Here is a 253878-nt window from a genome sequence, read left to right on the forward strand (position 1 = left end):
TCATCACTTTTTTGGGAGTGATTATCACATCCACAAGAAAACCTAAATCGGGCAAGGTAGAAGAATCTTTTTACCCATTCGCCAGATGTGCAAGTTAGGTGGGTCGACAACATATTCCTGTCATGTGACGCACATGCCGTCACCAGTGTCGTATAGAATATATCAGACGTGTTTTCCTGTGGAGGAATCGGTTGACCTACGACATTGCGATCAAATGTTTTCAGTTCCTATTGGAGAGGATCGTCCTTTCGTCTACTAATCGCACGGTTTTGCGGTGCGGTCGCAAAACACCGACACTAAACTTATTACAGTGAACAGAGACGTCAATGAATGAACGAACAGATCGTAACTTTCCGAAAATAAAGAAAGTAAAACTTTCACTCGAGGGAAGACTCGATCCAAGGACCTCTCGTTCCCCAGATGCTCACTCTAACCACGGGACCACGGCGCTCCTCAGCTCAAATTGTCCTTGATGTTGCTTACCTTGCGCATGGACTACTCAGTTTGTATATTTTGCTTATTTTTTCATAGTTCCATACAACTTCTTCCTGTTTTCTCGATTGATCTGTGTTCAGTTTTTCAAGGCCTATCCACTGTGTCAATTTATAACTAAATCTGAGGGGGGTGCGATGTGGAGGTTCCCTTGTCAGAGTCATTGGAACCATTTTGAGTTACCACCTATCTCTTAGAATAACCAAAACAGCGACTTCCTTCAGTGAAGAAGAATTTGTTGAAGAGTGTTTCATTTCTGCTACAACTATCTTGTGTCCAGCGACTCGTCCGTTTTTCGAAAAAAAGGCTCTGAGCACTATGGTACTTAACATCTGAGGTCATCAGTCCCCCAGAACTTAGAACTACTTAAACCTAACTAACCTAAGGACATCACACACATCCATGCCCGAGGCAGGATTCGAACCTGCGACCGTAGCGGTCGGCCACTCCGGCCGGCGTTTTTCGAAACAGTTCCTCTTTTGCGGAGAACAATTTGCAGAGATGCATCGAGGAAATGGTGAACGAAGTGGAAACGCCACTGAAAGATAAAAATAAAGATTTGGTTTTCTATGTTTGCTTTTGGATAAAAGCACAGATATAATGGATGTTGCTCAGCTTGCGGTATTTCTTAAAGACGTCGGAAAATTCATCTTGGAGGACTCCTTGATTTAGTGCCAATGCAAGATGCAACTGTGGGCAAGGACGTACATGCCCCTTGTTGTGAAAATTTGATTGTAATAGGTGGAGTTCCTGCAATCATTGTCAAAAGTCTGGCGCAGTTGCTTTGATAACAAATAAGTGAAAGAAGCTGGTAAGCAGCAAGAAATAGAAGCGATAAACTGCGTCCTACACCGCGTTAATCTGCTGGCAAAATGTGCCAAAATAAGTGGCGTCGTGGGCGTTGTTGTAAACAGAGCTAAAAAACTGAGATAGTATGGGCTGCGACATCAACAGTTTAAATCCTTCTTGGCAGACCTGTGGTATGATTATGACGATGTGTCATCTTTTTGTGAAGTACACTGGTTGTTTTTGCCATTTTTCTCAGTTTGCAGAAAGAATTGCAAAATCTTATGATACGGTATGGAGCACAAGAGAGTGCGTAAAAGCGTAAATTCATTTACTTTTCTTCACGACAGAATCGTTATAAGGTAACTATTATTACATTTTCATTCAATGGCACTTTTGTGTAACAGAAGATTGGTGTTTAACGCAGCACTTCAGCACTATGCACATGTTATATTGTGTCGTGAGTATTCATTGCATTATCGTACTGTAATAATTACTATATTGCAAAGAATACTAATGTGACCACAGACTCGAGCATCAGCTTTCGATAGTGTATTATCGAGAATGTTCAGTTGTTGTTGTTGTTGTTGTTGTTGTTGTGGCCTTCAGTCCGGAGACTGGTTTCTACATCTACATCTACATTTATACTCCGCAAGCCACCCAACGGTGTGTGGCGGAGGGCACTTTACGTGCCACTGTCATTACCTCCCTTTTCTGTTCCAGTCGCGTATGGTTCGCGGGAAGAACGACTGTCGGAAAGCCTCCGTGCGTGCTCGAATCTCTCTAATTTTACATTCGTGATCTCCTCGGGAGGTATAAGTACGGGGAAGCAATATATTCGATACCTCATCCAGAAACGCACCCTCTCGAAACCTGGCGAGCAAACTACACTGCGATGCAGAGCGCCTCTCTTGCAGAGTCTGCCACTTGAGTTTGCTAAACATCCCCGTAACGCTATCACGGTTACCAAATAACCCTGTGACGAAACGCGCCGCTCTTCTTTGGATCTTCTCTATCTCCTCTGTCAACCCGACCTGTTACGGATCCCACACTGATGAGCAATATTCAAGTATAGGTCGAACGAATGTTTTGTAAGCCACCTGCTTTGTTGATGGACTACGTTTTCTAAGGACTCTCCCAATGAATCTCAACCTGGTACCCGCCTTACCAACAATTAATTTTATTTGATCATTCCGCTTCAAATCGTTCTGCACGCATACTCCCAGATATTTTACAGAAGTAACTGCTACCAGTGTTTGTAGCGCTATCATATAATCATACAATAAAGGATCCTTCTGTCTATGTATTCGCAATACATAACATTTGTCTATGTTAAGGGTCAGTTGCCACTCCCTGCACCAAGTGCCTATCCGCTGCAGATCTTCCTGCATTTCGCTACAATTTTCTAATGCTGCAACTTCTCTGTATACTACAGCATCATCCGCGAAAAGCCGCATGGAACTTCCGACACTATCTACTAGGTCATTTATATATATTGTGAAAAGCAATGCTCTCCATGCTACTCTATCCTGTGCAAGCTTCTTCAATTCCCGGTACGTACTGCAACCTACATTCTTCTGAATCTGCTTGGTGTATTCATCTCTTGGTCTCCCTCTACGATTTTTACCCTCCACGCTGCCCTCCAATACTAAATTGGTGATCCCTTGATGCCTCAGAACATGTCCTACCAACCGATCCCTTCTTCTAGTCAAGTTGTGCCACAAACTTCTCTTCTCCCCAATCCTTTTTAGTACCTCCTCATTAGTTATGTGATCTACCCATCTAATCTTCAGCATTCTTCTGTAGCACCACCCGAATAAGAGAAAGCGATCTATGTGCTCATCGTGCCCGCACGAAGAAACAAATTCCAGCAGTGCCAGCGGGCAGCTCACGCGCCTAGCCCTGATCTAAACCCTCAGTCGCTAGACGCTGAGTAGTGACGCTGCGATGTTAAACCCTCCTTCTGTTCGATGTATGTGAAAATCGTAGATGTTTGATTGAGAGTCCTAGAACAAAGACACAAAGGAATTAGAGACATAGGCTGCTAGTAACCATTGATTGAAAATTTGTGCCAGACCAGGTTCGAACCCGGGTCTCTTCCTTAGTAGGCGCCTACTCACTCAGACCATACGTTTCTTTTTTTTTCTTTTTCTTTCTCTTTTTTTTACGTTGTACGCTCCTGGAAATTGAAATAAGAACACCGTGAATTCATTGTCCCAGGAAGGGGAAACTTTATTGACACATTCCTGGGGTCAGATACATCACATGATCACACTGACAGAACCACAGGCACATAGACACAGGCAACAGAGCATGCACAATGTCGGCACTAGTACAGTGTATATCCACCTTTCGCAGCAATGCAGGCTGCTATTCTCCCATGGAGACGATCGTAGAGATGCTGGATGTAGTCCTGTGGAACGGCTTGCCATGCCATTTCCACCTGGCGCCTCAGTTGGACCAGCGTTCGTGCTGGACGTGCAGACCGCGTGAGACGACGCTTCATCCAGTCCCAAACATGCTCAATGGGGGACAGATCCGGAGATCTTGCTGGCCAGGGTAGTTGACTTACACCTTCTAGAGCACGTTGGGTGGCACGGGATACATGCGGACGTGCATTGTCCTGTTGGAACAGCAAGTTCCCTTGCCGGTCTAGGAATGGTAGAACGATGGGTTCGATGACGGTTTGGATGTACCGTGCACTATTCAGTGTCCCCTCGACGATCACCAGTGGTGTACGGCCAGTGTAGGAGATCGCTCCCCACACCATGATGCCGGGTGTTGGCCCTGTGTGCCTCGGTCGTATGCAGTCCTGATTGTGGCGCTCACCTGCACGGCGCCAAACACGCATACGACCATCATTGGCACCAAGGCAGAAGCAACTCTCATCGCTGAAGACGACACGTCTCCATTCGTCCCTCCATTCACGCCTGTCGCGACACCACTGGAGGCGGGCTGCACGATGTTGGGGCGTGAGCGGAAGACGGCCTAACGGTGTGCGGGACCGTAGCCCAGCTTCATGGAGACGGTTGCGAATGGTCCTCGCCGATACCCCAGGAGCAACAGTGTCCCTAATTTGCTGGGAAGTGGCGGTGCGGTCCCTTACGGCACTGCGTAGGATCCTACGGTCTTGGCGCGCATCCGTGCGTCGCTGCGGTCCGGTCCCAGGTCGACGGGCACGTGTACCTTCCGCCGACCACTGGCGACAACATCGATGTACTGTGGAGACCTCACGCCCCACGTGTTGAGCAATTCGGCGGTACGTCCACCCGGCCTCCCGCATGCCCACTATACGCCCTCGCTCAAAGTCCGTCAACTGCACATACGGTTCACGTCCACGCTGTCGCGGCATGCTACCAGTGTTAAAGACTGCGATGGAGCTCCGTATGCCACGGCAAACTGGCTGACACTGACGGCGGCGGTGCACAAATGCTGCGCATCTAGCCTCATTCGACGGCCAACACCGCGGTTCCTGGTGTGTCCGCTGTGCCGTGCGTGTGATCATTGCTTGTACAGCCCTCTCGCAGTGTCCGGAGCAAGTATGGTGGGTCTGACACACCGGTGTCAATGTGTTCTTTTTTCCATTTCCAGGAGTGTATTTGGTCGTAGCGGACGCCACATGACATCTGTTTAAGTTCGTTGGCCGGCCGGAGTGGCAGAGCGCTTCTAGGCGCTACAGTCTGTAACTGCGGGACCGCTACGGTCGCAGGTTCGAATCCTGCCTCGGGCATGGATGTGTGTGATGTCCTTAGGTTAGTTAGGTTTAAGTAGTTCTAAGTTCTAGAGGACTGATGACCTCAGCAGTTAAGTCCCATAGTGCTCAGAGCCATTTGAACCATAAATTCGTTGTTGGTTCCTTCACTCAGTTTTTTTTATTACAGAGATCAGCCTGCCCTCCGACCGAACACGTTGAGCTACCGTGCAGGCTACCACTCAGCCATTCCCACACAGTGGTCAGTGCAACTGCACAGACTACCCTAACACGTCTCCCGTCAAACTCAAATTCTCAACTTACCAATACACTACTAATGTAGTGCCACTTATCCACATATGTATAGTCCTAGAATACTTAATCCACACAGGTCGCTTATCAGAGTTATAAAAAGCGGGTCGTTTTTATAATTTATTTAGGAATTCATTAAAATAAAAGAAATGGAGTGCTAGTCTGGAGATTAACGCCCTTTATACTCAAAGTGTAGCTGTGGCACCAAGCGAGTTTCTTATAATTTGTGTATAAAATACTGTCAACATCGAGATTAGTAGAGATATACCATTACCTCACGTGGGTGTGGGTGTAAATCTACTGTGAGCTCATTAAAGGAGCTAGACTGGCGTTCGTTAGAAATTATCTAGGAATCACATGAACTCAACTGACGCCTGACTACATCATACAGCTCATGCAGTGCTTATTTATGTGCCTGCCAAAGAGCTGTATAGTAGTATTGTTTGATTTTTTTTTACTTTAGAATATGAATACATGGACTGCTGGATAGCTTTAAATCATCGCCATGCTATGTTGTGTATTCAGATACATGTTTAGTATCTGAGCTCGAGATTCATTTGTGTGGCTGGAAGCCACTAAAGCCTGCCTGATTTGTGAAGGTAGTGCTCCATATCAGCATTATTGGCATGTGAGTGACATAGAACTTGTTCAGACCTGTCATGTCGGGTCTGTTGGTCTGCCCAACAGCTATCACAGAACTCTACAGACTGCATGCATTCAGCAGTCAGCACAGTTCACTCATAAGCCCCCCTCAATTTTTTTAAGCATCTGCAATTGCTCATAATAAAAACATAGTACATCGAATGTTTGAAACTTATGAAGCGAGGGGATAAGGGGTGCATTTAAACATTAAATACAAATCATTCAGTTGTTTAAATATTAAATAAACTATTTTTCACCATATCAAAAATGGCTTACTTCCATGCCTCTTATAGCACGCACTTGGCAGAGACCTTCTCTGGTGCAGTATGAGTAATCAGCAGAGGCTTCGATGAGCTGTGTGGAGAAACCTGCCTCATATGAGTTATGCTTGCATTGCTGATGGCTTGGATACCACTGGATATGTGAGGACCTGGATGAGGCTTTGTCACCCTGTAGCTGCTGGTCAGGTCATTGGTCACGTGATGGCCTCACGTTAGTTTGTGGTTGTTTAAACAAATAAAATTTGAGCACCGTTGTTTGTCCTACTACACACACAGTCGCGCTGGTGGACTGCAAAGGCGAGACACTGCCCGTGGACAATTTCGGCGTGCTGTCTATGAGTCTGTGGTAGCACGGATGGGGAGCAGCAGCAGCACAGCTGTGATGTGGCATAAAGGATGTCCCCGACACAGCATGAGCAGCAATTGTTTAAATAAATAAACTTTCCTATCCTACTTTACACAGCAGAAAAGGCAACTGTGTGAACATGAGTGTGGCACAAGCAGGCTGTGACACCATTGAGTTTGAAAATTATGGCAACCGTACAGGTTGGGACAGTGGACTATCTCATCATTTTTAACTGGGTTGTTGGAAATTCCCACCATTTTAAACTTAGCACAAATTTCCATCTTGGATTTTTTGAATTCGCTACCATTTTAAACTTAGGACAAGTGGCCTATGCCCACCATTTTGGACTTAGCACAAGTGATCTCCTGCTTATGATGTCATAGGGACGGAGTGTGGTGTAAAATATGGCAATGATAAATGACATCATCAGGTGATACTATTTGATATCTGGCAATAGTGCAGTCTGTATCATCAGTTCCCCTGCTGTCACGGGGTATCATCATAATTCAAGTCTCTATCGCAAACTTCATTTCTGCTCCAGCTGTGGAGTGTATGTGCTGCGTTACCTTCTGTTAAGTAACTCACGACAAAGATATTAAATTTTTGGTAATGTTATTAGTAAAGGATACATCATGACTTAGCAACAAAATGGCATTTATAGGTCGAAGCGTTAATATGGTGTGGCCGTGCGGTTCTAGGCGCTACAGTCTGGAACCGCGAGACCGCTACGGTCGCAGGTTCGAATCCTGCCTCGGGCATGGATGCGTGTGATGTCCTTAGGTTAGTTAGGTTTAAGTAGTTCTAAGTTCTAGGCGACTGATGACCCCTGAAGTTGAGTCCCATAGTGCTTCGAGCCATTTGAACCATTTATATCTGAGCAGCGAATGCTAGTGACAGAATGCATGGGAAAAATGACATTCTCACACAAACAGTCAATAACAACCATTCAGGTAGGAGACATTCAATGAATGTTAGGTGATCCAGTATTCCTGTTTTAGTTTACAGTGTTTTCCTGAATTATGCATTATGTAGACAAGTGCTGAGAGGTGAGAATTCTACTAAAATATCAATTTAATAAGTCATACTTGTAAAATACTGACACGAGTTATTTAAAAAAGAATGGAAAAAGCTTTTACGAGTAGAAGCCGACCTTAAGGATACCATTTCAGGTTCTGAAGAAACATAGGGACATATAAAACAATACTGACCCTACAACTCATCCTAGAAGAAAGGGACACCTACGTTTATAGCATTTGCATATTTAGAGAAAGCCATTGACACTGTTAACTGGAATTCATTCTTTGAAATACCCAAGGTAGCAAGGACAGGTTATTTACAACTTTTGTAGGAGTTAGATTGCCATTATAAGAGCCAGTGGACATGAAATTGAAGTAGTTGTTGAGAAGGAAGTGGAACAAGGTTGTAGTCTGACCCTATGTTATTCAGTCTGTACACTGAGCAAGCAATAAAGAAAACTAAGGAGAAATTTTGAATTAGATTTACAGTTAAAACGGAAGAAATTAAAACTCTGAAATTTGTCGACGACATTTAATACTGTCAGAGGCGGCAAAAAACTTCAAAGAGCAGTAGAATGGCATGGATAGTGTCTTGAAAAGATGTTATAAAATGAACATCAACAAAAGTAAAACGGGGGTAATGGACTGTAGTCAAAATAAATCAGGTGATCCTGAAATAATTACGTCAGGCAATGGTACACTAAAAGGAGTAAAAAAGGTTTTCTATTTGGACAGCAAAAATAACCGAAGTAGAGAAGATAGAAAATGCAGACTGGCTATAGCAAGAAAAGAATTTTAAAAAAGGAGTTGTTTAACATGTAATATAAATTTTAAGTGTTAGAAAGCCTTTTTGGAAGATATTTGTTTGGAATTTAGCCTCGTAATAAAGTGAAACTTGGAGAACAAACAGCTCAGACAAGGAGAGAATAGAAGCTTTTGTGATGTGATGTTACAGAAGAATTGATGTGACACATCCTGGAGGCATGTAGGAATGGTCAGTATAGTAATGGAGGGAAATGTGTGTGAAAGGGGGGAGGGGTGGTAAAAATTATACAGGGACACTAAAAGATAAATACGGTAAGCAAGGTCAAATGAATTCGGGTTGCAGTAGTTATTCAGAGATGAAGAGGCTTGCACAGGACAGAGTAGCATGGAGATCTGCATCAAATGTGTCTTCGGGCTGAAGGCCACAATAAAAACATATTGTATGTGGATGTGTTATACAGGGTATCCAAAAAAAAAAAAAACATTGACAACGCTTAGGCTTTGTATGTTGTGTGGGAAGGCACACTGATTGGGTTTCAAGAAGGAACCCATATACAGAAATGCATGGCTTGGGCGCTGGAGATGGGTATGCATTCCATATTACATCAAAAACCCAACATGTCTACATTACAGACTTCGAGCTGCTTAGCGCCTGCATCAATGCAGAGCCTACATTGGTGGTGAACCAACTAAGCACGTCAGTTTGGAACCACGTGACCGCTACGGTCGCAGGTTCGAATCCTGCCTCGGGCATGGATGTGTGTGATGTCCTTAGGTTAGTTAGGTTTAAGTAGTTCTAAGTTCTAGGGGACTGATGACCTCAGTAGTTAAGTCCCATAGTGCTCAGTGCCATTTGAACCATTTTGAACATGAACCAATACATGTGATTGTCCTTGAAATACTTCAATCACTCTGTAGACTCGAGCAATAAGGTCCTCCACTGACATTATAAGTGTGCCATAAACCATACTCTTTCAACTACCCCCCACAAAATAGTTGAGAGGTGCCAGATCTGGCGACCATGCTGCCGTGGAACTGTTCCACCTCCACAAATTCATCGACTGGAATATTTAATGTTGAGGTGATCCTGCACATCGACCTGAAAGTGTTCTGAAGCCCAGTTGTGTCAGCCTCATGTCCATCCCAACTGTCGTGCGGCCCCTTATTAGTTAGAGGGCCCGCACAACAGACAAACAAGGTGGGCTGCCAACTTCCGTTCAAGAGATCATATCAAAACATCGCCAGTGAATGTAAACATCAACAGACATTCTACATAAACATGGCACTACTTCGTGAAAAGCCATGTGACAGAGATCCACCAGTCGGAACTAATGTGACTATGTGTAGCACTGTGCAGAATCGGTGTTACAAGCGCACCAGCAGAGTCGACCGTCAGTGTGTACCTACAGCTAGGAAGCTCCGACCAATACCTACACCAGCTCTAGCCCAGCAGACACTAGCTGTAGTCTTCTGTAGAAATGTGTATCTTGTAACGCCACTTTAGAACTGTGTAGCGTAGTATTTTGGTTGTTATTATTTCTTTTCATTGTCTTGTAACTTTTATCTGGCTTTTACCACCACAAGAACTATTGTGTTTCTTGTTGTTCTAGTGTTTGGAAATCAGTGCACGTCAAGAAGGCATTTAAGTTAAACAAAGTGTGTTGAAACTTGATCGTTAGTTCTTTCCTGCCGACCGCAGGACACTACAGTTATTGGCGACAAGGATAAAACTTTTTTTTCGGTCGAAATGGCAACCTTAGGGGAATTTCTTCATTCCTTGACGGAAACTCTACAGCAGATTCAGGCAGTGCTCACAAAGTCAGAACATAAAACATCACCCTCATTCCCCAGCGTTGCAAGATGTAGCTCATAGAGTTGATTCATCGTGGGTAAATTGAACACTTTGCACGTGGCTCCACCGACGTTTCCGGATTTCGATAGGTCTGTCGAATCATGGTCAAATTATGTCAAAAGGTTGGAACAACATTTACTAGCACATGGGATCCCTGACGAAAATCGACATCGGGCTCTTTTTTAGGAACAGTCCGTCCACAGGTGTATCGTTTAATTCAACAATTGAACCCTGAGCAGTCACCTCGAGATCTCTCGTTTACCCATACTAAGGGCTGCCTTTAGGAGTACCAAATATAGTCAAATTGAAAAGGAAGATTTGGGTGCTGGTTTTCGCCCTAACATAATTCTGCGATTTCGTTTATGGTCGTCATTTCACTCTGCAGACCGGCCACAAACATTTGGTTTCTTTGTTTCAACCTGGTGCCGCAGTGCCCACCCAGAGAGCTCACCGCCTCCAGCATTTTGCGCTCTTCCTGGCGACGTTCGACTTTGATATTGTCTATCGCACCTCTGAAAGGCACGCAAACGCCGATTTCCTTTCCCGGCTACCTTCAGTGAGTTTGACACTTCCCCCTTGGTTTGTTTCCATGTGGAACCGAACGTGGATGCAACTCTGGACGCCCTTCCATTGGATGCCGATGCGGTCCGGCAGACCACCGCTGAGGAACAGACACTGCAAGCTCTCCGCCGCCACGTCACTGCTTGTTGGCCGAATAGCCGTCATAGCGTCCGCGATGCGGAAGTCCAGCATTTTTGGTATCATCGGCACAGTCTCTTTTTCCGCAGTGACGCCATCCTTTTGAATAGTTATTCGGACGTTCCCCAGATGGTCATACTGCATGCATTGCACTGCTGTGTCCTCGACCGCCTCCACACTAGCCATTGGGGAATCGTCCTCACCAAATTGGCCCGCCAACACCTTTATTGGCACACATTGGATAAAGACATTCCCTCCCTCGTGTCAGCCTGCACCACATGCCAAACACGTCAGGCAGCACCCCCGCGCCAATATTTTTCGTGGCCAGATGCAGCTGCCCCGTGGGAACGACTCCACTTGGATTTTGCAGTGCCGTTTCATGGATCCCTGAAGCTCATCCTGATCGATTCTGGGTCGGGATACCCTTACGTATCCCGCATGATGAACACCTCTTCTGCTGAAACAATCAAAATTCTCTGTCGCCTCTTTGCTGTCGAGAGACTCCCCAAAACGACCAGTACATATAACGGTTCACAGTTTACTTCAACCGAGTTTAAGCAATTCTGTGGTGCCAATAGGATTTTGCTCGTCCACACCGCTCCGTTTCACCCTGTGTCAAACTGCCAGACAGAACAGAACCCTATACGAGGTGCATTCAAGTTCTAAGGCCTCCGATTTTTTTTTCTTCGGACGGGAAAGAGATAGAAACATGCACATTGTTTTAAAATGAGGCCGCGTTCATTGTCAATACGTCCCAGAGAAGGCAGCACTGTACGGCAGATGGAATTTTACCGCCAGCGGCGAGAATGAGAACTGTTTTAAATACTTAAAATGGCGACGTTTTCCTTACTTGAACAGCGTGCAATCATTCGTTTTCTGAATTTTCGTGGTGTGAAACCAATTGAAATTCATCGACAGTTGAAGGAGACATGTGGTGATGGAGTTATGGATGTGTCGAAAGTGCGTTCATGGGTGCGACAGTTTAATGAAGGCAGAACATCGTGTGACAACAAACCGAAACAACCTCGGGCTCACACAAGTCAGTCTGACGACATGATCGAGAAAGTGGAGAGAATTGTTTTGGGGAATCGCCGAATGACTGTTGAACAAATCGCCTCCAGAGTTGGCATTTCTGTGGGTTCTGTGCACACAATCCTACATCACGACCTGAAAATGCGAAAAGTGTCATCCAGGTGGGTGCCACGAATGCTGACGGATGACCACATGGCTGCCCGTGTGGCATGTTGCCAAGCAATGTTGACGCGCAACGACAGCATGAATGGGACTTTCTTTTCGTCGGTTGTGACAATGGATGAGACGTGGATGCCATTTTTCAATCCAAAAACAAAGCGCCAGTCACCTCAATGGAAGCACACAGATTCACCGCCACCAAAAAAATTTCGGGTAACTGCCAGTGCTGAAAAAATGATGGTGTCCATGTTCTGGGACAGCGAGGGCGTAATTCTTACCCATTGCGTTCCAAAGGGCACTACGGTAACAGGTGCATCCTACGAAAATGTTTTGAAGAACAAATTCCTTCCTGCACTGCAACAAAAACGTCCGGGAAGGGCTGCACGTGTGCTGTTTCACCAAGACAACGCATCCGCACATCGAGCTAACGTTACGCAACAGTTTATCGTGATAACTTTGAAGTGATTCCTCATCCTCCCTACTCACCTGACCTGGCTCCTAGTGGCTTTTGGCTTTTGGCTTTTTCCAACAATGAAAGACACTCCGTGGCCGCACATTCACCAGCTGTGCTGCTATTGCCTCAGCGATTTTCCATTGGTCAAAACAGACTCCTAAAGAAGCCTTCGCCGCTGCAATGGAATCATGGCGTCAGCGTTGAGAAAAATGTGTACGTCTGCAGGGCGATTACCTCGAGAAGTAACGCCAGTTTCATCGATTTAGGGTGAGTAGTTAATTAGAAAAAAAATCGGAGGCCTTAGAACTTGAATGCACCTCGTATAATCAGTTGCAGAAGAAGTGCAGTGATACTACGAAAAATAAAATACATATCGACATTTTCACGAAACTATTCGAACAGAAAGAGGAAATATGGAAGTAGTAATACAAGATATCGAGCAACTGGTGTATAACAGACTTAGGAAAGAAGAAACATCGGAAAAGTTGCTGTAAATACAACTGTCATAGCAAAAGAAGTATGAAAGGTAATGCAGCATTAAATAAAGGACATATTGTAAGTACCATCTCTGCAGTATCTTTTCTTTTTTTTAAGCTGGCAGCTCCACGACGTATGAAAAACAATTGCCTGTTCAAAAGATCGCGGCCTGCCGGTGTGGCCGAGCGGTTCTAGGCGCTTCAGTCTGGAACAGCGCGACCGCTACGGTCGCAGGTTCGAATCCTGCCTCGGGCATGGATATGTGCGATGTCATTAGGTTAGTTAGGTTTAAGTAGGTCTAAGTTCTAGGGGATTGACGACCTCAGATGTTGAGTCCCATAGTGCTCAGAGCCATTTGAACCAAAAGATCGCACAGACTACAGAAAATTATACAGTTTCTTGAGAAAGATCGTCTAAAAACTGAGCTAGCTGTCTAAAGACGACAAAATTTCCGAATCATGCCTAATACTACCAACCTTATTTAATTCGTAATTCAAAACCAAGTAGACAACGTTTTCAGAAAAATATAAACTTTCGATAGTTGTCTGCACGATACCTATGACTACCAAAGAGGCTGAGAGTTGCTTCTCAGCTCTGAATAGGATCCAGACATTTTTAAGAAGTACGGTGATCGAGACTAAGTTGAATACATCAGCAGTGCTCTCCAAAGAAAAGGAGATGATGCAATTTAAATTCGTTGTGGGAATTTACAAAATTGTTACTGGTTACAGTAAACTTCTAGTTTCAATAGAAATTCGTGTCATCGTGAAGCCTAATTTAAAATGTTCGCATTTATATAGAAAAATACCTAATTTTCATGAAAAAGTTGGCCGCTTGTTTGCTTCCATGAAAATTAGAAGAATGGCTGATTTTGATGTTACACGAGGTAACATTCGTAATGATTATCATATGCATAGACGATCTTGTATTCGCATGTCAGTTACCGTTGTACTGGAAACTAGCCTGACACCACGTTAAATCCTGTTTCGTGATATCAGTTCCTTATTAACTTAGTTTATCATTTGTACGTACGTCTCTATCATGGAAGTGCTGACTGGGGCTTTCTCAAAGATTAACTCAAAAAAAAAGATGGAAACAAATGTGCTGTCTGAGTGTAATACCGTACTACAGTAAGCATCTCTCAAGATTAAACGCCATTCTGCTGTAACCATGCTGGAACGATGTTCGTTATATGTAAGACAGTGGGAGTCGTTTGGGTATACAGGGTGTTACAAAAATGTACGGCCAAACTTTCAGGAAACATTCCTCACACACAAATAAAGAAAAGATGTTATGTGGACATGTGTCCGGAAACGCTCAATTTCCATGTTAGAGCTCATTTTAGTTTCGTCAGTATGTACTGTTCTTCCTCGATTCACCGCCATGATTTCATACGGGATACTCTACCTGTGCTGCTAGAACATGTGCCTTTACAAGTACGACACAACATGTGGTTCATGCACGATGGAGCTCCTGCACATTTCAGTCGAAGCGTTCGTACGCTTCTCAACAACAGATTCGGTGACCGGTGGATTGGTAGAGTGGTAGAGGCGGACCAATTCCATGGCCTCCACACTCTCCTGACCTCAACCCTCTTGACTTTCATTTATGGGGGCATTTGAAAGCTCTTGTCTACGCAACCCCGGTACCAAATGTAGAGACTCTTCGTGCTCGTATTGTGGACGGTTGTGATACAATACGCCATTCTCCAGGGCTGCATGAGGGCATCAGGGATTCCATGCGACGGAGGGTGGATACATGTATCCTCGCTAACGGAGGACATTTTGAACATTTCCTGTAACAAAGTGTTTGAAGTCACGCTGGTACGTTCTGTTGCTGTGCGTTTCCATTCCATGATAAATGCGATTTGAAGAGAAGTAATAAAATGAGCTCTAACATGGAAAGTAAGCGCTTCCGGACACATGTCCACATAACATATTTTCTTTCTTTGTGTGTGAGGAATGTTTCCTGAAAGTTTGGCCGTACCTTTCTGTAACACACTGTATAAGTAGCATTCAGGGTCGGTTTATGGCCCAAGCGAAACAAGCGGCCACTAGGGGCGCCAAGCAGACAAAAATATGTATATAGGGTGTGTCATAAATAGAAGATAAAGCTGCCACGTTTGAAAGTATACGACAATAGAAGCAAAAACATGGGCGCGCAAATGAGAAGTGTGAGAGATAACTGCGATTTGTGGTTGCGAGTTGCCACTGGCTTCAGTGCCAAATATTACCTTGGCTAGTACTAATATAGTTCAGATGTAGGCTTCTCGATTAAGTCCCCATGTAATTGAGCTTGAGTTTCACCTAAGGTCTACCTTAACAAGAAATGCAATACTACTTCGGTGCGTCACATGTGGTTGAAGGAGTTTTTCAAAATTCAAGATGATAAAGACGTACCTTAAGTCAACATTTACCAAGAACGATTGTATGGACGGCCAAATTCAGCCTCTGAAAACGATACATTGAAGACAATAGATTTAAATTACATTTTAAAGAGTTTTGTAAGCTATGGCTAGAATAATTTCAATATAATGTGTTCCTTTCCACATTCATACAAAGGGTTTTTGACCGTGTTTATCAATTTTCAGTTACTTTCATGGCAAATTTTCTAAAATTCTACTACAGCCTGGTGACTTTCCTCCGCTTGTAACCTATAACTTACAAAGCTAAGCAGTGCTTGCACTTAACACGTCAGTATAAAATTCGATGATATTTTTTGTACTTCTGTCCCACTTTTTCTTACAGAAGTAAAATAATTTGTAAATCGTATAATCATAAATTCCCATTATTAACCTACAATAACACAAATATATATTCCATCTTTCCACACAGACTAATAGATAGCACACTTTTATTCGAGCTGCGACGACACAATAGGTCTAGTTCTCTTCCTTTCACGAAAACATTCTGAAGATCACAGGAATTACATTTATATGGAAATAAATTGTTTCTTTGTCTAACACTAGTGGAGAAACCCAACATTGCGAAGGTATTTATTCATAGCTGTGCGTCAACGCTCGTAACACGCAGCGTCTGGTCTTATGTTTATGACGTCCTATCTTCTGAACTATGTGTCGTACAATGATATAATATCTTAAGTACATTCAGCGGAATATGTGCATACTGCCCGCGAAATTTATTGTGAATAGAGTTACTAACAAAGAAGTAATAAACTTAAACGTCATGTATTATGCGGCAGTGCTTCACGCATCTCCTGAACTGTATGTCGTACAATTTTGTACTTACATGCAGTGGTTCACGCGCACACTGTCTGTAAAATGTGTCGCGAATACGGTTGGAAGTAACGAAATAATAAATTATAACGTCATGGTTCATGCGGTACTTTTACTCCATGAACAGAGGAAAAGCAGTAAGCGATAAACATTTTTCCTTTCATCATTTTGTCGGGTTTGTCAGCGATAAAAAATTTCGTAAAGGTTCGAAATTATGTGTAAAGTTTAATGCAAGTCGCTAAGTGTTCTCATTCTCAAATAATGGATAAATAAAAGTCTGGGAATTCACGCGTCGCAGTCTACGCTTCTTTTTCACCCTCATCCCTACCCCTTTGATAAGTAGGTAGTTCCTACATTCACTGCGATTTTCGCCTGGCAGTAAGGTGTATGTGTACCAAGTTCGGCTGAAATCGGTCCAGTGGTCTAAGAGATGTGAAACACACACACACACACACACACACACACACACACACACACGTACATACATACATACATACACTCATATACATATTTTTATAATATATATGGAATAACTGTAATAAAATTCAGAAATCCATTTCTTTTACAGAAGAATGTTTATGTAGAGCCTGCGGATGAGCAGCTATTATCTGAGGGGGGACGGGAAGGCCGCCAAATGATATGTCGCTTGTGTAGAAAAATAGAAAAAATGTATAGGAACCGGCTCTGAAGGTTGTCGTATTTGCAATGTCACACCTCGTCAGGATGCAATAATTAATCATTGTTAGGTGTTTAAGGTCTATATAAACTTTCTTTTATGAACATTTTCAATTGTCTATAATTATTTTTTTATTACTTGAATTTTCACACCCAATGTAGTAATTGATGCATTGGATTTCACACAGAATCCTTGGAGCTATTATAGAAGTTGTAATTTCATAGGGCAAAACAGTAGAGCGGCTTTCTTTGAGATCTGAACATCAAATCCCAGTTTCCAATTTTACACAAAAATTTCGCCTGTGTGAGCCCAGTGGACTTATACGTTTTGCACATTATGGATTCGTGAAATCGATGCGTGTTTAGAGACGCAACTTCGCTTTATATAAGATGGTCTTTATTGGGGGGCCTAGATGTTGCTTGTAACTGAAGACTGCAGCAGTTTCAACAGTACATACCCATGGAAAGAACCGATAAGGACTGTATTTGATTTTTGGAAGAGAGGTCTGTTGTTTTGAACATCTTAAACAATTAGTAAACGGTAGATATACCAAGACGGTAGCGAGAAGGGCAACCGGACCACTTACTGAATTTCAGCAAGTTCGCACTGGAGAAAACTGGTTAGTCTTTCTGATAATTTCCCTAATACGTTGGCGACGAGGCGTTGGCGCAGAAGGCCCAATGAAGACGCACACGTTTGTCGTCTTGATTCCATATGACAGTATGAAACAGATTCACAGTTGGACTTTTGCATCAGACGAGCAGTCATTGTTGACTGCACGGTGACTCCAGCACAAATTAGGACGAATGTTGCACATAGAGTTTTAGTAAGGAACGTCAGAACCCGTATGCTAAAAACTGGACTGCGAGTAAGGATGTCTTTCGTCAGGATTTCCTTGACACTTCATCACCATGCAGCCTGCCTCCAATGGTATACCGAAACATGGAATTGGAATGATGGCTGTGACGTATCTCGGTTTCGTGATGAAATCACATTCTGCTGTTATCGGTAGGGCGACTGACTTGATACCAAAAATGGCCATACTCTTCTGATGTTTTCTAGGGAACAGTTAACAGTTGTTATTCCTACAAGTTCAGGGAAAATTTGCGTGCTCACGTTTCTCTGGTTACACAAAGTGTTCTTTACAAGCTGTCCAGGCTTGCGCAGTAGCCAGACCTCTCCCTCATTAAGCATGTGTAGGACATCATTCACTACTGGCCATTAAAATTGCTACACCGCGGTGATGACGTGCTACAGACGCGAAATTTAACCGAGACGAAGAAGATGCTGTGATATGCAAATGATTAGCTTTTCAGAGCATTCACACAATGTTGGCGCCGGTGGTGACACCTACAACGTGCTGACATGAGGAAAGTTTCCAATCGATTTCTCATACACAAACAGCAGTTGACCGGCGTTGCCGGGTGAAACGTTGTTGTGATGCCTCGTGTAAGGAGGAGAAATCCGTACCATCACGTTTCCGACTTTGATAAAGGTCGGATTGTAGCCTATCGCGATTGCGGTTTATCGTATCGCGACATTGCTCCTCGCGTTGGTCGAGATCCGATGACTGTTAGCAGAATATGGACTCGGTGGGTTCAGGAGGGTAATACGGAACGCCGTGCTGGATCTCAACGGCCTCGTATCACTAGCAGTCGAGATGACAGGTATCTTATCCGCATGGCTGTAACAGATCGTGCAGCCACGTCTCGATCCCTGAATCAACAAATGTGGACGTTTGCAAGACAACAACCATCTGCACGAACAGTTCGACGACGTTTGCAGCAGCATAGACTATCAGCTCGGAGACCATGACTGCGGTTAACCTTCACGCTGCATCACAGACAGGAGCGCCTGCGATGGTGTACTCAACAACGAACCTGGGTGCACGAAAGGTAAAACGTCATTTTTTCGGATGTTTCCAGGTTCTGTTTACAGCAACAAGATGGTCGCATCCGTGTTTGACGACATCGTGGTGAACGCACATTGGAAGCGTGTATTCGACATCGCCATACTGGCGTATCACCCGGCGTGATGGTATGGGGTGCCATTGGTTACACGTCTCGGTCACCTCTTGTTCGCATTGACGGCACTTTGATTAGTGGACGTTACATTTCAGATGTGTTACGACTCGTGGCTCTACCCTTCATTCGATCCCTGCGAAACCCTACATTTCAGCAGGATAATGCACGACCGCATGTTGCAGGTCCTGTACGGGCCTTTCTGGATACAGAAAATGTTCAACTGCTGCCCTGGCCAGCACATTCTCCAGATCTCTCACCAATTGAAAACGTCTGGTCAATGGTGGCCAAGCAACTGGCTCGTCACAATACGCCAGTCACTACTCTTGATGAGCTGTGGTGTCGTGTTGAAGCTGCATGGGCAGCTGTATCTGTACACGCCATCCAAGCTCTGTTTGACTCAATGCCCGGGCGTATCAAGGCCGTTATTACTGCCAGAGATGGTTGTTCGGGGTACTGATTTCTCAGGATCTATGCACCCAAATTGCGTGAAAATGTAATCACATGTCAGTTCTAGTATAATATATTTGTCCAATGAATACCCGTTTATCATCTGCATTTCTTCTTGGTGTAGCAATTTTAATGGCCAGTAGTGTAGAACCAAGACAGAACCACTCAGCAATATTGACAATATCTTTTAATCAGCTACGAACACAAGTGTAAATGGCATCGGAGACATTTCGCAAGGTGATATCTGATACCTCTGTTACTGTCTTTATGCACGACACTGTATCATAGGATCATCTATGAGGTGCGAGAATATGCAGTTACTGGGACCATCGCAGCCACTTCAGACGGCAGTTCGGTACTTTACTCTGAATACACAGCATACAGACAGCGTGCAAGCCGACAAAGACGGTGAGTGCCTCAGACAGGCCAAAGATTAGTGGGACTCGCTCACAGCATCAAGAGTTCACCGAATACCACGTACTTGCGGCCAAGTGAATACCAGAATGACGGGACGATACGATAACATCAGCATCACAAAACGTGAACGAAATTGCAGACGACTCAATCTGCCGCGACTGAACACGCGTTAGTTGACGTAGAACATCGTATAAAATTTGCGGAACATCAAGTTGTATCTGGAGAAAGGAATTATCATACTCGTTTGTTCCGAGAAGCCTTCAAGAGCTAAAAATACAAAAACAATTTTAACATTAAAGAAGAAAGTCTCGTGCTAATCTGATGTATGATTCCTAACTTACAGAGAACGACGACTGCATGTAGAAAGCGAGAGGGGCTCGGAAAGTGCCGCCGCCGGTGTTATAACCTCTGCCGCGAGCTCAATTTCAGCCTAACACGAACCATGAAAGATAATTCCTTGAAAATGACAGCCATTCGTGCTAACGAAACGTCAGATTATCGAACAAAATAACCGTTGGCCGAAGAACCCGAAGTAATCAATGCTAGAATTGATATGAAACGCCATCTGTGTTTGGCGGTATGAAGCTGTGATAACGACCAAATAAACCGGTCATAATAACAATATAATACGAGACAAAAACTCATTCGTTGCTTCAAGGTGTTTATTTTCATTTTTCGCTAGCATATTTGAATAATCTCTCGGGCATTGGCGTTGTGTAGCAGAGGAACAGCAGCCGGGTATGCGATTAACGTTTTCAATTACTACGCGGTGGCCACTTGTTGTGGCCTGAGCATGTGTTGCTGATTGGAGCTGTTGTCAGCTACAATTCCCACAGGAACATTTGTAAAGCGTGTTGTGAACGGTAATTGCTTGGCGGTAAACGAAAGATCTTGGGGCGCCCAAATGTGATAAAGCAAACACACAGACACACGCACATACACACACACAAATACACACACACACACACAGAGAGAGAGAGAGAGAGAGAGAGAGAGAGTGCCCCGCGCTTATTTTCCCTCTACATCTACATACATACTCCGCAATCCACCAAACGGTGCGTGGCGGAGGGCACCTCGTACCAAAACTAGCATCTTCTCTCCCTGTTCCACTCCCAAACAGAACGAGGGAAAAATGACTGCCTATATGCCTCCGTACGAGTCCCAATCTCTCTTATCTTATCTTTGTGGTCTTTCCTCGAAATGTAAGTTGGCGGCAGTAGAATTGTACCGCAATCAGCCTCAAATGCTGGTTCTCTAAATTTCCTCAGTAGCGATTCACGAAATAAACGTCTCCTTTCCTCTAGAGACCCCCACCCGAGTTCCTGAAGCATTTCCGTAACACTCGCGTAATGATTAAACCTACCAGTAACAAATCTAGCAGCCCGCCTCTGAATTGCTTCTATGTCCTCCCTCAACCCGACCTGATAGGAATCCCAAACGCTCGAGCAGTACTCAAGAATAGGTCGTATTAGTGTTTTATAAGCGGTCTCCTTTACAGATGAACACATCTTCCCAAAATTCTACCAATGAACCGAAGACGACTATCCGCCTTCCCCACAACTGCCATTACATGCTTGTCCCACTTCGTATCGCTCTGCAATAATGTTACGCCCAAATATTTAATCGACGTGACTGTGTCAAGCGCTACACTACTAATGGAGTATTCAAACATTACAGGATTCTTTTTCCTATTAATCTACATTAATTTACATTTATCTATATTTAGAGTTAGCTGCCATTCTTTACACCAATCACAAATCCTGTCCAGGTCATCTTGTATCCTCCTACAGTCACTCAACGACGACACCTTCCCGCACACCACAGCATCATCAGCAAACAGCCGCACATTGCTATCCACCCTATCCAAAAGATCATTTATGTAGATAGAAAACAACAGCGGACCTACCACACTTCCCTGGGGCACTCCAGATGATACCCTCACCTCCGATGAACACTCACCATCGAGGACAAAGCACTTGTTTCTATTACTTAAGAAGTCTTCGAGCCACTCACATACTTGGGAACCAATCCCATATGCTCGTACCTTAGTTAGGAGTCTGCAGTGGGGCACCGAGTCAAACGCTTTCCGGAAGTCAAGGAATATGGTATCCGTCTGATACCCTTCATCCATGGTTCGCAAGATATCATGTGAAAAAAGGGCGAGTTGCGTTTCGCAGGAGCGATGCTTTCTAAAGCAGTGCTGATGCATGGACAGCAACTTCTATAAAATGGTTCAAATGGCTCTGAGCACTATGGGACTTAACATCTCAGGTCATCAGTCCCCTAGAACTTAGAACTACTTAAACCTAACTAACCTAAGGACATCACACACATCCATGCCCGAGGCAGGATTCGAACCTGCGACCGTAGCGGTGGCGCGGTTCCGGACTGAAGCAACTTGTCTCAAGGATACTCATTATATTCGAACTGAGAATATGTTCGATAATCCTGCAAAAACCGATGTTAAGGATATTGGTCTGTAATTTTGAGGCTCCGTCCTTCTACCCTTCTTATACACAGGCGTCACCTGCGCTTTTTTCCAGTCGCTTGGGACTTTACGTTGGGCAAGAGATTCGCGATAAATGCAAGCTAAGTAAGGAGCCAATGCAGTAGAGTACTCTCTGTAAAACCGAATTGGAATCCCATCAGGACCTGGTGATTTATTTATTTTCAAATAACAATTCTCTCTCTCTCTCTCTCTCTCTCTCTCTCTCTCTCTCTCTCTCTCTCTCGCTCACACACACACACACACACACACACACACACACACACACACATACACATACACATATTCGATGCGAAAACTTTCCCCTAGATGAAGATCTTTACATAGCTACTACGATCAGCTAGAATCTGAACCGAATGTAGCAGCACTGCTTGTTAGTCCAGGGACAAAGGCTTAAGATATGGTTCGTGTAACATGTACACACAGAGCAATCAGATAATCAGTTTTATTGATGTCTAACTATGTATTTGATATAGCTCAAAAGAGATACTGATTAGTTATCCGTAGACTGTATTAAGGAAATTTCCTTAGTTCACTTTGTTAGTGCGTGCATGTGTTTTCGTTGAAATGTGTTGGTTTGGGAGACATGTGATCAGTGAGGTAAACATAAATGTTGTCATGAATATAAATTTTTTGGCTGAAATATTAAACATTACGTGTAAGACTCATTTAGTTTGCCGAAAGTCGGTGTCATCTCTCCAAACATGGTACTGCCGCTTTAGAGCAATAATATAAAGTTCAATGTCAGTGCAACAAAAATATTGCTCAAACAGTTTCCGTTTCGCCCTTATTTAACTAGTTGTGTTCCAAGAGTGACTCACTCATCACTGACCGATACGGTCGAGAAAACAGACGAACGAGATTATGAATTTACCTGGTGGTACTATTAAAACGCTCTCCCTGCTCTTGCTGGGTGGCATCTAAGTGCCTTCTTCCCTTGGCAGTGTTCTCTTAAAATGAGAAAAGGTTTGAAAACTTGCAGTCAGCAGCGTGGTACCAAAGCATCAGATTTATTTTCCTCCTGACAGCGCTACACAATAAAGCTATATTCTGTCTTTCTGTGAAAATTGTGTTTCACATGTTTAGAGACACACGTAAAACTGTAGGACAAGACTGGAGCTTTGCAAAAACTGGTCAAAGAAGAGTGATACCTAGAAACAAAAAAAGGAATAGAAACACAAACAACTAAAGCACACTGACTGAATAAGCATAGCTCCGAAAATGTGGCAAAGACGGCTTAAATCATCAAACCTGAACACAACAACAAATGCGGCAGATATTTCTGGGACATCTGAATAACAGGAATCCACAAGAAAGCATAAAAATTAAATAACGAGGTGAGCGTGAGAGACTGAGTGATTGGTGAGTAATGTTTCAGCGGCAGACAGCGCCGTGATCTCGATGCTAGTCGGCGATCTTCTGTTTGTGCCGCCATCGTAAAAATTAGCACATGCTGTATCGCGACTTGCCAAACTACTCAGCAAATTGTCTGCCTTCCATATTCTTCTGATGTTTTGGCACTCAGGAGGTACTTCCATCAACATACCGCCTAAACTGTAGTTTGATGTAATCTGGCTACAGACTATACCGATCGTGAAAGCACGTCTTGTCCCTTCGAAGCCGAGGTGAAAAAAAATATATATATGAGGACGCTACTCTCCCTGCGTCCTGTTTATACTCCCATCTAGAGGAAAACTGACGAAAGTGGAATTATTTTCTGCGACGAACCTAAGTGGACCTTTGTGTAGCGAATTCCAAAAAAACCGCTCTGTGGTTTACGTTTTCTACACTCTGGCGACTTTTTAGCGCCAGTTCCACTTTTCATATGAATCTCTGCTGTTAAAAATGGATTTCTTCGCAAAATGATTTGGTTTAATGGAAATCTCCGTCTTGGCTATCGCTGGTAACTTACTAATGCCAATATTAAGAATCTCGCTCGCCTCGGGAACATACATAAAAGTAACATTCAGTTATCGTTCCTTACGTTTACTGCTGTTCCTTAGTAGCTTCTACATTATTATTAGTATTATCTACTTGGAGATGTAGTCCATAAACTCAACTAAATGAAAGCTTTTTTGTTTTTGTGCCATACGCGTTTCGCTTCTTTGCATTTACGAAGCATCCTCAGCGACGCATTTTTGAGATCTTCTTGTCACATGTGTGTCGCGCTGAAATTGTACCAGGATGTCCGATTTTCGGCGTTTCGAACAAATTTCATTTTACCACTTCACTTTCACTGTGTGTCTTTTTAAAAACATGCGTTAGTTGTGTCTCACACAAATGAAACTTTTATACGCAGTTACAATTCTAGCGTGACACGTATATAAGATCTTAAAAAATCGCCACTGAGGATGCTTCGTAAATAAAAAGAAGCAAAAGAATGCAATAAAAAGGCCTTTCTTTTAGTTGCTTGACAATCAGACGTTATAACCTAGTTTAATTCTACGAAATGAAAGTGATAATTCTAGCCTTTTTCCCGTTCTCGTGTACGTTACTTGAAGACATAAAATATTTATTATTACCGGAACATGTTGACTCACCTGCTTTACTCTTGCACCAACAGAAACTGATTTATGCAAAACTAACAAATTTCTCTCGCCACAGAGACAACTGTTCGGTGAAAAAGCTGCTGCTCTCACATCTTTATAAAAGCTTTTCTCCACCTATCACCTTGAAGTTGCGAAAGAAACTCTCTCTGCCTTCATCCACGTGCTAAGGGCGAGATGAAGATGCCGGGAGCTCGATACGCGACGTAATTATTTCACTGTCGGGGAAGAAAGCAATAATTGATGAACTCCTATTTCTTCTGAGATAGTTTTAATGAGGATCGCCAGTCTTACTTAGAGCCGCTTACACCGTTTCAGCTGAAACTGATCTTTATTAGCACTTCAACAAACCTTACCAGGTCCGTTTACAGCTCCTCCAATTAGCTATTGCTCCACAATGTTGCAGCTCCACAATCTTGCACTGGTCTGACGCTGAATAATAATACCCGTATGGGCTAAATCACAACATTCGTTTTTGAAAATCTGAAATGACTATAAAAGTTGTGCCACCATGAACTGAAGCATAACTGAGTTTGCCGATAACTTGTAGAAAATATCATCTATCTTTTGTCGATCGCTATGAATCGTAAGTTTCGTCTCTCAAAATAAATAATTCTACCGGTGCCGTCATCTGCGTTGTCAGCCCGAGAGGGCCCATGGTCATTTCGTTGATATCGCGAACTCAAGGTTATCCTTTCAGGCAATCGCCATAGTAGCTACATATTGATAGGCTCTGGCCTGTGTCACTCACATTCACATTAGTTCTGCACCTCTTCCACACACTGCAACCGTATGTGGAACACTGTTATCTCGTAGAATCTCCGTACTATTGTGTACCATCATAATATTCAGAAAAGTGCCCCTCGCATTATGAGAAACCCTCTGCGAAAGAGGTTTAGAGCCCCATAACTAGAGAGAACACTCTTGCTACACTCAGAATGTAGCTAAAGCAAACCATGTTGAGCTTAGGGAATCCCAGCTCATTAGCTAAGTACTGTCGGCAAATGGATTTTCCCAGGCATTCGTATATTACGGAAATCCAGTGGATGACCGCGCTGTCTGAATGAAACACAACCCTGAGCTGTGTTTCGCCTAGCCCTAAGTGCATGTTGAACCGCTGCACGATTCAAAAGCTATACCGAATAGTTTAAGCCTAGGGAAGCCTGCTCCTGTAGCCTCAGGAATTATACATTACTCATCTCCCTCTTTTCGATAAGAACCTGAATTATTTCTGAACAGAAAAATGAAAAACTGGGGGCCGAAAACCTTTAACAGAAAAGTGGGATAAGAAACAGGTTGTTGGTGTTCCACAAAGGCTACTGTTACACCACTCAGCTATAAATAACGGAATGAACATTTGAAACACATTTATTAATTCCAAAATAGTGTAGATTCAAATGTTTCAAATACGAGTAAAACAAAAACAATCACACTCATCAAGAAATGAGGCATAAAAGATTCTAAATTGAACGTTTCTCTTGTTTCTCCTAGCCTCTACACGGTATCTCCATGTTGTCGGCATGTTACTCTGTATTCGGCAATGCTAGTGGTAGGAGGATGGCTAGATGCCCTTCCTATCGCCGCCGCTCCACTTCTCGCCACGAAGTCACAATCGAAGCTTGGCTGCAGCCTTACATACCTTCGAGGCGAACTGCAGATTACGTGACTTAGCTACACGACGTAGTTAGCCACAGTCCGTGAAGCAATCTTCCTGCACTCCTGCTCCTGTCACTTGTGAGCTATTTATGACAAACGTCTCCAGCATCACCTCGTAATACCCTCTGCTTGTATTCTGATAGAAACCTGATCTCACCAACGAGCGCGAAACAACACAGGGCAGACTTATTCCACTTAACCTTAAAACCAGTTCCCTGCAGCGTATTCGAAATTTCAGAAAACGAAGTCTCAGGCTACGAAGACAACTGTACAATAGCAAAATAATCAGTCAGAACTAAATAGATCAGTTTCTACAGAAAATTTACGGTTTATTTCTACTTCAACATACCTTCTCAGTTCTACTATTTTGACTAGTAACTCCTCCACAATCTGACATAAGACTTCCGCCGGACACTTTCGCTTTCGAAAACCGATAAAATTTCCACACCCACGAAAGATTACGTAACTGCAGTCCCCCGCTTAATCTGTGTTTCATAACGTCTCACCTTTACCCCCCGGTAATAATAAAATTTTCGGAAACGATGTTAAGCTTCTGGCATCACTGATGCGCCATAACCCGACTTCTGCACCTCACGAAGATGCCTGATTTCACAAGAGTAGTGAGGTAAAGGGCGAAAGAGCACAGTCTGCAATGTTGCCAAATTGATTCAAGATGGGGTTGGTAGATGTGCTTAAGTCACACTGATAACATCACAAGATAAAATCATTCCCCCTCCCCTACTTCTTCCTCCCCCCCTCCCCTCATCACACCATCCCCTTCTCCTCCCAACCCCTCCCCCCTTTCCTCCCCAACTCTCCTCTTCCCTCCCAGAAGTTGTTGGGAAATGCTCAGTATGTACTGAGCTGTTTGTGGAGAAGGACATTCTTTATTACATCATTTTTGGATGTGGAGGTGCTATCCTGTTCGAAAATGCTTCCTAAAATTTTCTTGTATGTGTGAGTGTTCACCTTGTTGTCTAGTCTAGTTCATATAGATACAAAACTTGGGTTGCCTTGCCCTCAGCTATTTAATTTCAAGTACTTTTCAAGGTCATCCAACTACCCACTTCCATACACGCAAATAGGAGTTTTTTTCGGATTTTGGTACGGTAGAGAGAATCTGAATATACATATTCTTGTACAAAATATTTATTATTCTCTACATATACATTTACACACAGAAAAAAACTCTTTCTTTATTTTTGGTTGCTGTGGATTTAATAACATCCATCTTAATTTTTATCTTTTTGTATTATCTTGTTATATTATAGATTCAGTATTGTATTACATATCCAATCTTTTTAGAACCACAGCATTTTTCTGTATGTATCTGACGGTTGACATTTGCAAATAATGCGATGTATGTACTATTTTGCATCTTTAAATTTTTTAGACTTTTCATGCTTAGTTTTAATGTTCTTATCTGACTCCTACTTATTTTTGGCGCACTTCCTGTACAGTCTTTCGAAGAAGGGCGCAAAGTGCACAAAGCCGGTTAAGAAATTAAATTTCTTTAATCCACCTGGTTGCTGATTATTTCAATATATTCATAATTTAAATCAGCATTTGGCTCTTCTAATTCTTTCTCCAGCAAGTAATTTTAACAGGTACAAAGAAGGTATATTCTCAAATTCCAGTACATATCTAAATTTCATCCTGTAAAGTTTCTCTTTTATGGCTTTAACAATTAGTTCTGTTCCATCCAACAGTTCTTCTAGACAAGAGCATTCAGTGACCCTAATCTTACTTCTTATTTCTTGCCGGCCAGAGTGGCCGTGCAGTTCTATGCGCTACAGTCTGGAACCGGGCGACCGCTACGGTCGCAGGTTCGAATCCTGCCTCGGGCATGGATGTGTGTGATGTCCTTAGGTTAGTTAGGTTTAATTAGTTCTAAGTTCTAGGCGACTGATGACCTCAGAAGTTAAGTCGCATAGTGCTCAGAGCCATTTGAACCATCTTATTTCTTGTGTAACACTATTGTTATAACACTCCACATATTCCTGAGTTATGCTACCAGTTCTTCTGCTGCACATCCTTGTGGAATTTCCATATAGAACTTTATGTTTATAACTTTTGCAAAGAAGTGGTCAGTAAATCTTTTATGCCATCGGTTTTAAGTTCTGCAAGTGGTTATTCTGTTGCTAGATGCACAACATCCAGTCCAACGCACTTAGGTACAATGTAACCATCCTTTTTAAGCAGATCCAGGTGAAAATGGAGCTATATAAATAAGTTTTTCGTGTGTCCTTTAATGTACTAAACGTGCTCCAATCCATCCTTTTCAAGGACTCCAACATATCTCCACTTACCGGTACTGTCAACAGTAAATGCAGATATTTTACACAGCTCAAGAAAAGTTCAGAATATTATCGTAAAATGTGGTCTATGATACTAAAGGTCTCATTGACTTATGCACTTCATGCATTATCCAGTTAGAGCCTATATACTGGACAGTGTTTACTACTGACATGCTTTCTGGCCATTTCCTAGTCGTGTGAACATACCACAGACGCAATGGCACACCGCGAGCACTCAATCAGGAACATGCCATGTAGACATACAACACTTAGACAGAGTCAGAATAGTGGCTTTACTTTCAGCAGGTCATACTCAGCAAGACGCTACCAGCTGGTTACATGTCTTACAAAGTGGTGTGTCTAATGTGTGGAGAAAGTACAGAGAGACGGGGAATGTGAACAGTAGACCTCGCAGCAGTCGTCCTCATATGACAACACAAATGCAGGGTCGTTTCCTCCTATTGTCAGCGCGCAGGCGCCTAGCATCAGCTGCCAGAAATACTGTAAACGACTTATCCTGGGCAACACGGATTTGTACCTCAGACCAAACAGTACGTAGAAGACTGCATCAGGGCAGTCTTCATTCCACAAGACAAGTTAAAATTTTTGCATTGAACAAATGGAACCAACACAATCGAAGGATCTGGGCTCTTGCACATCAACATTGGACCACTACAGAGTGGTGTAATGTCATGTTTGCTGACGACGCCAGGATTAGTTTGCAACACTAGACGTATTCGGGTTTCATTAAGCGCTAGACAACACCAGGGACGTTCAGGAAGTCCATTTATTTTCAGGTGGAAGTGTAATGTTCTGGACAGCAATAGCGATGGGATGGCAGACCCCTCTAATTCCCATCCACGGCAATTTGACAGGTTCCGATACCTCCAAGAGGTCCTAGAAATGATTGTTATGTCCCACCAGTTTCTGGCATCATTGTGAGCCCATGAAAGTTTTTCTAACAGGGTAACACCTTCACAACCCAAAATTATAAAATAAATAGGGTACCCTATATCCTTCCACACCAACAGCTCAGCACACATTGAGCTTTTTCCACCAATTTCCAGGTGGAGGTTGGGTGAGAAGAGGGATGATGCAGCAGTGGGAATAGGAGAGGGAGGTGTGGGGAGGGCTGCGTATTTCCCAGGAGAAGGGAAGGATTACAGAGAGGGGTGGGTGAGGAGCAGGGGGGAGTAATGGGTCAATTTAATTAATTAGACAATTAATTTGATATTAATTTGATATAAAAATTGCACCATAATACCATTTGCCTCACTACTCACAGGCTCGAAGCAAATATCAAAATTATTTAACGCTTCGACAGCACAGTGATTCAGCGCTATAAATAAAGCACAAATGGCATTAGCCTCAAACACGCATTCCTAAAGATTCTGTCCCGTCTTCCATCAGCTGCAAACCTACACAGGGATGGCCTCTAGGAAGACATATTTTCATTTACTACTCTGTTGTTCAGAAATGTTCCTCTGACATAAAGTAAAACTCTCTGAAAGCAGGTAATATAAAATGTCAACGTTCGCAGTATAAACTCTATGATCCATTATCTTTCAAATTTCTTTTTTCAGTTTTGTTCTTTCTCGTAACCTAAAACTGATGCTATACCATCTCCCAGCAAACAATCCACGGCATTTACATGTTACAACAAATTTCGCAAAGACAGGGACCTTTTCTTGTCAATGGTTTTTCATGTTAATTTATCTCTTTTAGTGGCAAAGAAGACAGTTGTGGAAAATTTCATTTCTGGTGTAAAACCTTGTGGCCTCTGAGGAATTCCATTTTAAATTTTGGTTTGCTTGCGTAAGGAGTCGTAACTCAAAGGTGAACTATTGCGCGTAACACTTAGCACCAGCCGTAATTGTTATGTTTTCAACCAGTTTTTATGAGATTTCGACTTTGCTATAAATCTGGTTAAGACGATAAACTTTGGATTAATTTTTAAATTTGTCAAATGGAAGTAAAAAGTGAGAACTTTCTGAGGACAACAAGGGAATTGGTAATGAAGACAGGAAACACAAATATAGAAAATGTGTCCATAGCTATGTAAATTTTGCTTTCACGTGCGCTGTTGTGAACTATGAAGAGCTCCCACAGTGTGTTTTATGTCTGAAAGTACTTTCTGCTGAATGTATGCTACCTAAAAAAAATTAAAGCGTCATTAGAAAGTCTTCACAAGAATGATGTGGTCGAATCAAGAAAATATTTTTCTAGAAAACCGTATCAAATGGAAGAACAAAAATCATCATTTTCTAAGCAGGCGTCAATTTTGAATAAAGCACATCTAGCGTGCTACACTATGCTTGCCAAGTAGCAAAAAGTAAGAAAGCGCATAAGACTGCAGAATAACTAATTCTGCCGTGTGTTGTTGACATAGTGTCCATTATGCCTGGAGAGTTCATGAAAAAACAGGTGCTGCCCATTCTTTTGTCTGACACTACAATTAGTGGTCGAATCCAAGATTCAGGAGAGGATCTTCTTGAACAAATAACAGAAAAAAATTAGAGGGAGGGAGTTTGTTTTGCAGCTTCATGAGGCCATTGATAGCAATAGAGATGCCCATTTAATTTGCTATATGCGATTTATTGAGGAAAAAAACAGCGAAATGATGGAAGAACAATTTTGTAAGGAAATAAATGCAGGTAGAGCAGGCAAAGATATCTTCGAAATAGTGGGTGACTTCACGTCAGAAAGTTCAAATAATTGGGCTCACTGTGCTGGTGTGCATATTGATAATTGCGATCCATGTCGTACGTTATGGTGGTCTACAAGCACTTAACCACGACCACGACAGAGCTCCTGATGTTATATGGAACCATTGCATTACCAATAGAGAAGCACTTGCTTCGTAACATTGGGTGTTGATGTGAATCAAGTATCGCAGTCTGTCATAAATGTGATGAAATTTATCAAAACTCGTTTTCAGAAAATCAGATTTTTTCGACGTATGTGTCACGACTCATACATGTCTCTTCTTGCAGTTCCACTCGTGGGCTTTCCAGGGGAAATATACTATCGTGTAATTTTTACTTAGGCGAGAAGTCTGTTCTTACCAGCAAAAAGAAAGCCATATCACTGCAAAGTGCTTTCTGGACACTGACATTTTAGTAAAGGTCGCATATTCACATAATATATTTGAGAAGTTAAATTCACTGAATAAGTCTCTTCAGGGAAGTGAATCTCATTTCACTCAACTTACTGACAAAAATTTGGCCTTCAAAAGGAAGATTCTTCTTTGGAAGAGAAAAATTAATAACAGTGGTGAGATGGAATACTTTAGCAGCATTTTATAAACGAGAATGAGATAGGCCTTATTGTCCATATTTAATTTACAATTGAAGCACATTTATCTGTACTTCATGTTCACTTTGAAAAATGCTTTCCTGAAAACTGAGCTAGGTTTCAGTGGGTTCAAAATCCCTTTAGTAATGATTCTCCTTCTGAGTTCATTACTGCAGAACAGGAAGATTCGTCACTAAAAGTGAAGTTTTCATCAATGCCATTGCCAGAATTTTGGTAGTCAGTAGAAAAAGAGTTTCCAAGCTTGAACAAGAAAGTACTGAAAGTATTAATTTCTTTCATCTTTGCGAGAGTGGGTTTTCGGTGTTGGCTGTCATTAAAATCAATAACAGATAAAGACTTTGTGTGGATAAGTAAATGAGGATAGCTGTATCTCATTTGGTGCCAAGAATTGACAAATGGTGTAAGAAGAAGAAAGTTCAAGTGTTGCATTGAGCCGAGTAGTATTTTATTTGCTCCTTCTTCTTCTTCTTTCGATTTCGGCCATCTTTGGACCACGTTCAACAATTCACTTGCCCGGCTTTTTGATCTTTTTTTCTCTCTTCCCAATATTTCCTCATCATTTTCGAGTGGTTCCTCCTCCGCTCTTCCGACCATTTCCTGTTATTATTCTTTAGTTTCGTTTCTTCTGGAAAACACTTAATTTCGTTCACTATTTGTCTAAACTTTTCCCTGTCCCTGATTGACTCACGGGTGACATTAAAATAGGCCAAATCCTTTTTCACCATCTGTATCCATTTATTGTTGGTTTTTTCGTTCCTGTTACTATGTTCAAACACTTTTCTTGTTAGTCTGTTTCCATCCATCCTCGACAGGTGACCATAAAACGTTAGTCTGCGTTTACGCATTGCCTCACTCACTTTCTCAATAGTTTTGTATATTTCCTTATTACTCTTTAGCTTGTACTCTTCTCCAATCTTTCTCGGTCCTAATATTTTTCTCAAAATTTTCCTTTCTTTCTTTTCCATGTTTTCTATTTCCCCCTTTTTGTTAAGAGTTAGGCACTCCGATGCATACAGGCATTCTGGTCTAATGACAGTTTTATAGTGTCTTAATTTAGCTTGAATCGAAATGTTTTTTTTGTTATATATGTCTTTGGTTTTTTGAAAAGCAAATTCCATTTTCCTTGCTCTCGCCTGGTTTGCACTCTTGTCTAAACCATTCACTTGAATTATTTCACCTAAATACTTAAATTTTTCTACTCTCTTAATATTGCCGTATTTAGTAATAAGATTTTTCCTGTTATTTCTATGATTAGACATATACACGGTTTTTTCAAATGAAATCTGCAGTCCAGCTCTGGCCGAAACTTCTTGTAGTTTCTCCAAGTAGTTCTGAGCTATTTCTTCGTTTTCTGTAATTATTGCCAGATCGTCTGCAAAAGCTAAACAGTCCACTTCTATTTTTTCTTTTTTTGTTCCAATTCTGATGTCATTCTTGGTGCCTTTGAGTTCTTCTTTCCATATTCTCAATATCTTTTCCAGTACGCAGTTGAAGAGGATTGGGGATAAACCATCACCTTGTCTAACACCTGTTTTAATTTCGAACTTCCTTGAAATTTCACCCATAAATTTAACTTTGGCCTTACTGTTTGTTAGCGTCTGTTTGATAATTTGAATTGTTTTCTTATCGACCCCAAATTCTTCCAATACTTTCAGTAATGTTTCTCTATCTACCGAGTCGTATGCTTTTTTGAAATCTACAAATACTATTGCAAATCTCTGGCCTCTTGAGATTCTGTAACGAATTAGTGTTTTCAGGTTAAATATTTGTTCAACACAGGATCTACCTTGTCTAAAACCTGCTTGATATTCACCTATTTTTTTATCCAGAACTGGCTCCACGATTTGAAGTAATTTCCTTGACAAAATTTTGTATCCTACTGGTAGTAGCGAGATCCCTCTATAATTATTAACATTCATCTTATCCCCCTTTTTGTGTAGTGGGTGTATCAGGGCACACTGCCAGTCTTCAGGAATTCTTTCTTCGTCCCAGATCTTCTTAAACATATGTTCCAAAACTTGTGGGAGGTTGGTATCCATTATTTTTAGGATTTCTGGTACTATGGAGTCTTCACCTGGGGCTTTATTGTTTTTTAGACTGTGTATTATGTGTTTTATTTCTTCAGCGTCTGGAGGTTTTGACTCGGTATTAGTATTTCGGTGGTTTTCAAAACTCATTTTATCTTTGGGTGGTTCACAATTTAGTAGATTCTCGAAATATTTTGCTAATATTTCACAATTAGTCTTGTTTGACAAACCTAGCTTGTTCTCTTCATCTTTAAAACATAAATTTGGGGATTGGTATTTGGTTAGCTGTTTTCTAAAAGTTTTGTAGAAATCTCTAGAATTATTTCTTTTAAAGTCTTCCTCAATCTGTTCTAGGTTATCCTGAAATTGTCTTCTTTTTTTATTACGGAAAAGCTTAGCTGTTTCTCTTCTCTGGATTTTAAAATTGTCAAGATCTTGAGGATCTTTTGTGGAGTTCCATTTCTGCCACAATTTCTGTCTCTTCTCCAGGTTCTCATCACATTCATTGTCCCACCATGGATGTCTTCTTACTCTTTTCACGAGACAATTTTCTTTTGCTATTTCAACTATTTCGTTTTTGATCTCCTCCCATCCCGCTTCCTTATTTATTGTGGATATGCCATCGCTATCTTTGTGCAATGCTCTTTGAAACCGTTGTTTAATTTCTTCATTTTTTAAAGTTTCTGTGTTATATTTTGGAATTTTGTAAAAGGTTTTCTTCTCTTTTCGAAATGGGAGTGGTCTGAATTTAATCGTAGTCAAATAGTGGTCTGAATCAATATCAAGGCTTTTCAGCACTTTAGTGTTTTGAATTTCTTCTTGACAATGAAGTGAGATAGCCACATGGTCAATTTGGAATTCTCCGAGAAGTGGATTTGGTGATCTCCATGTTTTAGTTTTTCGGCTCAGCTTTTTGAAATGTGTTGTCATTATTTTCAAGTTGAAATGCCTACATACCTCTATAAGCCTTTCTCCATTTTTTGAAGTTCTTTTGTGACCTGGGAAGAGGCCTACTGTTCCATGGTATTTTTTCTCCCTTCCTATTTGTGCGTTAAAATCGCCTACTAACATTTTTATGTTCTTCTTTGAGCATCTATCCAGTTCCATTTCAAGTATCTCCCAAAATTCTTCAACTTTCTCCGGGTTATTTTTGTTGTCCTGGTTTATGGGTGCATGGCAGTTGACTATAGAGTATCCTTTGTTTTTACATTTAATCTCAAGAGTGGATAGTCTCTCAGAACTCGAGTAGAAGTTAGTAACTGAATCTAAAATTGAGTGATGTACCAGAAATGCTGTTCCCAGGTATGGCATTTGTTTCATTAAGATTTTACCTGGTTTTCCTTTAAATAAACGATAGTTTTCAAAATCTAAAGCAGTTTCATCTAAAAACCTTGTTTCTTGCAATGCACATATTAAAATTTCTTTCTGGTTCAGCTTTTAAATCAATGATTTCAATTTTCCTACTTTAATTAGAGAGTTTACATTTAGGGTTGCAAACATAGTTGCTTTCTTAAATTTCAGTGTTGAGGGCTGCATACATGTTGGTTGGGGTCCTCCAAAATCCTTTGACCCCTTTGCATTGTTTCTACGAACAACGGAGGATTTGCCATTCGGTCTACCTCTTGGAGTAGTGTCTATCTTTGACGACGTTCCCATCATGCTTTGCAGTAATTGTTGGATAATAAATTGGGGGATCGGGTTGCCCCGAATCCGAAATTAAAACCAAGGTAGTAAGCCCTGGAGTTAGCTCTTCCGCTCTCTCTGCCGTTGGGAAATTGTTCCTCTTCCGCCATTGCTCCTTATTTTATTAATTATTTAAGTTTTTACAAAGTGTCCTACAGGGGAGCCACGGAAAAAAGCATAGTTCGTCAGGGGAGCCACGAACTCGAAAAGGTTCAGAACCATGGCTATATACAGTCCCGACGTGGCCCTATATGAATTTCATTTGTTTCCAAAACTTAAAGTACACCTGCCAGGACTTCACGATAGTGATGAAGCGGTGCAACCAGAGGTGAAGTTGTGGCCCAATCAACAAAGTCAAACATTCTACAGTGATGGTGTCAACAAATTTATCTCTTGTTGGGAGAAATAGGTTCGTCACCAGCATGACTACATTAACAAATAAATATGTACGTATGAACAATAGAGATGCAGAATGTCAATAATGTTTGCTTTAAAACTCTCTTCGGGTTTGCTGCTGGATAGTAAAATCAACTCTTTTTTTTTTTTTTATTTCGGTGATCCGGCTGTTCACCATCTTCAGAACAACGCTGTTTCTGCTGCTGAGTCCTACTGAGAACTGATGCTAAGGCTTTTTTTTTTCCTTTACTGTATTTCAATGCCCAGTGTGGGCTGGCAGTAGCATAGGTGCTGCTCTTCAGCTGAAAGACAATGATTAGACAACAGAAGACATTTACAATAACAGAAAGGAGAAAATATGGTGTACATAGACAAAAAAAGGGGGAACAGTACAGAAGAGAACAGACAAAAAGAGGGGCGACTGTAAAATGGAGATAAAAACTGTAAAAAAGGAGGAAAGTCCACTCTGGGAGAAGGAGGGGAGAGGAAAAGGGTGGCCCTGGGGAGGGGAGGAGATAACAAGGCCAGGTTACAGTTGGAAGGAAGGGTAGATGTCACAGCTAAGTTCAGAAGTTCAACATACAGGAGGGGGAGATGCCAAGGCTGCAAGTCGACATCCTATATAGACCTCCGTACTGTACACGGCGCATGCGCCGCCCATCGCAGTTACTGCCCTCCAAGACTGTGCAGGTGGCGCCGCCCTTAGTAGAACACCGGCAGCAACCATATATCGCACTCAGAGGCGATTTTCGAACGCTCGGAATGATCACATCGAAGAACGTTCTGTTTTGATGCGGGGCAATATAGGGTTCCACGTTCTGCTAAGAGGAAACCCATTGTCTCTATTAATCAAATTGTCCGCCAACCAAATTTCAATTGTCTCTTTATACTAACTGTTCCAAAAAACGGAAATGTTGGCAAATACCACAGTTTCGTCAAATTTCATACCGTGCCCCTCGTTTAAGCAATGTTCTGCTACCGCCGATTTTTCCGGCTGTTTTAGCGTCGCATAACGGCGATGTTCCACGCACCTGTCATGAACTGTGCGAATCGAAAGGCCGATGTAAGCCTTCCCACATTAACAAGGAGTTTTGTATATACTAGACTTCCGAAGCCCCAAATCATTTTTAATAGACCCGAGTAGAGCCCTAATCATGGAAGGTGGATGGAACGCACTCTTAACCTTAAAACTCCTTAAAATTCTTCCAGTCTTACACGATATTCCCTCGGCATAAGGAATAAAGGCCACCGATCTATGCTCCTTCACGCACCTCCGGTGATGGTCTAAAATCTATAGCCCAACGAAGCTGCTTCTCAGAGTATCAGTTTTCCTTAAAAACAGCCGTCAAATGCGCAAGTTCTTGGGTTAACCTGTCGGCGTCGAAAATGGCATATGCTCTGCATACCAGAGTCTTAAGGGCGCCACTGCATTGGTTTGGTGGATGACAACTCTTAGCACGCAGATACCGATCGATGTGCGTCGGCTTTCGGTGAATACTGTGTCCCAAAGTACCATCTGGTTTTTTGTAAGCCATAACGTTCAAGAATGGAAGTTTCCTATCACTTTAAACACCCACTGTAAATTTAATTCTGGCGTGAAGACAGCTGAAGTGGTCAAAAAATCTATCATCGAGTTGATTTTAGTATCTGGCAGCAAACCCGAAGAGACTCTCAAGACTTATTACGCCAGGAAAGCCTATGGAGTCACTTAAGAATTTTCACATAAAAAATTCGGGGTGTTACTTTTCAGCATGCCCTCGTAAATTAGTTAACACATTTCCCACATTCTACATTTTCGTCCCTTTTTCTCTTACGCATCCCCGTTTTAACGTTATCTTTCATAACGCCAGTCTGCATTACATCGGCTGACTTTTCACTGAGGTTGAAGTCTTTTGCTTTCGCTTATCACCATCGTTTTGTAAACTTTGTCGCTGGTATGCATGTAGCATCGAAGCTAATGCAGACAGTTCATTTATTTAAGGCGTGTTTAAGACGATCGAATTATTTTACTTCACATTCCTCTTGTTGCTCTTCTCCTTCATTGCTAGGTTTCTAATTTTTCCATCTGAAGCATATTAGCTGCTGCAAACGCGAAAATGTTAGTGTGATCAAAGATGTGATTGAAGAAGCAAGCACTTTAACATCAAATCATTGATACTACCAAACACGAAGATGGTTTGCATGTTCCACATGATCATAGTGTAACGTTTCAAAGAAATAGAAGAATGGCAACGGTGTGTTATTATTATAATGTTCACCTGCTTACCCGTTACACAATGGGTTTCGTAAAATGCCGTACTCAACTTACAGAAATGCCAGGTTCTATCAATATTACGGTTTATGAGGTTATGTCTTCACTTTGCTAGCATCATTGACTTTAGTTCGTTTATCTAGTGGCTTCTAAAGGTATCTCGTAGATCTCGTCCCTATTGGCTTCTTCTCCATACAGGCGCAGGAACTTACGTGCAAACAACAAACTCTATTAACTGAAGTGGCAGTGTGAGAGAAAATCCGACGCTAGAAAATAAAATTATCAAAACGTAGGATGTCACTTGATTTTTTATTCATTACCGTTTAGCGGTAATCAAGCAACCTCAGTAGGAATCTGATTATGTTTATTCATTAAATCACATTCCGCGGAAGCTAACGTTAAAGGGCACTGGTTGTTTTATATTTTGTAATAAGGAACGTGTAAACATTGCATGTGATAAAACAGATCACATGTATCAAGAAATACTTTTCTATTGGTCGTCATTATGGTGTAGTACGGTTTTATTTGTGCTAAATATTGTGCTGTATAGTTTATAAACAACCGTCGAAGTAGCCAATATAATAAGATTTTTTGGTTGTGAACAAAGATGATGAATAAAATAATGTTCATTATAATGTTAATTCTGATAAATATATATGTATTTAACATATAGCTCTGCAGTTCAAGCAGAAGGAGATGTAGGAGCAGACAAAAGGGGAGAGCAGAAAGTGCAAAAAATATTGTTGCCACAAAATAATCACAAGTCATCATCCACTTTATGTGACGTTTAAATTGCAAGTTTTACAAATAGAGGTGATTGTATAGACTCTATTCCGAAAGGTATAAATTCCGAAAGGTATATAATGACACTAGTGGTGCTACATTTCATATCCGACGCCAAAGTAAAGTATGAATATGCGAAAGAGAAAGAAAAAGATGATAATGATGAAAATAAAGACATGACGGTGAAACAAAAGAAGGCGTTGGAGAAGAGGAACAAGTAATAATCAAGGCGAAAGTTGTACAGAATATTACAGAATATTATACAGAATATTATATTATATTATATTATACAGAATATTATACAGAATATTACTATGCATTTCAATAAAATGGTAGAAAAAAGTGTGACACAGTGTCGAGCAATAGACTCGACTAACTGATGGTAAGATTAAGAAATTGGTGGAAATGGTTTAATATAATGGACAATCGAATGAAAACGAAAAAGGTGGAAAAAATTAAGTTAATCGTTTATTATTTTAAAAGTAATCACCATAACTGTTAATACATTCTCCCCGCTGTGAGACAAGACTGTCAATGCCTTCATGGAAAAATGTTTGCGGTTGCCTACGGAACCACGATTGTATCCAGGCGTGCACCTCTTCGACTGAAGTAAGTCGACGGTGTATGGAATATGTGTAAGGGCTTCTCAGCGAAACTTCAGGAGCGTACTCGAAACAATCTTGGCATCTTATCATTGTCAAATGGCTCTAAGCACTATGGGACGTAACATCTGAGGTCATCAATCCCCTAGACTTGTTGTTGTTGTTGTTGTTGTTGTAGTTGTGGTCTTCAGTCCAGAGACTGGTTTGATGCAGCTCTCCATGCTACTCTATCCTGTGCAAGCTTCTTCATCTCTCAGTACCTACTGCAACCTACATCCTTCTGAATCTGTTTAGTGTATTCATCTCTTGGTCTCCCTCTACGACTTTTACCCTCCGCGCTGCCCTCCAATACTAAATTGGTGATCCCTTGATGCCTCAGAATATGTCCTACCAACCGATCTCTTCTTCTAGTCAAGTTGTGCCACAAATTTCTCTTCTCCCCAATTCTATTCAATATCTCCTCGTTAGTTATGTGATCTACCCGTTCTAACCTTCAGCATTCTTCTGTAGCACCACATTTCGAAAGCTTCTATTCTCTTCTTGTCTAAACTATTTATCGTCCACGTTTCACTTCCATACATGGCTACACTCCATACAAATACTTTCAGAAACGACTTCCTGACACTTAAATCTATACGCGATGTTCACAAATTTCTCTACTTCAGAAACGCTTTCCTTGCCACTGCCAGTGTACATTTTATATCCTCTCTACTTCGACCATCATCAGTCATTTTGCTCCCCAAAAAGCAAAACTCCTTTACTACTTTAAGTGCCTCATTTACTAATCTAATTCCCTCAGCATCACCCGACTTAATTCGACTACATTCCATTATCCTCGTTTTGCTTTTGTTGATGTTCACCTTATATCCTCCTTTCAAGACACTGTCCATTCCGTTCAGCTGCTCTTCCAGGTCCTTTGCTGTCTCTGACAGAATTACAATGTCATCAGCGAACCTCAAAGTTTTTATTTCTTCTCCATGGCTTTTAATTCCTACTCCGAATTTTTCTTTTGTTTCCTTTACTGCTTGCTCAATATACAGATTGAATAACATCGGGGAGAGGCTATAACCCTGTCTCACTCCCTTCACAACCACTGCTTCCCTTTCATGTCCTTCAACTCCCTAGACTTTGAACTACTTAAATCTAACTAACCTAAGGACATCACTCACATCCATACCCGAGGTTCTTTCTCCTGGAAACTGTACAGAATCTTCTTGAAGACTGGGACTACCTGTGCTCTTTTCCAATCATTTGGAACCTTCCGTTCCTCTAGAGACTTGCGGTACACGGCTGTTAGAAGGAGGGCAAGTTCTTTCGCGTACTCTGTGTAGAATCGAATTGGTATCCCGTCAGGTCCAGTGGACTTTCCTCTGTTGAGTGATTCCAGTTGCTTTTCTATTTCTTGGACACTTATTTCGATGTCAGCCATTTTTTCGTTTGTGCGAGGATTTAGAGAAGGAACTGCAGTGCGGTCTTCCTCTGTGAAACAGCTTTGGAAAAAGGTGTTTAGTATTTCAGCTTTACGCGTGTCATCCTCTGTTTCAATGCCATCATCATCCCGGAGTGTCTGTATATGCTGTTTCGAGCCACTTACTGATTTAACGTAAGACCAGAACTTCCTAGGATTTTCTGTCAAGTCGGTACATAGTATTTTACTTTCGAATTCACTGAACGCTTCACGCATAGCCCTCCTTACGCTAACTTTGACATCGTTTAGCTTCTGTTTGTCTGAGAGGTTTTGGCTGCGTTTAAACTTTGAGTGAAGCTCTCTTTGCTTTCGCAGTAGTTTCCTAACATTGTGTTGAACCACGGTGGGGTTTTCCCGTCCCTCACAGTTTTACTCGGCACGTACCTGTCTAAAACGCATTTTACGATTGCCTTGAACTTTTTCCATAAACACCCAACATTGTCAGTGTCGGAAAAGAAATTTTCGTTTTGATCTGTTACGTAGTCTGAAATCTGCCTTCTATTACTCTTGCTAAACAGATAAACCTTCCTCCCTTTTTTTATATTCCTATTAACTTCCATATTCAGGGATGCTGCAACGGCCTTATGATCACTGATTCCCTGTTCTGCACATACAGAGTCGAAAAGTTCGGGTCTGTTTGTTATCAGTAGGTCCAAGATGTTTTCTCCACGCGTCGGTTCTCTGTTTAATTGCTCGAGGTAATTTTCGGATAGTGCACTCAGTATAATGTCACTCGATGCTCTGTCCCTACCACCCGTCCTAAACATCTGAGTGTCCCAGTCTATATCTGGTAAATTGAAATCTCCGCCTAAGACTATAACATGCTGAGAAAATTTATGTGAAATGTATTCCAAATTTTCTCTCAGTTGTTCTGCCACTAATGCTGCTGAGTCGGGAGGTCGGTAAAAGGAGCCAATTATTAACCCGGCTCGGTTGTTGAGTGTAACCTCCACCCATAATAATTCACAGGAACTATCCACTTCTACTTCACTACAGGATAAACTACTACTAACAGCGACAAACACGCCACCACCGGTTGCATGCAATCTATCCTTTCTAAACACCGTCTGTGCCTTTGTAAAAATTTCGGCAGAATTTATCTCTGGCTTCAGCCAGCTTTCTGTACCTATAACGATTTCAGCTTCGGTGCTTTCTATCAGCGCTTGAAGTTCCGGTACTTTACCAATGCAGCTTCGATAGTTTACAATTACAATACCGATTGCTGCTTGGTCCCCGCATGTTCTGACTTTGCCCCGCACCCTTTGAGGCTGTTGCCCTTTCTGTACTTGCCCGAGGCCATCTAACCTAAAAAAAAAAACGCCCAGTCCACGCCACACAACCCCTGCTGCCCGTGTAGCCGCTTGCTGCGTGTAGTGGACTCCTGACCTATCCAGCGGAACCCGAAACCACACCACCCTATGGCGCAAGTCGAGGAATCTGCAGCCCACACGGTCGCAGAACCGTCTCAGCCTCTGATTCAGACCCTCCACTCGGCTCTGTACCAAAGTTCCGCAGTCAGTCCTGTCGACTATGCTGCAGATGATGAGCTCTGCTTTCATCCCACTAACAAGACTGGCAGTCTTCACCAAATCAGATAGCCGCCGGAAGCCAGAGAGGATTTCCTCCGATCCATAGCGACACACATCATTGGTGCCGACATGAGCGACCACCTGCAGATGGGTGCACCCTGTACCCTTCATGGCATCCGGAAGGACCCTTTCCACATCTGGAATGACTCCCCCCCCCCCGGTATGCACACGGAGTGCACATTGGTTTTCTTCCCCTCTCTTGCTGCCATATCCCTAAAGGGCCCCATTACGCGCCTGACGTTGGAGCTCCCAACTACCAGTAAGCCCACCCTCTGCGACTGGCTGGATCTTGCAGACTGAGGGGCAACCACTGGAAAAGGACAAGCAGCCATATCCGGCCGAAGATCAGTATCAGCCTGAGACAGAGCCTGAAACCATTTCGTCAGATAAACTGGAGAGGCCTTCCGTTCAGCTCTCCAGAATGTCTTTCGCTCCCTGCCACACCTCGGGACGACCTCCCACTCTACCACAGGTGAGGGATCAGCCTCAATGCGGGCAGTATCCCGGGCAACCACAGTCGTAGTCCGATCGGGGGATGCGTGGGACGAGCTGGCCGTCCCCGACAAACCCCCATCCGGACCCCCACAGTGATGCCCATTGGCAACAGCCTCAAGCTGTGTGACCGAAGCCAACACTGCCTGAAGCTGGGAGCGAAGGGATGCCAACTCAGCCTGCATCCGAACACAGCAGTTGCAGTCCCTATCCATGCTAAAATCTGTTGTGCAAAGAACGTCTGAACTAATCTACAGAGAGCACAAACAATTCGACACAAAATTTAAACGGTTATTAAAATACAAGATTGCCTAGTAAATGCAGTAATGCTGCTACTTGCGCACTGCTGACACACTGCTCGGCGGCGGAAGGAGACTACGCGATTTTACACTATTCAGGTACTAAAACGCGATGCTACAACTCTCAAATACTATAATACGCCCGAAATTTATTAATTAAACAATGTAAATACCAAGAACACGCAAAGATATTAAGAATTAAACTATGTAACAACTAAGTGAGCTAAGAGTATACGACTTGCTGCTGGCAGCTGCTTATCCAACTGCGGCAGGGAGCACACTGGCTGTGACCAACCGACAGTGGCCGTATTATACCCAGCCGTTCAAAACAAAAACAGAAGACAGACGACTACGCGAATTTACACTATTCAGATACTAAAACGCGATGCTACAACTTAATTATCTGCTTCCGCGCTTCAAAGCTCAAACGCACGTCCGCCATGTTGCAGTTACTTCCTTGCCACTGCTGCCATCTGTTGAAGAAGTGGTACTGGAAGTTTGAGAATGTATGATGCTGAAGGCCACCAGTTTGAACATTAATCACATTTGCAAGGTACATTTATTTTTCCAATTGGACTTTAAGCTTTCCATTTCCAGAAATTGAACATTGTAGAATGGGAAATAAATTTTCTATGACGCTTCAAAGTGTGTATACATTTTTTCGACGCACCCTGTATTATACCTATAGATTTATTTATTCCTATTCGAGAATTTATCTATGGTATAGAAGGAGTTGTCAAGGAGATATGATTTCAATTTATTTTTGAAACTATTACTGCTGTCTGTTAGACATTTTATTTCGTCCGGTAATTTATCGAAAAGGCTTACAGCAGCATATTTTACTCTTTGCTGTGCAAAAGGTAGGTCAAAGTTCTTTCGTATTATAATCATGAATGTCACTTGTTTTTAAAGTGATCCATGTTGTTGAGAACAAATTCTTTCATATTATAATAATGAATGTCACTGTTGTTTTTAAACTGATCCATGTTGTTGTGAACAAATTTCATTACTGAAAAAATGTACTGTAAAGCTGTTGTAAGAATTCCTAACCTTTTAAACAGATGCCTACCAGATGTGCGACTATGGACCCCACACATTATTCTAACCACTTTCTTTTTAGCGGAGAATACTTTTTGCCTAAGTGTTGAGTTACCCCAAAATATTATTCCGTATGACATCAGAGAGCGAAAGTATGCAAAGTATGTTATTTTACTAATTCATAGAAATTAGTAAGATAACCTATCCTCAAAATTGGCAACTATTCTGATTGCAAAAGTTGCAAAACTTAGTCTCTTTAGGAGATCCAAAATATGAAGTTTCCGATTAAGATTCTCATCTACATTGTAAGGTGGCGTTATTTTACAACTTACAAACCGCGTTTTCATCCAATATGACATACGTAAACCCCTTCAGTGATAGAAAAGACCGGTTTGTGCTCGTTCAGTAAAAACATGTTTGTGGCTGACATCGTCTAGTAGACTTAATTTATTGTATAATGTCTGCATGTTTGGTAACTGTGGAACAATCAGAGCTGTGAAACTCATGGTAGAACGGAAGAACACAGGGGCTCTCACATTCCTTCGGACAATAGGACGGCCGTGAGCTGGACCACGGGTGTCCGGTGGGCAGGCTTGATAAGACGGCCCGGTCGGCCAATAGCACATCGCAGCAGCTATTCACGTACTTTCCTACGGTCATATAAAGAACTTCCAGAAACTTCGATCTAGATTCTAAACTACGATTGGTCGGTGTTCAGAAACGAGCGCCTTCCGGAAAGATGATTCGCCACCCAAGTAGAGAGAAGTAAAGAACGGGGTGTCGTTGCGGGGTCGTGGAGCAGGAGAGTCGTCTTGGAGGTCCACGGTAGTCGACGGACGTCTTCGGCTGTAATGTGGGTGAAGTACAATTTTGTTATTATCTCGCTGAGGCGAGAAGTTCTGCGGTTATAGCTTCTGATCATTACTGTGATCTTGCTTATGCACCGGCGTGTGGGAAAGTGAATTTACATTGGTGAATCACGTGTTCTACTGCGTTCTGCTCTGAGGTTTCACACTGCTCATTTAGATAGTAGTTCCTTCTTGCTATTTAGTACACGGGGGATGCCAGTTACTCCGCGCCTAATCACAAAAATGGCTCTGAGCACTATGGGACTCAACTGCTGAGGTCATTAGTCCCCTAGAACTTAGAACTAGTTAAACCTAACTAACCTAAGGACATCACAAACATCCATGCCCGAGGCTGGATTCGAACCTGCGACCGTAGCGGTCTTGCGGCTCCAGGCTGCAGCGCCTTTAACCGCACGGCCACTTCGCCCGGCGCGCCTAATCACAGATCGCGAGTACATTATAGGGCAGAGCCAGACAGTTTAAGGGCCAGTATTAATACAGGGAGAACCAGAGATTTGTAATCCTTACTTGTTGTTGTTGTGGTCTTCAGTCCTGAGACTGGTTTGATGCAGCTCTCCATGCTACTCTATCCTGTGCAAGCTTCTTCATCTCCCAGTACCTACTGCAACCTACATCCTTCTGAATCTGCTTAGTGTATTCATCTCTTGGTCTCCCTCTACGATTTTTACCCTCCACGCTGCCCTCCAATGCTAAATTTGTGATCCCTCGATGCCTCAGAACATGTCCTACCAACCGATCCCTTCTTCTAGTCAAGTTGTGCCACAAACTTCTCTTCTCCCCAATCCTATTCAATACCTCCTCATTAGTTACGTGATCTACCCACCTTATCTTCAGCATTCTTCTGTAGCACCACATTTCGAAAGCTTCTATTCTCTTCTTGTCCAAACTAGTTATCGTCCATGTCTCACTTCCATACATGGCTACACTCCATACAAATACTTTCAGAAACGACTTCCTGACACCTAAATTTATATTCGATGTTAACAAATTTCTCTTCTTGAGAAACGCTTTCCTTGCCATTGCCAGTCTACATTTTATATCCTCTCTACTTCGACCATCATCGGTTATTTTACTCCCTAAATAGCAAAACTCCTTTACTACTTTAAGTGCCTCATTTCCTAATCTAATTCCCTCAGCATCACCCGACTTAATTTGACTACATTCCATTATCCTCGTTTTGCTTTTGTTGACGTTGATGTTATATCCTCCCTTCAAGACACTGTCCATTCCGTTCAACTGCTCTTCCAAGTCCTTTGCTGTCTCTGACAGAATTACAATGTCATCGGCGAACCTCAAAGTTTTTACTTCTTCTCCATGAATTTTAATACCTACTCCGAATTTTTCTTTTGTTCCCTTTACTGCTTGCTCAATATGCAGATTGAATAACATCGGGGAGAGGCTACAACCCTGTCTCACTCCTTTCCCAACCACTGCTTCCCTTTCATGCCCCTCGACTCTTATAACTGCCATCTGGTTTCTGTACAAATTGTAAATAGCCTTTCGCTCCCTGTATTTTACCCCTGCCACCTTCAGAATTTGAAAGAGAGTATTCCAGTCAACATTGTCAAAAGCTTTCTCTAAGTCTACAAATGCTAGAAATGTAGGTTTGCCTTTTCTTAATCTTTCTTCCAAGATAAGTCGCAAGGTCAGTATTGCCTCACGTGTTCCAACATTTCTACGGAATCCAAACTGATCTTCCCCGAGGTCGGCTTCTACCAGTTTTTCCATTCGTCTGTAAAGAATTCGCGTTAGTATTTTGCAGCTGTGACTTATTAAACTGATAGTTCGGTAACTTTCACATCTGTCAGCACCTGCTTTCTTTGGGATTGGAATTATTATATTCTTCTTAAAGTCTGAGGGTATTTCGCCTGTCTCATACATCGTGCTCACCAGATGGTAGAGTTTTGTCATGACTGGCTCTCCCGAGGCCATCAGTAGTTCTAATGGAATGTTGTCTACTCCCGGGGCCTTGTTTTGACTCAGGTCTTTCAGTGCTCTGTCAAACTCTTCACGCAGTATCTTATCTCCCATTTCATCTTCATCTACATCCTCTTCCATTTCCATAATATTGTCCTCAAGTACATCGCCCTTGTATAAACCCTCTATATACTCCTTCCACCTTTCTGCTTTCCCTTCTTTGCTTAGAACTGGGTTGCCATCTGAGCTCTTGATATTCATACAAGTGGTTCTCTTCTCTCCAAAGGTCTCTTTAATTTTCCTGTAGGCAGTATCTATCTTACCCCTAGTGAGACAAGCCTCTACATCCTTACATTTGTCCTCTAGCCATCCCTGCTTAGCCATTTTGCACTTCCTGTCGATTTCATTTTTGAGACGTTTGTATTCCTTTTTGCCTGCTTCATTTACTGCATTTTTATATTTTCTCCTTTCATCAATTAAATTCAATATTTCTTCTGTTACCCAAGGATTTCTATTAGCCTGCGTCTTTTTACCTACTTGATCCTCTGCTGCCTTCACCACTTCATCCCTCAGAGCTACCCATTCTTCTTCTACTGTATTTCTTTCCCCCATTCCAGTCAATTGTTCCCTAATGCTCTCCCTGAAACTCTCTACAACCTCTGGTTCTTTCAGTTTATCCAGGTCCCATCTCCTTAAATTCCCACCTTTTTGCAGTTTCTTCAGTTTCAATCTGCAGTTCATAACCAATAGATTGTGGTCAGAATCTACATCTGCCCCAGGAAATGTCTTACAATTTAAAACCTGGTTCCTAAATCTCTGTCTTACCATTATATAATCTATCTGAAACCTGTCAGTATCTCCAGGCTTCTTCCATGTATACAGCCTCCTTTCATGATTCTTGAACCAAGTGTTAGCTATGATTAAGTTACTTAGTTTCTTTAAATTGTTTTTATGATGAGTAAATGTTTTAAAATCACGGCATTTATCCTTTAGTACATAGTATTTTCCTGTATCACTTAATCTTGTCTCTGGTGTTCATTTTTTACTTAGTCGTTAAAAGAGGGACTGAATTTTGTCGGCTTATCCTGACATTCTATCGTATCCAGAGGCTAAGGTTAGGAAACGGGTAGGTTATCACAAGACAATTTACATAATTAATGAGAATAACGTACTCCTATTGAGGGACGTATAAGTGGCAGGGCGACTTCAGTAGCGTTAAAATATCCATTGCGCAAATAATCACTTGTACGCACTCGCGGCAAGTCTCCGCCATCAACAGCCAGTAGAAGAAGTGGAGGTACGTTGGAACGTGTACACCCAAAAACTTAGTATGCTCTACCCTGGCTACTGATTTTTGTTGCTGTATTATATTTATTGAAGGACTGTACTCCTTGCAGCAGAAAATTGGCTGTACTGTCTTTTTTCGAATCTCAGAGCAAGCCCATTTGCAGAAAACGAATTAATAACTTTTCGAAAGGGATTATTTGTATCATTTTCTATTGGAGATCCTTTAACTGAATAAAAAATGATGCTTGTATCATCAGCAGACAGTTTCAGTTTAGCTTCTTGTTTCAGATAAGATGGGAGGTAATTCACACATATTAAGAACAGAATGGGACTCATGATCGAATCCTGTGGAACACCTGATGGAATTTCATCCCACTTCGATGAAGCGGCAAACTTCCTTAAATCACTTAAACCATATAACTTTTTGCTTCCTCTTCTGCAGGTATGACTTAAACCACTCATATGCTGTTCCATTTATACCGTAGAATTGTAATTTTTGTAACATAATGTATTAGTTCACACAATGAAATGCTCTGGATAAGTCACAGAAAATTGCTGTTGATGACATTTTACTGTTTAAAGACTCTATTACGTGGGCAGTGAAACTGTATATTGCTGTCTCAGTAGAACAGCATTTTTGAAATCCAAACTGTGATTTAATAAGTATCCCATTACTATTGAGATGGCTAACCACTCTTGAGTACATTACTTTATCGACGAGTTTTGAAAATGCTGTAAAAAAGGATACTGGCCGGTAGTTGTTGACATCTGTGGTGTCCCCTTTTCTGTAAAGAGGCTTGACAACGGCATATTTTAACCTGTCTGGGAAAATACCTTGAGTTAGTGTTGCATTAAATATGTGACTTAGAATATCAGCTGTAACTGCACCACATTGTTTTAATATCTTGTTAGAGTTGTCATCTACTCCAACAGAACATTTATTTTTCAAAAAATTAATGATTTTCCTTATTTCACAAGTAGTTGTTAAGGGAAAATTAACCTGACTAGGATTTCTCAAAACTGACTCTTCCATGTACTGCTTCGCTTTTTCTTTTGAACCGTTCTCGCCAATTTTTTCACTTACACTTAAAAAATGGTTGTCAAATACATTCGCTAAGAGTGTACTGTTGGTTAAGATGGTCTCATTCTCCTTAATGGTAATACTACCTACGCCAGTGGTTACTTTTCCTGTCTCCCTTCTACAACATTCCATATTGGTTTGATTTTATTGCCCAAGTTGTTTATTTCATCTCTAATACACATATTTCTTGATTTTCTGACAACTTTTTTTAGTATGTTACAAAAATTTTTATAGTGTAAAATTACTTCTGGGTCTTTACTAATTCTTTTTGTCTCATACAGTTTTCTTTTTCTTTCTGAAGACACTTTAATATCTGTAGTAATCCAAGGAAATGACACCACTGCACTACTTTTAAAGCAATGGAAGATTCACGGCTCTGTGAATGTAGAGCTGAGCAACACGGTTAAGGAATCGGAGCTATTCTGTAAAACTAAGGGTGACCTCACTTACTGCAAATTCAAGGATGGTCCGACGGACGTAATTAATACGATGCATATTCCTAATGGATGGCGGCTGTTCGTTGATCCTTCGAAGAGAAGACTTAGAACAGCCCACGTATACAACGGCAACAACTTTCCTTCTATTCCTTTGGCGTGTAATACTGAAGTGAAACGTATTATTTAATAAAAGTGGTAAGTTACTACGTGTATCGTTTACCGACAAATGATGTTGGTCATCTGTATATAGAAATTTCGTTAAGTGGTTAATAAACGCGAATACGCATATTGTGCGAAATTCGTTTATATGTGCATGCAGTCTGGAGGCTGGAAGCTAGATTTCAACAAGACGGGCGGTTGTGACAGCCGGTTGCCGCAGTTCGTCACTTGCTGCTTTGGCCGTTGCCCAATGAAAGCGCACTGCTTTTCGGAGACACTCAGCACTCCAGAGGCTGCTGAAGTTCATGCCAATAAACGGATGACGTTTCGAGGACAGCAAAAAATGCATTCCGTCTCTATCTAACGATGTGGAAGGACTATTCAGTTAATGTATTAAATTTTAATGTTCAACAACAGAAATGTATTAAAAAAAGTTCTTGTTGCGGTAATTTCAAAGATCTCGTAGTCAATATGATGCACTTGTGTAAAAAGCTGTAGTGTAACATGCTGCTAAAAATTGACATTTTGGCAATCACTCCTGGATTTCTTCGCGTCAAATTATGATGTGAGCAATGAGTGTGGGGAATCCTTTCACCAGTATATTTCACTAATGGAGGAAGAATGAAAAGGGAAATGTGGTGCATCTGTATTAAGTGAATGCCCACGGCATTGCCGCAGTGATAACCCAGGTTCCTGTCAGATCACCGAAGTTAAGTACTGTCCGACTTGGCTAACACTTGGATGGGTGACTGTCCGGGTCTGCTGTTGGCAGGTGGGGTGCACTCACCCCTTCTGACGCCAATGTTGGGGTGCTACTTGTTTGGGAAGTACCGGCTGACAATGGTCGAGAGAGCTGTGTGCTGACCACATGCCCCTCCATATCCGTATCCAGTGACGTCTGTCGGCTGACGACGACACGGCGCTCGGTCAGTACCGTTGGGCCTTCCGAGGTCTGTTCAGATGGGGTTCAGAGTTATATTATGCGAATACATTGCCCAATAAATAAAATGTTTTGGGCTCAAAAGTAGTTATTACTATTTATTTTCACCTGCAGAATTAAAAAAAAATCAATGACCAGTTACCTCTTGCCTTGGAGATACAATGACATGCTATTTTTCCGATCTACGTTTATAGTTTGGAGGTAATTTTATTTTTGGAGTTGTTACGCCTGTTAAATGACAAGGAGAAGGAGGATGAGGAGATTAGTGTCTAACGTCCCATAGACAACGAAATCATTAGAGGTGGAGGACAAGCTCAGATTAGAGAAGGATGGAGAAGGAAAGCGGCTGTGCCCTTTCGAAGGAACCATCTCGGCATTTGTCTTATATGTTAAATAACAAAACACTACGTCCTCCAGCTGTTCCTATGTTGTAAACATTATTACTGTTGCTATGACAGTGATTTAATTTTCTTTGGGTTGTAATTAGCTCAGAAATTTTGGTTTTCGAGCGCTTTTGAAGTGTAAAATTTGTTAAATCAGAATGTCATGACAGTGCGTAAATTAAGTGAATAATTTTTGTTACATTTGTGGTGAAATAACATTTTCGTCATAGAAACATAATCTGTTGTGAAGACTGCCTGTCGGCATTACAACAGTGGGGCCGAGAGGAGACTCCTCTGCATGAAGTCAGGAGAGCAGTTGGGTATCTATGAAGCGTCTCTGACACTAGTAAAACATTGTCAGAGTTCAGGTCTCTATTAACCATGTGCCCAGTCGTCTTGTTCCACACCGGCCCTGTAGCCCATGCCTCATTGAGCTGATTGAGCTGTGTGTTGGATCCCCACTGACGGTTCCCGAGTCAGCTCCTCGTATGCAAGCCCAAGCGGACACTTGGCTGACAATGACTTACAAGTTCGTGGCACCCTACATCGGTAATGCTCGATTTCAATATCGTGTTGGCCCACCCTTAGTCTTTATGACAGCTTCCACTCTCGCAGGCATACGTCCAATCAGATACTGGAAGGTTTCTTGGGGAATGGCAGCCCATTCTTCATGGAGAGGAGAGGTATCAATGTCGGTCGGTGAGGGCTGGTACGAAGTCGGCGTCCCAAAAGATCCAAAAGGTGTTGTATAGGATTCAGGTCAAGACTCTGTGCAGGCTAGTCCATTACAGGGATGTTATTGTCGTGTAACCACTCCGCCACAGGCCGTGCATTATGAACAGGTGCTCGATCGTTTTGAAAGATGCAATCGCCATCCCTGTATTGCTCTTCAACAGTGGAAATCAAGAAGGAGCTTAAAACATCAATGTAGGCCTGTGCTGTCATAGTGCCACGCAAAGCAACGAGGGGTGTAAGCTCCCTTCATGAAAAACACGACCACACCATAACACCACCGCCTCTGAATTTTACTGTTGGCACATAACACCCTGGCAGATTACGTTCACTGGGCATTCGCCATACCCACACCCTGCCATCGGATCGCCACACTGTGTACCGCGATTCGTCACTCCACACAACGTTTTTCCACTGTTCAATCAACCAATGTTTACGCTCCTTACACCAAGCGAGGCGTCGTTTGGCATTTACCGGCGTGATGTGTGGCTTATGAGCAGACGCTCGACCGTGAAATCCAAGTTTTCTCACCTACCTCCTAACTGTCATAGTGCTTGCAGTGGATTCTGATGCACTTTTGGAATTCCTGCGTGATGGTCTGGATAGATGTCTGCCTATTACACATTAAGACCCTCTTCAAATGTCGGCGGTCTCTGTCAGTCAACAGACGAGGTCGGCTTGTATGCTTTTGTGCTGTACGTGTCCCTTCACGTTTCCACTTCATTATCACTTGGGAAACAATGGACCTATGGATGTTTAGGAGTGTGGAGATCTCGCGTATGGAAGTATGACACAAGTAACACCCAATCACTTGACCACGTTCGAAGTCCGTGAGTTCCGCGGAGCGCCCCATTGTGCTCTCTCACGATGTCTAATGACTTCTGAGGTCGCTGATATGAAGTACCTGACAGTAAGCGGCAGCACAAAGCATTTAATATGAAAAACGAATGTTTCTGGGGGTGTACGGATACTTTTCATCACTGTCCACTGAAGACTAATACCTTTTCCTAGCAACTTAGTTAATGGTCGTGTAGTTTCAGCGAACCCTTCACGTACTTGTGATAATAATTGCATAACCCAATAAATGGCTGTAATTATTTAGAGTTCATGGTGTCGGAAAATAACGTATGGCGGAAATAAGGCGAGGATTCGTCCTCACTCCGTCTTGACTGATAATATGTCCAAAAGAAGTTACTTGTGTCTGAGCAAAATGGCATTTCTCAATACTTAGTGTAAGGTGTGCTGCCCTCAATCTACTAAACATTTCATCCAGACGTTTAACATGATCTATAGTTTTTGAATAGACGACTATATTGTCAAGATTTACCATACAGATTTTCGGTTTTAATCCACGAAGCATAACATGTAATAGTCGTTGGAAGGTAGCTGGAGCGTTTTTCAATCCAAAATTGGTAATGATCTGAATTTGCTGTGAAAGCAGTTTTAGGTCTGTCTTCAGGAAACATTTCTAGTTGGTGATAACCACTCCTAAGATCAATTGGAAACAAGTTCCCACTAAGTTCAACTGTGCGCTGTGAAAGACTAATTTTTGCATGATGCCTATCCAGGAAATCAAGTCCAAGAATCGCAGAATATCCTTGTCCCACAGTTGACATCACTTCCACATGCTCACAAAACTGTATAGTTCCAATCCTACAAACGAGCCGTGTTCTCCACAGCGATACCAAGCCATTATTTCCCACTCCATATAATTTATACCACGAAGTCCCTAGTCTTCTCCTACTCACGAGGTCTAGATTAATAACAGGTACATGTGCACCAGTATCGACAGTATCGACAACAAATTTACATTCTTTACGATTTACAAAGCCCATCAAACAACAATCCGTCTCTCCCTTAGTGTCTGCAGTACTCTGACATACCGGATGTTTTCCGACGGTCGAAACAATGCCGTTTATGTTTGACGTTTTCTGTTGATTATTTCATGCACTTTGTTTTTTATTCCCACACTCGTTTGCCTTGTGACCAAAACGTCCACATCTGAACATTGTGGTTGATTACATTCCGCCTTCAAATGCCCTTTCTTCCCACAACGATAGCAATTTTTTCAGCAGCAAAATGTCACTTATCAGTATGTACCCGTGTAGCAATATCTATCTCCAGCAGATGCATGGCAATACGCAGTGCTGCAGCCAAATCCTCTGGATTTTGTATTCCGGCTCTTCGTGAAAACTCCGCAGGAATTCCTTGCAAAAACACATCGAGTGATCTGTTCTCTGAATCCGGAGTATGACGCCATCCGCGTCAGGATTTTCCGCGAACTTATACGTTTGCGCATTTATTTCACGGACTGTGTCCGAAAAAGTCTCTACAGTCTCATTTTCCTTGTGTGTCAACCCACTCAACTTCTCCATAAAAACCATGGTACTCTATTGCTTACAGTATCTCTGACGGAAACCTTCTGTTAACTGCTCAAATGTACTTGCCTTTTTCATTGTCTCATGGTACATCACGTATGTCTTCGCTTCAGCCGTAGGGCGTGAATTGACCATCCGCAGAGTAATTTCATCTGACCAATTACACATTCTAGCTGTAGCCAATACAGCATTAATGAATACGGCGTCGGAGTGCACACTTCTGACAACAATTTAGAGACGGGGCGAGAGGAGACACCTCTGCAAAATGTTCAAATGTGTGTGAAATCTTATGGGACTTAACTGCTGAGGTCATCAGCCCCTAAGCTTACACACTACTTAACCTAAATTATCCTAAGGACAAACACACACATCCATGCCCGAGGGAGGACTCGAACCTCCGCCGGGACCAGCCGCACATTGCACGTCTGCAGGGCCTAGACCGCTCGGCTAATCCAGCGCGGCAGACACCTCTGCAACTGGGTACCTGTGAAGCATTTCTGACACTAGTAAAACATTGTCAGAGTTCAATTATTTATTAACCATATTCACAGTCGTCTTGTTCCAGACCGGCATTTTATACGATGCTTCATTCCGCTGACGGCTGCCGAGTCAGTTCCTCGTCTGCAGGCGCAGGCGAAGAATGAATGCCTGCGCGGCTATCGTCCAGCACAAATGGTCTCGTACTAGATGCTGGAGTGTGTTCGATCCCATTCCGAATTCTGTGGTGACCCTTGATGACCCATCCGCGATGTGGTGATGTCGGAAGCCGTGTGGTCGGCCGATCTCCTTCCTGCCGACCAGGTAGATTTCAGCACCCGGAGGCGCCTAAGTTTTGAATAGGAATGTGGACCCCACGAGGCCCTGCTGCCGGTTTCCGCACTCAAGTTCGGTGCTGTCAGCACTCTCCAATGCGTTGTCGGAAGGCAGTCAGCTTCTCGATGAACAATGGTAGGCAGCTAACAGTGTAAAGTTGATCAGGTGAAGAGCGTCATTTCAGGTACGGCTGGATCATAGACAGTATGGTAATCATGGAATCGAGTGCTATTACTGTGAACGCCATCGATCCCAATTATCAAATGCTTGAGAGCTGGAGAGGACGAGAATTCATAGGGAGCTAAAGTGAGGCTATGACGCGATGCTCGGTTCGTACTGACCGCATGTGTCCTTCTTATTCTGCTATATTCGCTTAACAGGCTCTTAACTGCTGTTTGATTCTCTGATACTGGTTCTTATGAAACCGGTAGAGTTTCTTTCGACATCTCTTACGAACAAACGAATATGCATGTCACGTTTCCGTTGGTTTTCTGTCCCGTGGTATTTTCTGCTGAGCCTCGTCCTCTTTCTCTCGGCACGGTGTTGTAACGTGCTGCGGCCTGACCCACTTGCGATATACCGCTTATTTCCTGGTTCTGTCTTTGCCTCTGGTGTGACCATACTTTTCTTGTAGCAGGATGAATGAGTTTTAATAATCTATACTATTCTGTTTCGTAACATTACTTTGGTGTGAAGGTAGGGTACAAGGATAAGTCAACGGCTCCGCAAGTATGTTGCAACTCTTGTTCACCTATACTATGAGAACGACTGAAAAATAAAAAAATAAAATAAAAACGATCTTTGGCTTTTGCTGTGCCTATTGTTTGGTGGGAGCCAACAAACCATACAGATAACTGCTATTTCTATTTGACTCCACCTATAAAGACAGGAATGTCAACAACGAAAAGAGGAACAGTTCAATGTCTTAATCTTTCGTCTGTTATTCGATCTATTCCACGTTCAGATAATTCATCAGTTCCCACTCCATCCCAAAATCATGGTCTTGAAGTAGAAAATGAAGACAGTGTGGAAGAAGAAGAATCGATAAAGCCTTCCACATCCTATGAATCTGGTATAGACGAAAAATATGATAAACCACACAAATTGAGTTAAGCGTAATTGAGTGTCCCTATTCGAGACCTTTATTTATCGAAGAAGAAGGCAGAACTTCTAGGGTCAAGACTGCATCACTGGAATCTTTCTCCAGTGCCATGTCAGTGTCTCACAGAACAGAAGTTGTCATGGGGATCTGATACCTGAAGAAAAACAATCTTATTGTTTGCTGCGTGCGACGTTAATGGCTTGATGAAATAACTGAATTTCAATCATGATCCAACTGATTGGAGGATATTCATATATTCCTCCAAGCTCAGTTTGAAAGCTGTATTACTTCACAACGACAACCGCCTCCCTTCTATTCCTGTCGGTGATGCAGTTCAGTTAAAGGAGACTTATGCCAACATAGTAGTCGACTTAATGAAATATGCTGAACACTATTGGAAAATCTGTCACAATCTAAAAATCTGTAATCTTAGGAAAGCTACTGGTGTACACTAAATACTGCTGATTTTTATGTATGTAGGACAGTAGGGATAATAAATCATATTACGGTATATTCAGTCATTCTGACCTGTAACAAATCTTAACTGTAGCGAGAAAAATGTTGTTGAGCATCTCGTGGGCCAAAAATATGTTTTTTTTTTTTTACCACCCTTTCATATAAAGCTGGGCTGATGAAAAATTTTATCATAAATATGAACCGGGAGGGATAGGTCTTTAAATGCTTAAGAGACAAATTTCCTACATTATATAACGCAAAAGGTAAGAAAGGTAAAGCCTTGAATTCGACAACTTATAAAAGATCCTGCGTTTGAAAGAATTGTGGAGCGGAAAGAAAATGAAGCGTGGAATCCTTAAAGGAAGTCATTCATGTGTTTTTAGGCAACAAAAGAGATGAAAATTACAGTCAGTTGGTGACAGTACTTATGAAAAAATACACCAAATTGGGTGCAACATGGCCCTTAAAATTCATTTTCCTCACTCATGCCTAGACTTTTCCCCTCGTAGTGCAATAGTTATCGGTGAAGAACACGAAGAAATATTCCATCAGAATATTTCTATAATGGAACAAAGATATAAGGGCCATTGGAATGAAGCTATGATTACGAATTATTGCTGGTCTGTGTGCAGAGATGCTCCGGAACTCGCAAGAGGCAAACCAAAAGACAACTACCTTTTAAAGCCATCACATGGTTCTCTGCAGACCCAATTAACTGGCAGGTATACTACTGGAATGTAAATATTATTAAAAAAGTATTGTTTTCTCTTAATCCGTTAAAATAAAATATTCCACCTGATATATATAAAAGAAGCGAGAGCTAATAAATATTTTTCTTTGTCAGAAAAGCAAAATATGGTGGAGACCTCACAGACAAAGAATGGAACTCTTTTAAAAATGCTACTTGATAACAGCACATGAAATGCTGAGGGATACAAGGAGACTTAGAAATACAGAGTGGTATGATCACGAATGTAGACAGGCATGGAACAGAACCGGAAAGCAAGACTGAAATGCTTTCGACGAAATACGAGATCAAATTAGGCATTATGTAATGAAAAGAGACTAGGCTCAACAACGGTAAGTAGGAGGGACAAAGGGGAAGCCGTAAGGAGAAAGACAGAGGAAATGGAAGAGCGCTACGAAAGGAATGAAGGTAGAAAATTTTATGAGAAAATTTAAGAAGGAACTCAAGAATATAGACCGAAAAAAAAACTGCGAAACACAATTAAGGGATCACTTTCTCGAGGCCCCGTAATGGTCTCCCAATGTGACGACTAAGTTTAAAATTTGGCCTCAAACATTCCTCTATAATGGTGCAAAAGCGTGGCGCCCTGCGACGTCACCCTCGGTCTCGGCGACGCTTAGCAAGGCCTCGACACATGCGAGCCGCGCCGGATTAGCCGAGCGGTCTGAGGCGCTGCAGTCATGGGCTGTGCGGCTGGTCCCGGTGGAGGTTCGAGTCCTCCCTCGGGCATGGGTGTGTGTGTGTTTGTATAATTTAGGTTAAGTAGTGTGTAAGCTTAGGGACTGATGACCTTAGCAGTTAAGTCTCATAAGATTTCACACACATTTGAACTTTTTTTTTTTTGACACATGCGAAAAACAAAGGCTCCACGCATGCGGAAAACAAAGGTCAGAGCTCAGACGTTCATGTGAGATGTAAAGTCAGTTAATGATGTCACATTGGCGCCAAATCTCACCGCAGTTCTGCCGAATGGCAATGTGGAAGTGTCACACCATGGGAAGGTCGACATACCCTCCCTTACCGACATTTCACCCCATCTTTTGACGTCTCTGCGTTATAGGTGAGAACCACGACGCCCAGATTTGAAATCAAGCGTCTTTCTTATGAGTGGTCGAAGAAAACATTTCAGACAAACCGCCGCTCAGAATCGACACGAAAAGGCCTCAGGCGGTGGCCTATGGGACGTCAATGAGGCTACCCCTTGGAGCGTTGAACCAACACATTTTGCATTCGAAAATGACAGTTCGCAGTGTGATGAGCAATAGAGCGACGTTCTTGAGAACGTTCGACACTGTTGAGACCCACTGCACGATTCGAGCCTTCTCCACGGACATTGTAGGACTGCAAACCCATCGAATGTGATATGACTCCTTTGGTGTGTAACGCTCTCAATTTTTGCTGTGGTATACAGGGTGGAACCACTAGAGACCGTTTAAAATCATTCGACGAAATTTGAACGTGATCCGAAGCAGCAAAGGGTGTTTATACTTGTTCAGCACTCCTGTTTCCCACCCTTCTGTGGGTTGATCACAAGGGGACGCGACATTTGCATATGCGTGAATAAAATGGATGCCGTTCCCTCAACGACCCCGCAGTTCGGCAACACCCCTCAGTGCCACCTATGCACCTTTTGAACCACATCAATAATGTACATTTACAGAGACTTCGATATCAGTGCTGCTCTAGCGCTTGAGGGCAAGCAACTCTTTCGCACAACTTGTATTCTGTATACCTAACAAGCACGCGCTAGAGCAGCAGCGGAGCGTCATGAAGCTGTGTGGGTATCGTAGACTGTACAGGTTCATTTTAATGTGGTCAACAATGGTGCACGGGTTGCAATGGGGGTGTTGCTGAAATGGGGTCTTGTAGAGCGGCCGTTTACCATTGGTTTCACCCATCTACCAATGTCGCACAGCACAGGAGGGTGCAATCAGGAGGGCTGAGAAGTCATTAACACCCTTCGCTTCTTCCGATCGCCTTCAAATTACGTCGAATAGTTTAGAACGGTCTCTGGTGGTCCTATCCTATATTGAAATGGAAATGAACTCCCATGCTTCTTGACAGAGCGTAGGGGGACGATGCGGGAGATCCGCACGGCCGTACTAGGCAATGGCCGTTGTCTTCCTCCGACCGTAATGGGGATGAATGATAATGATGAAGACGACACAACAACACCCAGTCATCTCGGGGCAGGTGAAAATCCCTGGCCCCGCCGGAAATCGCGCCCGGGATCCCCTGCTCGGGAAGCGAGAACGCTACCCGCAAGACTACGAACGACGGACCCATCCTATATACTAAAGCAAAAATTGAGATCGCGCTACACTCCAAAGAGGTCAGATCACGTTCATGGGGTTGCATCCCCACGATGTCCTTAGATAGGGGTTGAATCCACCGGCGGGTGTTAGCAGTGTCGAACATTGTCAAGAACGTCGTACTGTTGCTTATAGCACTGCGAACTGTCATTTTCGACTGTAAAATTTGTGGCTTCATCGCCAAGGGAAGGAATGGTTTTATTCACGCCATTTACATGTAATGGTGTGTAGCGAAGGGTATTTTATTTACCACTAACTGAGCCCTCCAACCCTCGTCCATCAGCGAATAGCGCCTGAGAAGAATGATTGTCGGCAAGTCTGCGTATTGCCTCTAATTTCTCGAATTTCCTCCTCATGGTCATTACGCAAGACGTATGTGGGAGGAAGTAATATGTTGGCCGACTCTTCCCGGTGAGTGCTCTCTGGAAATTTCAGTAGTAACTCTCTCCGTGATGCACAACGCCTCCCTTGGAACGTCTGCCAGTGGAGATTGTTGAGCATCTCCGTAACGGTCTCATGCCGGCTAAATGATCCCGTGACGAAACGCGCCACTCTTCGCTGGATCTTCTCTGTGGTATCGATAGCTACGATGCCATGGCGCAGGTGCAAGTTCATAGGTTGGCACTACATCGACACCGACGACAGCGCCCTCTAGCCGGCGCTGTCCAGCTCTACGAGCGCCGCTGCAGATTCTACCCATTTTATCAAGAGCAGACGGCATGGAAACATCTCTTCAACCTCAGAGGGTGTCGGCTTGCTTTTGAGACTATGTACTACTTACGACGGGTCTAAGGCTTCGCACCTCAGTGCAAAGTTATGTATTCAATTAATATTGTGATATAGTAAAACCATTTCTAAGAGCAGTACCGAGAGATTTTCACCTTATCCTGCTGCTACTCACTTCCTACGTTCGGCCTACCCTCCAGTTTACAGGAGCAGACCCACGCGACATCTTCCAGGCGGGATACAAAATTCTCTATCTCTTCTATCAGTCCTACCTGGTAGGGATCCCGGATAGATGAACAACACTCAAGAATCGGTCGATCAAGCGCCTTATAAGCCACTTTCTTCGTGGATGAGTTACATTTCTTTAAGATACTTCCTATGAGTCCGGCATCTGCTTTTCCACTATTTTTTTATGTGGTCGTTCCACTTAAAGTCACTCTGGATAATTGCTCCTAGCTCTTTTACGGCAGATACTATTTCCCGTGGTTTGTCATCAATAGGGTAGCTATACAGTCGCGGATTTGTTTTCCTATATATGCGCAATATGTTACATTTATTTACGTTCAGGGTCAACTGTAGAGCCTGCACCATTCATCAGTACTCTGGGGGTCATGCTGCAAATCACTACTATCTTCTGGCGTTGCTACTTCGTTATAGATAAGCGCATCATCTGCGAACAGCCTTAGGGAACGTCCGACATTTTCTACTAGCCCATTTATATATATTATAAACGATAACGGTCCTATCACACTTCCTTGGGGTACTCCGGAAATTACCTTCACATCTGTCGATTTTGTTCCGTTGAGAGCGACGTGTTCAATTCTGTCTGCAAGGAAGTCTTGAATCCACTCGCAAATCTGTTCAGACACTCGATAACCTCGTATTGTTTTTTCACTAAACGGCAATACAGGACGGCGTGAAATATCTACCGGGACGGTGTGAAATGTCTACCTGGAGTCAAGGAACACGGCATCAACCTGAGCGCCACTGTCTACTGTGCTGTGGATGTCATGGAGGAACAGAGCGAGCTGAGTTTCGCAGGATCTCTGTTTGCGGAATCCATGTTGATTTTTATAGAAGAGGTTTTCCTTCTCCAAGAACGTAATAATTCTTCAGCATAGAACGTGTTCCATAATTCTACTACAGATTGACGTAAACAATATAGGTCTATAATTGCGTGCATCTGTCCTATGGGCCTTCTTAAAAACGGGAATGACCTGCGCTTTCTTCCAGTCGCTAAGTACCCTTCGTTGTCCAAGTGAACTACGATAAATTACTGGTAGAAGGGGAGCAAGGTCTTTTCCATGATCTTTGTAGAATCTTATAGGCATCTCATATGGTCCTGAAGCCTTTCCACTACTAATAGACTGTAGTTGTTTTTCTATTCCGCGATAGATTATCTCAATGTCTGCCATTTCGACGTTCGTACGACGATTGAAGGGAGGAATCGCGTTACGAACTTCCGCGCTCAAACAATTTTGGCAGATCGAATTCAGGATTTCGGCCTTCTGTCTGTTATCTTCCGTTTCGGTGCCAGTATGGTCACTGAGTGAATGAATATATGATATTGGCCCACTTATTGATCTGACATACGACCAAAACCTCTTAAGGTTTTTTCTCAGATCGGTTGCCAAAGTTTTACTTTCAAGGTCATTGAAGCCTATTTTCATTGCTTGCATTACGCTCATTTTCGCTTCGTTCAACTTTTGTTTGTAAGCTAGGTTTTTACTTCTCTTGAATCTGAGACTTAGTTCTCTTTGTTTACGTAGCAGTTTTGTAGTACAGATATTAAACCACGGTGGGTCTTTCCCACCCCTTAAGACCTTACTCGGAATATACTTCTCTAGGGCATATTGCACGACTCATTTGAATTTTTTCCATTTGTTTTCCACGTCTTCGTCCTCATCAACGAATATTTTATGCTGGCTGTTCAGATACTCTGAAATTTGTATCCTGTCACTCTTGCTAAGCAAAAATGTCGTCCTATCTTTCTTAACAATATTTGTAACACCCATTGTCATGGAGTTATCCTCACGAGTTGGTTCTCTAACTATCCTCCCACAGTAATTTTCGGACAAGACATCCAGAAAAATGTCACACGAATGCCTGCCTTTGCTACCAGTTTTTATAGGATGACACTCCCCATCTACACCTAGTAATTTGAAGTCACCCCCTATTACAACGGCATTATCAGGAAAATTACTAACCATATTCTGCATGTTCTGTCTGAAGCGCTCTAACACTAGAGCTCCTGACCCATGCGATCTATAAAAGCATCCGATTACAATTTTTGACCGATCTTTGATACTTAATTTGGCCAAGATTAATTTACACTTGCAATCCATGATAACCTCGCTAGATTTTATCGAATTCTTTACTGCAATAAACATACCACCACCACTGGCGACTAACCTATTCCTATGATAAATATTCCAGTCCGAACTTAAGATTTAGTTGTCATTAACGTCTAGATTCAGCCAACTTTCTGTTCCTAATACTGTCTGTGCAGTATAACCTTCAGTAAGCGATACTAATTGTGGGATCTTTCCTTGGATGCTCCTGCAGTTTACTAAAATCATTTTTGCCTTTTCCACCTCTGATCTGCGACGATAAACGTTCTCTGAGGACACTGTGGCTAATTTATCAGGTGAATCGTCATTGATCCCAAGGAAAGGTTTCTCTAACCTAAAAATGCCACATGTACACGCCACACGTACTCCGCTACTCTAGTAGCCGATTTCTGCTTGTAGTCCACGCCTGACCCTTTAACAGGAATCGTTAAATTCTGTATCCGATAGTTGAGGTCGAGAAATTCGTATCCGATACCGTCACAGAGTCGTCTGAGCCTCTGATTTAGACCTTCCAGTCTGCTCCAAACCAGAGGACCGCTATCGACCCTGGATACGATGCTACAAATAGGTGGGGTGCTAGTTGCTTTCACCAAATCAGTCATCCGCCGAAAGGAGCCGAGGATGCCCTCAGAAACCAAGCGGCAGTAGTCATTCGTGCCGAGATGTGCACTACATGCAGACGGTTGCACCCAGTACTCTCGATAGCCTCTTCCACATCACGGACGACAGATGTTCAGATGTGTGTGAAATCTTATGGGACATAACTGCTAAGGTCATCAGTCCCTAAGCTTACACACTACTTAACCTAAATTATCCTAAGGGCAAACACACACACCCATGCCCGAGGGAGGACTCCAACCTCCGCCGGGACCAGCCGCACAGTCCATGACTGCAGCGCCATAGACCGCTCGGCTAATCCCGCGCGGCTCACGGACGACACTCCCCAGCAAACATACCGAGTGCACACTGTATTCTTTCCCGCCTTGCCTGCTATTTCCCTGAGAGGCTCCATCATCCGCCTAACATTGGAGCTCCCAGTGACAAACACATCCACCCAGCCACCCTCTGCACTTGTTCGGACTGGGCAGGAAAATCGGCCGCTGGCCCAACAGAAGAGGCATCCCGTGCTGTCTCAGAGCTATTATCAACACTGGGTAGCACCTCGTACCTGTTGCTAAGGCGTATGGAGCCAACCGCGCGATCTGCTTCCTCTTTCGCCTTTAGCCCAGTGACACGCGAACCCACCATTGTCTGCCACACACAGTAGAGTGACGAATTATCAACTCTCGAGTGACGACGTACCAGTCAAATAATTGCTATTAGAAGATGCAGGACACGTGGGTCACCAGGGGATTTCAACGGCACTAAAGGAGTAACACGTCGCGTCCCTAGCGCCCTGATGTCGCCACAACTTCGAGTATTATCAGAAGTATGTCGACGGTACCCAGCGCCGCTACCAGCTGTTTACGGACAGGAGCCAATTCTCTTCGTGTTCAGTCACAACGAGCACAGCTATTACCATGTCGTGAAGCCTTTTCGTATCAGTTCTGAGCGGCGGTGTGTCTGAAATGTTTTCCTCGTGATTACAACGTTTGGCGTCGTGGTTCTGACCTCCATCGCAGACGTGTCAAAATAAGGGGTGAAATGTAGGTAAGAGGGGGTGTGACGACCTTCCCATCGTGTAACACGTCTACGATGGCGTCGGACAGTACTGTGGTGAATTTTGATACCAATGTGCATCATCCTTGCACCTCACATGGATTTTTGTGCAGTTTGAAGCATCGGCGAGAGCGAGGGTGACGTCGCAGTGTGCCACGCTTCTGCACCGTTGCAGAGGAATGATGCAGACACATTTGAGCCAAATTTCAAACTTATGTATCGTTGTGGGAGACAATTATGTGGTTTCGAAAAAATAATCCTTTAAACTTGTTGCTCAGTGTAGCAGTATTTAAGGACATAGACTGCTTTTAAATAATTTTATTAAATGGATATGGAATCAGGAAAGAATCCCGGAAGAGAGGATCTCAGTTGAAATTCAACCAATACATAAGAAAGGTGACAAAACATGTTGGTCGAAGTACCGAGGAATTACGCTGATGAATGTAAGCTATAAAATTGTCTCCAGTATTATCTACAACAGGCTGGCTCCATATGCAGAAGAGATTCTTGGGGAATATCAGTGTGGATTTCGGCTTAGCAACTCAGCAAGTGACCAGATATGTTGGTGAGGCCTTTCAATCTGACCCTTGAATCATCCATTCGAAAGCTTCAAATATCTGGTTACATAGACTCAGAGTCAACTCAGATGTGTTGATGATACAGCAATTATTAGTAGAAGAAGAGTTTCACTAGAGACACCAATGCGTGAGCTGAATGAAGCCACACAACCTATAAGTCTTGCTATCACTGAAATGAATTAAATACAAATTTCATGAGGAAAGAAAGTAATTACTTGGATAAACTAGCAGCAGCAGGTTTAAATTTTGTGTATTGTGGTCTAATATTAATAGAATAAATTCATTGTCAACTAAAATAGTCAGTAATAAATATTTTCACACTGTTCACAAAATATGAGCCTCTAGATTATTAAACAGACAGCTGAAATTGCAAATATATAGGGTTACGATCAGACCAGTTGTAACCTAAGGATGTGACGCATGGACACTAACGAGTACTGATAAGCAGCAGCTCTGGATATTTAAACATAGGGTTCTGAAAACCTCTGGGACAGCTCATGATAGCAATGGTTTCTGAATATTTAGAAAAAACGATAAGTTGGACCGCCTAATACAAGTAGCTGACATTGTAAGATTAATGAAAACTAGAAAAAATCCTGTCTTGGACATATTCTTAAAACAGATACTGGTGGAGTGACTAAAATGATTTTTGAATTGGGGGCCAACTCCAAGAAGACAGGAAGGATGGTCAAGAGAGCTGTGGATAGAAGATATGGAAAAAGATATAAAATCTCTCGAAGTCAGAAGATGGTGGAGAACCGCGCTTGAGAGGCTAGAGTGAAGGAAACTTGTTGAAGAGGCTAAGGCCCACTCAGGGTTGTTATGCCATGAGAAGCAGAGGACTACCACAGATGACCCTCGTTGGCGATTATGATGGCGACCTGGAAATTTGAAAATTTGTGGTAAGTTCCTATGGGACCAAACTGCTGAGGTCATCGGTTCCTAGGCTTACACACTACTTAGTCTAACTTAAACTAACTTACGCTAAAGACAACACACACACACACACACACACACACACACACACACACACACACACACACACACACACACACACGCCCGAAGGCGTACTCGAACCTCCGACGGGGGGGAAGCCGCGCGAACCGTGGCAAAGCACCAAAGACCGCGCGGATACCCCGCACAGCGATGGCGACCTGGATAGAGGTTCTCTTCTTCCAATGTTTTAGAGAGGAACAGAGGTGTTATTCCTGGCACCATGGTGTGGGAAGCCATTGGCTATGTCGTCAGGTCACGTCTGGTAATGACTGAGGGAGCTCTGGTGGCACAACTGTACGGCATGTACGTCCTACGTCCTCATGAGTTACCTCCCATGTGCCTGTATCGTGCTGTCATTCATCAATAGGACAATACTCGTCCACACATGTGTGTCTATGAAATGGCTGCGTCGTATTGAGGTAGTCACATGGCAAGCTGTAGCCTGTAGAACGTGTGTGTGGGACCTGTTCAGACTTCAACTCCGTACCAGTGCCACTACCCAGTCGAATCAGTCCATACATCTAAGCCAAAGGGCGTTCAAAGCCATACCGATAAGTGAGCTCATACTGCCAAATTTTTGTAAATTCGACTCGATGTAATCACTAAAATAACATCACATACTCTCTCAACCCGGAAGCTTCATTCCGTTTAATTTCCTCTCCTTCCGGGTGCTTCACAGATTTTATCAGGCAGTGTAACTGCAAGGATGCAGAGCTAAGACGCAGTAGTTGCCCACTGAGTATCAATTACATGAATGCGTGGTGTCTGTTAATTTTGGATGTCTCCGAAAGAATAGACACCACGCATTCATAAAACTGATATGCCTCGATGGGTTATGAATCCACGACCATCAATGCAGATGAATATTTACGTTCGACCTCCAGCAGGGATCTGACATTAACGAGCACGGAGGACATGGATAGGGACTGCAAATAAGTGGTGGCGCTAGCTGGGAGACAGTCCAAGCATTGGCGATTTACACTTCGTACGGATGGCGCAGAGGTTAACGCAGGTGCTCAGTGGGCAGGAGCTCACAGGTACGATTCCTAGTCGGGCACTCATTTTCACTCGTCGCCGCTGATTGCGCATAAAGTCCCGATGCAGCTGATATCATCAGTTCCCTCGCTTTCTTTTCCTTTCGCCCCTTCACCAGCAATTTACATAAAATGAATAACAACGACTTCGTGCAAACGTTTGTCCCGACGTGAGTACAATGGTATTTTCTTCTACTCTAGAAGCATTTATCAATTTTCTGAGAACGATACCATCCAGTGACGCCTATGGGCCGATGATGATACGGCGGCCGGTCGGTACCGTTGGGCCTTCACGGCCTGTTCGGGAGGAGTTTTTAGTTTTCTGAGAACGATACATCAGTGAAATTACCTTTCTAGTAAAAGATTTCAATGCACAAAGCTGGTAGCGTTATTTAAATACCTTTACATTAAGTGTGGCACATTCATGATGGATAATTCCGATGGCATTCATCGTAATGAAAAATGAAACATGATATTCAAAAGAGATGTGGAGCAAGAATTTTGTGTAACAGACGTACCACTTTGCCTGAAAGCAGTAGTAAAGAAAATGTGGTGTCACCGCCAGACACCACACTTGCTAGGTGGTAGCCTTTAAATCGGCCGCGGTCCGCTAGTATACGACGGACCCGCGTGTCGCCACTGTCAGTGATTGCAGACTGAGCGCCGCCACACGGCAGGTCTAGAGACACGCCCCAGTTGTACAGACGACTTTGCTAGCGATGCTACACTGACAACTACGCTCTCATTTGCCGAGACGATAGTTAGCATAGCCTTCAGCTACGTCATTTGCTACGACCTAGCAAGGCGCTATTACCAGTTAATATTGAGATTGTAAAACCTGTACCGTAAAGAGCGATGTACACCAATTATGGATTAAAGTTAAGTATTCGAGAAGCTATGTACTATTTTTGGCTACTATAATTCCTTGTCATTTTCCAGACCTCACGCCAGCCTGCGTGAGCTTTAACGCGTGCATTTCGGCCTCCTCTAGCTATACGGTGTTGGCTCTTCTGCCAACACATCAGAAAATCTCATAGTTTTTTTGTAGGAAGGTCATTTATGTTTTTTGGCTTATGGTCTCTCAGTTAGAACTGCTTACAGTACTGATATTATCCTTAACAAAATCAAAAATAGTTTTCTTATTTACTCGGTACTTCAGGTCCCTAAGGACAATACAGAAGGCATATTCTAATCCACGACGAGCTGATTGTTTTTACATGGGCAGAATAAGCTTCTCTCAGCTGTGAATTAGCTGAATCATTCAGTACGACTTTCTACAGCGACTGGTTAAATATGAGACAACCTGATCATTTACAACTCCATTAAAAAAAGAAATCTCCATATTTCCGGTATGAATATCATGGTTTGCACATTTAAGTGTTTACTGAGATTTGTTGATCAAGTCTCGCATTATTTCAGAGTGAAGTTAAAAATTGCACTTTCCATCACCGCTGAAATTCAAACGGTACATCGCCTTGCGATATTCAAAATCCAGGTCGTGAGCCACGTCGAATAAAACTGTTTAATCGATAAACAAGCTTAAGCACTCTTCCTGAAACGTGAATACTGAAAATTTGGATGGGCTGCCTCGTAGGCAAGAATCAGTGTTTCACTCTAGAATTTGTGGGAAAAATAAATTTTCAACAACGAACTCTGAGTCCTAAGCGAACAATTTAAATTTAGAAGAAGACATACTCTTCCAGAATTAAATGCCCAATAACTTCGACGATTAATTTACGTAAAGCAATGAGAAGATTTTGTTTCCTCGTTGAACGCATGTGGTGCACCTGCTACAATGAACTGAAAGATATTTGAAAAATCAAATAGTTGGTGGTGATTTTTCATAAACCATAACAGAAAAGGTGAATTAACTTCAAGGTCGCAATAATGGGCGATGGGCGTTATACTATGACATTCTTTTAGTGTAATTTACTATTTTGGAACAGAATTAGAAGACTCCCAAAGAATAACTCTTGATGAATTTCTCACTAATATATAAAGTGCCGGACTTAGGCGCAAGTTTTATTTGAATATTGATTTAGGTAAAGAACAGAACGAAGAGACCCCTTTTTTGTGTACTTTAATCTCTCAAATTTTCGGAACCTCCACAAAAATAACGAATTGTAAAATCAGATTTTATGAAACGTTTGTTAGACATTTTCAAAACTTACCTTCAAGCGTGTTATGATTTATTTATTACGAAAAAGGGAGAAATTGTTACCAACTGGGAAACTGGCATAAAAAAATGCCATCGATAACTTCTAATAAGTATTTGCAGTGTAATATCCTTTTTGGAGCGTACCTCTGTTGGGGAGACAGTAAGTAGATTTGTAATGTTGAGCGTTAATGAAATGAAAGTATACGCCAGATATATACCTATTCAAAAAAGCAAATAAAAATTCACTTGACGCCTTCCTGAGACACAATCTCCACTCATTCCAAATTAATAATGTAAGTGTAGACCAGATGTGACTTGAATTCAAAGAAATGGTATCGGCAGCAATTGAGAGATTTATACCAAATAAATTAACAAACGACGGAGCTGATCCTCCTTGGTACACAAAACGGGTTAGAGCACTGTTGCAGAAACAACGAAACAAACAAGCCAAATTTAAATAAATGCAATATTCCCAAGATTGGCAATCTTTTACATAAGCTCGAAATTTAGCGCGGACTTCAATGCGAGATGCTTATGACAGTTTCCACAACAAAAGTTTGTCTCAAAAACTGGCAGAAAATCCAAAGAGATTCTGGTCGTATGTGAAGTATGTTAGCGGCAAGAAACAATCACTGCCTTCTCTGCGCGATTGCAATGGAGACACTATCGAAGACAGTGCTGCCAAAGCAGAGTTACTAAACACAGCCTTCCGAAATGCCTTCACAAAAGAAGACGATGTAAATGTGCCAGAATTCGAATCGATAATAGCTGCCAACATGAGTAACGTAGAAGTAAATATCCTCGGAGTAGTGAAGCAACTTAAATCACTTAATAAAAGCAAGTCTTCTGGTCCAGACTGCATACCAATTAGGTTCCTTTCGGAGTATGCTGATGCACTAACTCCATACTTAACAATCATATACAACCGTTCGCTCGACGAAAGATCCGTACTCAAAGAATGGAAAGTTTCACAGTTCACACCAATATTCAAGAAAGGTAGTAGAAGTAATCCACTTAATTACAGGCCCATATCGTTTACGTCGATATGCAGTAGGGTTTTGTAAAATACATTGTGTTCAAACATTATGAATTACCTCGAAGAAAACTGTCTATTGGCATACAGTCAACATGGGTTTAGAAAACAGCTCTTTATTCACATGGAGTGTTGAGTGCTATTGACAAGGTATTTCAGATCGATTCCGTATTTCTGGATTTCCGGAAGGCTTTTAACACTGTACCACACAAGCGGCTTGTAGTGGAATTGCGTGCTTATGGAATATCGTCTCAGTTATGTGACTCGATTTGTGATTTCCTGTGAGAAAGGTCACAGTTCGTAGTAATTGATGGAAAGTCATCGAGTAAAACAGAAGTGATTTCTGGCGTTCCCCAAGGTAGTATTATAAGCCCTTTGCTGTTCCTTATCTATATAAACGATTTGAGAGACAATCTGAGCAGCTGTCTTAGGTTGTTTGCAAATGACGCTGTCTTTTATCGACTAATTAAGTCATCAGATGATCAAAACAAATTGCAAAACGATTTAGAAAAGATATCTGAATGGTGCGAAAATTGGCAGTTGACCCTAGATAACGAAAAGTGTGAGGGCACCCACATGAGTGCTAAAAGGAATTCGTTAAACATCAGTTACACGATGAATCACTCTAATATAAAAGCCGTAAATTCAACTAAATACCTAGGTGTTACAATTACGAACCACTTACATTGGAAGGAACACATAGAAAATGTCATGGGGAAGGTTAACCGACTGCTACGGTCGCAGGTTCGAATCCATGACCTAAGATGTTGAGTCCCATAGTGCTCAGAGCCATTTTTTTGAAGGTTAACCAAAGACTGCGTTTTATTGGCAGGACACTTAGAAAATGTAACAGTTCTACTAAGGAGACGCCTACACTACACTTGTCCGACCTCTTTTAGAATACTGCTGGGCGGTGTGGGATCCTTACTAGAAAGAACTGACGGAGTACATCGAAAAAGTTTAAAGAAGGGCATCACGTTTTGTTTTATCGCGAAATATGGGAGAGAGTCTCACAGAAATGATACAGGATTTGAGCTGGACATCATTAAAAGAAAGGCGTTTTTCACTGCTACGGAATCTTCTCACGAAATTCGAATCACCATCTTTCTCCTCCGAATGCGAAAATATTTTGTTGACACCGACCTACGTAGGGAGAAACGATCACCACGATAAAATAAGGGAAATCAGAGCTCGTACGGAAAGATATAGGTGTTCGTTCTTTCCTCGTGCTATACGAGATTGTAATAACAGAGAATTGTGAAGATGGTTCGATGAACCCTCTGCCAGGCACTTAAATGTGATTTGAAGAGTATCCATGTAGATGTAGATGTATTAACCAGAAAGTCTCTTAAAGTGCCATCAATTTCAGTGTACAGCAGACTTTTATGTCTGTATCGATTAATTCTTTGGCAATTTTCTGACATACTCAACAGGAAATGTCGATTTCTCGTAAAATGCTCTGAGAGTGATACTTTTATATCTTTGACGTAATTTCCACAGTATTACTTGCTAAATGAGGAAATGTTTAATGTTGATAATGAAATTGCTTCGTACTATTTTGTAGGTTATTAGTTTCTTGTAGCCTTCAACGCAATACAGAGAAATTATTAACAATATTCTCAAGACTAGCTAATATGTCTCAAAATTCTTCTCGTTAGTTAGAGAAGAACATTGCTTGAGAACACGTTCACATCTGATACTCAGCATATTTCGGCAATGTATCTACTATTAGTCTGTATGTTGACACACGTTTGATAGTTATCTTTGATGACGTCGATATTCTGTTTTTTGTAAGCGGAAATAAAGACTGATAACGATACGTGATGAACATTAATTATTTAGATCAATGTCCTCGGAAAGAAGTATAAGGTATGAATTTCGTTTATTATGTTTCCCAAAACGCTTTATGCTTTGAAGCAACTATGTACCCTGCGAAATATATTGTGATTTTGTCTGTGGAGAGTCGACATTCGTCAGCTATCTAAGCGCAGTAGCTGAAGATGAAAGAATAAAAGCGAAGAAAAGATATTGATAATAAATATTAGCATTCATTTGCCAGTAATTTCTTGCACTGTAATGCAAAATACGCTTTGAAAATTTGTGTTGTTGTAAAAGTGTGACACGAAATTTTTGTCATTTGTTCTTTACGTTATCTGAGAGGTATCCTTTTGGTAATACACTTTATCACTGTGGGTCTTCTGTCGAGTCTTCATTACATACAAAACTTTAGTTGAAAGTACAATACGTGAAAATTTGGATACTTTCTTAGAGGTGACATAGTGTTAATATTTACTGCCCACGCTGTCTACAAAATATATGTAATGTTCATCTCTTAACGAGAGTACATGAATAATTACTATTATTTAATGAATGGAGGCAGGCTCGGACTGCATCATCTGAGACATATTTGATTTAGCGGTTTGAAAAAAAATTACTATAGCGCTGTCCCACAGTTTTTTAATAGAAGTCACAGTTGGACGACTAGGCAACTCGATCAGTGTTAAGCAGGCAAATGCTGCAATATTTTTACTAAATAAACGCAGACAACGCTGACGGTGAAGCTGTTGTGATGAAATGGCTATCTAGTAACTACTGTTTAAAATTGTTTAAAGGCACTCACTGGAATTCAGAAAAAGAAAAATAGTGTTGAAGTACACAGAGCGCATCGCGAATAATTTTTGAATAACAGTCTTCACTGTTGATTTTATTATCATGTGAGTGTAGAACAAACCGATGTGCTTTAGGCCTGACATATAACTGTGATATTGATGATTTATGTTTGGATATCTGAAATATGACGATTCCTCTATCCGTATATACGAAAAAATTCCTTGTGAAACGTGATATAGAGAGATGTAACGAAGGGCGAGTGAACATGTTTTATTCTGAAAGTAATGGAAGTAATAGATTCTTAACAGCCTTGTTCGTATAAAAATATCGCAGCTTTGCGATACTGATGATCAGTGTTCATCAGACCAACGTTTTAGGCTGCCATGTTTGCAATTACTTACCTGGACACATCCACTGGATTCCTAAAAGTATATCTACAATTTCGCTAAGTACTCTGATCGATGGTAATAACATCAGATAATATGTTTTGTCTACGTAAAGCAGATAGATAATCGTTAAATGCTATTACGTCAGCAGTCCCAATGAGTAAGCAGTAACAAACCTTTTTATTACATCAGATTTCCTATACCAACCGACAATTTTCCATTTTGTCGGACGCTTTCACTTCAGTGTCAGAGAACGACCGTCAATACACTCACTGGCACAACAGAACGCTTCTGCTGCACTGTTCACATGTATACAAGTTCGCAACAAATTAATGACACGCTAGGCTTACACACAACTCTAGATTCCATTTGGAATAACTGAGTTAGCCATCCAAAATCCGACCCAAATGTTAAGACCACTTGATTTGCTTTCCGCCAGACATCTCGTAACCGCTGAACAAAACAGACTGTGACGTGGCAGCTGACCTGCTTGATCCTGTAACTTGTTCTTTTTTCCTGGGCTATCTCTAAGGAAAGATGTAGCGCCAGCGAGTCAAAGGTTACGCGTCCGAAAGGGCTACACAAATATTTACACCGACCGTGTTTCGTCGAAACACACACAGCGTGTGGAAAAATTCTGAAGCATAGAATTCTTCCTGTTTCTGCTCCTATAGCACTGCGTTGGTTTGATATTTATTGTTTCAGTGAATTATTTTAGAAGCGAGTTTTCATAGAGGACGCGTGGATAGTTGCCATGACAAAGTGTTACGTTTACATCACTGAAGCATCACAACAACACTGAATAAGAGAGCATTGGTACCAGGGTATTCATAAACAAGCAAGTGATCTCCGTCTTCTAGCCTAATGCTGCGATAACATCGAGGTTTCTCACGCACGCGTGAATTGCTGCAACGTCCTCAAGTTTTTCAGATGTCAGCATCAATTATCAGATCATCCTTTGTGATCACGCGCCCTGTCTAATGGTTTCAACAGGACATTAAACATATCTAAGTGAGAAATGTAACAAAAAGGGTTAGTTTAACGCAGAAATCGACAATATCTCATGAATTTTTCGTGTTTGTGCAACGACAACGGAGGGGTATCTGTGGAGAGGCCAGACAAACGTGTGGTTCCTGCAGAGGCGCAGCAGCCTTTTCAGTAGTTGCAGGGGCAACAGTCTGGATGATTGACTATCTGGCCTTGTAACACTAACCAAAACGGCCTTGCTGTGCTGGTACTGCGAACGGCTGAAAGCAAGGGGAAACTACAGCCATAATTTTTCCAGAGGGCATGCAGCTTTACTGTATGGTTAAAGTATTTGTTTGGAGTGTAGCCATGTATGGAAGTGAAACATGGACAGTAAATAGTTTGGACAAGAAGAGAATAGAAACTTTCGAAATGTGATGCTACAGAAGAATGCTGAAGATTAGATGGGTAGATCACATAACTAACGATGAGGTATTGAATAGGATTTGGGAGAAGAGGAGTTTGTGGCACAACGTGACTAGAAGAAGGGATCGGTTGGTAGGATACATTCTGAGGCATCAAGGGATCACCAATTTAGTATTGGAGGGCAGCGTGGAGGGTAAAAATCCTAGAGGGAGACCAAGAGATAGCTACACCAATCAGATTCAGAAGGATGTATGTTGCAGTAGGTACTGGGAGATGAAGAAGCTTGCACAGGATAGAGTAGCATGGAGAGCTGCATCAAACCAGTCTCAGGACTGAAGACCACAACAACAACAACAAATATATATTTGAAAAATAGTGCAATGAGACCGTTTATTACTTTCACTCGATTATAGGAGGTACACCTTGTTGACAGGGAAGTTAACTAGCAATGTAATACGAGAAAAATACTTGCTAATCTCGAATGGCGCCTTAAGAAATAAATAAAAAAGGACAACTCGTCCGTCATCGAAATGATTGAGGAGGTGGTGTAGCTCAGCTAGGTGGCGAGGAGGAGGAGGGAGGGGGGAGGGGGGAAAGGAATCAGTTGTGGACTTTTCAGATGAAATCTCGCGACAGTCACTTTAATCGATGTAGGATAATGAGGGCAAACTTCAGTCTGGATGACCAGTGCACCACGTTAGATGTAACATAAAAAAAAATTTTTTTAAAATACAGGATCCGCCACCGTATCACAATTAATTGGACTGATATTCAGAGAACATTTTTCTTTTCATTTTACCTACGGGAATATACAGTTACCTGTATTTGTTTGATTTATACAGGTTATCTCTCCTAAGAGCCGTCAGGCGTACTTCCTCCACTGTTTCAGAAGATGTTTGCATTTTCGTTTTTGCATTGTATAGTTGGAGACAGCCTAAATAGTAAGTCTCTGGACTGACTCCAGATACACAACACAAAAATGAAATTACAAATATCTGTCGAGACACAAGAGAAAATGATCCTGACGACTTTTAAGAGAGATATCCGGTATGTGTATGGAGAGAGAGAGCACGGTGGCTGGAATCGGCACTAGCGGTTCAAACACCGCCATGCAGAGCTCTCGTGCTACGCTGTGTGAAGATGTCAACACGTTTGCCTGTTTACTTGTCTGCGCTGCAGGTCGCTCATTTCTGCTTCAACATGCGTTGCGTGTAGAAATGTACACCAGTGAAAAGACGTCGGATATACAACTTTTGTGTGGTGAATGTAAAAGAAATTAAGTAAAAACAGAACAGTGGAGTAGGGCTATTTATACGGATCGCCAGTGTCCGACGTACCAGTCAGTTGCAAGAATTATTAAGACGCTAGTGCGGACAGGCTGTTTGAACGTCAAAAAGAGGACAAGAAAGAAGACTGCAACTGACAGGGAACAAGAAGAAGCTATTCTGACTACGACGCTAATGAATCCGCACAGTGGTATGAGACATATTGCCAGGGAATGTGGAATCATCCAGAAGAGTGTCATTCGCATCCTGCATCGACATAATGTCCATCCCTATCATCTGTCACTACGTCGGGCACTCAACGACCGTGATTTCGAACAACGTAGAGAATTTTGTCGGTTTGACCTTCAGCAACTAGAGACGACCCTACGTTTTTCCATCGTGTGCTCTTTACGGATGAAGTAACGTTTACTAACCACGCTAATGAAACTTTGCATCACATCCATTACTGGGCAGCCGAAAATCCACACTGGCTTCGTAATATGCAGCTCCAATGGCCGTGAGCGTAAAAGTATGGTGCGGCATCATAGGAAACTACACTGTGAGATCTTAGTATCTCAGGCGTTCTAAATGGACATTCGTACGCACACTTTCTGGCGAACATTCTGCCGTTTGTTTTAGAAGAGGTGGCACTGGATAGTCAACAGTGTATGTTGCTCCAACACGACAGTTGTCCAGCTCACTCGTCCCATGTTACAACGCAAATACTAAATGAGAACTTTCCTGGACGTTAGATAGGACGAAATTCTGTTTTTAAATGGCCTGCGGGGTCCCTCAGTTTTACTCCCCTTGATTTCTTTCTTTGGGGAGCACTCAAGGATACAGTCTATGACGAAGCCCCAACTACGCCAGACGATATATGTCGTCTAATCGCCAGTGCGTTTTCTACCATATCATTCACTGTAATTACATCACATAATTTATGTTATGTGATTTGAGTGGTTACCAAATCATTGTTAGTAAACAGTTTATTTCATTAACGTGTGTACGAAATTTCCATGCAACGTCAAATAAGTCGACTGCGTATATTGCACGTAGCTGGTAACACTGTCATTACGCGCTTACGTTGAGGATGAAACGATGTTTTGTTAAGAAGAATATTTATTTTGAGGTGTACAGGTGGTCACCAAAGTATTTTTAATAAAATGTTCAGTTCAACGAATGTATAGCACATGACACAGTTTAGAGCAGTGTAGGAAGAAACAGTTGGCCGACAGCATGAATTTTACCTCTAACAAGGGAACATCCCCATCGCACCCCCCTCAGATTTAGTTATAAGTTGGCACAATGGATAGGCCTTGAAAAACTGAACACAGATCAATCGAGAAAGCAGGAAGAAGTTGTGTGGAACTATGAAAAAATAAGCAAAATATACAAACTGGGTCGTCCATGCGTAAGATAACCAATATTAAGGGCTCTGTGAGGTGAGGAGCGCCGTGGTCCAGTGGTTAGTGTGAACAGCTGCGGAACGAGAGGTTCTTGGTTCAAATCTGCCCTCCACTGAAAATTTTGCTTTCTTTATTTTCGCAAAGTTATGATCTGTCCGTTCGTTCATTGACGTCTCTGTTCACTGTAATAAGTTTAGTGTCTGTGTTTTGCGACCGCACCGCAAAACCGTGTGATTAGTTGACGAAAGGACGTGCCTCTCCAATGGGAACCGAAAACGTTTGATCGCAAGGCCGTAGGTCAACCGATTCCTCCACAGGAAAACACGTCTGATATTTTGTATACGACACTGGTGACAGCATGTGCGTCACATGACAGGAATATGTTGTCGACCCACCTAACTAGTACACTTGGCGAATGGGTGAAAAGTTTATTCTACCTTGCCCGATTTAGGTTTTCTTGTGGATGTAATAATCACTCCAAAAAAAGTGATGAAAACATAAGAGTTTTTCACATAAACTGAAAATAAAAAGTTAAAATTTTCGGTCAAGGGAAGATTTGAACCAAGAACCTCTCGTTCTGCAGCTGGGTCAAATCTTCCTTCTAACATTTAGATATTTAATACAGTAGTTGCTTTTTGTAGCATATAAGACCTCTTTATTTTTGAAGAATGAACATCTGATTTCTCTGTTTCAGCTCACGTAAATCTGTGAGGATACATAAATGTAAAATAGTTTTCCTAAGCCTTTTGTGATACGCTAGATTCTAGCCTATGTCTTATTTCCATATGCAACATTCGTAAGTGAACCTGTATATAGGTCGTAAGTTGGGTCATGGGAAAATAAAGCTTTATTCTCGTAGCGCAGGCCTACTTTGCGATATAGAACTACGCATCTTGATCGAAGACGCCTGCTTAGCAGTGTTTGCACCGCAAATGCCGTTTCTGGCCACCGTGCTCTCACATTTTAGGACATTTCTTGAATTTTTCACGACAGGTTTTAACATCAACATTAACAAACGCTATATCAGTCTGTCTTCGCAAGAGGTATCGAATGCAGCTAAAAGTATACAGTTCCATTTTAAAAAACGTACTTACTTCAATATATCAGTTCATACTAGCATTAAAAACATTAACCAAACAAAAAACATACGTGCCCCTCGATGTTCTACAATTTACCGAAAACCACGTTTAGATATGTCTTACATTTCACGAAATGAAAGGGGTGTTACCGCTTACGTGACTCACCCCGTGTATTGCGGAGCTGGTTAAGGCAGCACATTCTATTGGAAATCACATTAATTGCAAGAAAGTCATCACTAAACGACGTACAGTCTCGTGGTACAGCTACATTAATTGCATAACCATTGGTATAATGTTAGCTGTTTGAAATGCATCAACAAAGTGATTTCTGCTGTTAATAAAGCAGATTCTAAAGGCCTGTAATTTATACAAAATTTGGAAATTTGTGGTAAGTTCTATGGGACCAAACTACTGAGGTCATCGGTACCTAAGCTTACACACTACTTAATCTAACTTAAACTAACTTACGCTAAGAACAACACCAGACCACACGGCTACCCCGCGCGGCTGTAATTTATAGCGTAGCATTTCTATGTAATGTGCCACTTCGGGATTTCATATTCAAGTAAGGAAATATGTCACGTCCGATAAAGAGAACACATAGTGTTGCACTGCAGCGAGATCATTATAAACGGAGCAGCGAGGAAATGCAGTTCTCTATTCAGTTTGTGTAGGTCACATGTATCGAAAGTTGTAAATCTGTAAAAGTCTTTCACGGACCATTCTGTTTTACTTAAGATGCAAAAGGAACGCGAAGAGAACAACATGGGTTGTATGTAGATATTCTGATAGCCAACGTCTAACAAGAATGAGAATTCGTGGACTGTGCAATTCTTTTTTATACGAGCACTCGAGTGCTACTCAGAGGGTAAGGAGCTAGTCTGCAACGAGTGGCACGAAAGACGTAGATGTTCCGGTAACTGCTGCTCACAGTCCCCATAAATGTAAATGTCGTGTGACTGGGGCCTCCCGTCGGGTAGACCGTTCCCCGGGTGCAAGTCTTTGTATCTGACGACACTTCGGCGACTTGCGCGTCGATGGGAATGAAATAATGATGATTAGGACAACACAACACCCAGTCCCTCAGCGGAGAAAATCTCCGACCCAGCCGGGAATCGAACCCGGGCCCTTAGGATTGACATTCCGTCGCGCTGACCACTTTTTTTTCTTTTCTTTGTTTTAAAAAATCTCATTTTGTTTACTTTTGTTCGTTGCATCTGCTCGAGGCGGACGTTTTAAGACATCCGTTTAAGTTCGTTGTTGATCGATTAACTCAGTTTTTTTTATTACAGAGGGCAGCTTACCCTCTGACCGAACACGTTGAGCTACCGTGCCCGGAAAAATTTGATTCTACGCGGAATTGAACCCGCGAACTTAGGTTTGAGAGTCCAGTGCGCTAGAACATAGCTATTGATGCTTGCCTACCCCTCAGCTACCGGGAACGGACACAGTCCCCATGTTAGCACTAGAGAGTCCAGCGTTCTTAGCGTTTCGTTCGCAAGCAGCGTCCAGTCGTGTCATCCGTCCCTTCAGCAGCAGAATAGCCAGTGGGACTGCAGAAGACGAACTGAAAAATTGTTGTCGGTTCTGACACGAAATTAGTACAACAGGTTCTATCATTAAATAATTCTTTGACGACCCCTGTAACTGATATCTCTGAATCTGATGAGTGCCAAATACGAGGGCGTGCTAAAAAGTAATGCCTTCAAATTTTTTATGTGAAATCTCTTAAAGTTTTTTTAAGTAGAATAGACGTTATCAGTATTCTACATCTCTATTCTTCATGTCTACATATTTATTCCTCAACATAGTCACCCTGGCTACGAACACATTTCTCCCAACGCGAGACCAATCTGCTGATACTGTCACTGTAGAATGTTTGACTTTGTTGTCAGGGCCTCAGTCTCACCTCTGTTTGCATCGCTGCCTCACTGCCAAACTGAAGTCCTCGAAGGTGTTCTTTATGTTTTGCAAACGGATGAAAATCGCTTGGGGCAAAGTCTGAACTGTATCGAGGATGACCAATGGTAGTGACCCAAGGTATCAAACGGTTCAAATGGCTCTGAGCACTATGGGACTTAACTTCTGAGGTCATCAGACTCTCTAGAACTTAGAACTACTTAAACCTAACTAACCTAACGACATCACACACATCCATGCCCGAGGCAGGATTCGAAGCTGCGACCGTAGCGGCCCAAGGTGTCAATTTGTTGTAGATGTAGCGCTCGTGTCTGATATGGCGTTGTCACGCTGAAGGAAAGGAAGTTCCATGTGTGGACGACCACTTGGAATTCGTATCTCGATTATGGCACGCTGTTTCTCACGCACCGACATAGTTACGTTACACACCACTGTGCTAGACCCTACAATTCGGAGTCCTCTAGCGGCATAGAGCTGCAAATGTGTATACATGAAGAAAGAAGGTGCAGAATGTTAATAACAGTTGTTTCATTTAAAAATCCTGAGGAGTGTTCACATAAAAAATTCCGAGGCTTAACTTTTTAGCACATCCTCATACACCCGATTACTAATCAAAGTCCACCACCTGCAGTTACACTTGTCTTTATGGGTTCTGAGTCGTGTTCTTTTTAGACCTCATTAAACTTGATGGGTTGCTCTTTTGAAGACCATGAATACAGCATGCAACAAAATTCAAATTGGTATGAGGTGTACTACATGGTTGGATGAGCAAATTATTAGTACTTCAGCGCAGCCGCACAAAATAGGTAGTAGTAACACAATCAACATGCCCGCCTGCATAGCCGCGCGGTCTAACGCACGGCTTCCACATCGGGAAGGCTCCCCAGCACGAATCCGCCGGGCGGATTAGTGTCGACGTCCGGTTTGCCAGCCAGCCAGCCTGCCTGTGTATAGTTTTTCAGGCGGTTTTCCATCTACCTCGTCGAATGCGGGCTGGTTCCCCTTATTCCGCCTCAGTTACACTGTTTCGGCGATATCTGCATAAATACAGTTTCCGCTTCCGCGTCCACCATAATTACTCTAACACGCAAACATTTGGTGTTACACTCGTCTGGTATGAATGAGACGTTCCCGGAAGGGGGGGGGAGGGGGAGGGGGAGGGCCGAATCGCACAATAACCCTGGTTTGGGTGTGAGGCGGCAGTGGGGTGGGTGGACTACCGTGGCCTGTTGTGGGGTTGTGAACCACTGAGGGCTACAGCGGGAAGAAACCTCTCCGTCGTTGTAACCTCAATGTTTGCGTGGTAGAATAATTATGGTGTACGCGTGCGTGGAGACAGTGTTTGCGCAGCAATCGCCGACATAGTGTAACTGAGGCGGAATAAGGGGAACCAGCCCGCATTCGCCGAGGCAGATGGAAAACCGCCTTAAAAACCATCCACAGGCTGGCCGGCACGCCGGATCTCGACACTATTCGCCGGCGGATTCGTGCGGGGGACCTGCACGCCTTCCCGCTCGGGAAGCAGTGCGTTGGACCGCTCGGCTAGCCGGCCGGTCACGAGATGATGTACTGGGTTAAGAAAAGCTGTGGGAGGAGGTCATGGGTATGACTGGATAATTCAGTCGGTAAAGCCCTTTCCCGTGAAAGGCTGGGGTTCCACGACTGAGTCCCCGTCTGGCACACAGTTTTAATCTGCCATGAAGTTTGAAATCGGTGTACACTCCACTACAGATTGAAAATTCATTCCGAATATATGTTGTTTTTGAGAAACGTGTTACGGTCCGCGTAAGAAGAAGAAAAGTCTACTAGTATGTTTGCGAATATGGAATCGATGGGTTCAGAAGAGCCATACTCAAAAATGTTCAAATGTGTGTGAAATCTTATGGGACTAAACTGCGAAGGTCATCAGTCCCTAAGCTTACACACTACTTAACCTAAATTATCCTAAGGACAAACACACACACCTATGCCCGAGGGAGGAGCCATACTCAACGCCATGCAAGTGTCAATTAGCCCACGCGACTAGTGCCCGAGAGGTCAGACATAATATTAGCTCGGGGCGTGCAGGGTCCAACAGCCATGTCATGAATCATGAGTCAGAGAACGGGCTTGATGCTTGTTTCCAGCAAGACGCGTATCCACAAGCACCTTTTTTTTATATTTAATACTGCAAAGAAGCCCACCTCATAAAACAAAAGTTCGTACATTATTGTAAGTATGTCCTAGTTTGTCGCACAACCTCCCTGAGCAAGTGTCAGCGAGCTACTATTCCTGGTACGGTTTCTGGTACCACTTTGCCACACCTACAAACTAAATTACTGTAACAGATAATGAAGCTGCATCAACTAACTAACAACTCTACACAACACTGTTAGCGCTGTCTGATTATTAAATATATTACAACAACTATGTATTAGTTTGTTTACAATAAAAGTATGTTGCCTGGTGATAGTTGCGCATAAAGTCGACACAAATTGGGCTATAATTTTGGATTAATGGAAAGACAGATGTCAACAACACTGCCACTCCTAGACACCCATCACGTGTATTTCATAGTAGACATGACCGTCCTGCCCTTCGTCCTCAACCCCTGCAATGTCCTGCCATCGTCTTGGATACTTACCGAGCATCTGATCGTCCAGCAGCGGACTGGACCCAGTACCAGCCACTTAACTAGTAAGGGCACGCCCGTCTGTAGTTCCGGTTATATTTGCCTTCTGTATTAGCACTGTGGCGTCTGCAGCTGCGCGGACTGTCAGCATGGCGACCATTGCTGTGGCTTGCCTTGACGTGTCAACAGAGTGAGGCACGCCGACAGAGGAGCAGCCAACGACAACAGTGGACACAGGAGAGGCACCACGTCAACTTTTCACGCGACTCCCGGTTTCTCGTACAACATTACGATGGACGTATCCGTGTTTGGAGTCTCCGATAAGAACGATCGTTGTCACACTCCTTCATTACAATCACACATATCCAGCACTTGGCATGATGGTATGAGATGCCATGATCTGCACAACACAATCATCTCTGGTTCAGATACCTGGTTAGTTGAACAGTTAGCGTTGCATGGCAGGCCGGTGTCTTCGAGACATCAGTGACGGTATCCTCCAACAATATAATGCAAGACAGCTTCTTGCCCGTGCTGTACTCATCTACCTCGATACAGAGGGAGTTCGGCTGTTGTCCTTGTCAGCACATCCTCCAGATCTCTCACACACTGAAAACATATGGTCATGGATTGCAGAGGGACTGGCATACCACCACCTTCCAGCTACTATGATCGATAAACTTTATGACAGAGCTGAAGTTTCATGGAATGACGTATCGTCCGTCTTGATGCCCAGCCGAGTTATAGCCACTGTTGCTGGGAAAGATCTCTCTACTAAATTTCGCACCCTGTTTACTCCTAAATTACCTACAAATTTAATCAAGTCTTCTTATTACTACAAGGGACAGTCAAATGAAAACGAGACACATAGTAAGAAATAAGTAAATTGTTTATTATTTCAAAGGTAATCGCCGTAACTGTTAATACATTTATCCCACTGTGAGACAAGACTCTTAATGCCTTTACGGAAACATGATTGTACCTAGGCATACAGCTCGACGGCCGCGAATGTTTTCTTCTAGTCTCCTAAAATATGGAAATCACGTGGAGAGAGACCGGGATTATGTGAAGAATGTGTAAGGGCTTCCCTACAAAACGTCTGCAGCGTACTCGAAACGATTTTGGCAACATGTGAGCTCTCCCGTTCGTGGCTGACGATTTACTTCGGACGAAGAGGTGCACGTCTGAGTACAATCACGGCTCCGGAAGCTACCGCAAAGATTTTTCCATAAAGGCACTGACCGGCTTGTGCCACAGTGAGTACTAACAGTTGCGGTGATTACTTTATAAATAATGAAAGGTGTACTTACTTTTTTCCATCCATCTCGTTTCCAACCATGTGAGTCAATGCTGTACCTCTGTTGATCTTAATGTTGACAGTACGTTAAACACAAATGCACACCTCGCCCTCTTAAGCATGCGAACAGTTTACAAATTTAGCCGTTTGGGTAATGCTTCCATCCTTGGCCCGAAAGACAGTGATCATGTCCTGTTGGACGTCAGACAAATCGCTCCATTTCCGCACTACGACAACGACTGCTTTGTTTCCCGCGTCCACACGATGGGCTAGATATAACCTCTACTGCTAGTGAAACTTCCTCCTGCGAACCTTGCAGAACTAGCACTCCTGAAAGAAACATCCCCCAGGCTGTGGCTAAGCCTAAGCCATGTCTCCGCAATATCCTTTCTTTCAGGAGTGCTAGTTCTGCAAGGTTCACAGGAGAGCTTCTGTAAAGTTTGGAAGGTAGGAGATGAGGTACTGGCAGAAGTAAAGCTGTGAGGACGGGGCGTGAGTCGTGCTTGGGTAGCTCAGTTGGTAGAGCACTTGGCCGCGAAAGGCAAAGGTCCCGCGTTCGAGTCTCGGTCCGGCACACAGTTTTAATCTGCCAGGAAGTTTCATATCAGCGCACACTCCGCTGTACAGTGAAAATTTCATTCTACGGCTAGTGCTACAATCTGCCGTCTGTGAGTGGTTTTTGTACGTTGTTGTCGAACGTAGACGGTGGTCACATTAATGTCACTGGACAATGCATATTTCATATGCACAATACGTAAAATTTCCTTATTTGCTATCCATCCTGATCAATTTTCATGGCACACCATATGGTGTCAAGATTCTGTTTTTGCCGCCAGCAAGTCGTCAGTAGTAGCGTAGACCTCTCCTTGTCTGTTACTGCTCCTTACGACACCCACATCGCCCTTATCTCCGCGTGCGATAGACAACGACGGACTACTTCGTTATAGGCGTTTCATATCACTTTTCTTCACTTAATGAAGAAATGTGGTTCTGATTCGTGACAGAGTAATTGGAACGCCTGAGATTAATAAAGAAACCGCCTGCAATATCGTTGGCTGGAAGATTTCAAGAAACAATTTACTCACCGTAATTGGATAGCAGTTCTTAGCTCGCTATACATTGCACATTTATCTAGAATTAGTGTTTTGGAGTAAGTATGGCTATCCAGTGTATACAAGTGTCACGAGTGTATATAGAACGTTGCCTTGTTTTCGTTGTTGATGAGGACGGTGAGAGATAGTGAAATTAGGTTTCGGCAAGTAGCCCACTGATCTTTTGATTTAACATTTGTACTGACGGACGGATATCTGCAGCGCCGTATGACATCAGTCCACAAGGTGCTGCGGATACCTTAACCTAAGACGTTACGTACAAACTAGTGATTATAAACTGTACCCTGTCAATTTTTCCATTCTTACTAATGAATTACAATCGAAAAAAATTCTTTCGAATCCGCTGTCTGTGAATCGGGGACCAGCGCTTAAGGTCGAATTGGTAAAATTAAACATTTATGCCTGATAATAATAGTGGTTTTCAATCCAGAAACAGTCTCTCACACTGTAACATAAGTGGCAGGCTTAATTTATTTTGTAGGGCGCAGGCTTGAGTGGCCGAGCGGTTCTAGGCGCTACAGTCTGGAACCGCGCGACCGCTACGGTCGCAGGTTCGAATCCTGCCTCGGGCATGGATGTGTGTCCTTAGGTTAGTTAGGTTTAAGTAGTTCTAAGTTCTATGGGACTGATGACCTCAGAAGTTAAGTCCCATAGTGCTCAGAGCCATTTGAACCATTTTGTAGGGCACAGATGGTTCAAATGGCTCTGAGCACTATGGGACTTAACATCTGAGGCCATCGGTCCCCTTAGACTTAGAATTTCTTAAACACACATATCCTTGCCCGAGGCAGGATTCGAACCTGCGACCGTAGCAGCAGCGCGGTTCCGGACTGAAGCGCCTAGAACCGCTCGGCCACAACGACCGGCGTAGGGCACAGATAAGTAGTAACTTCTTCTACATCTTCATCTACATACATACTCCGCAAGCCACCGTACAGTGCGTGGCAGAGCGTACGTTGTACCATTACGAGTCATTTCCTTTCCTGTTCCACTTGTAAAGAGAGCGAGGGAAAAACAACTATCTATATGCCTCTGCATGACCCCTAATTTTTCTTACCTTCGTCGTCCTTATGCAAAATGTACGTTAGCGGCAGTAGAATCGTTCTGCAGTCAGCTCAAAATGCCGGTTCTCTATATTTTCTCAGTAGGGTTCCTTGAAAAGAGGGTCGCCTTTCCTCCAGGAGGCAACGGCCTTGCCGCAGTGGATACACCGGTTCCCGTGAGATCACCGAAGTTAAGCACTGTCGGGCGTGGCCGGCGCTTGGATGGGTGACCATCCAGCCGCCATGCGCTGTTGCCATTTTTCGGGGTGCACTCAGCCTCGTGATGCCAATTGAGGAGCTACTCGACCGAATAGTAGCGGCTCCGGTCAAAGAAAACCATCATAACGACCGGGAGAGCGGTGTGCTGACCACACGCCCCTCCTATCCGAATCCTCATCTGAGGATGATACGGCGGTCGGATGGTCCCGATGGGCCACTTGTGGCCTGAAGACGGAGTGCTTTCCTCCAGGAATTCCGATTTGAGTTCCCGAAGCATCGCGTAATACTTGCTTGTTGTTCGAACCAACCGGTAACAAATCTAGCAGGCCCGCCTCTGAATTGCTTCGATGTCTTCCTTCAACCTCACATGGTGCGGATCCCAAACACTCAAGCAGCACTCAACAGTGGGTCGTATTAGTGTTCTATAGGTATTCTCCTTTATAGATGAACCAGACTTTTCTGAAGTTCTCCCAATAAACCGAAGTCGACCATTAGCCTTCCGTATTACAATTATTATATGCTCGCTCCACTTCATATCATTTTGCAACGTTACGTCTAGATATTTATTCGACATAACTGTGTGAAGCAGAACACTATTAATACTGTAGTCAAATATTGCGGGTTTGTTTTTCATACTCTTCTGCATCAACTTATATTTTTCTACATTTAGAGCTAGCTGCCATTCATTACACCAACTAGAAACTTCTGTCTAAATCATCTTGCGTCCTCCAACAGTCACTGAACGACAACATCTTCCCGTAACCACAACATCATCAGTAAAAAGTTGCTGATTACTGCTCACGCTATCTGTCAGATCATTCATGTTTAATAAAAACAAGTGTGGTCATATCACATTTTCCTGCGTCACTGCTAACGATACCCCTGTCTCTGATGAACGCTCACCATCAACGACAGCGTTCTAGGTTCTAATACTTCAAGAGTCTTCGAGTCACCTCTTCCGTATGCAAGCAATTTCGCTAAAATTCTGCAGTGGGGCACCGCGTCAAATGCTTTTCGAAAATCTAGAAATATGGAATCTGGTTGTTGCCCTTTATCCATAGTTCGCAGGATAACATGTGAGAAAATAGCAAGCTGGGTTTCGCGTGAGCGATGCTTTGTACACTGCTTCACAACTGCTAAGGAACAGATACATTGTTGAGAAGAAATAACCACAGGCAATGATGGACGACATGAAACACAGTGCAGTGGTGGAGTGATTTATTTACAACGAAAAACAGTTTAGATTTCGCCACATGGAAATCAGCGTAACTGACACAAATAACGTTTCATATTTGATACAGGACAGAAGCCCAACATAAAGATCAACATCGGACTCTCAGTAAGGAATAAGCTCTCTTCGGGTATTAATACACATTTTGCAACTGTTATTCATGCTGGCTACCAAACTGTTGAGGAGTCCTTGCGGGATATCGCCCCACTTCTCTCTGAAGATGGTTTTCAGTTTTTGCAAGGTTCGGGAAGGGGGTGTTCGTCAAAAAACGCGTCTATCCAGAGCATCTTAGACATTTGCTACGGGATTAAGGTTCGGGGAGTACGAAGGCCATTCCATACATTCAATATCTTCCCCACAAACATAAATTTGCGACCTACTGCACCCTTGAACAGGGGAACATGAGGCAGAATAAACTCCCTGCAATACCGCTGTGCTGTAACTGTACCTCTTGCAAAGATATATAACGGTGTTCGGCCATTGTGCATAATGCCTGCCCACATCATAACGCCTAGTCAATACCGATGACATTCATGAACATTCTGTGACGTGTAACGTGTTGCCCCCTCTCTACATACTAACTGCTGGTCAGAATCAGAGTGAATGGCGGACAGTGGTGGGCTCGCGCGTGCCTGGCCGAAAGGCGAAGGTGGGATCTGGCCGCGTGGCAGCTGCCTTACCCCTTTCCAACAGGTACGGGGTGCTTCCTAGTGGTGATGACATCGTTTCCGAGCCACCACAGGATGCCTCGCCTGTTGGGCCAGTGGCCGATTCTCCGGCAAGGTCCCGACAGTCACAGAGGGCGGGCCTATTAGTTATAGGGAGCTCCAACGTTAGGCGGGTTATGGAGCCCCTCAGGAAAATAGCGGGTAGGTCGGGGAAGAATGCCAGTGTGTACTCGGTGTGCTTGCCGGGGGGTCTCGTCCGTAATGTGGAGGAGGCCCTTCCGGCAGCTATTGAACGCACTGGGTGTGACCGGCTGCAGATAGTAGCACATGTCGGAACGAATGACGCCTGCCGCTTGGGTTCTGAGGCCATCCTTGGTTCCTTCCGGCGGCTGGCTGATTTGGTGAAGACAACCAGCATCGCACGCGGAGTGCAAGCTGAGCTTAATATCTGCAGCATAGTGCCCAGAGTCGATCGCGGTCCTCTGGTTTGGAGCCGTGTGGGGGGTCTAAACCAGAGGCTCAGACGACTCTGCGACTATAATGGTTGCAAATTCATCGACCTCCGTTATTGGGTGGAGAACTGTAGGGCCCCCCTAGACAGGTCAGGCGTGCACTACACACCGGAAGCAGCTACTAGGGTAGCAGAGTACGTGTGGCGTGCACACGGGGGTTTTTTAGGTTAGAGGGACCCCCCCTTGGGCGAAACGATAAAATACCTGACGGCTTACCAGAGAGGACATTATCATCGTTGATAAAGAACGTCCGTCCTCAGAGACCAAAAACAGGAAAAGTTAACGTAATATTGGTAAAATGCAGGAGTATCCAGGGCGAGGTCCCTGAATTAGTATCTCTTATTGAAGGAAATAGTGCGCATATAGTATTAGGAACGGAAAGTTGGTTAAAACCGGAAGTGAACAGTAACGAAATCCTAGACACAGAATGGAATATATACCGCAAGGATAGGATAAACGCCAATGGTGGAGGAGTATTTATAGCAGTAAAGAATTCAATAATATCCAGTGAAGTTATTAGCGAATGCGAATGTGAAATAATCTGGGTTAAGCTAAGTATCAAAGGTGGGTCAGATATGATAGTCGGATGCTTCTATAGACCACCTGCATCAGCAACCGTAGTAGTTGAGCGCCTCAGAGAGAACCTGCAGAACGTCGTGAAGAAGTTTCGTGATCATACTATTGTAATAGGGGGAGACTTCAATCTACCAGGTATAGAATGGGATAGTCACACAATCAGAACTGGAGCCAGGGACAGAGACTCTTGTGACATTATCCTGACTGCCTTGTCCGAGAATTACTTCGAGCAGATAGTTAGAGAACCAACTCGTGAAGCTAACGTTTTAGACCTCATAGCAACAAATAGACCGGAACTTTTCGACTCCGTGAATGTAGAAGAGGGTATCAGTGATCATAAGTCAGTGGTTGCATCAATGACTACAAGTGTAATAAGAAATGCCAAGAAAGGAAGGAAAATATATTTGCTTAACAAGAGTGATAGGGCTCAAATCGCAGAATATCTGAGTGACCACCATCAAACGTTCATTTCTGAGGAAGAGGATGTGGAACAAAAATGGAAAAAATTCAGAAACATCGTCCAGTACGCCTTAGATAAGTTCGTACCGACTAAGGTCCAAAGCGAGGGGAAAGATCCACCGTGGTATAACAATCATGTACGAAAGGTACTACGGAAACAAAGAAAGCTTCATCATAGGTTTAAGAGTAGTCGAATCATAGCTGATAAGGAAAAGCTGAACGAAGCGAAAAAGAGCGTAAAGAGAGCAATGAGAGAAGCATTCAACGAATTCGAACATAAAACATTGGCAAACAATCTAAACAAGAACCCTAAAAAGTTTTGGTCATATGTAAAATCGGTAAGCGGATCTAAATCCCCTATTCAGTCACTCGTTGACCACGATGGCACCGAAACAGAGGACGACCGAAGAAAGGCAGAAATACTGAATTCAGTGTTCCGAAACTGTTTCACTGCGGAAAATCGTAACACGGTCCCTGACTTCAGCCGTCGCACGGACGCCAAAATGGAAAATATTGAAATAAACGATATCGGAATTGAAAAACAACTGCTATCACTTAGTAGCGGAAAAGCATCCGGACCAGACGAGATACCCTTAAGATTCTACAGTGATTATGCTAAAGAACTTGCCCCCTTTCTATCAGCAATTTATCGTAGATCGCTGGAAGAACGTAAAGTACCTAGCGACTGGAAGAAAGCGCAGGTCGTTCCCATTTTCAAGAAGGGTCATAAATCAGATGCGAATAATTATAGGCCTATTTCGCTTACGTCAATCTGTTGTAGAATAATGGAACATGTTTTGTGTTCTCGTATTATGACGTTCTTAGATAATACAAATCTCCTTCATCATAACCAACATGGATTCCGCAAACAGAGATCATGTGAAACTCAGCTCGCCCTATTTGCCCAAGAAATTCACAGTGCCGTAGACACTGGCGAGCAGATTGATGCCGTATTCCTGGACTTCAGGAAGGCATTTGATACGGTTCCGCACTTACGTTTAGTGAAAAAAATACGGGCTTACGGAATATCGGACCAGGTTTGTGATTGGATTCAGGATTTCCTAGAAGAAAGAACACAACATGTCATTCTTAACGGTTCAAAATCTGCAGATGTAGAGGTAATTTCGGGAGTACCGCAAGGAAGCGTGATAGGACCTTTATTGTTTACAATATACATAAATGACTTAGTTGACAACATCGGTAGCTCCGTGAGGCTATTTGCAGATGACACGGTTGTCTACAAGAAAGTAGCAACATCAGAAGACTCGTACGTACTCCAGGAAGACCTGCAGAGGATTAATGCATGGTGCGACAGCTGGCAGCTTTCCCTAAACGTAGATAAATGTAATATAATGCGCATACATAGGGGCAGAAATCCATTCCAGTACGATTATGCCATAGGTGGTAAATCATTGGTAGCGGTAACGACCGTAAAATACTTAGGAGTTACTATCCGGAGCGATCTGAAGTGGAATGATCACATAAAACAAATAGTGGGAAAAGCAGGCGCCAGGTTGAGATTCATAGGAAGAATTCTAAGAAAATGTGACTCATCGACGAAAGAAGTAGCTTACAAAACGCTTGTTCGTCCGATTCTTGAGTATTGCTCATCAGTATGGGACCCTTACCAGGTTGGATTAATAGAAGAGATAGACATGATCCAGCGAAAAGCAGCGCGATTCGTCATGGGGACATTTAGTCAGCGCGAGAGCGTTACGGAGATGCTGAACAAGCTCCAGTGGCGGACACTTCAAGAAAGGCGTTACGCAATACGGAGAGGTTTATTATCGAAATTACGAGAGAGCACATTCCGGGAAGAGATGGGCAACATATTACTACCGCCCACATATATCTCGCGTAATGATCACAACGAAAAGATCCGAGAAATTAGAGCAAATACGGAGACTTACAAGCAGTCGTTCTTCCCACGCACAATTCGTGAATGGAACAGGGAAGGGGGGATCAGATAGTGGTACAATAAGTACCCTCCGCCACACACCGTAAGGTGGCTCGCGGAGTATAGATGTAGATGCAGATGTAGATTCATCGGAGAACAATACGATGGACCACTGTTGCTGACCCTGTGCGCTTCCTACACCAGTGAACTATTTCCCTTTCTCGACGATGGCGTGGTTGAAGTGAGATACATTTAACAGGCTTCCGAGCACACAAAGAAGCCTGATTTAATCGCCGTGAAGTGGTTATGGCAGAACAAGTGCAAGGTCTGCAGCTATCTGTCTAGGAGTGAGATGTCTGTTCCTTTTCGCCACCAGGGCTACGTATCGATCTCTTGCGCTGTGGTGGTCCGTCTACGACCAACGGCATGCTTTAATCACGAGATCACACTTTTTGACCCACCCAAAACTGTGTCTATAGTAGTGACACTTTGACCGGATTCGAGCAGTTCAACTGCTCGTCCAAGATCGTAAGCTCTCAGATGATGTCTTGCGGACATGTTACCGCATCACACGGAATGTCACTCTAATCGGTTCCACAACAACCTCCGTCAAAAACCGTACAGCATAAACTGCATACATAGCGTTCGTGAACAAGCTTCGCTGCAGTTAACACGTCCCGACCTCTGCATTTCCTTTTACTGTTATCTGTCGAGTTTCCATACTAATTGTCGGTTGTTCTGTAGTATTTGGCGGTTGTTCCACAGCAAGTGTCAGTTGTTCCTTTGCAACTGACAAGCAGTGTAAAACCGTGCTGACTCGTGGACAGCGCTTTTCGGTCTCAAGGAAATGTATTACATTCGAACGCACAATATATTCAAGAATTCTGCAGCAAACCGGCGTTAAGGACAGCGGTCCGTAATTTTGTGGGACCGTTCTCCTACCCTCGTTATACACAGGGGTCATCTGCACTGTGTGAGACATTCGCGATAAATGCAGGCAAATGGTTCAAATAGCTCTGAGCACTATAGGACTCAACATCTGAGGTCATCAGTCCCCTAGAACTTAGAACTACTTAAACCTAAGTAACCTAAGGACATCACACACATCCATGCCCGAGGCAGGATTCGAACCTGCGACCGTAGCGGTGGCGCGGTTCCAGACTCAAGCGCCTAGAACGGCTCGGCCACAACGACGGCCAGCTGCAGGCAAATGCCGTAGAATTAAAAGAAAACAGTTCAGAAAGCTATTAATCAAACTGTCCCTAGCTGTTATTCGCTTTTTACTATCTCTGGCATGATGAGATAATTGATGGAATTTGAAATAGTTTTCTGAGAAGTTCTAACCCGTTATGTAATTTTCTTAGTCATACACACTGAGCTGATAAAATTCATGGGATTGCGATACGCACACATACACATGGCGGTACTATCATGTACAAAAGGTATGAAAGGGCAGTGCATTGGCAGAGCTGTCATTGGTACTCAGGTCATTCGTGTGAAAAGGTGTCCGACGTGATTATGGCCGCACGACGGGAATTTACAGACTTTGAATCCGAAATGGTAGTTGGAGCTTTCCATTTAGGAAACCATTGGAGAATTCAATATTCCACGATCTACACCGGACAATGCAGTGGCCGACGCCCATCACTTAACGACCGAGATCAGTGACGTTTGCGTACAGTTGTCAGTGCTAACAGACCAGTAACGATGTGTGAAATAACTGCAGAAATGAATGAGGGTTGTACGAGGAACATATCTGTTAGGACAGTGCGGCGAAATTTGGCGTTAATGGACTGTGGCAACAGGCGACCAACGGGAGCGCCTTTGCTAACAGCACGACATCGCCTGCTGTGTCTCTCCTAGGCTCGTGACCATTTTGGTTGGACACTAGACGACTGGAAAACCGTGGTCTGGTCAGCTGAACCGCTGTTTCAGTTTGAGAGCTGATGGCAGGGTTCGAGTGTGGCGCAGACACCACGAAGCCATGAATCCAAGTTGTCAATAGGTCACTGTGCAAGCTGGTGGTGGCTCCATAATGGTATGGGCTATGTTTATACGGAATGTACTGGGTCCTCTCGTCCAACTGAACCAATCGCTGACTGAAAATGGTTATGTTCGGCTACTCGAACGCCATTTGCAGCCGTTCGTGGACTTCATTTTTATGGATGACAATGCACCATATCAGCAGGCCACAATTCTTCGATACTGGTTTGAAGAACATTCTGGACAAATCGAGTGAATGATCTGGCCATCCACATCGCCTGACATGAATCCATCGAACATTTATGGGACATAGTGGGCAGGTTATTTCGTGCACAAAATCCTATACCGGCGACACTTTCGCAATTATGGGAATCTGTAGAGGCAGCATGAATGAATATTTCTGCAGGGGACTTCCAACGACTTGTCGAGTCCCTGCCATGTCGGGTTAATGTAGTAAGCCGGGCAAAAGGAGATAAAACACGATATTAGGAGGTGCCCCACGACTTTTGACACTTCATTGTATGTAATGCAACGTTAGGGCAGGATATTTTTCCAGGGAAAATAAAATATCATTGATAAACCCTTTTATACTTTACTAAATAATTGGTAAAGTTATGTAATCAAAAGTAGGGTCACATTTACGAAAAAACATTTGCTTATTACATAAAAATTTGTGTTTCAGATGAGTAGCGCAACTGGACTATATAAGGTAGTCATAAAATCATAGCGTGATGGTGTTTGTCCTTCTCTACAAATTCACCCTCAAAAATCGATAAATTTTTCTAAACGATGACTGAATTGTGGAAGACCTTGGTTGTAGAAGTCTACATTTTGAATGTTCAAGAACGGTTCCAGCTTGAAAAATCACATCGTCGTCATTTTCGGTGCAACGTCAGGAGAATACGGGAGGTGAAGCAAAATTTGATAGCCCAAAGAAGCAGCATGAGTTACTACGTCCTGCGCAGAGTGAGCTGAGTTGTTGTCGTGGAGCAAAAACACCCCTTTTACAGCTTCCTGTCTAGACAGCCTCCGGGAACGTCGTTCGTCCCTTACGAGCATCGTCTGTTAGCACCACTTCATGGAAGACCGAATAAGACCCACCTTCTCCTTGCCCGATGGTGGTTGGGTGTTCGCCTTTTCCGACATGTTCCCACATATATCCAGCACCCGTCTACAGCGATTAGGCGGCTAAAGAAGTCATCTGAATTGGCCTGACGTAGTTGCAACCTTTCTCCTGCTGCCTCGGTTTGGCGTGCTTTTTGAATGAGTGTGAGCAGCCACTGCATCCAGCAGCTTTCATGTTCAGTGTATAGAGAGAGATATGGAAAACTAGTACAGGACTTATTTTCTCTTTTTCCTCCATTCACTGGTCTTCGTACATCAGTGCCTCAACTTCTCTTATGACTCCCGTTCTTCGCAGACAGATAGTATGCCACTTCGTTCCTCGTCATTCCCACTTGTGTGACTGGAATGGACTGTGCCGTTTTGTGTTGGCCCCTCTAACGCCCTGTTACGGGCTGAGATTTCTGTCTGTACCAGAAGTGCAGGCATGTAACTACGACTAAACAAAAATAATTACGTAACACTATTTTCTCGAGGTAACGACTACCTATCGTATACATGAATTCACTAAATATTACAAGCAATAATAAAACACACTGTTCAAAAGAATCAGAGGAAGACGTGAATTAACGACCGCTGTATTAAATCTGTGTTCATACAGGCGGCACTTGTGTTCTTATTACATGGCTAACGATCTACGCGTTCAGTGTAGACATCAATTAAAATTATTCGCCATCTATTCACTGTGTCATGCATTACAGCATCAGGTGACCCCTCAGATGGAAATGAGTAACGATATTGAATTTCTAAGGGACTAAACTGCTGAGGTCATCGGTCCCTAGACTTACACATTACTTAAACTAACTTATGCTAAGAACAACACACACACCCATGCCCGAGGGAGAACTCGAACCTCCGGCAGGAAGGGCCGCGCAGTCCGTGACGTGGCACCTCTAACAGCGCGGCCACTCCGCGCAGGTACCAATGTCCCAGTGGTTTCTCGTAAGTTATACAAATGACAGTTGTCATTTGTGGACGTTGTATTAAACTAAGTACATTCACTGCGATATCTTAATGCAATGCAAGTTGCAAGTGGTATATTTGATCCAAAGAGGATGGGCTTCCAGCCGTGTTGCTGCAGATGCCAATGTCTCCATGTGTCGTCCATAGGGTGTGGACACGCTGCGGGGAGACAGGAAAGTACACAAGTCAAGTTAGTCAAGGTTAGACAACCATACATATCTGGCCATCTATGCGTTGCTGACTCCCACTGATACCCCAGAGCATTGCAAGACGATCTCAGAAGGCTCACCGGAACCTCTGTGTCTGATCAAACTGTAATGAACAGGTTAAGAAAAGAGGCCGTATGGCATCTTATTGCTAGCCTTCAGCTCTGCCGTTCCCACGTCAACTGGCTACTTCGTCACTGGCGAAATGTGTTATTTACAGACGAGTTCAGATATTCTCTGACACATGGTGATGGCCGTTTTCGTGTGTGGAGACCCGTGGTGAACGGTACCTTCCAAATGTTGTGCAGGAAATCGACAGGTTTCCAAGGTTCTGTGATGTTTTGGGTACGCCTCAGTGTTGACAGCCATATACACTCCTGGAAATGGAAAAAAGAACACATTGACACCGGTGTGTCAGACCCACCATACTTGCTCCGGACACTGCGAGAGGGCTGTACAAGCAATGATCACACGCACGGCACAGCGGACACACCAGGAACCGCGGTGTTGGCCGTCGAATGGCGCTAGCTGCGCAGCATTTGTGCACCGCCGCCGTCAGTGTCAGCCAGTTTGCCGTGGCATACGGAGCTCCATCGCAGTCTTTAACACTGGTAGCATGCCGCGACAGCGTGGACGTGAACCGTATGTGCAGTTGACGGACTTTGAGCGAGGGCGTATAGTGGGCATGCGGGAGGCCGGGTGGACGTACCGCCGAATTGCTCAACACGTGGGGCGTGAGGTCTCCACAGTACATCGATGTTGTCGCCAGTGGTCGGCGGAAGGTGCACGTGCCCGTCGACCTGGGACCGGACCGCAGCGACGCACGGATGCACGCCAAGACCGTAGGATCCTACGCAGTGCCGTAGAGGACCGCACCGCCACTTCCCAGCAAATTAGGGACACTGTTGCTCCTGGGGTATCGGCGAGGACCATTCGCAACCGTCTCCATGAAGCTGGGCTACGGTCCCGCACACCGTTAGGCCGTCTTCCGCTCACGCCCCAACATCGTGCAGCCCGCCTCCAGTGGTGTCGCGACAGGCGTGAATGGAGGGACGAATGGAGACGTGTCGTCTTCAGCGATGAGAGTCGCTTCTGCCTTGGTGCCAATGTTGGTCGTATGCGTGTTTGGCGCCGTGCAGGTGAGCGCCACAATCAGGACTGCATACGACCGAGGCACACAGGGCCAACACTCGGCATCATGGTGTGGAGAGCGATCTCCTACACTGGCCGTACACCACTGGTGATCGTCGAGGGGACACTGAATAGTGCACGGTACATCCAAACCGTCATCGAACCCATCGTTCTACCATTCCTAGACCGGCAAGGGAACTTGCTGTTCCAACAGGACAATGCACGTCCGCATGTATCCCGTGCCACCCAACGTGCTCTAGAAGGTGTAAATCAACTACCCTGGCCAGCAAGATCTCCGGATCTGTCCCCCATTGAGCATGTTTGGGACTGGATGAAGCGTCGTCTCACGCGGTCTGCACGTCCAGCACGAACGCTGGTCCAACTGAGGCGCCAGGTGGAAATGGCATGGCAAGCCGTTCCACAGGACTACATCCAGCATCTCTACGATCGTCTCCATGGGAGAATAGCAGCCTGCATTGCTGCGAAAGGTGGATATACACTGTACTAGTGCCGACATTGTGCATGCTCTGTTGCCTGTGTCTATGTGCCTGTGGTCCTGTCAGTGTGATCATGTGATGTATCTGACCCCAGGAATGTGTCAATAAAGTTTCCCCTTCCTGGGACAATGAATTCACGGTGTTCTTATTTCAATTTCCAGGAGTGTAGATCTTGTCGTTCCCATGGTCGCCTTACCGCCAGGAGGTACATCGAACAAATCCTGTTGGGCCATGTTGGTAGATACTGCATGGGGTGGTGATCGTGAATTCCTTCTAAAGCCATGACCCATGTGGCGGGCGCCAGCAGGATGTCTTGCGAAGCCTGGACATTGAAGTAATGGAATGACTGGCAGCGAATCTCCACCTAAACCCCATTGTACATATGTGGGACACGCTTGACGCACGTGTTCGTAGTCGTCCTGTTTCACTACACACTCTCCAAGAACTCTCTCGGATTCTCACTGAAGAAGAACAGGGTGACCTCCGTATACTTATACTGAGTATGCCACGTAGGTGTCAGGCAGTGACAAACGCTCAAAGAGGGCGTACACCTTATCGAAGCTCTCGAAATTCAATGAAACACATCCAGGTTGACGGGATGAATTATGGTTACCATTTTGTTTTCGACACGTGTCGGACAATGCAGTCATTTTCATAGATGCATCGAGAATGTAATGTTGTTTTGTTGTGTACTTAATTTGTGAAAGATAAGGGTAAAATTTGGTAACATATTCAGTCCTCAATCATTGCTCAGTGTAATATGGCGGACGCCCAAAGTCGTGTCCCCTAACTCTTTTGAACAGTGTAATAACAGTTACTGGCATTTTTTCTAAAATAATATTCGATAAAGTAATATACTCAGTACTTACATCATATAAAGAAATATTTACTTAATATTCCAATGTATAGTACCAAGAAGGAAGTGGAACTGAAAATGTCATTTACACACTTACTCGCTAAATATTACAGGCCTCGCATAACAAAATACTACGACGTAGTATGTTTTGTGACCTCTCCAAAGTATTCGATTTTGAAGATCATAACAAAACACTGCCTGACAAAAAAGGTGAAGCACAAAGATGGAGAGGAAGAAGCTAAATGAAACTTCACAGGTTGAGAAGGTATACGATGATATTTCAGTGATTACAAAATCAGATCACATTTTTAAAAAACTTGTCTGTTTGAGACTACTTATCAGCATGACATTGCGCTCCCTCTGTCCTGGATGTATTCACCGATTCAGCGGGGAAAAGTGCCTTAATCCCGTTGTATCCTGTCCTGGGGCAAGTTGATCCACAAATTTGTAACTGGTCCTTGATATCCTGGATAACGGCGTAGAGACAGTGATGATGTCCGAGCTGGTCCCACACAAGTTCCATTGCTGACAGAACTGTGGCTCTTGCTGGCTACGGGAATATTCTAACGTTACGCAGACAGTTCCTAGAGCGGATGAGCATTGTTCTGTTGAAAAGTGGCACCATGATACAGTCGCATGAGAACTAACGTAAGGACGCAAGACGTCCGTGATGGACCGTTATGCTGTCAGAGTTCTCTCAGTGACTACCAGCCGTGACCTGAAGTCATATCCGATGATCAGATGGCTCCCCATACCGCTGTGCCTCCCCAAAACAATGAAAGAATGGAACATCTCTCCAGCTTGCCGCCATACTCCTCGAAGATGGTCGTTTAGGGTGGTACAGAACCGCGATTCAGCGCTGAATACACTGCCACCCCATTCATCAGTAGTCCATGCTCCCCGGACACGGTACCACTCCAAACTCAACCGTTAGTGTTGTAGAGTTAAGAGCAGCCTACGCATTGGACGGTAATTCCCCAGTCTGGTTGCTGCTAATCTCCAGCCAATGGTGCGGAATGTCACAGAATGTTGCCGGAAGTCCATTACTTGTTCTTGTATAGCAGGCGCAGATGTGAAGAGGTTATGATGTTTTTGATGCACAGTACGGCGATCCTGCCTTGTGTTCGTCAGACGTAGTCAATCGGAACCTTGATGACAAGTATGCCTACTATCACGTCCCCATTAGTAGAAATCGCGCATGTGCTCTATGTCTCCTGTATGTAACTAACAAATGACCGAGCGAGGTGGCGCAGTGGCTAGCACACTAGACTCGTATTCGAAAGGACGACGATTCAGTCCCGCGTCCGGCAATCCTAATTTAGGTTTTCCGTGATTCCCCTAAATCGCTCTAGGCAAATGTCGGGATGGTTTCTTTGAAAGGGCACGGCCGACTTCCTTCCCCGTCCTTCCATAATCCGATGAGATCAATGACCTCGCTGTCTGGTCTCCTCCCCCAAACAACCCAACCCAACCTAACTAACAAGTAGATGCTAAAAATTGGGATGCAGATAGATAGCTCAGGAGTAAACAGATTTGTTGATTTCCCACCAGTGTCTTCTGGAAATGAGCAGTTACAGTTGCAGCTGTCACTGTATTCGACGTTCATTGTTGTTGACGTAGCAACAAATTAAATGGAGGACGTGATCGCCAGAGTGTCGGGTGGCAAGGCATAGTGTTATGAAAGCGAAAGATTCCGGTTAGCCGTCAGATAGACACAACGCGCTGCTGTGACGACTTCCCGCTGTACATTCAGATACTGGACAAGGTCAGGCGGGTGAAGCCAATGACCCGACCTCAGTTGATGCTACACGCGTGTAAGACACTAGCTCGTTAATTCTGTAGATCAAGGCTCTTAGATATTTGTTTTAATGAATTACTCGAAGCTATGTTTTTTTTTTCTTGCACAGCTACCTGCAAATTATTATACTATGCTTAAACCACTTGACATTAACACTGTATAATTGCGCAGTTCCCTTCTTGTAGCATTTTATCAAACGTCTATGCCACCTAAGCAGTCTGGGGATACGACCAATAATGTCTGAGTCACCTTTAATGCAAAGGCGGAGTAAGGAACGTATAGTCAATTTAACTCCCTATTTCGATGCATAAAGAGTATGATATTCGACAAATGGCAGGCTTGATCTTGTTATGCTAACTCTAAGTAAATCAACTTATTACAAGTTATAAGGTTCACTCAGCATTCTTGCCTAGATATCGTGTGTGCCCTCAATTGACATGAGATATGCACAGCAATATCCCCATGGTGCAAAACGGCTTCTTGTCTACATGAATGTTAATAAAGTTTGCACTTAGCTTTTGCTGTGTCGTCTTCTTGTGAGTCACGTTTTGTGTTGCAGGTTCGTCGATTCTGCGAAAATATCCTTGAGGAAATCGTCTCTTGTTGTTCAGTAAAGCAAAATCACTTTTGCACTGGAAGACATTTGGATTTATTGGCTGACAACTTTTTCATTACTCAGATTTTACTTTTCTACACTTTTTTTTTTACCGCGCAATCTTGTTACGGATCCAAGTACACATACGTCTGATTTCAGCAACAGTTCCTGTCGCTTCAGAAATACTTGGAGTCTTTGGAATAAGTCCAAAGTCAACTAGTTGTTTGCGATATTAGTTTTGGGTATAAATATTAAGAAGACTTTGCAACAGGTGTGAAATTTATTGTAAATATTGATGTGCTTTGTACATAAATCGGATGTTATAGTATTGGTGCTTAAATACGCAAATAAGGTTTTACAAACTCTTTTGTAAGTAGCACTTGTAATTTGACTAGCGTATTGTTCTTCAGCCGATCTTGTCACCAATGATATTTTGTTATATGTTCCTCAAAGCTGTGGTGTTTTTCGTGTTATCTGATTAATTTAGCAAAAAAAATTGGAGTTTTGAATATGATAGAGGTGTGAATCAGTTGCGTTCGGATTCTCCGTCGCCTGAGCTTTTAACGGAATATAAACTTCAGCAAAGGTAATTTGTTTTCGATTTATGAATTTTCGTAAATAACGTGTCACGCGAAATTAAAAGCGGCTTCCATGTTTAAGTGGCTTTAAAGGTTGCTTACAAGTCGTTGTATACCAGAGACTAGATTGAGGGTCACTGCATTTTGTCGTCAGTTGGTACTGTTTTATTACGTAGTTTCAGTCATGGTAAGGATTTTGGCTTATAATTAAATGTCATTATATGAAAGAGACGAATTCGTCTTTAACGTCAGTAAGCACATGTTGCCATTTCAGGTAGTACTGAGAACATTATTATTCAAGTTACGAGCCTTAATCTTTACTTAATAGTGAAAAAAGTCAAGCGAATTTGTTCACACTACTTCTGACGAGATTAGTTGTTTGGTTACCGGGTTGAGTATGAAGTGCAGAGATCGATACCATAGGAAAAGCTTTTCAAGGTCCATGGTGAACGTTATTTTTAGTAGGTTTTTGGTTGTCGACCAAATCTCTACTTAAATCCCAGAAGAAATAAACCGGGCCGTCTTAAGGGAGACAGTCGCAATCTACGTCTGTTAAGTTATTAGGGTGGTGATTTCATAGTCGAAAACCAATAACATTCAGAGACATCATCAATGATGACATAAACAAAAACGACACATTCCTCGCCAGTGCATGTCATATAGTACACTATAATGTCAAATAGATCTGATGAACATTAATAGGCCGTTTAGACTGCACATAAGTGAATTCCCTCTACTTTCTAAGGCTACTACCAAAGAGACTCTGAAATTAGCAATGGAAATCTATAGCCAATGAGACAGTGTAAATCAGGAAGGGAAATGTATACCGATCTTCTGTAAAGTTTGATTCACGATCTTGCAATACTGCTTTGATGAAATGTTCAGATAGTGTTGAACCTGGATACTTCATTCTGAGAGGAAAGGCCGTACTTAAGTTGACTGAGTGGAAGATCCCACGATCTCCGAATAAGACAGCACTAATTATCAAAACACAAGTGCTACAAATCATGTTGTTGAGCCCTCCTCCCTTGTTAAATAGAATTAAAAACTATTTCATTATCGACATTCTGTAAATAATTTTTCCATTACTCTCTGTATTACTTCGCTTCCAGCATGCACTGCTTCTACTGTAATACCCCTCTCCCCCCCCCCCCCCCGCCCCCACAAGCTCAAAGCTCAAGGAGACTTTTCTTGCTTTCATACTTCGAATAGCTATAGTGACCTCATCTCGTATTAGTTCCAGAATTTCATTATTGATCGTCTGTGTTTCTTATTTATCTACTGAACTGCATCAGCGTGAACCCGAACTCAAATGCAAAATTTCAGAGGTTTTTTGGTGATTTTATGATTATTTTAGTATAAGGGATATGTGGTTTCCGGTAGCCCTTTACAGAGTAATAATGTACATTCCTGGCCATTAAAATTGCTACACCACGAAGACGACGTGCTACAGACCCGAAATTTAACGGACAGGAAGAAGATGCTGTGATATGCAAATGATTAGCTTTTCAGAGCATTCACACAAGGTTGGCGCCGGTTGTGACACCTACAACGTGCTGACATGAGGAAAGTTTCAGACCGATTTCTCATACTCAAACAGCAGTTGATCGGCGTTGCCTGGTGAAACGTTGTTGTGATGCCTCGGGTAAAGAAGAGAAATGCGTACCATCACGTTTCCGACTTTGATAAAGGTTGGATTGTAGCCTATCGCGATTGCGGTTTATCGTATCGCGACATTGCTGCTAGCGTTGGTCGAGATCCAATGACTGTTAGCACAATATGGAATCTGTGGGTTCAGGAGAGTAATAGGGAACGCCGTGCTGGATCCCAACGGCCTCGTATGACTAGCAGTCTAGATGACAGGCATCTTATCCGCTTGGCTGCCACGTCTCGATTCCTTGAGTCAAGAGATGGGGATGTTTGCAAGACAACAACCATCTGCACGAACAGTTCGACGACGTTTGCAGCAGCATGGACTATCAGCTCGGAGACCATGGCTGCGGTTACCCTTGACGCTGCATCACAGACAGGAGCGCCTGCGATGGTGTACTCAACGACGAACCTGGGTGCACGAATGGCAAAACGTCATTTTTTCGGATGAATCCAGGTTCTGTTTACAGCATCATGATGGTCGCATCCGTGTTTGGCGACATCTCGGTGAACGCACATTGGAAGCGTGTATTCGTCATCGCCATACTGGCGTATCACCCGGCGAGATGGTATGGGGTGCCATTGGTTACACGTCTCGGTCACCTCTTGCTCGCATTGACGGCACTTTGAACAGTGGACGTTACATTTCAGATGTGTTACGACCCATGGCTCTACCCTTCATTCGATCCATGCGAAACCCTACATTTCAGCAGGATAATGCACGACTGCATGTTGCAGGTCCTGTGCGGGTGTTTCTGGATACAGAAAATGTTCGACTGCTGCCCTGGCCAGCACATTCTCCAGATCTCTCACCAATTGAAAAAGTCTGGTCAATGGTGGCAGAGCAACTGGCTCGTCACAATACGCCAGTCACTACTCTTGATGAACTGTGGTATCGTGTTGAAGCTGCATGGGCAGCTGTAGCTGTACACGCCATCCAAGCTTTGTTTGACTCAGTGCCCAGGCGTATCAAGGCCGTTATTACGGCGAAGGCGGTTGTTCTGGGTACTGATTTCTCAGGATCTATGCACTCAAATTGCGTGGAAATGTAATCCCATGTCAGTTCTAGTATAGTATATTTGTCCAATGAATACTCGTTTATCATCTGCATTTCTTCTTGGTGTAGCAATTTTAATGGCCAGTAGTGTAACTACACTGAGATGACAAAAGTCATGGGATAGCGATACGCACATGTGGAGATGGCAGTAGTACGGCGTAAAGAAGGTATAAAGGCAGTGGAATGGTGGAGCCGCATTTGTATTTAGGTGATTCATGTGAAAAGGTTTCCGAACTAATTATGACCGCACGACGGGAAGTAATACTCTCTGAACTCAGAATGGTAACTGGAGCTATACACATGGGACATTCCATTTCGGAAATCGTTAGAGAATTCACTATTACGAGATCCACAATGTCATGAGCGTGCCGTGAATACCAAATTTTGGGTATTACCTCTCACCACGTACAAGACTGTGGCCGATGGCCTTCATTTAACGACAGAGAGCAGCGGTGTTTGTGTAGAGTTGTCAGTGTTAACAGACAAGCAACAGTGCGTGATATAACCGCAGAAATCAATGTGGTTCGTACAACGTACGTATCCGTTAGGACACTGCGGCCAAATTTGGCGTTCATGGGATATGGCAAACGATGACCGACGCGAGTGCCTTTGCTAACAGCGCATCGCCTACAACGCCTCTCCTGGGCTCGTGACCATTCTGGTTGCATCCTAGATGGCTAGAATACCGTGGCCTGGTCAGATGATTCCCGACTTCAGTTGATAAGAGCTGATGGTAAGTTTCGAATGTGGCACAGACCCCACGAAGTCATGGACCCAAATTGTCAACGAGGCAATGGTGCAAGGTGATGGTGGCTCCATAATGGTGTGGGCTGTGTTTACAAGGAATGGTCTGGGTCCTCTCATCCAACTGAACCGATCATTGACTGGAAATGGTTATGTTCGGCTACTTGTAAACCTTTTGCAGCCATTCATTGACTTCATGTTGCCAAACAATGGTCTTACGTCACCGGACCACAGTTGTTCGCAACTGATTTAAAGAACGTTCCGGACAATTCGAGCGAAGGATTTGATCACCCAGATCGCACGACATGAATCCCTTCGAACATTTATGGAACATAATCGAGAGACCAGTTCGTGCTCAAACCTGTGCACCGGCAACACTTGCGCAATTTATGGACGGCTGTAGAGGCAGCATCGCTAAATATTTCTGCCGGAGACTTCCAACGACTTGAGTCCATGCTACGTCGAGTTGCTGCACTACGCCGGCCGAGCAAAGCGAGGTCCTACACGATATTAGGAGGTATCCTATGACCTTCGTCACCTCAGGGTATGGTTTATTCGATTTGTTACCCCAATTACCTTCGTTTCTGCGAAAGTACATTCACAAAAGTGAAGAAGCCTGTAATGAGCAATCATCAAAACGTGCAACACAACACACAGTAATGCAATGCGTTAGCATTCCTCAAATCAGACCGAAATTCTCAACTTATACCACATACTACAGATGTCGTGCCCCTGCTCATTAGCCTCATTACTCGCGGAATCTCGCTGATTCCCGTAAGAGTTCGAGCTTGGTGTACATCTGCACTGAAGGAATCACTGGCCATCACGGCCTTAATTATACATGTGGTGTTTGTTCTTTCGGATATACCCGGCAGAACAGACACCGCAATGCAATTACTCTGTAGCGAGCCACCGGAGACAACGGTTCCTTTATAGCAAAATCCCCATAAATTATAGCTGAACTATCTCTGGTGAGGTTCGGATTCACCTGTAGCCTCTAGATTTAAAGCAGTCTTGTACTATTTGTTCACCTTTTCTCTCTTGTTACTTACTGTGTCATCTGCCAACTTAACTGATGAAACGTGAAACGTTCCCTTAGAAAAATTATAAATTACTGTGCTGGTAAACTTATACGTTATTTGATGCAGAGACAGCTGAATAAAACTGAACGTACTCAGAAATTTCTCTCTTTACATATTATGATCATCAATAAACTGACACACAATATTTATAGCGCAACGCAATCTGACTTTCAATAATCCCTACAAAAGAATGACCCTGACTAACAATAACCTATACCTTTCATGAATCACCCACCTCACAAAAAATCTTCGTTACTCGAAATACTGCAATACAGCGAGCGCCAGTACTGCCAGCTAAATAAAAGATTCTAACTACGGAAGGCACTAACTGCTGATAGGCATAGTTAGCAAATGAAAGATTTTGATAGAGAAATAGTTCAAATGGCTCTGAGCACTATCGGACTTAACATCTGAGGTCAGCAGTCCCCTCGAACTTAGAACTACTTAAACCTAACTAACCTAAGGACATCACACACGTTCATGCCCGAGGCAGGATTCGAACCTGCGACCGTAGCGGTCGGGGGTTTCCAGACTGTAGCGCCTAGAACCGCTCGGCCACGCCGGCCGGCTTTTCATAGAGTACAAACAAAGTATTTACCTTAATAATGTTCAAAAGTCATCATATATACAGGGTGAATCACCTAGCATTACCGCTGGATATATTTCGTAAACCACATCAAATACTGACGAATCGATTCCACAGACCGAACGTGAGGAGAGGGGCTAGTGTAATTGGTTAATACAAACCATAAAAAAATGCACGGAAGTATTTTTTTAACACAAACCTACGTTTTTTTTAAAAATGGGACCCCGTTAGTTTTGTTTGCACATCTGAACATATAAACAAATACGTAATCAGTGCCGTTTGTTGCATCGTAAAATGTTAATTACATCCGGAGATATTGTAACCTAAAGTTGACGCTTGAGTACCACTCCTCCGCTGTTCGATCGTGTGTATCGGAAGCACCGACTTACGTCGGGATCCAAAGGGAACGATGATGGACCTTAGGTACAGAAGAGACTGGAACAGCACATTACGTCCACATGCTAACACCTTTTTATTGGTCTTTTTCACTGACGCACATGTACATTAACATGAGGGGTGAGGTACACGTTCGACGGGCGTTTCATAGGACGTGGAGGACGCATAAATTGGCCAGCCCGTTTTCCTGATCTTACAGCTCTGGACTTCTTTCTGTGGGGTACGTTAAAGGAGAATGTGTACCGTGATGTGCCTACAACCCCAGAGGATATGAAACAACGTATTGTGGCAGCCTGCGGCGACATTACACCAGATGTACTGCGGCGTGTACGACATTCATTACGCCAGAGATTGCAATTGTGTGCAGCAAATGACGGCCACCACATTGAACATCTATTGGCCTGACATGTCGGGACACACTCTATTCCACTCCGTAATTGAAAACGGAAACCACGTGTGTACGTGTACCTCACCCCTCATGGTAATGTACATGTGGGTCAGTGAAAAAGACCTATAAAAAGGTGTTAGCATGTGGACGTGATGTGCTGTTCCAGTCTCTTCTGTACCTAAGGTCCATCACCGTTCCCTTTGGATCCCTACGTTATTCGGTGCTCTCCGATAAACGCGATCGAACAGCGGAGGAGTGGTACTCAAGCGTCAACTTTAGGTTACAATATCTCCGGATGTAATTAACATTTTACAATGCAACAAACGGCACTGATTACGTATTTGTTTATATGTTCAGATGTGCTAACAAAACTAACGGGGTTCCATTTAAAAAAACGTAGGTTTGTGTTAAAAAACATACGTCCGTGCACTTTTTTATGGTTTGTATTAACCAGTTACACTAGCCCCTCTCCTCACGTTCGGTCTGTGGAATCGATTCGTCAGTATTTGATGTGGTTTACGAAATATATCCAGCGGAAACGTTAGGTGACTCACCCTGTATGATATCCAGTCATACAAATTTCCTCTTTCTGACGGATCCACGTCCATATCGTCCGCTCTCGAAACTCTGGCATCTTTGTCCCCACATCCACCACTGCTGGCGCTCACCTCCAACTGCGCAGTGCGCAACGCTACGCGCTGTTCACATCCAACTGCCCAACAGTACACAAGCGAATATTCCAACAATGAGTCCAACCAGCCACAGACTGCACGCAGCACAGTCAGTGATTTTCATACAGAGCGCTATGTGGCGTTACCAACATAAAAACCTAAACAGCCTATATTTTTGTGAGGTGAGTGATTCATGAATGGTATAGATTATTGTTAGTCAGGGTCATTCTTTTGTAGGGATTATTGAAAGTCAGATTGCGTTGCGCAAGAAATATTGTGTAGCAGTTTATTGATGATCAGATAAGTAAAGAGAAAAATGTCTGAGTACGTTCAGTTTTACTCAGCTGTCTGTGTATCAAATAACGTAGAAGTTTACCAGCACAGTAATTTATAATTTTTCTAAGGGGACGTTTCAAATGCAATGACCGTTCCGTACTTTATACTCTTATTGCCATCTATTGTTTCCCTTATCGTGTTTTCATTGCATCTTCTTGCAGCCTCTCGAAAACATTTCCAGATATTTTTGTTTACTACCGTCGTCTCAGGAATTTGCATATTACTATACGACCTCCGACAACCCCACCCATGGTACAGAAGCCTTCAGGGCATGAAGCGTTTGTCGAGGCACTTGAACAGTGCTAAGCTTTTATAGATCAAAACGATCAGCTCGCATGATGACCAAGTGCTTGCAGAGTCTTTCAGGCTCAAATCAGTATACTCGAGATAAGTTCGGATTAATTGTAACTCTATCACAAATCAAGCTCCATGAACAGCCAGTGGACAAAGTATAGGCCAGGCATTATGTACAGTACACTGTAAAGTGTACTTTGATATGCACTTGACAATGATTGACAAGTGCAGACATATATGCAAGAGTAAGTCTTGAGGAAAGTAAGATAACGTGCAAAATTCTTAGAGAAACTAACCAATGTACTTTGTTAACCTCCTACAATTTTAGGGCGTCAAAAATAAGCAGAAATTAATGTACTGGAGATACCAAATCTCTTTCATTGGTGTGGGCAGGATTGAACCAGTTATTGATAACGACAATTCAGGCTGCAGACGTACTGCGGTTGTTTCTGTCTGCGATTCTGCGAGGTCGTAAGGTCGTCTGCTATCGTCAGCTATCCCTAATTCTCACACGCCTGCGCCACGTGTTTCAGTACGAATATACTCGATTCAAAAGTACTTGTAAACAATTGTCTCCAAGCAATGAACAAAACATACCGTTTCTGCAGACAGTTACTTCATACGAGCATATCATCAGCATATCTTCAGACTTCCTTAGCGTACTGTGCTAACCCCTAATATTCCTCCCTTCATTTTTTAGTAAACAATTAAACACAAATTTCAAAAACATTGAAAGAGAAGCCATCCTTACGAAAGCATGAGAAATCGAAAGTGCTGGGTTTAGCTGATCCAGAATTTTATCAAGTGTTCAAAGAAAATTAAGAATGTCACTAAATGATCAAAAACTATAGCGGGTAAATCTAAACTGTTTCTCTTGACACACTCCAGTCTCTGTGATTCTGTCTGCCACCCATACTGTCTGATCGTTCAAAGTCCTGTAATTACTGACCTGACTTCTTCGACAGTGCGCAAAAGGATACCGAATATTTATAGTATTCGTATTTATTCGTACTTATTATGAATGGGACATATAATACTTTTAGGTTAATTACATTTTCCAGTCTCTGATGTTTGCTTTTCCGAGACAAAATTTTGCTTCTGATATCCTGTTATATCTTACGAATGTTTTCTGTAACAGTGAATTATGTAGCCCGCTCGGATTTTTGAAATAAATAAATATATAAATGTTTCTTTTACGAGCAGAATCGTTTACATTTACATTTACAGGGAGTGGACAAAAATATTGAGGACATAGAACTGCATATTTCAACGTAAATGAAGGTGCTATCCAAGCCTGCAGGTTGAACTGTTGTGCTTGACCATGAACAGAACCTGTCAAATAACCTCAATACGTTGTGTCAGCTGTGGCCACAAAGGTGTTCTGTGTTGTTGTGTGTGCATGAGGTCGGAGCTCTGTGCATTTGAATAATGTCAAATTGTTGATGCTTGTATGGTGGTTGCTTCCACAACCAAGGTAGCCGAAGTGTCTGGTGTCTCAAGAGGCACCGTATCGAAGATTATGACGCATACAGATAAAGCGGACAACATCTGCTAAGTCACAACGTGGAGGAATGTGTGACGTATGTGATCATGAGGGACGGTCACTGAAGAGGATTGTGATGAAAAATAAGAGGACAACAGTTGCAAAAGTCACTGAAGAACTGAATGTCCCACACGCGAACCATGTCAGCACCAAAATAATACGAAGGGGGTTCCATAGTCAAACATTTGCGGCGCGATCTGGAATTCCAAAACCAGCAATGCAAATGTCCGTAACAGGAAAACGTGGTGCCGAAGCCATAAACCCTGGACTATGGAGCAATGGAAGAATGTTATTTGGTCGGATTAGCCTTGTCTCACACTGTTCCAAGTTTACGTCCCAAGAGTGAAACGAGGCGGAGGTTCGGTGACGATTTAAGCAGCCATATCGTGGTATCCCTGGCCACCACAGTGACCCCATCTCAATATTATTGAGCCTTTGTGATCTACTTTGGCGAGAGGGATGCGTGCTCGCTATCAACCTCCATCATTGTTACATGAACTTGCCACTATTTTGCAAGAAGAATGGTACAGGATTCCCTTTAAAACCATACAGAACTTGTATTTATCCATTCCGAAACGACAGGAAGTCTGTTTGAATGCCAGCGTCGTTCCTACATCGTACTAGTCATGCTAATGTGTTATGTTTTTGGTGCTTCCATATTTTTTCCGCCTCCTGTATACTATGAAATTTACAGAAAAATGCCTCGCATAGAGTACTATTCATTGTGTCATTTATTACGGTTTCCCGCCACTCCATTAAACGAGGGAGCGTAGAAAGAATGATAGCTTACATTTCTCACTAAGAGATTTTATCTTTACTGTCTGTACTGAAGAAATCAGGATAGCAAATAACTTTACATATATTTTGCAGAAAATACAAATCCGTGAGGAAATCGAATCAACATTTATCCACAAAACAATAAAATATTCGTTTACATACAGTATTACAAACAATGATTCAACTTAGCAAAATAGTCAGCTCTTTGACTCATATTCATTTATTGTGTTGCTTATGTTGCTACTGAAATGAGTGATGATAACTCGAAGGCTGAAATACCGAAATCTCTTTCCTGGACTCTCACCAAAAAAATAAGACGTGTCTGATGTGAGGTCTCTCTTACGAAGGAAACTTCTGAGGAATTCAAAGCCAAATTTTTGGCCGTTTTTAGGCTAAGTCCAGATGTAACGCGCGTTGACGCACGCTGACGCGTGATCGAATTTCAAAGTAGTTCAGATGACGAGCGGCAGAGCGCGTTAGTCGCTACAGTTACCTTCTCGCAGTCCGTTTCCGTTTCAGGTATCTACCAAGCGGATGTTCAGAGGTGGAGCTACACTACTCACACAAAATTGGAAAATCGACCATACCTGTGATAATTCGTTATGTATGCATAGCTATCTCGATGACATTAAAAGATATTGTGATGCTAACAATAAGTGAAGAAAAATTGATTGAAATATCTCAAGGATTTGAACAGTACGCAGTTTTTTCCTCATTGCATCGGTGCTCTCGATGGTAAATATATCAGAATACAAAATTCAGAACATTTGAGTTCCTTCTACTTCGCTCATAAACATTTTTCTCTCTCTCTCTCTCTCTAGTACTGTCGGCGCTATGATGCTCGCGCATATATGAAAGACAGCGACTCAGTAATTTTCAGAGATTCCATTCCGTATGAAAAACAGATATACAAAAAAAGGTCTTTAATAGGAAACCATGACATGGCAGTTCGTTATGAGATCGTAGGTGATGGATGAAGCATCTGCGCTGATGGAAAATTTAATGGGACTCTAGGGCGGAAGGTAGCTGACTTATGAATAAAGATATAAGCAGCGGGTCCACAATCGGTATGTCAATCAGATAAAGTCGCCTTAAGCACTGAGACAGTCATCTCACCGACTCTCCAGGTTGAAGTCACCTGTTTAGTAAAACACTTTGTCCTGCTGTGTGAAGAAGTCCGAAACTGCTTGCTGCAGATTCTTGTCCGACAGGAATTGTCGACCCTGTAAGGGAACAAAGGCGTGATAATCACATAGATAGAGATAAGGGCAATAGGCCGGCTGCTCGAGTATCTCTCACATGAGTTGGCGTAACTTCTGAGATACGACATTTGCGATATTGGGACGTGTGTTTTCGTGTAGCAGCACGAAACTTGACGCACCATTCATCGACTGTGGTTTTCGACAGAAATGCTGCCCCATACATATTCTTCATTCTTCGATGAATGTCTACCGGTGTTTGCCGCTCGGCAGCTAAGAAAAGAAAAACAGCACTTTTGTCCTGTTTGGGCGCATTTGCTAATAACTTCGCCGTAGTTCACGTATCTGCATTTACCGCACCCCCAGTGGAAAGACACGAATGCCACCCTAATCCCTTGCCTCCGTGTCGGTGATTATATACCCGCATTGGAGTGATGTTAAGTTGCATATACGCTGCAGCAACACCCTCAAACGGGAACTTTTCGATTGCGCCTTATATTGAACCACCGGACAACTTTAACGGGTAGATATGTTGAGAGTACCTTTGGCATAGCATGTAATAATAAGTGCAGATATAAGACCGCCAGTAGATAGTATGGATTGTGCAAACACATCGTAAAAGCGATTATAGTACATCGCAAACATGTTCGAATGAGAGAGAGATTTAAACACGAAGGCACTTTAGAAGGAAATCACATCAAAAATATTACGCACGATAGACAACCCGCTTCATCGACGGATAACGTTCGGTGTAGATTAACCAGCTGTTTTGCTAATGAAGGTAGACTTGAATATGCAGATCGTACGATGTGAACGAAAGTGTACGTGTTAACGATGAACTTTTTCTTGTCTATCTCTTTATTTTTTTCTTGCGTCATATACCTCACAGAGATAAGAAACCAGTTCTTCCTAAGCTCGCTGTCTGAAAATTTTATTTCTTTACAATTCCGACGCTATATTCAATAATGTTGGTCTTATCTCTACTCCGTCTATTAGTAACTCGATGTCAATATTCTCGCCTTCCGTTTAACTCACTTTTCTGAACGTCCAAGGAAGAAAAGGAACAGTAACACACAGAAAATATGTCTGATCAAGGCGGAAATGCGCCGTTGACTGAACAGCACACGGGCGCCATCTATCTGTAACTGCGCGGCAACGCTCGTTCACATGTTGTATCTAAGATTTTTTCCGTGGACTCTGCGTTAATGCGCATCAACGCAAACGAACGTGCGCTCATATGTTCGGTTGTAACTTGCATGTTAGGTGTCTAAACGCGCAATTTCATTTCCTCATCTGAACTTAGAGTTACTGGGACAAACGCCCGGGCGAGTAGCTGAAGATTTTCAAGGAGCAGTAGCAGACGCATTCACATCAGCCCGTGTCCTTGTATGACCGACACCGAGTGGTATGGTGCTATGTCGATCTACGTCCCGCCGCACGTACTATGTGATCGGTCGGTGGCTCGTGGAGGAAAAACACAAATTATACCAATAACGTTGCTATCCGCATTCAACATGAGGAAGAGGACAGCAGATAAACAAATACTTGTGAAACAAAAGCTGGGGAGCGACTTCTTTTCTCATGCTTCCTCAGTCTAAGGTTTCGAGCAACCTAAAAAATTTTCTTGATATTTTTGTTCGTTTCCGAGATACAGAGTTTCAAAGCTACCGTACTCGTACACGTAACATACGCACAAAAAATCCGGTGTAAGGCGAATACAGTCACGTAGCATGGAAAAATATGCTGTAAAATATCTTCGTTATCATCAAAAGGGTTCTGGGAACGCTCTGTTTTAGTACCGAAGCACAAGGAAAATTTTTGTGCACATAATATCTGGTCTAATGTGTAAAATTATATAGTTTTGCGTCATTTCAGTTTCACATAACTAAACTATCAAAATTTTACTGTCCCATAAAGCTCTTTTCATGTGAATGACATTCTCTTCTGCAGCAATGAAAAGAAGGGAAGCAGCGGAAAAATGCTCCTACTGGAGAACAAAAAAGGCGGCCGGCCGCTGTAGCCGAGCGGTTCCAGGCGGTTCAGTCCGGAACCGCGCTGCTGCTACAGTCGCACGTTCGAATCCTGTCTCAGGCATGGATCTGTGTGAAGTCCTTAGGTTAGTTAGGTTTAAGTAGTTCTAAGTCTAGGGGACTGATGACCTCAGATGTTAAAGTCCCATAGTGCTTAGACCCATTTTTGAAAAAAGGCGAATATGCTCCTGTTTAATAAAAGAATCTGACTAAGAAGTCGGGTACCTGCTGCCTCATTCTTCCTTCCTCAGCACCTTTAAAAATTTTCGCAAAATGTTGGCATAGGAAAATATTCGCACTTTTTTATGCTGAGAGAGAAGGAGACAGTGGCAGTGGGAAAGAGACGGAAAAGTAATAAATACTGGAAGACAGTAGGCAGTGGCTGTAGTATAGAGAGGGGGGGGGATGAGGTTTGGTTTGTGGGGCGCTCAACTACGTGGTTATCAGCGCCCGTACAATTACCCAATCTTTGCTCAGTCCAATTTCGCCACTTTCCTGGATGATGATGAAATGATGAGGACAACACAAACACCCAGTCATCTCGAGGCAGGTGAAAATCCCTGACCCCGCCGGGAATCGAACCCTGGACCCCGTGCTCGGGAAGCGAGAACGCTACCGCGAGACCACGAGCGGCGGACGGCTGTAGTATAGAAAGTGCGAAGGAGACAATGGCAGTGTGAGAGAAAAAGAGGGACGAATTGGCAGTGGATCATAGTTGACAGTGACAGAACAGTGCTAGGAAAAGCGTGAAGGAGCCAATGCCTGTGGGACAGGAATAAAGAGAAGAAGAAAGTGGAATGGATGAGAGTCAGTGATAATGAGAGGCAAAGTCTACGACAGTGAGAGCTAGGGTCAGTGAGAAGATACAGCGGCAGTCGAGGGAATGAATGAGATGGTAGCAGTAAGAGAGAGCAAGAGGGAGAGAGTGATTATGAGAGGAGACAGTATTAGTAGGACAGAAAGAAGGAGACTGTGGCTGTGAGGCGGGGGCAATGCCAGTTAGAGAGCTACTAAGAGGTAATGGGAATGAGTTGGGCTGAATGAGTGAGTGAGAATGGGCAAGTGGGAGCGGATGGGTTTGAGTGACTTACAGCAATGGACTAGATGGTGTGAGCGAGCTACAGTTAGGGGAACTTATGAGAGTGAGATGTGAATAGAATGTTAAAAAGCGCGAATATGTAGGCATGCCAAAACTTTTGGGGGAAGTTTTAAAGGTGCTGATGTAGATGAACGAGGCAGCTGATACCCCATTTTTCAGTCTGAGTCTTTTAATACACAGGAGCATAATCGCATTTGCTCCGATAGGAGCGTTTTTCCGCTGGTCTCGCATATAAGCAAACAGCTCTAAAGAGAAAGCTTATTGCATAGTATCCCCCTGACACACAACTGACATTAGTTTCTGTTCTCTCTTTCTCTCTCTCTCTCTCTCTCTCTCTCTCTCTCTGTATCCCCTGAATATCGAGTTCTGTAAGGATGGAGTTCAAAATGGCTCTAAGCACTATTGGACTTAACATCTGAGGTCATCAGTCCCCTAGACTTAGAACTACTTAAATCTAACTAACCTAAGGACATCACACACATCCTTCCCAGAGGCAAAATTCGAACCTGCGACCGTAGCAGCAGTGCGGTTCCAGACTGAAGCGCCTAGAACCTCTCGGTCACAACGGTCGGCTAATGATGGAGTATTCGTACTCTTTTTACATTTATGTACATGTTTGTGTCGAATTAATACAAGAAATATTGGCAGTACTTCTGGGATTTTTGAGCGATTCGGGCTGCTCCGAATGGAGTGGTGGAGGTGGGAGGGGCGGGGGCACTCTCAGCCTCTCAAATAGGCAACCCTTTGTAGAGTAGCACGCTAATACGTTGTAATAAATGGACATGGCTTCATACATGCCTCATTTTACTTTCGCATTGTTGACTATTAGCTTCATTGCTCGATAGCGTGGCTGTCCTCCGTAATGTGAAACAAATCAAAAGTTAAACCAATAGACCACATTCACCTTTTCAGTATCTCAGTGGCTACATTTTAGTCATTTATATTGTTGCCCATTCACCTGACAGCAATGTAGACCTAAACACTCAATTATACTAAGTATCAACACTTGAATAAGTCTTCTATGTAGCAAGTGGAATTATCAAATACACACGGGTTTAGTTTTTGTTTTAAATTACTTGTATTATCTGTTAGACATTTCCGGATACTGAACAACAAGTCAATGTTTTTTATGGTCATTTGCTTTACTCCTTTCTATACTACGCCAAGAGTCAGTAATGGATACTATAGGTCATTTTTAATACGTGAGGAAAGGATCATGAGAAAGACAAAATAGTTCAACTTCTCACGAAAATGTGCAGTATGCTTCATAGAAGAAGTATTTTGCACAGGAAGCAGTACACTGGATAGTACCGGTTCTCAAGGCAAAAGCATGGAACATGGGATAATAACCCGTGGTGGATCGGAAGCAGAATTACCAAACAAGTAAATTGGACATTTCTGCAAAGCGAACTTTGTAAAATTTTTTGCCTTTTATGGGAATGCACTCATAGGAATGAACTCTGGCGAACTAGTGAAGTATGTTAGCTTAAATATAACCCCACTGGAAGAAAAATGGTTCAAATGACACTGAGCACTTTGGGACTTAACATCTGAGGTCATCAGTCCCCTAGAACTAAGAACTACTTAAACCTAATTAACCTAAGTACATCACACACATCGACGCCCGATGCAGGATTCGAACCTGCGACCGTAGCAGTCGCGCGGTTCCAGACTGAAGCGCCTAGAACCGCTCGGCCACAGCGGCCGGCGCACTGGAAAAAAGATTTATAGAAATGTGATAACTACAATTTTTAGTTGGTAATCAAGACACATCAGTGGTTAAAGGCATTAGAATTAACAAAGTTAGTAAGAAGTAAAGCTGTGAGGACCGGGCGTGAGTCGTGCTTCGGTAGCTCAGATGGTAGAACACTTGCCCGCGAAAGGCAAAGGTCCCGAGTTCGAGTCTCGGTCGGGCACACAGTTTTAATCTGCCAGGAAGTTTCAAAGTTAAAGCTGGTCATTAAGTGTGAGGTTTACCCCAAAGACAACACTGCTACACGCTGATGATAATAATAAGAGGTGTGATCTTTTGAATGACAAATTCTTTTTAAGAGTTGAAGAGTCCCACTATCGACAGGGCTATGCATTTCGTTCTGTTTGAGATGAGCGCCGGTCTAGATTGATTACTGAGAAAAAAGCTTCGAAAGGGAGTGTGTGTAGTCTGGGGCTGCTGTTAGTATAAATAGCTCCCTCAGAAGGTTGCGGCGAGAGGGCTAGGGACGTGTACTACATATCTGCTTTATTATATGTTGTTGGCCAATAAATGCTGTCTTCCACGAGAGTTTTTCCAAACAATTTGGACTCTCATTCCCAACTAATGCTATTATCGTTGTTGAACTCATGCGTTTCATAGCACATATAATATGTAACTCCCAGAATGAATCCTTATAAATGTTCAGAATGGAAAGTTTTGTGAAGTTCATTTTATGAAATGATTTTCCTTCGTGCGTAGCATATGTGAGGTCTCGTACAGTAGAAAATTGAATGCGCTTTACTTCATCCAAGTTAAGGAGCAGTTCATTTGTTGGAAACCAGTATATATATACATATATATATATATATATATATATATATATATATATATATATATAATGCTTCACCAAGAAGAAATGCAGATGATAAACGGGTATTCATTGGACAAATATATTATACTATAACTGACATGGGATTACATTTTCACGCAATTTGGGTGCATAGATCCTGAGAAATCAGTACCCAAAACAACCACCTATGGACGTAATAACGGCCTTGATACGACTTGGCATTGAGTCAAACAGAGCTTGGATGGCGTGTACAGGTACAGCTGCCCATGCAGTTTCAACACGATACCACAGTTCATCAAGAGTAGTGACTGGCGTATTGTGACGAGCCAGTTGCTCTGCCACCATTGACCAGACTTTTCAATTGGTGAGAGATCTGGAGAATGTGCTGGCCAGGGCTGCAGTCGAACATTTTCTGTATCCAGAAAGGCCCGTACAGGACCTGAAACATGCGGTCGTACATTATCCTGCTGAAATGTAGGGTTTCGCAGGGATCGAATGAAGGGTAGAGCCACAGATCGTAACACATCTGAAATGTAACGTCCACTGTTCAAAATGTCGTCAATGCGAACAAGAGGTGACCGAGACGTGTAACCAATGGCACAACATACCATCACGCCGGGTGATACGCGAGTATGGCGATGACGAATACACGCTTCCGATGTGCGTTCACCGCGATGTCGCCAAACACGCATGCTGTCTGTGATGCAGAGTCAAGGGTAACCGCAGCCATGGTCTCCGAGCTGATAGTCCGTGCTGCTGCAAACGTAATCGAACTGTTCGTGCAGATAGTTGTTGTCTTTCAAACGTCCCCATCTGTTGACTCAGGGATCGAGACGTGGCTGAACGATCCGTTACAGCCATGCGGATAAGATGCCTGTCATCTCCTCTGCTAGTGATAAGAGGCCGTTGGGATCCAGCACGGCGTTCCGTATTACCCTCCTGAACCCACCGATTCCATATTCTGCTAATAGTCATTGGATCTCGACCAACGCGAGCAGCAATGTCGCGATACGGTAACCGCAATCGCGATAGGCTACAATTCGACATTTATCAAAGTCGGAAACGTGATGGTACGGATTTCTCCTCCTTACACGAGGTATCACAACAACGTTTCACCTGGCAACGCCAGTCAACTGCTGTTTGTGCGTAGGAAATCGGTTGGAAACGTTCCTCATGTCAGCACGTTCTAGGTGTCGCCACCGGCGCCAACCTTGTGTGAATGCTCTGAAAAGCTAATCATTTGCATATCACAGCATCTTCTGTCTGTCGGTTAAATTTCGCGTCTGTAGCACGTCATCTTCGTGGTGTAGCAATTTTAATGGCCAGTAGTGTATATTAGGTAATTCATTTAGCTTAGCTAGTGTTGACGTATCTGAATCAGCTTTAGCTGTAGTTCTCGCATCATCAGCAAGAAGAATTAGTTAAATTTCTTGAATATGTGATGAAAGCTCATTTTATTAAAACAAGAGAAAATGCTGTTCTCTGTGGCACAAAAATGCGGCGAATGCTTGCAAACAGATGGTCGACACCCTCGCATCGCGACATTATGGTGGAGCTGTGCCCTTAGATGGAACACACGTTAGGAGCATTGCGGCTTCTATTTGACGTGTATGATCTTTGGAACGGAAATTACGAAGAGCGGCTGGGGCGCGCTTATCGCGGTGTCAGAGGGTCGCGGCGCACATTCGGGCGCAAAGTAGCCACTCCTGACTGCGCCAGTGGCAGTCCGCTGGCGACCCTCAGAGACGCAGCACGCAGCAGCACACCGCTGAGCAACCAGTAAGCCAATCCACAAGCCCCAGCCTTGGTAACAGTCGCACGTGCCCGCAACTACTAGGAGGCTTCCATGGCATATAATAATCGTGATACTTCCATTTATTAAAACATTCAAGAAACTACTCTTCGATAATAACATTTTTTGCGCCTCAGTTTGGTTGACAAATGGCATGGCTACTTTCGTGGCCTAAAATTTATTTCGTCAGACTATCCGTCAAATGCGGCCTATCTTAAATGAAAATCGATAAGGAATTCCGTTGGAAGATCTGAATTCATGTACACACTATGACGACCAGTCTCTAAGGTATTTGTCTTATCTCCCTACACTCTTACCACATTGTCCCAGTCCCAAAATACTGCGGAGAAGCGATAAAGCACATTCTCCGTACATTGCAGACAGGTGTTCTCTGCTTTACTGTGCAAATTTCGAAGAAGCAGATCAGACACTTAACTTCATTTGAGATTCTCGAGGAATAGGCTCAGCTATGCGAGGAACAAGACGTTCCATTCTTTAACAATAATTTGATATTCTTTTTTAAGTGATGAACGAGAAGCAGGATAAAGCTGAACGCTTTTATGCCTACCGAGATAACACGCCGCGTCGTGGCTCAATGTGGCACTCCAAGGATAACTCGCGTATGCAGACCCGTCTGCTGATAACCCACAGAGGTCCCACTGATTATTTCTCTTAAGACAAATTACTGACCATCTTCACTGATTTCAGGCTCTGTATGCCGCAGTCTTTCGCATATGTAGAGCTTATCTGCCGTCAACAAACATGGAAAATTAGTTCCACGGAGATTTAGCAGGAAACAAATGCTATTTTCGAATATTATAACAGTTAATGGACGAAACAAAAATGTAATGGGAGCACAGGGAGAGCATATTGTTCAATCAAAAATATTTTTAATGTTTTTCGAAACAAATAGTGCAGCTGAAACTGAGCAAAGAGCACGAAACGCTTTGGACACAAACGGAGCTTGTCCCGCTGGGGACGGCAGCGCTTTTTGTCGTATCCGTTTCGTTATTTTTCATTCTAATAACTGCCTACTGTAAAAGTACAACTTCGAAGCGTACCTCGTTGGTGCACTGATTCTCTTTATTTATTACTGTTATGACTACTGCACAAGCAGATCATGTGTAATGTATGTGAGTGTGAGTAATCACGAAGTATCTCTGTGTCTATGAGTGTATTAGACTCTTTCTTTGCTTTTGATCCGTTATGCTCTACTTACGTCGTTGGAACCAGAACTGCCAATGTTTGTGTGCGTGCGCGCGCGCATGTGTGTGTGTGTGTGTGTGTGTGTGTGTGTGTGTGTAAGAGAGAGAGAGAGAGAGAGAGAGAGAGAGAGAGAGAGAGAGAGAGAATTTTTCTGTATGTACACGAATGTTCTGTATCCTTATTTATGGCTGATTATGTCACGTGAGATTTTCGGAATGATTTTCTTTACTCGTGTGAACTGTCGTATTGGATATCATGAAAGGTGGGTCAACCATCCACTTTGAAAGGTGCATTGATATACATAGCCTTCCCTCTCGAACATCTCTAAAGGTGACAGCCAAGCTGTTAATGTTGGTCCATCTATATGTGACAAACGGATCTCCAGCAATAGGTTCTTACATCCTTTCATCAGAAGACACTGCCGAAAGGTTTGGAATGTAACACAGGATACTGGTATACAGTCTGGTGATCATTACGTGCCTGTCGCCACCTCTTCTCATATGTATCATCAGATTCTGATAACGAAAATTTGTTCCGCTAGCAGAACCAAAAACAACAATCTTTGTGTCGAGTTCTGCATAATCAGTTAATCTGTAAACTGTTGGCCGGTCGCGGTGGTCTAGCGGTTCTAGGCGCTCAGTCCGGAACCGCGCGACTGCTACGGTCGCAGGTTCGAATCCTGCCTCGGGCATGGATGTGTGTCATTTCCTTAGGTTAGTTAGGTTTAAGTAGTTCTAAGTTCTAGGGGACTGACAACCACAGATGTTAAGTCCCATAGTGCTCAGAGCCATTTGAACCATTTTTTTGTAAACTGTTGTTTGGTTGCTCGGTGAACCATGAGATGGGGTAATTTTGACATGCGGGATGTTCTCAAAGCTCAGTTTGAACCCTGAAGTTAAAAGGAGTTTAGCAAGTATAGGCATTGCCTGCAGGGGGAGCGACTGTTAAAACAAAGTTTTTGAAAACAGCAATAAGTCACACTCAGTATTCTACATTTACCGGTTTCGCTCTTCGAATCAACAAGAGCATCATCAGAATATACAAGGTAAAAGGTATAAATTGAGATAAGACGGAAAACTTACATTGACGTTACGTAAAGAACATTTAAACGGAAGTTACCACACTGGAAATAGAATATGTACTTAACGTAACGTCACTGTAAGTTTTTCGTATTATCTGAATTTGTATCCTATACAATGTATATTCTGATGATGCTCTTATTCATTTGAAGAGCATATTTGAAGTCCTGTTAGAGTCTAACTGGATGCCAGGATTTTGAAATCTTTAGCTGAGAATCACCTCAGAACTTTGACAAAAAGAGTAATTCGGTCATATTCGGATATAAAGAAATGGAAAGGGGATGGACCTGTAGAGGTGCAATGTGACTTTAACATCATGAGAGTTAAGTTGCGTGAAGGATTCTCCGTATCGAAATTAGTTCAAAAACTTGATTGGTTTCGGCGTAAATTAGAGATCATTATCGTTTATCATGGCGCAATTTTCATCGTTTTGTTAAATTTAGTATTTCATGCGTAGTTTTTTATCAAAAAATTTAGAATGTTGCTGTGTTTTTACGTTAGTAACTGTGAATTAAATGAGACAAAGAAACTTGTAATATAGCATCATCTGTGTTCGCTGCAGTAGGAGCTTGATACTTGTCTAAAGCAGTATTTCAAATTTCTGAGTTTAATATCAGACCTGGCAAGAGGCATTTCTAACATTTTGAGATTTGTGATCTCAAGTGTAATAAGAGTGTTTTCTTTTCATTATGCGTCAATATTGGGCCTCTCTTCATTTCCTGAGAACGTAGAGAGGTTTTCGATATCAGGGAGCAAGGTAGGAAAATGAAGGCGGATATTAAAGTCCGATCTGACGTACAAAGCTTTAAGATTTTGTGGTATATACGCAACTTAACGCAGAGCTTGTGCCAGCACTAGTAAAAAACCATCCAACGGTCGTGTCGCGTGTGTAACGAAACTACCAGCTTACTTACTTTCAATAATTATTAAAAAGTGGGGAAGCTAATCCTGTGTCAACGGATAGGAAATATTACCCGTAGTCTTCGTGTAAGCATCGACACAGAGACATCAGAGCAGTTTCTGCCGAGAGAAAGTGCCGAACATTACATTGACTATACAATAATATAAGTACATAAGTAAACTAGAAAATAAAGTTTACTGTTTCTGGCAGTACTTCAGTAGGTGTAAATAGCTGTGGAACTCAGGCAGGAGCTGTTGCACATTTCTTTATTGTATATCAGAAATAATAAATACGTGTATTTGCCCCAAGTCGTTATATTAGGCACGGCGATGTTAAAAATCGTAATTCATGATATTTATGTTCATGTTAACTGCAAAGCAGAAGAGAGTTGCAACTGAAATTAAGTAAATAAGTTATCTTGGTTCGGAACCTGACGTTTTCAGTGACTGCGCACGAATTTGGAGACTGCAGTGGCCATTACGAGTGATTCGTTACGTAAACCTCCACAGCCACCGTTTTTAATGCGTAGTCTATCGCATCCTACTGATAGGGAGAAAAAAATACACAAAACACAACGTCCCTTCTGAAGCGTTACGTGCCATTGCAACATTTCCAGTCTAGCCACTGAAAATATGTTTCCCATAATTCTAGAACGACTATTTTAGGAAGTTCACAGCTAATTCTTTCTTATGCTCGTGTTTAAACCTAGGTCATTGCACAGTCTTTAGTGAACCAGTATTCGATGGAACTTTAAAAACTCTAAAGGAAATAAAATGTTCCCAAAGCTTCGGGCTCAAGAAGTGGGCTACATTTACTTCTACAACTGTACTTCGCAAAAGTCCATACGATATATAGTGGATGACGATCACATAGTGTACCTTTATCATTAGAACAGACTACAGGTCTACTCTCGAATGGTACGTGCGAAGAGTGACTGGATATACGACTCTCAGTTAGGCCTCATTCGTTGAATTTTACCGTCGAGTCACTACGCGATATGTATTTGCGTCTCCCAATATAGAATACCAGAGACACTCTTATTCTGACTACGCTAAACTTTGGTAGTTCTTCTTTTATACTCTGTTAACTCCATTTGGTGGATGTCCCATGCGAAAAAACAGTAATCAATAATGAGTCGGACGTGAGGATTCTAAGAAGTCTCCACAGTAGATGAGTTACACTGTCGATGATTTCTTTCAAACAACCTTAATTTGACACCAGTATTTCCTGAAAGTACATTTATGTGTTCGCTCCGTCTAAAGTCAGTGTTAGAAAAAACGCCTAAATAATTTTACGTTGTGGCCGACTCTAATGTCATTGCACATGGTCAAATTTGACCGTATTTCCGCAGGTTACTTTTTTTTTTCAGCTGTCGCTCGTTGTACAGTCTGCAAGGCTTCCTGTATTCATATTCTTACGGAATTCGTGACTGGACTAAAGGTTGTCGTACTGTAGCGAAATTGAGGAATCATCTTCACCAACATCAACAACAACATCGGGAATTAGTCACTTTGAGACTGTTTTGACTTCAGGAATCCTAAAATTGGTATTTCCGTTTTTTCTGTAGTCTTACACTGTAACTATGGAGTAGTTATTACACAATGTTAATTGATATCTATTATTTATTCTTTCAACAGGATTCAGCCATTTTATCTAATTTCCTTCAATTTCTTTCAGTATGCTCTTTACCATAACCGTTTAGAGCCGAAGCAGACGGGTTTATAACCTGAAACTTGCAGGGGACAAGGCAAATGGTAGACTCAGTTCAGTGAGGCAGTTCAGGCAATATGCATTCCTACTTACGGAAGGAGTAACTTACTAGACATTAGCAGGCCGGAGTGGCCGTGCGGTTCTAGGCGCTACAGTCTGGAACCGAGCGACCGCTAATGTCACAGGTTCGAATCCTGCCTCGGGCATGGATGTGTGTGATGTCCTTAGGTTAGTTAGGTTTAATTAGTTCTAAGTCCTAGGCGACTGATGACCTCAGAAGTTAAGTCGCATAGTGCTCAGAGCCATTTGAACCATTTGAACTAGACATTAGCCCGAAAAGTTTTCTGAGTATTTTTCGATTGTCAGTGACCGATGCACGGTCACAATGAAAGAAAAAACACAAAATCTTCAAAAAAGAGGTAAAGATATTTGCTGCTGATTTGAGCATTAACAGGTGATCAACAAACAAAAATTAATTAATCTGAGGACTACTTTTATTATTGTTGTTTTAGTCTGGAATTTCATAGTTAGTGTTTGGTTATACTGTTTTGTTCTGTGAGTTCTGAATATTTTCTGGCGCTTTCTGTGATACTAAGAGGGCGTGCTAAAAAGTAATCTCTCAGAATTTTTTGTGTGAAACCGCATAAAGCTTCTTAAATAAAACAAAGTTGATTAACATTCTACATCTTTATTCTTCATGTCTACATATTTATTTCTCAACATAGTCACCCTGGCAACGAACACATTTCTCTCCACGAGAGACCAATTTGTTGATCCCGTCACTCCAGAATGTTCAACATTGTTGATCAAGCCACAAACCTCACCTCTGCTTGTACCGCTTCATCACTATCAAAGTGAAGTCATAGAAGGTGTTCTTTAAGTTTCGGAATCAGATAAAAATCTGATTTCACACACGTCGAGGTAGCACCATCATTTCCTTTATTACGAGCACGAACAACCAAACGTCGCACATTACTAATATTGATATAATCATCACCATACATATCTGTCATTCGTCTATGGATTTCAATTGCCGGCCGTTTTTTGCAGTTAGAAACTCGATTACAGCGTGTTGTTTCTCACCCACCGACATAGTTACATTACACACCACCAAGTTACATGCTACAATTCAGAGCACTCTAGCGGCAGAAGGAACCGAGTAATAAGATGTCATACCTCAACCGATATTGACAACAGAATCAAAAATTCGGAGGCATTATTTTTCTGCACTCTCACGTATATACGGGGTGATTCAGCTGCCTCTACCCCTCTCGTTTTATGCAATACGCAATATTATAACTGGCCTTCATAAACCACGAGAGAGATTTTCTTATTTTCTCACTCATTAAGTGCACCACTTCCACACTCGGCCCCATCGGTCAGGATCTTCAGTATGTCGTTCATGGCACTCCCTCTTACAACCGCACAAAAATTTGCGTCTGCACGAATTATATCCCATATTCGACATTTTGGTCTTCATTGACTGGCCTTTTTACGCCACCGACCTAGTCGAGCACTTATGATTCGTAAGAGTGCCGTTTGTCAAACTTTACCTAATTTTGCGAATTTTAACAGCATAAAATAAACAATTACATCGTTGTATACGTCAGGCCTTCTGATTACGAAACTACAGTGCTCTAAGTGTTAGGCCTGGATAGAACTGTCAACGTAATTGATTTTAGCGTAATGATTACAAAAGTTGTTTATGTTTCATTACTCTCAGATGCACGTTGAAGTTAGTATCAAATGGTTCAAATGGCTCTGAGCACTATGGGACTTAACTTCTGAGGTCATCAGTCCCCTAGAACTTAGAACTACTTAAACATAACTAACCTAAGGACATCAAACACATCCATGCCCGAGGCAGGATTCGAACCTGCGACCGTAGCGGCCGCGCGGTTCCAAGCTGTAGCGCCTAGACCCGCTCGGCCACCCCGGCCGGCGAAGTTAGTATCATAAACGAAATAGCCAACTACGTTGGAGGCGTAATAGCCCAATTAATTGAACCAAAAAAGGTCGGATATTGGGAATAGTTTGTGTAGTCGGAAACTATTGTACAATGGTTGGAGCGAGTGCCACAAACCACATCCTTTCTGAAAATCCTGGCTGGTGTGGGACGAGTGTGGTGCTGGAGGTGGGTTTGAAAGTCTCTTTTGTGAGTTTTTCGTGAATAACTCGAAAACCGTCGCCTCCAGCGGAAACGTATCACAATACAAAATTTAACTACATTAAATTTCCCACAAAAAGGTCCCGTTCATTTGTAGAACTAACAGTTTTCGTGTAGCGAGAGAGAGAATATGAAAATCTCACGCGTGGTTTATGAAGGAAAGGTATAACATTGTGGGTAGCATAAAACGAGAGCAGTACGGACAGCTGAATCACCTTGTACAATATACAGTATATGCCGGGTGATCAGAAATAGTCTCAAAAGCTTAAAAGGGTGTTGCAGGAGAAGTTATTCTGAAAAATAATTTTTAAGAAAAAATTCGATATGTTGCCCCGTTTCCGAGATATTTAGCATTCAAGTTAGCCAATCAGATGGTCTCACGAACAAGAACTTGCACGCTCTAAGATGCGGTAATGCACAGACATCTGTGGTTCTGTGCATTAGCACTTGATCAAATGTTCATTACCAGTTAAACTGTGTCTTTTCAAAAGTGATAAATTTAAGCTAGGTAAACAAAAGGTACGTTTGTTCGGTTCGAGGAAACCAAACGAAGACCACGGTTGGCGACACTTTTTCTGGCAGGCTGCTTGAATTTGCGCACACGACTACCTGATTGGCTAAATTCAATGCTAATTAAATCTGGAATGGCGCAACGTATAGAATTTTTTTTCCTTAACAATTATTTTCAGCACAACCTCCCCTGCAGCACCCTTCCAAGCCTTTCAGACTGTTTCTGCGCGCGTGTGTGTGTGTGTGTGTGTGTGTGTGTGTGTGTGTGTGTGTGTGTGTTCTCCAGCTAGCTACGCGCAAACTGTTAGTCCTATATAAAAAAATGCAAAGGACCTTTTTAAATGAAATTTAATGTTGTTAAATTTTGTACTGAAATACCTTTTCCTTAGAGACCGTAGTCTCCCCCACTCATAAAAAATAGCTCCACACACCATGTCCCAGCTGAGTCCGACCTTACACCATTAATGTCTCAGCTGCGAATGGTGTCAGCGCTAACCAACACGTGGCAATGCGAGATTTCAACCAACTTCCAGCAATCTGTGCCACACTGTTCGTGGTGGCACTGTACCTTTAACCTCTGCCCAGAATTCATCTTTTGTTATCCGTCAATTCTTCAGAGGCAGTCGCACAACGCTATGACCCAATCGAGGTGATGTCTTTCTGGTAGGTCCTGTCTCTACTCTTCTTGACTCACTGTTTTCCAGATTCCAACTTGTCGTCACTCACTCCGCAGTCATCATACTACATCCAATTGTCTGTGCGTTCTGTCAGTACGATGCTTCCATGTCCTTCATGCCAATGATTCGACAGTTCCCAAAGCACGAAAGATGGCAATAAGCTGCTCGTCCACGTCCTCTGTGTAGAATCTGTTGCAACCTACACCTGAAAAGCTGCAGTAACATTAGACATAAGCAATGCCATCATGTACTGATACTATTCCTCATCTGTAGGTATGACTTTTTATGTACTGAAAATACGCTCAAATAAAGGTGAACCATAGACGTTGGCGTGGTGGGACGGTCGCAACGATACAAACAACCGTACCATAGGTGCAACCACAAAGGGGGAAGGGGGGGGGCATCTATTAAGAGGCCAGACAAACGCATGGTTCCTGAATTCCTGAATATGGACAGAACCCATTTCAGTAATTGCAGGGGAAACAGTCTGGATGATTGACTTATCTGGCCTTGTAACTTCATCCAAAATGACCGTTAAGTGCTGGTACTGCGAAAGGCTGAAAACGAATGCAAACTACAGCCTTAATTTTCCCCGAAGACGTGCAGCTTTACCGTACTATTAAATGATGATGGCATCCTCTTGGACAAAATATTCCGGAGGCAAAATAATCCACCACTCGAATCTCCTGGTGGTGACTACTCAGGAGGATGTCGTCGTCAACAGAAACAAAACTGGCGCTCTGCGGGTCGGGGCGCGGATTGCCCTACATCGAGCAGGTAGGTTAGAACATTTAAAAACGGAAATTGGTATGCTGGAGTTAGATATAGTGGGAATTAGTGCAGCTCAGTGGCAGGAGGACCAGGACTTCTGGTCGCGTGAATACAGGGTTACAAATACAAAATGAAAATGGGTAGTGGTGGCTATGTTTAATGATGAATGAGAAATAGGAATGCGGTAAGCTAATATGAACAACATAGTGAACGTATTGTCAGAGCCAAGTTGGCACTAAGCCCACACTCTCCCCGGTAGTACCAATTTATATGCCAGTTAGCTTCGCATAGGAGCTGGGGGACTGGAATTCGATAGTAGGAAAAGAAGGAAAAACGGTAGGTGAGTATGGACTAGGGGAAAAGAACGAAAGAGGAAGCCGCCTGGTAGAATTTTACACAGGGCGTAATTTAAACATTGCTGACATTTGGTTTGAGAATCATGAAAGAAGGTTGTTTACCTGGAAGAGACCTAAAGACACCGGAAAGTTTCAGATTGATTGTATAATGGTAAGACAGAGATTTCGGAACCATATTTTAAACTAGGAGCAGATGTGGACTCTGACCACAATTTATTGGTTGTGAACTGTCGGTTAAAACTGAAGAAATTGTAAAAAGGTAGGAAATTAAGGAGATGTAGCCTGATACGTTGAAAGAACGAGCGGTTGTTGAGAGTGCCGGAGGGAGCATTAGGCAAAGAGTGACTGAAACGAGAGAAAGAAGTACAGCAGAAGACGAACGGGTAGCTTTTACAGATGAAATAATGAAGGCATCAGAGGGTCAAATAGGTAAAAATATAAGGCTTAGTAGAAATCCTTGGATATCATAGGAGATATTAAATTTAGTTGACGAAAGGAGAAAATATAAAAATGCAGCAAATGGAACAGGTGAAAGGGTGTAGAAAGGTCTAAAAAATGGGATTGGTAAAGAGTTGCAAAATGACTGTGCATGAATGGCTAAAGGACAATTGTAAGAATACAGAAGCGTATATTACTAGGGGAAAGATAGATACCGCCTATGGGAAAATTAAAGAGGCCTTCGGAGAAAAGAGAAGCAGGATGGAAAACCTGTACTAAGCAAAGGAGGGGAAGCTGAGAGCTGGAAGAGTATACTTAGGGGCTATATAAGGGAAATAAACTTTAAGGTAATACAGTAAAAATGTAAGAGGACGCCAGCCGGAGTGGCCGAGCGGCTCTAGGCGCTACAGTCTGGAACCCCGCGACCGCTACGGTCGCAGGTTTGAATCCTGCCTCGGGCATGGATGTGTGTGGTGTCCTTAGGTTAGTTAGGTTTAAGTAGTTCTAAGATCTAGTGGACTGATGACCTCAGAAATTAAGTTCCATAGTGCTCAGAGCCATTTTTTTTTTTTTTTTTTTTTTTTGTACGAGGACGTAGATGAAGACGAGATGGGAAATACGTTACTGTGAGAAGAATTTGGCAGAGCACTGAAAGACCTAAATCGAAACAAAGCCCCTCGAGTAGATGACTTTCTGTCAGAACTACTGAAATCCTTGGGAGAACCAGTCACGGCAGAACTATTCCATCTGGTGTGCAAGATGGATGACACAGGCAAAATACCCTCAGAATTCAAGAAGAATGTAACAATTCCAATTCCAAAGAAAGCAGATGCTGTCAAGTGCGAATATAAGTTTAACAAGTCATGTTGCAAAACATGGAATGAATTATCTACAGAAGAATGGAAAAACTGGCAGAAACCGACCTTAAAGAAGATCAGTTTGGGTTGCGGAGAAATGTAGGGAGATGTGAGGCAACACTAACCCTAAGACTTATCTTAGAGGATTGGTTAAGGAAAGGCAAACCAACATTTACAGCATTTGTAGCCGTAGGGAAAGTCTTTGACACTGTTGACAGAAATACACTCTGAAATTCTGAAGTTAGCAGGGTAAAATACACGCAGCGACAGCCTGTTTACAAATTGTATAGAAACTAGACGACAATTACATGAGTCGAGGGGCATGAAAGGGAAATGATTGAGAAAGGAGTGAGACAGGGTTTTGAAATGGCTCTGCGCACTATGGGGCTTAACTTCTGAGGTCATTAGTCCCCTAGAACTTATAACTACCACAAAGGGGGAAGGGGGGGGGGGGGGCATCTATTAAGAGGCCAGACAAACGCATGGTTCCTCAATTCCTGAATATGGACAGAACTCATTTCAGTAATTGCAGGGGAACCTAACTAACCTAAGGGCATCACACACATCCATGCCCGAGGCAGAATTCGAACCTGCGACCGTAGCGGTTGCGCGGTTCCACACTGTAGCGCCTAGAACCGCTCGGCCACTCCGGCCAGCCGACAGGGTTGTATCCTATCCCCATGTTGTTCAGCCTTATTGAGCAAACAGTAAAGGTAACAAAAGAAAAATTGGAGAAGGAACTAATAAAAACTCTGAGGTTTTCCGATGATATTTCATTCTGTCATAGACAGCAAAAGACTTGGAAGAACAGTTCTATGGAATGGACAGTGTCTTGAAAGCAGGCTATAAAATGGACGCCAACGACCGGAAAACAAGAGTAATGGAGCGTAGTCGAATTAAGTGAAGTGTTGCTGAAGGAATTAGATTAGAAAATGAGACACGAAAGTAATGGTGAAATAACTGATGATGGCCGAAGTAAAGAGGATATAAAATGTAGACTGGCAAGAAAAGCTTTTCTGAAGAGGAGAAATTTGTTTCCATCGAATACAGATTTATGTATTCGAAAGACTTTTTTGAAGGTATTTGTTTGGGGTGTAGCCTTGTGTGGAAGTGAAACACAGACGATAAAAAGCTCAGGCGCGAAGAAGTTAAAAGCTTTTGAAATGTGGTGCTACATAAGAATACTGAAGATGCTATCGCCGATGTTATTCAATCTGTATATTGAGCAAGCAGTAAAGGAAACAAAAGAAAAATCCATGGAGAAGAAATAAAAACTTCGAGATTTGTCGATGACATTGTAATTCTGTCAGAGACGGCAAAGGACCTGGAAGAGCAGCTGAACGGAATGGACAGTGTCTTGATAGGGGGATATAAGATGAACATCAACGAAAGCAAAACGAGGATAATGGAATGTATTCGAATTAAATCGGGTGATCTGAGGGAATTAGATTAGGAAATGAGACGCTTAAAGTAGTAAATGAGTTTTGCTATATGGGGAGCAAAATAACTGAAGATGGTCGACTTAGAGAGGATATAAAATGTAGACTGGCAATGGCAAGGGAAGCGTTTCTGAAGAAGAGAAATTTGTTAACATCGAGTATAGATTTAAGTGTCAGAAAGTCGTTTCTTAAAGTATTTGTATGGAGTGTAACCATATATGGAAGTGAAACGCGGACGATAAATAGTTTAAACAAGAAGAGAATAGAAGCTTTCGAAATGTGGTGCTACAGAAGAATGCTGAAGATTAGATGGGTAGATCACATAACTAATGAGGAAGTATTGAATAGGATTGGGGAGAAGAGAAGTTTGTGGCACAACTTGACCAGAAGAAGGGATCGGTTGGTAGGACATGTTCTGAGGCATCAAGGGATCACCAATTTAGTATTGGAGGGGCAGCGTGGAGGGTAAAAATCGTAGGGGGAGACCAAGAGATGAATACACTAAGCAGATTCAGAAGGATGTAGGTTGCAGTAAGTACTGGGAGATGAAGAAGCTTGCACAGGATAGAGTAGCATGGAGAGCTGCATCAAACCAGTCTCAGGACTGAAGACCACAACAACAACAGGTTGGTAGATCATAAAACTAATAAGCTGGCACTGAAAGGAACTGAGGAGAAAATAAATTTGTAGCACAACTCGAGTAAAAGTAGGGATCGGTTGATAGAACATGGTTCAAATGGCTCTAAGCACTATGGGACTTAACATCTGAGGTCATCAGTCCCCTGGACTTAGAACTACTTAAACCTAACTAACCTAAGGACATCACACACATCCATGCCCGAGGCAGGATTCGAACCTGCGACCGTAGCAGCAGCACGGTTCCGGACTGAAGCGCCTAGAACCGCTCGGCCACAGCTGCCGGCTTATGATAGAACATGTTCTGAGACATCAAGGGATAACGAGTTTGATGTTGGAGTGAAGTGCGGAGGGTGAAAACTGCAGAGGGAGATGTAGAGGTGAATACAGCAAGAAGATTCAGATAGATGTAGGTTGCAGTAGTTATTCGGAGTTTAAGAGGCTTCTTGCACAGGACAGAGTACCATGGAGATCTGCACCAAATTAGTCTTCGGACTGAGACCACAACAATAAGGATAAATTTAAATCAATGTATCTCATATGCATGTAAATACAGAGTGTCATTTTAATAGCGTTCGGCCAAGATATGCATGGTGTAACACTTTCCGTGACTGCAATATTAAGTTACCTGGGCTGTGTAATCAAGGAATGTATCGAGATACGAACCAGGAACCAACTAATCAACCATGCCGCCTGCTGCAACCTTAGCAAAGCTTCATATTCCGCACAGGGTTTATTTAGAACACACTACGACACTTTCAGCAAACGTAGGGAACTGACTCCTGGAAACGGTTTGCAATCATGCCTATGTGGGCAGAACACTGAATGCTGCTGCCTTCAAACCACCAGATGGTCAATTCATCATCGCACCTGATGATGGCGACAGGATAGATCGCCGAAATATTGTGTCCTTTGGACACTAACAGCCGACAGTGGACGCGGGAATTATTTTGAGATGCTGAAGTTCTTTCCTCACGTCCTGCGTGAGATGGTGCTCAGATGTGTGAAAAAATAGAAACTTTTATAATTGTTTTCGTTTAAATCTTAATTAATTACTTAAAATTAATTAATTACTTAAAAGTATTAAGTGCACATTGCTATTCCTAGGGTATTGTAGCTAAGCCTTGTCAGAACATAAGCCGTTTACAAGGCATAGTTAGCATTACTGCACTCAAACTCCACAGAAGTCAGGTATTAAAAATTATTCATGTTCTTCTGTGATATCCATCAATGGAGTGGAAGGAGTCAGCCACGAATAAATCCTTTAGAACTATTTTAAACTGTGCTTTACTAGTGACTGAACTTTTTATGGTAACTGGGGATCTACTGAAGATGTGTGTTGCTGAGTACCGGACACCTTTCTGGACCACACTGAGTGACTTAATCTTTTAATGAAGATTGTTCTTATTCCTTGCACTCATTCCGTAAATTGAGATGTTGCTTTGACAAAGTGTTACCAACATGAAGCAATGGAGACTTGGTTGATGACATATTATAAAATTCTTATGTAAAATTGTAAACAACAGTCTTCTAAAATTATGTACATTTATAAACAAAAGACAGGAGTGCTGTAACGAAGACGAAAAGTTTCTTAAGTCTGGAATTATTTCATCACGGCTATCATATTATCCCCTTGCATTGTCTCTCCGATATAGATAAAAGTCAATTCTTTCACAATTACTCTTTAGAATCAACAGTTTTTGTATAGAAACACCTATATGATTTCACTTACTTCGCTATTATATAACCAATAACTTCGTCCCAGCCTAGTAAATATTCTTGTGATTTAATCGATTGACTTCATTTACTGTAGGAAGTATGCCCCAACAAGTGTGTCCAGTTCTACAGCATGAAACTCTTCATTAGTCACTGATCTGAGCTTTACAATAACGTTTAATCCTGTGAGGTATGCTAGCGAACACCACATGTACTCTCGCATATGAAAGAACCTGATGGGCTTAAACTACCATATAACGAACTATTAAACTACGTTAATTTACGCAGTTATGCTCTATGGGTATTTCTGTACTGGTATGGAATTAAAATCACAAAAAAGTTCAGCTTTTTAAGATTGTCAATATCGTTGTAGCACTTGTAATGAAGTATATATATTTTTATATTCCTCTGGGATTTCAATGTTCCATCTCCAACCTAATGCATGTTGTAACTGAGAACTTCCATCAGTTTTGTTTTGTCGTTCTATAGCTGACAGATGGCGGTTTCTTCAGATTTGACAGATTCTTTAATCTACGGAAATCGGTACATTTATGGAAACGGATTTTGAGGTACATTCCTGTTGTTCAGTGCAGACATTATTGTTTCGACTGCATGTGACCTTGAATGTACATCACATGTCAAGTTTCCTTGGTAGTCATTTATATTGCGTTCTAATTTCACCTTTATACAAACTTGATCTTGATTTTGGTATTTCGGAAGATTCTATGTAATTTACGGAATACAGTTCTCCAATGTGGTGTGTTTTATTTCGTTGGAACAGAACAACAATAAATTCAGGTGTAGGCTTATTCGTAAACCATAAAATTAAATATCACTGAAGAAACAGCAGAAGTTGTTTGAAATATAAACAAAAGATACATCATGGAAATCAGTCAGTTTTAAAAGCAAATTCCAGTATTAGATAATAGTAGGAGACTTCAATGCAAAACTAGAAAAAAGATAACATTATTCTTCATTGGTAAATTTTTGTTGCAACAGCAGAATTGGTCTAGGTATTAACATATTCTTCCAGAAGAAATAAGTGTAAGATAATCTTGATAAACTTTAAACAGGACTAAAAATGAAACTGAATGAAGAAATTGTATAGAGTTCTACGGCCCTGGGCCCATTTAGAATTATACACGATTATACACTATTTAAATGTTCAGTTACATATGAATGAAACTCATAGGGAGTGTGAAGAGGTTACAGCGAAATAATTACTGGGAAAATGTGAAGGAATCGAAAAGGAAAAGATAGTTGTCAGGACAGATTCAGCATACTGAAAAGTAGAAGGAACACTCGAAGAAACAGAAATCAAAGGGCTGACAAGAAGATTGGAAAAGTAATTCCATCGTTAAACGCGGAGGAGAGGGCGATGAGTGAATAAAGATCTTTACATGTGTGAGGAACTTTCTGCTAGAGTGATAGAAAAAAATGCGGGTCTATTTGAAGGACATAGGGGATCTAATATTAGAGTCAGAGATCCACAGAACCTTGCTGCACTTACGATCAAACGAATCTCAGAAAAATCAGAATACGCTACAGGGAATATATCGTATCTACAACAACTAGAGGAAGTTGGTGAAGATTAACTGGGAGCCATGATACTGTGAGAGGAAGTTGACAGAGACCTAAAGATCAGACGCGCACTTCGCTATCGACCAACGGTGTATCGGATTTGTAATGAATGGTTCAAATGGCTCTGAGCACTATGGGACTTAACTTCTGAGGTCATCAGTCCCCTAGAACTTAGATCTACTTAAACCTAAGTAACCTAAGGACGTCACACACATCTATGGCCGAGGCAGGATTCGAACCTGCGACCGGGGCGATCGCGCGGTTCCAGACTGTAGCGCTTAGAACCGCTCGGCCACTCCGGCCGGCATTTGTGATGAGAGTATTGAGGTGGTACCTATGTCTTCGGCCTGTTTGCCTTGCGCAGGTAAAACTTTCAATAGGATTAGTCGTATTCTGCTGAAACACGATGTGAACATGTTTTTCGATCACCAGCTAAGATTAAGACCCTTTTAACGTCTGTAAAGGATGATCTTGTCTTGCGTAAGGCCAGAGTCTAGCGTGTCCCATGCAGCTTTGGCATGTCATACATTGTTCAGACCGTACAGAACCGGTGTATAGAGGATAAGCATCATAGGCTCACAACAGCAATCACAGAACAGTGCTGTGATAGCAACTATGGCAACAGGTTTAACAGGGAATGTTAAGAAAGGAAGGCAAATATTTTTCTTCGCAAGAGTGACGCGACACAAATTGCACACCACCACTCAGGAATTATCTGAATGGGACGGAAATCGGTAAATGTGATGTACATCTACAGAAAAACAACTATTACAACTTCAGAACAACTGGATAATGGCGCGTTGGTCCACCTCTGGCGAAGACGTGTCTGGAGGCGTCTCGGACAGCTGTGGGGTACCGATCTCTGTCGTCCGCCATACGGCTCGACAACCCGGAGTGATGGTTTGGGCTCCCTTCTCTTTTTATACAGGATCCCTTTGGTTGTCATCCGCTGCACCCTTACAGCACAGCGGTACGTAGACGATATTCTCACCCCGCTTCGTAGACCTTCAAGGCAAGCTATCCTGGGCTTACATTGTAGCAAGATAATGCCGGCCGCACACTGCGACAGTTTCTACTGCTTGTCTACGTGCTTGCCAAAACCTACCTTGTCCAGCAAGATCGCCGGATCTGTACCCAGTTGAGAACGCTTCGACCATTATGAGCACGGCTCTCCATCTAGCACGGGATTTTGACGATTTAACGTGCCAGTTGGACAGAATTTGGCAAGATATACCTCCGGAGGAGATCCAACAAGTCTGTCAATCAATGCCGAACCGAATAACTGCTTGCATAAGGGCCAGGGGTAGGTCAAAGTGTTATTGACTTGTTCAGTTTGTGAAGCTTTTTCTCTTGAATAAATCATCGAATTTTCTGGAATTGTTATCCTTCGTCTGTCTGTATATGTACATCACACCTATCGCTTTCCGTCTCATTCGGATAATTCATTCGTGATGCATTTCTTCTTTTTCTTGTCTTAGAGTGTATTTCGTTGCCATTTTGGTACTCTGCTTTGAATATTTCAATGTTGAGATCTTTAGCATTTGTTCTATTTATTCAATCGTTCAACATAATCGTAAATTTTTATATTTCGCGTATCTGTTATAAAGCACTGTTTTAGTCACATAAATTATTCTTCGAGATGATGCAAAAAAATACTTGTTTTCACACAACTGAGGAGACCTCCCATAGCTAATACAAAATATTCTTGAAGACTCTCCAATAAGAGATGACGTATTATTGCCTCAAGATAATGCAGACGAAGTTCTACGACTTCTGCTCGGGACAAAATGACATTTAAATACGCTTAAAATTTTTTAATGCAAGTCTCTTGTTCAATAGTTCTGTGACAACGGAATACAGTGTGGCATTTACTGATATTTGTATTTCGTTAATGCCATCGATAACATCATAACTGCTTTTTGCATCTCCATTTATTTGAGAATTTGTGATCTGGCCTGCTTAGTATCTACAGCAAGTTTCTATATTGCTGTTATGATCGTTTGAAGTCTCAGTGGTAGAATTTGGGTTTAGTCCCGAATTTCCGTCTTTTGACAAGTCACTCGGTATAGTTAGGTCTTTCTTTAGCTGATTTTGAAATTTAAAAGATTAACATGCATTTTTCCACGTAGATGTTCCGTGCTATATCATCAACCCGTGCCTTCCAAATGGTCTGTTGCTTTAATTTACGTAGTGTGTATTTCATAACGGCATTTTATACGCAGCTGTAACCTGGAGTGAGGTTTGTATACCGAAACAAAATGCGTTTATTATATTTATAGTAAGCCCCTCAAAATGGAGTGGGAGTCCTCTATTGAAAGGTGTGAAAATGTTTACATATGCAATGAAACGCGTAAACGGCGAATGCGCTGTTGGTTAATGATTTTAACAATTTTATTACGCCCCTTACCTTTTTACCGTGCAACAAGAAGCTAACAAAATTGGAGAATTACAATATAATAACATCATCCACCATTCAGTGCACAGAATCTTGTGAAGTACAAAGTTCGTTTTTAGATGTTTGCCAAATGGGTTAATTTAATATTTTGTCTATTTTTTAAGCTTATCCTGCTAAGCGTTGCCAATCAAATAAAATTTGATTTATCGCGCTTTTCTTTCTCGGCTACCGTATTATAATTACCACAATATTGTTCACGTGTGGTTTTATGACAAGCGCAAAACGTACTAAAGATACAAAAACCAATGAGACGATACCGAAAGACATTCACATCATGTTCGTGACGACCAACAAATTTCATCGTTTCGGTGTCTTTTCGTAGTTTGCAAGTGAATGTCGTGTAATCGTAACGAACGACAAATGCAGATTCTTGTAAGCACTGCAGAGTTTTATACCACCGACTTCTTCCTGGTTCATATGCTGAACATTAATCCATTAAAAAACTAACTTTCTAGAACAGTTCTGAAAAAAAATAACTACCCACTAATGTTCTCGGAGTTAACAAATATTCGATAGTAATCTTTAATACAAAGTAACTAGGTGTAGTAACAGTAGTTTCGAACAGAAATAACTTACATTTTAAAGAGAATTTCAGTCGTACTGTGTCCAGAAAGACTAAGTGTTCCTTTGGTAGTTCAGAGCGTTCCCCAAACGCGTTAGACACAACTGAAATATCATCGTCACCGAGACTGGCCTCCAGACGTTGCTTATCGCTCAGAACTTGACCCTGGAGCATGAGGCCCATAGCATGGGCGTGAAGGCTACACGGAGGGATCATTGCACGCTGCCAACACACGAGTCCCAAGAGACATCAACAGTTAGAATCTACGACGCTCACTAATCCATGCTGACAACCGACGTGGAGGAGGTAGGTTCGAATCCTGCCGGAGGAAGAAACACGTAACGCCAGAATTCTGGTGGCTAGAGGACGACATATTGTGGTACACATTGCTCGAGTATTATAAGTTGCGCCAGAGTAGCAGTTTGTATTCCAAACCTACCTGCACCGAGTTATGCAGAGGAATGAAATGACACTGTTGATAGCGAATTGTCCTCCGAATAGTGACGTGAAATTCGATTGCTTCTTTGACCCTTCTGTGTAGAGTATGCGAGTATGCTGTGCGTCTCGGCTTCCAGTTTCACCGTCTCCAGATCTCTACATCCACGGCTAGATGCATAATCCACACGCCACTGTAAGATGTATGCCGGAGGTTAGTTCGTGTACCGCTAACATTTCTCCCATTTCCTGTTCCACTCGCGAGGGAAGCACAACTGTCGGCAAGCCTCCACATGAGCCCAAATTTCTCTGATTTTATCCTCATAGTCATTATGGAAGATTTATTCAGGAGGCAGTAATCTGGCAAAAAACATTGAGCTAAGTGTGTTGATGATACGATCCAACCCTAAATCTGTATATCCAGCAACATCGATGATTACTTCGTTCAAATTCAGAGATTCCTATGGAGAAACTGTCAGAATCTGCTTTTCCTTAAGTCTTTTACACTGTTTAGGAATAATCAGGGCTAACACAAAAACGGGCAATCCAACAGCTGGCATTCCCTTAATTTCCACAGTTGTCGAAGCTGGGAGCATGAAAATCTCAACCGATCAATTTTTATGGTCTTCAACGGGCCAAGACAGTGAAAGATCTCACACAGTCCTCATTTCTTTGGACATAGAAAACTACCACAGAAATTTTCCGCTCATCCACTGTACAGGATTTCCCTTGTCTTCCATAGCTTCTATAATTGGCTCACACGAGGAGTTCCACTCTGCTGCTACCAACAGTGATCACACCTTCAGCACTTTACATGGAAAAATCTGGGCAAATCACCACTAGTGGCGTCTCCAAAATTAGACACAGACATTTTCGCTGCCTTATACAAACTTCTCTGTAAGCCCAAATGCATTTACTCCTTTTAATCAGATGACTAGGGATGTTCACATAGTCATACACAGAATTTCCTCAAAGGAATTATTATCCTTCGTATTATTTATCTAATTATTACCAACGTCAAATGTATAGCTAGACATTTCCATACAAATATCTACCATGACATAAAAATCCAATCTTTTAACAGAATGTATGTTTTTGTTGGAGGTGAATAACCTCAGTCCACCACAGTCAAGCTAAATATTGTATTGATGATGTCCTATATTTCACTGGACCAAATTCAGATACTAAAACCACATACTGAATATAGAGATCAATATTCGATCACAAGAACAGAAATTTGCCATATGCACACATCAAAAAACGCTTTGTATCACCTCGGTTCCTAGAGTTTCGCAACCTGTACTGAAAATTGGAATAAAGATCAACATAAACATCATTTCCGCCCTTTTTACTGCTCATGAAAACCACACATTGCACGTTGTACCACCATATAGCGAGACCTTCAGAGGTGGTTGTCCAGATTGCTGTACACACTGGTACCTCTAATACCCAATACCACGTCCTCTTGCATTGATGCGTGCCTGTATTCCTAGTGGCATACTATCCACAAGTTCATCAAGGCACTCCTCAACGGCGATTCGGCGTAGATCCCTCAGAGTGGTTGGTGGGTCATATCGTCCATAAACAGCCATTTTCAATCTATCCCAGGCATGTTCGATAGGGTACATGTCTGGGGAACAAACTGGCCACTCTAGTCGAGTGATGCCGTTATCCTGAAGGAAGTCATTCACAAGATGTGCACGATGGGGGCGCGAATTGTCGTCCATGAAGATAAATGCCTCGCTAATATGCTGCTGGTATGGTTGCACTATCGGTCGGAGGATGGCATTCACGTATCGCACAGTCGTTACGACACCTTCCATGACCACCAGTGGCGTACGTCGGTTCCACATAATGCCACCCCAAAACAGCAGGGAAACTCCACCTTGCTGCACTCGCTGGACAGTGTGTCTAAGGCGTTCATCCTGACCAGATTGCTTCCAAACACGTCTCTGACTATTTTCTAGTTGAAAGCATATGCGACACTCATCGGTGGAGAGAACGTGATGCCAATACTGAGCGGTCAATTCGGCGTGTTGTTGGGCCCATCTGTACCGCGCTGCATGGTGTCGCGGTTACAAAGATGGACCTCGACATGGACGTCGGGAGTCAAGTTGCGCATCATGCAACCTAATGCGCACAATTTGAGTTGTAACACGACGTCCTGTGGCTGCACGAAAAGCATTATTCAACATGGTGACGTTGCTGTCACGGTTCCTCCGAGCCATAATCCGTAAGTAACGGTCATCCACTGCAGTAGTAGCCCTTGGACGGCCTGAGTAGGGCATGTCATCGACAGTTCCTCCCTCTATGTATCTCCTCCATGATCCGAACAACATCGCTTTTGTTCACTCCGAGACGACTGGATAGTTCCCTTGTTGAGAGCCCTTCTTGGCACAAAGTGACAATGCGGACGCGATCAAACCGCGGTATTGACCGTCTAGGCATGGTTGAACTACAGACAACACGAGCCGTGTACCTGCTTCCTGGTGGAATGACTGGAACTGATCTGCTGTCAGACCCCCTCCGTCTAATAGGCACTGCTCATGTATGGTTGTTTACATCTTTGGGCGGGTTTAATGACACCTCTGAACAGTCAAAGGGACTGTGTCTGTGATACAATATCCACAGTAAACGTCTGTCTTCAGGAGTTCTAGGAACTGGGGTGATGCAAAACTTTTTTGATGTGTGTATGATGCCCTGAATTTCAGATAGTGATGGACATTCACAACAAACTCTATTTGTAGGATGGTTCCAGACAGATTAGATCCCAATAGGCATTACGTTATACGTGCAATCAATCAATCACTATTGTTTGAAAGAAGTGTCTACACCCAGAAATACATAAATCATAAAATACTCACAAAATCTTCAAAAAATGGTTCAAATGGCTCTGAGCACTATGGGACTCAACATCTTAGGTCATAAGTCCCCTAGAACTTAGAACTACTTAAACCTAACTAACCTAAGGACATCACACACACCCATGCCCGAGGCAGGATTCGAACCTGCGACCGTAGCAGTCCCGCGGTTCCGGACTGCAGCGCCAGAACCGCTAGACCACCGCGGCCGGCGCTAAATCTTCATTATAAAAGGTTTGCACAGGGTATTTTATCAGATTACACGAGAAATGATGCGTCAAAACTTGTTAGTCACCATAAATCATTTTATTCTTACATATTCACAAGGGATAAAATATATGACGTTCACATACGAGTAAACATAGCATCAAACCCAAATAACCCGCGTATCCATGTTCTATCGCACTTAACAAACAATAAATTCATCTTCTCAACAGGTAACATTAGTTCATGGTTTAATTGATATAATGACGTCAGCATTTATCTGTATACAAAACTCTTACGATTGTGTTGCATTTTCGTCTCTCCCACCCAACTATATATTACTTATTTACGTTTAGAGTCTGAAATAACCCCTATGAATATAAAACTGGACGAAACAAGTGGTCTAAAGAAGACAAAAAGTAGCAAGTATTCTTCGTGAGTTTATCAACCATCATATAAACAAATCTAGGTCTTAGATACGTATTTTTCACAAGGAAAGAATGTGACTGACCGTGTGTGACCAATAAGTTTCTCCACTCATTTATCTATGATACCATTTACTTATCTATAAAACTATGTATGTTGCAAAATAACTTCAACTTACGCGTAAGCTTACCCCTATGTAAGGCCTCGTTGATACAGTTCACTATTTGCTTGCCGAGCGCGCATCCGTCGGTGCTTGGTTGGCCATTCGCCAGCCACATGGTCATGTCGAGTACCTTGCTTATACATTGCAAGGACACGTACACAGAACTCTCTTTTTGTCCTCTACCTCGAATACAATAACTTTGTGATTGGCAGATTGCAGTGGCGGGAGGGCAGTGGTGCCGGAGTGCAGCCAGCCACACCTGGAGGGAGGAGGTGAATAACACAGGCACTGCAATAGAGTATCGTATTTTCTGGGTGGCTGTGTTTTGGGTTTGAATGTTTTATTTCTTCTCTCTCTCTCTCTCTCTCTCTCTCTCTCTCTCTCTCTCTTTGCCTGACTGTGAAAACCAGAACGTCGCCTTTACCTGGCCACAGAACACTGAAGACTAAAACCATGTGCTTCATACAAGTAAATTATTTTATAGCCCACAATAGCCAGCCCATAAATATATGAAATGGCTTCCAGATTTCCAGCTTTTTCAGTTGCTCCCTATACCGATGCACAGCCAGGATCATTTAATGACAACAGAAGAAAGCTAATAGTATCAGAAACAGTTACAAAAAACGTGGTTCAAATGGCTCTAAGCACTATGGGACTTTGCATCTGAGGTCATCAGTCCCCTAGACTTACTTATAACTACTTAAACCTAACTAACTTAAGTACATCACGGACATCCATGCCCGAGGTAGGATTCGAACCTGCGACCGTAGCAGCAGCACGGTTCCGGACTGAAGCGCCTAGAAGCGCTCGGCTACAAAGGCCTGCAATTTCAAAAAAAAAAAAAAAAAAAAAAAAAAAGAAGAAGAAGGAAAAGAAACACCCTCAAATGAAAGCCAGTTCAACGCTCGAAAAGGCAAGTTTCGCATCTAGCGCCTCATCATCATTAAAGACAGAGCGTAAGCTTATAAAGGATAAGAATGAAAGAGAAAATTGCTCATGGCCTTTTTTTAAGATCAAGTGATGCAGCGAAATCACTTGATACCTAAATTAGGATGCCCTGACAGTGGCAAGAGAGTCCATCATGCAATCATGTTAATCACTACGCTAGAGGGAGACAATGGAGCCGCATTCAGAAGGACGATGGTTCAAATCCGTGTCCAGTCATTCAAATTGAGGTATTCCGTGATTTTCCTAAATCGCTCCAGACAAATACCGTGAGGATTCTTTTGAAAGGGCACAGGCGATTTCCTTCCCTATCCTTGAAACATTCCGAGCTTGTGCACCGTCTCTACTGGCCTTGATGTTGACGGGACGTTAAACCCACTTTTGCTCTCTTCCTTCAGTACACCTACTCATTCCGCATTTCAAGCAAAACGCAAAAAATGAACAACGAATATATGAATGTTCATACACAGCCACGATCTAAAGTCCTTCATCACACACACACACACACACACATATACGTTCAATAAACAGCAAGTCGTGACGCACGATAAAAGGTTTGAATTCTGCACTCGACGCGCGCAAACAAGATGGCGAAACAAATGAGCGCGTAACACGCAGCAGCAGTACGAAGAGTTCAGTGAATTACAAACAGGATCGGTAAGGACAACAGAAGGTGAGCGAATGCTTCAACATTGCAGTTGTAACACACCAGTTTGAAACGGTTGTCCTCAACAAACAATGAAATAGCAAGAGTAATATAAAACATGGCCTTGCTAGTGAAATTGTGCTACAAACATGAAGCGAATAATACTTCCAGTGTTTCGTTTGAATACAAACAAGAAAACTATTTCATTTTTAAGGGTGCATCAGTACTGTTTACTTGTTTAGCGAGCACAACAATTTCAGGGACCATATTTCTGTCGCGAATACTACAGATAAAAGCATATTGTTAATTACACGCTCGTTTGCGTAGCATTGCCCATCGTTGGGTGTCTAATATTGATAACCAGAACTAGTTAGGAAATACTACAGGCATTCATGGCATATAGGACACCACCTTCAACGTAAACAATAATCATTACACATTTCCAACGTTCAGTGAGAATAAGTTTCCGTAAAGGAGTCACAAACTTTTTATCTCAATTAAGTCTTATGATGCTAAGTTCCGGCCCTCAGGGTATCTTATGGACACCGAATTAAATGTTTGTAAATAAGCGATTCATCAGCGATATTATACTAAAGATAATGCTACGGGTTAAGTCATAAATATTACGTCATGACTAATAGCGAACGTCCCTCAGTACGTAGCGGAGAGTCCGAGGTCAGTCTTATCTGTGTTAATGACCGTCGGCTCAGAATGACGCACTGCTTTCCTCTTCTCAGTACATTGCGAGTGTATTCAGAACTGTGTCACTGTCAGATATTTTATTTACGTTGTTACAGTATAATGGTGAATGAAATAATTTCCACATAATCATGGACTTGAGTACCTTCATCCATTACTGCTATAATTAAATTTGTTGCGGACGTGAATTGTGCCTCTTATGAGCAATGCCTTCTGAATCCGTGTGCATTGTCTCATTAAGAAAATTTGTGTCCAGCGTATTTCGTGAAACAAGTACCAGAAAGCACAAAATTCTAAAGTGGGTAAATACCAGTGATGTTGTTGTTGTCCGAAGACTGGTTTGATGCAGATCTTCACGTTACTCTATCATCTCCCGAGCAACAAATGCAATCCACATCCATTCGAAGCTGTTTAATGTACCCATCCCTTGGTCTTCCTCGACAATTTTTGCCCCCTCATTTCCCTCCAATACCAAATTGACGATTCCTTGATGCCTCAGAATGTTTTGTATCAATCTAACCCTTCCTTAAGTCAAGTTCTGTCACAATAATTTTTTCCCATTTCGATTCACTACCTCCTCGTACCTCCTAATTACTTACGCTACCTACCTATTTATTCTTCAGCATTCTTCTGTATCGCCACATTTCAAAAGGTTCTATTCTCTTGTGGTCTAAACTGTTTATCGTGCTTGTTCCACTTCCGTACATGGCTACACTTCATGCAAGTATCTTCAAAAAAGATTTCCTAATGCTTGAATTTATCTTCATATTAACAAGTACTGCGTTTTATTGCCAGAACACTCGAATACTTAGAAGATGCAACAGGTCTACTAATGAGACTGCGCACACTACGTTTGTCCGTACTCTGCCAGAGTACTACTGTGCAGTATAGGATCCTTGCCAAATAGAAATGACGGAGGACATCGAAAAAGTTCAAAGAAGGGCAGCTTGTTTTGTATCATCGCGAAGTAGGGGAGAGGTTGTCAGGGATGTGATACACGGATTGGGTTGGTTATCATAAAACAAAGGCGTTTTTCGTTGGACCGAGATCTTTTTACAAAATTTCACAACCACTCACAATTTAATGTGTTAATTTTGTACATCGAGATTTGGGGCTTACTACCTAATATCACGTAGATGTCTTCAACAATATACAAGTTGTGGGTTCATCTAACTTATTGTTCGCCAGATGGCAGTTTTAGAAGACATGTACTTGAAGATAAGTGTCGAAACGTTTTTAAAAATTAGAACATTAAATCTTGACTGATTACGATGTGCAGTTTATCGTTTTCGAACAAATACTTTAATAGTCACTCCAGTTTAACCCCAAATGGCTTGTTGTTTTATGCAGGTGCAATGACGGCTATCGCTCGGGTTCAAATCGAAATGTTCTGTGTGGATGTGTAATATCAGCCAATGTGCAGAGTTGTAACTGAAAATTCTGCGTGATATTCATAACTAAAAGATTTTAACGCTCTTACCTCAACAGTTTATAAGTATATGTGGTTGCAGTACGTCCATGAGATTTTCATGGAACATTGTAGTTAGTCAAAGAAATGGCCTTCTCCACTAACCTGCCATCATCCATCTTTATGAGATCAGAACCATTTCACTGCCGACAGCTAAACTTTACTATGTTAAAGTTATGCTTTCTGTAGAGCATGTTTATAGAGGCCATTTCATCAAGGTGATATCTTATGCAACTGTGATACGCAGAGACCATAATTCATGTAAGACTTGAAAATAACTTCCCATTGCCATAGTAATGTCTGGGTAAAATAGAAATGAACTTCATTTTAATTTAACTTATCTTGATGAAATTCTGTTCGATCGAAAACAAGTTCCATCACATGGTATGTAATATGAGGTTTCCTATTGTTTCAGATCTCAACAACAATGAGTGCATTAAGGAAATGTGTACTCCCCGTGACATCCAAACTCCTGAACCAATTAGAAGTCAAATGTTTCAGTACTTCATCGGCTTTAAAAACTGATACAACCACTCAGGATTTGGTAAGAAAAGTGAGATAATTGTCCTCTGTAAACATAGTATGTACAAATTGATAAAATATGTAACAGTTGGTTAAGTCCAGGCCTAGAAATATTTAGTATAGAGAAACACATTTTATTCTTCTTTATACAAGATTCTCATATCACAAAATTAATACTGAATCCGTTACTCAATGTAATATGATGCTCACAACGGAAAATAAAACTTTTCCAAAGAAATATGTACAATTAATCTTAATCAACAATATTTTGCATGACCATGTCTGTGTCAGGTACTTTTAATTATGAAATGAGATCAAAAACTAAGAATGTTAGCAGCTACTTATATACTGATTTTTATTTCGCTGTGATATCCTTAGTTTAAAGTCCATTCCTCATCTTCCAGACGATACTTATATTTCAATACACATTACTCACCTTTTGAAAGATGTTCATACTCATCGCTAAGAAAATCTGAAGGTCACTTCTGTAGAGCATATTTATAGAGGCTATTTCATCAAGATGATATCTTACGCCGCTGTGATACGCTGAGACCATAATGGCACTGTAAATGTTTTAATATTATGCACAATCTATCAACAATTACTTAATGCGAAAGGAGGGCAAAAAGTACAGAACAGTTATTCAGTGGGAAACTTGTGGAATGGCACCAGAAACAGCAGAGATACATTAGTATAATTTACCGACAAGAAGAACATGTTCACACTTATTGAATACTTATAGAAGAAAGACAAATATAAAATTGATTTGTCTAGGATTAATGAAACTAAAAATGGAACTCTATTCTAATGAACAGCAAAGACATTGCTTAAGATGTATATGTTACTGTCCTAAACCACTCAAGAATTTCTAGTGATTGGGGACTAGTGGGATGTAGAGCAGAAAACGTGCAAAACTAGAAAGAAACAGACTCACAGGCGGGAAGTGTAAATAATGAGAATTTATTTAAAAATAGAGTAGTAGACTACATTAAAGTAAATAACAAGAGCAGCATCTTTAAAAATGAAGATGTTACAGACATTGACGAAAGCGGAAATTATTTAATGAAATTGCTTCCGCAAACAGCGAAAAACGTTGCACGTACGAAGGCAGCAAAAGAAAGGAACATCTGAAATGGGGCAGAGCAGCTATTAAAGCGAAGATCAAAGTTTCAAGCAAACGATAACAGTAATGGTAGAATAAGCTAAATAAAAACAGAACTATTCGGAAATGTCTTCAGTAGAATGTGAGAAGAAATCATGAAAATATGTTCACAGAAACAACTGAAAACAAGAAGAATGTAAAAAAGGCAAAACAGAAACTTATCTTCAGCGTACACCAGTACTGAAAAGTTCTCATGACAGGCAGCACATTAACTAATAATAAGGTGGAAATTTTACGGTAATTCGAAGCTGTTTATATAGTTCAGGAGATGAATAAGGAGCACAGACACTTCTTGATGAAAATAATGACATTCCGGAAGTAATGCCAGCCTTTAGAAATATCAAAGAAAGAGAGGTACCTGCAGATGATTATGATTCAGAAGAAATGGTTAAAGCTGGACGAAAACTGAGCAAAGGGAATTTGCAAAATCGTTCACACAATATCTCCAGTGGGAGGGCAATTCCCCAAAACCGGAAAATTCTGTAATTATTATATTTCACAAAAAATCAGATTGACTAGACATAACAACTATTATACTATTAGCATCCCATCCGTAATGTATAGGATATTCACTACATCTATAACTTACTCCATAGAAAACAAAACATTAGATTTTAATCAGTCAAAGGAAGAAGATGGCTTTAGAAGTGAATATATCACAATGGTCTATACGCAAACCTTGAAGAGAACTATAGAATGGAGAACAAAGTGTGAATGACCAATTTCTTTGGGATTTGTAAATTTTGAGAAAAGTAAGACATTGATTCAGCCCATCTCAAAGCACTGGGGAATTATACGTCAATTTTAGTACTTCCATTACTTTTCACCAAGACAACGGGAAATTTTGAATCGGATGAGGAGTCAGGAAATTAGCTTCCATATCATCGGAAGTATTCTCAGTAGCCCTACAGGAAAAACTGCGAACACCAAGACAATCGTTCGAAAACAATAATTAAAAGTTGCGTCTTGTAGTCGAATATATTATTCTGATCTAAACTGGAGAATCTCCTGACGGAAGCCTGCACAAATTCACGAGAAAGTTATACCTGTGAGAGAGATAGTTGGATTGATTGAGAATATTCTAGTCAGTAGGTAGACTGCTACATATTTGGGCCAGTGAAGTTTCATGAATGTGTATAATTAATGAAAACAAACAATAATTTCGTATTCATTTTTAGAAGTCTTTTGAGACAGATGTAATTATCATTCCTATTTTTCAGTATCCAGTATTTATAGAGTAATGAGTATTCATATTTCCTGTATTACCCTAAAAATCAACCTACACTGTTGCTGATGTGATTTTTCCAATACACCAGTGGCTCATTTCTTTCTCTAACCTTGATAAAACTGAGCTGGAACGTCTGTAATTTCGCCTTGCAAATGTTTGTGTGGTTGACTCAATATGCACACGGCCAACTGCTCCTGCTATGCTTCCCCATCTCAGTTAGAGGTCCCGCTTTAATAAGATCGATGTCTACGAGAAGCCAAACTCAAACTCCCATCCTCCTCTCGCTGTGACTAACGATCTCGTCGTCGCTTGCACATCTAAAATCTAACTGACGCCAGTCTATGTAATTCCCAGTACCTAAATATCATAGTAAAACGAGTATACAATAGCTACAAGATATTGCTGTTCAGTTATGTATAATATCGTATGTTTCATTTATTTCAGCAAGTTAACGAGCAAACTAGACGAAATGTTGAAGTAGGACAGTTGACTGAACTAGTACGAGATTTCTTGCATCCTTCAGAGTTCTACGACGCTGTCAGAGGTATTGGCATCGATTTTTTCTGCGGCGTTCCAGATTCACTCCTCAAAGGCAAGTCACAATAAAATGGCAGAAAGTCTTAATACTTTCTTAACACATAATAATTGTCTGTCATATCTGCATTTCATTAATTTTTAATGGCTTCCCTTGACAGATTTTTGTGCATTCGTATCGAACCGTGTGGCGCCAGAGAAGCACGTCATTGCAGCAAATGAAGGCAACGCGATTAGCATAGCGTCCGGATACCATCTGGCCACTGGTAAAGCCAGTCTTGTCTACTTACAGGTTTGTAGTGATTCACTCAGTATCATCTTTGTTAACTGAGACTAACAAAACTTAACATTTTTTTTAACCATTGGATAGTACATGAAATCCATAATCAATGAAAACGCTATCAAGTACGTGTCTATGCACTGTACAAGCCGTCAAAATAAGAAGTAGGCTGGTTTATGGCTATATTGAATAAAAACCCCCAGGAACGTCTAAACAGCTCGATTAAAGGAATAATATCTAGAAACGAATGCGTGCACTGTGTTTAAGTAGAAGCGCTAGTTGTCAGTGAGCACAATAAGCTGGAGCAGGCTTGTCCGCTGGTACTAGGTCAAAGATACTAAGTGTGAAGATTCATGTAGAAGCAAAGATTAAATTTTAAGTTCCGTTACATCTTTAGAAAAAAACAGTAAAAGGTACGCATGTGATATTGGTACTGCCGAGAACGTGAGCAGAAGATGCGTTTATGACCTGTTCAAACTCTTCTGAGATAGAAATTTCCTATTCTACTCTGAGTAGGTAGAACACAGTTTATGATAACTAACACTGACAGCGACGTGAAGAGCAGTGGACACAACAGGCGGTTCCTGTGGTCGATAGCGGCTAACCGGAAGTAAAATCCAGAAATTACGATAAGTCATCGTAAGCGTGCGCAAAACAGCGGGGAGCGATTCGAATCGAAAACGCAAACATTGGCAAGGTCAGTCACCTTGCTATCAATGGCACGTACCGAAGGCTTCAGAGAATAACGAGGAATTGAGGGACCAAGTGTGAGGCCGGCCGCGGTGGCGGCGCCCTCCTTGGTAGCGAGCTGGGACTGTGCTACGAAACCTGATTATCTCTGACTTTTCTTCCAAATCGATACTCAGGGTGGGCGGGAAATCCGAATCGCTGTCGGATACTAAACCACTCCCCCCCCCCCCCCCACCTTTAATCAGCTAGTTGGGCCGGAAATGGCCCGGACTGTCCTGAATTCGTCGAGGAGAAGAAGGAGTGGTGCTGGGATCCCTGCCAACGGCTCCCGCGGCGTGTCCTCGTAGTGACGAGCCAGATCGGGTGTCGGAGGTGATTCTGGAATTTCTTGGTCCTGTCTGAGGGCAGCGGGTGCCGGCCGTGGTCCATATAGAGATAATGGTTCGACCGCCATGGGTGTTTCATTCCGGGTACGCTCAACCTCTGCCGACTGCTTGGTGATGGAGTCTCTGACGTTGGTGGGAGCCGCAAGTGGCTTAGCGGACGAAAGTGATTCCACCTCTACCGGCTCTTATTGCTAGTCATTGTCGACACACTGTTACACCTAAAGCGAGAGTGGAGATTATGGTTGTGGCAGACGAGCTGTTGACCAGGATTTTCCTGGCCGTTATTGCGTGAGTCATTCCCGGCCGTTTGAGAATGGTGTGGGCGCTACGTCTCGTTGCGGGTGGAACTGGTTTCGATATCTGACGATTTGCTCCTAGCCCGTAGTAAATTCAAACATTTGTCGCCCATTACTGCGAACCAAGACCGTGGATTCCGGCCCAAAGTGCGCTCCATACATTCGAGCACTTGCGGTAAAAGACTGTGTCCACGGGTCGAGAGCTCACGGAGCCGAGCGCATGAGGAATAAAAGGGTGCAGGTTCAGCGTGCGTGTAAAATTTCAGTATGATTAAGTCCATTTACAGGGGTGGACCAGTACTATGCGAGGAGGCCGGGGATTGCTTCCCCGAAGTCGACTGTCACCATCATGTTGCGCACCTGCATCTAAAGGACGTGACCGTTCAGTCCGCTTCAGAATACGACGCTGGATAGAACAGGAATTAGTCAGGTGCTCATTATCGTTGCGTTTACAGAAATTCCTCAACGCAGATGCCATGAACTGTCGGAAACCAGAGTGTAACGTGCCCTTTATTGCAAATATGATGGATAGTGTACGGATGGTGGTAGCCATCTGTGCTACATATGGAAACATAGAAAGGTTATCAACGACTAGCAACCACATTGCTCCTTGGAACTGTCTTGCGATATTAGTAAAATTCTGGGTACCATTTACTTTTATGGCTGTTTCGTCTGATCCATACCTGAGCGATGCGCTAAAAATTGCCAAGGATCAGTAAGTAACAGCTCAGCACAAGCTGTTTTTAACAATTCTACTGGCGTCGACTTCCTTTATAGTAGCTGCCACCGTTGTGCTATATAATCAACTGATAATGACAAATCAACTTTATTATCCGATCTATCAAGCACCCATCGTTCGGTAGTACGGCGATGCGAATTCAGTAGTTAGCGATCTACCGTCCTCGTCATTGGTAGACGTTCATAAATACAAGCAAACCAAGCGGTAGCTCATAGAAAACTACCCTCCACGCCGTTGTCGAAGATTTCCAGAAACGTTAGTGCAACCAAATCGTGTCAGATTGAGCACCAACATATAAACGATGTCACTGCTCGTTCTGTAACATCACCAGGTTTAGATGTCGCAAAGAGGAGCATCTTTCTAAGTGTCTGCCTTGGCCAGCTGGCGACGACAGCCACCGCCAGCGTGTTGCACTCTTGTCTTGCCGGTGCCAGTAACAGCAGCAGACTGGCTGCAGAAGCTCATGCTGCTACTGGAAATTAATGGAGTAACGAACGGCGGAGTTACAGTTGGAGACAGATGCGGCCGTGTCTCTGATTAATGTAGATAAATATGGTGGGTCAGCTCACCACAGCGGTATCCTCAGTGCAGAGTGCTGATGGACAATGGACAGTCGATCCCGTTGCGGGGTCAGATCATAGTTCAAGCTGAGTATAAAAATGTATCTAGGTAACTAACCCTTGCGATAATAAACTCTTGGATAACAATTTTGCGCTTTTTAGTTTCCAAATTCAAGACCCAGTGAATCTAGTTTTAACCATGATTCCATTGAAAGTACTTGATACGTTATGTGCGCGGTATAAGCAACTGTTTTAACCTACATTAGGTTGTGCAACAGGGTTTCAGGCTCACGTATCTTTAAAAAGGCATCAGTGCCTAAGTTTTGTAGAGCACGTACAGTGCCTTTCAGTATGTGCGATCAAGTTAAAGCAGAACTAAAGGGATTGTTCAGTATCGTCCAGCCAATGGGCAAAACCCTTGGTAGTAGTAAAAAAGCCAAATGGATGAGTTATGGCAACTTTAAGTTTGCTATTAATAGTGAAGCTAACATAGATCTGAACTCAATTCCCTAGGCCAGAGGAATTGTTAGCAAAATTGGCTAGGGGCATTAATATTCTAAAACAGATCTCATTGATGTCTATTTTCAATTACCTGTAGGTGGTAAGACAAAACAGTTTTTAGTGAGTAATATGCCATTCGGCGTGTATCGTTGTAATAGATTACCATTTGGGATTGCAGCAGATCCTGTCATTTTGCAATTCATGCGAGGTATCCTCAATTGTATTAATTGTTTAGATGACTTATTAATTACCAGGTCCGCGTGGGAGAAACGCCTGGAACATCTACTGACGTCGTTTGCGTAGCTTCAAGCCCATGGTATGCATTGTCAGCTTCACAAGTGTAGTTTATCTGAGCCAAGTGTAAAGTACTTGCGACACATATTAAGTAAAGAAGGGCTTAGGCCCACACAGAATCATATGGACGCAATAGTGACTTACTGGCTCCCAAGAATTTCAAGGAACTGCAGTCGTCATTATTCAAAGTTAATTATTATGCGAAATTAATCCCAAACAGGTCATATTTCCTACTTAATTAATCAAGTACATAAAAAAGAGTTAAATTTTTGTGGTCAGGGCGTGTCAGAAGGCTTTCTTGCAACTTAGAAAGCTGCCTCTTGGTTAGCAATGTTCAACGCAGGTTAATGCTTCACGCTAGCCACTTATGCCTCAGGTTCCGGCACTGGTGCAGTACTGCCCCATAAAAACGTCTACGGCATTTGTGTCTAAAGCATTAAATGTGGTCCAACGAAATTACTCGCAAGCTATCATAAACGATGTCAAGAAGTTTCATGTATATCTTTACCCGCCCCTGAAAGCTGAATGGATCAACTGCGAACTGAAACGGGTGTCTTCCGACATCCGCCCCGAGCAGATGCAACGAACGTAAACGAGCAAAATGAAATTTTAAAAAAAAAATTTAAAAACATGGTCAGTGCGACGGGATGTCATACTTAACGTCCCGTGTTCGATTCCCGGCTGGGTCGGAGATTTTTTTCCGCGCAGGGACTGTGTGTTGTGTTCTCCTTATCATCCTCATTTCATTCCCAGCGACACGCAAGTCGCCGAAGTGGCGTCAACTCGAAAGACTTGCAAATGGTTCAAATGGCTCTGAGCACTATGGGACTTAACTTCTGTGGTCATCAGTCCCCTAGAACTTAGAACTACTTAAACCTAACTAACCTAAGGACATCACACACATCCATGCCCGAGGCAGGATTCGAACCTGCGACCGTAGCAGTCCCGCGGTTCCGGACTGCGCGCCTAGAACCACTAGACCACCGCGGCCGGCGAAAGACTTGCACCAGGCGAACGGTCTACACGAAGGGAGGCCGCAGCCACACGGCATTTCTATATCTTTATGGTATGAAGTTTCAGCTGATCACTGATCACAAGCCTCTCATTTCGTTCTTCGGTTCCAACTCACTATTTTCTGATAAGACAGTTCAAATGGTTCAAATGGCTCTGAGCACTATGGGACTTAACATCTATGGTCATCAGTCCCCTAGAACTTAGAACTACTTAAACCTAACTAACCTAAAGACATCACACACATCCATTCCCGAGGCAGGATTCGAACCTGCGACCGTAGCGGTCACGCGGTTCCAGACTGAAGCGCCTAGAACCGCACGGCCACACTGGCCGGCGATAAGACGGTGCCGTGGCTGCAACTGTGGACATTGTTAACTAACAGAGCCGTTATAGGTCTACCATGCAGTACTCAATCGCGGATGCACTTTCCCACTTGCCTAGCGGCCAGGCACCAAGCTCTCCAAGCTCTGTGTTTTACGTTGGACACCAATCAGGAACACACCGTTGACAAATTCCCAAATACAGTACATGATGTAGCAACAGAAACATGCCGCCATCTGTTATTCAGCAGGGTGTTTTCTGCAGTGCATCAGGGTTGCCGATTCCAAGGAAGCCAATCAGCATAACTTCCATACAAATTCCCAGTTACAGCCTATGAAGTGGCAACAGAAACAGGGTGTCATCTGCTACTCTGCAGGGTGACAGGGTGTTGTCTGGCGTGCAGCGGGGTTGGTCGACTCCAGGGAAGCATTCACCAGCTTCCTCGAAATATACCAGTCCACCTCTGTAAATGTACGTAATCCGACCGAAAGTTTGCACGTGCGTAGAACCTGCATCCGATTCGACGTGCTTAACGCAACTGATGGTGTCTTATTATCAGCCACGAACGAAACTATATACCGTGTGCCACATGTGACCAAATTCTGCCCGCGCATACTGCAGCTGGTCCCCACTGGGAAACGTTCAGAATGAAGGCAACGGCGTGGCGTCATTTGTACTGTCTCGGTGTTTCATCTATTGTTTGTTCTATCTCGATATTGAACTGTTTCTTAGGTCTCAAGTATACTTTATCATCAAAGGCAACTATATTGCGATAAATATTTCCACTTCTCTTAGCAAAATTTAAAAAATTTACCGCCAAAAACAAAGTTTAAAAAGGAACTTGCACTTGTAGGGCAATAGGGAATAGTGGGGGAAGTATGGCACATGAAGGGAAAAACGTACATAATCATGTAAATTTGCCGACAAATATATTTAATGTACACAAGATACAATTCTCAGATCACTCTTAAACTCTTAAAAGACTTACTTATCGGTAACAGAAAAAATAATTTGATTCCATAACAAAACTGCTGAAATATATTAACTTCCAAACAAAGTTCTAAAATAATTATTTGTTTACGTAGTAGAGGTGATTTGTTTTACATTCATCTGTTCACAGAAGTCACCAATGTAATCTTCGTTCCCAGTACTTCTGCAATAATAGTTCTACATACGACGCGTCATATATTTTGCAGGAAAAATGAAACTTGTTTACTGAGCCTTGTAAGTCAGCAGCTCATGCTGCATACGCTTGTTTACGTTGCTTAACCCAGTTGCTTCTACGTGGCTTCGGTAAGCATAATAGTCAGTCAGCAAACCATAAACATCGTCAAAGCTCAAACTGCAAATGTCTGAGAGTGGGTGTAGTTTTTGCACCACGTAGTAAATTTATTGCTAGAAAACAGTAAAAGTTCACTTTGACCTTCAAACCCAGTAGTTTGATTTGCCTTGCAGTGAAGATCAAAACGACATAAACACAACTTCCAGTTCCCGTTTGCCTTGTCGAAGCAAGCAGGTGGCTGAGGAAAGGTGATGACGCTGCAGGTGCAATCTGTTGTTGGTTTTGCAGTCGTGCAATTTCTGCTGTTGCTGTTGGACCTCCCGCAGCTTTTCTTGCTGTTGCCGTTGTTGTTGTTGTTGTTGCAGCTGTAATTGCTGCTGCCACAACTTTCGAAATTCAGGGCCCATTCTTCACACTGAATAGATGCATGGAGAAGAAGTACTCGTCGCCACTTTTCTATCCTAGTCTGCATAGGTAAAACAGAGTTTATGGTCATTTACACCGAGGGTGACACAGAGACCAGTGGAATAAAAAGGCGGTTTCTGTAGAGTCGGCGTCGGCAAAGTTCTCGAAGTGAACAGGCAGCCAGAAGCAAACTCCGGAGGATAGCGAAAGCCGACGTAAGCGTGCTCAAAGCAGTCCAGGGAGAGATTGTAATCGTAAACATAAACACAGTGAAGATCAATCACTCAACTATCAATGGTGCATACCGAAGGCTACAGAGATTAGCAAGCAATTGAGGAACAAGAGCAGGGTTATGGTATTTACTGGAAGTCCAATTGAGAATACGGGCCCACGTGACACGCTGGCAGTGGTGGCACCCTCCATCGAAGCCAGCTCGACCGTGCTGCAATGCCTAAGTATCTCCGACTTTTCTTCTAAATCGATACTCTGGCTTGGCGGAGAATCCGAATCACTGTCAGATACTAAAGAAAGGAAGCTATTGACCCACCAAGTGGGGACTGAACGTCAATAACCATAACAATAGACAAGGTAGAGCGCAGTAGACACTGGCCCAAAATCTCGGATTTGTGTAATAAGGATACACGGCATTATCTAGTTTTGTCAAACATCAAGAAAAAAGCGTTTTCTTTCGCCACTCACAATGGCCCCCATCCTCACGATTTATAAGAGCTGGGTCGTAAGTGTGTCTGTTGTGTGTGACTGTAATGGGTGTGAGTATAGTTTTTTGTCACGTTTGTGTTTTGGGACAATCAGAGCATGGAGAGAGTTAAACCTGGTACCCACAGATAATCTAAACCCCCTCTAATAGCACCAAAACGATCGCTGATGTTGATGTGCCCAACCGACTGACCATCATCAACAGTGTCACATGCCATCACTTCACGAGACGCTTTAGAGAAGTATGATATTTAATCCATGACATTGGCACAAAGTTTGGTGATCAAGAACTTGCCGGACAAATGGTGACGATGAAAAGTTCTTCGACCACGCGGATTCGAACTGGCTACCTCCAAATCGAGAGCCTCCACTCAGGCGTGCGTTAGTGATCTGGGCTACGGAACAATGTACATGTTTTTACCCATCTCAAGACGTTGTCCAGTTGCTGATTTTGCGTGACCCGTGTGGAGGTTACAGCAGTGCAGAAATGTAGCACATGCAATACAAAAATTTTGTAAATGTAGATGAAGATTTAGTATAGAACAAAAACAAAACAAGCTCAAAATGTGTATTAAATTATTGGAGTCTTTTAAATAGTAATTTTTGTTCTAGAAATGCAGCACTTAAATGATTAAACAAATAAATAATGGGCACGACCCTTATCCTAAGTATCTCTTCAGAGTCCAGCACCTAGAGGCAGCAATATGTGATTCCGAAATGGATTGTTGTCCGGATCGCGCACTATTCCACTCTCAGATAAAATAATACATACATGGGACAGTATAAAAATATCCATTAAAGATGATAGTTACATGACTAGAGATTGCGCATTCTGAGTAACATAGTGGATGTCATTTGTACTAGTAAACCGAATACTTTTAAGTCTCAGGACGATCGCAAAATACACTCCGCGCACATGACACTCATAGTGAAAATGGAAGGGTGAGCGATGCCAGTGGTGACGTAATTAGTCAAGAGGTACGTAGAATAACGGCAAAGGACGCACCACATCATACTGAAATGTTACCTTCACCTGCTGTCGTAAGGATGCTATCGTGGGCTACGGTGATGGTAAGAGCTGCAGGAAGTTTTTAGCAAACAGAACACAGCATGTTGCTCTCAATGGAGAGACGTCTACAGACGTTAAATTAACCTCTGGCGTACCACAGGGGAGTGTTATGGGACCATTGCTTTTCACAATATATATAAATGACCTAGTAGATAGTGTCGGAAGTTCCACGCGGCTTTTCGCGGATGATGTTGTAATATACAGAGAAGTTGCAGCATAGAAAATTGCAGCGAAATGCAGGAAGATCTGCAAAGGATAGGCACTTGGTGCAGAGAGTGGCAACTGACCCTTAACATGGACAAATGTAATGTATTGTGAATACATAGAAAGAAGGATCCTTTATTGTATGATAATGTGATAGCGGAACAAACACTGGTAGCAGTTACTTCCGTAAAATATCTAGGAGTATGAGTACGGAACGATTTGAAGTGGAATGATCATTTAAAATTAATTGTTGGTAAGGCGGGTGCCAGGTTGAGATTCATTGGGAGAGTCCTTAGAAAATGCAGTCCATCAACAAAAGAGGTGGCTTTCAAAACACTCGTTCGACCTATACTTGAGTATTGCTCATCGATGTGGGATCCGTACCAGGTCGGGTTGACAGAGGAGATAGAGAAGATCCAAAGGAGAGCGGCGCGTTTCGTCACAGGGTTATTTGGTAAGCGTGATAGCGTTACGGAGATGTTTAGCAAACTCAACTGGCAGACTCTGCAAGAGAGGCGCTCTGCATCGCGGTGTAGCTTGCCGGCCAGGTTTCGAGAGGGTGCGTTTCTGGATGAGGTATCGAATACATTGCTTCCCCCTACCTATACCTCCCGAGGAGATCACGTATCTTCCCGCGAACCACACGCGACTGGAACAGGAAAGGGTGGTAATGACAGTGGCACGTAAAGTGCCCTCCGCCAAACACCGTTGGGTGGCTTGCGGAGTATAAATGTAGATGTAGATGTAGAAGCGCAACTAACAGCACCTGCACGCTTACATCAATGTTGATTAGTAGACAGTCTAGTACTTTCTAATATATTTAAAAGTTTTGTATATTTATCAAATAATATGACTGTGCCACAACGCATCATCGGAATCATTGCGGAAATTACATGGATTTGCTAGAATATACCGGTGGTAATACTTCCAGTTCCCACTAACAATAGATGTGGTGGCGCCAGAAATCATGGGTAACATCCGAGACACTAGAGATGCCACGAAGACTGAAAGAATCCCTGCGCCTGTCAACTGCGATCAACACGATTTCTAGATGTTTGTGCACCATGGTCAACTCTTGACGCTCCTGGCAAAACTGACGTAGTCCCAAGCCAATGTCGTTGCTAGATAAGATTAATTAAGCACGTGAAAGAATCTAAAGAACTGACAGTATGCAATAAAGTAAACTAAATACTTTGCACAAGTCACGTACAATGGCATGTTTCTATTCGGCTGATGTATTCCCTGGCGCGTAAGTTAGGCGACAGTTGCGCTCACGCCAGCATGAAGCTACGCAACGAAATTCTTACATGCAAGCCGAGCTCTCATGAGCACACAGACAAGCAAAGAAATTAAGAATGAAGCATTTATGCAGAGATATAAAAGCCAGCAACTGTCCGTTTCCATTGGCGAAACTTCAGCCTAACGCTTTACGCAGCTGCCAGTACAAATGTTGACTCACTAGGATAGATGTATGATTAAATGGTTCAAATGGCTCTGAGCACTATGGGACTCAACTGCTGTGGTCATAAGTCCCCTAGAACTTAGAACTACTTAAACCTAACTAACCTAAGGACAGCACACAACACCCAGCCATCACGAGGCAGAGAAAATCCCTGACCCCGCCGGGAATCGAACCCGGGAACCCGGGCGTGGGAAGCGAGAACGCTACCGCACGACCACGAGATGCGGGCGATAGATGTATGATCTAAGCATATTATTGTAACATATAATTTTGTTTTCAGTATTTTTTGTGTATTAGGCTTTAGTATTCTAAGATTCGAAAGTACACTGAGGTGAGAAGTCATTGGATAACGATATGAAAATATACAGATGACGATAGTATCGCATACACACGGTATAAAAGGGCAATGCATTGGGGTAAATGTCATTTGCACTCAGGTAATTCATGTAAAAAGTTTCCGACGTGATTATGGCCGCACGACAGGAATTAACAGAACACGGAATGGTAGTTGAAGCTAGACACATGGGACATTCTGTTTCAGAAATCGTTAGAAAATTCAATATTCCGCGATCCACAGTGGCAATAGTGTGCCGAGAATACTAAATTTCAGGTATTACTTGTCACCACGGACAATGCAGTGGCCGACGGCCTTCACTTTACGACCGAGAGCAACGGCGTTTGTATAGAGTTTTCAGTGCTAACAGACAAGCAACACTGCATGAAATAAACACAGAAGTCAATGTGGCTCGTACGACGAAGCCATCCGTTACGACAGTGCGGCGAAATTTGGCGTTAATGGGCTAGAGCAACTGACAATCGACGCGAGTGCCTTTGCTAACAGCACGACATCGTCTGCAGCGCCTCTCCTGGGCTCTTGACCATGTCGGGTGGACTCTAGACGATTGGAAAACCGTGTCCTAGTCAGATGAATCCCAATTTCAGTCGGTAAGAGGTGACGGTAGGGTTCGAGTATGGCGCAGATCCCACGAGGCCATGGATCTAAGTTGTCAACAAGACATTATGCAAGCTGGTGGTGGCTCCATAATGGTGTGGGCTGGTTTACATGGAACGGACGGAGTTCTCTGGTCCACCTGAACCGCTAATTGACTGGAAATGGTTATGTTCGACTACCTGGAGACTATTCACAGCCGTTCATGGACTTCATGTTCCCAAACAACGGCAAAAATTTTGTGGATGACAGTGCGCCATGTCATCGGGCTACAGTTGTTCGCCATTGGTTTGAAGAACATTCTGGACAATTCTGGCGAATGATTTGGCCATTCACATGACCCGAAATGAATCTCGTCGAACATTTATGGGACATAGTCGAGAGTTCACTTCGTGCACAAAATCCTGCACCGGAAATAATACAGAGACAGTATGGCTCAGTATTTCTGCAGGGAACTTCCAATAACTTGTTGAGTCCATGCCACGTGCTGCACTAAGCTGGGCAAAAGGAGTTCCGGAACGATATTAGAGGGTATCCCATGACTTTTGTCACCTCAGTGTATAATTATCTGTAGATTATTTCAGGTCTGGAACAGTCTCTATCACATAACTTCTGGAACTCAATATGTGTAATGCAACCTACTTTAGGATGGAAGGGAAAGAGCTCAATAAAATTAGAAGTAAAAATAATTAGAGTTTATCCGAAAAAAATGATCGTAACTGTAAAATTACTTAACCAGATGAGTACAACAGGACTAACTAGCACCCTCTACATGTTTCTTTCTAAGCATTTGCTAGCTAAGCACGATAAATATTTTACAGCCGTAGATTCAGACAAAGGAAATGTTCCTCTACTTACGTTACTAAATTCTCATTGCGAGTCACGGTAAACTAGATAATAATGTGATGTACCATTTCACGCTAATGAATAAGCAGACAAATATTTATGGGCGAAGTCCTCTCCCATATTCATACGGGATAGTTAGAAATTCTTAGACAGTTAATTGTACACTATGTGATCAAAAATATCCGGATACCTGGCTGAAAATGAGTTACAAGTTCGTGGCGCCCTCCACTGGTAATGCTGGAATTCGATATGGTGTTGGCCCACCCTCAGCCTTTAGGCATATGCTCAATCAGATGCTGGAAGGTTTCTTGGGGAATGGCAGCCCATTCTTTAGGGAGTGCTGGACTGAGGAGAGGTATCGATGTCGGTCGGTGAGGCCTGGCACGAAATCAACTTTCCAAAACATCCCGAAGGTGTTCTATAGGGTTCAGGTCAGGACTTTGTGCAGGCCAGTCCATAACAGGGATGTTATTGTCGTGTAACCACTCCGCCACAGGCCGTGCGTTATGAACAGATGCTCGACCGTGTTGAAAGATGCAGTCGCCATCCCCGAATTGCTCTTCGACAGTGGGAAGCAGGAAGGTGGTTAAAACATCAGTGTAGGCCAGTGCTGTGATAGTGGCACGCAAAACAACACCTCCATGAAAAACACAATCACACCATAACACCACCGCCTCCAAATTTTACTGTTAGCAATACACACGCTGGCATATGACGTTCAGCGGGCATTCGCCGTTCCCACACCCTACCATCGGATCACCACATTAGGTACCGTGATTCGTCACTCCACACAACGTTTTTCCAGTGTTCAATCGTACAATGTTTGCGCTCCTTACACGAAGTGAGGCGTCGTTTGGGATTTACCGGCGTGATGTGTGGTTTATGAGCAGCTGCTCGACCATGAAATCCAAGTTTTCTCCCTCCCACCTAACTGTCATAGTACTTGCAGTGGATGCTGATGCAGTTTGGAATTCCTCTGTAATGATCTGGATAGATGTCTGCCTATTACACATTACGACCCTCTTCAACTGTCGGCGGTCTCTGTCACTCGACAGACGAGGCCGGCCTGTACGCTTTTGTGCTGTACGTGTCCCTTCACGGTTCCACTTCACTATCACATCGGAAACAGTGGACATAGGGATGTTTAGGAGTGTGGAAATCTCGCGTACATACGTATAACACAAGCGATACCCAATCACCTGCCACGTTCGAAATCCGTGAGTTCCGAGGAGCACCCCATTCTGCTCTCTCACGATGTCTAATGACTACTGAGACCGCTCATACGGAATATCTGGCAGTAGGTGGCAGGACAATGCACCTAATATGAAAAACGTATGTTTTTGGTGGTGTCCGGGTACTTTTGATCACATAGTGTATATACTGTATAATCGAATCCTAATATTTGGGATAAGTTCTCAGGCGAATTGCTAGACTGTTATGCCAGACATACACAATATTTCGTCAACTGTCAAAATTGTTGCCATCAAGTACACACTTATAGACTTCATAAACGCCTGGAAAAGCTGAAGAATTAAATCTGCTTCCAGTGCCTTATGAGTATGGTCAGATAATGCATGCCATGTTCTACAGCACTTGTTTTCTACAGCAATACCTTGTAAACTAATAGCACAATACACATCTTGCCTGTTCCAACAGAACTCTGGACTCGGCAATACTGTGAACCCACTAGTATCTCTAGCATCTGGAGAAGTGTATTCCATACCAATGTTGCTGCTTATCGGTTGGCGTGGTGAACCTGGGAAGCGCGATGAGCCACAGCATTTGCTGCAGGGACACATAACACCAAGGATACTAGGTAAGTAGAGACAACCGTAACTTCCTTCTCGACGTAGGACGCGGCTTAGAATTTTAGGGTTGTTTAACAGAAAACTTCCCACAGATCTGATGCATTCACACATAACGTAATCGTGGAGATGTTACTGCGTGATGCAGAAAGGGATCTAAGAAAGTCTTCCATAAGGAAAATCCCACACAGTTCTTTAGGAGAAAAGCATTATGCTGGATATTCTCTGGATTAGTCGCAGGTATGTGACAAATACGCCAGCACAGCAAAGCATAATTATCAAATGTAATAAATAATTCTATGAATTCGCTGAAAGTATCTCGTTGCGTATTTGGATACTAGCAGACGTATAGTCTTCTGTAAACACGAAATTGTCAATAGAGGGCAAATTTTTATAAATGTTTATTTGGTCATCATCCACTATATAATTAGATAAACATATAGACATCTGTAACAAGAAATTATTTGCTACTTCATCATGTTTTACAGAGGCTGTGGGTATTGAATACACTACACTACCCGATTACATCGAGGGAGCTAAAAGAACTTTGAATAAAGCCAAGCGGTATATGGAAGCGAACAGTTGCCCTTACGCTTTACTCGTCAGGAGGCAGACATTTCTTCCTTGTAAACTACAGATAACGCCATCAAGGTATGTATTTTGTGTGTAAGAGAGCGTACGTGGCTGCTTGCATGTTTCTCCAACTGAACTTCGTTTCTAATAACTTCGCTGTGGACAGGTCGTTAACATTAACTCTCCATCACTTTTCTCTTTATAAATACATCACAGAAAAGAATACTTCACAAGCCATTTTAGTGCTACTATCGTATTTATTTATTTATTTTTGATTCGCTAACAAGTGCGTCGTCTTTGCAGTATTAAGTGAACATTGGTATTAGGTGAAATCACACAGTACCGAAAACGAAGTTTTTTATCAATTGCGGAAACCATTTTCCAGAGTGTACTGTCCATGAGTAGGTCTATGTAGGTATATCTATTCGTATCCTTCTTAATTCAGGGTACAGCAGGGATGACACATGCTCATTGGAGATAATAAGACTAAAAATTTCATATCGTAGACCACATATCAGTCGCTGAACTCTGAAATACGTCATCCCAATTGTCGCATAGTCTCACGTTGTGATAATGAATACAGGCTGAAGCAATGAATTAAAATTTGTACCCAAGGTTCAAATGGCTCTGAGAACTATGCGACTTAACGTCTGAGGTCATCAGTCGCCTAGAACTTAGAACTAATTAAACCTAACTAACCTAAGGACATCACACACATCCATGCCCGAGGCAGGATTCGAACTAGCGACCGGAGCGGTCGCTCGGTTCCAGACTGTAGCGCCTAGAACCGGCAGTACCCAAGGGTATCAGGCAGATGCGGCAGAGGATCTCCAATATTAGAATAGCACCGTAGAATTGAACGAAATGAGGATAATCCTACCTGTACCCCAGACGTAGGTCATACATTAATCAAATGAAATTATATGTTCCAGAGACATATTAAGTCTCAACTTTATCTATGATAACGAATACAGGTCTGTATTCCTTATCATAGATACAGGCCTGTATTCGTTATCATAGATAGATTTGAGATTTTATACAGGGTGTTACAAAAAGTTACGGCCAAACTTTCAGTAAACATTCCTCACACACAAAGAAAGAAAATACTGTATGTTATGTGGACATGTGTCCGGAAACGCTTACTTTCCATGTTAGAGCTCATTTTATCACTTCTCTTCAAATCACATTAATCATGGAGTGGAAACACACAGAAACAGAACGTACCAGCGTGACTTCAAACACTTTGTTACAGGAAATGTTCAAAATGTCCTCCGTTAGCGAGGATACATGCATCCGCCCTCCGTCGCATGGAATCCCTGATGCGCTGATGCAGCCCTGGAGAATGGCTTATTGTAACACAGCCGTCCACAATACGAGCACGAAGAGTCTCTACATTTGGTACCGGGGTTGCGTAGACAAGAGCTTTCAAATGCCCCCATAAACGAAAGTCAAGAGGGTTGAGGTCAGGAGAGCGTGGAGCCCATGGAATTGGTCCGCCTCTACCAGTCCATCGGTCACCGAATCTGTTGTTGAGAAGCGTACGGAAGCGTACGAACACTTCGACTAAAATGTGCAGGAGCTCCATCGTGCATGAACCACATGTTGTGTCGTACTTGTAAAGGCACATGTTCTGGCAGCACAGGTAGAGTATCCAGTATGACATCATGATAACGTGCTCCATTGAGCGTAGGTGGAAGAACGTGGGGCCCAATCAAGACATCGCCAACAATGCCTGCCCAGGCGTTCACAGAAAATCTGTGTTTATGACGTGATTGCACTATTGCAACATTACCTTCCTTCAATTGGACCAACTGGTGGTGAATCGAGGAAGTACAGTACATACTGACGAAACTAAAATGAGCTCTAACATGGAAATTAAGCGTTTCCGGACAAATGTCCACATAGCATCTTTTCTTTATTTGTGTATGAGGAATGTTTCCTGAAAGTTTGGCCGTACCTTTTTGTAACTCCCTGTATGTCTCTGCAACATGTAACTTCATATGGATAATATCTCACATAATGTTTACTACCTCCATGAAACCAGTTCCGTTGTTTTTGATAGCCATTCATTTTTCAGTTATATTTCATTTAATAGTAACCAACAAGAATTAACTTTTTGTCTCGCATTCTCACATAACACCTCATGATAACAAGCTTGAACCGGAACTGTCATCAGTGTAACCACCATGATAGATTAATGTTAGAGTCATAACTCACATGCTCCAAAATAATGAAAATTGAGATGGCGACATATTCTCATATAGCTTTATACATAGAACATAATTCACGTAACAGTTATTCACATTTGGCACAAGATCCTTGAGAAAACCAGTGTTAAACTTCATGGTTGGTTTCAAAAGTCTCATTATCCGCGGGATCTTGTGAGTTTTGTTCCGTACCTCATCTTGACAAATCAGCGATTAGCTCACTTGGCGCCATTTTCCTGTGTAGTAGTAAATATTGATGCCAGTGGAGTGTGTTTTCTGTTCTGTTCGGTTATTTTGGGGAATATAATTTAATATAGTGATTGGAATAAAACTGATTTGAAACACAAATCATGGAAGAAAACGTTTCACCCGTTGGAGAAAGAGGAAGGCCAAGGAAACGTTCACAGCATCCAGAAATGTGGAAAAGTCAGGAAGTCAAATGAATGAGGTTAGAATATCCTGTTTTCTTCATTATTTTCAAATTAAACTGATTCTTGTTATTGGCTTGATTTGTTCCTCTACGTAAGAATGTTTGGGACCATTCTTTGTAGCTTGACAGTGAGGAACCGCAAATTAAATATTTTAAGTCCATTTTTGAAAAATAAACAGAACCTCACAGTTTAGTTTGTTCTATCATTATAGGTACAAACCTTCAGTGCTGCCCCAGTATCCTACATGTCAACACCGTGGAGGAGCATTTAATTGCTGTTCACTTTCTATGAACGATATTAAAAACTCTCATGATTTGTTTTATAAAACACCGGAAAGAGATTATTAGAATCAGTTCATATTGAAGTATGTGGAAATTCGCAACGTCACCAGACGTCGACCTAGAAAAGACAAATCAAGTCAAAACCAAAAGTCGCAGCTGCTTACAAGGGAACCTCCCCATCGCACCCCCCTCAGATTTAGTTATAAGTTGGCACAGTGGATAGGCCTTGAAAAACTGAACACAGATCGATCGAGAAAACGGGAAGAAGTTGTGTGGGACTATGAAAAAAATAAACAAAATATACAAACTGAGTAGTCCATGTGCTACATAGGCAACATCATGGAGAACACAACTCATGAGCGCTGTGGTCCTGTGGTTAGCGTGAGCAGCTGCGAAACGAGAGGTCCTTGGTTCAAGTCTTCCATCGAGTGATAATTTTAATATTTTATTTTCAGACAATTATCAAAGTTCAGGTACTCACACATAATGAACTTCGCTCTCCAAAATTCCATGACATGTTCAGATTGGCTTGGACATATTCAGGATTTGACGGTCTACACAAGGAAAAATTTGAAAACGTTAAAAAGATGTTTTGACAGAGCACAGGGAAAACTGTGTGACTGTGAAACTGTTGCATTCATTTGTTTCAGTTTATGTGTCAAACTCTTATGTTATCGTCACTTTTTTGGGAGTGATTATCACATCCACAAGAAAACCTAAATCGGGCAAGGTAGAAGTCTTTTTACCCATTCACCAAGTGTACAAGTTCGGTGGGTCGACAACATATCCCTGTCATTTGACGCACATGCCGTCACCAGTGTCGTATACAATATATAGCAGACGTGTTTTCCTGTGGAGGAATCGGTTGACCTATGACCTTGCGATGAAATGGTTTCGGTTCCCATCGGAGAGGCACATCCTTTTGTTTACTAATCGCACGGTTTTGCCGTGCGGTCGCAAAACACAGACACTAAACTTATTACAGTGAAGAGAGACGTCAATGAACGAACGGACAGATCATAACTTTGGGAAAATAAAAAAAGTAAACTTTTAACACGAGGGAAGACTTGAACCAAGGACCTCTCGTTCCTCAGCGGTTCACGCTAACCACGGGACCATGGCGCTCCTGAGCTCACATTATCCTTGATGTTGCCTATCTTGCACATGGACTACTCAGTTTCTATATTTTGCTTAATTTTTTTTCTACAGTTCCACACAACTTCTTCCTGTTTTCTCGATTGATCTGTGTTCGGTTTTTCAAGGCTTATCCACTATGCCAACTTATAACAAAATCTGAGGGGCGTGCGATGGGGAGGTTCCCTTGTTAGAACGACGAAATACACTCCTGGAAATTGAAATAAGAACACCGTGAATTCATTGTCCCAGGAAGGGGAAACTTTATTGACACATTCCTGGGGTCAGATACATCACATGATCACACTGACAGAACCACAGGCACATAGACACAGGCAACAGAGCATGCACAATGTCGGCACTAGTACAGTGTATATCCACCTTTCGCAGCAATGCAGGCTGCTATTCTCCCATGGAGACGATCGTAGAGATGCTGGATGTAGTCCTGTGGAACGGCTTGCCATGCCATTTCCACCTGGCGCCTCAGTTGGACCAGCGTTCGTGCTGGACGTGCACACCGCGTGAGACGACGCTTCATCCAGTCCCAAACATGCTCAATGGGGGACAGATCCGGAGATCTTGCTGGCCAGGGTAGTTGACTTACACCTTCTAGAGCACGTTGGGTGGCACGGGATACATGCGGACGTGCATTGTCCTGTTGGAACAGCAAGTTCCCTTGCCGGTCTAGGAATGGTAGAACGATGGGTTCGATGACGGTTTGGATGTACCGTGCACTATTCAGTGTCCCCTCGACGATCACCAGTGGTGTACGGCCAGTGTAGGAGATCGCTCCCCACACCATGATGCCGAGTGTTGGCCCTGTGTGCCTCGGTCGTATGCAGTCCTGATTGTGGCGCTCACCTGCACGGCGCCAAACACGCATACGACCATCATTGGCACCAAGGCAGAAGCGACTCCCATCGCTGAAGACGACACGTCTCCATTCGTCCCTCCATTCACGCCTGTCGTGACACCACTGGAGGCGGGCTGCACGATGTTGGGGCGTGAGCGGAAGACGGCCTAACGGTGAGCGGGACCGTAGCCCAGCTTCATGGAGACGGTTGCGAATGGTCCTCGCCGATACCCCAGGAGCAACAGTGTCCCTGATTTGCTGGGAAGTGGCGGTGGGGTCCCCTACGGCACTGCGTAGGATCCTACGGTCTTGGCGTGCATCCGTGCGTAGCTGCGGTCCGGTCCCAGGTCGACGGGCACGTGCACCTTCCGCCGACCACTGGCGACAACATCGATGTACTGTGGAGACCTCACGCCCCACGTGTTGAGCAATTCGGCGGTACGTCCACCCGGCCTCCCGCATGCCCACTATACGCCCTCGCTCAAAGTCCGTCAACTGCACATACGGTTCACGTCCACGCTGTCGCGGCATGCTACCAGTGTTAAAGACTGCGATGGAGCTCCGTATGCCACGGCAAACTGGCTGACACTGACGGCGGCGGTGCACAAATGCTGCGCAGCTAGCGCCATTCGACGGCCAACACCGCGGTTCCTGGTGTGTCCGCTGTGCCGTGCGTGTGATCATTGCTTGTACAGCCCTCTCGCAGTGTCCGGAGCAAGTATGGTGGGTCTGACACACCGGTGTCAATGTGTTCTTTTTTCCATTTCCAGGAGTGTATTTTATACGAAGCACACAGAAAAATAAAGTTCCAGTTTGCATGTCAACCTTTATAAATGTATTGGGAATGTCACGATTCAGAATAAATAATATCACTAAACAGTTTCATCGGCAAAGTTTTGTACAAGACCGGAGAGGTGGCTTCAGTAGGGCGGCAGAATATGAACCCAAGAGAGACTGTGTCATGAAGTTTATCAATAGTCTAAAGTATGTAGAGACACATTACTGTAGAGGACGAACAGAAAGACGGTATCTGCCTGCGAATATGAACTGTAAAATGTTATGGAAAATTTATTCTCCCAAGCCCGAAAACATCCCTGTGAAGCTATCTTACTTCAGCTACATCTTTAACACAAAATACAACGTAGGCCTTGGTACACCGAGAACGGATGTGTGTTCTACATGCTTAAGCCTAGCTGAAAAGTTAAAACATGAGAGAGACCCTAACAAGAAAACTCAATTAATTACTAAAAAAAGGGTTCACAAGTTAAAGTGTATGGCATTTTTTAACAACCCGAAGGACAAAGACGTTGAAACGTTAATTCTTTCATTTGATTGTGAGGAGAATATTCCATTGCCCAAAGTTCCAGATCATTCATGCTATTATAGCAGACAAATTTATGTCTAGTATTTTACCATTGTTAAAGGTCACAGTAAATCTGAGTTAAACCGTTCCACTGTCACTTCTTATTGTTGGACAGAAAATGAATTCAGCCGAGATTCAAACACTATAGTCTCATGTGTGTTTGATACATTAAACTTCCTAGACACGTCCCATTACAAACAAATTCGATTGGTATGTGATGGGTGTGCTGCACAAAATAAGAATTCTACTTTGGTTGCGATGTGTATGTTTTGGCTTTCCTTAAAGTCTCCGCCACATATTGATGGAAATGAAATAATTTTTCCAGTCACCGGTCATAGTTACATTCCTCCAGACCGTGTGTTTGGAAATACAGAAAGGAAAATGAAAACAATGGAAGTAATAGTAGAGCCTGAACAAGTGTATGAGATAATTTCGAGTCAGTCAACATTGAAATTGGTAGGAAGAGACTCTATTGTTGCCGACTTCAAGAATTGTGTGAAAATTGCATTACGAAATCCAGGATCATGGCATTTTTCAATTTCAAAATGTAAGCTCATTTACATAAAGCGCGGAGTGGGAAATAGAATTCTCGTGCGTGGTGAACAAACGTACAGAAATGACTTTGGAGTGTTTAGATCTGTGTTTAAATCTGGAGTAAATGCACTTACACATCCCGAACTCATCCAACCAAAGAATTCAATCTCTTTAGAGAAAAGGAGGGATGTTGAAAAACTTCTGACTGCACATTATGGGGAAAACTGGAGAGAAATTGAGGAGTTCAAGTTCTATAAGCATGTCATTGATGAGAATACGTCGGATCAAACTGATCATGAGTGTATGTGTGACATGATTCAAGAGCAACTTAATGTTGTGGTGTAGACATAGAAGAGTAAAATTATTTTAAGTTTTAGAAGTGAATCTCCTTCAAATCTTCAGTTTTATTTAGTAGCTTATCTTCTTTTGGTATTTGATAGTTTCTTTCTTTTCAAAGAATGCCTAACAAGTTTGAATTATTTTCCTGATTATAATATTCTACTTTTCTTTGTGATCAATAATTAGTTCTCATGAATGGAAAATTTGTAAATTCCTTTGATCATTAAACTGAAGAAATGTGCACGGTAGACATTTATTTTATGAAATTGCAAACGGTATTCCAAACTAGAGAATATCTTTTGTAAACTAACAAAGTAAAGTCCATAAAAGATGAATAATTGGTATGTATCACGATTAACATCGGAATGTAATATTATATATACACTGTAGAAGAGAAAGTGGCTTGCAGTCGGAACCAAAAAGTGTTGGATATCGAGTCGCAACACGATAGTTTCCGCGAAACCAACATCGTCCAAACAGCTCAGTACCAAAACTCACAAGATCCAAAATGGATATTGTCAAAACTTACATGTTCCATAGCTCATTAACAAAACTCACATGATCCATAATATAACCTTAAATAATTGTAATTTCTCAATAAGCAAACATAATCAGAAATGTACATAATGATTTATAGCCATTGTTCTTGCACATACTGATGTCAATATATGGGACATGCGCACGACGCATGTAAAACACGTTTTTAGTCATTTGTGAAAAGTTACGTTTTTGGGGCATGTGAGTTATGCTTTTATACCATGACAAATTAGTAGAGACGCAGCATTTACGAGACAGTACACAGAATTGTAGAAGCTAGCAACATTTAAAACTTTAAAAAATCACGTACGTTCGGAAATTAAAATCCGTTTCGACAATATAAAAAGAGAGATATAAAGAAAGTAAGGGAGAAATATTTAAAACAGTACAACGTCGAATAACATTTAGTTTCACTGAGAAGATATCGTCGAAGCAGACGAGAGAAGAGTGAGAAGGAAAAGTATTCATCTTCATTTCCCCGTAGCTCCGGTTAGTGTTACATGCAGTGAGTAAGGAATGTATTTGGACTTCTAAATATTCAAGCTTTGGAATTTGTTTGTACTCACATCTTTGTGCTGGCGAACGTCTATATTGGTAACTGTTGTAGACCTAGTATTATTTCACTTGATGTGAAACAACAGAATTGTAAATGTACACTTACAATATTTGTTCACAGATACAGAAATTTTGTTCCGTTGCCGGCCGGAGTGGCCGAGCGGTTAAAGGCGCTACAGTCTGGAACCGCACGACCGCTACGGTCGCAGGTTTGAATCCTGCCTCGGGCATGGCTGGGTGTGATGTCCTTAGGTTAGTTAGGTTTAAGTAGTTCTAAGTTCTAGGGGACTTATGACCACAGCAGTTGAGTCCCATAGTGCTCAGAGCCATTTGAACAATTTTTTGTTCCGTTCGCAACGTGGTGCTGAATTGCTCTGTTGCCACAAATTCACAAGTAAGAATGGAAGATTATTAACATTTGTTACCGGAAAACACTACGTGAGACGTTGGATTAACACAGTCACCAATGGTCGTTACTGCTTGTCTACCCAACTGTCCATATTTGCTAATACCTGCGGAGAGGGGTATGAAAACAAACATGAAATTATGTACGGCAGGAGAGTACATGTCGTCTTGATTTATTTCCGATCTTGAATTTTTGAAGTACCATTGCTGTGTGCTTCATAGTTTCATCTTCGGCTTTTCTCTATAAATTCTGTACACGACTCATTGTTGGTTTTTCTTAATCACATAGTCAAACAACGCGTTAACGTTTATCTTCCCTATTCTTACTTCTTTGACGTTGGCAGAGCCATCTGCCTCGCCTAGACGATAGTCATTATATTTTTTTCATCTGCAGGTATACTTTGATTTATAATAACTGTCCTCCACAAGTACTAACAAATATTTTTCTCTGCGTAACACAGATATTTTGGTTATTAATTACTTATATGGGTATCTGAGAATGACACATTTCAAAAATGTCAGGTGCTTGTCACTTTCGTTTTCGGCCATATTGTATGCCCTGACAAAGCATTTCGGGGATTGAAACGAATTCTAAATAAGCAGTTTCTTCAAATGTTTCTAAAAATATATGCCTTCCAGACTAGGGTCTAGCAATGTATTAACACAGGAAAGTAGCTGCGTACGTTATACGTGTCTAGGAAATATTCGTTCCCAGACATTTTCGGTTATTTCACTACAACGACTACAAGACGACGACTGCATGATTACATTCAACCCTAAAATGATCATTTTGAGCATATACTGTATCGACAAGAGAGATTCCACTATTACAGCAGAACTAGAACGATAATTAGGAAATTTATAAATGGTAAACCCACGTTCGTATAGATTTTTCTTTCCGGTTTGTTGACTCTTGTTTCCTGATGACTTGAGTAACGAATATTAAAAATCATATCGAATACAGGGTGATTCAATAGGTTGCGCATAAACTGAAGGAGCTGATAGAGCAGTCGAAATACAACTTAGGAATAGGGGACATATGGTCTTGGAAGTTATCGTGAGTGGATGAAAAGTTTTGAATGTCAGTGACAATAAAGACTATCAATGCATTTGCACCTTAATTTCAACGAAAACAGTTAACTGTTTACTCAACAATGATTTAAATTACAGAATGTGTTCAAAATGGCGATCACTATATTCAATACAGGTGTAACATCCTCGTAGAAAATTCTGGTGCACTATACCAAGTACACCAGGCATCACACGAACGCCATCAGACGCTGCAATTATCCTGGCGAGAAATGCTGCTTCGTCGGGAGCTGGCACCAAGTGCATAAGGCTCCTGATATGTCACACACACAAAGAAAAAAGGTCAAGAAGCGTGAGATCAGGGGAGAGAGGTGGCCATGCAATTGGATCTGCCCTTCCGAGTCAACGCCTAGGACAGGGCCAAACGAGACATGCGGGCCCTGTAGCGTGCGTCATAGCGCCTAAAAACTACGGTTCTTCGAGTTGCAGCGACTGTTTCCGGCAGGAAGCCAGTTACTATTTAAGACCAGATTAATACCTCGTAGCTGCGCATGTAAATACAGTCAAGCTCTCTTTGTGGTAAGGTCTTATGGGACCAAACTGCTGGGGTCATCGGTCCCTAACCTTATGAACTACTCAGTCTAACTTAAACTAACTTACGCTAAGGATAGGTAGCCCACGATTAGTTCCAGGGGACCACGCGAAACCGAACAGCCAGCCGGATGGAGTCATTTGGATGCGACTGGGATCAGCACATCTCGATCTTGGCCGCTTTCGGCCTTGTAGATACTTCTAGACAATGGATGCGCTGCTTTTCATATAAGCAGTTTCTCAGTTGGCCTCATAAAACTGAGTGCTCCCTATTCCAGCCCTCCTACCACGCTATAATTCCTGACACTCCCTTGAGTTAAACCCGGGTCAATCGCCTTGCACTGTGACCGATCTGCATGGAGGTGGATTAGATGAAACAGCAACAGTGTTTTGCTCCAAAATTTATTCCAGCAAGGAAATTTTGCTTAATACAACTTGTTGTTGTTGTTGTGGTCTTCAGTCCTGAGACTGGTTTGATGCAGCTCTCCATGCTACTCTATCCTGTGCAAGCTTCTTCATCTCCCAGTACTTACTGCAACCTACATCCTTCTGAATCTGCTTAGTGTATTCATCTCTTGGTCTCCCCCTACGATTTTTACCCTCCACGCTGCCCTCCAATAATAAGTTGGTGATCCCTTGATGCCTCAGAACAGGTCCTACCAACCGATCCCTTCTTCTGGTCAAGTTGTGCCACAAACTTCTCTTCTCCCCAATCCTATTCAATACTTCCTCATTAGTTATGTGATCTACCCATCTAATCTTCAGCATTCTTCTGTAGCACCACATTTCGAAAGCTTCTATTCTCTTCTTGTCCAAACTATTTACCGTCCATGTTTCACTTCCATACATGGCTACACTCCATACAAATACTTTCAGAAATGACTTCCTGACACTTAAATCTATGCTCGATGTTAACAAATTTCTCTTCTTCAGAAACGCTTTCCTTGCCATTGCCAGTCTACATTTTATATCCTCTCTACTTCGACCATCATCAGTTATTTTGCTCCCCAAATAGCAAAACTCCTTTACTACTTTAAGTGTCTCATTTCCTAATCTAATACCCTCAACATCACCCGACTTAATTCGACGACATTCCATTATCCTCGTTTTGCTTTTGTTGATGTTGATGTTATATCCTCCCTTCAAGACACCATCCATTCCGTTCAACTGCTCTTCCAAGTCCTTTGCTGCCTCTGACAGAATTACATTGTCATCGGCGAACCTCAAAGTTTTTATTTCTCCTCCATGTATTTTAATACCTACTCCGAATTTTTCTTTCGTTTCCTTCACTGCTTGCTCAATATACAGATTGAATAACATCGGGGAGAGGCTACAACCCTGTCTTACTCCCTTCCTAACCACTGCTCCCCTTTCATGTCCCTCGACTCTTATAACTGCCATCTGGTTTCTGTACAAATTGTAAATAGCCTTTCGCTCCCTGTATTTTACCCCTGCCACCTTTAGAATTTGAAAGAGAGTATTCCAGTCAACATTGTCAAAAGCTTTCTCTAAGTCTACAAATGCTAGACACGTTGGTTTGCCTTTCCTTAATCTTTCTTCTAAGATAAGTCGTAAGGTCAGTATTGCCTCACCTGTTCCAGTATTTCTACGGAATCCAAACTGATCTTCCCCGAGGTCGGCTTCTACTAGTTTTTCCATTCGTCTGTAAAGAATTCGTGTTAGTATTTTGCAGCTGTGGCTTATTAAACTGATTGTTCGGTAATTTTCACATCTGTCAACACCTGCTTTCTTTGGGATTGGAATTATTATATTCTTCTTGAAGTCTGAGGGTATTTCACCTGTTTCATACATCTTGCTCACCAGATGGTAGAGTTTTGTCAGGACTGGCTCTCCCAAGGCCGTCAGTAGTTCCAGTGGAATGTTGTCTACTCCGGGGGCCTTGTTTCGACTCAGGTCTTTCAGTGCTCTGTCAAACTCTTCACGCAGTATCGTATCTCCCATTTCATCTTCATCTACATCCTCTTTCATTTCCATAATATTGTCCTCAAGTACATCGCCCTTGTATAGACCCTCTATATACTCCTTCCATCTTTCTGCTTTCCCTTCTTTGCTTAGAACTGGGTTTCCATCTGAGTTCTTGATGTTCATACAAGTGGTTCTCTCATCTCCAAAGGTCTCTTTAATTTTCCTGTAGGCAGTATCTATCTTACCCCTAGTGAGATAAGCCTCTACATCCTTACATTTGTCCTCTAGCCATCCCTGCTTAGCCATTTTGCACTTCCTGTCGATCTCATTTTTGAGACGTTTGTATTCCTTTTTGCCTGCATCATTTACTGCATTTTTATATTTTCTCCTTTCATCAATTAAATTCAATATTTCTTCTGTTACCCAAGGATTTCTACTAGCCCTCATCTTTTTACCTACTTAATCCTCTGCTGCCTTCACTACTTCATCCCTCAAAGCTACCCATTCTTCTTCTACTGTATTTCTTTCCCCCATTCCTGTCAATTGTTCCCTTATGCTCTCCCTGAAACTCTGTACAACCTCTGGTTCTTTCAGTTTATCCAGGTCCCATCGCCTTAAATTCCCATCTTTTTGCAGTTTCTTCAGTTTTAATCTACAGGTCATAACCAATAGATTGTGGTCAGAGTCCACATCTGCCCCTGGAAATGTCTTACAATTTAAAACCTGGCTCCTAAATCTCTGTCTTACCATTATATAATCTATCTGATACCTTTTAGTATCTCCAGGGTTCTTCCATGTATACAACCTTCTGTCATGATTCTTAAACCAAGTGTTAGCTATGATGAATATGAATACAACTTATATGGCCAGAAATAGTTTTCTTTTGTTTCAATGCAACTCGCAGACACTAAAGTTTTTCGCGTATTCTTCCAGGTACTCGATGACAAGGGAAATGGCACTGCAGATTATTGTGGATACAATAATGGATAATTCGATTATTGTGAGCACAACAGGAATGCTTTCCAGAGAACTCTTCGAATATCGAGTTTCGAGAGAACACGGACACGAAAAGGATTTTTTGACAGTGGGATCCATGGGCCATGCCTCTACAATCGCCCTAGGAATCGCGTTGCAGAAGCCAAGTAGACAGGTAATGCTTTCATTATTGCTTTTAATTTTAATTTAAACACTTCATTTGTTGAAAATTTCGATTTAATTCTTCTTTGGGTCATCCTGCAGGCCTAAGTACAATTTAGAAGCTATGAAAAAATAAAAGATTGTAACGATGATTTCTAAAATCTTTTTGTTTGATATATTTCCTTAGTAGGTCAGAAAATATTTTTTACTATTACGTCGTTGATTTTTTAACAGCAGATCTTAGGTTAATTTCTAGATAGAGAACTATTTACTAGTGTGTAAATGTTAACTCCATTCACGACTATGATGAGTGAAATACACTCCTGGAAATGGAAAAAAGAACACATTGACCCCGGTGTGTCAGACCCACCATACTTGCTCCGGACACTGCGAGAGGGCTGTACAAGCAATGATCACACGCACGGCACAGCGGACACACCAGGAACCGCGGTGTTGGCCGTCGAATGGCGCTAGCTGCGCAGCATTTGTGCACCGCCGCCGTCAGTGTCAGCCAGTTTGCCGTGGCATACGGAGCTCCATCGCAGTCTTTAACACTGGTAGCATGCCGCGACAGCGTGGACGTGAACCGTATGTGCAGTTGACGGACTTTGAGCGAGGGCGTATAGTGGGCATGCGGGAGGCCGGGTGGACGTACCGCCGAATTGCTCAACACGTGGGGCGTGAGGTCTCCACAGTACATCGATGTTGTCGCCAGTGGTCGGCGGAAGGTGCACGTGCCCGTCGACCTGGGACCGGACCGCAGCGACGCACGGATGCACGCCAAGACTGTAGGATCCTACGCAGTGCCGTAGGGGACCGCACCGCCACTTCCCAGCAAATTAGGGACACTGTTGCTCCTGGGGTATCGGCGAGGACCATTCGCAACCGTTTCCATGAAGCTGGGCTACGGTCCCGCACACCTTTAGGCCGTCTTCCGCTCACGCCCCAACATCGTGCAGCCCGCCTCCAGTGGTGTCGCGACAGGCGTGAATGGAGGGACGAATGGAGACGTGTCGTCTTCAGCGATGAGAGTCGCTTCTGCCTTGGTGCCAATGATGGTCGTATGCGTGTTTGGCGCCGTGCAGGTGAGCGCCACAATCAGGACTGCATACGACCGAGGCACACAGGGCCAACACCCGGCATCATGGTGTGGGGAGCGATCTCCTACACTGGCCGTACACCACTGGTGATCGTCGAGGGGACACTGAATAGTGCACGGTACATCCAAACCGTCATCGAACCCATCGTTCTACCATTCCTAGACCGGCAAGGGAACTTGCTGTTCCAACAGGACAATGCACGTCCGCATGTATCCCGTGCCACCCAACGTGCTCTAGAAGGTGTAAGTCAGCTACCCTGGCCAGCAAGATCTCCGGATCTGTCCCCCATTGAGCATGTTTGGGACTGGATGAAGCGTCGTCTCACGCGGTCTGCACGTCCAGCACGAACGCTGGTCCAACTGAGGCGCCAGGTGGAAATGGCATGGCAAGCCGTTCCACAGGACTACATCCAGCATCTCTACGATCGTCTCCATGGGAGAATAGCAGCCTGCATTGCTGCGAAAGGTGGATATACACTGTACTAGTGCCGACATTGTGCATGCTCTGTTGCCTGTGTCTATGTGCCTGTGGTTCTGTCAGTGTGATCATGTGATGTATCTGACCCCAGGAATGTGTCAATAAAGTTTCCCCTTCCTGGGACAATGAATTCACGGTGTTCTTATTTCAATTTCCAGGAGTGTATGATTCAGTCGTGTTCGCTTTGACGTGCTTACTCAGATATTGTTGAAAGGGACTATGTTCTTCGAGAATTTAATAGATTTCATAATTCATCGGATCCAGAGGCCTTATATGCCAAACTGTAATTATTAACGATTATTTGTATGGTAGTAATTTAGATCTGCTGATGTAATTGAGCGGAACCAATCACGAGAGGTTTCGCTTCAGTGTGCAGTAATCAGCTGTCTTCTGAAGTGGTTAGTTTAAACTTGATGTACCTCTTCCTCAGTAGCTTAATTTTGCTGATAAAATTTTTCATCTGTTATGTGAATAGATCGTATTGAGTAAGAATTTATAATACTTCATTTGGTCTGGTTAAATGATTGATCACTTCGTGAAATATTTGAAAACGGGTTCTTCTGACAGAGAAGTCAGCACATTCACTCACAAAGAAGTGTTACAGAGGGCGATAAACCAATATCCGCCACCCATTCCGCCACAGTGCAGTTCGCCGAAGGCAGAACTCTAGACTGTATGGATCGTAAGCTACGAAGAACCATATAAGAGCACCAAGTCCGTCACCTACACCATCAGTAAATAAAATCCAGTATGAATCCAGAATCAAATTCCACGTCCAACCACCGTATGGTGCACAATTTGTGAGTGATGAATACGCAGCACAGATAAAAACAATAGTAAAGTGTGTTAGCTGTGGGCCGCGTTACGCCACTGTCGTGAGATCTGCGATACGCGCAGCCTCAATACCAGGCGGATATCTCTTGCCTCCGCGAGAAACTTGTTGCTCATACTCCCCGTCTAGGACACTATTTCCAGTTTTACATCCTCACGTGGCCAGGATATTAAACAGGGTGCTGCATATAATGAGACGTCAAATGCAATGGACCAGATCGACATCTTCTTTACGAAGGCCGCTTCGCATGCACACTGTACACCTTCTAACAGAAATTTTATTTATTGTGCTCGATATAATGATGTCTCGCTGCAGGACAATCACTTCAGGTATTTTTAATAGACAATGAATACATAGCATATGAGAATGGATCTGCCATTGAACTAAGTAATGTCCATTCAGTAAGACAGTATGATCATCAGGTTTTAGCTCGTCGCTCCTATTATCTACAAAATAAAGCGGGCGGATGCATCCTTCGTGCTCATTACGGATAAACCACGACACAGTACCGATACATCCAAGCTAAAGTTGCAATATCAGTTATCAGTATTTATAAGCAACTAGAGTACGTCTACTGTTCAACGTAGAACAGAGTGCTAAAGTATTTCTTCTCATAGAAAGGGATGTTAGAACTTGACGTAAAGATTACTAAAAAGGAATCAAAAATTTGGAGCGGTAAAGGATGGAGAATCAAATCTACTGTGGTTCAAAAAATGGTTCAAATGGCTCTGAGCACTATGGGACTTAACATCTGAGGTCATCAGTCCGCTAGAACTTAGAACTACTTAAACCTAACTAACCTAAAGACATCACACACATCCATGCCAGAGGCAGGATTCGAACCTGCGACCGTAGCGGTCGCGCGGTTCCAGACTGAAGCGCCTAGAACCGCTCGGCCACTCAGGCCAGCCTCTACTGTGGTCTTGTTCAAAAAGCCACCCCATCATTCGCCACTAGTGATTTACGGAAACCACGGGAAATATAAATGACGATGGTCCCAGGGGATATGAACTCCTCTCCTCCCGAATATGAGTTCAGTGTCTCATTCATGGCCAAAATTCATTCGCTCGACTCTTTGTTTGCGACAAAGTTACAGATGGTTAATATGGATTCCGAAGGCACCGATGGTGTAAAACTCAGGCTGCTCTATTCGCTTACGAGATCCAGCAGGCTGTAGATAGCGAAGCCGAGTATGACGCTGTGTATACTTCCGGAAAGCCTTCGATACATTTCCGTATTGTAGCCCAGTGAACAAAATAAGTTCCTACGGAATATCGGAACAGGTATGAGAATGGACTGAATGTTTCCTCACTAAGAGAACCCATTACGTCGTTCTTAAAGGGGATACGCGGTGAAAGTATCGTTCAGTGTACATCATGGGAGTGTGATAGCATCGTTACTGCAAACGGCCTAATAGATAACATTAATAGCTCTCTAAGACTGTTTGCAGACAATGCAGTGGTATGTATATTGGGAGGTCATATTTGTAGGAAGTTTTGATAATATGTAGGACACTTGAAGAAGGTCAGTGCCTAGTGCGAAGTTTGGCAGTGGATCCTCAACATAAATAAGTGTGCTGTTATGCATATTCGAGGCGTGTTTTTTAAGTAAGTACCGTTTTGAAATTAAGAAAAGACGTGCTAAGATATCTCAATAATTTTATTTTTACATTAAAACGTGTACCTTAATCTACGCACTGACGCCGTTACAATCTGATTCTTCCTTGTTTACGTTGTGTTCTGAGTGTTTAAGATGCCTCCGATAATCGTGAGTCCCGCCGACTGTGAAGTACGGGCTGTTATAAGATTTCTTAGTGTTAAAGGCCTAAAAGCGATTGATATTCATCGTGAGATCTGTGCAGTTTACGGAGAAAACATTATGAGTGATGGAATGGTAAGAAAGTGGGTGAGAGCATTTAAAGATGGCCGCACAAATGTGCATGATGAACAACGGAGTGGGCGTCCTTCGGTCGTTATTGAAAGTTTGGTGCAGGAAGTGAACAATAAGGTGAGAGAAAACAGACGCTTTACGGTATCCTCCTTGCGGGATGACTTTCCTAATGTTTCTCGTGCGCACGTTGGGTACCGAAAATGTTGACGTATGTGCACAAAACCAGACGTTTAGACAGTGCATTGACTTTCCTTGAGCGGTACCACAACGGCGGTGATGATTTCTTAAGCCAAATTGTTAACGGGCGATGAAACATGGGTGGCCTACGTCACACCAGAATCAAAGCAACAGTCCGTGGAAGTTGAGCAAGGGCATCGTTTTGCCGCAAGACAATGCCCGTTCGCATGTGGTGAATCAGACCAAAGATCTCGTCACATCTTTACGATGGGAAACTCTAGATCATTCTCTGTACAGCCCCGATCTTGCGCCCAGTGACCACCATCTGTTCCTGCACTTGAAGAAACACCTGGGCGGTCAGCGTCTTCAAGACGATGACTAAGTCAAAACAGTGGTGATGCAGTGGTTAACAAGTCAGGCGGCAGACTTCTGTGAGGAGGGTATTCAAAAACTGGTACAACGTTATGACAAGTGCCTCAATATTGACGGAAATTATGTAGAAAAGTTGATTAAGGTACAGGCTTTCATGTAAAAATAAAATTATTGAGATATCTTAACATGTCTTTTTTGATTTCAAAACGCCTCGTAAGTAGACGAAAGGGTTCGCTATCGCTCGCCTACACGATCGTACATCAATCACTGGAATTAATCACAACTGTCAAACATCTAGAATTATCTGTTTCAAGTGATTTACGTGGAACAGCCACATAAATCTAGCAGTGGAGAAGGGAGATGTCAGACAGACGTATCGCAAGAATCTGAAGAAAGCGTAATTCAGTAACGAAGATGATAACTGGGAAACCCTCTTTGGAACAGTTCTTGTGTATAGTAAGTATGTCTGAGTCCTTTTCCAACGGGAGACATAGAGAAAATTAAAATAGTAGATGTGTGATTCGTTACGGGGTTGTTTAGTGAGAATGACAGTATCACAGAAATGCTTAACCACCTCCAATGGTATACGCTAAAAAGAAAAAAAGAAAAAAAAGGCAGTTTTACACGCAGAGCCATACTCTAAATGTTCTGAGTCCACACTGATAATTAAAAAATATATATTACTGCCTACAGCTTATACCTCAGGTAAGGATCAAGAGGTCAAAATTAGAGAAATTCTGGCGAAAACAGATGGCAACGACCATACTCCCCCTGTAACATTCGCGCATGAGACAGGATGAATGGAAATGATTCTTGTACATCATTTATCCCTCCGCTACGCATCCTGTGATAACTTGAAGAGTGCAAGTTTAGATCGTCAAACGGTGAAGGATTTTTTTTTTCTGTTTGACCTGCAAATAGTTCAGACATGCTGTCGCTGGGTATCCTGAAATGCGAGTTGTAGACATCATTAGCCTAATGAGTGTCAGATACATCAACTTATCCATTCCAATGATCAGTTTATTTTGCCTTTTAAGTATTAAGGAACATTTTTTGAGTATGACGCCTACTCTTGGTAACTTGTGATCATCTCGTCCCTCCCAAATGAGGTTCAGTCCAACTGTACCTCGAGACGCTGACTGTGAGTAATGATATCATTGTATTTGTGTAGTTGTTTTAGTCTGCGTGTACACAGGACCCCCCAGCACTGTTAGTTCCAGCACGCCACTGCTTCAAGCAATGCTCGAGAGGCCTGAGTGCTGTCTGATCCCTGCATTAATGTGCCAGGACCATCATCGATTTCTGTATAGGCTGGGAGGTTATTAATACCTAATATAAACAGTAGAAGTCCCCGGAGTACCTCCTTGTGACCTTATTGTCGTAACAACAGGTAAGCCGCGCGGTCTAGGGGGTCTTGTCACGGTCCGCGCGGCTCCTCCCGTCGGAGGTTCGAGTCCTCCCTCGGGCATGGGTGTGTGTGTTATCCTTAGCGTAAGTTAGATTAAGTAGTGCGTAAGCTCACGGACCGGTGACCTCCGCAGTTTGGTCCCATAAGACCTTACCACAAATTTCCAATTTCCAACAACAGGTAATGCAAACAGTTTTCCCTAAATGCTCTATATTGAGATTTGGGGTCTTGAAATATACAATGCACTTGGGAATCCAACACTGTTTAGTTTGCGAATAAGGATGCCGTGCCAAATATAATAAATACTTTCTTACTAACCAAGATTATAAACCATTTGAATTTGAACACATTGGTCTTAATCTACACAAAGTGATTACTGTCTCGTTAGATGGAGTTTCCTGAATACGATTTGTTGCAAACTGCTTTTGTCAAAAATCACCGTTTCTATTTGGAACAGGAGCTTTGCTGTAGGCAATTTGTGTAAAACGCCATGTGATTTTATGTTAGGATTCGTCTAATATTTTCGCAGGTTTCTGAGGTAAAATGCCTGGGACCTTCTAGTTAATTGTAATGTGTAAGTACTTAGTCAAATGAGTCTTCCAGCACGAATGGTTCTGAAAGTGCAGTGACCATTAGTTTTGCCATCTCAGTATATAGACATCGTAAAAATGCAGTCACTTTGGATTCTGCTTTAAAAAAGTAAAGTCGTGTAGCGTTGCTGGCTGGGAGACCTTGAAGGGCAGGCTCAGCCTCCTAATTGGAAGGGTTTTTCCGTCATTCACTCACAATGGGACCTTTCCTACACGAATGGTGAGAGTTGTGTGTTTAAGTGTATCTGATAAATGTTGGTGTGTTTAGTCTGGTGTCGTGTTTGTGTCGGATGACGGTGAGAGAAGGGAAAGAGTGAAATCATATACCGGCACATAGCCTACTCCTCACGAATAGCACCAAGAGACCCCGAGCTTAATATCCCCATTCGACAGACGGACCACTATCAACGGTGTCATATGCCCTCACTTCAAGAGACACTACGGAGAGGTTTGGAATTTGATCTACGGCGCTGGCGCAAAGCCTGGTGAGCAAGAACCTTGCACCACCACCCTTCTTCCCCTTTGCCATAAAGGCAAAGGGAAAGCAGCCAACAAGAACGTGGCGTACCCAGGATGTTATCCATCCAAGTTCTGGCCGTGCCCGACGTTGCGTAACTTCGGTGATCTGACGAGAACCCGCGTATTCAACGAGGCAAACCATTGTCTTATTTTCTGGAGAACCGACAAGATGATATATACAAGCCACAGCGGGAGGTACACAGTTCTGTGAGTTTTGTTAATCCTATGTGTTTGTATCTTTCCCCACATTACTCTCTATAGTAAGTGACTTTCTGATTGTGTAGTGGGTATGTAATGGGCTGCCAGCTGCTTTAGAGGCCCATCGTCTTGAATAGTATCCTTTAGAGTTTATGGTGTTTACAACTCAAACAAAATGTTCAAATGTGTGTGAAATCTTATGGGACTTAACTGCTAAGGACATAAGTCACTAAGCTTACACACTACTTAACCTAAATTATCCTAAGGACAAACACACACACCCAGGCCCGAGGGAGGACTCGAACCTCCGCCGGGACCAGACGTACAGTACAACTCAAACGGCATCGACTATAGCGTCTTGGTAGACATCTGTATGCCATGCATTTCGTCGTTTCATCAGTTCCTAGTATTTGGCGTGTCTGTTCGTCTACAAGAGTCTGACTTGAAATAGTTTTCAACTGATACTGGTAGTCATTGTGAGACTCTTTTAAGAGGCTAACCTATCCATAGTAGTATGTAGTTCTTCTGCATTTGCATGACTATTCTGCAGTTCACACTTAACGTGCCTAGCAGAGGATTTTCTGAATCACCTTCAAGCTATTTCTCTACCCTTCCACTCTTTAACAGCGCCTGGGGAAAATGAACAGCCGCGCGGGATTAGCCGAGCGGTCATGGTACACAGCCAAACACCTTGGACTTATATTCTAACTAATTTTTGGAGGGCCGATGTGCCCCATAAAAAAAAAGCCGGCACGGTAGCTCAGCGTGCTTGGTCAGAGGGTTAGCTACCCTCTGTAATAAAAAACTGAGTGAACAGATCAACAAAGAACCTGAACGGCTGTTATCGGACGTCCGCTACGAACAAATTCATCGACCAATATAGTACAAAAATGAGAAAGAAAAAAAAAATCGGTCTAAGGCGCTACAGTCATGGACTGTGCGGCTGATCCCGGCGAAGGTTCGAGTCCTCCCTCGGGCATGGGTGTGTGTGTTTGTCCTTAGGATAATTTAGGTTAAGTAGTGTGTAAGCTTAGGGACTGATGACCTTAGCAGTTAAGTCCCACAAGATTTCACACACATTTGAACAATTTTTTTTTTAAATGAACACGTAAACCTTTCTGTACGAGCTCTAATTTCATTTCTTTTATTATGATGACCATTTCTCCCTATCTAGCTGGAAGGCAATAAACTATTTTTACATTCAACTCGCTTATCATGTCCATGACGTTCACTTCCCTGTTACGTGATAAAAAAAAAAGAAACAAGCTGCCCTTCTTTGGACTTCTTTTTATATCCATAGTCAATCCTGTCTGGTAAGGATCCCATACCGCACAACAATACTCTAGCAGAGGACGGACAAGTGCAGTGTTAGTAGTCTCTTTAGTAGGCCTGCTGCATCTTCTAAGTGTTCTCCTAATAAAACGCAGTCTTTGGTTTGCCTTCCCCGCAACATTATCTGTGGGATCGTTCCAATTTAAGTTTCTCGTAATTGTAATGCCTAGGTAATTAGTTACATTGACAGCCTTAGATTTACGTGATTTATGGTGTAACCGACATTTAACGGATTTTTCTCGTTCTCATGGTGATGACTTTCCCGTATTCACAGACAGTTACCACTTTTCGTACCGCACAGATATTGTCTCTAAGTCATTTTGAAATTGGTTTTGATCTTCTGATGAGTTTACTAGACGGTAAATGACAGCATCTTGTGTAAAAAATCTAATAGGGCTGCTCTGATTGTCTCCTAAATCGGACATATAGGGAAACGCCAGATATCACTTCCGCTTTGCGCGAAGATTTTCCGTCGACTGATATGTACTGTGACCTTTCTGTAAGGAAACCACGTATCCAGTCACACAACTGAAGCGATACTCCATAGGCACGCAATTTGATTAAAAGTCTCTTGCGAAGTACGGTGTCAAAAACCTTCCGAAAATGTAGAAACATGGAATCAATTGGAGATCCCCTGTTAATAGCACTCATTACTTCGTGAGAATGAAGAGCTAGCTGTCTTTTACAAGACAGATATTTTCTGAATCCGTACTGACTTACCTCCGAGGTAATTCATAATGTTCTAACATAGTATATGTTCCAAAATCCTACTGCAAATCGACGTCAGTGATATGTGTCTGTAATTCAACGGATTACTCCTATTTCCTTTCTTGAGTATTGGTGTGAGTTATGCCGCTTTCCAGTTTTTTGGTATACATCTTTCGACGTGTGAGCGATTGTAGATGACTGCTAAGTATGGGGCTGTTGAGCCCGCCCGGCTAGCCGCTCGGTCTATCACGCTGCTTCCTGAGCGGGAAGGCATGCTGGTCCCCGGCACGAATCCGCCCGGTGGAATTAGTGTCGAGGTCCGATGTGCCGGCCAGTCTGTGGATGGTTTTTAAGGCGGTTTTCCATCTGCCTCGGCGAATGCGGGCTGATTCCCCTTATTCTGCCTCAGTTACACTATGTCGGCGATTGCTATGCAAACACTGTCTCCACGTACGCCTACACCATAATTACTCAATCACGGAAACATTTGGGTTACACTCGTCTGGTATGAGAGGTCAAGCAAATTTTTGTCTGCTTTTTTTTTTAAATAGATTTATTTTGCATTTGCTTTTGGTGGATTTCGATGATGCGGTGGTCAGTCTCGTTACAGCGAACATTCCGCCACTTATCACCGCATCCCTCATAATGCTCCGTACCTGCTCAGGATTATTTGTTGCTAAGAGGTCAAGCATGTTTTTGCAACCATTTACACTTCGAGTGGGATTCTGAACTAACTGCTAAAAAATAAATTTCGGGGAAAGCATTTTAGTACAGTTTCTGACCATGTTTTATATCTACCAGCTGCTTTGAACATGTATTTTCACTAACAATCGAGGGTAGATTGAAGCCACCCCCAACTGCAATTGTATGGGGGGGGGGGTACCAATTTATATTATACTCAAGTTTTTTTTAACTGTTCAGCAACTGAATTATCTGGGTCGGGGTGTCGGTAAAAGGAATCAATTATTAATATATTCCGGTTGACAAGTATAACTCTAACCATACTTTGCTACTTCTAACCACAACAAACCCGGCGCCACCAACAGTATTTAAACTATCTTTTCTGACCCCAGTTAGATCTTTTGTTAACATTTCGGCTGAATTTATCTCCAGCTTTAGCCAGCTTTCGATACCCGTAACCATTTGAGCTTCAGTGCTTTCTATTAGCGCTTGGAGCTGTGGTTCTTTCCCGACACGGCTACGACAATTTACAGTTGAACCACTGATGGTTGCTACGTCTACCCTCTTCCTCTGCTTGTCCTGTACCCTTTGAAACTGAGGCCCTTTCTAGTCTTTCCCGACAACCTCTAACCTTTTTAAAAGAAAAAAAACGCCCACTCCACACTACTCGTGTAGATACTACATGTGTGTAGTAGACTCCTGACAGACTAAGCTGAACCCGAAACCCCGCCACGCTATGGCATAAGTCGAAAATTCTGCAATCTACACGGTCGCAGAATCGTCTAAGCCTCTAATTCAGAGTCTTTGACTCGACTCTGAACCAAAGGTCCGCAATTGGTCGTGTCGACGATACTACAGATGGTGAGCTCTGCCTTCATCTCACAAGCAAGACTTGCACTCTTTACCACTTCAGATAGCCGCCTGAAAATAGACAGAATCTCTTACGATCAAAAGCGACACACATCATTAGTATCGACATGAGCCAACACCTGCAGTTGGCTGCACTCTGTGCTCTTCGTGGCACCTGCAAGCACTCGTTCCACATCTGAATGGACACCTCCCAGGATCCACACAGAGTGCTCACTGGATTTCTTCCCCTCCTTAGCAGCCGTATATCTAAGAGGACACATTATTCGTCTGACATTGGAGCTCTCAGTAACTAGTAATGCCACCCTCTGTGGCTGCCCAGATCCTGCGGGCCAGAGACTTCCTCTGGAACGGGTACTCAACTGCATCTGGCTCAGGGTCTTTCTTTACAGGTGTACTGCTGATAATGTTACACATTTTGTTTACAGGTTTACTGTAGACAGTGTTACGTATTTTGTGTTTTAACTGAGGTATTTTTCCAAAATGGTTCAAATGACTCTAAGCACTATGAGACTTAGCATCTGAGGTCATCGGTCCCCTAGACTTAGAACTACTTAAACCTAACTAACCTAAGGACATCACACACATCCATGTCTGAGGCAGGATTCGAACCTGCGACTGTAGCAGCCACGTGGTTCCAGACTGAAGTGCCTAGAACCACTCAGCCACAGCGGCCAGCAGGTATTTTTCGCTCATGTTTCAAGTGATGTTCTTGAACGTGTTTTCAGACAGAAGTATTCTGTGATTTTTATGATGTATTGATCTACCACATGTCAGACGGTATGGTCTTCCTGTAAAAGCTTCTTCCTGGTGTTAACTGGTACAGCTGTCTCAACAGTCAAGATTTTGATAGGAATTAATCACGACAGAGTTGAAGAGAAATTTTCTTCTGCAAGATAAAGTAGTACAAGCGATACTAGAGTGACTGACAGGGACAGGAGGTCCTTAAAGAGGGGTATCATTTCAGATAAGAAGACTGCTACCACCAAAGTGACTGTGGGACTTAATAAGTGTGTATAGAACATGATTTCAATTAAAACAGTGCAATGGAAACTGTTAAGGCAAATCATCCATGGAAAAGATTCTTCTGGCCAACATCTTGCAAACATAATGAATGTAAAGAAAAGAATTCTATGTTGCAAGGGACATTAAACGTTACTTCTAATGAAAATAAGCAATGTAATCGGATGAGACTGTACTGTTCCCTCCCATAGGATGTTTTTACAGGCAGAGGGGCCCAAACTCACAGCTTTACTTCCACCAATACCTCATCTCATACATTCCAAATTTCATATAATTTCTCCTTTGGAACTAGTGGGATTAGCACTCCTGGAAGAAAGGATATTGCAGAGATATAGCTTTGTCATAGCCTAGTGGGTGACTCCAGAAAAAAGTTTTCACTATGCAGTGGACTGTGTTGATACGCAACTTCCCCGTCAAGTTTCACAGAAGAACTTCTGCAAAATTTGGGAGGTAGGGGATGAGGTATGGGCAGAAGTAAAGCTGTGAGGATTGGTTGTGAGTCATGCGTGGGTAGCTTAGTTGGTAGAGCACCTGCTTGCAAAAGGCAAAGGTCCCGGGTTTGAGTCTCAGTCTAGCACATAGTTTTAATCTGCCAGTAAGTGTCATATTAGTGCACACTTCACTGCAGAGAAAAAATTGATTCTGAAAAAAGCCCCCAGGCCATGGCTAAGCCATGTCTCTTCAATATCCTTTCTTCCATGAGTGCTAGTCCTGCAAGATTCACAGGAGAACTGTGGAGCTTGGAAGGCAGGATATGAGGTACTGTGGAAGTAAAGCTGTGAGTGTGGATTGTGAGTCATGCTTGGATAGCTCAGTTGGTAGAGAACTGCCCACAAAAGGCTAAGCTCCTGGGCTCAAGTCCTGGTCTAGCATACAGTTTTAATCGTCCAGGAAGTTTCATATCAGCCTACGGTCCACTGTGGAGTGAAAAATTCACTCAGGATACAAGCATTGTTTTGAAGCCAAGCAAAGAAGCTTCAACAGAGAAAATAGTAAATGATGTTTTTGTGAAAATTACTGAGTGGTTTAGCACAATTTGGCTCCCTTTAATCTTTTAAAATCACAGCTTACCTAGTTTTGTACCGACGAAAGTATCCCATCTGCTTTTACCTAGTACATCAACAAGAAATAATAGAGTAGAAAGTTTTAAGTTCTTAGGTGTGCATATTAATGAAAATTTAAACTGGAGAATTATATAGCACAGCTTCTAAAAGTTTAGGGTGAGCCACTTTTGCCATAAGAATAATTGCCAACTTTTGGAGACATTCAGTAAATTAAATTATTTTGCATATTTTCATTCACGGATGCCTTACAGACTGATATTCTCACTTAGGTAAAAATATTCATTGCACAGGTAAGTACTTATAATTTTGTGTGGCATTCACACACCTATATCTTGTAGGCATTTGTTCTATTGACGCATTCCACATCATACCATTTATGACAAATATGATCTGTGCAACAAGTAACTAACTAACTGAACCCAGGACCACAGTATACTGCAGGTCAGTGAATAATGTGTAGACAACAATGTTTCATTATTGTATTATTTCTTAAGCATTCTTAAGATGTAACACCATGCACTAATTTTGTGTTTAGTGTTTCTACATAACTTGCCCATTGTAAATAACTGTCTATCCATACTCATAATAATTTTTTGTGTGAGGTCTTCTGAAGCCTAAAATTTCCAAATTCCATTACTATGCCAGATTCTTCTTTGCTTCTTAAGTGGCTGAAGCTCATTCACACTTCTGTTTGCCATTAACGACCAAACAGTTATGACAAAACCACTTTCCTACCTCTTCTGCTATTACTACTATTTTCTACTGTAGGTTGGGCACATTTTGTTACTTAATAAAAATAATGGTGCTGTCAACAAAATACACAGCATTTTCTGCTTATAACTGTGGCAGTAAATCATTTAAAACTACTGATAACAACAAAGAGCCTAGAGGTACCTTATTTAACTTTTCTGATTGTTGAGACTGATACCTGATACCTGTCCGACAGATAGGAGTTGAACTAGTCACTGGTCATAAACAGGATACCATAACAATATAATTTACTCAGCAAAAGGTTTAGAAACAGCCCACAGTTTGATTCATCACTGTGTATGAGACTAAGGTTCACTTTCTAAAAACAAAGACTGTGGTTTCAGTAGGTTTGATTTTTCTAATGACATGCTGGGCACTGGACAGTATTTTACTTTTATTCAGCAAATCTGATAGTCCTTCATATATTATTCTTATGATATTTTTTGAGAATCTGGATAATAATAACACTGGTCTGTAATTGGTTACATCATATCCGCCATCTTTTTTAAGGAAAAATAAATAAATAAATAAAAATAAAAAAATAAGGCTTTTGCTATTGACTTCAAAAACTCTATACAACATTTTGTTTTTCAGTCTGCTAATACAACTAGTGTCTTTAACTTCTGATGGTGTTCCTCAATGTGGAGAAATAGGTTTTCTTCATTCATAGGTACTTAAGAGTTTGAAATGTTATTGTTGGTTTCATTCAAATACACTTCACTACATGGGTGTACAGTTTTGAATAATACAAGTAGGCATAATTCACTTGAAACGTACTCTTTGTTCCTCTGTAAATCTGGAATGAAGTATTTCACTATGCAGCTCTCCTTACATTGCAGTCTTCATTGTAGGTATTCTGTGGACATTTCTGTCTGGCTTTAACAAACACTTAAACACACTATGGCACTCAATTGGCCAGCTAAACACCCAATCTTAATCTCATAGAAAATGTCTGATGCTAATAATGAGTAGACTAAAGGTACTTTCAGAAATGTTTTGTAGAGAACAACAGAATAGGTTTCAGATCAGAAAATCTTGCTTAGAAGTGTTTCTCCAGTCTACCAAATTGTTGAAAAACAGAGGCTACAGCTATCCCAGTACATACCCCCTTTCAAGTATGATAATCCTTTGATAAAGCTAACAGAGTTACATTATGGGAAATTTTAGGAAATAATGGTGTACTTCAGCATCTAATGCGTATTATTCAAATTACATACAAACACAGCAAAATCAAAGTACAAAATGGAATGCCATTTGCAAGAACCTTCTCTCAAAGAGTGAGACAATGGTGTCCTTTACCACACACATTCTCATATACATGTATAAAAACAGATGTATGAATCAGTGGCAGCTCATGCCCATTTTCTTTGGTGGAGCCCAGATAAAAAGGCAATAAACTTCATAAAGGAACCATTTGTAACTGTTGTTATATAACATTCATGTACATCATTTATGTTAGAGGAAAGGAACCTTTCAACAGGTTTCTTTCCCATGATGTACCTCAGTATAATGACAAACTGACTTTTGCATGTAATATGTGTTATTCCAGCTGCCTGCACAGAAAGGAAAGTGGCAGCATTAATATCTTTAATCAGTTCTTCAATGTAAACGTGATACATAAAGCCTGAAAGTTCATTTTGTATAATTTGTTACACATATTTACAAGTATAAGTATTACAGCCATCTAATTCATCAACTAACACACTGTCAAGATTTTCATAAAGAGATAATAAATCTAAGAAATTACCACAGTTAGCTGAACCCTTAGTGCTAACTCATAAGTTGTATGAAACATTAAGCACTCAACTACTTGTTTAATATGTGTCTGTCCTTTGTAACTAATTAATCATGTTTCTGAATGGACATTTTATACACTAAATCAATCTGAGAAGCACTGTTAAAGGTGCCAAACATTTTATATTTACAAGCATCCTCTAAATGTAGTGCACTTTCCTCATGTGTGTTAATGTGTTCTCTTAAATATGAGGGCTGTTCAGAAAGTAAGGTCCAATCAGTTGCGAAATGAAAAACAAATGAAAATCAAAAATTTTTTATTCCCAACAGATAGCCACACTTTCCAGCTACCTCTCTAAATAGTTGCTACTCCAACTTAGACATTTGTCGTGGTGTTGTACAAACTTTCCAGTACCCTCATCACAGAGAGTAGCTGCCAGTGCTTTCCACCAATTCTCTACACTGGTTTGCCTTTCATTGTTTGTGCCAAAATGGTGTCTTCATAACTAGTGGTTCACGTGAACAGAGATGACAATGGAGGGAGCCAATTAAGGGCTGTATTGTGGGTGATGAAACACTTCTCATCGAAAACGCTTCATTGCCCCTGCAGAATGCGGCTGAAAATTGTCTTGAAAAAAGAAATTCATGACATCTATGTAATGTGGGTTGCATAGCTTCAGGTGAAATCTCTCACGAGATCCACATACTTGGCAGGAGACACTGTTGTCTTAGGCATTTCTACTTGATTATTTTGCACTCTGGACGGATAAGGGTGACATGAAGCGAATGACAGGTACACTAAAGACACTGCCCAACACATCTGTGCAAAGTTGCATTGGATTTTCACAGTGGTTTCCATTTCATGCCTAATCGGACCTTACTTTATGAATACACCTCATACTTTAAATCCTTATAGCTGATTGTTGTCCACAATCTTTCACCACCAAATAACATGCAATAGAAACAAACTTTTGTTTCTCTTCACTCACTGTTAAGTGCAACTATGTACTGCAGAAAGTTATTTTCTTCTTTCCATCAGGTTGAGACATTATGAATCCTTCTGGACGATTTGGGAATGACTGCTTAGTTTCTAGCTTCTCTTTCATATACAGAAAATTGTAGAATTTTGTAGCAAGCAATCCACTTTATTGATTTTAAAATCACTGTAAGAATTCTTGAGTGTCAACCAAAAAGCTCCAGAGTACAAAACACTACTGAGAGATGGCCACATATACTGTTTGCGACATTTTGCGTTGGCCTACAGGATGGTGCGTTAAGTGACGTAGATGAAAATTTGGGTTACAGGCTTAAGCCAATTGGCCCCAGACACTGTGTATAGGTGTAGATGGGTCGAAAGTGGTAAAGTGACAGACAACAGAGCTCGCTCAGGTGCAGGGAATGAGGGGTATGCATGAGCCAGTCCATCCAGTGGGACCATCCAAAGTAGCTCCAAGCTGTGCTGTGGACAGGGGTAAGGTGGAGGAAGGGAAACAACTTGGTCACATCACTACAACTGTAGTTTGCTGAGCTGAGGGTATGGAGGCAGTATGAGCCACGAAGTGCTGGCCCTCGGCTGAATAGGGTGGGGAAAGGAGAAGAGGTCCATCACTGTGGAACAATGGGTTGAGAGGAGGGGTGATGGAGAGTAGCAGCAAGATTTGGCCCCACTACTGGCAGCTTAGAGAAACATTGTGTGTTTCTGTAATGGAACTATGGAAACTGCACCTCATTACTGATAGTTACCCATACTATGCCAAAATCATTTCATACTACTACTTGTCATACTCAAACTGTTTCATATGAAACTGAAAAAAAATATGCAGAATGAAATTATACCACAAAATTCTGGTGGGGCCAGGCCCCTATGACTAAACTACTGGATTGATTTCAAGCAAACTTGTTACATGTACTGCTTAATGTCTGAAAAGAAGTACTGTGGGGGTAAGAACCAGCTATCTCCCCTTGCAGTGGGGGTGGCATAGGGTGCAGCCATAGAAAGAGGAGGGAGGAGGAGACGGGCAGTGAAAGGGGTGAGGAGGAGATAGACAGACAGAGAGAGGAGGAGGAGGAGGAGGAGGAGGAGGAGGAGATGAACAGATAGAGGGGAAGGAGGAGATGAACTGAGAGAGGGATGGGAGGAGATGGACAGAGTGGGAGAACAGGGGTAGAGAGGCAGGGAGGAGAGACGTACAGATAGAGGAGGTAGGAGGATATTGACAGAGAGAGGTGGGAGGAGGAGGAGGACGAGGAGCGGGAGGAGGAGGAAGTGCGTGCAATACATGTGGTATACACGTGTGCAGGCAAAACCAATGGTAAAAAGCTCGTTTAATCCCCTGATATTCTGATGCGATGTACTAACGTTATTTTTCACTGTGCTTTTTTGGGAATCTTGTGACATATTAACGTTATTTTTCACTGTACTTTTATGAGAATCTTGTGATATATTAATATCACTAGTACCTACCTGTCTGATCTTCTGATTAAGCTTAATTTCATTCTATTTTGAATCATTGGACACTGAGCCTAAAAAAGAAGAACTTCCATAAGTTTCAGTGCCCCCCCCCCCCTAAAGATTTGTTATCATCCCAGCCAATTTACCCTTCCCTTTGCAACTGAGATCCAGGCCACGTCTTGTGAAGTCTCACCTACAAATACCATCAACAGGAACCAAACCTATGCCTGACAAGGTAGCCACCGAAAGCAGCTGATCTAACTCCATATTGACCCTCCTGACAGAGCTGTTCAATTGTGGCCAATCATACTGCGTGAAAGCAGGAACTGAGCCAACATTTGTATGGTTTGTTGCAGATGCTATCATTAACAGGACACACAAATTGTATCCCTGATCCCTATCAATACTGTTTTCTGCTCCTCCCACTACCACAACATGATCCAGCTTTGTAAAAACCTTGCACAATGATCCTACATCCTCTATCGCTTGGCTAGGACATTAATTGGACTTGAAAAAACTTGTGACCTGGAACCTGTCACCTAATTTTTCTTCAAGATCTGGCTCACACATGTTCAGTCCTTAGATCCAAAGTGAAATTGTCCTCAAGAATGTGGAAAAGTAATAAATTTGAAATATATTTTCATTTTAAAGTTAAAAACAAACTTCTAAACTTGTCACAGATTTTTAAATTTATATTCACTAAATGTTTGCATGAAATCATTACAATTTTGGCTGTTAAAACATTATTTATTGCAATAAATAATGTTTTAACAGCCAGAAACAGAACGATTTCATTTAAAAATTTCACAAATGCTGTGGACCAGTTATCACCAGGCTTTTATATTCACTAAAGTACAGAAGAAAATTCTTATGCTATTGTAGCCATATATCATCACACATGTACAGAAGTGGGATTTTATGAAAACTTATGTTATTTGATATTAATAACAGTATACATGTTAACTAGTTCTACTAAAAACTTCAGTTATGTAGGAAAGTTAACCATCAACAAATCCTTTAGGCTCCTTTACAATTGCATTTTATTGGTGACTAAACATTTTATAACTGCTGAAAAGTTATAGGAAATGAGTGTTACTGATTAATGGACCTTTCTGGGTCAAAGTGTGTGAATATAAATCTTTAGGCTGCTTATTCTAATTTCTTTTATTGATTTCATGAACTGAGCTGTTTGTTTGAAATTCCTTGTAGAGGTCTCTGCAAGACCTTCTTAAATTCAAACCATGAATAATTCATATTACATGCTTTTGGAGTCAGAGAACTTCAACTTGGCTTGATGAGTTGCATCAAAATATGACCCTGTATGAGATTATAGAATGAAAGTAAGTCATGTAAGTCTTTTTTTAAATTTTGTATCACTTATGTCTAACAACATTCCTATAACAAGTAAAGATTTGTTCAGATGTTTCAGCAATTCTGTGATGTCTTCCTCTCAGCTGAAATTAGTATGAAATTGTAAACCCAAAATTAGATCTGTATAGCAAAAACATACAATTTCAAGTCACTGACAATGTACGGCAGACTTGTGAAAACACAAAAATGCATTTACAGTTTTTAAAATGTCATTAATATAATATATTTTACTGAACACAACTGATATTTTTTAAATAACAAACTATAAAATCCTAAGTATGTGTTTCCTTCTGCTCATATGTTCAGATCATCCTTCATAAACTCTTCAGCTGAATAGTAAAATTTCTGCACCTGTTTGCCTTATAAGATTTTTCACTGTTTCTAAATTAATGCTCAGCAATTTTTTTCCTTTTACTTCCTTTTAAATTTTTGTGCCCATATACTGTGGAGTTTGAGCATAATGTTTTAAATGGTGAGCTGGCAGTCTAAAATTATTTTGATTCCTGGTTTGGAGTGATGTTGAGATTGATTTGCTACAAACAAATCAGACTTTTTTTTAGTACAAAGATAATCAGTTCATAGTTTTGCAGTGAGGGAACACTTTATATACTTTTATTTTTCAGGAATGGGTCACATGATTTTCTTCACTTTACATTTTGCATCTTTCTAATGATACTTTTTCAACAAACCACCACTGTTTTTTGCCTTGTTACACAGTTTTCTTATTAATGTTTTATTATTAATGTTACTGTACAACCTAGGTTTCGGGTTATAAGCCCATTTTCATGTTCATTACTGATTCCCAAAGATGATAATGCACATACACTCCTGGAAACTGAAATAAGAACACCGTGAATTCATTGTCCCAGGAAGGGGAAACTTTATTGACACATTCCTGGGGTCAGATACATCACATGATCACACTGACAGAACCACAGGCACATAGACACAGGCAACAGAGCATGCACAATGTCGGCACTAGTACAGTGTATATCCACCTTTCGCAGCAATGCAGGCTGCTATTCTCCCATGGAGACAATCGTAGAGATGCTGGATGTAGTCCTGTGGAACGGCTTGCCATGCCATTTCCACCTGGCGCCTCAGTTGGACCAGCGTTCGTGCTGGACGTGCAGACCGCGTGAGACGACGCTTCATCCAGTCCCAAACATGCTCAATGGGGGACAGATCCGGAGATCTTGCTGGCCAGGGTAGTTGACTTACACCTTCTAGAGCACGTTGGGTGGCACGGGATACATGCGGACGTGCATTGTCCTGTTGGAACAGCAAGTTCCCTTGCCGGTCTAGGAATGGTAGAACGATGGGTTCGATGACGGTTTGGATGTACCGTGCACTATTCAGTGTCCCCTCAACGATCACCAGTGGTGTACGGCCAGTGTAGGAGATCGCTCCCCACACCATGATGCCGGGTGTTGGCCCTGTGTGCCTTGGTCGTATGCAGTCCTGATTGTGGCGCTCACCTGCACGGCGCCAAACACGCATACGACCATCATTGGCACCAAGGCAGAAGCGACTCTCATCGCTGAAGACGACACGTCTCCATTTGTCCCTCCATTCACGCCTGTCGGGACACCACTGGAGGCGGGCTGCACGATGTTGGGGCGTGAGCTGAAGATGGCCTAACGGTGTGCGGGACCGTAGCCCAGCTTCATGGAGACAGTTGCGAATGGTCCTCGCCGATACCCCAGGAGCAACAGTGTCCCTAATTTGCTGGGAAGTGGCGGTGCGGTCCCCTATGGCACTGCGTAGGATCCTACGGTCTTGGCGTGCATCCGTGCATCGCTGCTGTCCGGTCCCAGGTCGACGTGCACGTGCACCTTCCACCGACCACTGGCAACAACACCGATGTACTGTGGAGACCTCACGCCCCACGTGTTGAGCAATTCGGCGGTACGTCCACCCGGCCTCCCGCATGCCCACTATACGCCCTTGCTCAAAGTCCGTCAACTGCACATACGGTTCACGTCCACGCTGTCGCGGCATGCTACCAGTGTTAAAGACTGCGATGGAGCTCCGTATGCCACGGCAAACTGGCTGACACTGACGGCGGTGGTGCACAAATGCTGCGCAGCTAGCGCCATTCGACGGCCAACACCGCGGTTCCTGGTGTGTCCGCTGTGCCGTGCGTGTGATCATTGCTTGTACAGCCCTCTCGCAGTGTCCGGAGCGAGTATGGTGGGTCTGACACACCGGTGTCAATGTGTTGTTTTTTCAATTTCCAGGAGTGTATAAACATGATAGCAATCAAAGATAATCATCTCAACTTTTTAAGATATTGACCCATAGCTGAATGTACAATTATGTCATTGACATAATTGTAACTTTTTAAGATATTGATCCATAGCTTAATGTAGAATTACACCAATGACATAATTGTATATTAAGCTATGGATAGTTATCTTTGCCTTGCCATCCTGTTTATCTGTGCATTAATATCTTTGGGAATCAGTAATGTACTTGAAAATGGGCTTATAACCCAAAACCTAGGTTGTGCAGTAACATTAACAATAAAATTGTGAAGCAAGGGGAAAAACAGTGTTTGTTTAGTTAATTTAGTATGTTTCACCAAGAAACCACCGTTGATTCAATTAACATACTTTAAGTTTAAATATTCAAGAAATATGCTCCAAGCTGCCCCAAAATATAAGCCCGTACTCCATTACCGATTTGAGGTAGCTGTGATAGACTACTTTCCTTATACACATGCTGTCCTTTCCTTTCAAGGACTGATTGTGATATGGTCGTATTGCAGACATACTCAGCTGGAAAAATTTGTTGCAAAAGTACCTTTCTGGTAAGCGGCACAAACATTTTTGTTGTGGAGGAGGGCTTAGCATTCTGGACACGTTGCCATGTATTTTCAGAGGGGGGGGAGGGGGGGGGGAGGAACTGAAAGGAAAGCACCGCTTTGGGTCTTACAGTTCCAATGCATTTTCACTTGCTCTTGATTGTTGAAACAGTTATTACTAGCCCAGATTCTCATTGTAGCCCAGTTTTGTCATGTAAGTCATTTCCCTAATTTTCCTCCAGGCTATGTGCTGGAATATGGCTCTCATCAGAATATCAATTGACTCTCAAACCCAAAGAAAGCTATGAATGATGCCAAAATAAGTGGATGTTTATATAAACAAGCAGATGTTTATCGAATGCTCCATTTAGGAACTCCACACTGGAAATTATCTTTGCCATATAATTCTCTGTGATGTATTTTAAGAGTGCAGATGTATTGTCCGTTCCATTATGGTGTGTAGTCAGCATACTAATCACTTGTGAAGAGAATCTGCAGGAATGTACACTCAAGCACTCACCCACGTTTGAAGCATTAGTGGTTAAGTATTGTATCTTGACAAGCAATTTACAGCACTGAAATGACGAAGAACAATTATTCTTGTTACATCATATTGTAGCACACAAGACTGCAATTATTATAAAACTCGTAAACTTTTAGCACAGCTGATAAGCAGGGATGCAATATGGGCAGTATGGGCAGTTCAACACCTTCCATATGAAGATAGTATCAAACTTCATGTTACCTATAATTTCCACATCTTCTTCACATGACACCACAGCATGCAGCTCACTAATCCAATATGAACTCAGTAACACAACAGTGTCCTTCATCAGTCCTGATAGAGGCAGCCTAGATGTGATAGTAATACTAAAGAAGTCATAATCCAACTTTTAGTGGCTTTCCAGACTAATAGTACAGTGTCAGTGATGTAGTTAGTTAGTTCTAGGTTCCATCCATCATGTAAGCCTACGTAATACATCATGTTGATAAAATATGATGGGTACCATCCATGCACACTTTTCATTTATTTATGCATCTAAAGACATATCTTCCAGAAACGTTATGCTTTTCTGATATGTGTTTCACAATGTGTCACTGTTTTCTGTAAGACACAATTTGATAACAACACAAATGACCATGTCGGTAATTGCATAAGAAGATGGAAGAAAACAGTTTTAGTATTTATTATTATAGGAATAATGTGGAGACATGTTATTAATAACATTTTCTTTGGCATAGAATGTATTGTTTTTAATTTCCTGGAAAATTACAATGGTCCTAATAAACAGTTCAAAGTAATTTCAGCATATTATTGTTTAGAATGTTGACTGGAACTCAGTACATAATTTACTTGTGTGAAATTCAAGACTAGTTTGTGTGTTATGTGCATGAATTTCTTAGTGAATTATTTTAAAATTTCGTCACTTTGATCTAAATTTTACTCTCAATGATTGTGAAGTGTGTAGTTTGTGGCCATGGAACTTACCTCTTCAGAGTGTTTATAATATTTTGTGAAACTGTATTACAAAAATCTTACCAAAAAATAATACTGTGCCATATTATTTGCACAGTGAAGTGACAAAACTGATATTGAAATCAGAGCTTCAGAAATGTCTTGTGATTTGCTTCCCCAACTAGGAGAATTAATTTTAGGTATTTTATAATGTAATAAATCTGTGGCCCTTATTTTCAAAACGTGAGCTGTTTAATTACAGGTCATAATTTCTAAGTCCTTTCTATATAATCATAAAAGAAATTTTACTCTCAATGTTTGTGAAGTGTGCAAAGCATACAATATTCCAGCAAATCAATTGAGTTATTCAAACTGAACATCAAATCCATTAACACCTTAAATGCTTTTTCTGGTTTTTATACCCAAAATACGATGTTTAGAATAAAATTATAAATCATGACAATATGGCATTAAATTATTACCTTTAGAATAAGCAACAGGACATTGTTAAGGCATTAATCATACAAACTTGAGCAATAATTTTCTTCATCAGGTATACTGCCTAGATGGTGATGGAGCCATGATAATGCATATGGGTGCACTTGCTACAATAGGACAGACAAGTCCAAAGAATATGAAACACATCATTTTTAATAACGGTGCACATGATTCTGTGGGAGGACAACAAACAGCTGCTAGGAATCCACAATTTGACATAATTAAAATATGCAAAGGAAATGGATACACACAAGTAAGTTGCGTACAAAATTATCATAATATACACAACAATTACTAACTTGCATGTCTGAATTGTAGCATAATTTGGTGAGTAAAGAAGCTTCTTATTTGTTGAAATTACTGTAACTGTAACATCAACAAAGATATATAAACTTCTTTAAGAAGTTTTACTCGTCTCACAGTGTTTTCAAATATAGACCTACTCTCAGAAGTTTTATGATTTCCAAAACTGCTTTTACGTCAAACTTCAATTGCAACCTATCTCTTTACACTGAATATATAGCAATATACAGAGATTAAAGGATAAAATTATCTATACCGTAGTAGATATTTGTGGTGTAATTGATGTTAAATGCCTGGGACTATAGAAGAGATTGTCAATGCCTACACGTAAGCATAAGGATTAATTTCTTATATCAAAATAATGAATAACGAGATGGGTACTAACCACCAAAAATCAGATTATGTCTTTTAAAAATGCAGTATGGATGAAGGGAACATTTGCTTTCACTTTTCAAAAGCTATCAACAATTAACGTCATTTACATGCCATAAATTTCAGTGATGTGGCAGGTATTAACTTTATGAAACAGTGTACACATGATATCTAGGCCATTTTCAGTTAAGTGCATATTTCAGTGAAGAATCCTTACATTTTATGAAAGAAGAGAATAAATAAGTTTGTGAATTGAGAGATCATGTCACTAGTATTTCAAAGCTTCAGCAAGTGCTCTGTGACCTATTGTGCAAGTAGTAAAACCATCAAATTTGTGCATTCACCATTTAACACAGTTTCAGTTTTTGTTTGAAAGACTAGAGTATCATGTATCAGAGAAGGGCAGATTGTTCCATTCCCTCACAACCTTTCCTGTAAATGTGGAAATCCCACTATCCTATTGCAGTGAACCATGCTCATTTTAAAATTATGATCTAGTCTTTCACTCTTTCGCCATTTTTCAGTTTTGTGCTTTCTTCTGTCTGATTGCGCAATGTAGCCACACAGTGTAATGTACACATTGGCTAAAATATAATAAATCGTTTTTCAGATGCTTGATTATTCCAGTGCCACTTCACTAGTACACAAAATTTTGCATGTTTTCACTGCATTCTTCAAAATTAACTATCATCTGTAGTTCATCACTTGAAGTAGAGCATTACTTTTCCTATAGATCATACTTTTTACAGATTCTAATGCATTTCTTTCATTTTTGAGGAATGGGGAAGAGCGGGTGTATCCCAGCTTTTTTAATTTCTCAGTCTGCATGAATAAATAAAGAGCTCCCTATAAAACATAGTTCAACATTGGCTTATGCCTTTTTCTACAGAACCTCATCTGTTGACTCATTTATATTGATGTCACACTGTTCACCCAGTTCTGTATTCTGCAAATATTCTCCTGAAGAGTCTCTCTCTTAATTCTTTTCTGCCATGGTAATTGAATGACCAAAACTCTAATAATTACCAGTGACCTGTGCCTGAATCATTCACATGTATTTTGAATGATAGTGGTGCCCATACAAGACCTTGTGAGAAATGTAATAAGGTTGTCAATTTCTTTGGTCTTATTCTCTGGGATCTGTGTTTTTTAAAGAATTTATACCCAGATCACCACTTTATCACTAACCTCAGCAGTATTTAGTTTTTGAATGAATGCTTTTGAGCAAACCTATAAAAGGTTTCTGCCAAATCCAATAAAGCACTGTGTAATTAATTTCCTCACCTAATGTGCCTGATATGTGCCAGACAATTTCATAAATATAGCTAAGGGCTCTTCATTATCGTCCATGGTGGCTATAGTTGCTAGCTGGCAATGTGCAAGTCACTGGTTTTATACCTGCCTCCCGCAGTAACAAGGGGACTGTCATCATAGATACGAAGGTAACAGCCACGGCACCTTCTCTAACTATGAAAGCTGTGCTAAAGGAGTAGTCCAAAACAAATTATGTACTCCAACAGCTTCAAGAACCAATGTAATAACAAATGCAGTACAGCTCACTCCTGCTGGAACAAGCACACAGAAGTCTGAAAGCAAGATCAGTAATTCAGGGAAACACTCCACTATTCCAAGTAGTTGCAAGAATAATGGAAAAACAAGATCAGTGCAGCCTACAGTGACAAACGACACACCGAAGAATGGAAAAATGAGCTTAAGACCAAAACAACCTTCAAGAATGAACCAGGATTTTTTCTACCCCAGAACAGGAAAAGTTGCAGTATAAAACTTTCAACAAATGTGCAGACAACCAACTTCTCTACGACGAGTTTGATAAAACAAACTGTAAGTGTAACTAAATCTAGGCTCCCATCAAATTCTTTTCAAGTTATCAATCTAAATATTCAGTCTCTAAGAAATAAATACTTTGAACTAGAAGTTGCTTTAGATGAGTTTAACATTGAGTGCTTGTGTCTTTCGGAGCATTGGTGTAGGGAATATGAATTAAACAACATCATTATACACCCTTGTAGATTAGCTAGCTCTTACTGTAGGGAAAATGCCAGAAGTGGTGGTGTCTGTATTTATACAAAAACAGGGATAAAATTCAAAAGGAGATGTGATATTGAAAAGTTAAGTGTAGAAATGCATTTTGAAGCAGCTGCTATTGACTTGTATGGTAAGCAAAGGAAAATGATAGTAATGATTGTGTACAGGTCACCATGTGGAGGTGTAGGCAAATTTTTTTCAAAACTAGAAATTATGTTAAACATTGGGTACAATGAAAAAGCTTCTGTGCTTCTTTGTGGGGATTTTAACATAAATCTTATGTGTAATGATATGGTTAAAGATAAATTTCTGAATCTTTTACAGAGTTTTAACATGTTACCCCATGTAATAGGTCCTACCCGAATAACACACACATCACAGACCCTCATAGATAATATATTCTCAAACAGATTCCAATGAAGTGGAGGTAAATAACACTGACCTTGGTTTATCTGATCACAATGCTCTTGTGCTTACTGTTCCCCCAATGCATGTGAAAAAAACATCTTGCCACACTTATTGTTATAACGTCAAGTTTAACACATATATTTCAGAACGACACAACACATATAAGTCACAGAGTAAGTTGACAAGCAAGACATGTGTACACGTTAGCATTCGAATGAGCACTGAGTCCCAGTCTAGCAGCCGCTGCTCGGCTGGCCGCTTAGGTGGCGCAGCTGCTGCATGGCTGGCAGACAGCGCCGCACGTAGAGGACACGCGTAATTGCGCAGAGGCGCTTTGAATGATCCGCGAGTCACAACACTTTTCCCCCCTTTGAAATTGTTGCACTGGTCTTGATGGAGGTGTCCTGGAGATGGCAACATCCATAGGCGTTGTTTGACTCACTGTAAAGTCTCGAGGAGGAGGCTTCCCGTACGGACGGAAGTTTCCCCAATGATGATGGGTCGAGATGACAGGAGACGTAGGGGTCGAATCTGCTGGGGCCCCATGCACGAATCTGCCCATTGCGACAAGTCCAGTTGATATGACAGGAGACATGGGCGATGTGTCGGCGTCCGTTGGAGGAGGAGGCGAGTAGGTTTGTTCTGACGGAGGATGGTCATCCGGTTCCTGCATGGGCACGTCTCCTGGTGGTGTCCGTTCTTGTGCTGGCATCGTGATGACGGTGAGAGGGCTGCGTTGTGAGTATTGAGAGATACCAAGATCCCGAGCGTCAGGTAGAGCCAAAGGTGGTGTAGCGGCATTCGGAACAGGTGTTGCTAGCACACGAGGCCAAAGCTGGTCCAAATGACGCACTGCAACACCCGTGTCCGTCTGGATTTCATACAGGCGTCTGCTTCGGTGTCTTAAGATGCGGCCCGGGCTCCATTTTGGCCGCCTGCCATATCCCCGTACCCAGACGAAGTCATCGGCGGTGAACCAGCCAAGTGAAGGCACCCGCGGCCGTGAGGTGGAAGGCCGCAGAAGATGAAGTAGCGTGTGGGGCTGTCGGCCATGTAAAGAGCTCAGCAGGGCTGTGGTCGCCCATGGGGGTGAAACGGTAAGATGCCAGAAACTGGAGAAGCGCATCATCAGCAGCAGAAGAAGTCAGAAGTTTCCGCATCTGAGCCTTAAATGTGTGGACCAGTCGTTCAGCCTCACCATTGGATTGTGGATGGAATGGCGGGGCCGTGACATGCATAACGCCGTGACGAGCACAAAAATCCGCAAATTTGGAAGAGGCAAATTGCGGACCATTATCAGTAACAAGAGTAGAGGGGAGGCCTTCCAAAGAAAAAAGGCGGGCGAGAGCACTGGTGGTTGCCGCGGTGGTAGGCGACGTGCAACGGACAATGAAAGGAGAGTTAGAGTAGGCATCAATTACGAGGAGCCAATAAGTACTTAAAAAGGGTCCCGCAAAGTCAGCATGAATGCGCTCCCAGGGCTGCTCAGGCAAAGGCCACGGTGACAAAGATGACTTCGGGGCAGCGGCCTGTGATGCACAAGGGCCGCAGGCAGCGACCATGTGTGCTATTTCAGAGTCGATGCCAGGCCAGTACACATGACAGCGCGCCAGAGATTTTGTGCGAGACACACCCCAGTGCCCTTGGTGAAGGAGGCGCAAGACCGAAGCACGCAAAGACGCAGGTACCACAACACGTGGCAAAGCATTGTCAGTGGAGAGGAGGATAACACCATCCCTAGCCGTGAGGCGGTAGCACAATGCGTAGTAGTTCCACAACGGATCAGAAGTCTTAGCGGACGGGCAATCTGGCCAACCCTTCTGAATACAGCGTAAAACCCAGGAGAGGGTAGGGTTAGAACCCGTAGCAGCCGCCAGCCTGTCCCCAGTGATGGGGAACCTGTCCACAACCCGCTGCTCGGCAACATCCAGGTGGAAACACAAAAGTTCGTCCCTATCGAATGCCTGATCAGGACCCATGGGAAGGCGAGACAGAGCATCAGCATTTGCATGTTGAGCCGTTGGCCGGAAATGAATCTCATAATTGAAATGAGACAAGTAAAGAGCCCAATGCTGGAGGCGGTGTGCAGCCTTGTCGGGAAGTGACGTTGATGGATGAAACAAGGAAACAAGTGGTTTGCGATCCGTAACAAGATGAAATTTTGAGCCATAGAGAAAAACACCAAATTTATGAGGAGCATAAATAATGGCCAAAGCTTCTTTCTCAATTTGAGAATACTTTTGTTGGGCATCCGTGAGCGTTTTGTAGGCATAAGCAATGGGTTGTTCCGAACCATCAGAAAAACGGTGCGCAAGGACTGCACCAACCCCGTATTGAGAGGCATCTGTGGCAAGAACAAGATGTTGGCCAGGTCGATAAGTAGCCAGGCACGGGGCCTGTTTCAGCATAGTCTTCAATTTCTGGAAAGCCGCTTCGCTTGACACGGACCAGTGAAAAGGCACGTTTTTATGCAACAGGCGATGCAACGGCTCAGCCACCGAAGCCGCAGACGGTAAAAACTTGTGATAGTATGCTATTTTCCCCAAGAAGGCCTGCAGTTCCTTAACAGATGTAGGGCGAGGAAGGGCATCGATCGCAGCGACAGTTTGCTGAAGCGGACGAATACCATCCCGAGAGAGTTGAAACCCCAAGTACGTGATAGATGCCTGAAAAAATTGTGATTTCTGAAGATTACACTTATGACCAGCAGTCTGTAAGACATGAAAAAGTGTGCAGAGATTTTGAAGATGTTCTTCAGTGGTGGAGCCAGTGAAAACAATGTCGTCCATGTAATTGATACACCCAGGGACAGGGAGCAATAATTGTTCCAAGAATCACTGAAAGAGAGCAGGGGCGCTAGCAACCCCGAATGGCAAGCGTTGGTATTGATAGAGGCCGAAAGGCGTGTTAAGGACCAGAAACTGCCAGGAAGCAGCGTCGAGAGGAAGTTGACGATAAGCTTCCGACATGTCAATTTTAGAAAAATACTGGCCTCCAGCAAGTTTAGTGAACAGTTCTTCAGGACGGGGCATAGGGTAAGTGTCGATGAGGCATTGAGCATTTGCAGTGGCTTTGAAATCGCTACAGAGAGGAATATCACCATTTGGCTTAGCAACTACAACGACAGGAGAGGACCACTCACTGGAAGTGACAGGAAGCATGACCCCTGAAGTAGTGAGACGATCCAACTCCCGTTTTATCCGATCACGAAGGGCCACAGGAATGGGTCAAGCCCGAAAAAGCTTAGGCCGAGCAGTGGGTTTGAGCGTGATATGAGCTTCAAAGTCGTTTGCACGGCCTAAACCAGGAGAAAAAAGGGACGAAAATGTCGTCGACAAGGAATCCAGTTGAGCATAAGGAATAGCATCAGAGACAATATTGACAGAGTCATCTATGGAGAACACAAAAACGCGAAAGGCATCGAAACCAAACAGATTTTCTGCGTTGCTCTGGTCGACCACAAATATGGGAACAGTGTGAACAACGGATTTGTAAGATACCTCAGCATTAAACTGTCCCAAGAGAGAAATCTTCTGTTTATTGTACGTCCGTAATTGCCGAGTGACAGGTGACAGGAGTGGAGAACCCAACTGAAGACACGTCTGAGAATTAATTATAGTGGCAGCAGAACCGGTATCCACTTGCATGCGAACATCTCGACCAAGGATTTGGACAGTGAGGAATAACTTCCCTGAAAGGGAAGAATTGCAATTGACAGACAACACAGAACCAGAATCAGCGTCATGTTCATGAACATCACGTATGCGGTCGGATTTGCAAACGGAAGACACATGACCTTTCTTTTTGCAATTGTGACACACAGCCCAACGTTGGGGACAATTCTCGCGTGAATGTTTCGTAAAACACCGCGGACATGAAGGAAGTTGCCGGGGGTTTTGCTGCAGTTTCTTAGCGGGTTGTTTACGGCTAGGCCGAGGCTGCGCAATGGAGAGAACTTCATCTAGAGTCGGATTCGCCAACTGAAGGGCACGTTGCCGAACTTCTTTGTCGGGCGCCGACCGGATAATAGCATCCCGTACCATGGAATCGGCATAGGATTCTTTGTGAACGTCAGTAACAAATTGACACTTTCGACTGAGGCCGTGAAGTTCAGCAGCCCAAGCGCGATAGGATTGATGTGGTTGTTTTTGACAACGATAAAAGGCAACACGAGAGGCTACCACATGCGTTTGCTTTTGAAAATAGACAGACAGAAGTGAGCACATTTCAGCAAAGGACAAAGACGCAGGATCCCATCCTCGTCGCCAATTGTTATAACGTCAAGTTTAACACATATATTTCAGAACGACACAACACTTATAAGTCACAGAGTAAGTTGACAAGCAAGACATGTGTACACGTTAGCATTCGAATGAGCACTGAGTCGGTGGTCCCAGTCTAGCGGCCGCTGCTCGGCTGGCCGCTTAGGTGGCGCAGCTGCTGCATGGCTGGCAGACAGCCCCGCACGTAGAGGACGCGCGTAATTGCGCGGCAGCGCTTTGAATGATCGGTGAGTCACAACACTTATAAAAGAATTTTTTCTAAAGAAAAGTGCACACATTTTGACGGCACCAATGAAAGCTGGACAGATGTGAGATCAGAATCAAGTGCAAATAATGCATATAATACCTTTTCTTCTATATTCATGCCACAATTTGAAATGTGTTTCCCTACGAAGTTAGTGAGGTCCAAGTCTTCAGAACAAAAAGCACACAAACCTTGGATAACTACAGGCATTAGGATTTCCAGTGTAACCATTTAAAGACTGAACCAAGAAATTAATACTTGTTCAGATCCACAGTTTGTAGAATATGTAAAAACATACAGAAAAATATACCGAAAGGCAATAGCAAAGGCAACGTTGCTGTACAATGACAATTTAATCAGTAAATATGGGACATTGTGAGGAATGAAACTACTACCTTGGGAGTAGAGGAAGAAATAATACTCAAAAGCAGTGAAAATTGCAATATAGAAAAGAAGGAAATGGCAAACTATATTAATAACTATTTTTTAAATGTACCACATTCACTAAACTTAAACTTCACAAACCAAAAAATAATACATGCCTCAAGGGTTGCCTGCAGAATGAATATTCCTTCAACAAATGAACAGGAAGTAATTAGAGAGATTAGAAGCTTAAAACCAAAAATGGCAGCAGATGTTGATGAAGTACCAGTTTCAATCATAATAAGAACTGCAGTGCAGATTGCAAAACCTTTAGCACATATTGCAAATTTATCCTTTAGTGAAGGTTTGTTTCCTCAGTGACTGAAGATCTCAAAAGTGAGGCCACTATTTAAAAATGGAGACAGGCATAAAATAGAAAACTACCATCCAATATCACTTCTTCCTGCTTCCTACAAAATATTAGAGAAAGTGATGAAATTGAGAGTCACTAGTTACCTAGACAATAGTAAACTTTGGAATAGTAATCAACATGGTTTTCGTGCAAAATGAAGCACAGAAACTGCAGTCATAGACTACACCCAAGAAATACACTACTGGCCATTAAAATTGCTACACCATGAAGATGACATGCTACAGATTCAAAATGTAACCGACAGGAAGAGGATGCTGTGATATGCAAATAATTAGCTTTTCAGAGCATTCACACAATGTTGGCGCTGGTGGCGACACCTACAACGTGCTGACATGAGGAAAGTTTCCAACCAATTTCTCATACACAAACAGCAGTTGACCGGAGTTGCCTAGTGAAACACTGTTGTGATGCCTCGTGTAAGGAGGAGAAATGTGTACTATCACGTTTCCGACTTTGATAAAGGTCGGATTGTAGCCTATCACAATTGCAGTTTATCATATCGCAACATTGCTGCTCGCGTTGGTCGAGAGCCAATGACTGTTAGCAGAATATGGAATTGGTGGGTTCAGGAGGGTAATAAGGAACGCCATGCTGGATCCCAACGGCCTCATATCACTAGCAGTTGAGATGACAGGCATCTTATCCACATGGCTGTAACGGATCATGCAGCCACATCTCGATTCCTGAGTCAACAGATGGGGATGTTTGCAAGACAACAACCATCTGCACGAACAGTTCGACAACGTTTGCAGCAGCATGGACTATCAGCTCGGAGACCATGGCTGCGGTTATCCTTGACGCTGCATCACAGACAGGAGCGCATGTGATTGTGTACTCAATGACGAACCTGGGTGCACGAATGGCAAAACGTCAGTTTTTTGGATGAATCCAAGTTCTGTTTACAGCATCATGATGGTCACATCCGTGTTTGGCGACATCGCAGTGAATGCACATTGGAAGCGTGTATTCGTCATCTCCATACTGGCATATCACCTGGTGTGATGGTATGCGGTGCCATTGGTTACACGTCTCGATCACCTCTTGTTTGCATTGACGGCACTTTGAACAGTGGACATTACATTTTAGATGTTTTATGACCCGTGGCTCTACCTCTCATTCGATCCCTGCGAAACCCTACATTTCAGCAGGATAATGCACGTCCTGTACGGGCCTTTCTGGATACAGAAAATGTTCAACTGCTGCCCTGGGCAGCACATTCTCCAGATCTCTCGCCAATTGCAAACATCTGGTCAATGGTGGCCGAGCAACTGGCTCATCACAATACGCCAGTCACTACTCTTGATGAACTGTGGTATCGTGTTGAAGCTGCGTGGGCAGCTGTACCTGTACACGCCATCCAAGCTCTGTTTGACCCAATGTCCAGGCGTGTCAAGGCCGTTATTATGGCCAGAGGTGGTTGTTCTGGGTACTGATTTCTCAGGATCTATGCACCCAAATTGTGTGAAAATGTAATCACATGTCAGTTCTAGTATAATATATTTGTCCAATGAATACCCGTTTATCATCTGCATTTCTTCTTAGTGTAGCAATTTTAATGGCCAGTTGTGTAATGCTAAATCACAGTAAGACTCAGTTTTTGCAGTTTCTAACACACAATACAACTAAACCTAATGTTTTAATTTTACAGAATGGGCATATGATTAGTGAAACTGAACAGTTCAAATTTCTAGGTGTTCAGATAGATAGTAAGCTGTTGTGGAAAGCCCACATTCAGGGTCTTGTTCAAAGACTTAATGGTGCCATTTTTACTATTCAAACAGTATCTGAAGTGAGCGATCGTTCAACACAAAAATTAGTCTACTTTGCTTATTTTCATTGGCTTATGTCATATGGTATTATATTTTGGGGTAACTCTTCCCATTCTAAAAGGATATTTTTGGCTCAGAAACGGGCGCTTCAGGCAATAAGTGGTGTAAGTTCACGAACCTCATGTCAACCCCTGTTCATGAGTCTGAGTATTTTGACATTGGCCTCTCAATATATATATATTCCTTACTGTCATTTCTTGTTAACAATATTAGCTTATTCCCAAGAATAAGCAGATTACACTCGGTTAATACTGCAGAAATCAAACCTGCATTTGGATCAGACTTCCTTAACTCTTGTGCAGAAAGGTGTGCAGTATACTGCTGCATCCATTTTCAATAAGCTACCACTCGAATTCAAAAATCTTAGCAGTAATCTATGTGCTTTCAAACCGAAACTGAAGAGTTTCCTCATGGGTCACTGCTTCTATTCTGTCAAGGAGTTCCTTGAAAAATCAAGCTGATTCTTATTGTATTGTTGATTGAGTTTACTTAAACCTATGGACTGACTTTTTTTGGGTTCATAAACATTTATTTTTATCTGTTATAATTTTTATGTTGTAATATCATGTACTGACATGTTCCATGACCTTGGAGATTTGCTCTGCAATTTGGTCCCAGGAAACGCGATACGTAAATAAATTTTAAAAAATCATAGAGCCGTCAAACTAAAAACTGTGCCCAGTTCTTGCAAAAAAGCACAGCTCACACCTGCCTACAAGAAGGGTAGCAGAAGTGATCCACAAAACTACTGTCCAATATCCTTGACATCAATTTGTTGTAGAATACAATGATGTATCTTGAACAGAATGACCTCCTCAATGCCAAGCAGCATGGATTGTGAAAACATTGATCATGAAAAACTGAACTTGCACTTTTCTCACATGACATACTGAAAGTTTTGGATTAAGGCAGTCAGGTAGATGCAGTATTTCTTGATTTCTGAGAAGTATTTGACTCAGTAGCACACCTATGCTTATTGCCAAAAGTTCAAAAGTGTGATCATATGTCATAGCAAGCAAAATTTATGACTGAATTGATGACTTGTTGGTAGAGAGGATGCAGCATGTTATCTTGGATGGAGAGTCATCATCAGATGTAGAAGTAACTCCAGGTGTGGCCCAGAAAAGTACGTGGGGACCCTTGCTGTTCATGAGTATATTAATGACCTTGCAGACAATATTAATAGTAACCTCAGACTTTTTGCAGATTATGCAGTTATCTATAACAAAATACTATCCGAAAGAAGCTGGATAAATATTCAGTCAGCTCTTTGTGAGATTTCAAAGTGGTGCAAAGCTTTGCAACTTGCTTTAAATGTTCATAAATGTAAAATTGTGCATGTCACAAAATGAAAAAAATATGGTACCCTATGACTTTACGAGGTGCATTCAAGTTCTAAGACCTCCGATTTTTTTTCTAATTAACTACTCACCCGAAATCGATGAAACTGGCGTTACTTCTCGATGTAATCGCCCTGCAGACGTACACATTTTTCACAATGCTGACGCCATGATTCCATGGCAGCACCGAAGGCTTCTTTAGGAGTCTGTTTTGACCACTGGAAAATCACTGAGGCAATAGCAGCACGGCTGGTGAATGTGCGGCCATGGAGAGTGTCTTTCATTGTTGGAAAAAGCCAAAAGTCACTAGGAGCCAGGTCAGGTGAGTAGGGAGCATGAAGAATCACTTCAAAGTTGTTATCACGAAGAAACTGTTGCGTAACGTTAGCTTGATGTGCGGGTGCGTTGTCTTGGTGAAACAGCACACGCGCAGCCCTTCCCGGACGTTTTTGTTGCAGTGCAGGAAGGAATTTGTTCTTCAAAACATTTTCGTAAGATGCACCTGTTACCGTAGTGCCCTTTGGAACGCAATGGGTAAGGATTATGCCCTCGCTATCCCAGAACATGGACACCATCATTTTTTCAGCACTGGCGGTTACCCGAAATTTTTTTGGTGGCGGTGAATCTGTGTGCTTCCATTGAGCTGACTGGCGCTTTGTTTCTGGATTGAAAAATGGCATCCATGTCTCATCCATTGTCACAACCAATGAAAAGAAAGTCGCATTCATGCTGTCATTGCGCATCAATATTGCTTGGCAACATGCCACACGGGCAGCCATGTGGTCGTCTGTCAGCATTCGTGGCACCCACCTGGATGACGCTTTTCGCATTTTCAGGTCGTCATGCAGGATTGTGCGCACAGAACCCACAGAAATGCCAACTCTGGAGGCAATCTGTTCAACAGCCATTCGGCGATCCCCCAAAACAATTCTCTCCACTTTCTCGATCATGTCGTCAGACTGGCTTCTGCGAGCCTGAGGTCGTTTCGGTTTGTTGTCACACGATGTTCTGCCTTCATTAAACTGTCGCACCCACAAACGCACTTTCGACACATTCATAGCTCCATCACCACATGTCTCCTTCAACTGTCGATGAATTTCAATTGGTTTCACACTATGCAAATTCATAAAACGAATGATTGCACGCTGTTCGAGTAAGGAAAACGTCGCCATTTTAAGTATTTAAAACAGTTCTCATTCTCGCCGCTGGTGGTAAAATTCCATCTGCCGTACGGTGCTGCCATCTCTGGGACATATTGACAATGAACGTGGCCTCATTTTAAAACAATGTGCATGTTTCTATCTCTTTCCAGTCCGGAGAAAAAAATCGGAGGCCTTAGAACTTGAATGCACCTCGTAATATCAGTGAGTTACTGTTGTAATTGGCTAACTCATACAAATACCTGGGTGCAACACCTCATAGTATATGAAATGGAATGATCACATAGGCTCAGTCTGGGGTAAAGCAGGTGGTAGACTTCAGCTTATTGGTAGAATAATGGGGAAGTGCAATCAGTCTACAAAGGAGATTGTTTACACATCACTCGTGCTACCAGTTCTAGGATATTGCTCAAGTGTGCGAAACACATACCAAATTGGACTCACAGTGGATATTGAACACATACAAAGAAGGGCAGCTTGAATAGTCACAGGTTTTTTTGGTCCACTGGATGATGTCACAGAGATACTGAAGAAAATGAACTGGTAGACTTTTGAAGATAGACATAAACTATCCTGAAAAAGTCTATTAATGAAGTTTCAAGAACCAGGTTTAAAAAATGATTCTAAGAATGTGCTACACTCCTCTACACATTTCTCACATAGGGATCATGATGATAAGATTATAATAATTACTGCGTGCAAAGAGGCATTCAAACAATCATTCTTCCCATGCTACCTACATCAATGGAATGGGGAAAACCCTAACGACTGGTACAGTGGGACGCACACTCTGCCATGTGCCTCATGATGATTTGCAGAGTATAGGTGTAGATGTAGATGTATATGTATTTACAGGGTACAGTCATGGTTCCCTTAGGTTTAAACAACTCAGTGCAGTGAGTTGTCTTGCAATTTTTTGTCATAACTGGTAGAGCCTTTTTTGTAGCTTAAAAATGGTTTGTAGATTCTGCTCATTTGTCCTCCAGAACATTATTACATAACTAATTACAGAATGAACATATGCAAAATATGTTGTTCTGGTGCATAAGCTACTACACACAGAATTTATTACTCTAAGTTACTCTAAGTTACCTGTATTTGCTTCCCAAGGGCACTTGTATGCTCAGTCCACTTTAACTGTGTGTCAGCATGCATCCGTAGAAGTGATTTTCATACACATTCTGTGAGCTCATCTTCCACTTTTAAAGAGTTATTTTTGGATTTTCTGCATATGTGGAAGCTAATGTTGTTGGGTATTTTACATTCAAGGTTAATTTGTTGTTGCCTACCCACCTGCATACATGCAGCAGTGCTTCTTCAGCTTTGTCATTTAGTATACTTGGTGATGCATCACTGATTATAATGTAATGTTACTGTCATCAGCAAAGAATAGTGTTCACTGTGTCTGACACTCTGGGGAAAATCATTGATATACACTCCAAGGAAGGGAAAAAAAGAGAAAAGAAAAATAAATAAATAAAATGAAAAAAGATGCACCATGAAGGAATTACCCAAATTGGATGGAAATTAGTAGATGTGACGTACATGTACAGACAAACAAATTATATCACTGTTTCAAAAAAATTGGATGACTTATTCAAGATAAAGATCCTCACAAACTGAGCAAGTCAGTAATGTGTTGGTCCACCTCTGGCCTTCATGCAAGCAGTTATCTGGCTTGGCACTGATTCATACAGTTGTTGGATGTCGTCTTGACAAATATCATACCAAATTCTGTCCAATTGGCATATTAGATTGTCAAAAGAGTGAGCTGGTTGGAGGACCCCACCCATAATGCTCCAAACATTTTCAATTGTGGAGAGATCTAGCAATCTTGTTAGTCAAGATAGAGTTCGGCAAGCATGAAGATAAGCAGCAGAAACTCTCACCATGTGTGAGTAGCTATTATCTTGCTGAAATGTAAGCCCAGGAGGGTTTGCCACGAAGAGCAACAAAATGGGGAAGGTCCACAAATTGGGTGTATGGGTACTGCATGCTCTAAGCCAAAACCACAAAAATCATCAGGTGGCCATATGTACATCTCTGCTTGCTCATCATCAATTGGCTCATGAACAACAGACTATTGCTATCCTGCTATTGCTATCCTGTATTGGGCAACAAAGAGAAGTCCAAGGAAGCCAAGTCTGGAGAATAGGGGGGATGTGAAACGAGTTGGAATACTATTTCCATTGGTGACAAGAAATGGTGTCATGAGAAAAAGAAAGGGCTGGTTGATCCCAAACAAGGCAGCAACTCCCCACACAAAGACCTGCAGACATCTACAAAAGACAATTTTACACATCTGGTGGAATAGTGACCATGTGGTGTCCTACGAATTGCTTCCCCAAGTTGTTAACATCATTGCTGATATTTATTGCCTACAACTGAGATGTGTTACAGACACAATTAAAGAACGACAATTTGGAAGACTGCATGAAATGTTGCTACTCCACAATAATGCCCATCCACATTCTGCTAAACTGAAAAAAAAAAAAAAAACACTATACAGGAATCAGGTGGGAAAGTCATTCCATACCAATGTTACTGAATTAAACAACCTTCAAGGAACTTTCTTACAAGATGAAAATGTGCTAAAACATGGCTTGATGAGTTCTTTGCTTCAAAACCACATGTTTTCTACAGTCACAGAATTGAAAAGTTACCCTAGTGTTGCCAGACTGTTGTAGAAGTGAAGGAGAATATGTTATTGATGACTAAAGTCTCTCTTACATGTATCTGTTGTGTTTATTAAACTTATGGAAAAATGCTATGAACTTATGCACCAATCTTATATGAGGGGCATTTGAAAAGTCTGTGCAAAAATAAAAACTACTAACGTGTTTGGGGTAAACCTTTTTTATTTTTTGACATAGTCTCCTTTTAGACTTATAAACTTTATCCAATGCTGTTCAAATTTGTTGATCCCTTCTAAATAATAGGAATTGTCCAAGTCTGCAAAATAGCTATTAGTTGCTGCAATCACCTCCTTGTTTGAATAAAATCTTCATTCTGCCAGCCATTTATTCAAATTGGTGAACAAAGAGAAGTCCAAGGGAGCCAAGTCTGGAGAATAGGGGGGATGTGAAACGAGTTGGAATACTATTTCCATTAATTTTGTGACCACAACTGCTGAGGTGTGTGCTGGTGCAGTGTCATGATGGAAAAGGACTTTTTTGCGATCCAATCACCGGTGTGTTTCTTGCAGCTCGGTTTTCAAACAGTCCAATAACAATGAATAATATACACCTGTAATAGTTTTACCCTTTTCTAGATAGTCGATGAGGATTACTCCTTGCAGATCCCAAAAGACAGTCATCATAACCTTTCCAGCCGAAGGGATGGTCTTCGCCTTTTTTGGCACAGATTCTCCCATGTTACACGATCGCAGGTGCTCCTGTCTGTGATGCAGTGTCAAGGGTAACCGCAGCCATGGTCTCCGAGCTGATAGACCATGCTGCTGCAAACATCGTCGAACTGTTCGTGCAGATGGTTGTTGTCTTGCAAACATCCCCATCTGTTGACTCAGGGACGATCCATTACAGCCATGGGGATAAGATGCCTGTCATCTTGACTGCTAGTGATATGAGGCCGTTGGGATCCAGCACGGTGTTCCATATTACCCTCCTGAACACATCGATTCCACATTCTGCTAACAGTCATTGGATTTTGACCAACACGAGCAGCAATGTTGCGATATGATAAACCGTAATCATGATAGGCTACAATCAGACCTTTATCAAAGTCGGAAACATGATGGTACGCATTTCTCCTCCTTACACAAGGCATCACAACAACGTTTCACCAGGCAACGCCAGTCAACTGCTGTTTGTGTATGAGAAATTGGTTGGAAACTTTCCTCATGTCAGCACGTTGTAGGTGTCGCCACCACTGCCAACCTTGTGTGAATGCTCTGAAAAGCTAATTATTTGCATATCACAGCATCTTCTTCCTGTCGGTTAAATTTTGCATCTGTAGCACATCATCTTCATGGTGTAGCAATTTTAATGGCCAATAGTACATTATTAATCAAAGCCATTCACACACAATTAAACCAAGAAGACTTACCATGCAACTGTGGTATCACCACTATTAGACTGCTGAGTTTGGCAGCATTCTGAAACACAACAGTCAACACAAAATGTTCCAAATGATGCCAAATTTTAATAGTCAGTACTTGGGTACTGGCAGCCCATGCTACAGCTAGTCTATTGAAGGCTTGTAACACAGTACTTTATGTAGATTACCAATTAATAGTCAAAACTCTTGAGCAAAAAAAAGTTTTACGACCACTGATGTAGATGCTTGATTTAATTATGAATCTCTAGTCAAAGGCCAGCAGGTAGTCAACCTCACAAAAGAAATCCACCAAGAAATTCTCAAATTAAATATATAGGTCAGTGATTATTATAGCCACAAGTGGATGAGAAGAGCTTTTGGTCACCAGTTGCCATGACTAGATACAATTTATTCCTAAGGATGTGCAAGTAGGGACAGCCAAATCAGATCAGAAAGGTCAGCTCGGTGCTATACTACCATTACTGACAACCAACCAGAAGAATCTCCTGCCAATAAGTTATGGCTTGAACAAGAAACAACATTCACAGATTTTGGCCATTCTACATCAATTTTTGGGTGCATTTAAGTCCAGAGTGGAGAGAAGGCAGACCAGCCACCACCGTGTGAAATATCGTATCAATACTTGGGATCACACCATCTATCAGCCTGCATATAATGTGTCTCCAGCTGGACAACAGGTAATTCAGAGTGAATTGGAGAAGATGCTGCAAGATGACATTCATTACAGAGTTTCTTGGTTTTCCCTGTAGTCCTTGTGAAGAAAAAATATGTCACATGGCATTTCTGTGTCATTATTGGTGGCTCAAAAAAATCGCCAAAAATGATATATGGTCTCAAGGTTGACAAGGCTTACTAGGATAAGATTGCTTTCATAACACCAGATGATCTCTCTGAGTTCAAAGGTATGTTGTCTGGTCCAGGAAATTCTCAAGCCACATCTAGTGCACAATCAACAATCTTATTTGACATTTTATATGGATGATCTATGCTTGGCAGATGGATAAAACTGTTGTTTTCTCAAAGACATTGTCAGAACGTCTAAACTGCTAGACAACAGTGCAGAAGTGTGTTCATGACATAAGTCTTCATCTGAATAAAAGAAAATGTCTCTGTGGCACCCAAGAAACAAAAATCTTGGGGTATCTAGTTAAAAGATCTTGTTCTGATCCAGAAAAAGTAAGAGCAATAACAGATTTTCTAGCTCTTTGGCACAGTCATAGCCTAAAAGACTATCTCAGAATGTCTTCCTACTAAAGATGTTTCTTAAAAGATTTCAGTTGCAAGGCATGACCAACATAAGAACTGCTGTATTGAGATGCCAAATTTTCTTGGAGCAAGGAGCAAGAGAGTTCATTTTTATTGTTAAGGAACCATTGGTGTCTTTACCAGTCTCAGTACTTTTTGACAATAGTTCCAAGACAGAACTACACACTGATACTAGTGGTTATGGAATATGTGCAGTTGTAATTACTCTATGACTGAGAAAGGGTGTCTTGGAGTTATTTGGACAATCAGTATATTATTACCCTATTTATATGGCAGGCTTTTTGCTATTGTGAATGACCACTATTTTTTGAGCTGACTGATAAGAATTAAGAATTCATCAAGATGACTGGCAAGGTGGACACTGAAGATTCAGAAATACAGAACTGAAGTAATATACAGATATTGAGAGCGATGCCGAGGATGCCAACTATCTTTCCTTGGATCCACTGGAACAGCATTACAGCACTGGTGATATCCCAATCACCACTGCACCAACTGAGACTGAAATTGAACAAAGGGAAGATCAGACATTACTGAACAAAATGGAGGCCTTAGAGGAGGAATAACTTATTGAAGGAGAATTCAGATTAATAGATGGAACATCGTATAAAAGGAATTACCACCCATTGGGACAGAAATTGTTGCTTGGCACTGCAGAACATTTACAGCCAGCCACATTGAAGTGTTTTCTATTTTCATGATGCTCTATCCTCAGATCATCAGGGATTTGTGAATATGACTGATCCAATCAGAAGCAGGTATCATTAGCCGGATTTCTACAGATCTGCCAGGCATTATGTAAGTCACTATAGGGAATGTCAACAACAGAAGCCTATGCCTATGATCCAAGACATCTGGCATCAATCTCTCCTGCAGTTTCTCCATTACACAAGTTTAAATTTGGTTCTTGAGTTGGTTTCTCAAGTCAACAAATGGGAATAAGTGGATAACAGCATGCACTGATTACTGTACCCTATAGACTGTCACCAAGGCTGTACAAACTGCCACAGTTTTGGAGATTGACTGGTTTCTTGCAGCAGACATAATTTTGAAGCATAGAGCATCATGATTATTGATCTCTGAACATGAAAAATTGTTTCAGTCATGCCTGGTGTCAGAAGTTATTTCATGATGCAACATCGTCCACAGGATAACAATTGCCTACCATCCACAGGCAAATGTCCTCCTATAACATTTTAATAAGAGGCTAACAGACATATCCTTATGTATGTTAATGACGTATGAAAGCTGGGGATATAATACTATCTGTTGTGATATTTGAATGCAACACAACAAAGCAAGACACTACAGATTTCATGAGATTTTTCCAGATCCTTGGTCAATAGTGTGTAACAGCAACTTCTATGTATGCTCAATAGACATGTTTTCAGTGTAAAGTGATAGTTCTATGCTCTTGAAACTGCTACTAGATTCCAGATTCTACACAGCAATAGGAGCAGTTGTTCACCTGTATGTTGCAACATAAAGCTAAAGTACTTTAACTGATTCACTCTTTTCCCAAGTTTTGTGATCTTCTTTGCAGAATTATTTTCGTTTTCCATGTGTGTCTCATTCGCTAACACCTACCTTAGTCAGATTTCTGTGAAAGTCTGTTGATCACTGCACTCTGAAATACTGTGAAAGCAGACTAAATGTTCTCAGACCTCATACTCTATCAAGTCATTATATATCTGTGAGTTTTGGTGAAATGCTCTGCAGTGGCCAAATAGTAAGTGAGTGTCATGTGGTTAGTGAAATAAAAGAAGCTATAGAGCTCAAAATATCTAATACCTTCAACAAAATGGTAGCTTGCAGCTTAGTACTTTGTAGAATTCGTTTATTGTGAGGTTATTGTGAGCACGGCAGACACAGGATGAAAAAATTGCTATACAGCTGTGGACTAAGTACCTATGATGTCACAGCTGGTACCATAGCTACATAAAGATGAGCCCAGCAAACACATGGCAGTCAATTACCACTTGATGATGGCCACAGCATACTTGGTGGAAAGTTGATGGGTACATAACCATTTGATGAGGTTGGAAGCTTGAGAGGATTTTATTGTCATATAACCATAAGACCATGCATTAATGAACAGTTAAACACATTTAATATCTTCTGACTTATTTCACTTTCATAAGAACCATTTTATGTAGGACCTGTGCAAGGAACAGTAACCTAACTTCTTCTTTCTTGTAAATATATATTATGTATTCTTATCTCCTTCCATAACTGAGTGGTCAGTGCAGCTGACTGCCATGTGAGGAGCCAAGGTCAATTTCCTGGCCCTGAGCTAGTTGACCAAATAGTGCTGGTTCCAGGGTCAAGAAACACAGCAATGACTGGGAGAGCAGTGCACTGACCACATGCCTCGTCATTCCGTATCTGATGACACCATTGGCAGAGGATGACACAGCAGTTGGCCAGGCCCGATTGATCCTTCTGGGTCCAGAACAGAGAACTTTATATTTTTTATTTATTATGTATTCTCATTTTATCACATATTTTACATCCTTGAGGATCTCCTGACAATAGATCTATTGAACCAAGAGTATATCTAATCTAATCCAAAGCAGTGTAACAGGTCTATTTATAACACAGAGTATGAAAAATGTAATCTGAATTTTGCATAGTGTGTTATGGTCCTTTTTAAGATATCACTATTGCAGAAATTTACGTATTCTGCAGAATAATTTGAAATTATGTTTAACTCTATTTGATCAAAACCAACATAACCATAACATTGATGCAAAAAGTGGTCCATGTAGTATGACATTGTGGTTAGCGTCACTGGACTCTAAGAGTTCAAAGTTGTGCTGTTTGGGCTGTGTCACTCTCCAGCCACCTTAGAATATATGATGAACAATCTGCTTTGATATCTTAAATTAACAATGTGACTTTAGTATCTCAATAACGTTTTCATTGTTCTGAAAACTTTTGAAAATCTTCTAAGGCACCTGACAAGTCTGTTGAAGTGTGTTCAGACTGCAGGCCTCTGCCTATATCCAAAAACTAAAAAATAAATAAAAATCTTAGGGCATTTAATGAATGGCAAAGGAGTTCATTCTGAGCCAGAGAAAATAGTCACAGATTTTCTGATGCTTTGGGAGTTTTATGATGTTGGAAGTTTTCTATGAATGTGCTCATACTACTGGCAATTCATAAAGAACTTCAATACCATGGCACATCCCTTACAAGAACTACTTAACTCTGAACTACTGCAGGGAGACATGAAATTTGCCAGGTGTGTGGTGCAAGGAAGATCTTTCCTTTTCCTTACGGAAGTGCTAACATCATCTCCATTTCTTGCATTGTATGATGAGAATGATGAGGCAGAACTTCACATCAACACTAGCTGTCATGGGATACATACTGTTCTAGTGCAAATTCAGAAAGGTGATGCAAAAATGTTCTCATTATTCAGAGTGAGATTTTCACTCTGCAGGGGAGAGTGTAATGATACAAAACTTCCTGGAGATTGAAACTGTGTGCCAGATGGAGACTTGAACTCGGGACCTTTGCCATTCATGGGCAAGTGCCCGTGAAAGGCAAAGGTCCCGAGTTCGAGTCTCAGCCCAGCACACAGTTTTAATCTGCCAGGAAGTTTCATGTTCTCATTATGCTTCAAGAATATTCTCCAAGTCTGAGATGAACTACACTACAACTGAGAAAGAGTGTCTTGCAGTAGTTTGGGCCATCAACAAGTTCCAGCCTTATTTATTTGGAAAACCATTCACTGTTGTGATATACCACCACTCTCTATGCTGGCTGATTACCCTGAAGAGCTTTTCACGTCAATTGGCAAGATGGGCACTGAGGCTTCAGCAGTATGTCATCACAGTAGTATACAAAAGCAGATACAAACACAAGGATACTGACTGCCTTTCAAGGAGTCCTTTGAAAGAACTCAGCAACATGGATGAACTTTGTCATCATTACATTAAATAACATTGCTACTGAACAGAGGGAAAATCTAGCACTGTTGAAAACCATAGATGCCTTGAAAAAGGAGGAACTGACTGAAGGAAAACTCCAATTAATAAAAAGACCATTATATAATAGGAACTGTGATCCAATGGGATAGAAATGGTTGCTCATCAACCCAGCTCATCTATGGACAGCTATCCTGAAGTATTTCCACAATGTTCCAACATCTAATCATTTGGTATTCAAGAAGACTCTAGGCAGAACCAGATGCAGGTATCATTTGCCAGGTCTCCACTGATCTGTTAGGCACTATATGAATCACTCTAAGGACTGCCAACTGTGGAAGTATGTGCTGCAGTTACCTCCATGGCATCTGCTACCAACCCAGCCTGCATCAGTACCATACCACTGAATTGGAAACAATCTCTTGGGGAGATTCCCAAAATCAACAAACAGGAATCAATAGATAATACTCTGTGCTGACTACCTCTCTCTTGCTGTGTTGTTACCAAATCTGTGCCCACTGCCAAAGCTCTGTAAATTGCAAATTTTCTTTGTGGAACACAACAGTGTGAAGCACAGAGCACATTGTGTGATGATCTATGACTGTGGAAAAGATTTCCAGTTGAGACTAGTATTGGAGGTAATTTCACGTTGCAGTGTCACCCACAGGATGACAACTGCGTGCCACCCATAGACAAACTGTCTCACAGAATGTTTTAATAAGACATCGGCACATATGTTCTCAATTTACGTTGATGTCAAACAGAGTGATAGGGATACAATACTGCCTGTCATGACACTTACACACAACACAGCAAAGCAAGACATATGTTAGTGACCCTGTTTTTCCTGCTCCGTAGTTCCATAGTCAAAATGGCAATGGATTGACTGTTCCTGTTTCAACCGGATGAAACTCAGAATGACTACATAAAACCCCTCATCACGAGGACCAGAGAATCAAGACAACTGGCTCACATATGAGCCCTGGATGCTGAAGGAAGACCAAGGGTGCTGTAATGACAAGCACCAGCTGGTGAAATACAGCCCAGGAGAGACAGTAAGGATTTTTATGCCTGTGCAGGAAGTAGGAATCTCAGGAAAATTAGTGAAGTCCTACTTTAGAACTATCATATCCTTCATGACAGATGAATCTGGGTATTATGACCCTTCATCAAGAAGACAAAAGCACAGAGATATCACCCATGTCTTCTGTAAGAAGACCTACTGTAGTCCTGAGATGCTGATTGCTGATGGCACCTTCTCGTTCAGAGAAATAGAAGACTCACTCAATGAGCATAACGCTTTGATGGGAGGGGTACCTTCAATGGTCTTCATGGTGAAAAGGATATGACAATATTGCCAGAACGCAAGGATGTGTCAGTGCTGCCATACAGAGAACCACTGACAACACCTAGATTCAGGTTACTGTAGTCAGCTCCATTGCATACTTCTGAAACTTCAGGGCACCGTTTCTCCAGGAGAGGTAGCACTGCCATGAGCTGTGATGCATGGAGTGTGGCACAATGATTAGCGCCATTGGCTGGTGTGCTGTGAGTTACCATATCAAACCTGACCACCAGCAGTTATTTCTTATTTAGTATTTGTCATTTCTGGAAGCTTTTCAGACTGTCTTATGTTTGTAATGCTTGTATATTTCTGGAATGTTTGCTTTTTGTATAAATAGCTGCACTCTCCATCTGGGAGTTCAGTTCTGTTCTGGCTGTACAATAGTGTTAGTAATAAACATGCTTTCAGTACTAAGTATCAAACTTCACTGATGACCCTGCCATCAGATTTGAGCTCTATTATGACTTAGACATAACCATATCACCAAAGTATTCCATTCTCTATTCTGTTTCTATGACCACCATAATGGTTCCTGCTTTCTTTCTTCTTGTGCAGTATTATTTGTGTTCTGTCTTTCACATAGTTGTGCTTCCTGACAGATACAATCCCTGTGCTATAACTTGTTGAGATATCACATTCAACATTTTTTATGATACTCTACCACTGACTGTATTTAATACACTTTTATCCTGCCACATGTACCATTCTTCTTCTCTTACATACCCATGCATTATATGCTCATCACATACGTCACTGTTTCATTTCTTCAATCCTTTCAGGCACACTGACTATGGTCCATGCCCAAATACACTCCTGGAAATTGAAATAAGAACACCGTGAATTCATTGTCCCAGGAAGGGGAAACTTTATTGACACATTCCTGGGGTCAGATACATCACATGATCACACTGACAGAACCACAGGCACATAGACACAGGCAACAGAGCATGCACAATGTCGGCACTAGTACAGTGTATATCCACCTTTTGCAGCAATGCAGGCTGCTATTCTCCCATGGAGACGATCGTAGAGATGCTGGATGTAGTCCTGTGGAACGGCTTGCCATGCCATTTCCACCTGGCGCCTCAGTTGGACCAGCGTTCATGCTGGACGTGCAGACCGCGTGAGATGACGCTTCATCCAGTCCCAAACATGCTCAATGGGGGACAGATCTGGAGATCTTGCTGGCCAGGGTAGTTGACTTACACCTTCTAGAGCACGTTGGGTGGCACGGGATACATGCGGACATGCATTGTCCTGTTGGAACAGCAAGTTCCCTTGCCGGTCTAGGAATGGTAGAACGATGGGTTCGATGACGGTTTGGATGTACCGTGCACTATTCAGTGTCCCCTCGACGATCACCAGTGGTGTACGGCCAGTGTAGGAGATCACTCCCCACACCATGATGCCGGGTGTTGGCCCTGTGTGCCTCGGTCGTATGCAGTCCTCATTGTGGTGCTCACCTGCACGGCGCCAAACACGCATACGACCATCATTGGCACCAAGGTAGAAGCGACTCTCATCACTGAAGACGACACGTCTCCATTCGTCCCTCCATTCACGCCTGTCGCGACACCACTGAAGGCGGGCTGCACGATGTTGGGGCGTGAGCGGAAGACGGCCTAACGGTGTGCGGGACCGTAGCCCAGCTTCATGGAGACGGTTGCGAATGGTCCTCGCCGATACCCCAGGAGCAACAGTGTCCCTAATTTGCTGGGAAGTGGCGGTGCGGTCCCCTACGGCACTGCGTAGGATCCTACGGTCTTGGCGTGCATCCGTGCGTCGCTGCGGTCCGGTCCCAGGTCGACGGGCATGTGCACCTTCCGCCGACCACTGGCGACAACATCGATGTACTGTGGAGACCTCACACCTCACGTGTTGAGCAATTCGGCGGTACGTCCACCCGGCCTCCCGCATGCCCACTATACGCCCTCGCTCAAAGTCCGTCAACTGCACATACGGTTCACGTCCACGCTGTCGCGGCATGCTACCAGTGTTAAAGACTGCGATGGAGCTCCGTATGCCACGGCAAACTGGCTGACACTGATGGCGGCAGTGCACAAATGCTGCGCAACTAGCGCCATTCAACGGCCAACACTGCGGTTCCTGGTGTGTCCGCTGTGCCGTGCGTGTGATCATTGCTTGTACAGCCCTCTCGCAGTGTCCGGAGCAAGTATGGTGGGTCTGACACACCAGTGTCAATGTGTTCTTTTTTCCATTTCCAGGAGTGTATAAAGTGTAGCACTCCCCAAGAGTGACAGATACCTCCCGTCAGCAATCTTTTCTCTATATTGGGAAACTTTTATAAATTTCACTCACTGCTGCTCCTTTCCCATGTTTTCTGCCATTCTCTCATTAATTTATTTCTAATTTGCAATCAGCTTAATCACCTACAATTTTGTAGAACTTCTCTATATTCCTCTATATCTTACAAACTGATCAATGGCAACAGCTCCGATCTTCTTGTGTTGGAGAGTAAGTCATAGCAAGACTTCTCCCTATGTGAGGCACAGCACATCTGTCAATGTTACCACCCTCAACCTATGAGCCCAAGCACTATCTTTGTGAGTCATAATGTACTGTGATATCTGATTAAATGGCTTCCAAAATCCTTTTTGGCCTACATTTTCAATTCTTTGCAGAAAGTGACATCACCTCAGAGGGTACTGTATCTGTCAGGAAAACAGCTTACATTTTTAACATGAGATAGGTAGTTCTGTTTTCATCTGACATGTCGCCTAAGTACCTACATGTCTTTTATTCTTTGTAAGGTCTCTCACCCAGTCCTGACTATATGATTATTGTCATTGAAAGATACTTTCAATAATTTATTGACCATTCTTTTTAGCAACAACTTTCAGTTTATTTTGCAGACACCATTTATTCAGTAACTCTTTTTTACCCTTTACATTGTCTTTAATATGTTCCTTGGATCTTTCAGTCTTGGCAGTTGTATAACCACACAAGCTGTTACTTCTCATGCTGTTGTCTTTTTTTAACATGGGTTCTGTGCCTACCGCACAGCACTTGTTGCCTGACAGATAGTGATATGTGTACTAAATTCACCCGCGCATGCGCCCCTTTTTATAATATGTATGAATTACCATTTAAAGAAGAATTCTTATTTCAGGGTAAAGTGGCAACAAATGAACATGAATTAGCAGAAGCTGTCCACTGGATTCAAAATATTGAAGGTCCTGCAGTTCTGGAAGTGAAAATCTGCCAAGGCAGTCGAAAGGAGCTGGGAAGGCCAAACAGAACACCTTTACAAAATAAATCTGATTTCATGAATTTCCTAGCATTTTCCTGAGTAACAAATGTAATCCAGTACCGACACTGTGATCTCTGTGTTACCACTATGTGTTGCATTAACTCAGTTGTATTAACACTCAGTGACTCAATCACTTATGAAAGAACAATTATTTAAAGTAACAGAGCAGAATTCTTCTTAAATGTATTGATCCTGCTCTGAATATATATGTTCATTAACTGTTTCACCCAATGTGTTCTGTAAACTGTATTTGTAATAAAAATAATTATTCGTAATCTGAATTGTTTTTTAGTTGTTTGAGATTGAGTGAAATTCTTACATCACTGAGGCAGATGAAGATAGAATGAAAGTATTGCCACTTCCAACCTACTCTTTTCTTTCCTAAAGCCTGTTAATTGTTACCTTTCTATGACAGGAAATGTTAGGAAGAAGAATTGAAGATTAAACTAATGTAATTTATTTAGTCAGTCAGTCACGCCACATGCACATATAGCACTTCAATTTTTACCTAATGATGTAAATGAAAACATCTAGTTCAGAATATATAGAAATCATTACTGTTTCATGACTGCATCACTAAAAATTTGTTATTATTATATTTATTTGCTAACAAAAATGGTTTTAATACAATTAATTTTATACAATGTAACACTTATTCCAGTTTTCTGTAGTACTATTAGGTCTACAACTTTGCTTCCACTGTTTTTTCTAAAAGTTCGGGGCTTTACTGTGAAAAACTTACAAGAAATTTATGATTCATAGTATTGCCCATCACTGACCACTACATTCTCCCATCTTTCAGATAGCATATGAATCCCATGGCGGAAGAACTGGGCGTCTTTTGTGGGGATCCATGAATCGATTCAATTTTGCACTTGTTCATATGATCGGAAGTGCTGGTCAGCAAGACTGTACAACACTGACCGAAAAAGGTGGTAGTCAGAGAGAGAAATGTATGGAGAATATAGCAGGAGGGATAGGACTTCTCATTTCAATGTTTCCATGTATATTTTGACAGGTTTTGCGACATGGGGTCGAGCACTGACCTGCTGCACTATTACCTTTATGTGTCTATCGCTGTATTGTGATCGTTTGTGTTTCAGTGCTGGGCTCAAAGGCATCAATTGCTTTCGATAATGATGTTGTGTGATTGTCTTCATCTGTTTCAATAGCTATGAAAATGTTCTGCCTTCCACCTCCATGCCAATCTTTGACATCAAAATCACCATTCTTAAGGCGTTATAAACATTCTCTGCACATTCTTCCACTAATAGTTCCCTCACCACTGGTCTTACCCAGCATTTTAAGAGCCACAGCCACAGATTTCTTCATATTAAAACAGAAAATTAAAACTTCTCACAAATGGCGAGAAATGGGTATGTAAGTTGACATACTTAGTCAAGAATAACCTTACGATGCAATTACAAATCGACTAATAATTTTATGTGTTTACAGATGCCTAAGCTTATATTGTATTACACCTATGACCAACCACCTGAACCCCACTTGCTGCTACTGCCGTCTATTGCAAAATGGTGGAAGCAAAGTTGTAGACCTAATAGTATCAGATTCTTCATTAATACCTATGAACTCCTTTTATTTTGATCCCAACTTCCTTTGCACATGATTCCTATAAGTACCTCAATCAGAGCTGCCTTGAGAGGTGGATAACAGGAGGAAGCCCTGCTGCTAGTCCAGAATATTCCCCTGAACTGCTGAACTGGAATTCACCTATTTTTTTCTATTTGTTCGGCTGAAACGTTTCCTATGAGAAACATGTACTGTGTGAAGGAGAATTCCTGGCACCAATTGCCTTTACTTGTGGTCTATTACAGGTGATACTAGGTATGTTAGAAAAGATGTCTCATAACCTACTGTAATGCTCTCATGATAGCATCAAAGAAATTGCGGGCAGTGGGTCAAATTCAGAAAAAACTACTATTCTCTGCTGACTGACAAAACTTTTTGACTTGTACTGGAAAAGAGGAAGTTCTGGGTTTCATGTACAATCAGACAAAGTGGCAATTTGAGGTAGATTTTTGCTTATAACTATCACTGGTGTGTTTTGTAGACTGTTGTTCCTTTCATTATATTACTATTTTTTTCATTCATCCCTGCACTTTTCTTTTATCAGTGTAGAAATACCCTATGCATTCAATTTTAGGGTCGATTATGGTTTAACATTCCATTAATGAGGAGCTCATTAGATGTAGGTCACACGCTCAGACTGGGGAAAGATGAGGAAAGAAACCAGTCATTTCCTGGCACTGTCAAATCTTGATTTTGTGACTGGTATTTGAACCACAATGCTCCTGAATGTGAGTCCAGTTTCTTACCACTGCACCACCTTATTTGATTATTAGAAATACTAGATTTGGAGAATACCATCACATCCACCAGCAATTACACCAAAAAGTGATTCAATACACAAAGGGAAACTGTAGGTCTTGCAAAGCCTGCACCACTGGTCAACAGACTAAGTTCACTGATTATCCAGTTCTCTCAGACAGCATGGATTTTCAACTGACCAGTAATACATATTGTGAATATAGTGCATATTATTTGTAAATTATGCTTCATCAACAAATAAAATGTTGTAGTTTCCACAAGACACAGAAATGTTTCTTTTCAACCATGCCTAAGAGATAGCGTGGCATTATGCATTGTCCCAGTTGTGATCGCAGCCAGATTCCATACTCTCTTACTAATGTGTGGCGCAAAAGACAAATTATGTGATGTATTGCTCCACAAATTTATACAGAAACATTTATTTGTGTACTCACGTTAATCCTCAGCATTACTACACTACGCCATCAATCTAAATAAGCTAGTCTCACTTTGACCCACAAGATGGGTTAAGACTTTGACTACTCCACTATTTAGCTACTGTCAGGAAGACTCCAAAATCTGAAAACTGGACTGAATATGCACGCTGCTAAAAGTTCATACACCACTTCCAACTGGCTCGTAGTAGCTTCTACTGATAATCTGCACCATAATAAAACAGGAATACAGTTCAAAGTCAATAGTGAGAAAGTCGCATAAAAACAAAACACTCAAATTTCCATGGAAACAAATGTAATTTGTTGGCTCCAATTAAACCTCACCAAGTATGCTTTTTTCGTTGAACACCACTTCCAGTTAGCTTCTGGATCCACAATCTGATGCAGTGCCTCTGCCTACTGAGCGACATGCATGCTCACAAAACCACAACATTCATCTAGAAAACCAGAAAGCACCTAGGCAGAATTCTACAGCCACATCTGGGATCACCCTTTCAGAAGCTTATAAGCATTCCATACTGGAAAACTACCCTCACTGATCATGAAGAATCACTAACTCTCCGTTTTGTACAAGCAAGACATAAAATATCATCTGTGCCCCACAGGGTCTATGGCTCACTTCTTACCCTTATTACAGCCACTGGCTGAATCAAATTTTACAAGTTTCAAAAAACTTTTCTTGAAACTGTTTTTAACATTTAGCACTTTTAGACAATCAGCCTCAGGTACAGAATTAAGATATTACCATTGGACATTTCCTGCACCTGGTAATAAAACTTCTCTAGAAGGTTCTACTACTACCAAGACCCACAGAATTTTTTTCCACCATGTGTTGGAAAACACCCTCCTTCATGGGAAAATTTTAAATCAGACCAGTGGTACCAGGCCACAACCCATTTAGACCAACCAATCATCTCCAGAATGAGCAAGCAAACATCTTGTATATAATACCAGCAAGTATCGATATCTTCATTTACATGAAAAAAATCCATATAAAAGCTGTGTTCACAAAAATTAATAATTTCACTCCTAAATATTTATATTTTATTATTTGCAATAATGTTGAAGTTTTGACACAAAATTTTGTAAATTCTTTTCTATCAATTTTACTAAATATTGAGCCGTAATTCTCCCTGTCAAAGAGTTAAACTCTTAAGAAAACCTATGGATTTTTATCATGCCTCCAAAGAAGAAAACAAAGCCAACATCAAGATTATCAGCTCCATATTTTCATATATGGATATACCCTTCAATTCAACTCACTTCACAATAATGAATAACATCTGGTCTGAGGACAAGTCATTGAATATGCAGCACTGAAGTGGAACATTACGATCTCCTTCACTTAGACACCAGAAACTGGCCCTTGTAGCCACCTCCAAAATAGAGCGCACAGATGCAGAGTTGAAATTACCATATATACATGAATATTCTGTGTGGTTGAATGATATAAGTACCTTCATTGGGAAAAAAAGAAACAAAGAAAAGAGAAATATTGGTTTTAATTTGTGTTGGTGAGTGAACATCATCTAGCCATCCATTTCATATATCAGTGTTTAAGAGCAGCTTTGCATGGTTGATTTATACATACATGTAATGGTTGCAGGATGGATGTTAGGCCTCCAAGGATGATGACCAAATGAGTTTTCCTCTTTCATTATTTGTCTCACACTTCCTCAGTTGTATGTCTGCTGAAACTTTCCAGGACTGATGTGTTACATAAATTCAGTGATGCGCCAAGGTGAAATTGCCAAACATGCATCAACCAGTCAACCAGAATGCCATTGTCCATCCAGCCTTTTGTAATTGTTCTTTCCAATATGCCTTTCACTGCTATTTTTGGAATATTTTTCCTTTTAAATGTCACATAAGGTGGTAGCTTTCATCGTCAGTCACCAGTTACATGCATCATTGTTCACCTTCGCTTCTCATTGCTGTCAGTTCCTATCATGATGATGGATTCCCCTTTTGACCTGCATTACCAATTTCCAATAATATATATGAATGTTCACAGTGCAAATTTATCATTTAGTGATGTAAATTAAGTACTTTTTTCTCATAATTGCCTGGAAGCCTGGTAGTTTTCCTCTGGAAGCCTAATCCACTTCAATTGAAAAATCTCTATAGCCAGCCCTGGCTAGCTTTGAAGCTGATGATGTCTAGTTCTTTGTCTGAAGCCAATGTTTTGAGTTGACACATTTCACTAGTCACCGTGCAGCCATATTCTCACTTCTCATCTACATAATTGCATAGCCTTTCTTTGAGATCCAGATGCTTCACTTTTTGGCTGCAAAAGTCCAGCAATTATTGTTCATTTCTTGACTCCTCATTTTTTTTCTTTTTTTCCCATTCAAGAGTACAACCATTGCTCACATCATACTTTCTTTCCACTGCATGGTTTTCAATGTTCTCTGTTTCTTCAATAATTTTAAGTTTTTGTTTTTTACTAGCTGTGTACAAGCAGTAATGAGACCTTGAAGCCATTATTAACCAGTTACATAAGGATAATAATTCATTTCTAATGTTCCACTGTTGTGTCACAGACTGGGACTGCAACAGTGCTATAGCATAATGGAATCTACTGGTGGAGGCAGAGCAGTACCAATCTTATTGCAATTAATCCACGCACCCCAGTTTTTCATCGTTAAAGTCAGGAAAAAATATGTGTGGGTTATTTGCTTATATATGGTATATGTTACTATGCCACTCACATAATTTTAAGCAACTTTGAAATTCATTGTCATGAAGTTGCTGTTTGTGCTAAATGGGGGAAGGATGAAATGAATTCGAATATCATATTCACAGAATGTTCCTTTGGTCAATTCCACTTGCACATTCAAGGTGCCTCATATCAACATGTGGATTGCGTGTCATCATTTCTAAAAACATAGCTGTGTTTCTTTCATGAATTGCTGCTATTTTTTAGCATATTTTAGTCTTCACACTTCAAGTTTCTTTAAATTTTTTAAATAATTTTTGCAAAGACAGATCATGAGGGCTTGGTATGATCATTGTACCTTTCATTATACAACCACATTGCTGCAGATTGGTGACATTTGTGACAGTTGAAAACAACATCCACTTTATTGGCTGCCATGTACATAATGAGAATCTGAATAGTTTCATGAGTAAGTTATTTCGGCACAATAGCAGCAGACCATAGACTGAAGGGTTTAAAGTGCATAGCGAAATGCGGCAAATGTTATCCCAGATGAGACACAAGTTGAAAATATGCTCACTATTTTTTATTTACTTAAATTTGCCATATTTCGTGACAGTACCTTTTCCATTAGACGTTTACACGGCGATATAGTCTTGGCTTCAGTTGTCTAAGTATGATTCCACAATGCATCTTTGTTGGTTGCAGAATTGACGTGGTTCAACGTGTTTCTCTCATTTTGGTGTTTCAAATACAGTTTCTTCAAATGTAGTTTCTTCTTTTTTTAGTTAATACAAAAATAATAGTAACATACTTCAAAATTATTTATGACGGCGACCTTCACATTGTTCTTCCGTCAACACCATGGTCAACACACACCAAGAGTTAGCTGCCGACTAAGTACAGTCAAAGACGACTCCAACGTCAAAGATGTTTTACACCACACACAATCTTCCAGTTGTAATCAGTCTCTTTGCTATTCTTCGATACATTTTCTAATAGTAATCAATATGCTTTTATTCTCAAAAACAGAAGTAAATTAACATATAATAAGACAAATTATAATAAATCCTGACAAAAAATATAAGAAAATATTTACAATTCGGTATCGACAAATACGGTAAAAAATAACGTCTCCCAGATCCATTACAATAGGTAAACACACAGGTCATACTTGAGTTCATGTTTGCTTACATTCCCCCAAACAAATATAACACTAAATAATGTTGCATAAATACAGTGATGTTACTTCCAACCACAGAGAATGAAATCAGTAAAACAATTCAAAAATTAAAAAATAAAAAGTCAGTAGGCTTAGATGAAGTACCGATGTGAGTACTGAAACAGTGCATAGGGATTATACAAGGTTCCTTAACAAATATAATAAATGAATCCTTCACATCAGGGACATTTCCAGAGCAGTTAAAACAGGCAAGAGTTGTACCTTTGCTTATGAAAGGTAATGCAGAAGACATAGAAAATTACCAGCCCATTTCCCTGCTGTCAGCATTCTCAAATATAACAGAAGCTATTATGAGAGACAGATTAACGAATTAGCTGAATAAATACGATCTTTTAAGCGAATTTCAGTTTGGGTTCTGAAGTGGCAAAAATACGGAGTCAGCCATAGTAGAATTCACAAAAGCTGTGCTTGATGTTCTTGATAAAGATGAGTATGTCACAGGCATATTTCTAGATCTTTCTAAGGCGTTTGATGCAGTCGACCACAAGATTCTACTAAATAAATTAGAAGCATTAGGAATAAGAGGGGTGGCTAACAACTGGTTTCAGTCATACCTAACAGATAGGGTACAAAGAATAGAGATAATACATACTTCAAATAGATCTAAACATTTAGTAAGACACTTATCAGAACCAAAATACATTAATATAGGGGTTCTGCAAGGTAGCATATTAGGACCAATACTGTTCCTTATATACATCAATGACTTTCCCAGTAGTGTTACTCATGGTGAAAAAATCCTTTTCACTGATGACAGCAATATTATAGTCACTGAGAAAACAAGAGAACTCCTTGCTGAGAAAGCAAATGAAACTCTCAAGTAAGTTTATGATTGGTCAATGAGCAATAAAGTGACATTGAATATAAAGAAAAGTAATACCATGAATTTCAGTTTGCAGCAGAAAAATGACAATGTTAAATTAAATGTAGATGGCATCTCTGTAGACTGTGTAATAACTACAAAATTTCTAGGAATGAATATTGATTCTCAGTTGAAGTGGTGTGAACACACAAAGGTACTTGCAAACAGAATGTTACCTTCATGTTATGCCCTTAGAATCCTATCATCATTGTGTAACATGCAGTGTCTTTTAGTTACATATTATTCATATGTACACTCAGTTCTTATCTATGGCATTCTTTTTTGGGGAACAAATGCACAAAATATGAACATAATTTTCAAACTCCAGAAACGAGCCATAAGAATAATAACCAAAAATACTAGTCGAGCTTATTGTAAAGATCTGTTCAGAACACTGGGGATTTTAACTGCTCCATGTCAAAACATTTACCAGTCAATTGTACACATCAAGAATAACATTGGTAATTACTGCGCAAACAACTCTGTCCATGACCCTTCAACAAGAGATATGCTCAACTTACATTTACCAACAAAAAATAAACATAAAACTCAAAACAGCATTTTCTACCAAGGAATAAAACTGTACAATAAATTACCAAAAGAGATTAAAGAAATTGCAAAAACACACTTATTTAAAAAGGCAGCTAAAAAGTACCTGTTATGCAATACATTTTATACATCGAAGGATTGCTTAGCTAAACCAGAGTATGGGTTTGATAAAAGAGTGTTATACAAATAAATAATAATGATAATGATTATAAAATATCCAACATTCCATATAACACCTTCACTTTATGTTTTTTCCCTCTTTTCTTCCTTTCTAGAAATACTTACCCCCAAGCTATGCATAGCACAATACTAACATTTCTTCCTCTTTCTGAGGTCAACATCTCACTCATTATGGAGGGATGCTGACTCATTTTTTCAGGATAGCAAATGCGAAGTTGCAGTACAGAAAATGGCCCTGAGATTAAGAGTGTGTGTGTGTGTGTGTGTGTGTGTGTGTGTGTGTGAGCGAGTGTGTAATGAGCGAGGTGTTATGAAGCAATGTGTGTATAGTGTGTCCAGTGAGTGATAGTGAGATATGAGTGAACAACGTGGCATTACATTATTTAATAAGTTATTTGTAAAAGAAGTCTTGTATACCAGGAGTAAATCTAATGATTGTTTCAAACTAGAGGTCTGTAAATACACTACTGGCCATTAAAATTGCTACACCACAAAAGTCATGTGCTACAGATGTGAAATATAACTGACAGGAAGAAGATGCTGGGATATGCAAATGATTAGCTTTTCAGAGCATTCAAACAAGGTTGGCGTCGGTGGTGACACCTACAACGTGTTGACATTTGGAATGTTTGCAACCGATTTCTCATACACAAACAGCAGTTGACCGACGTTGGTGATATGTTGTTGTGATGCCTCGTATAAGGAGGAGAAATGTGTACCATCACGTTTCTGACTTTGATACAGGTTGGATTGTAGCCTATCACGATTGCGGTTTATCGTATCGTGACATTGCTGCTTGCGTTGGTCGAGATCCAATGACTGTTAGCAGAATCTGGAATTGGTGATTTCAGGAGGGTAATACTGAATGCCATGCTAGATCCCAACGGCCTCGTATCACTAGCAGTCGAGATGACAGGCACCTTATCTGCATGGCTGTAACAGATTATGCAGCCATGTCTCGATCCCTGAGTCAACAGATGGGGATGTTTGCAAGACAACAAACATCTGCACAAACAGTTTGACAACGTTTCCAGCAGCATGGACTATCAGCTTGGAGACCATAGCTGCGGTTACCCTTGATGCTGCATCACAGACAGGAGCACCTGCGATGGTGTACTCAATGATGAACCTAGGTGCACGAATGGCAAAACGTCATTTTTTTGAATGAATCCAGGTTCTGTTTACAGCATCATGATGGTCGCATCCATGTTTGGTGACATCGCGGTGAACACACATTGGAAGCATGTATTTGTCATCGCCATACTGGCATATCACCCGGCATGATGGTTTGGGGTGCCATTGGTTACACGTCTCGGTTACCTCTTGTTCACATTGACAGCACTTTGAACAGTGGACGTTACATTTCCAATGTGTTATGACCCCTGGCTCTACCCTTCATTCGATCCCTGCAAAACCCTACATTTCAGCAGGATAATGCATGACTGCATGTTGTAGGTCCAGTATGGGCCTTTCTTGATACAGGAAATGTTCGACTGCTGCCCTGGCCAGCACATTCTCCAGATCTCTCACCAACTGAAAATGTCTGGTCAATGGTGGCCGAGCAACTGGCTTGTCACCATACGCCAGTTACTACTCTTGATGAACTGTGATATTGTGATGAAGCTGCATGGGCAGCTGTACCTGTACACACCATCCAAGCTCTGTTTGACACAATGCCTAGGCATATCAATGCCATTATTATGGCCAGAAGTGTTTGTTCTGGGTACTGATTTCTCAGGATCTATGCACCCAAATTGGGTGAAAATGTAATCACATGTCAGTTCTAGTATAATATATTTGTCCAATGAATACCCGTTTATCACCTGCATTTCTTCTTGGTGTAGCAATTTTAATGGCCAATAGTGTATGTGTGTATACGAGTTAGCTTATTTTAAATTGATCTAGATTTGTAAATACTTTGACATGTCCTATATCCCCATAAAAGAAGATCTACAGATGAATAAAGCTACTACTACTACTACTACTACTACTACTACTACTACATTTGATACCATAGTGCAGACATTTGTTGGATGTTATCTCCTGAAGGATACAATACCATTAATAGCTTTTCAAAAAGGAGATGACATTTAAAACAGGGTTTTGAAGGATGTTATCCTCTTGTGTAAAATGATCTGATAGTACATTACCAATTCTATATCTAAAATAACATGGGGAGAGGAAGGACTTTAATAAAATTGGAAGACTTGTTTGAGGATATTATGCCTTCAAGGTAGTGTCATAGGTCTTATAAGTGTATAAAAAAGTACGTTTTAGATGATACCTGGATAGGAAATCTCGTTGCATAGCTTCTTCCAGCTGTCATATTATTAATGGTAGAGTGATGTCTCCTGAACCCTTATTGAAAGTGACTCAGGAGCTCTCTGGCTTCTAAGCTCCACACAACATAGTAGTTAATCATATGTCCCAAAGTCTTTCCCATGAAGATGGTGAGGGATACACAGCAGTAGCTACTTAGGCTCGTATGACCTTTCCCAGGCTTGATGAGGGGAAATGAAACAGTTTCATTTCATGAGATGGGGAATTATTCAGATTCAAAATTAAAATCAAACAGATCAACAAGGGTTGTTTTAGTATTTTCGCTGAGATACCGTATCATGCTATAATGAATGCTGTTGTGATTTGATGACATATCACATATCAGAGACAATGCTGACTCCGGTTCCCATTTTGGCAAATGGCAGTTGTAAACTTCATTGGTAGAAATGACATGAACACCACCCCCGAAGCAGACTCCCGTGTCACAGGCCGGTCTCCTACAGAAAGGCGGAGACATAACTCTCCACAAACAAGGCCACCTCGTGCAACGCTGCTGGCTGCCTTCTTGGGGTGCAGTCTACAACATCAACAAGAATGTCCTAGGACTCTGCTGAGAAGAGCTACAGGCCACCGAGCAGCACTAGCTGTGTTTGGAGAGCTATCTGGTCAGCAACCATCCCTGATGTAGCAGCCACATGCTGACAGAGGGACATGAGTACATCAGCAAATTCTGGCTGCAAGTGCTCTGCTGGCTTGTCTGGCTAGCGGTGATGTGGGGTAAACAATGCTATACTTGTTGTTAAGAAATGTATAAACTGAAAGAAATGTCTCCTTGATGCTTTTCAGCCTTCGACAGACCCTCACTACAACATTCTGCATGATTCAATCCTGACAACTGCAGAGGCCAAGGCCCCAGCCCTTTATATGAGAGTTGCCCAGAAAGTAATGCACCACATTTTTTTTCTTCAACAATTCTTTATTGAACATAATGAGAATTACACACATGAAAGAATGGTATTTTCTCTACACACCCTATTTTTCCATGTAATCTCCATCCCATTCTATGGCCTCACTCCAGTGTGAAACAAGGATGCGTACACTCTGTCAGTACCAATCCTTGTCCTGGTGGCAGAGCCAGTGCTTCACTGTGTGAATCACCTCCTCATTCTCCTCAAAATTTCTGTATCTTCCACGAATGGGAACTTTAAAGGCCCAAACAAGTGGAAGCCTGATGGCACTAGCTCAGCACTGTAGGGTGGATAGGGTAACACTATCCACACCTGTTTTTTGATGTGTTCAGAAGTCCTCCGACTTGTGTGGGGCCAAGCATTATCGTGTTGCGGCAAAACATCTACAGGATTGCTGTGCATCAAAGTCGCCAGAAGCACGTCTCAAGTTTTGTTAAAGTGTTAACATATGCTTCTGAATTAATGGTACCGCCTCTTGGCATCACATAAATGAGAATCACATCTTCACAGTCTCAGAACATGGTTATTGTGACCTTACAGGTGGAAGCAGTTGCTTTGAATTTTTTCTTCTGTGGGGAATGGGAATGATGCCATTCCACTGACTGTTGTTTTGTCTTCTGCTCAAAATGGTGAACCCCGGTTTCATCACCTGTCACAATCCAGGACAAGATGGCCTCCCCCTGAGCTTCAAAATGTTCAACAAATCAAGACAAATGTTTTTTCTGTGTGATTTGTGATCCATTGTTAGAAACCGCAGGACCTATTGTCCCCACACTTTTGAATATCCAACAGTGCAGACAATTGCATCCACACTTCATTTGCTGATTGACAGATGCAGTGCCAGCTACCAAGTTGTAATGCATCTGTCCTCGCAAATGAAAACATTAGCTCACTGCAACATGTCAGGTGTGACAGCTGTGGATGGTCTCACCCACTGCTGCAAATCATGGAGCTTCATCTAACTGCATTCTGATGACCTCATCCTACATGCCCAGTGACTAACTGTACTTCTGTCAACAGAAGATGCTCCATAGACTTTGTACAAGATTTGTGAATATTCACCACAGTTTCTTTCTCTGCAGTGAGAAATTCAATCACAACACATTTATTATAACGTACGTCACCTACAGATGCCATTTTGAAACTGTCCTGCAGCTACACTGTCTGTCAGAAGTGATGGAAACTTGGCATGCTCACTCAGGACACTCCAAATAATACATATGTAATGTTTCGCATTTGTAGCATTGTTTTTGGCTCAGAAAAAATATGTGGTACATTACTTTCAGGGCAACTCTCATAAATGATGCCAGCAAGTGGCTGCCAGTGGTAGAGATATCCATGTCTGATACAACAATCACACGTCTGCACCCCCAGTAGACGACATTGTCTGTAGCTCTTCTATGAGGTCAACAGCTACAGTCTGCAGTTTGTCACTATGTAGTGCAGTAAGTAACTGTCTTCTGTCGGCCTTTTTTGTTTCTTTTGTTTATGGCCATGTTTAACATTTTAAATGTTCGGATAATAAGTTGCCGTCTCTTTAATCTAAGAATAGATGATCAATGCAGCTAGCCACTATCTCTGTGTAATGTCTTGTCTGTATAGACGTGTATCTGTTGTCCTTAAGATCCCTTCACCTTCACACATAAGTCTATACAATAAAGTAAGGCCCTCCCAGTTCTTGGCTGATCCGTGATAAGACGGGCGAAAAATTAGACTGAAGGAGGATTATTAGTATTATCTCTATTTTCATTCACTCTCTCTCTTTCTCTCCTTTATCTATGTATAGTTTTTAATATAAGATTTCATTATGTGATATGGTGATAAAAAGAATCAGCCAAATAGAATCTTTGGTAGAGTCCTTCATCTTGGTAACCAGCAGCTGGCTTGCTGTAAGAGATCTTTACATTTATTATTACTGTTAAATACTGCAGTCAGTTGGGAGAATCAATCGTTTGGACAATTTGTTCCTTTTACGAAAGATTGCGAATTCCAGATGTGTACAAAGCCTTTTTGGATGATTTAACACAGTCTCAGTGATTGCAGGCTCTCTTCGACACAGCTGAAACTTCCCCACTAATTACAGGGCCAACGTAATCAACAAATTATTCAGAAAAAACTAATTCGTTCATTCACTCCAGAACAAAAAAGTCACAAACCTTACTTATGGAGGAAATCATGTATTAAATCCATCTCCATTACATGTCCAGATCTCAAGTGATTCCACGCCTTAATTATTTTCCTTTCACAATCTCTTTCTCTTCAAAACAAACTGCTAGTGGCACAAATGTTAATTGGCTCGCTTTAGCGAGAAGAAAAGCTGAATATGTATCTCTCAGAAACACGTCAATCCCTCAACAGATACTCCAGAAGCTGTCCTAGTTACTCCTCTAACAACCATGGAGAATGCATATATGCATCTCTGTTATTTCAAAGTATAAATGCACTAGAAAATACTTTGGCGTCGACGAGCTGTTGCCACATATATTATGATAAAATCAGATCATATAACTTCTCCAAAGTGAATGAATGTGGATGGTTTGATTGAAAATGATTAATTGGTGCGTGGTAGAGTGTATTTGCTGTGGGGACATTACACATGGTGGGGCATCATGCGTCACATGAACTTGAGGGTGTCATTTGTTAAACCACAGGAGCCTGTGGACCTGCAAATTAATTGAAGTTTATCTGGGCTAGAGAGGTGCCACTAATGTAATTCATCTGCACATGAGTTGCCATTTATTCAGGTCATGTCAACTATATATAGCTTGTATGGAAGGTTTGCCCGTGTGGAGTTTGCTGGTCTCCCATCGGGCGCCTCCCCAGGTGGCGGATAGGGGAATGCTCACCAGATATGGTGGGTACCGGGGAAATAAAATACTCGGGGTGGACCAAAACTAGCAACTGCTGCCTTGTAGTATGATATTGGCTTATCAAAGGCTAAAGGAAGAAAACCTTGAGTAAAAATTACCTGGTCCTCCGGGTTGGGGGTTGTGCAGTGGGCCAGCTCCTCACTCACATAAAAACATAAAAATGCTAAAAAACCTAATAATATGCCTTGGAAAAATTGGAACTTTGGACGACGAACTGGCAAAGAGAAACGGAAAATTATGTTTGGATGCTGGAATGTGCAAGGTATTTCCACTAAAATAAATTTACTCCCTGCAGAACTTGACATGTTCAACATGGATTTTGTCGTACTCTCTGAAACAAAGAAGAAAGGCCAAGGAGAAGAAGAACTGGATAATTATGTACATATATGGAGTGGGGTATCAAAAGCAGTAAGAGCCAAAGCAGGAGTCTCCATTATGATAAAGAAATCATGGAAAGAAAGAATCACAAATTGGACATTCATCAATCAACGTATAATAGCGGTTGAAATGACATTATTTGCTAGGGAAGTTGTGATTATTGGCATATATGCACCCACGAACGACACAAAAGATAAGGAGAAAGATATATTTTGGGACACCCTCAGGGAGACTATTGAAAAAATCCCAAGAAGAAAGGAACTGATTATCATGGGAGATCTGAATGGAAGGGTAGGAATTAGAGAATCTTGTAGAATAGTAGGAAAACATGGAGAGGACGAATATAATGACAATTTGGAATGACTGATTGCAATTTGTGAACAATTTGATCTAAAAATTACCAACACATTTTTCAAACATAAGGACATTCATAAATATACTTGGCAACAGAACACCAAAGAACTTCGTTCTATAATAGATTATATTATCATTAGGCAAACAAGTAGTTTCAAGGCAGTAGACGTCAGATCTTATAGAGGAGCCCAGTGTGGATCAGACCACTATCTAGTTAAAATGAAGTCTTTCTGGCCATGGAAGAATGCAAGGAGTGATACAAGTAACATAAATGAAACAAACCAGACTGAGAAAGATGAAAATTTATCTTTTAATATTGACAGCCTACAAGACGAAAGTATCAGAACACTCTTTGCGGCCAGGATGGAAAGGAAACTGGTTGAATCATTTGAAGGAAGTACAGAGGAAATATATGACTATATAAAAGCTAATGTGAAAATCATAGCAACAGAGGTGTTGGGTAAAAAAGATAGCAACCACAACCGTGCAGCAGAGTGGTGGTCAGAGGAACTAGAGGTCCTCGTTAGAGAAAAACGAAATGCGTTCCTTCAGTGGTTGAATGATAAATCAGAAGGAACAAGGTCAATATACAAGGAAAAGAAGAATGAAGTGATGAAAAAAATAAGGATGGCAAAAAATGAAGCATGGGAAAGAACATGTGCCAAGGTGAATAGCAAATTAGGATTTGGGAGAGCAAAAGAAGCATGGTCAGTATTGAAAGGGCTTCGACAGGATACAAAAAGCAAAACTAATCTCCAACTGATAACACAAAAAGAATGGAAGAGTATTTCCAAAAATTATTAAATGAGGACAGAGAAGAATATCTAGAAGAAGGAACAGGGGAAGATAAAGGACATGAAGATGATGAGATCCATATTTTAGAAAGTGAAGTACTTCAGGCGTTGAGAACAGGAAAGAATGGTAAATCACCGGGACCAGGCAATATCAATCTGGAGTGTCTGAAATATGGTGGTGACAAAATTGTGAAACTGATAACACAGCTCTTCAACAAAATGATACATGGAGATTCAATACCCAACGAGATGAAGCTAGGTTACATTAATACAATATTTAAGAAAGGGGATCGCAAAATTTGTTCAAACTATCGAGGAATTTGTGTTACAAACACATTAATGAGAATTTTTGTGAAAGTAATTAAAAACAAACTGGAAAAAAAATTTAGAACCCAAGAAGAACAATGTGGATTCACGGCTGGGAGATCATGTGTAGACCATATTTTCACATTACGACAGATTTTGGAGAAACATAGGGAAAAATCAAAAAGTATAGGATTAATTTTCATAGATCTAGAAAAAGCGTATGATACTGTTCCAAGAAAATTACTTTGGAGAGCACTACATATGGCAAACATAAACCCTTCCTTGATTAAAATAATACAACAAATGTATAAAGATAACATTTGCCAAGTGAAAGTTGGTAATAAACTTTCACAGAAATTTAGAACAAGCAAAGGCCTTTTACAGGGATGTCCCATGTCACCATCATTATTTAAAATCTATATAGAGATTAGCCTTAGAACATGGTCCCGTAAATGTAATAGTATAGGATTAGAAATAAGAGATGGAGTTTACCTACATCATTTATTATTTGCTGATGATCAAGTAGTCATAGCACAAGATGGGGAGGATGCTAACTATATGTGCAATCAACTAGCAGTAGCATACAAAACTTGGGGTTTGAAGATTAATTACCAAAAAACAGAATACTTGACTAATGATTCAGATGAGCTATACATTGAAGGAAAGAAAATCAAAAAGGTAAACACTTTCTGTTATTTGGGATCCATTTTAGAAATCGAGGGAAAATCAGAGTCAGAAATCAATAAAAGAATTAGTAGCGGACGGAGGGTCATTGGGATGCTTAACTCAGTCTTATGGAGCAGGAATGTAATGAGCAGAACTAAAAAATTAATATACAGATCCATATTAGAGAGTGTAGTTCTGGACAATTAACATGAAGCACATTAAAAAATTACAAGCTCTAGAGTTGGACTTTTGGAGAAGATCGGCAAGAATCTCCAGGAAAGAAAAGATAAGGAACACCGAAGTAATAAGGAGAATGGAAATAAAAGAAAGAATATATGACATAATGGATAGGAAGAAATTACAGTGGTACGGGCATGTACGACGAATGGAGGAAGCCAGAATACCAAAACTGATACTGGAGTGGGAACCGGAGGGGAGAAGAAGAAGAGGACGACCTGTGACCACCTGGCTCCAAAATGTACAGCACACAATGAGGAGAATGGGCGCAGAGGAAGAGGACACGCAAGATCGAAACACCTGGAGAAATATTTTGAGAGTATAGTTTAAGAACGTTTATTGTTTGTATTGTATTTTCCAAGTAAATTATTATGTTGGAGATAAGCCTCTGTAATGAGGAAAAGCTCAAAAAAAATAAAAAATGGAAGGTTTGACCACAAGGCATAGCAGTGCACAGAATCCCATTGGGCAATGATATGACACAAGGTTTAATACAGACTGTCTCTTTTTTGTGTATTGTCGGTGCAGTTTCCCTATTGTTTCTTGTATAATGGCAGATAGACATTATAAAAATGCCAGAAGCACATGTGTTAACCTTGCATGATAAGGTGGAAGCCTTTAAATGACAGACAGCTACATTTTTGGAAACCACAGCTGAACAGAAGAAGCTGAATGATGCATTACTAATGTAAGTATCAACATTGGAAGCCATTAGTGGGTAACCACAATCTGATTTGGGAGGGACATTAGCCTTTTTAAAGATACCCATTCGTTTCATTATCCTGTATCAGTTAACCTGGTAGCTCCTGTTTTGGGGGAAACTACCAAGGACATATATGTTTTTATTAGCTATGTGAATGCTGGTCTGATGAAACTTCCTTAAATATGATTACGTTACAGTTAGTGGTTGATGCAAATTTGTACATTTTGTGTTGTATATCAACCATAGGCTGACTGCATTCACTGCTAGTACAACGACTTCACCCTGAGGGTTGTTGACCATTGACCTGCAGGTATCTCTCCTCCAGAAACTATTTACTAACACCACAAGGGCATTGCATGTTATGAATACAATACCGTACACAAACAGTCTGTTGATACACTGCTTGTTACAGGCACCACCAGAGAGCACCAGCCACACTTCTAAGCAGCACATACATCAGGAAATCAGTGACACTGCTATCAAGGAAACAAGTATCATCTACACATTATGTGGTTGCAGACATACTTCTGCCTGCAGGATACCTAAGGTGAAGGGGAGCCTCCAGAGATGATATTCAGTTGCTCACCTAGTTCCAGGCTAGGAGCTGGCTACACTTGTAGTTCATCAGTCAGAACTCGGTGAGATCAGCCACAACACTCTGCCCTATACTGCATAGTCTACACGCTGCTTCACATTACTGGGGGTGCAGCCCCCATGGACACCACTCTACAGCCCACTCAGAGCAAAACTTCCTTTGGAACTGCTGTCACATCAGTCAGCTTTGTTTCTGTTATACTCAAGTGATCATGAATGATCTTCCAGTTGTTACTGACACTAACTTATTTATAAATTAGTCCCATGAATAAAGTGTTATTTGCTTCAACCTGAGAATCATCATTTAATTTGGTGTCCATCTCATAAAACAAGATATAAAATTATGTACCATGAGACTTTGAGTAAGGCTCAAACATCTGGTGAGGTAGCTAATGGACACACCTCAGCACTATCATAAACAAAACAGAACCAGATTTTTTTTTTTTTAGGGAGAAACTCAATGGGTTGTCTCAGAAACATCGCAAATCAGTGGAGACCTTCTAGCACAGGATTAGGAAGACTAATGCATAAACTGATGAATTGATGCAGAATGCAGAGACTGACAGAATCACCCTGCATGAGGCATAGAATAGGGCTTTAGATGTATTTGTGAGGGGTATTTATGCTGACATACGGACAATATTCATGATGGAGAACCCAAATTATTTTTTTGCTGCTATTAAGATCGCCACACAGCTGGAACAAATGGACATTGCTACTAGCAGACAGAGTGATCATAGTGTTTTCTCCTCAGAATTATAGTGTTATAGGTGCAGGCATATGGGCCACATCAGAAAGCAGTCCTGCCAGATGCCATGTTACAAGGGTGGAGAATATGGCTAAAGGAGTCTGATTGCTGGAGCAAAAATTGGGATTGATATGTCCCGCCACTGGTGCCAGGACCTCTTTTATTGTAGTGTCATCTTTGCCACCAATTTTACTTTGGCAGGCCGCGAGTCGGCTGTTCACCATGGTTTCAGCTATTTAAGTCTGCAGTGTCAAGGCAGCAGGGCTCACTGTGTGGTCTGTCGGTTGCAGTTACAGCACAGTCGGGAGTTTGGCTCTTACTTGGTGCATGTGCTCATTGAGTGTGGTATTACTGGAGTGCTGCTGCCAGAGACGGCAGAAGTTTTTGGGTTCCGGCACAAGGTATGGTATTTGGCTTTTCTTGCCATGCAGTGCATGTTGAGAAGAAGAGCTTGCCACAGCATCGTCTGGCATTAACCGTTTGCCTGGGAATATGGTGTGTGTGTGATATAAACAGGTCCAATTGTGTGTATACAGGGTGTTACAAAAAGGTATGGCCAAACTTTCAGGAAACATTCCTCACACACAAATAAAGAAAAGATGTTATGTGGACATGGGTCCGGAAACGCTTAATTTCCATGTTAGAGCTCATTTTAGTTTCATCAGTATGTATTGTACTTCCTCGATTCACCACCAGTTGGGCCAACTGAAGGAAGGTAATATTGGCTTTGGTGCTTGTGTTAACATGTGACTCATTGCTCTACAGTACTAGCATCAAGCACATCAGTACGTAGCATCAACAGGTTAGTGTTCATCACGAACGTGGTTTTGCAGTCAGTGCAATGCTTACAAATGTGGAGTTGGCAGATGCCCATTTGATGTATGGATTAGCATGGGGCAATAGCCATGGCGCGGTACATTTGTATCGAGACAGATTTCCAGAACGAAGGTGTGCTAACTGGGGAAGACCTAGAACGACGAGGACACGTGCAATGGACGAGGCAATTCTTCATGCAGTTGACAATAACCCTAATGGCAGCGTCGGAGAAGTTGCTGCTGTACAAGGTAACGTTGAACACGTCACTGTATGGGGAGTGCTACGGGAGAACCAGTTGTATCCGTACCATGTACAACATGTGCAGGCCCTATCAGCAGCTGATTGGCCTCCACGGGTATACTTCTGCGTATGGTTCATCCAACAATGTGTCAATCCTCATTTGAGTGCAAATGTTCTCTTTACGGATGAGGCTTCATTCCAACATGATCAAATTGTAAATTTTCACAATCAACATGTGTGGGCTGACGAGAATCCGCACACAATTGTGCAATCACGTCATCAACACAGATTTTCTGTGAACGTTTGGGCAGGCATTGTTGGTGATGTCTTGATTGGGCCCCATGTTCTTCCACCTACGTTCAATGGAGCATGTTATCATGATTTCATACGGGATACTCTACTTGTGCTGCTAGAACATGTGCCTTTACAAGTACGACACAACATGTGGTTCATGCACGATGGAGCTCCTGCACATTTCAGTCAAAGTATTCGTACGCTTCTCAACAACAGATTCGGTGACCAATGGATTGGTAGAGGCAGACCAGTTCCATGGCCTCCACGCACTCCTGACCACAACCCTCTTGACTTTCATTTATGGGGGCATTTGAAAGCTCTTGTCTACACAACCCCGGTACCAAATATAGAGACTCTTTGTGCTCGTACTGTGGACGTCTGTGATACAATACGCCATTCTCCAGGGATGCGTCAGCGCATCAGGGATTCCATGCGACTGAGGGTGGATGCATATATCCTCGCTAACGGAGGACATTTTGAACATTTCCTGTAACAAAGTGTTTGAAGTCACACTGGTATGTTCTGTTGCTGTGTGTTTCCATTCCATGATTAATGTGATTTGAAGAGAAGTAATAAAATGAGCTCTAACATGGAAAGTAAGCGTTTACGGACACATGTCCACATAACATATTTTCTTTCTTTGTGTTTGAGGAATGTTTCCTAAAAGTTTGGCTGTACCTTTTTGTAACACCCTGTATACATATGTTAAGGGTTAACTAATGTTGTCTTGAGTGACGAGTCTGATATGTCAAAGTTATGTCACATGTGGCATGATAACGGGGCTTGGGCTTTCCACCTTAGTTTCCTACCACTTGAGGAAGGATTTGTTGATATATGTAAGGAAACCCAGTGAGCTCCTTATTATTTGGTGATGGTATATCTAAAATTGTTGTAACCTTGGTGATTAAGTACCAAAATTTGCACCTTAATTAACAAGAAAAGAAATACTATGTTGTTTCATAAAACTACATCAGATTCCATAAAGGTGTAGTTCTGGTGGGCTCTTGTCCATTTTGGGGTCAGGGATTTTCACCTGCCTCAAGATGACTGGGTGTTTGTGTTGATCTCATCATTTCATCATCATTCATGAAAATGGCATATTTGGACTGAGCAAAGTTTGGGAGTTTGTACGGGCGCTGATAACTATGCAGTTGAGTGCCCCACAAACCAAAACATCATCATCATCTTGTCTGTTTAAAGTAATACTCAGCTGTTGTTATTATGTTTCAGGGAACCATCTTATTTACACATGTATTGCAGTCTTTAAATGAATTCGTGAACATTGAGTTCAAAAAAAATTTTTTTTTTTTTTTTCGAGCCTTCTGGTTTTAATGTTATGTTTTATTCTTTTATGTAATCTGAATGTGCAATTGCAAGTATGCTGTTGTAGTTGATTTATGTTTCAGTTGGGTGGAGTGTAGTGTAGTTCCTCCAGTATGGTGGGACGTGGTACTGGGGCTTGATGACTTGGCCATTGCCAGAGGAAGTGTGTTTCATTAGAATGGCCTTCTGTCTTGATCTCATCCTTAAGTTGAGAGTTGCTGTTCTCTTTGTTCCTGGCTCTGTCAGGTCGTTAAGCATTGTAGTTTGTTCCTCCGCCACCTTGGCGGATGCACCTTTCGCTCAGAATATGAATTTAAACCTGTAAAACTGGGTCACTCCGTAATTAGTGCCAAGTCAAATTGCTGGAGACTCTGCCTTATTAATTCTGTATACCCTTATCAGCCATTTGTATCATAGTTGTACCCTGTATGCTGATTGTGAAGTTTAATTTTATAAAGGAGAGGTTCATGTGCGTGTGTTCTCAGGGAATGTTTAGATGCCAAGGTGCTGTTTTCTTTATTAATTATTTGTTATTTAGTTAATGCCTACTTGTACTGGCATCAACTAGATTATTCTGTAGTCAGAAGTTCTTGTGCTTGGTGTCTTCATTGCCGGACGTTCAAGTTTTAGAAGTTTCCTTCTTGTTACTTGTGTGCATTATGTTATGCATTAATGTTATACCTTAGTATGAAGTTATATTACAAGAGAGGAGTCATTGTACAAGTTAGTCTTGCATGTTCAGAGTTTGGCAGGTTTTGATTTTATTAATTATTTACATCAACAGAAATTTTGTTAATGTTTTATGCATTTGTTATGCAGATTTCAGTAAAGATTTAAGAAAAACTTTTATTGTGCTTGTTAAATTGATTGATTTTATTTTATTTAAATTGTGCAAGCTAATAAACATTGTTTAAACACAAGCTGTGTATGTTTGGTTATTGTGGCCCTGCTGCTTCCTGTCATACTATTGGGCAAGCTCACTGAGATCATCCAGAACATCAGGGAAACAGAGAAATTACCACCTGATTGGAACACAGCTTTTCCTGAAATCCTTGGACTTCCTTCAGGGTGGTTCTCACAGACTGTCTGTTCTAGAGATCAGTTATTCTCAGTTCTTTAATGTCCTTTAATGCCCCAAATAAAAGGCACCCCCTCGACAGATGAAAGGAAGGAGTTACAACAACAGAGGATGCGACAGTACTGGGCAAAGATCAAAACCCAACAATTGAACAAGCACGGTCCAAAGTAGGCCCATTCGAAACAACAAGAAGAAGAATAGCCCCCCCCCCCTCCCCCTCTATTTCATAAGGTCCCGTTCGCATGCTGTCTGTCCAAGAGAGGCTTAACACCAAATTATTGAATTATTTGGGTGAACACCGATACTTGACTTCTGCGGTAGGGGGAAGGATTGTGCAGGGACCACCCACTTGGAGAGAGTTGGCACAGCAGATTTTAAAATCTTCTATTGAGACTTCTTATTCCTTTGATACATGCTTGGACACCCTGCGGACTACTCACAGTCTACCCACAGCTTCAGCATGTGCTGCTCAATTATTACTGTTCACACAGTAAGGATTATCTTGAGTGGACTTTGTTTACCACCCTCAGCCAACAGTGGTGCTAGAGAGGATCACATGGTGCCCTGGACACAGTTGCATGTGGGACGGAGTGAGATGCTTCATTCTCTTGTCCCCACTCTCCCATGCCATCCTCAGGATTTTGGTCATAGTTGCCACATCTCTAAGCAGTTGGTTGCCTCCCTAGGTTCCTCAAATGTATACCCTTTTCTTTCTGATGTCCTGTACACTGCTTAGGGAGTATTCCAGTGGCTTACCTGGCCAGTACAGCTGCAGTTATGTTATGTTCAAGTGAATAATCCTAGTCATTGTGGCTGGTAGGTGGGAAGTTGGCTCTCTTATGGCACATTGTGTCCTGTTAATCAACAACCCACTTTCTTTGAACTCCAACCATTTCACCTCAGTGAGCCTTCCTCGCTCACAACAACTTGCTACTACTACCAGCACACTGTCATACACGGAATAAACACAGTGCAGACCCCTTGCTGGAAAAACAGGATATCCCTTGGACAGTCCTTACCCTCTGATCTGCCCATGAATAGCTGTGCTGCACACTCATGTGATAACATTAGCTGGAGGTACTGTAACTTCCCTCCCCCCCCCCCCCCCATTCCCTGACATTGTCACAGCTCTTCCTCTATCATCATTGCCTGACTGTTTGCAGACAGCAGCAACACGCCAGTTGTCCTCACCTGCACAAATTTCCTTATGGCTCTCAGTTTCACTGCATAAGAGTGTATGGTGTAGCACTTAAAATATACGCATATTTGCCTGACACTGGGATCCTAATCAGCATGTACAATTGTGCCTGGTCCATCCTCACTTCCACCAAAGCCATATGATAAGAGAAATACAGTTTCTGCCCACTAGGCCCACAATCAATCCTAGCTGTGATGGAAGTTCTCTCTG

General features: G+C 42.1%; 1 protein-coding gene across 1 annotated transcript; it reads left to right on the top strand.

Annotated features, from left to right (window-relative positions):
• Positions 1-120402: 120402 nt before the first annotated feature.
• Positions 120403-229826, top strand: LOC126183190 (phosphonopyruvate decarboxylase-like). The gene is made up of 9 exons (XM_049924933.1): positions 120403-120486; positions 147823-147951; positions 150764-150911; positions 151015-151145; positions 164525-164684; positions 165162-165324; positions 178365-178581; positions 202929-203126; positions 229405-229826. The coding sequence occupies exons 2-9, from the start codon at positions 147835-147837 to the stop codon at positions 229582-229584; spliced, it is 1314 nt and encodes a 437-aa protein (XP_049780890.1). The 5' UTR covers positions 120403-120486; positions 147823-147834; the 3' UTR covers positions 229585-229826.
• The last annotated feature ends 24052 nt before the right edge of the window (positions 229827-253878 follow it).

The sequence above is a fragment of the Schistocerca cancellata genome, chromosome 4 (genome assembly GCF_023864275.1).
Source record: "Schistocerca cancellata isolate TAMUIC-IGC-003103 chromosome 4, iqSchCanc2.1, whole genome shotgun sequence".
NCBI classification, from domain to species: Eukaryota; Metazoa; Arthropoda; class Insecta; order Orthoptera; family Acrididae; genus Schistocerca; species Schistocerca cancellata.

Bases quoted from the DNA above. Each gene is read 5' to 3' on its own strand.
- LOC126183190 (XM_049924933.1), top strand. From the start codon at position 147,835: ATGAGTGCATTAAGGAAATGTGTACTCCCCGTGACATCCAAACTCCTG. The intron at 150,912-151,014 runs GCAAGTCACAAT...TTCCCTTGACAG, and splicing joins TCCAGATTCACTCCTCAAAG to ATTTTTGTGCATTCGTATCG. The intron at 203,127-229,404 runs GTAAGTTGCGTA...TTCTTATTTCAG, and splicing joins AAGGAAATGGATACACACAA to GGTAAAGTGGCAACAAATGA.